Source organism: Salvelinus namaycush, chromosome 2, assembly GCF_016432855.1.
Source record: "Salvelinus namaycush isolate Seneca chromosome 2, SaNama_1.0, whole genome shotgun sequence".
In the NCBI taxonomy this organism is placed as follows: Eukaryota; Metazoa; Chordata; class Actinopteri; order Salmoniformes; family Salmonidae; genus Salvelinus; species Salvelinus namaycush.
In genome coordinates, this window is record NC_052308.1 from 67,458,692 (window position 1) to 67,729,194 (window position 270,503).

At 43.8% G+C, this 270,503-nt stretch overlaps 8 protein-coding genes and 3 non-coding genes across 26 annotated transcripts; 2 read left to right on the top strand and 9 right to left on the bottom strand.

Annotated features, from left to right (window-relative positions):
* The first annotated feature begins 24,154 nt into the window (after positions 1–24,154).
* On the top strand, positions 24,155–106,600 carry LOC120066681 (myosin-10-like). Of its 2 annotated transcripts, XM_039018126.1 has the most exons (41): positions 24,155–24,499; positions 41,848–42,004; positions 63,790–63,817; positions 65,959–66,061; positions 68,743–68,772; positions 70,123–70,140; positions 74,156–74,248; positions 75,176–75,239; positions 75,435–75,533; positions 77,049–77,192; positions 77,395–77,490; positions 78,807–78,925; positions 79,234–79,386; positions 80,365–80,538; positions 80,742–80,915; positions 81,800–81,914; positions 84,940–85,133; positions 85,381–85,502; positions 85,643–85,712; positions 85,894–86,054; positions 86,426–86,534; positions 86,694–86,825; positions 87,348–87,554; positions 87,804–87,941; positions 88,326–88,449; positions 88,950–89,121; positions 91,699–91,911; positions 92,175–92,319; positions 93,126–93,332; positions 93,469–93,573; positions 93,831–93,983; positions 95,151–95,399; positions 95,641–95,853; positions 96,266–96,478; positions 96,761–96,922; positions 97,656–97,873; positions 98,307–98,430; positions 98,757–98,965; positions 101,327–101,435; positions 102,289–102,461; positions 104,308–106,600. In XM_039018126.1, exons 1-41 carry the CDS (start codon positions 24,155–24,157, stop codon positions 104,456–104,458), a joined length of 5,985 nt encoding a protein of 1,994 aa, XP_038874054.1. In that variant the 3' UTR covers positions 104,459–106,600. The 2 variants fall into 2 exon arrangements, with proteins under 2 accessions (XP_038874054.1, XP_038874062.1); XM_039018134.1 differs by lacking the exons at positions 68,743–68,772; positions 70,123–70,140.
* A 1,877-nt stretch (positions 106,601–108,477) lies between these two features.
* LOC120066695 (ubinuclein-2-like) lies at positions 108,478–121,763 on the bottom strand. Of its 5 annotated transcripts, XM_039018169.1 has the most exons (15): positions 121,180–121,763; positions 120,181–120,330; positions 119,851–119,961; positions 119,380–119,514; positions 118,997–119,100; positions 117,739–118,276; positions 117,187–117,257; positions 116,648–116,884; positions 115,852–115,965; positions 115,407–115,604; positions 113,694–113,736; positions 112,068–113,561; positions 111,635–111,821; positions 110,857–110,925; positions 108,478–110,521 (listed from the first exon to the last, which is right to left on the bottom strand). In XM_039018169.1, the coding sequence occupies exons 1-15, from the start codon at positions 121,480–121,482 to the stop codon at positions 110,475–110,477; spliced, it is 3,801 nt and encodes a 1,266-aa protein (XP_038874097.1). In that variant the 5' UTR covers positions 121,483–121,763; the 3' UTR covers positions 108,478–110,474. The 5 variants fall into 5 exon arrangements, with proteins under 5 accessions (XP_038874097.1, XP_038874106.1, XP_038874091.1 ...); XM_039018178.1 differs by lacking the exon at positions 110,857–110,925; XM_039018163.1 differs by lacking the exon at positions 108,478–110,521 and having other exon boundaries at positions 110,532–110,925; positions 119,386–119,514.
* A 658-nt stretch (positions 121,764–122,421) lies between these two features.
* LOC120066723 (intraflagellar transport protein 56-like) lies at positions 122,422–129,969 on the bottom strand. Of its 5 annotated transcripts, XM_039018198.1 has the most exons (18): positions 129,472–129,969; positions 128,973–129,119; positions 128,616–128,708; positions 128,405–128,519; positions 128,255–128,304; positions 126,032–126,177; positions 125,400–125,571; positions 125,177–125,251; positions 124,987–125,089; positions 124,831–124,886; positions 124,665–124,718; positions 124,430–124,493; positions 124,194–124,282; positions 123,911–123,994; positions 123,740–123,809; positions 123,467–123,573; positions 123,157–123,290; positions 122,422–122,852 (listed from the first exon to the last, which is right to left on the bottom strand). In XM_039018198.1, exons 1-18 carry the CDS (start codon positions 129,472–129,474, stop codon positions 122,738–122,740), a joined length of 1,677 nt encoding a protein of 558 aa, XP_038874126.1. In that variant the 5' UTR covers positions 129,475–129,969; the 3' UTR covers positions 122,422–122,737. The 5 variants fall into 5 exon arrangements, with proteins under 5 accessions (XP_038874126.1, XP_038874117.1, XP_038874132.1 ...); XM_039018189.1 differs by having other exon boundaries at positions 128,973–129,969; XM_039018204.1 differs by lacking the exons at positions 128,616–128,708; positions 128,973–129,119; positions 129,472–129,969 and having other exon boundaries at positions 128,255–128,326; positions 128,405–128,517.
* Positions 129,970–129,976: 7 nt separating this feature from the next.
* On the top strand, positions 129,977–130,049 carry trnar-ccu. Its single transcript has one exon. It is a non-coding gene; the product is annotated as a tRNA-Arg (tRNA).
* Positions 130,050–131,403: 1,354 nt separating this feature from the next.
* LOC120066758 (40S ribosomal protein SA-like) lies at positions 131,404–136,028 on the bottom strand. Its single transcript, XM_039018229.1, has 8 exons — positions 135,910–136,028; positions 134,771–134,942; positions 134,071–134,189; positions 133,381–133,626; positions 132,704–132,832; positions 131,984–132,170; positions 131,808–131,852; positions 131,404–131,571 (listed from the first exon to the last, which is right to left on the bottom strand). Exons 1-8 carry the CDS (start codon positions 136,021–136,023, stop codon positions 131,477–131,479), a joined length of 1,107 nt encoding a protein of 368 aa, XP_038874157.1. The 5' UTR covers positions 136,024–136,028; the 3' UTR covers positions 131,404–131,476.
* On the bottom strand, positions 131,651–131,769 carry LOC120028496. Its single transcript, XR_005473458.1, has one exon. It is a non-coding gene; the product is annotated as a small nucleolar RNA SNORA26 (small nucleolar RNA).
* LOC120028383 lies at positions 133,714–133,855 on the bottom strand. Its single transcript, XR_005473442.1, has one exon. It is a non-coding gene; the product is annotated as a small nucleolar RNA SNORA62/SNORA6 family (small nucleolar RNA).
* A 941-nt stretch (positions 136,029–136,969) lies between the features above and the next one.
* Positions 136,970–151,956, bottom strand: LOC120066769 (mitochondrial glycine transporter B). Of its 5 annotated transcripts, none has more exons than XM_039018262.1 (8): positions 151,482–151,956; positions 151,188–151,295; positions 147,352–147,476; positions 145,372–145,456; positions 142,889–143,071; positions 141,546–141,714; positions 140,939–141,102; positions 140,597–140,719 (listed from the first exon to the last, which is right to left on the bottom strand). In XM_039018262.1, exons 2-8 carry the CDS (start codon positions 151,200–151,202, stop codon positions 140,597–140,599), a joined length of 864 nt encoding a protein of 287 aa, XP_038874190.1. In that variant the 5' UTR covers positions 151,203–151,295; positions 151,482–151,956. The 5 variants fall into 5 exon arrangements, with proteins under 5 accessions (XP_038874167.1, XP_038874190.1, XP_038874198.1 ...); XM_039018270.1 differs by having other exon boundaries at positions 151,188–151,316; XM_039018246.1 differs by having other exon boundaries at positions 151,477–151,956.
* Positions 151,957–152,241: 285 nt separating this feature from the next.
* Positions 152,242–179,765, bottom strand: LOC120066805 (myosin-9-like). Its single transcript, XM_039018276.1, has 40 exons — positions 179,651–179,765; positions 173,353–173,684; positions 172,935–173,091; positions 172,816–172,843; positions 172,555–172,648; positions 170,174–170,266; positions 169,977–170,040; positions 169,443–169,541; positions 168,891–169,034; positions 168,662–168,757; positions 168,090–168,361; positions 167,683–167,856; positions 167,272–167,445; positions 166,946–167,060; positions 166,408–166,601; positions 166,122–166,243; positions 165,945–166,014; positions 165,701–165,861; positions 165,446–165,554; positions 165,193–165,324; positions 164,622–164,828; positions 164,187–164,324; positions 163,814–163,937; positions 163,555–163,726; positions 163,011–163,223; positions 162,670–162,814; positions 162,169–162,375; positions 161,541–161,645; positions 161,268–161,420; positions 160,638–160,886; positions 160,253–160,465; positions 159,768–159,980; positions 159,462–159,623; positions 156,066–156,194; positions 155,883–155,971; positions 155,646–155,769; positions 155,166–155,374; positions 154,857–154,965; positions 153,980–154,152; positions 152,242–153,568 (listed from the first exon to the last, which is right to left on the bottom strand). The coding sequence occupies exons 2-40, from the start codon at positions 173,677–173,679 to the stop codon at positions 153,457–153,459; spliced, it is 5,871 nt and encodes a 1,956-aa protein (XP_038874204.1). The 5' UTR covers positions 173,680–173,684; positions 179,651–179,765; the 3' UTR covers positions 152,242–153,456.
* Positions 179,766–185,548: 5,783 nt separating this feature from the next.
* LOC120066821 (patatin-like phospholipase domain-containing protein 6) lies at positions 185,549–226,969 on the bottom strand. 3 transcript variants are annotated; one of them, XM_039018277.1, is made up of 34 exons: positions 226,909–226,969; positions 214,603–214,700; positions 213,139–213,192; positions 211,928–212,015; positions 208,907–208,989; positions 208,700–208,791; positions 208,409–208,549; positions 207,993–208,152; positions 207,431–207,511; positions 206,221–206,349; positions 206,046–206,126; positions 205,503–205,710; positions 205,105–205,205; positions 204,662–204,841; positions 204,063–204,140; positions 203,419–203,624; positions 202,637–202,768; positions 202,280–202,403; positions 201,846–202,035; positions 201,542–201,691; positions 201,237–201,300; positions 200,979–201,147; positions 200,498–200,680; positions 199,782–199,900; positions 198,728–198,884; positions 198,341–198,457; positions 198,036–198,105; positions 192,126–192,242; positions 190,086–190,234; positions 189,861–190,013; positions 187,861–187,980; positions 187,500–187,602; positions 186,600–186,754; positions 185,549–186,516 (listed from the first exon to the last, which is right to left on the bottom strand). In XM_039018277.1, exons 2-34 carry the CDS (start codon positions 214,657–214,659, stop codon positions 186,439–186,441), a joined length of 4,089 nt encoding a protein of 1,362 aa, XP_038874205.1. In that variant the 5' UTR covers positions 214,660–214,700; positions 226,909–226,969; the 3' UTR covers positions 185,549–186,438. The 3 variants fall into 3 exon arrangements, with proteins under 3 accessions (XP_038874205.1, XP_038874206.1, XP_038874207.1); XM_039018278.1 differs by lacking the exon at positions 192,126–192,242 and adding an exon at positions 194,401–194,517; XM_039018279.1 differs by lacking the exons at positions 208,700–208,791; positions 213,139–213,192; positions 214,603–214,700; positions 226,909–226,969.
* A 9,716-nt stretch (positions 226,970–236,685) lies between these two features.
* On the bottom strand, positions 236,686–238,766 carry LOC120027721 (homeobox protein MSH-C-like). The gene is made up of 2 exons (XM_038972714.1): positions 238,259–238,766; positions 236,686–237,730 (listed from the first exon to the last, which is right to left on the bottom strand). The coding sequence occupies exons 1-2, from the start codon at positions 238,692–238,694 to the stop codon at positions 237,315–237,317; spliced, it is 852 nt and encodes a 283-aa protein (XP_038828642.1). The 5' UTR covers positions 238,695–238,766; the 3' UTR covers positions 236,686–237,314.
* Positions 238,767–270,503: the final 31,737 nt, after the last annotated feature.

A 270,503-nucleotide genomic window follows, 5' to 3' on the forward strand; every position in this document is an offset into this window, starting at 1 on the left:
CTATCAAATGACGTACAAAGCGCTGCTTGTCTACCAGTGACAGATGTTACATATTGCTGCCCCGGTGTAGATGATTATTTATGATGCATGAGACTAAACCCAACAGTGAAGATGTGCTGTACAGTATTTTCTAATCGGAACATCATACATACATCTCTTTAAGCCCTGTTTAGCCTCCCTAACTCTTTTACATTTCAAATTACTGTAGTTGCCTTTGAACAGACTTCCCACTGGCTCACTAATTCATAGTCAGCTTTAATTGATGGCAGACTAATCATGCTGCCAGGTCAACGTTAGCCAGACATGCAACTGATGGGCTAATTAACGTTTCGTGATAAGATTATGGTTTCATGATAACATGACACTAACGTCAGAATTTAAGCAACTCACTAAGTCATTAGTCACTGATTTGACAACTATGTCCAATTAAGAGGCCTTTAGGAGTGACTGAACATACCGACCAACAGAGCTTAACAGATGAGTCATCGCTCGCTTCCTTTCTTGTTGTTGTTGTTATTCAATACATACACTCAAAGTATATATTCTATGGGACAGCAAAATGACTCATCCTTCCACATAGCTGACTTTACACACACTAGAGGTTAGTGTACAGTATACCGATCAACAGAAAAGGTTTCCACCTCAACAACAGTCATTTTAAGTGGAACTGCAGCTCACTGCAGCTAACATTGTTGCACTTTATTATTTACAACATGTTATTACTGACAGCATGTTATTACTGACAATATGTTATTACTGACAACATGTTATTACTGACAGCATGTTATTACTGACAGCATGTTATTACTGACAACATGTTATTAGTGACAACATGTTATTACTGACAACATGTTATTACTGACATCATAGCTTTACTGACAGCATGTTATTACTGACAGCAAATTATTACTGACAGCATGTTATTACTGACAACATGTTATTACTGACATCATAGCTTTACTGACATCATGTTATTACTGACAACATGTTATTACTGACATCATAGCTTTACTGACATCATGTTATTACTGACAGCATGTTATTACTGACAGCGTATTATTACTGACATGTTATTACTGACAGCATATTATTACTGACAACATGTTATTACTGACAACATGTTATTACTGACAACATGTTATTAGTGACAACATGTTATTACTGACATCATAGCTTTACTGACAGCATGTTATTACTGACAGCAAATTATTACTGACAGCATGTTATTACTGACAATATGTTATTATTGACAACATGTTATTACTGACAGCATGTTATTACTGACAGCATGTTATTACTGACAACATGTTATTACTGACATCATAGCTTTACTGACAGCATGTTATTACTGACAGCAAATTATTACTGACAGCATGTTATTACTGACAACATGTTATTACTGACATCATAGCTTTACTGACATCATGTTATTACTGACAGCATGTTATTACTGACAGCGTATTATTACTGACATGTTATTACTGACAGCATATTATTACTGACAACATGTTATTACTGACAACATGTTATTATTGACAACATGTTATTACTGACAGCATGTTATTACTGACAACATGTTATTACTGACAGCATGTTATTACTGACAACATGTTATTACTGACATCATAGCTTTACTGACAGCATGTTATTACTGACAGCGTATTATTACTGACAACATGTTATTACTGACAGCATATTATTACTGACAACATGATATTACTGACAGCATGTTATTACTGACAACATAATATTACTGACAGCATGTTATTACTGACAACATATTATTACTGACATCATAGCTTTACTGACAGCATGTTATTACTGACAGCATGTTATTACTGACAGCATGTTATTACTGACAGCATGTTATTACTGACTGCGTATTATTACTGACAGCATATTATTACTGACAACATGTTATTACTGACAGCATGTTATTACTGACAGCATGTTATTACTGACAACATAGTATTACTGACAACATGTTATTACTGACAACATGTTATTACTGACAGCATGTTATTACTGACAGCATGTTATTACTGACAGCATGTTATTACTGACAACATGTTATTACTGACAGCATGTTATTACTGACAGCATGTTATTACTGACAGCATGTTATTACTGACAACATGTTATTACTGACAGCATGTTATTACTGACAACATATTATTACTGACATCATAGCTTTACTGACAGCATGTTATTACTGACAGCATGTTATTACTGACAGCATGTTATTACTGACTGCGTATTATTACTGACAGCATATTATTACTGACAACATGTTATTACTGACAACATGTTATTACTGACAGCATGTTATTACTGACAGCATGTTATTACTGACAGCATGTTATTACTGACAGCATGTTATTACTGACAGCATGTTATTACTGACTGCGTATTATTACTGACAGCATGTTATTACTGACAGCATGTTATTACTGACAGCATGTTATTACTGACAGCATGTTATTACTGACTGCGTATTATTACTGACAGCATATTATTACTGACAACATGTTATTACTGACAACATGTTATTACTGACAACATGTTATTACTGACAGCATATTATTACTGACAGCATGTTATTACTGACAGCATGTTATTACTGACAACATAGTATTACTGACAACATGTTATTACTGACAACATGTTATTACTGACATCATATCTTTACTGACATCATATCTTTACTGACAACATGTTATTACTGACAGCATGTTATTACTGACAACATGTTATTACTGACATCATAGCTTTACTGACATCATGTTATTACTGACAGCATGTTATTACTGACAGCGTATTATTACTGACATGTTATTACTGACAGCATATTATTACTGACAACATGTTATTACTGACAACATGTTATTATTGACAACATGTTATTACTGACAGCATGTTATTACTGACAACATGTTATTACTGACAGCATGTTATTACTGACAACATGTTATTACTGACATCATAGCTTTACTGACAGCATGTTATTACTGACAGCGTATTATTACTGACAACATGTTATTACTGACAGCATATTATTACTGACAACATGATATTACTGACAGCATGTTATTACTGACAACATGTTATTACTGACAGCATATTATTACTGACAACATGTTATTACTGACAACATGTTATTACTGACAGCATATTATTACTGACAACATGATATTACTGACAGCATGTTATTACTGACAACATGTTATTACTGACAGCATGTTATTACTGACAACATATTATTACTGACATCATAGCTTTACTGACAGCATGTTATTACTGACAGCATGTTATTACTGACAGCATGTTATTACTGACAGCATGTTATTACTGACTGCGTATTATTACTGACAGCATATTATTACTGACAACATGTTATTACTGACAGCATGTTATTACTGACAGCATGTTATTACTGACAACATAGTATTACTGACAACATGTTATTACTGACAACATGTTATTACTGACAGCATGTTATTACTGACAGCATGTTATTACTGACAACATGTTATTACTGACAGCATGTTATTACTGACAGCATGTTATTACTGACAGCATGTTATTACTGACAGCATGTTATTACTGACAACATGTTATTACTGACAGCATGTTATTACTGACCACATATTATTACTGACATCATAGCTTTACTGACAGCATGTTATTACTGACAGCATGTTATTACTGACAGCATGTTATTACTGACAGCATGTTATTACTGACAGCATATTATTACTGACAGCATATTATTACTGACAACATGTTATTACTGACAACATGTTATTACTGACAGCATGTTATTACTGACAGCATGTTATTACTGACAGCATGTTATTACTGACAGCATGTTATTACTGACAGCATGTTATTACTGACAGCATGTTATTACTGACAGCATGTTATTACTGACAGCATGTTATTACTGACTGCGTATTATTACTGACAGCATGTTATTACTGACAGCATGTTATTACTGACAACATGTTATTACTGACAGCATATTATTACTGACAACATATTATTACTGACATCATATTTTTACTGACATCATATCTTTACTGACAACATGTTATTACTGACAGCATGTTATTACTGACAGCATATTATTACTGACAACATGTTATTACTGACAACATAGTATTACTGACAACATGTTATTACTGACAACATGTTATTACTGACATCATATTTTTACTGACATCATATCTTTACTGACAACATGTTATTACTGACAGCATGTTATTACTGACAGCATGTTATTACTGACAGCAAATTATTACTGACAACATGTTATTACCGACAACATGTTATTACCGACAGCATGTTATTATCAACAACAAATTATTACTGACAACATGTTATTACCGACAGCATGTTATTATCAACAACTTATTATTACTGACAACATGTTATTACTGACAGCATATTATTACTGACAGCATATTATTACTGACAACGTGTTATTACTGACAGCATATTATTACTGACAGCATATTATTACTGACAGCATGGTATTACTGACAGCATGTTATTACTGATAACATGTTATTACTGACAGCATATTTTTACTGACAACATGTTTAATTCATGACAGCATATTATTACTGACAACATGTTATTACTGACAGCATATTATTACTGACAACGTGTTATTACTGACAACATGTTATTACTGACAGCATATTATTACTGACAACGTATTATTACTGACAGCATGTTATTACTGACATCATATTATTACTGACAACATGTTATTACTGACAGCATATTATTACCGACAGCATATTATTACTGACAACATGTTATTACTGACAGCATATTATTACTGACAGCATATTATTACTGACAACATGTTATTACTGACAGCATATTATTACTGACAGCATGTTATTACTGACAGCATATTATTACTTACTCTTCATCACGGAGAGCCATCGCCATAGCAACCATGGCGTAGGCAGTCCGAACGAACTGTATACAATGAGAAAAAAGTGATGCATTACATACACACACGCTGGTTTCTGTTGGGTGTGTTTTTTATTTATTCTCTAAAATCAAGGTTTATCTGAAGTCTCCTCTGAAATCAGGGTTCCTCTGAAGTCTCCTCTGAAATCAGGGTTCCTCTGAAGTGTCTTAACCTTTTCTTTCCCAGGCAGCCCCTATGACATGCTATTGAGCGTTGATACCGTCACCACACCTCAATTATAAAACACAATTTCATCATGCACCATTTTCCATGCTCAACAGGGTGGTCATTTTGTGTTAGCGAGGGGAGGGAAGGAGAGGGGTAGTCTGGCTGACACGACCCACATGACTACACAGCGAAGAGCTGTGACCCATTTGGAGGACTTCGAAAGCTGGTGTCAGGAGGACTTCGAAAGCTGGTGTCAGCCAGACCAAGAGAGATGGAGGAGAGGAAGGATAAGCTAGTGTGAGTCATCAGTAGTAGAGAGAGGAGAGAGCTCCGACAAAGTTCCTGTTGTTGTCGCGACTGTCCTTGGTGAGCTGCCAGAAAGGTTAGTTTTGTCAATCAAACAAGCAGCAAGCATAATCCGGTGACCCCCACGCTCTATCTCTGCACCTCACACCGCTTTCCTCTGAGCGGGGGAACACAGGGGAAGTGACACGCGGGTGACATGTAACTGTTATCACAAGGTTGCTATGACCTCCCTTGTTTTGGCAGCGTACCTCCCCTGAGTTGGTTCTCTCTCCGTGTATCACAGCAACAATGCTGGATTCTAGTGTTAGTTGTCAAGAACTCAATACTTCTGCATTGCTCTCCCACCTAATCCGAATCTGTCAACCTCAACTCAATACTTCTGCATTGCTCTCCCACCTAATCCGAATCTGTCAACCTCAATTCAATACTTCTGCATTGCTCTCCCAACTAATCCGAATTTGTCAACCTCAACTCAATACTTCTGCATTGCTCTCCCAACTAATCCGAATTTGTCAACCTCAACTCAATACTTCTACATTGCTCTCCCACCTAATCCGAATCTGTCAAGCCAGTATATTCACATAACAGTGCCCTCCAGAGGCATCATGCCCATTGAAACTGAGAGACATGTACCCACTTAATATCATCCGTTTTGTAGGATGAAATTGAAAAAAAAACACAATAGTAGTGTTTGAGAGGTTGTTGCACACTGTCGATGTTGATGGGATGTTGAGTGTAGCCCAAAGGGTTTATCTTACTTGAGGATTTCAGAATGCACTCTAGTTCGTCTCTCCTCTGTATTGCTGTGTGTGTGTGTGCGTGTGTGTGTGTGTGTGTGCATCAGTGTGTCAAATCCAGAGCGGAATTTCAAGAGGATCGCTCGGGTCCTACTTTAAAGTGCGTAAGATGGAGACACTTCAATGATCTTTTATTACTCCTCCTCCACACATACCTCTCTTCTGTCACTTTCTCGCCATCTCTCTTCTTTTCCCCCCTCCCTCTTTCTCTCCCTCTTTGACGAGGTCTCTGGAGCCTGATGTCTCACTCGCTTTATCTCTTTATCTCTCTCACTCTGTCTCTCTCTCTCTCTCTCGCTCCTGTCTCTCTTTCTGGGTGTTAGGGAGCAGGATGTGTCTACTGCTGTGTTGCTGTCAGCTTAGCTCCATGGTCCACAGTCATACGGCCTCTCATGAAATATGTCAACCAAAACAGTGTTGTGCTTTGCTTTTTCTTGTTTCGGGGAATTTGTATGTGTGAATAATGTATTATCAGGACATTGGCTATTTCATAGAGTGGAGAACCCAGTAAAAGCGAGTATTTTTGTATTTGACAGACGTGTTGTTGTTGGAAAGGTTTCATTATTCTGTGTTCATTGATTGTACAGTATGTTTTTATTAGATGTGTGTATATCCTGAGAATAGTGTGTAAAGTCATTGCTTCAGCAGCTGTATTTGTTACTGCATGCATATTCTAGCAATTTTGAATTGAATCGTGTAGCTTACTATATTTATGTATATTGAATGTCCAGTCATTCAACATCTTTGCTTCACTGAAATATGTGTCGTAACAGGGTTATAATTCAATTTCCAAAGAACCTAAGTGGAACAGGACAAAGCGTAAATGTACGATGATATATTAAAACATTGTGTATGTATAATCTGTGCCAAATATTTGGGAATTGTATGAAATTGTGTAGCATAACAAAATAAGCTATGGATTTAAATACTTTATATTGAAAAATAAATATTGAGAATAAAATGGTAATAAGATATTGTTTATTCCTACTAACTTGTGCTCCGTTTGTGTGTCCATTTGCCTCAGCTGCAGAGTTCGACCTGCCCTGCACCACTGCCCTAGAGAGTTATTTTATCTCAACGGGGCCACTATTGGCTAACGTTGTTAATTAGCGGCACAGTGGCATCTGCTGCTATCAGGATGCTAATTGCTGGAGCATTAGTACCTTGGGCTTGGCTGTTTCATGATTTACAGAGTCTATGCCCTGATGGGTTTGTCTATAAAGAGTTACTCAGGCTGATGGAGAGACCTGGTGGGTTACAAAATAGATTGAATGCAAATGTTAACCGTGCTACACCAACTCTTGTGGTTAAACTGCTGCAAGAAGTGTTGAGGGTTTAAAACGTTGTGATAAGGGTGTTAACATATTGTAAAAAGTATTGAGGAATAAACCATTGTAACAAGTGTTGAGTGCTAATGGTTGTGGTGGTAGCGTGGCAGGGGCCAAAGTCTATTCATTGTACTGTGCTCTGGCTTTGCTAAAGACACTCAAATGGAAAAATTGAATTTCCTCATTTAATACAAAAAAGATTTGAGTCATCTTCCATACATCCATCTATCCTTCATCCCTTTTACGTACGACACACACGCACACACACGAACCATCTAAATAATCAGGTGATTAGGATGCAGCGAGTTGCAAGCCCAGCCCAGCACAGAGACCGCATCACTGCTTATCTTCTTCTCATTATGTCAACAGCACCTAAATGCAAATTATGTTTTGGTCACAAGAAGATCTGCAGAAATACTGAGTGACTCAGAAAGTTACTGGTAATTAAAGTACAGTTGGTATCGTAAGTATTCACCCCCCTTGGAGTTTTTCACATTTTGTTGCATTTTCAAAGTGGAATTGAAATAGATTTAATTGTCATTGAAATAAACAAAATACTTGATAATACCAGTGAAAATATTTTTATTTTTAATTTTTTTACAATTTATAAAAATTCAATAACTAAAATATAGTCGCTGCATAAGCATTCAACCCTTTTGTTTAGGCATGCCTAAATTAGTAAAATATATAAAATATGACTTAACAAATCACACAATATGTTACATGCACTCACTCTGTGTAAAATAAGGGTTTAACTGATATTTGAATGACTACCCCTTCCTCTGTCCCCCATACATACAACAACTGTAAGGTCTCTCAGTCAAGTACCGAGTTGCAAGCACAGATTCAACTACAAATACCAGGGAGCTTTTCAAAAGCTCGAAAGAAGGGCAGTGATTGGTAGATGGGTAACAATAACAAATCAGACATTGAATATCTGTTTAAGCATGGTCAAGTTAATAATTAGGCTGTGGAGGATGTATTAAACAACCCAGACACAAAGATACAGTCATCCTTCTGAACTGAGCTGCAAGACAGGAAGGAAACTGCTTAGGGATGTCACCATGAGGCCATTGGTGATTTTAAAACCACGACAATGGCTGTTATGGGAAAACTGAGGATGGATCAATATCATTGAAGTGACTCCACAATAATGACCTCAATTACAGAGTGAAAATAAGTATACAAATTTACAGAATAATGAATATTCCAAAACATGTATCCTGTATGCAACAATGCACTAAAGTAATACTGCAAAAAGAACATGGGAAATTAATGCACTTTTTGGCATAAATAAAAAGCCTTATGCTTGGGGCAAATCCAACACAATATCAGGAATCAAGACCCAGATGCAGACTGTTGAAGTAACAATGTTTATTATAGCAACAGGGGCAGGCAACGACAGGTCAAGGCAGGCAGGGGTCGATAATCCAGAGTATAGGGGCAAAGGTACAGGACAGCAGTCAGGGTCAGGTCAGGCAGAGGTCGGTAATCCAGAGGTGGGGCAAAGGTACAGGACGGCAGGCGGGCTCAGGGTCAGGACAGGCAGAGTAGTCAGGCAGGAGGGCTCAGAGACAGGATAGGCAAGGGTCAAAACCAGGAGGGACAAGAAAAGGAGAGACTAGGAAAAAGCAGGAGCTGAGAAAAACGCTGGTTGACTCGACAAACAAGACAAACTGGCAACGGACAAACAGAGAACACAGGTATAAATACACAGGGGATAATGGGGAAGATGGGCAACACCTGGAGGAATGTGGAGACAATCACAAGGACAGGTGAAACAGATCAGGGTATGACACACGATACATCGCTGAGTAACTGGCTCCTTATTTTCAAGCTCAGTGGTGGCTGCATCATGGTATTGGTATGCTTGACATCGGCACAGACTGGGGAGTATTTCAGGATAAAAAGAAACGGGATGGAGCTAAGCACAGGCAAAATCCTAGAGGAAAACCTGCTTCAGTCTGCTTTACACCAGACACTGGGAGAGGAATTCACCCTTCAGCAGAACAATAACCTACAACAAAAGGCCAAACCTACACTGGAGTGGCTTACCAAGAAGACAGTGAATGTTCCTAAGTGATCAAGTTGTGACTTAAATCTGCTTGGAAATCTATGGCAAGACTTGAAAATTGCTGTCTAGTCATGATCCCCAACTCCTTCCTTGAAGAATTTAGAAAATAATAATAGGCAAATATTGCACAATACATGTGTGCAGAGCTCTTATGAGACTTACCCAAGAAGACTCACAGCTGTAATTGCTACCACTACATGTATTGACTCAGGGGGATGAATACTTATCTAATCAAGGTATATAGTGGGGGGGTTTCATTAATCTTTATAAAATGTTATAAAACTGTCTTCCGCTTTGACATAACAGCATATTTTTTGTAGATCGTTGACAAAACATGACAATGAAATCCATTTGAATCCCACTTTGTAACTTTTAAGAAATCCAAGGGGGGAAATACTTATGGTTGGCACTGGATATCACCTTGGATCATTAAGAGATGTGACTGTCATTTATAGGAGAATGAAGTTCCTTGAATAATATAGATTATTTTCACTTATATAGGCAGGAGGGTGTTGAGCAATGAGTCTGTGAATGAAGTGTCTGGAATAATATGATTTGAGTGTTGTGTGTATTGTGTGTGTGTTGTGTGTGTGTATTGTGTGTGTGCTCCTATCAGCTCAGCCCATTCCAAGCTCTTCTCTGTCCTGGCACTCCAATGGTGGAACCAGCTTCCTCCAGGAGCTAGGACAGTCCCTGCCAATCTTCCGAAAACATCTGAAACACTACCTTTTCAAAGAGTATCTTAAATAAAATAAATAATAATAACTGATAGCTACTTTAATGGGGAAAAGTGTACTTACTATGACTGTGATATGTGGTTGTTCCACCGAGCTATCTTGAGATGAATGCACTAACTGTAAGTCGCTCTGGATAAGAGTGTCTGCTAAATGACTCAAATGTCACATTCGTCTCTCTATTTGTATTATGCCCTTGACATTTATGGAAATCTTCTATTGAAGTCAACCATATAATTAGCCATTTGACTGCTCTAATCATTGAATATGCTATTACCATTCAATGAGTGGTGTCATCATTATACCACTAGCAACTGCATTGTTGGTTAAGGGCTTGTAAGTAAGCATTTCACTGTAAGGTCTACACCTGTTGTATTTGGCGCATGTGACAAATAACATTTGATTTGATCTCTCTGATATGCACTGGTCATCACCTTGGGTCATGTGACTGTCATTTACAGGAGAATGAAGTCCCTTGAGTAATATAGGTTCATGACGTTTATATAAGCAGGAGGGTATTGGGCGATGAGTCTATGTGAATGAAGTGTCTTGAATAATAGGATTTCAGTGTATTGTGTGTGTGCGGTCCAGTCTGTTATATCCTCCATAGCCAGAGTAGCTAGTTAGATCCTTTAGACTAGTGTTGGTGTTCGCTATGCTGGGTTTCTCTTACAACTCTTCAGCTGATCAGTATATTATGTGGATAATGGCTTACGAGGCCGTGCATAGCCAGGTGATAGTCGTAGACGTGTTATGTATCTGTGCTACCAGTGTCAAGGTGGGTGGCCTAATGGAGATGTCAACTAGTTACACGGAACAGTCTTGATGGTGATTGGCCGTCAAGTGTTAACATCTGACCCTTGACCAAACCTCGATAGTATCCTGGGGTCCTGACGGTCTCTGTGATTGTCATGGCAACAAGGGTGAGAATAGAGTGTATATGGTGTGCTAAGGCATGCCACACACACACACACACACACACACACACACACACACACACACACACACACACACACACACACACACACACACACACACACACAGAGGCAGCTTTCTCTGTCTTACACGCACGCACGCACGCACGCACGCACGCACGCACGCACGCACGCACGCACGCACGCACGCACGCACGCACGCACGCACGCGCACACACACACACAAAACACACACACACACTCCTCAACGCATCTCTCCTGAAGTGTGCTGCATTGCAGAGACGGTGGATGACTCATCCTCAGGTCTCAGGCAAACACACTTTGTATCGCCATGGGTACCAGGACCCACAAGCCCTTGCTGTGTACATGTACGTTAGTCACGTCATGTACATTAGTCACTTGTTTCAGCTATTGATTCCTGTAGACCATTTTGGAGTTAGCTTTCCTAACTGTTGAATACCCATCCTACCTTAACTAATTTAATTATCTGATAAAAGCATATAATTGACCACGTGTTGCACCAAAGATGCATTATCTTAGAATTGCTTTTGTTGAGGGCTAATCTTAATTGATCTGGCTACGCTACATGAGTGAAAAAGCAATGCAAACCTCGGTACCGTGCTGGGTAATTCAGCTATCTGATTGATTCTCCCTCCCTCCCTCCCTCCCTCCCTCCCTCCCTCCCTCCCTCCCTCCCTCCCTCCCTCCCTCCAGCTAGCGACCTTGGTTCTGGCTTGACTTCTGTTCTGTGTGCCTCAGTCCGAATCTTGGTTGAAGACTCTGATCAGCTGACATTAAAAATGTATGTACAATCCATTTTTTGTGATGAATCCTTTTCTTTCGAAAGAAGATAGGTTACCATTAGTATACATTCTCTATACATTCATTCTCGAGATTTATTTAGGGAAGAAGAGAAAACTTCTTACTGTCCTACATGTCTTAAAATACAGTAGAGCAAATGGACTTAGATTACAGTACTGATTTTCACACCATAATGCATCCCTTTGTCCCTATTAAAGAGGAAGGTTAGAGAGACCTCTGTCTCTCTCTCTCATACTTAGTTTATGTGCATTCTGCAATTAGCTACCTTCACAACCGGCTCCTACACCTCACTGTTCCTTAGCAACACGCCAACAAGCTGCTGCATTAACATGTATATGGGAAAGTCATTCTTTTCCATCAGTGAACGAGATGCTGCTATGTATAGGCTTGCCTGCATGTCATTCATGGTTAAGTTGACGGAGATGTCTTAGCTGTCAGTCAGATTTGTTTGCCCAATGGTAAGCCTACTACCACTATTGCATGCCCACAGCACACACAACTGGTTGTACGCAATCATATGTTTGAAATTAATTGTATTAGTTATATTTAGTTTTTTGTACTTTACCCCCTTTTTCTCGACAATTTCGTGATATCCAATTGCGATCCAATTACGATCTTGTCTCATCCCTGCAACTCCCCAACAGGCTCGGGAGAGGCAAAGGTCGAGTCATGCGTCCATCCGAAGCATGACCCCTGAAACCGCCCTTCTTAACACCCGCTCGCTTAACCCGGAAGCCAGCTGCACCAATGTGTCAGAGGAAACACAGCGCGCGATGAGCCAAGTAAAGCCCCCCAGCCAAACCCTCCCCTAACCCGGACGACGCTTGGCCAATTGTGCACCACCCTACGGGACTCCCAGTCACGGCCGGTTATAACACAGCCTGGGATCGGACCCGGGTCTGTAGTGACCTCTCAAGCACTGCGATGCAGTGCCTTAGACCGCTGTGCCACTCGGGAGTCCGAAATGATAATTTTTTATGTGTATGGTTAATGCCTTTTGCTTTTTCACTTTGTTTCAAAGGTCACACACACTTGTGGAAACTAACAGGCACTCATACAAGAACCTTTCCACACTAAGGTTGAGATTATCATCAAGATCCTAAAAATGTGTTCTCTCAGAGGGTTTGGGTTAAATGCGCAAGACACATTTCAGTTGAATGCATTCAGTTGTACAACTGACTATGTATCCCTCTTTCCCTTTCCTTTCATCTATTTTACAGGGGAGTTCAATGAGAAACAATAGTGTTTTTTTCTAATGCACAAAAGAGGATTTGGATGCAAGGTGGCGTTGTTCTGTCGTGGCTCATTGTGGCTCAGTAATTCGACTGATTCAGTTTCATGAATTCTGGTGGCAAAAAAGGAAACTGAGTCGTAACTGTGGCTCAGGGGAAATTGAACATGAACTGATATTAATCTGATGGAGAAATCTAAAATTGTGTTGTTCTTTCAGGATAGTTGAATGTTGAATGTGATTTTCTGCATTTTCCCTGCCTTGGTCTATCGTTTAAAATTTCGGAGATCCACATTTATGAATGATATATGTACTTGATTAAATCAGGCATATAAAAAAATGGTAAAACATTTAGCTTCTCGCAAACTTGAACTCTTTATAGGCTCCCTGCATTTTTACTACAGTACTACAGTACTACAGTACGCATCAAAACAGCAGTGTTCTAGTAGTATAATTCCATGTCACAGTGATAGCACGATAGTAAAGGGTAGAAGCTGTATTTACGAGCTGGCAGTTACAGCTCACAATTCATAGACACAAATAAAGAACGTCCCATTTTCTCTCCCATCACAGTGAGTGTGATGACGCAGGTAATGCAGGGACTTTGACATTCACACCGACTGGCTTCTTCATGTTTATCTCACATCTCACCTATGTCGTTGTCACATGCTTTGTTTTACACTGAATGTGAAGGAAGACATGTGGCGAGAGACACAGTAAAAAAAAAATCTGAACGTATACACTTAATCAGAACGTTAATTAACAAGGCCTATATGGTTTTGAGTCTATAGCAGGCCAGCCAGGGACAAACTATCTTCAAGTGGGGTCGGGTGGAGTCAAGTCAGAGGAGTTCTTGACTGAACAGGAACGCGCATCAAAGAGTTCTTGCAAAATGGCGTGCTATTAGGAAATCCCTTGAACACTAGTTCTGGCACACCACTTGTCTCTAGCCAGAGAACGCTTCTTTTGGCCGAAGATGAGAGAAGAAATGGAACACTGTGTGACAAGAGTCCGCCGCTGTCTGAAGCAAAAGAAACCCAACAGAACCACAAGAACACCATTGCAAAGCATCGAAACCTCTGCTCCATTTGAGATCATCTCAATCGACTACCTTCATCTTAAATAAGAATTTGTTCTTAACTGACTTGCCTAGTTAAATAAAGATTAAATAAAAAATAAAAACATCTGGAGAGAAGTAATTGTGGTATTGAATACATTCTGGTTTTGGTAGACCACTTCACAACGTTTGCCCAGACTTACGCTACACTGAACAAGTCCAGCAGGACTGCAGCACGCAAGATCTTCAATGACATCATTTTGTGATTCGGCTACCCATAAGGGGAGGGAGTTCGAGAATGAACTGTTCAGAAAGTTGCAGAGCTACAGTGGGATACAACGCTCAATAACGACCCAATACCTTCCACTATCACATCGGGCAGAATGCTTCAACAGAACCTTGTTAGGTATGCTGAGTAAACTGGAAGAAATACAGAAACCGAACTGGACGGATTACCTCAACAAAGTTGTTCATGCCTATAACTCAACTGTACATGAGTCAACCCTTTTTCTTTCTCTTTGGACTAGAACCAATACTGCCAATCAACCTGAAATTCCTGAGAGAAGAAGAAGGAAGAACACAGACTCGTGCAGGATATGCAGAGAAAAGGAAGACTTCGATGCGGGAAGTTTACTACAATCAAAGTGCATGGAGTTCATACTGGAACCTGGAGACCATGTCCTGATAAGAAACCTGTCATAGAGAGGAGGACCTGGTCAAATCTGTGTTTACTGGGAAAACAATATCCATGTGGTTAAAGAAAGAAGAGGAGTGAACTGTCTGGTCTCTGTGGTTCAACCATTAGATGGAATCGGACAACAAAGAATCTTACCCAGAAATCTTCTGTTACCCTGTCCTTACCTCATCGATGGACGAAACACACAGCAAAACACAGCAAACCAGAAAGAGAAAAACACAAAAAACATCAAACCTGAAAGAGAAAAACATTAAAAAAACTCCTTTAAATTGTTCTTAGCACAGTAGGGAGGCAGTACTTCAGTTGGTACTTTAGTCTTTAGTTCAGTACTTTTCAGTTGGACCATGTTTCAGACTTGGAGAACTGAACACTAATGGCAAAGGAATGGTAATGGTTATTGAGTGATAGGATCGAGAGAGAGAGAGAGAGTGAGAGAGGAGGACAGGGATTTGGTGGCCTTAACGGATGGCATTTGTCAATGAGTGCTGGGGCTTGAGCGGAATGACTGCACATCATGTGAGACCAGTGACGCAGGGAGGAGGACGGAAGAACGAACAGCGAGAAAATATCTGGTCCTGGGAGACCATGGTGAGTCATCCACCCATCTGCGTCATCTGAATGGAAGATAGAGAGAGAGAGAGAGAGAGAGAGAGAGAGAGAGAGAGAGAGAGAGAGAGAGACTTAAACAACAGTAGGCAGGTAAGTACACAGTTGATAGCCTACAATGTATGAAATGACCTATGAACAAAGGGATGCCTGCATTTAATACATGTGTTGCTTTCCGGCTCCTGTGAACTAGTACAACAGGGTCTGTCCTGAACACCTGACAATTAGTATTCATTAAACGGTTGTAGATGGACAAGATACCCATGCTTAGGGAGGTGTGTAAGTGACTGAGCAACTGTGACACCTGCAGGTGCAACAGCTTCAGGTTACATTCAGGTTTCATTCAGGTTTCATTCAGGTTTCGGCCAAACTCCGGTAAATCTGAATATGTTGCAAAACAGTAATGACACTGTAGACCTGTGTATCACTTATTATAGGAAGTAATAGTAGCCTACCTAGTCTAGCAACCATCCCATACCTTACATGCAAATATCATCCCAGAACTTCATCTCTGTGTATCATAATAGTAGCCTACCTAGTCTATCAACCATCCCAGACCTTACATGCAAACATCCTCCCAGAACTTCATCTCTGTGTATCGGATTCGCTGTCTCAAGCTGTTTCTCTCTACATTTCTAAAGTTACACTGACCTCTACTGACAGTAAAGTGTAAAGTCATGTCAGTTTTCAGTTCATTTCCAACATTTACAGGTCGCTGTATGTTTTAGCTTTTTTTCCACTAGAGGGTGGCAAACATTCATTCATTCATTGCATGCCTTGGGCTGGTAATATATACTGAACAAAAATATAAACACAACATGTAAGGTGTTGGCCCCATATTTTATGAGCTGAAATAAATATCCCAGAAATGTTCCTTACCCACAAAAATCTTATTTATCTCAAATTCTGTGCATAAATCTGTTTATTAGTGAGTGCTAGTGAATATTTCTCCTTTGACAAGATAATCCATCCATCTGACAGGTGTGGCATATCAAGAAGCTGATTATACAGCATGATCATCACACAGGTGCACCTTGTGCTGAGGACAGTAAACGACCACTCTAAAATATGCAGTTTTGTCACACAACACAATGCCACCGACGTCTCATGTTTTGAGGGAGTGTTCAATTGGCATGCTGACTGCAGGAATGTCCACCAGAGCTGTTACCAGGTAATTGAAATTGAAATGTTCTACCATAAACTGCCTCCAACGTCGTTTTAGAGAATTTGGCAGTACGTCCAACCGGCCTTACAACCGCAGATTACGAGTAACCACGCCAGTCAAGGACCTTCACATCTGTCTTCTTCACCTGCGGGATCGTTTGAGGAGTATTTCTGTCTGTAAAAAAGCCCTTTTGTGGGGAACAATTTATTCATATTGGCTGGGCCTGGCTCCCCAGTGGGTGGGCCTATGCCCTCCCAGGCCCACCTATGGCTAAGCCCCTGACCAGTCATGTGAAATCCATAGATTAGGGCCTCATTTATTTATTTAAATTTACTGATTTCTAGGGTTGGGTAGGTTATTTTCTACGTGTAATCCATTACAGTTGCTAGTTACCTGTCCAAAATTGTAATCAGTAATGTAACTTTTGGATTACCCAACTCAGTAATGTAATCTGATTACATTCAGTTACTTTTAGATTACTTTCCCCTTTAAAAGGCATTAGAAAAAGACACAAATGTATGATACCATTTGAACAACGTCTATTGCAGGATAAATCAATGTTAAGGTTTACATAGCTGACCATAAATGGATGTTACATTTTACTTTATAGGTTGGTTATGTAGGCTTCTTCTACCCCATCACTTTCTACTACATATAATAATACGATTAAATTATATCTTTACATTAAAAACCAAAGTCAATCAGAATTCCAGTGATTCCAATAAATGTTATGCTCCTTGATCTTCAAGAATAGGACATGCAAATATGGAAGTATAGATTAGCCTAATTGTTTTACCCAAGCATGACCCTAAAACTAAGTACTTATTCGCCAGCCCTACTCTGTTGTTTATGATTTTGATGTCATGGAGGACTGATTGGCCTCATTGATTTAAGTTGAAAAGGAAATGCTGTGCTCATCAAATGGCATGCTTTGAGCACTACTGAAAAGTGCTATTTACATGTACAAAATGAATGCCATATGCTGCATTTGCTATAGGCCTATTGTTTACCTTTTTGTTGGTGACACTTTGATATCTTGATAATGTGCAGCTGTTTAAAGAGCCGGCCTCTGTTTTGGTAAAAAGCTGAGGGATGGGCCTGGAGAAATGTAACCACTCTCAGATTAATAGACAGAGCTATGGGTGCAAAGACTGAAAATCCATGATATAAAAATTATTGTTTTAACCATGTTATGAGGCTATACTGTGTTTGTTTACATTTACAATGTTTAAAAACATTGGAGTAATACAAGCTTATATTTTGGGTGTGACAGTTGAACTAAGCTCATGCGGCATTTATAAGTTATGTTCTTCAAGAATCAATTATATATATATATGTATATATATATATATAAATTATATCTTTACATATATATATAAATATAAACTCAGCAAAAAAATAAACATCCCCACTGTCAACTGCATTTATTTTCAGCAAACTTAACATGTGGAAATATTTGTATGAACATAACTGAGACAAGTTCCACAGACATGTGACTAACAGGAATGGAATAATGTTTCCCTGATCAATGGGGGGGGGGGGGGGGGGTCAAAATCAAAAGTAACAGTCAGTATCTGGTGTGGCCACCAGCTGCATTAAGTACTGCAGTGCATCTCCTCCTCATGGAATGCACCAGATTTGCCAGTTCTTGTTGTCAGATGTTACCCCACTCTTCCACCAAGGCACCTGCAAGTTTCCGGACATTTCTGGGGGGAATGGCCCTAGCCCTCACCCTCCGATCCAACAGGTCCCAGACGTGCTCAATGGGATTGAGATCCGAGCTCTTCGCTGGCCATGGCAGAACACTTACATTCCTGTCTTACAGGAAATAATATGAGTGGTTTAAGGGGAAACATTTCAATGCCTTGGAATAGCCTAGTCAAAGCCCATACCTCAATCCAATTGAGAATCTGTGGTATGACTTAAAGATTGCTGTACACCAGCAGAAACCCATCAAACTTGAAGGAGCTGGAGCAGTTTTGCCTTGAAGAATGAGAAAAAATCTCAGTGGCTAGATGTGCCAAGCTTATAGAGACATATCCCAAGTGACTTGCAGCTGTAATTACTGCAAAAGGTGGCTCTACAAAGTATTGACTTTGGGGGGTGAATAGTTATGCATGCTCAAGTTCTGTTTTTTTGTCTTATTTCTTGTTTTTTCACAAAAAAATATATTTTGCATCTTCGAGTGGTAGGCATGTTGTGTAAATCAAATGATACAACCCCCCCAAAAATATATTTTAATTCCAGGTTATAAGGCAACAAAATAGGAAAAATGCCAAGGGGAGTGAATACTTTCGCAAGGCACTGTACTTCTGTGTTTTGGGTCATTGTTCTGTTGCATCACCCAACTTCTGTTGAGCTTCAGTTGGAGGACAGATAGCCTAACATTCTCCTGCAAAATGTCTTGACAAACTTGGGAATTTATTTAGGTTAGCTGACTCCTGACCCCAATTAGCTTTTGGAGAAGTCATTAGCCTAGGGGTTCACATACTGTTTCCAACCTACACTGTGAATGTTTAAATGATGTATTCAATATAGACAAGAAAAATACAATAATTTGTGTGTTATTAGTTCAAGCACACTATGTTTGTCTATTGTTGTGACTTAGATGAATATCAGATCAAATTTGATGACCAATTTGTACAGTAATCCAGGTAACTCCAAAGGGTTCACATACTTTATCTTGCCACTGTACTCATTCAAGGGTTTTTCTTTATTTTTAGTATTTTCTACAGTGTAGAATAATAGTGAAGACATCAGAACTATGAAATAACACATATGGAATCATGTAGTAACCAAAAAAGTGTTCAACAAATCAAAATATATAGTCCCACTAAGTGCAAACCAGATGGGATGACGTATCGCTGCAGAATGCTGTGGTGACTTGAATTCTAAATAAATCACTGACAGTGTCACCACCAAAGCACCCCCACAACTTCACACCTCCTCCTCCATAATTCACGGTGGGAACCACACATGCGAAAATAATCCGTTCACCTACATCCGTTCACCTTATCCGTTCACCTACCATTCACCTACCCTCACAAATACACAGCGGTTGGAACCAAAAATCTCACATTTGGACTCATCAGACCAAAGGACAGATTTCCACCGGTCTAATGTCCATTGCTTGTGTTTCTTGGCCCAATTGCTTGTGTTTCTTCTTATTGGTGTCCTTTAGTAGTGGTTTATTTTCAGCATTTCGACCATGAAGGCCTGATTCACGTAGTCTCCTCTGAACAGTTGATGTTGAGATGTGTCTGTTACTTGAACTCTGTGAAGCATTTATTTGGGATAACATTTGGGCTGGTAACTCTAATGAACTTATCCTCATCAGCAGAGGTAACTCTGGGTCTTCCTTTCCTGTGGCGGTCCTCATGAGAGCCAGTTTCATCATATCGCTTGATGGTTTTTGCGACTGCACTTGAAGAAACTTTCAAAGTTCTTTAAATGTTCTGTACTGACTGACCTTCATGTCTTAAAGTAATGATGGACTGTTGTTTCTCTTTGCTTATTTGAGCTGTTCTTGCCATAATATGGACTTGTTCTTTTACCAAAAAGGACTATCTTCTGTATACCGCCCCTACCTTGTCACAACACAACTGGTTGGCTCAAACGCATTAACAAGGTTCACTTGTTAATTGAAATGCATTCCAGGTGACTACCTCATGATGCTGGTAGAGAGAATGCCAAAAGTGTGCAAAGCTGTGATCAAGGCAAAGGGGGGCTACTTTGAAGAATCTCAAATATGAAATATTTTTTTATTTCTTTAACACTTCTTTGGTTACTACATGATTCCATGTGTTATTTCCTATTTTTGATGTCTTCACTATTATTCTAAAATGTAGAAAATAGAAAAAATTAAGCAAAACCCTTGAATGAGTAGGTTTGTCCAAACTTTTAACTTTTATCTTATATATATTTATGTATATATACATATATTTAAAGTTTATACATCCAAAAATGGATGTAGCAACTACAAATTGGCCAAGTTTGAGCATGTGTCCATTAGGACTATGGATTATTATTGTTTTCAGCATGAATTAGATTGAGCAATAAAAGCCCCACTTTGATTGAATCCGCTTGGATCCGCACTATGCAGCTGTTGCAAGAGCGCATTTTTCACTGGTTGCCCACTGGTTTCAAAAAGATTTGTGAACAGCCATCCACAACAAGCACAAATTGGATAATCTTTGGATGCCAACAGCAGTCGCACAATTGGAAGACATAGCTTGGACTGTAGCCTACAAAATCCTATTTATTCCCGCGATCCATCAAACACATTTGGTGTGTCATTTTAGTGGTCTCTGATTTGTGGCCAGACTCGCTCAGGTGGAAAAAAATTACATTTGCGCCTTTTTTCAAAGCTGATTTGAATGTCATTGAGAATACAGAGAAGTGTCAAATATTTTTTCAGGAAATATCCTTTCTGAATTTAAAAGTAATCCTCGAAGTAATCATCATCATGTAATCTGATTACACTATTGTTGCTGGTAACGTAACGGTTTACTGTTGCCGTTTTTTGTAATCCTTTACATGTAATCTCTTACTCCCCAACCCTGCTGATTTCCTAATATGAACTGTAACCGTAAAATTGTAACATTTGTTGCATGTTGCGTTTATATTTTTGTTCAGTATTGTAGTCAAGGAGTTCTGATTTGTGATGATGGGATGTTGTTTTCTCATCGTTTTATACAAATGTATTAGCTACATTATTAGCTAATCCAGACCAGACTAGTCTAATATAGTGGGTTATAAAGTATACATAATAAATGGGGACAGTTATGGTTCCATATCACATTAGTTGATAGGCTACAAATCCCACAAATACTTGATGAACCTTGCTGTTCACGGAAAAATATCGTAATTTTGGTGTAATAATCAACATAACATAATTTGAGCGGAAAGGTGCAAACAAATTAATGGGATGGAGAATTCATATTCAGAGGATGTAGTGTGTGATGGACATGTCAAAGACCAGTGAATGGGCCTTTTTCGTTTGATATTATCCAATTATTATCCAATTTATTCACTGCAAGTTTCCCATGGCAGCATCCACCGGCGCATAATCATATATATCAAGGTTTTCAAACGGGAGGAATTTCAACCAATCGCCTGTAGACTTCAGGCGGTGGAATCCAATCATATTTGATCTTTGAATAGTGGGTGTGCCGCACGGCTGGTCCTAGAGGCGGGAATAGAAAAGTGCTGCATGGCGAGTTTGGTTGAGAAGAAGTTGGATGGTGGGGGTGTACCACTGATGAGAAGCGTCCGAAAAAAGGGAATATTTGCAGACATTTCAAAGAATACTGAGGAATATTACTTTGTTCTGCTTACTATCAGGATATTCATAAAAGTGCCTGACTTTCATTATCATCTGCACCAGGTGAGTTTATTAGAGTCGTTTTCTTGAGGGATGCCGGGGTGGCTAGCTGGCTAACGGATTATTTTGCCATGACTTCAACGATGGAGGACCTCAACCTTGCTGGCTAGTTGACACTAAACTAGCTAGCTAGCTAACATGCTCAATTGTTTCAATGACATTTTCTAGATAAAAAAAATAATCATCAATTGAATTAAGTAATCCTTTTCATAATAGCAAACTAATTGATATGCTCATTATAGGAACATTCTAAAATGTCTTTCCAGGTATACATTTCAGTGATGGTGCATGCAGCGCAAGGACCCTAAACTGCATCAGAACTCCTGACTCCTTTTGATGTTCATTGCTTTAGCTCGTGCTAAAGATATGGTATTTTAACACATTCATGTACTGTTCGGTTATGATAATAGAAGTTGAACTTTTATTTAGAAATTCAATATTGTATAAACTATGCTCACCAATGCAGCTAAATACAGAGCTTGCCCGACAATGTTAGCTAACGTTACCTAGCTAACATTACAGCAAGAATCAGTTTGACGTGGGCAATGTATTTTATTCTAACCACGTTTACTCGGCAAGTTTATCAGCGAAGGGCTTGGTAATTTCAACAAGGGCTGGCAATGCCTTGGCTGGATGACTTGTTTGGCGTGCGGTCAGATATCATAGCGGTTTTCTGAGACGTAGAGAGGGGATGCAGTGGCACGACATTACGCTTAGCTGCACCCTGATCCCTCTATCCAGGGATCTGGCCCAGTTTCGGGTTGAAGCAACACCGTGTAAACACCCTGCTTGCCGTCATCAGCTGAAGCTGGCTTGCCCAGTTGTCTGACCGTCGTCAATACATCTCTTGATTTTCTGTCAATATTCTCAAGTATAGCCTAATCTCCTCGAGCCATAGGCTTTATCAAAAGTTCATATAGTTTTCAGAAATTGGTCCCACTATCAGTCTAGAAATGCTGAATAGCTCATGTCAGCAGTAATAGACTATTACAATAAGATAGTGTTATCGGAGTTGATGACATCATATCCCAATCATTCTTATCACATTAAGAAATTATATGGCACACTGGCTACTACCTGGATCAGGAAGTGTGCTTGGTTGCTTCTTCCTATTTAGTATGGTCTAGTCAGCTTAATCAGGCTCTGTAAACACTAGATACTGATACAGAAGCTGGCGGTGGTGGTCTGTGAAGCATTTCAGCAGGGCTGGGCTACATGGAAGACTGCAATTCCTCCACTCCTCCCTGGATGCTTCAGGCGAAGATATATTATGTTGTTTTTCTGCAGTCATGGTGCGAAGGAGGCTGAAGTGTTCTCCAAATACTGATCTAGGGTTAGCTTTCCCCCTTGGCTCTTCCTTCCAATCCCTAGCCTAGCTGAACTGGAAGAAGTCATGCATATGCAGTGTATGACAGACAGACCGTGAATCTATCTCTGTAGAGGGAGAGCCTCTAGTCTACCCACACATAGCTTGGCTCAGACATCAGGGTGATAATTGTCATGTGTGCTGTCTGAGGAAAGTTTATTTTTGAGGGAGTTGGTGAGAGGGACACACTGAGGGTACTGTACTTGGACTGGGAGTGTGTTACTGTAGGAGAGAGTCTGATTTACAAGGAGACTAACCTCAGAACTCAGCTCAGCTGTCTGTTGTTCTGGTATTTAAGCTCCAGATTTTGAGGATTACTAGTATTCTGTATCCCAAACTACCCCTGGGCATCACATTCATCATTAGATCTACAGGAGAGCTTCGGTAGGGGCTAGGGGTCGACCTGAGTTTTTAAATAATGGGTATAACTCAACCAATGTGTTAACTGTTTGTGTCTCCCGTCCAGGTGTCCTAGTGTGTTCTGGTTGTACCCCAGAGATGGCACAGCGGAGCGGGCAGGAGGACCCGGAGCGGTACCTGTTCGTGGACCGTGCCGTGGTCTGCAACCCGGCCACGCAGGCCGACTGGACGGCCAAGAAGCTCGTGTGGATCCCCTCGGAGCGCCACGGCTTCGAGGCGGCCAGCATCCGCGAGGAGCGCGGCGACGAGGTGGTGGTGGAGCTGGCTGAGAACAGCAAGAAGGCCATGGTGAACAAGGACGATATCCAGAAGATGAACCCTCCCAAGTTCAGTAAGGTGGAGGACATGGCCGAGCTCACGTGTTTGAACGAGGCTTCAGTGCTGCACAACCTCAAGGACCGCTACTACTCTGGCCTTATCTACGTAAGTAGGATAGAAGTCCTGCTTTTGACTCCTGACTTGAGAAAACCAGGTGTAGGCTTCTTTACCTTACATTGGTATCTTATTGAAGTGGACCAGTAGCCTTTCCCCTCCCTTTTTGGTATCAATCAGCATTGTCCAATACCAAACCCACAGAGATCCCCCAAAACAATTTGTCCTTAGATAAACCACCATATCCCAGGGTTCTAATAAGTTGGCAATGACATTAGCAATGTCCCAGATAACCAGCGTTTCCCCTGTGATTACGGCCCACTTAGTGACATGACATGCATTCCTGGAATAGATGGAATGTCAGTTAGCCGCCTGAGACCCAGAGAGAAGGGAGGACAACTGTGATTGCCTCCACAGTTCCACAGCACCAGCTATTCCTGTGGTTCTCTCCCCAGGTGGCTGCAATAAGAGGCAGAAGGACAGCTCGGGGGATGAGGTCATTTTGGGACGTTAATAAAGCAGAGGTTTTATGAGGGAATCTGTGAGGGATTTAGTGTTGTTTTTTTAAGGTTTCTATGGCTTATGGAGTGGTCCTAGTTAATGGCTTGTTGGCTGATGTGGGAATATGTAATTAGTTCCCATGGGTTGCATTTTCAGCTCTCTAACCCTGACCCCTCTCAATAACAAACATTAGCAAGCTCCAATGCTCTAGGGCAGGGTTCACCAACTGGTGGCCCACGGCCAGATTAAAACATTTTTGGGGTTATTTTATTTTTTATTTTGTTTTATTTTTGGACATTACTAAAATACTTTTAAAACACCAGGAAATCAACTCCAAGTGATTTTAATTTTGGAAATCTGTTCAAGTATTCCCACACATAATTGAGAGAAACATGGGATCGTATAGAAATGGTTTTAAATTATTATGTTTTAGTCAAATATTATATCGGTTTGAGCTTCTTGCTACAAATTATTTGTAATTATGTACCAGCTCTCCGACCATCTGGTCAATAAAAAAATGTTGATGATCCCTACTAGTAACAAAGTGGGCCATTTTGTCATAGTAACTGACCTGCTAGAAATGACAAGAAGGCCTCTCGACCCAAACCCTATGCCCCGTCCAACACACTCCCCGGCAGGGGCTGGATTGCTAGGTGAGCACCAGGCTTTAGTGAGGCCCTGTCGGTGCTCCATCCATCCATGTGGCTAGTAGTGCTAATGTAATGGCTCCCTGCCAATGGGCCTGATCTGCAGTAATCAGCCAGCCAGGGAGGGAGGCTCATGCTGAGTCATTCACACAGACTAACTGTACCGCCTTCACAGGGCTCTTTGTCTCCCTGCAGATAAGCAACAGCTGGCCCTGAATAACTGGCATATTTTCAACCTTCAGTAGTACTGTACCTAACCTACTACTTGATTAAAAAATAACTCCCTGTCAAGTAGGGCTGAACACATTTAGTCAACTGGTTGATTGTTTGGTCGTAAATAGATTTTGTTTTTCATGGTGCACAAGACACCTGTCTATTTTGCGCCTGTCCACAGAGATGGCACAGTCCATCACTCTTATGACATGTGCTACTGATATTGTAAATGGTTATATAATGTAAGAATAATGGTGCAACACTAATAAATATATTATTTTATAACAAATGCGCCTTCTCCCGTGAGGGATAGCGGTCGCTGTCCGTGGTTCTGAAACGTAATCTTCAGGGCGCTGTTGAATTGGCGCCTTTCTCTATGTTGCTTAGTGCATAATGGCGTCGTTAACCAGCATGTTGGTGTTGAGAACAATGCGGCGGAGGCAGCAGCGGAGTTAGGAAACGAGGAAGCAGCCCTTGCCTTAATTGTCTAAGAAAATTGAGGAGAGAGGAAAGCCCAACTTTATTAGGTCTATAATCAATAGCCTAACTGTTAAACGTGCCTGGCTTTATAAATCATCCATATATATCTACATTATATAACCAATAAGACAGATCCTGCTTCTGTTGCCAGAATGAGTGTTTGTTTAATAGCCTACTGATTCCGTGAGCACCAAGCCTCATGCAACCTTAAAATGTAGAATAAAGCAATTTCACAAATTCAGCTGTTTTTAATCTTTGCTCTGCTGTAATAAAGTCTTTACACCGTTTTTTTCGTTAGAACAGACTCTGGTATTACATTTAATTTATTTACTGTTGTTTACGCTGTTCCAAACGGGCAGAAAAATTATATGGTAATCTAACAGCTCCTGTATGTCACACATAATGTGCACGCAGCTCTCGCTCCTATAGCCTCCTTTATCTTGATCTTCTTTGATCTTCTTGTTCTTATTTTTATTGTTACAATTATTATTATGATCACCATTACAATAAGTAATGTCATTATCATCTGAAACCCTACCTCTTCAAACAGTATCTTAAATAATCCTCCTCCTCACCTCAAACCCCCCCCCAAATAAACCGAACCCCTCTGACCGCTCTGACTACTGCTACATTATTGAGGAAAAATGTACTTTCTATGCCTGTGAAAAATGATATGGTAATCTAACAGCTCCTGTTTGTCACACATAATGTGCACGCAGCTCTCGCTCCTAAACAATGATAATATTGTGATCTAAAAGCAGCTGTTTGGTACACAATACTCACACAGCGCTTGTTCCTATATCCCCTCCTTTTTCTTCTTCTCCAATAGTTTCCACAACTAAGTCAAATGTCTTCCACACATCTGACTTTCCCTCCTGAGCAATTCCCCCGTTTTCTTTTTCATGTCCTCCGCATCCATTTTGCTGTCACATATGTTATGATGTTCTGAGTTTGTTATAACAAATGTATTGATGTGATTATGATAGGCTGTAGGTCAGGACCTATTGGTCACGTGCATGCAATGTATACATGTTTCACGTAAAGAGAGCAAGGGTTGAGGGAAAAGGGAATGTTTTTTTATACAAATTAGGTATTTTGGTAACCGAACCTTTCAGCCAGAGAAACAAGTAAGAAACTAAATGGCTGTAATTATGTTGCATAGGAACTGCAACCAGGTTCCTATTAAATTACCTAAATTCCCCCCCGCCCGGCCCCCCGTGAATGGTTTGTCCTCGGGGTTTCGCCTGCCAAATCAGTTCTGTTATACTCACAGATATTATTTTAACAGTTTTAGAAACTTTAGAGTGTTTACTATCCAAATCTACCAATTATATGCATGTCCTAGCTTCTGGGCCTGAATAACAGGCAGTTTACTTTGGGCACGCTTTTCATCCGGACGTGAAAATACTGCCCCCTATCCCTAAGACGTTTTAACACAGCGTGGCCATCGGGCTCCCTCTTGAGCTATTTGTGTCTTAATTATTTAATCAAACAGTGTGCTTAAAGCATCAGACAAGCTCAGTGCATATAGTTGATTTTATTCAAAGACATAGGGTGTGTCTATATATGGAAAAATACACGTTCTACAGATGACTCAGTCGACCAAGATTTTTTTTAGCCAGTGACAGCCCTACTGTCAAGTTCGCTGGATCTGTATTAGGTTCGGGCGGTATCCAGATTGTCACAACGGCCTTGTGCCATCCCAGGATATTCGGTATTACAGGCACTGAACACTAAGGGCGCCATTTTCAAAAAGGGAAAGGGGGGATACTTAGTCAGTTGCACAACTGAATGCATTCAACAAAAATGTGTATTGCGCATTTAATGATGCACTATGCAGAAATCGCCATTTCTTGGTTTCTGAAATGTGTATAGTTTGCCTAATTTCAGTTTATGTGACAAAATAAGCTGCTTTAATGTGTGCCGGGAACAGTTGTTTTTTATGGGAGTTACCTGACTTGCTCAAGGGAAGAACGGCAGATTTTTCACCTTGCCGGCTCGCGCATTTGAACCAGCAACCTTTCGGTTACTGGCTCAACGCTCTTACCCACTAGGCTACCCCTAGGCTACACAACTGAGCCTCTTTAATCCGCAGGCTAACAGGTACATGTATAATCCCATAGAGAATGCTAACGAGAGCATTTACGAACATTTTATACATTTTATCCTAAACTATTGTCAGGACAGCCATCCCAGCTAATAAAGTTATACAAGTAACAAAATAATGCTACTCACAGTTTGCTGTATGAACAAAACAAAATATTTGACAGCAAGGCTCTTGATCAGGGTCTCCATTAGCAGGTAATAGCTGCCTTTTGGCCAATATTTTTTTTTTTAAAGCAGAGAAATAAAATCGGCACCGGCATGTCCTTGGCATTGAGAAGAAAAACATTCCCATAGAGAAATAATGCTTTTTAGCCTATTCATTGATGGAAATACTAGTCGATGTAAATACATTTGACTGGTCATGCTTATTGGTCTATAGGTTCATTTGCATAATTTAGTGCAATGAAATTGGCGCGTGTGTATATTTGTTATGTGTCTTATTTAGCACACACGCATAGGATACAGATACAGAGCTTTTGAACGGTAAATCTGTCAGACAGCGCTTTTATAAGCCCAATCATTGCACATTAATTCTAAATGCAATCGTGTGTTGAAAATAGTTTTGATGGCCACAATTAAAAAGAGCTACTCTTTTTATTTCTCAACGGAAGGCAGGCTTCATCAGCGCGTCACACACCACTTTGCAATGAGCTGAAGCCAGTATGCATTTGGAAAACATATACTTAATTGTTTGAAACCTGAACATTTTACTACATATTATGAGGAATGTTTTACCTTGCTTCAAAGTCGCCTAGGCAAATCTGACCATATCTGTGGAGGCAATTACTTTCATAAAGACTTCCATATGCCATTGAAACCAGTAGCCTATTGTTTCATAAAGACTTCCATATGCCATTGAAACCAGTAGCCTATTGTTTCATAAAGACTTACATATGCCATTGAAACCAGTAGCCTATTGTTTCATAAAGACTTCCATATGCCATTGAAACCAGTAGCCTATTGTTTCATAAAGACTTACATATGCCATTGAAACCAGTAGCCTATTGTTTCATAAAGACTTCCATATGCCATTGAAACCAGTAGCCTATTGTTTCATAAAGACTTCCATATGCCATTGAAACCAGTAGCCTATTGTTTCATAAAGACTTCCATATGCCATTGAAACCAGTAGCCTATTTCTCTCATGTTCTATTGGTTTTCAACATTCTTTCATTGTCCGGTAGCCAAAGGGACAATCCTAGTCATTTTAGAAACCCATGCTAGTTGTTGCATATTAGAATTCCCCAATTTCTAAATTTCTAACTGTATTTTCCCGCTAATTGCATTATGAAACAAATTTTCACACGTAGCCTACTGCCTTGTGCGCATTGCTATGGTTATAATGTGAAGAAATAATTGTTTATCAACATTTTAAGCTAAATGTTCTGATCTGTTGCATCAGACTCATTGCTTTAGAATGTTTTCTAGGCCTCCTGCTGGTTGTATGGATTTGGGATCTATTGTCCCACAACTGCCATAGTTTGTTTGGGCTATTTCTTTCTCGACAAGCTGACCAATAGAATATGTCAACTTTTCTAGTATAAGGAGTAGTAGATTGACAGGGGCTTTTGATTTTGCTGTTCGTTACGCATCTTGTTGGCTGAGGAAAAGTAAATGTAACGTCTTCAAAGTGTGCAGTGGAATTCAGTAAGAAGGACGCACGTCGTTGCATCCTCAACTTGCATGTTCTGTTAAGATAAATTACCATAATCTAAATGGGATTTCTGTCATTCTGAGCAACGTGGGTGGACGCCCTAATCAGGTTACGCACCCAATGGATATGGGTCCGGGTAAATTAAAATGGGGCCAGTCAATTGTCCAGGGTCACATTTTCCTAAAGGAAACCCTGCTCTTGATCCAGGATTCTCTGCTGTTACCAAACGAAGAAGCTAACCACTGAATTAGCAAACAAAATGCACAACTGCAGAGCATTTAGCAACTTTTAGACAGTTAACTTAGTTATAAGTAATCTAGCTGGCAAACATTTAGTTGTGAATGTAACTACATTACCTGGCGCGTGCTGCACAACAGCGTGTGACCCACAAGGCTCCGGTCTGTCGTTGTTGTGTGCTTGTAAACAAACACCACGTGACTGGGGACTACCGGTAAGCTTCATTATGAAAAAATGTGACAGGTGAAATGAAGAACGCAATCTTCTTGATCTCCTAACTTATTGCACAAGTTGAGTGCAGGTATTTACTTAAAGTAGCTACAAATATTCAAAGGTGTTTTAAACTTCAAAGAAATAGTTTCAATGGTAATGACGGTATTGAAAAACCATCCTGTGAACTATTTCCATATACCCCAGTATACATATACGGTATACTGCCCAAACCTAATCTGGATGTCTTTGTCGCTCTTCCATTTCCCTGTCTCTCGCTCTCTCCCACCTTGTCTCTCCCTCCATCTCTTTCTTTCTCTCCATCTCTTTTAAAACATTTATTCTAACCTCCTTAGGCATCATAGTGTGTTATTTTTTCACATTTCCTCAGATCAAGTAAAGCACTGCATGAGTTACCAGGGGAGAAGTAGACTGCTGTAATTAGTAGTTAGCATGTCAGCCTAGAAGCAGCATGTGCTGCCTGCAGAGAAGTTTATTTCTATTCTAGACAATTACACCCTGACACAGTTTGGAGGGGGAGATATTCATTTTATTCTGAGAGCTTTATATTCTAAATATAGTGCATTCGGAAAGTATTCAGACCCCTTGACTTTTTCCACATTTCGTTACGTTACAGCCTGATTCAAAAATTTATAAAATAGTTTTTCCCCCTTATCTTTCTACACACAATACTCCATAATGACAAAACAAAAACTAGTTTGTAGAAATGTGTGCGAATTTATAAAATATACAAATGCAATATTTACATAAGTATTCAGACCCTTTATGCAGTACTTTGTTGGAACACCTTTGACAGTGATTACAGTCTCGATTCTTCTTGGGTTTGATGCTGCAAGCTTGGCACCTGTATTTGTTGAGTTTCTCCCATTCTTCTGTGCAGATCTTCTCAAGCTCTGTCAAGTTGAATGGGGAGTGTCGCTGCACAGCTATTTTCAGGTCTCCAGGGATGTTAGTTCGGGTTCAAGTCTGGGCTCTGGCTGGGCCACTCAAGAACATTCAGAGACTTGTTCCGAAGCCACTCCTTTGTTGTCTTGGCTGTGTGCCTAGGATTGTTGTCCTGTTGGAAGGTGAACCTTCACCCCCAGTCTGAGGTCCTGAGCACTCTGGAGCAGGTTTTCATCAAGGATCTCTCTGTACTTTGCTCCGTTCATTTTCCCCTCAATCCTGACTAGTCTCCCAGTCCCTGCCGCTGAAAAACATCCCCACAGCATGATGCTGCCACCACCATGCTTCACCGTAGGTATCGTGCCAGGTTTTCTCCAGACGTGATGCTTGGTATTCATGCCAAATAGTTCAATTTTGGTTTCATCAGACCAGAGAATCTTGTTTCTCATGATCTGAGAGTTCTTTAGGTGCCTTTTGGCAAACTCCAAGCGGGCTGTCTGGCCACTCTACTATAAAGGCCTGATTGGTGGAGTGCTGTAGAGATCGTTGTGCTTCTGGAAGGTTCTCCCTTCTCCATACAGGAAATCTAGAACTCTGTCAGAGTGACCATCGGGTTCTTGGTCACCTACCTGACCAAGGCCCTTCTCCCTTGTTTGCTCAGTTTGGCTGGGCGGCCAGCTCTAGGAAGAGTCTTGGTGGTTCCAAACTTCTTCCATTTAAGAATGATGTAGGCCACTGTGTTCATGGGGACCTTCAACGCTGCAGATATTTTGTGGTACCGTTCCCCAGATCTGTGCCTCGACACAATCCTGTTTCGGAGCTCTACGGACAATTCCTTCAACCTCATGGCTTGGTTTTTGCTCTGACATGCACTGTCAACTGTGGGACCTTATATAGACAGGTGCCTGCCTTTCCAAATCATGTCCAATCAATTGAATTACCACAGGTGGACTCTAATCAAGTTGTAGAAACATCTCAAGGATGATCAATGGAAACAGGAATCACCTGAGCTCAATTTTGAATCTCATAGCAAAGGGTCTGAATACTTATGTATATAAGGTATTTCTGTTTTTTTTTTAAATTATAAATGTGCAAATAATTCAAACAACCTGTTTTCTCTTGTTCATTGTGGGGTATTGTGTGTAGATTGAGGGGGGCAAAAATATTTAATGCATTTTAGAATAAGGCTGTAACGTAACAAAATGTGGAAAAAGGGAAGGGGTCTGAATAATTTCTGAATGCACTGTATATATAGATATTATATAGAGGATATTATGTGGAGGACATGATATATACAGCTCTGGAAAAAATTAAGAAACCACTGCAAAATTATCAGTTTCTCAGGTTTGACTATTTATAGGTATGTGTTTGGGTAAAATGAACATTTTTGTTTTATTATATAAACTACTGACAACATTTCTCCCAAAATACAAATATTGTCATTTAGGTCATTTATTTGCAGAAAATGACAACTGGTCAAAATAACAAAACAGTTGCAGTGTTGTCAGACCTCGAATAAAGAAAATAAGTTCATATTCATTTTTAAACAACACAATACTAATGTTTTAACTTTGGAATAGTACAGAAATCAGTATTTGGTGGAATAACCCCGATTTTCAATCACAACTTTCATGCGTCTTGGCATGCCCTCCACCAGACTTTCACATTGATGTTGGGTGCCTTTATGCCATTCCTGGCGCAAAAATTCAAGCAGCTCGGCTTTGTTTAATGGCTTGTGACCATCCATCTTCTTCTTGATCACATTCCAGAGGTTTTCAATGGGGTTCAGGTCTGGAGATTGGGCTGGCTATGACAGGGTCTTGATCTGGTGGTCCTCCATCCACATCTTGATTGACCTGGCTGCGTGTCATGGAACATTGTCAGAGCAGATGGAAGCAAGTTTTCTTCCAGGTCAACCTTGTACGTGGTTTGATTCATGCGTCCTTCACAAAGACAAATCTGTCCGATTCCAGCCTTGCTGAAGCACCTCCAGATCATCACAGATCTTCCACCAAATTTCACCATGAGTGTGAGACCTGGAGAGGCCTACAAGCCAGTGTCTCAGCAAGGTCTTTCCCAGACCGCAATTTCAAGGCAAACAGGGGTTTCCAGATGTGCTGTCAAAGTTCTTTTAAAGAAGCACAAAGAAGCACAAACGGGCAACGTTGAGGACCGTAGACGCAGTGGTCGGCCAAGAAACATCATGCTTACTTCCCTTCGCAATCAGAAGATGTCCAGCAGTGCCATCAGCTCAGAATGGGCAGAGAACAGTGGGACCCTGGTACACCCATCTACTGTCTGGAGAAGTCTGGTCAGAAGTCGCCTTCATGGACGATTTGCTCCCGAAAAGCCATACCTCCGACGTGGAAACAAGGCACAGCGACTCAACTATGCACGAAAACACAGGAACTGGGTGCATAAAAATGTCAGAAGGTGCTCTGGACTGATGAGTCAAAATTTGAAATATCTGTCTAGCAGAAGGTAGTTTGTTCGCTGAAGGGCTGGAGAGCGGTACATGAATGAGTGTCTGCAGGCAACAGTGAAGCATGGTGGAGGTTCCTTGCAAGTTTGGGGCTGCATTTCTACAAATGGAGTTGGGGATTTGGTCAGAATGAATGGTCTCCTCAATGCTGAAAAGTACAGGCAACTTATCTATCATGAAATACCATCAGGGTATCTGATTGGCCCCAAATGTATTCTGCAGCAAGACAACGACCCCAAACATACAGCGAAAGTCATTAAGAACTATCTTCAGCGTAAAGAATAACAAGGAGTCCTGGAAGTGATGGTATGGCCCCCACAGAGCCCTGATCTCAACATCAACAAGTCTGTCTGGGATTACATGAAGAGAGAGAAGCACCTGAGGCTGCCTAAATCCACAGAAGAACTGTGGTTAGTTCTCCAAGATGTTTGGGCCAACCTACCTGCTGAGTTTCTTCAGAAATTGTGTGTACCTAGAAGTGTACCTAGAAGACTTGATGCTGTTTTGAAGGCAAAGCTTGGTCACACCAAATATTGATTTGATGTAGATTTGTCTTCTGTTCATTCACTTTGCATTTTGTTAATTGATAAATATAAACTATTAACATGTCTATTTTTGAAAGCATTCTTACTTTACAGTTTTTTCCACACCTGCCTAAAACTTTTGCACAGTACTGTGTGTTTTGGCTGATGTTTGATCCTGTGACTGTTAATGACTCTCAGGTCACAGGGTAAAAAAAACGGTCTCCTCTGTCTCTCTGGGGGTGCTGAAGGATATTGGTTTGTTTTTGCGAGGCTGTACATTGCAGTTTCTTTCTTGTAAAATAGGTTTCATATGCACTCCGTTGATAAAAGAACAACACCGAGGTTTACAGCGAGCTCTGCCTATCCTGAACTCTCCTGGTGCTACAGGTTCTTGACCCCTGGCTACCCTATGCTAATGAGATAGAATGTTATAGGCTGAGAACTGTAGGACTCTCGGCGCCAAAGATGGTTAATAAGCATGACTGGTGCCGACTAGGTCAAGATCCACTCCTTGCAATCCAATACAGTAGAGGCCAGGGACATTTCATAGGGAACAGTCCCACTTTGAAACTGCCACTGACTCAATCCTCAACAACGCTGATGTGCCCCAGGTGCGTATTGAAAAGAGGCTGTTGAGGGGTAAGGAAGGACACTTGCCTCCAGATGTCTGTTTTTGGTAGTACTGAGCGATAAACACTTTTTTTACTGTGAGATCAATGCGCATGTTGCACAGTTTCTCTAGAAATTAATCAGATACAGCCTGAACTGTGCAATGTAGTAGGGAGTTGTAGTTTCCAACAGGGCTAATATTCCACATTGTTTAGCGCATAAGATGCGGTAATTAACTACAATGGCCATAATCCATTGTGCATTTACATGTCCGGTCTGTGTTTCTTTTACGCCTGCTGCAGAAGAGATAAAATAATGCGTGATTGTGAGAGGATATAGAGAGCAGCTGTTGCTCCTCAAGGTATCTACCTGAAAGTGCATGATCTAAATGATTGATAATTGGTATTCTGCAGTCATGCCTTATTTACTTTGAAGATCTACAAAATAGTGATTTTGTGAGACAGTATAGACAGCAGCTCTATAGAGATGAGATGATGACTTGGAATGAAATAATAGTTTAATATACACAACAAGTGAGATATTTGAGTAAAGTAATGTGAATGAAGGTTAATAGGTGATAAGCAGTAATGGACAGTCACTACCATCATGGGACTTTTATTTATTGTGTGTTACAGCATTTAACCCACATAATGCATAGTGCATTTAATGTTTTAATAATCGAAACCGAAATCGAAACCATGAAATATTTTTTGTAATCGAACCGAAACCGAACCGACCTCAGAAAGCACTAATTGCTCAGCACTCGTTTTTGGTCAGCTGCATAGCATTCTCGTTTCCCCTTGTGGTCCAACCTCAATGCCCCCAGGAAAGGGCTAGCTTTTGGGCTGAATGTGTGATGTGTTATTAAATGCATGTGTTTCTGTAACCTTTTAAGTAACAGTATCTGCTGTATCCTTTGTACTGCAACAGTGCAGACTGGGAAGACGGCCCAAGGCCTGGAGCTTTGAGTTGATGTTTGGTCACCTTCATCTGCAGACATCCCCTCTTCAGTCTCCCCTAAGCCTGGCTTTCACTGGAGCATGGGTCTCTGTTCTCAATAGAAACCAGTGCGTCAGTTATGTTTTTCCCATAAAAAATATCAAGAGAATATTTTCTTTAAGTCCCCATAAGCAGACAGACGGGACCCAAACCACTCCTTTCCTGCCTGATGCCTCAGACTCGCAGCCTGGTCACAGGCCCGCCGGGATGAGTATGAGGCAGAGATCAGTATGCATACACACACACTGTGTAGATGGAGCAAAACTGCTTGCTCTGCGCTAGTGTGCCGTTGGTCTCCTCCCACGCTCAGACCCCAATGCTATTGGAGCACTGGAAATGAAGCAGTGCTCATAGTGAACGATATTAGACCATTCTCTCTCTAAACCCTTTGAAAATTCTATTCTCCATAATCATCGCCTCTTTTCAATATGCTATGACAATCAAAACGGAGTGGCACTGAGCTAAGCTTCGCGGACGGAACAATGTTGAGAATGAGAATGAAAACATCCACTCTCTCCATGGAGAGGCCCTCAACTCTTGCCGTTGCTCAGCTACGCTCAGCTTGGGCTTGGCACGGGGGACCACTTGGACATTTCCGGAGAACTGGGAACCTAGTCAACTGTGTCAGAGTTCTCCGTTGTTAACCACAGCCTGGCTATCTGGGTACACTACTTTGTTGTACTGAGAGACAGGTTCTTGTCTCACGCCTCCCTCCATCTAAGGCACAGTGCTGTGTGAGACGTATATGCTCTTGGCCGGCGTTTCACCCCGGTCTCTACTGTATTGAGAGAGAGGGACAGGTTCTTCGCCAAGGCCTCCATATACCTCCTACACGTCTCACCCCCGCCTGCAGACCCAGAGCCCCACTAATCCCCCAAGTACTCCCCAGGGGCTGCCATCCAGGCTGGGAAGCTGAGTCCTATCTCTCCCCGACCCTGCTGCTGCCTCTGGGTCTGGGCTGCGCCAGCCGGAGCGCTGATCCGTCTGCCTGGCGCTGCGCCCACTGTGGGGGGGAAGGGGCGACAGGTGGTGTGGTGTGTCCGCTGGCCCTACTCTGCTGCCAGCTAAAGGTGAGGCTTGCAACTATGTGGGGATCTGTGGATTCCGCAGGAATCTCTTCCATAACTCCATAAATACTCATCGACCAGTGCACCAAGATGAATCGCACTAGAATGTTAGTTACCCCTGTGTAGCCACATACCCCTTGCTAGTGACCCCTGCATCCATAATTTTTCTCCCCAAAAAGCGACCTAGTCCCACAATGTGACTCATGAACATTCGTCACGCCGTTCTTGATTTCTTCCTTTTGTGGTGTATTTTTCTTGACATTTTAATTTGGACATTTTACTGCATTGTTAGGAGCTAGTAACATAAGCGTTTCGCTGCACCGCTATAACACCTGCTAAACTGTGTACGCGACCAATAAACTTTGATTTGATTTTGGTTTGAACAACAAATCTCTGCTTCCTCCCGAGCTTGTTGTTGCTGTGGCTGGCCCATGACCAGGCTAGAGCATATCTCTGCCCTTCCAAGGGATCTGTCTGTGTACGTATGAAAGACTGGCCATCTGGTGACCCACTCACCCCTCCCCTAATGCACACCATGATATCCCCCAAAATCACTGCACCACGTGTCGTCGCAAAGTGACCGGTCATCACATTCTGCAATGGTGATGGTGATTGTCTCATTTCCATTCATCATGACCTTCAATATATTGGCATTATTTTTATACCACATAACACAATGCCACAAACCCCAGTCATGCTGCAGCCAAATAGAGTGCAGTAAAAGTCCCCTGTGGTCCAAAGACTGAGATAAGAGGTATAGCAGCTAGCTGGTGTGTGAGCGGACACCTTTGTTTTATCTCCCAGAGGAGAAGGAGTGTGTGTGACTCACAAACACATTTCCCGCTGCCGCCAGGCGACAGCTGTGGCGGTGAGCTTTGCTCCGCAAGAGTCTTTAGACTAGGACCCTGCCGCTACCCCCACCCCCCACCAGTATGCCGTGGCCACACCGCCATTGTTCCAGCTCAGCAACTTGGTTAGCCGACCTCGGGCCCCTCTGCAGCCCCCTGTCTTTTGCCTCCCCTGCCCCAACACACTAGACACCATAGTTACATGAATGTGTCTCTGCCGCCCAGCTAAGCTTGGACTGACCAAGAGAGAGGGACTGAGAGATGGAGAGAAAGGGTGCATGGACACAGAGAGAAAGGCAGAATGGGAAATGGACCCTTCTGCATAATCACCCGTCCCCCCTCTCTTACTTGGTTAATGGAATATCCTGGCCGGCAGACTGTAGACAGGGATTAACCCTCTCCTGCCCCCCCCACGTCTGACACTGCAGGGATGATATGGCAGTTTTATACGCAACTGCAACGACCCCCATTTAGAGATCTGCATTAGTGTTAAAGAGATCAGATTTGTTGCTCTCCGTTTCGGGTTATTACAATGCATCACACACAGCGTAACTCATTCCCTGGCTTAAGTGTGTTGGACTGCACTGAATAAAGAGCCGTCCTCTCAGCCGGATGCAATGAGCTGGAGGCGGAGGAGGAGAAAGCTGTGAGTGCCATGTGGGAGGAATCTCAAATGGTGCAGCACTTTGGCAGCCATCCTCCTAGCAGCATCTATATCACAGAGACTGTTTCTGTATGATCAGTTTTTGGAGGTCAGGGGGAGAGTGAGAGATAAGGGAAAATAAATCTCGGCCAGTGGGCGCGGTGGCTCTGAACCAGAGGCAACCAGTCTTTTTATGATGCCTAATCATTATGATGGTAATGTTTTAATCTCAGTGCCTGTAGCAGCAAACTGAAGGTCAACCTTATCATTAGGCTACTTTGATACGGACCAGCAACGATCTCCGTTCTCTCATTCCCTCTACGCCACCTGTATGTATCCTTTCACATCTTCACTGTCCTTCCACCACCATACAAGCCAAGGTCAGGATATTACTCTGTTTGTGCTTAGTCACTGTCCACTAAGCAGTTCACACTCCTTTTCGTCCCCACAGTGACTGTACGTACATACCCCAACCAGAAGCCATGGATTACAGGCAACATTCGCACTAAGCTGCCGCTTTCAAGGTGCGGGACTCTAACCCGGAAGCTTACAAGAAATCCTGCTATGCCCTGCGACGAACCATCAAACAGGCAAAGCGTCAATACAGGGCTAAGATTGAATCATACTACACCGGCTCCGACGCTCGTCTTATGTGGCAGGGTTTGCAAACTATTACAGACTACAAAGGGAAGCAGAGCCGCGAGCTACCCAGTGACACGAGCCTACCAGACTAGCTAAACCACTTCTATGCTCGCTTCGAGGCAAGCAACACAGAGGCATGCATGAGAGCATCAGCTGTTCCAGACGACTGTGTGATCACGCTCTCCGTAGCCGACGTGAGTAGGACCTTTAAACAGGTCAACATACACAAGGCTGCGGCGCCAGACGGATTACCAGGACGTGTGCTCCGGGCATGTGCTGACCAACTGGCAGGTGTCTTCACTGACATTTACAACATGTCCCTGATTGAGTCTGTAATACCAACATGTTTCAAGCAGACCACCATAGTCCCTGTGCCCAATAACACAAAGGCAACCTGCCTAAATGACTACAGACCCGTTGTAACGGCAGCCTTCCTCCTCTTCACGAGAAGAGGAGGTGTAGCAGGGATCGGACCAAGACGCAGCGTAGCCAGTGTTCAACATGTTTAATTAAGACGATAAACGTGAACACTACAACAATACAAAATAACAAACGTGGCAAAACCGAAACAGTCCTATCTGGTGCAGAGAACACAAAGACAGAAAACAACCACCCACAAACCCCAACACAAAACAGGCTACCTTAATATGGTTCCCAATCAGAGACAATGACAAACACCTGCCTCTGATTGAGAACCATATCAGGCCAAACAACAAACCCAACATAGAAACACAAAACATAGAATGCCCACCCAGCTCACGTCCTGACCAACACTAAAACAAGGAAAACACAAAAGAACTATGGTCAGAACGTGACACCCGTAGAACTCACGTCCATAGCCATGAAGTGCTCTGAAATGTTGGTAATGGCTCACATCAACACCATTATCCCAGAATCCCTAGACCCACTCCAATTTGCATTCCGCCCAACAGATCCACAGATGATGCAATCTCTATCGCACTCCACACTGCCCTTTCCCAGGAACACTTATGTAAGAATGCTATTCATTGACTACGGCTCAGCGTTCAACAACATAGTACCCTCAAAGCTCATCACTAAGCTAAGGATCCTGGGACTAAACACCTCCCTCTGCAACTGGATCCTGGACTTCCTAACGGACCGCCCCCAGGTGGTGAGGGTAGGTAGCAACACATCTGCCACGCTGATCCTCAACACTGGAGCTCCCCAGGGGTGCGTGCTCAGTCCCCTCCTGTACTCCCTGTTCACCCACGACTGCATGGCCAGGCACGCCTCCAACACCAGCATTAAGTTTGCAGACGACACAACAGTGGTAGGCCTGATCACCGACAACGACGAGACAGCCTATAGGGAGGAGGTCAGAGACCTGGCCGAGTGGTGCCAGAATAACAACCTATCCCTCTCATCGAAGGGGCTGTAGTGGACCAGGTTGAGAGCTTCAAGTTCCTTGGTGTCCACATCAACAACAAACTAGAATGGTCCAAACACACCAAGACAGTCGTGAAGAGGGCACGACAAAGCCTATTCCTCCTCAGGAAACTAAAAAGATTTGGCATGCTTCCTGAGATCTTTAAAAGGTTCTACAGCTGCAACATCGAGAGCATCCTGACTGGTTGCATCACTGCCTGGTACGGCAATTGCTCGGCCTCTGACCGCTGGGCACTACAGAGGGTAGTGCGTACGGCCCAGTACATCACTGGGGCTAAGCTGCCTGCCATCCAGGACCTCTACACCATGCGGTGTCAGAGGAAGTCCCTAAAAATTGTCAAAGACCCTAGCCACCCCAGTCATAGACTGTTCTCTGTACTACCGCATGGCAAGCGGTACCGGAGTGCCAAGTCTAGGACAAAAAAGCTTCTCAACAGTTTTCACCCCCAAGCCATAAGACTCCTGAACAGGTAATCAAATGGCTACCTGGACTATTTGCATTGTGTGCCCCCCCAACCCCTCTTTTTACGCTGCTGCTACTCTCTGTTTATCATATATACACAGTCACTTTAACTATACATTCATATACATACTACCTCAATTGGGCCGACCAACCAGTGCTCCCGCACACCGGGCTGTCTGCATTGTGCCCCGCCACCCGCCACCCGCCACCCACCACCCACCAACCCCTCTTTTACGCTACTGCTACGCTCTGTTCATCATATATGCATAGTCACTTTAACCATATCTACATGTACATACTTCCTCAATCAACCTGACTAACCGGTGTCTGTATGTAGCCTCGCTACTTTTATAGCCTCGCTACTGTATATAGCCTATCTTTTTACTATTGTTTTATTTCTTTACTTACCTATTGTTCAACTAATACCTTTTTTACACTATTGGTTAGAGCCTGTAAGTAAGCATTTCACTGTAAGGTCTACTACACCTGTTGTATTTGGCGCACGTGACAAACTTTGATTTGATTTGCTTCATCATCACTAGTAAATGGTGATAGTGGTGATTCCCTGTGGGGCACTGAAGGGATTTGTTAGCTCTTTCTCATTACACGACAGCTGACTGGTCCACAATTGTTTCAGATGATTTCTCTTTACCTGGCAAACCTGTATTATTAAATGTTACAAAAAAAGGTGATTATCAAATCACGGTGTCTTCAGATTCCCGTTTTTCACACTGAATGACATAATCTTCTTTCTCCTGCAGACGTACTCTGGCCTCTTCTGTGTGGTGATCAACCCCTACAAGTACCTGCCCATCTACTCCGAGAACATCATAGAGATGTACAGGGGGAAGAAGAGACACGAGATGCCCCCTCACATCTACGCCATCTCAGAGTCCGCGTACAGATGCATGCTCCAAGGTAAGTCTCAATTGGTTATGGTTATCCCTCCCTTCACCACAGCCATCAATGTCAATGCACAAAATATGCGCATATGTTTGCTACACAGGGAAATTGTATGAATGATCTGATTCAGTCTACTGGAACCAGAAAGTCAAAGCCAACTTAACCGGTTGTTTTGGGATTAAGGCTGTTGTTGAGAGGCAGTCAACCGGTAGGAACGGTACATACTGATATTAGGACAGCCTTGTCTCCACTGTGGCAGGTGCACTTATCTCCCAGGTCTGTGATGTTAAGTGGAGCCTGATTGGATCATTTGTCATGTTAATTGTACATTGTCAGTTCCCCAAGGCCAGATGTTGTTGTGTTTCAATTTAAACTGTTGCTAGGGGATGAACAGGCCATTATGTCATCAATTTAGTTTTGTCGATTTTTGGGGGGGGGGGGGCTTCTGTAAATTGTCGAAATGTTACTTTTCCCCCTGTTGCATTTGGCAGGGCATCTCCGTTAGCTCTACTGTTACAATACTCAAGGCTTTCGCTCTCAAGTTACCGAACCAAAACAAGCCACGTGTCACCATCGCCAACGCTCATAAAAGTTGTTTAACAGTCGCCCTGTGATTTACGGGATTACTACTCAATTTCAACAGCTTTAGGGCCATTCATTTCACTAGAAGGCTTAATTGAAACCATCAGCTGAACCATGGTTTGTTGCATAATCAAGTCGCCCCCAATTATTTTGATTTAGTGCACTGGCCAACTCTGTAGTAGTTGCCCTAAATTCATGCAAGCATCTCCAGCATTATGGTATCAAATGGCACGCATTGAGGAAAAAGGGCTCTGTGGAAACAGTCCAAAGGAGCTGGTCTTATTTCTCTGTTCATATTTCCACCTCCAGAGAGAAATTAATTTTGCCAGCAATGTCTGGAATGTGGGGAGCACAGTGGAAAGGGGAAGTGAAGGATGACTGTTTTTTTCCCATGAAGTGCTGATACCTCAGAACTATGCACTTCTCAGCACCACTATGGGCTATAAGTACCAATGGGTCTAAATCTCAGCTTGAGAACCCAAAGCCTTTAGTCACTGCAGAGAGAATCCACTTCAGACCTATTCAGATTGCCAGAGGCTTTGACTTTGTCTCTGGCATGGACAAAGTATGTTGACGCACCGCAGGTGTTGGGTGAAGAAAAACATACACCCAAAGCTTTATTAGAATGGCATCTGATTCCATAACACAAGAAGGGTGAATATGTGACTCAAATAGATTCACAATCCTATATGTGATGTTAAATCCAGCTTGTAATAGACTTCATCCCATTTGGGTTGGTTTTTATCAACCGTAAATCTTCCAAGGGTTCGTGATGAGCGAGAACTTATCTCCTGCAGCGTCTACTAGCCTATAGGTTCTGCCGCATGGCAAGCGGTACCGGAGTGCCAAGTCTAGGACAAAAAGGCTTCTCAACAGTTTTTACCCCCAAGCCATAAGACTCCTGAACAGATAAAAAATGGTTACCCGGACTATTTACATTGTGTGCCTCCCCCCAACCCCTCTTTTACGCTGCTGCTACTTTCTGTTTATCTTATATGCATAGTCACTTTAACCATACATCCATGTACATACTACCTCAATTGGCCCGACCAACCAGTGCTCCCGCACATTGGCTAATTGGGCTATCTGCATTGTGTCCCACCACCCGCCAACCCCTCCTTTTACGCTACTGCTACTCTGTTCATCATATATGCATAGTCACTTTAACCATACCTACATGTACATACTACCTCAATAAGCCTGACTAACCGGTGTCTGTATATAGCCTTGCTACTCTTATTTTCAAATGTATTTTTACTGTTGTTTTATTTCTTTACTTACCCACACACACACACACACACACACACACACACACACACACACACACACACACACACACACACACACACACACACACACACACATACCTTTTCTTCGCACTACTGGTTAGAGCCTGTAAGTAAGCATTTCACTGTAAGGTCTACACCTGTTGTATTCGGCGCACGTGACAAATAAACTTTGATTTGATTTGCCCAGCAGGAGAAGCCTGCATAACCTCCTATTCCTTACGTCAGTGGAAAAATAGTGACGGGCAGAATTGATTTACAAGGAGTTGCTTAAAGAAAGCACCCATTTCTCTATCATTCTAGTGCCAGTAACCTATTGCTTCTTTCAAACCACATGCTCCATCTTTTTACATTGCTTTACCCCCTAATTGCCAATGTTCTTGGCTTTCTCTGAACAGCTCTGTTTCTTTCTTGGAATATATTGATCACATTTGGTTTATTCAATGTATTTTGTATCTTATACTCCAAGTAGAAATAGCCACATTTTCTGTCACAGACACCCATTATTTTTTATTTATTTTTTACCTCTATTTAGCAAGGCAAGTCAGTTAAGAACAAATTCTTATTTTCAATGACAGCCTAGGAACAGTGGGTTAACTGCCTTGTTCAGGGGAAGAACGACAGATTTTTACCTTGTCAGCTCAGGGATTTGATCTTGCAACCTTTCAGTTACTAGTCCAACTCTCTAACCACTAGGCTACCTGCGGCTACCTGCTGAGCTGTCCTGTCCCAGACACCTGACTAAACCAACATATCATTCCAGGCAGCAAACAATCCTTACCAGTCCCCCTTTCTCTCCCACTCTAATTAATCCAGAGTTTTTACACCAGCGTGTGTTTGTTTTTGCACAGCTCCTCTTGACCTCTTAACTCTTTTTCTGGATCTTGGGGCGAGGGACAGCTCCCCAGCAATACTATCTAGGTACAGACCCTGGATGTCCATAGGGCTGTGCTATTGGTGTGGATGCACATCACGGAGCACCATCCCATGACTGTCACAACAGACATCATAGAGAGATGTCTGAGAGAGTTGTCTCTCTTTCCCTCTGCCTGATATAGCTGGGAGGCACCGCAGGCTGGGAGCTGTGACTGGGACCAGACCAGTGAGAGCAGAGAGGATGACCTGCATTTGGCAGCACAATGGGACCTTTTGTCTCTGTGGCGAGGGCTTGTCCGTCCAGTGGGGGTTGGTTGTGACGAGTTGGGCAGTCCCGTCATCCAGGCCCTGCCTGGTGTCAGTTTAGACAAGGAGGAAGCTCCCTCTCGGTGTGGAGAATGTGTGCATTGACACTTTAAGTAGTGTCCTCTGTGAAGAATCTTCCCAAAGACACTGGTTGAATGTTCTGATAATGTAGTGGTAATGCCACTATTGGACATTGCATGTGCATGCAAATACATAGTGCTTCCCTAATCATACTTTTGTTATGAGCCCTACTTGTCCCATGACCCAGTGAGTTTTTCCCATTACCCCCTTCACACCCTCCAGATTTCTCACACCCTGAGCATCTGCATGGACGTAGGGGTGGGGGGCAGGGACTGGAGACTTGGACTCGGAATAAGTGCCATTCCAAATCCAAATCACTTCTTTGTTTTCGCTTCATTTCACCCATTTAAATGAGGCATCGGTTTCTACCAATAACCAATTTAGAAATGAAAGGATACCTCAGGACCTGCAGTTCCTATGGACATTTATGCAGGCTTGTCACAGTGGTAGTCATTGCCAGTATAGTCATCATAGCTAACCAGCCAACCAGCGGTTTGGCTCAAAAGGAGGTTTGTATGTTGGAGATGAGCAGATACCAGCTGCTGCTCTGCCCCTGAGCAGGTCTATAACCTGATTCAGTTCAGTGATTTAGGCGCTGGTACCCTGTACTGGTTGTATGAAAATGTTGCTGGATCACTGCATAGTGTCATGGATATCATCACGGCATTATCTCAGTGCCATGATTTCATCCCTAAATGCTGTGATCGTGATGATAGTATCACATCCCTTTGGACATTGACGTTCAAATTTAGCCACGAGGAACAGGCATTTGCTTCATGTCATTTATTAGGTTAAGTGAACAATGCACTTTGGTCAACATTTCTGCAACTGTGCCAGATTTAGCCAGCCGGATCATTTTCATCTGTAGTCCCTTAAGGGTGTCTAAACCTTTCCAGGGGCCAGTCATTATCCCAGCATTTCTGAGATGCCAGCCAATTGCCAGATGGAGGGTTAAATGAGGTGTAACGTTACAAAGCCCTGGTTGTGTAACTAGGCCTCCCCCCCACCACAACTAGACCCACACATCTGCCATTAATTACTTCTCCAGATACTTTCCATAATCTCCCTCGTTGCTCTGGACTGATGGCGTCCAGTCATTTACAAGGGGCTAATTCAAACATTTCTGGAACGTGTCGTTAAGAAATGCGAAGCGCTGATGTTCTCTTGAATGAAACCATGTGTTGGTTGAGAGAAGAAACGCCCATGTCAGCATGGGGATTTCAAGAGTGGACTGAACTCGCATCAACGGCAACACTGTCCCTCAGCAACGTAGTTGTCCAACAGCAACGCTTTGTGAGATTGAATGGCCTCTGTAAGGACTCTCCCTTGTGTTTGGATAGGCCATTAGGTCCACTCAAGGCAGATCTATATTGGCCTCATAATCTTTGAGCAATAAGCCTACATTTGTCTCATAGGAACCCTCTCCGTCACTAAATGAATCAATCAAATAAAATGTGTGCAAAGGACAGTACCTCATGTCTTTCGATAATAGTCTCAAAGATAACGAAGTGTTAAATGGTGTGGAGGAACATTTCCGTGGATGGAGACCTCATGTACAATGTACGGTCTAGACTCAAAACGATTGTGGATGTGTTATTACGATGTAGGCCTAGTGTGTACACTCTGGGACCCGCACTGCATCCCTTGACCCACCTGGTACCAATAAGACCTGTAATGGTTTTCATGGCCAAAGTTCTTTTGAAAAGAATCCAAGGCTTTGTGCCTAGCCAGCCAAGTCCACCGTGTGAGTACTAGTACACACTGAGTACACACAGATATGATTGTTAATCTATTGAAAAAGAGACCCGCTACATTTTTTAAGGAATTCCAAGTAGAGACAAGAAAATACAGGCTTGATCAAATTTTCTGAATCAAATCAAATGTTATATGTCACATGCGCCGAATACAACAGGTGTACTAGACCTTACCGTGAAATGCTTACTTACAAGCCCTTAAACCACCAATGCAGTTCAAGAAGTAGAGTTAAGAAAATATTTACTAAATAAACTAAAGTAAAAAAAATAAAAAAATAATCTAATAGTAACACAAGAAAATGACATAACAATCTGTTGTTTTGGTGAGCGTTCTCTTGCTTTTACCTGGTTCAGAAGAACATTGACCACATGCAGTTATGGATGCTGAAAGTACTTGATGAATTAAAAAATCTAATCAAATCAAATTTATTTGTCACATACACATGGTCAGCAGATGTTAACGCAAGTGTAGCGAAATGCTTGTGCTTCTAGTTCCGACAATGCAATAATAACCAACAAGTGATCTAACCTAACAATTCCACAACTACTACCTTATACACACAAGTGTAAAGGGATAAAGAATATGTACATAAAGATATATGAATGAGTGATGGTACAGAATGGCATATGCAAGATGCAGTAGATGGTATAGTGTACAGTCTATACATATGAGATGAGTAATGTAGGGTATGTAAACATAAAGTGGCATAGTTTAAAGTGGCTAGTGATACATGTATTACATAAAGATGGCAAGATGCAGTGGATGATATACAGTACAGTATATACATATACATATGAGATGAGTAATGTAGGGTATGTAAACATTATATTAAGTGGCATTGTTTAAAGTGGCTAGTGATACATTTTTACATAATTTCCATCAATTCCCATTATTAAAGTGGCTGGAGTTGAGTCAGTATGTTGGCAGCGGCCACTAAATGTTAGTGGTGGCTGTTTAACAGTCTGATGGCCTTGAGATAGAAGCTGTTTTTCAGTCTCTCGGTCCCTGCTTTGATGCACCTGTACTGACCTCGCCTTCTGGATGATAGCGGGGTGAACAGGTAGTGGCTCGGGTGGTTGTTGTCCTTGATGATCTTTATGGCCTTCCTGTGACATCGGGTGGTGTAGGTGTCCTGGAGGGCAGGTAGTTTGCCCCCGGTGATGCGTTGTGCAGACCTCACTACCCTCTGGAGAGCCTTACGGTTGTGGGCGGAGCAGTTGCCGTATCAGGCGGTGATACAGCCCGACAGGATGCTCTCGATTGTGCATCTGTAGAAGTTTGTGAGTGCTTTTGGTGACAAGCCGAATTTCTTCAGCCTCCTGAGGTTGAAGAGGCGCTGCTGCGCCTTCTTCACAACGCTGTCTGTGTGGGTGGACCAATTCAGTTTGTCCGTGATGTGTACACCGAGGAACTTAAAACTTTCCACCTTCTCCACTACTGTCCCGTCGATGTGGATAGGGGGGTGCTCCCTCTGCTGTTTCCTGAAGTCCACAATCATCTCCTTTGTTTTGTTGACGTTGAGTGTGAGGTTATTTTCCTGACACCACACTCCGAGGGCCCTCACCTCCTCCCTGTAGGCCGTCTCGTCGTTGTTGGTAATCAAGCCTACCACTGTAGTGTCGTCCGCAAACTTGATGATTGAGTTGGAGGCGTGCATGGCCACGCAGTCGTGGGTGAACAGGGAGTACAGGAGAGGGCTCAGAACGCACCCTTGTGGGGCCCCAGTGTTGAGGATCAGCGGGGTGGAGATGTTGTTACCTACCCTAGGTAGTTCTACATGGAACTACTCAAAGCTGTTCTAGTTGGAACCAAAAGGGTTCTACCTGGAACCAACAAGGGTTATTCAAAGGGTTCTCCTATGGGGACAGCTAAGGAACCCTTTTAGGTTCTAGATAGTGTACCATGGGATTGTACCATGGTACCATGGGATTTTTATTAGCCTAATAGTTGGAACAGCTTGTGTGTAGCATGGGATTTTTATTAGCCTAATTGTTGGAGCAGCTTTGATTGAGTTATCCTGCTCTGTTGCTTTTCTCATATGTTATGGAATTGAGATAACATTTGTCCCATTCCCCCCCAATTTCCAAGTCTTTCTGTCCCTAAACTCATTCAACCTGCAGGGAATTTTTACCCTGAATATCAGCAGATTCAGCACTTCTCTGATGTTTCCAGCTGCCAAACATGCGAAGGATGTCCCTGGAGACACTCTGCAGTCTGAGCACCTAAACGACCGTGCCCTCCAGACAGAGCAGAGGTCTAGCTGTTTCTTTAGCCTCCCCTGAGATCCACGGCAGGCCCGGCAATACTGCAGCACACAGCCATTTTCCCTAGAGATATAATACGAGCGTGGTTGATGTCATAAACCTATAAAGTTCTGGAATATGCTGACAATGATCCATTTCGATGGTCTTTTCCCTCTAGGGTTTTTAAAACAGCTGGCATTAAGCCAGTGGAGCCAAATGCTCCACCATCACTATGCCAACGCTCCACCATCATTATACCAACGCTACTTTGTACCACATTGAGGAAGCTAGAGAATATCCATTACCCTTGCACTTTTAAGTGTTTCTTGCAGTGACCAAACCTCTCTGCTGGCCATTACAGTTCAATGGCAAGGAATGCAGGGGTGGCCATTGGGCTGCTGTATATCCTCTGGGTGAATAAAGAATAAATCATTGTCTGCAGAGGCGGGAGGAGGCTAAGAGGACTCCTAACGACCCTGGGCGTGGGAGGAACGAAGCCACACAGGACACTGAGAGGGCAAGACCTGCTGATTACCCGTTTCCTTTTCTGTCCGGGGCAGGGTGAGACTGACTGCAGCTATAGCCAAGTCATCCCTTTTCTGTTGTGTCAGGATTTTGGTTCTGTAGTGACAGTTCGAGGATGGAGAGAGAGGAATGACGTTAGAACATTGAGGAATGCGTTTGATCTCACCCGTGGAATTCAGCCTCGGTCAGGCCTGGATTGAACGATACAAGGGATGGGAAATGTCATCTCTCAACGTTCCATGGTGTCCAAAGTGTTCAGTATGCTACATGTGCTTCTCCCTTTGAAACACCTTTCATGTTTCGTCTTGAATTTAATTTATTAGAACATCTTAGCTCAGGAATACAATGGCTTCAGATCAGGAGCCCCAGGTCCACGTTCTCCCCTTTGTTTTGGCCTTGGCTTGGACTGAGCCCTGGTCGTTAGAGGAATGCGGTCTCCCGTGCTCTAAGAGGGCCTTTCTGACGGTCCGGCAGGTGGTCTTGTGGCTGGCCGCTCTCCGGGAAGCTGTAGATGAGATCACAATCAGTTCCTCCAGTTTGTGTGACTAATGAAAAATTACTTCAAACCACCTCCTGCCAAATTCCTGCGCGGTGCGGTTGGTCGCCCGTCTCGGGACAGCTGGTTCTGTTTCTCAGCCAGGCCTGAGCCACATTGGCTGACCACTCATCTGAAAAAAATACACTATGTGCCGTGCTCACAGTGAGAATTCCTCTCTGTGTTGTCACCCAGCGTGGATTGGCTTTTGGCAGAGCTAGCATACAGTAAATGAGCCCTGTTCAATGTCCTCAAGGCCTTGGTAAGCTCTTAATAATGTGCTACTTTTTTGTCATCAGACTTTCAACAGCTGGGTTTTTCCCTCAGGTCAGTCTCATGATAGGGGAAAAGATATTGAATGTCTCTATTACTTTACCAGAATGGCAGGTGTGTGTTACTTTGCATTATGCCCCATGATCTAAGTATTCTAAATATTGAAGTAGGACAAGGCCTCAGGCTTTGGCTTAATTGAGATTCCCTTCCCTTACTTTCTGTCACTCCCCGTCACTCGCTCTGTCCTTGCTGTGGCAGCTATAGTCCAGTGGTACACAACCTGTCTCTTGTAATTTATCTCACTCCTGAGGTAAATATTAAACACAGATTTCCTAAACGTGTACTGTACCAGGTGCCTTGGTCTGGGTCACGTAAACAACACACACTGAATAAATGTCCAGATGTCCAGGGCTGTCAAACTTCTCAAAATGATGAATCTGAATCACATTTCTCTTCTAAGGACCCATTTCTCAGGAAGGATCCACATTGGAAATGGAAACTAGATTTGTTGGGTCTGTCTATTTTTTTATTTCCCATCTGTAAGTCGTTGTTGGTGGCTGAGGACCAACTCCTGGTTCTGCCCATGTCAGAAGCCCTGCCACTGCTGTTTAATGGCCCCATATCAGAAGCCCTGCCACTGCTGTTTAATGGCCCCATAACAGAAGCCCTGCCACTGCTGTTTAATGGCCCCATATCAGAAGCCCTGCCACTGCTGTTTAATGGCCCCATATCAGAAGCCCTGCCACTGCTGTTGAACGGCCCCATATCAGAAGCCCTGCCACTGCAGTTGAATGGCCCCATATCAGAAGCCCTGCCACTGCTGTTTAATGGCCCCATATCAGAAGCCCTGCCACTGCTGTTGAATGGCCCCATATCAGAAGCCCTGCCACTGCTGTTGAATGGCCCCATATCAGAAGCCCTGCCACTGCAGTTGAATGGCCCCATATCAGAAGCCCTGCCACTGCAGTTGAATGGCCCCATATCAGAAGCCCTGCCACTGCTGTTGAATGGCCCCATATCAGAAGCCCTGCCACTGCTGTTTAATGGCCCCATATCAGAAGCCCTGCCACTGCAGTTTAATGGCCCCATATCAGAATCCCTGCCACTGCGGTTTAATGGCCGTTTCAGGGGCCAGGGGGTTTGCCTCTTAGATCCCATTCACAAGCAGGCACTCCACTGTGTTTGTTTTTGTGAGTGTTATATTGACTGCTTTAAGCACAGATGACGGCTAACAGGGACCAGGCACAGAGGAACAGTCCAAAACCCCCTATTGACTGCCTGCCAGCTGTTTGCTGTGAAGGACAGCTTTGCAGGCTGTGAACGCCTCTTGACCAATCATAATGCCTTGCTGGAATTAACTGTTTTATAATAAGACGGTAACAGGAAGGGGGAGAGGATTGGTCCATGTAGGCTATGTCAAAGAGAACATACACAGTATACAAAACATTAGAAACATCTTCCTAATATTGCGTTGCAACCCCTTTTGCCCTCAGAACAGCCTCAATTTGTTGGGGCATGGACTCTACAAGGTGTCGAAAGCGTTCCACAGGGATGCTGGCCCATGTTGACTCCAATGCTTCCCACAGTTGTGTCAAGTTGGCTGGATGTCCTTTGGGTGGTGGACCATTCTTGATACACACAGGAAAATGTTGAGTGTGAAAACCCCAGCAGCATTGCAGTTCTTGACACACTCAAACCAGTGAACCTGGCACCTACGACCATACCCCGTTCAAAGGCACTCAAATCTTTTGTCTTGCCAATTCACCCTCTGAATGGCACACATACACAATCCATGTCTTAATTGTAACAAGGCTTAAAAATCCTTCTTTAACCTGTCTCCTCCCCTTCAACTACACTGATTAAAGTGGATTTAACAGGTGACATCAATAAGGGATTATAGCTTTCACCTGGATTCACCTGGTCAGTCTATGTCATGGAAAGTGTAATATTTTGTACACTCAGTGTAAATACAGTATAATCTGACTAGACCCTTATGCACTGCTGGAGTCCTGCCCGATATACAGGCTTAGCACTGCTCCTGAGGTGTTATACTAACAAACTGACCACTCTAATGCTTTAATGGGATAGCTTTTCCATACCTCTCCACACATTGTAGACTGAAAAATTGGCCAAGTCCAGAAATCCTTCGCTCCCCTGCTTGCTGAATTACAGTCAAACTGTCAACAAAGTTTTAGGATGTTGGACCTGGTCCTTCTGAATGTACAGGCCAGGGCAACAAAACCCACATCTCATTTTATTGTGGAAAGGCTGTAAACACTCAATGTTCCTCAGTCAGTCAAATGGATAGAGCAGTCCATACATGTTCAGTACAGGTGTTTTCCGTATATGGCCAGGTATTTGTCCATACATGTTCAGTACAGGTGTTTTCTGTATATGGCCAGGTATTTGTCCATACATGGTCAGTACAGGTGTTCTTTGTACATGGCCAGGTATTTGTCCATATATGGTCAGTACAGGTGTTCTTTGTACATGGCCAGGTATTTGTCCATATATGGTCAGTACAGGTGTTCTTTGTACATGGCCAGGTATTTGTCCATATATGGTCAGTACAGGTGTCGTCATACAGTAGATGTGAACGAGAGGCTTGCCTTCTGCCTTAGTCTAGAGTGAAGCCGAAATCACATGGAGAGACGCCCGTAGCGAGCGTCAATTCACATACACTGCATAGCGTATGCCAATGAAAATCCATTATCTATGTTCCCTATGAAGCCCCTGAGAGTTATTGTTGTGAGTTCCTTAGATGTCCTACGGGAGCCACCGTACCTGTGCTAAACCCAAGTCGTTTATAAACAACCAAGTCTTTCTTGTTCTTCTACGTAAGCGGTCCTCAAGTTTTCCAGACATTACATGCCTATGAAATCAACACAGGTAGGCTGCAACCTTAGCTTACTGCCCAATACATTATAAACTACATCTTTAGTCTACTTAGCATAGAGGAATTGTAATGATCTTCCCTAATTCTTATCTACAAACGACCCCAAGCAATCTATCTGGTTATTTTACCAGAATTGCTCCGTGTAGACGCGTGAAAAATAGACTTGCTTGCTAATTTGACGCGCTATGATGCTGTTGACACTCGTCTGTTTTCTCTCACTCATATGCATTCTATTTCCAGCATGAGCACACTTTTCGTTAGAATTGAGCTTGAGGCTCGTGGCTGGCAGGGATGTGAACTGGAATGTGTGGAATGAGTCTGGTCACTGCATCAATCCAGCAGGGGGGATCTGAAGGGGGGAGGGGTAGTGGGGAAGCAGTCTGCCCACAGTCTACAGTGTGAGATAGGCCCTATCCCCCCTGTCTCGTGGCTGGTTGGAACTTCCCCTGGAGGAGCCAGGCCAACCAACAATGATCTTCATTTTACTCTGGTTTGGACTCTGATATCTGCTGACTGACATACTACTGCTCACCACACAACACTTGGATGATGCCTTTATTTGTTGCAGAGTGCGTCTGCTATAAGTTATCAGTGCTCAGAGTTCATTTTGAGACATTTCTTCTCTTTTTTCTTAAACTGATGAAAACTAGACTATGCTCAATTAAAGCTACAGACCACCAGTTTGTCTTCATTATCCACCATGGCCCAGTGGATGTGTTGTACCTCTATTTATATCAAACTGGTTTCTGAGCTCTTCCTCCTTCAAAGCCACTTTGTTAACAGCAAAAGTGACCTCTGGAGCTGGGTTTTCAGAGCCGAGTGTTTCCACTCCATTGCCTTTCCTTAATGCATTAGCCTTCAATAGCGGAGGCTGGCCTTGGCCCAGCGGGCCACAGGCTCACAATGAGCTCACTGTCTGTGGGCTGAGATCAGCTCCCTCTGCCCCCTCTGCTCTTCTCTCCCTCGTCCTATCCTCCCTTGTCTCCTCTCCGTCACAAACGCACCACGCAGAGCCACTGTTCCCAAGATGTCCTACAATTTTTCACGTTGTCATAGGTTTGAAAGATGGTGACGTGTGTTTTGTTTTTGTTGTCTATGGTCTGTGGAGGAGCTCAAGTAGAGTCATCCATCCAAGCCTGGTGGTTAACTTGTTAATTAGGCTATAAATTATTAAGTAATTATTCTATTATTTTGAGCATTAATAACAAAACTTTGGTACTGCCTTTTTCCCTCCCATGAGACAGTCCATTACTAAAGAATTGGCCAAACACCGTACAACTAAATAGGTTTTTAAATCATTTTTATTCTTCATTCAAATATTTTAACAACCAATCCTATCCTATTCCGTGGAGCAGCCTCTTGAGGACATCCAAAATAATCAAGTCATGTGAAGCTGGAAAGAACACTACCAATCATGTGAATCCCACACAACGGTTCTCATGACTAGGCTATAAAACACTGTTACAGAAATAACAGCTCTGGTTGGTTCCCCATCTATGCCCACAATGGCTTCTACCCCTCAAATAGTCATCAGAGTTGTACGATCTTGGAGAGGTTGTTGAGGTCGATGCATTGGCATGAATGAATGGAATTCAAGAACGTCCTCTTGACTCGATTATATCCTTCCCGCGTCTGCAGCCGGCCAGATAAAGTGAGAGATGTTTCCACAGCAGCCTTGCTGTCTGGGCTGTGTTTGCGTCTGAACGAGATAGGGGTTTTGGATGTAAAGGGAGACACAGGAAGGATGAGACAATGGTGTGTGTGCGTGCTTCTCAGTACGGCCATGCGTAGAGCAGTGGATGATGACATCATACCATGAAATGCCTGTAAATCCTTGTGCATCAGTGAGAATGTGTCAAGCCAGGCCCCCCGTCCGTCATCAAAGCCAGGAAGAACCTGCTCAAATCAAGGAAGCTGCACTGTCCCTGATGAGCCATCCAGCTGTGCCTGTGTCCCACCCTGTTTTCCTCAGGCATCCCTATCTACAGAATAACCCATCCGGCTCTGGCCTCTCTCCTCTCTCCAGTTCACTCTTTCAAACCAGCTCTCTCCCGCCATCAGAAGACCGTGTCCTGGGGTGTGAAAGACCTTAATATCCGAGAGAGAGTGTCACTTCCAGTGACTCAGGAAGAGGTCATGGGAAATGTCAGTGGCCAGCCGCCATCTGTAGAATCTGTAGCGGAGACGGTGAAAGACTGTTGGCCTCAGCTCAGACAGAAGAGGGGGTAAAACCCATTTGGAGAAGGGAGAAGCAAATGAAACATGTCCCGCTTCTGAGTCTGGTTTAATATCAAACGGTTTCCAACGTAGGTCTTCAGATGTGGTCAAAAACATGATTATTACGTCAAAGAATTCATATTTGCGATGCAAAGCAAACATTAATACGACCGGCTGCCCACAACAAATGGCAACATCATGCCATGTAGCCACTAACAGATTCCTGTTTTGCTACATTGGTGGTAGAACTACTTTTATTACACGTCAAGACTTTTCTCCACAACCCTTTTCATCCGCTAAGTGAGGATGAATGGAGAGGAGATGTACAGTACCTACTTGAATGCCCAGCAGCAACCCAAACGCACAGTGTCAGACAAAGATGGAAACCAGTAGCACCTCTCTCTCTGTTCCTAAGAGATGGTGAAGACCTGCCAGATTTGAACACGACACGTTAAATTCATCACGTGTTACATCACAGCGACAATTCCGAATGTCACATGAAATCATCGGATTGCTTTGTAGTGCACCCATCTAGCCGTCTCGTAGGTCAGGGTGAAATTCCTGAGATAATTAGGAAATCGAATCAAATCAATGTTTATTGGTCCCGTACAGTTGATGTTATAGCAGGTGCAGCTAAATACTTTGGTTACTAGCTCAAATCAAATGTTATTGGTCACATACACATGTTTAGCAGATGTTAATGTGAGTATAGCAAAATGCTTGTGCTTCTAGTTCCGACAGTAATATTTAACAAGTAAACTAACAATTCCCCACCAACTACCTAATACACACAAATATAAAGGAATGGAATAGAATATGTACATATAAATATATGAATGAGCAATGGCCAAGCGTCATAGGCAAGGTGCAATAGATGGTATAAGGTACAGTATATACATATGAGATGAGTAATGTAAGATATGTTAACATTATTAAAGTGGCATTGTTTAAAGTGGCTAGTGATCCATTTATTAAAGTGGCCAGTGATTTGAGTGTCTATGTAGGCAGCAGCCTCTCTGAGTTAGTGATTGCTGTATTATGGCCTTGAGATTAGAGGTCGACCGATTAATCGGAATGGCCGATTAATTAGGGCCCATTTCAAGTTTTTATAACAATCGGTAATCGGCATTTTTGGACACCGATCATGGCCGATTACATTGCACTCCACGAGGAGACTGCGTGGCAGTCTGACTACCTGTTATGCGAGTGCAGCAAGGAGCCAAGGTAAGGTGCTAGCTAGCATTAAACGTGTCTTATAAAAAACAATCAATCTTAACATAATCACTAGTTAACTACACATGGTTGATGATATTACTAGTTTATCTAGCTTGTCCTGCGTTGCATATAATCGATGCGGTGCCTGTTAATTTATCATTGAATCAAAGCCTACTTCGCCAAACAGGTGATTTAACAAGCGCATTCGCAAAAGAAGCACTGTCGTTGCACCAATGTGTACCTAACCATAAACATCAACGCCTTCCTTAAAATCAATACACAAGTATATATTTTTAAACCTGCATATTTAGTTAATATTGCCTGCTAACATGAATTTCTTTTAACTAGGGAAATTGTGTCACTTCTCTTGCATTCTGTGCAACAGAGTCAGGGTATTTGCAGCAGTTTGGGCCGCCTGGCTCGTTGCGAACTGTGTGAAGACTATTTCTTCCTAACAAAGACAGCCAACTTCGCCAAACGGGGAATGATTTAACAAAAGCGCATTTGCGAAAAAATCGCAATCGTTGCACCAATGTACCTAACCATAAACATCAATGCTTTTCTTAAAATCAATACACAGAAGTATATATTTTTAAACCTGCATATTTAGTTAAAATAAATTAATGTTGGCCTCCCGGGTGGCGCAGTGGTCTAGGGCACTGCATCGCAGTGCTAGCTGCGCCACCAGAGTCTCTGGGTTCGTGCCCAGGCTCTGTCGCAGCCGGCCGCGACCGGGAGGTCCGTGGGGCGACGCTCAATTGGGCTAGCGTCGTCCGGGTTAGGGAGGGTTTGGCCGGTAGGGATATCCTTGTCTCATCGCGCTCCAGCGACTCCTGTGGCGGGCCGGGCGCAGTGCGCGCTAACCAAGGGGGCCAGGTGCACGGTGTTTCCTCCGACACATTGGTGCGGCTGGCTTCCGGGTTGGAGGCGCGCTGTGTTAAGAAGCAGTGCGGCTTGGTTGGGTTGTGCTTCGGAGGACGCGTGGCTTTCGACCTTCGTCTCTCCCGAGCCCGTACGGGAGTTGTAGCGATGAGACAAGATAGTAATTACTAGCGATTGGATACCACGAAAATTGGGGAGAAAAGGGGATAAAATTTTAAAAAATATATAAATAAATAAATAAATAAATGTTAGCAGGCAATATTAAACTAGGGAAATTGTGTCACTTCTCTTGTGTTCATTGCACGCAGAGTCAGGGTATATGCAACAGTTTGGGCCACCTGGCTCGTTGCGAACTAATTTGCCAGAATTTTACGTAATTATGACATAACATTGAAGGTTGTGCAATGTAACAGCAATATTTAGACTTATGGATGCCACCCGTTAGATAAAATACAGAACGGTTCCGTATTTCACTGAAAGAATAAACGTTTTGTTTTCGAAATGATAGTTTCCAGATTTGACCATATTAATGACCTAAGGCTCGTATTTCTGTGTGTTATTATATTATAATTAAGTCTATGATTTGATAGAGCAGTCTGACTGAACGGTGGTAGGCAGCAGCAGGCTCGTAAGCATTCATTCAAACAGCACTTTACCGCGTTTGCCAGCAGCTCTTCGCAATGCTTCAAGCATTGCACTGTTTATGACTTCAAGCCTATCAACTTCCGAGATTAGGCTGGCAATACTAAAGTACCTATTAGAACATCCAATAGTCAAAGGTATATGAAATACAAATGGTATAGAGAGAAAGTCCTATAAAAACTACAACCTAAAACTTCTTACCTGGGAATATTGAAGACTCATGTTAAAAGGAACCACCAGCTTTCATATGTTCTCATGTTCTGAGCAAGGAACTTAAACGTTAGCTTTTTTACATGGCACATATTGTACTTTTACTTTCTTCTCCAACACTTTGTTTTTGCATTATTTAAACCAAATTGAACATGTTTCATTATTTATTTGAGACTAAATAGATTTTATTGATGTATTATATTAAGTTAAAATAAGTGTTAATTGTTCATTCAGTATTGTTGTAATTGTCATTATTACAAATATATATATATAAATCGTCCGATTAATCGGTATCGTCTTTTTTGGTTCTCCAATAATCGGTATTGGTATCGGCGTTGAAAAATCATAATCGGTCGACCTCTACTTGAGATAGCTGTTTTTCAGTCTCTCGGTCCCAGCTTTGATGCACCTGTACTGACCTCGCTTTCTGGATGGTAGCGGGGTGAACAGGCAGTGGCTCAGGTGGTTGTTGTCCTTGATTATCTTTTTGGCCTTCCTGTGACATCGGGTGCTGTAGGTGTCTTGGAGGGCAGGTAGTGTGGATGCGTTGTGCAGACCGCACCACCCTCTGGAGAGCCTTGCAGTCGAGGGTGGTGCAGTTGCCATACGAGGCGGTGATACAGCCTGACAGGATGCTCTCGATTGTGCGTCTGTAAAAGTTTGTCAGGGTTTTAGGTGACAAGCCACATTTCTTCAGCCTCCTGAGGTTGAAGAGGCGCTGTTCCATTTCAGTTTGTCTGTGATGTGTATGCTGAGGATCTTCGATGTGGATAGGAGGGTGCGCCCTCTGCTGTTTCCTGAAGTCCACGATCATCTCCTTTTGTTTTGTTGACGTTGAGTAGCTCCTAACAATGCAGTAAACAAATATACAAATAATCAACAAAACATTAAATTGCACAATGTATATGAATAATCAAAAAAAGAAAAAAAAGAAAAGGAAATTAAATAATTTGGGTCATTGACGTCCATGAAAAGCTGATAACGCTTAGCCTAGAGACAAGTGTTACTCCTTTGGTGAATACAGTAAAATACACACCCCCTATGAAGGAGAAGATGCACCCCTGTCTTGAATGATTGACTACGGTACCTCACAGGAGACCATCTAATAATGCATCACAATTCTTTCCATCCACCTTTCCACTGCTCATCATGACTCTCCCAGATTGGATGGAAACTCTTTTAACCTAATAAGGCGTGTATTCCCAGACACAATCAGGTTATTGACGTCTTCAGGGGTAAAGGCCATCTAACATAGAAGTGCTCCTCCTTGGTAGAGATACAGATTGGACATAAGGCTGTCTTCAGGGCTACGATGCTGTTCTGCTCCTGATGAGTCATTGCCGGTGTGAGCAGCTCTCTCTCTCTTATGCTATATTGGTCATGGTCTATTATAGTCCAATCTGAGAACTCGGCACATGGCACTTAGGCTATGAAACGTCATATGGGATATCTGGTCAGTTATGTTCCCACCTTTCCCTCTATAAACTAGCTCACTGCTAGTAGATACGATGGGTTATGTACAGTCCCAAAATGTGCTTCTGGGCCCTTACTGTGGGTCAGCCCCATGCTCTGCCTTTTACTGTGGGTCAGCCCCATGCTCTGCCTCTTACTGTGGGTCAGCCCCATGCTCTGCCTCTGTATGTCAGCCCCATGCTCTGCCTCTGTATGTCAGCCCCATGCTCTGCCTCTGTGGGTCACCCCTATGTCCCTTACCGTGGGCCAGCTCCATGCTCTGCCTCTCACTGTGGATCAGCCCCTTGCTCTGCCTTGGTGACAAGAGCCCAGCCCTCGTCAGACTCACGGCCAGAACTGACCACAAAGGTCTATCTGGCGTCAGTGGTTGCCCCCCATTGATTTCCCCCCATCTATCTTCAGAGCTCCTGCTGTTAGGTGACCTAAACTGGGACATGCTTAACACCCCGGCCATCCTACAATCTAAGCTTGATGCCCTCAATCTCACACAAATGATCAATGAACCTACCAGGTACAACCCCAAATCCGTAAACACGGGCACCCTCCTAGATATCATCCTAACCAACCTGCCCACCAAATACACCTCTGCTGTCTTCAACCAGGATCTCAGCGATCACTACCTCATTGCTTGTGTCCGTAATGGGTCTGCGGTCAAATGACCACCCCTCATCACTGTCAAACGCTCCCTAAAACACTTCAGCGAGCAGGCCTTCCTAAACGACCTGGCCCGGGTATCCTGGAAGGATATTGACCTCATTCCGTCAGTAGAAGATGCCTGGTTATTCTTTAAAAGTGCTTTCCTCACCATCTTAAATAAGCATACCCCATTCAAAAAATGTAGAACCTGGAATAGATGTAGCCCGTGGTTCACTCCAGACCTGACTGCCCTTGACCAGCACAAAAACATCCTGTGGTGTACGGCATTAGCATCAAATAGCCCCCACGATATGCAACTTTTCAGGGAAGTTAGGAACCAATGTACACAGGCAGTTAGGAAAGTAAATGCTAGCTTTTTCAAACAGAAATTTGCATCCTGTAGCACAAACTCCAAAAAGTTCTGGGACACTGTAAAGTCCATGGAGAATAAGAGCACCTCCTCCCAGCTGCCCACTGCACTGAGGCTAGGAAACACTGTCACCACTGATAAATCCACAATAATTGAGAATTTCAATAAGCATTTTTCTACAGCTGGCCATGCTTTCCACCTGGCCATCCCTACCCCGGTCAACACCGCTGCACCCCCCACAGCAACTTGCCCAAGCCTCCCCCATTTCTCCTTTACCCAAATCCAGATAGCTGATATTCTGAAAGAGCGGCAAAATCTGGACCCCTACAAATCAGCCGGGCTAGACAATCTGGACCCTCTCTTTCTAGAATTATCAGACAAAATTGTTGCAACCTCTATTACTAGCCTGTTCAACCTCTCTTTCATATCATCTGAGATCCCCAAAGATTCGAAAGCTGCCTCGGTCATCCCCTTCTTCAAAGGGGAGACACTCTAGACCTAAACTGCTACAGACCTATATCTATCCTACCCTGCCTTTCTAAGGTCTTCGAAAGCGAAGTTAACAAACAGATCACCGACCATTTCGAATCCCACCGTACCTTCTCCGCTATGCATTCTGGTTTCCGAGCTGGTCATGGGTGCACCTCAGCCACGCTCAAGGTCCTAAACGATATCATTACCGCCATCGATAAGAGACAATACTGTGCAGCTGTATTCATTGACCTGGCCAAGGCTTTCGACTCTGTCATTCACCATATTCTTATCGGCAGACTCAACAGCCTTGGTTTCTAAAATGACTGCCTCGCCTGGTTAACCAACTACTTCTCAGACAGAATTCAGTGTGGCAAATCGGAGGGCCTGTTGTCCGGACCTCTGGCAGTCTCTATGGGGGTGCCACAGGGTTCAATTCTTGGCCCGATTCTTTTCTCTGTATATATCAATGATGTCGCTCTTGCTGCTGGTAATTCTCTGATCCACCTCTACGCAGACGACACCATTCTTTATTCTTCTGGCCCTTCTTTGGACACTGTGTTAACTAACCTCCAGATGAGCTTCAATGACATACAACTCTCCTTCCGTGACCTCCAACTGCTCTTACATGCAAGTAAAACTAAATGCATGCTCTTTCCTTCCAGTTCTCTGCTGTCAATGACTGGAACGAATTGCAAAAATCACTGAAGCTGGATACACATATCTCCCTCACTAACTTTAAGCACCAGCTGTCAGAGCAGCTCACAGATCACTGCACCTGTACATAGCCCATCTGTAAATAGCCCATCCAACTTCCTCATCCCCATACTGTTATTTTTATTTTTTTTGCTCCTTTGCACCCCAGTATCTCTACTTGCACATTCATCTCTGCACATCTATCACTCCAGTGTTTAATTGCTAAATTGTAATTGTTTTGCCACTATGGCCTATTTATTGCCTACCACGCTTATCTTACCTCATTTGCACACACTGTATATAGACTTTTTCTCTATTGTGTTATTGACTGTATGTTTGTTTATTCCATGTGTAACTGTGTTGTTGTTTGTGTCACACTGCTTTGCTTTATCTTGGCCAGGTCGCAGTTGTAAATGAGATCTTGTTCTCAACTAGACTACTTGGTTAAATAAAGGTGAAATAATAAAAAATAAAAAATAAACCATTGTGGTGCCCCCGTTCACCTCAGCCAATTAGATGAAGGAGCTCAGTGATTGGCTTGTTGTGTGCAAACTGTCCCAACCTCACTGTCACTTCAAATGGCTCCCTCCTGCTTCTTCCTGATTCTCTAGCCATTAAACCAGAGCATCTCTCTCTCTCTCTCTTTCTCCTCTCTCTCTCCTCTCTTTCCTGCTGACTGTAAATCACATTGATGCTCTGCCTTCTTCCTAGAGAGCTGTGTTTCTGTCATCAGCCCACCAGTTCTGTGATACAGGGCTCTAAAATAACAAGACTGTAAATACAGGGAAAGATGGCCTTGGGTTGCAGTATTACGCCTACCGTGGTCTGACTGAGTTCCATGAGTTCAAATGTAAACTGTTTTCACATAGGCTACATGCACATGATGGACATAGCCTACATACAGTCTTAGGAAAAAAGGTGCTATTTAGAACCCTTTTGGTTTCCATGTATAACCCTTTCCACAGAAGGTTCTACCCGGAACCAAAAAGGGTTCTCCTATGGGGACAGCTGAAGAACCCTTTTGGAACTCTTTTTTTCTAAGAGTGTAGCTTTCAGCAGTTTTACGCTCAGCTTCCCTCAATTCCCCATCCTAATAGCGACAAGGTACACTATCAGCCCTTATCTCTGTAATGCAGAGGTTTGGCACTACAAAGCTTTCCTTTGAAAGAGTCCTCGATTCCTCCTCCGTTTTGTGTGCCTGTGAAATGTCTGGATCCTGAGGCTTTTGAAATGTTTAGTGAAATTACATTTCGTTCCTGGTGCAGACAATGACCTTCAACCCGTTTGAAGGGAGTATCTCAGTCGATGGCAAACTCACCAAGCTCAGTAAAGTTGGCTATGTCCTTTAAAATGACTTTGGTGTACATCTGTCAGCCAGTGATACATTTGGTACAAGAACTCATTTCAGTTTGAAAGAGGGATTTTGGGGAATGGGCCATTGCCGATGAGTATGCTAAATGCTGACACTGTGTATAATTTCTTTCTCTCTCTCTCTCTCCCTCTCTCTCTCTCTCTCTCTCTCTATCTCTCTCTCTCTCTCTCTCTCTCTCTCTCTCTCTCTCTCTCTCTCTCTCTCTCCCCATTTCTCTCTCCCCATTTCTCTCTCTCCCTCTTTCTCTGTCCCTCCCAGATCGAGAGGACCAATCAATTCTTTGCACGTGAGTAACCTCTGAGCCATGTCTGCTCAGCCCTTTTCTTCTCTTTCTGTGTTCTGTGTTGTATGGGTTGCATGTGTTGCATGGGTTGCATGGGTTGCATGGGTTGCATGTGTTGCATGGGTTGCTGGATTTACAGGAAAGTGTCTTCTCAGTTCGATTCCTTGCATCCAGCCTGCATAGTATCATACCACACTGGTTTGGAGCAGATGGTTTAGAAAGGCCATGCAGCACCAGCTTAATTGCATAATATTCACGATTCAATTATCTTAGTTATGCGCGTCTCTTCCTCACTTAGTCCCGAAAATGAAATGGGGAAATTACCTGCTGCATTGCATTCCTGCAGAAGCTCTATTCAACTAAGAATGAAGTGTAGCTTATTGAAGCCGACATGAATGTACTTAGCACTGATTATAGGTCGAAAGAGGAATCAATTGAATTGAACTAGAACAGAGCCAGAGGCCTCTATAGCTATTTTAAAAGGAGCAACTTAGTGACACAGAACAGTTAGACACTTACGGGAAAGAGACTTAGGCTTGGGGCAGGGAAGCTGGGAAATGTTTGGTATTTCTGGCACACACACACAACCCTTACCCGTGGGCTGTATTCTAGTCTAGCGCCCAATATCTACAGATGACATTAATGCTGCCAAGAGAAATGTCAGCGTGGCATCTCATTGTAAGCCCCTTTGACAGGCCTACACCGATGATGTGTGAAAGAGTATACAGGGTAACGTTTCTCCAGGTGTGTGTTTTCTCTCCCTGCGCTGGTCTGAACCCGATCCACCACCACCCAAAATGTCCCTGGAGCCCCCAGTCAACACATATTTTCCTAGCCTTACACCATACATGACTAAGTCTGGGGGAGCATGGAAGAAATTGGATGGATGTCGGAAGTGTGGCTTGAACACTATCATAAAATCTCACATCTGCTATGATGCTTTTATATGCCAACTGTGACTGTGACACACACACACCCACTGTAGGAGACGGTGGTCATAGCAATGTAAACGCTGCACAGAGATGCCATGTGATTCTAAGTCAGTCCCTGAGAGTATGTGCCGTCTCCTCTGCAGCAAGGCGAACCAACCTGAGGAATCTAACACTTCCAGTTCAATGCCAACCTCAGGGACATTGACGCAATCACTCACTCACGGGCCGTGTCCAAAATAGCACCCTAATGCCTACATAGGGCACTACTTTTGACCAGAGCCCGTCATTTCAGACGCAGCCAGAAACACCCTCTGCTCCCGGTGGTTATTGAGCTCAACACTAAACACACAACTCATCAGCCAAACAGCATATTCATAATACTAGACTAGACTACCATAGGACTTCACCACATGGCCAGGTAAGGGGAATCTGAAAGAAAAACTACACATGACTTTGTTATGGTAATTGGTTTTACACTCAGTGAGTATTCAGGGGCCTTGTCATTTATTTGAAGATCATCATGTCGTTAGTTTTATTTTGCAGGTGATTTTGCTCAAATAAATATAACCTAGCGTTGAGCTTGAGATCGGGGAGAAAGTTCAATGTTAACCACCAGCGATTACGTAGAATGAGTACCTATTTTTTTTTTTTAAACCACTGGTATGCATTGTGTGTTGATGTTACTGTACAGTAAGTGTCACTTGGGGATAGGATTCTTTCTGCATGGCTTGAAGAGCTTGCAAAAACATACTTCCTTGCTCTAAAGCTGTCATCGCTGTGGGTCCGTGAGTCCCACCCTCAACAACAGCCGCTGAACTAAACTAGCTCAAAGAAAATAAACAGCACATATAGATACACAAAAGCCCTGCTACACCGCCTCATCCGATAAACCTTGCAACTGTGGTTTATTTTCATTCATTTGTTGTTTAGCGGAGTTGCAGGGAGCAGAGCTTGGCTAGCTCTCTCACCCCCGGCTCAAGACTGTTAATGGAGTTTCCCAAGTGCCATAATCTCCTCACAAAAACATCTGCCAGTCAGAAAGACAGTTCTGACACACACACACACACACACACACACACACACACACACACACACACACACACACACACACACACACACACACACACACACACACACACACACACACACACATGTCATTCTTCCCCATCTGCTAACCCAGGAATCTGTCTTGTATGTTTTCTGTCTTCTCAGAGGTGAATCTGGTGCTGGCAAGACAGAAAACACTAAAAAGGTCATCCAGTACCTTGCACATGTGGCTTCCTCCCATAAAGGAAAAAAAGACCACAGCATTCCTGTAAGTGTACGTTTCTGTCTTTTCTTTCTCTATATTCCCCCTGCCATGTTAATCTCCCTACCACACCTCTAGATCTCCCCCTAAACCCTGTTCTGAAGGTCACAGTTACAGTATGCCTTTCTATTGAGGGATAAATGATGAAAGAGGAGAGTTAACAACTTGTACGGCCCACAATGTCCCCCTAATACCAGGCCAGTCTGATCCACAATGTCCCCCTAATACCAGGCCAGTCTGATCCACAATGTCCCCCTAATACCAGGCCAGTCTGATCCACAAAGTCCCCTAATACCAAGCTAGTCTGATCCACAATGTCCCCCTAATACCAGGCCAGTCTGATCCACAAAGTCCCCTAATACCAAGCTAGTCTGATCCACAATGTCCCCCTAATACCAGGCCAGTCTGATCCACAAAGTCCCCTAATACCAAGCTAGTCTGATCCACAAAGTCCCCTAATACCAAGCTAGTCTGATCCACAAAGTCCCCTAATACCAGGCCAATCTGATCCACAATGTCCCCCTAATACCAGGCTAGTCTGATCCACAAAGTCCCCTAATACCAAGCTAGTCTGATCCACAATGTCCCCCTAATACCAGGCCAGTCTGATCCACAATGTCCCCCTAATACCAGGCCAGTCTGATCCACAATGTCCCCCTAATACCAGGCCAGTCTGATCCACAATGTCCCCCTAATACCAGGCCAGTCTGATCCACAAAGTCCCCTAATACCAGGCCAATCTGATCCACAATGTCCCCCTAATACCAGGCCAGTCTGATCCACAAAGTCCCCTAATACCAAGCTAGTCTGATCCACAATGTCCCCCTAATACCAGGCCAGTCTGATCCACAATGTCCCCCTAATACCAGGCCAGTCTGATCCACAATGTCCCCCTAATACCAGGCCAGTCTGATCCACAATGTCCCCCTAATACCAGGCCAGTCTGATCCACAATGTCCCCCTAATACCAGGCCAGTCTGATCCACAAAGTCCCCTAATACCAAGCTAGTCTGATCCACAATGTCCCCCTAATACCAGGCCAGTCTGATCCACAATGTCCCCCTAATACCAGGCCAGTCTGATCCACAAAGTCCCCTAATACCAGGCCAGTCTGATCCACAATGTCCCCCTAATACCAGGCCATTCTGATCCACAATGTCCCCCTAATACCAGGCCAGTCTGATCCACAATGTCCCCCTAATACCAGGCCAGTCTGATCCACAATGTCCCCCTAATACCAGGCCAGTCTGATCCACAAAGTCCCCTAATACCAAGCTAGTCTGATCCACAATGTCCCCCTAATACCAGGCCAGTCTGATCCACAAAGTCCCCTAATACCAGGACAATCTGATCCACAATGTCCCCCTAATACCAGGCCAGTCTGATCCACAATGTCCCCCTAATACCAGGCCAGTCTGATCCACAATGTCCCCCTAATACCAGGCCAGTCTGATCCACAAAGTCCCCTAATACCAGGCCAGTCTGATCCACAAAGTCCCCTAATACCAGGCCAATCTGATCCACAATGTTCCCTAATACCAGGCCAGTCTGATCCACAATGTCCCCCTAATACCAGGCCAGTCTGAGCCACAATGTCCCCCTAATACCAGGACAGTCTGATCAATTATGTCCCCCTAATACCAGGCCAGTCTGATCAACAATGTCCCCCTAATACCAGCATAATTTTATCCACAATGTCCCCTAAAACCAGGACAGTGTGATCCACAATGTCCCCCTAATACCAGGCCAGTCTAATTCACAATGTCCCCCTAATAACAGGACAGTTTGATCCACAATGTCCCCCTAATACCAGGTCAGTCTAATTCACAATGTCCCTCTAATACCAGGACAGTTTGATCCACAATGTCCCCCTAATACCAGGATAGTTTTATCCACAATGTCCCCCTAATACCAGGCCAGTCTAATTCACAATGTCCCTCTAATACCAGGCCAGTCTGATCCACAATGTCCGCCTATAACCAGGCCAGTCTGATCCACAATTTTCCCCTAATACCAGGCCAGTCTGAGGCAAAATGTCCCCCTAATACCAGGCCAGTTTGATCCACAATGTCCCCCTAATACCAGGCCAGTCTGATCCACTGGTATTTACAGTACAGTGGATTAACTCCCTTGTTAATCCATATCAGATAGATCACACATGGGCTGTGTGATGAGGTCACGAAAGGGTCAGGTCCTTCTGAAGCTATATGATGCTGGTACATTACCACGGCAGTCAAAAATAGGCTCATTAAGCAATAAGGCACGAGTGGGTGGGGTATATGGCCAATATATCACAGCTAAGGGCTGTTCTTAAGCACGACACAATGCGGAGCTATTATAAACTGGTTACCAACTTAATTAGAACAGTAAAAATACATGTTTTGTCATACCCGTGGTATACAGTGTGATATACCACGGCTTTCAGCCAATCAGCATTCAGGGCTCGAACCACCCAGTTTATAAAAATGTACCAATTGATAAAATGTGCCAATATATATAGATGTTTTTTTTTTGCATAACATGCCTGTAAATGTGTTAAGAGTCCATATAGACGAGCTCCAGTCCCATGATGATGTGTGTTGCCAAAGTGAATGCATCCTACAGTAGTACCTATAGTGGGCTCTATAGATTGCGCAGGCGTGCACAACCCTCTAACATATTTGCGTTTGTTTATTTGTAACAAACAGCCAGAGTCGCCTAAACCAGTAAAACTACAGGCAAGTCTTTACACTTTCTTCTAAACACCTCGTTCATGTGCATGTTGCATCACCAACTTTCTGCTCTCAAACGGACCGACTGTTATGTAAAGCTAGTGGCAATTTAATATATTTATGTTTTGTGAAATGGTGCCATTGGTTATTTTCTTGCACACTGAAGCATGTACAGTATGTGTAATGTTGACATCTGCGCAAAAATTAGACAAACAAAGTTTGGGTATTGACCCAGATTCTCTTTCTATCAGGCGGAAAATAATCATGTCGTAAGTAAACTTTAAATCTGGCATGAATATTGATGTGAATGCAGCTTTTCCATGTATACCTGTGGGCCAATGCACTGTACTGTACTGTAAAATGTGCTTGCAAATGTTGTTATTCCACACTAGATGAAACAGTCATATACATGCCTTTGTTGTGTTTGGTCGCCACCAGTCAAAGTTTGGCAGACATGCCGTACTATGTGAGCTATTTTTGAACAATGCCGAGTAGAAGTTGAGCAGTAAGACGTTGAAATAGAGATGAAGGCATATATTCCTGAGTCTGAAGATGGAACTGACACACACACACGTTCTTCTATCCTCGTGGGGACCTAAAATGTATTTCCATTCAAATCCTATTTTCCTTAACCCCTAAACTTAACTTTAACGCCTAACCCTAACCCTAATTGTAACCCTAAACCTAACCCCTAAGCTTAAAGTAGCCTTTGTCCTCATGGGGACGTGGGAAATGTCTCCACAAGGGAGAATTTTCCTCGTTTTACGATCCTTGTGAGGGGACATTTGGGCATTTCAGTTCCCCACGAGGATTAGAAGAACAAGACCAAACACACACACGGGGTCAGTTACTGGACATTACTGAAAAGCAGACTGTCTGGCTGTGGTTGTCATGACAGTAGTTAGTTCAGTAGCTTAATAATACTCTCAAGGCATTTCAACCAGCTGCTGTAGGTCTTGTTGATACTGTTAAGGTCATGGAAACGGCACATGAGGGCAGATGAGCAGTGTTCTGAATAAAGATGTGGTGCTCACTATGGCACACTGCCCCAAGGCTAATATGAGAAACATATGGATTTGCACCCGTCAGTGAGATAGCTTCTTGGAAAAGAGCCTTTCAGAATAACATATCCATTCCCCTGCTTCCTGTTTTAGTGTACTACTGTACATTTCACTTAAACCGTTTGCCTTTATGCATTATTTAGCCTAGTCCGAATTATCTTTGAGTACTACCTGTTGTCTTCCTTGGTGTGTATGTACGGTATGTATATCCTTTATGTGTGTTTAGTATCCATGACCATTAACACTTCCTGTTTATTTCCATGGTAACATTTGACAATCTGCCCCTTGACTACAGAGTGGAGCCCTGTTCTATGTGAGTAGCATGTAGTCCGTCCCTCACCTCTCTCACCCACCGCACTCCACTCACTAGACTAGCTCAAAACACAATGGGCAGAATATCCTGTAAAGGGGCTGCTATTGTCTCTGTGTACTATTCTGTATATCTGTCCCTTTTATGGGTGTCAGTGGGGGCCCAATAGCAGTCACCTTTGGGACTAAACTAGTTTAGTTTTAATCCACTCCATGCACTGTGTGGTGTCTCTGTTCTTACCTGTAGATGGCACTGCTTCTTTCAAATATCTCAGATTTGGGAAAATAAACATTACTTCCTAGTTTAATACATACTAATAAACACATTTCCCACTTCCTAACTGACATATCCCATTTTAAACAATAATACACCACCAGTCATAAACAGTGCATTTGTAATATGTTCCACTGTTATACTGGCAGACATTGAGCAAGACTCCTGTCAGGACCTCGTCACAAACTTCTCTCCCACGTCCAATTTGGCTCCCGGTGAGCCTGCTGGAGAGCTTTTCACTCGCGAGGTGCTGGTGCTGCCAAATAGCCATAGCAGGCTTTACTAAATAGTCAGTTGGCTTCCAGCTAGCAGGAGCTGGAGCTGGATTAGGACTGGAGGAGAGCAGCTAGGGAGGGAGAGCCAAGGGGACCACTGCCCAGAGCTCAGCTGAACGGACTCCCCCAGGGAGAGAGGGCCATGACATGGTCCAAGACCTATAACAGCCTCTCCTCTGCTTGGTCTATTCAGACCCAACCACAGAACGCCCACCTGGGACGATAATGGGGATTTTAATCTTCGTACCTTATTGAATTCACCACGGGGTGTTGACTGTGAATTTTGCCGTTTGTGTCTCTGTGGCACTACTTAGATCACTAAATGAATCCCCTTAGAACTGCTTCTTTCTGTCTTCGCAAGTCTTTCATCTGCTCCCTGCTTTGCCATGAGGGAGGAGGTTACACAGAAAGTTATTCTGACTTCCCCTGGAGGGGTGGGGGTTTGTTCCTGTTCCCCAAAACCACAAACACAAGTGCAGTTGCCTGCGTCATTCGCACTCTCCCAACAGTCACTGAAGTGGTATTCTGCTTGTGGACTTGGAGCAACTCGTGAAACAACTTGTAATGTCTGTCCAGCAGTGACTCTGCTTGTGGACTTGAATAGATTTGTAATGTCTGTCCAGTAGTGACTTTGCTTGTGGACTTGAATAGATTTGTAACGTCTGTCCATTGACTCTAGTCTGTGGAGCAGATGTGATCCCACATCCCCACCTGGTCTCTTCCTTGAAGATTTAATGGGACAGTTTTTACTGTTCCTCTGGCTCTCCAGTCTCCACAATCTGGGCCAAAGCACTGCCAAAGGCCCTAACACTGATAACAAGTGAGGTTGAACACGCTACAAAGGATGTTTCCCAAGTTACAGAGGAAAGATTGAGAATAGAGAGGAGTTATTTCACAAAAGATACATTCATTTCATAGTCGTGTCAATGTTAAGTGGTACCCGATAGCATTGTCCACAGTCACACTAACAACAACTATGTTATCAACAACTATATGTCCCTGAGTTCTTCCAGGCCCCCTACAGTAGTTGTCACTGTAGTGAATAGCCTCTTAACGTGGCTATGATGGTTTCCAGACACTGTTCATCAGAATAAGTGTAATGCATTCCATCAACAGTAATTTTATGGTCTTCTTGCTCACATAAACCGGATTATGTGGTACAATACATGTCCCGGAGGTCTTCCAGGCCTGTCAGTTGTTGGCAGGGCTAGTGATTAGCCTCCTTACATGACAATGATGGTTTCTGGAATCTGTCAGAACAAGAGTAACACACTCCGGAACGCTGGAATGTGGGTCAGCTTGTAACGATCCTAAAGTGGACCCCTGCTGGTGTTTTTTATTCACCCCTTTGTTCCTACCCTCTCCCCAGTCTGGTCCCAGTCTGTAGACTGCGTTTGGCAGAGATTGGCAGCTTGTGGACATTAAACAGTCTCCATTATGTCCTCTGTTCTAGTTTGTTCTAAAGCGTGTGGTGTTGTCAAGTTGTGCCATATAGCACTGCGTTATAGAGACAGAGTGTGACAATGACTATAAGAAATGGTAAGACCGCACTAACAGATCTGGGACCATGCTATAATTAACCGTCCGTGCAATCTGCCACTGGCAGGACGAGGATGGAACGGGCTTATTCAATTCATTCCTGCCTCATTTTCAGCAGCACGAAAACTCAATGAAAACAGCAGTCGGCCTCTCCGGCCCAGCTCTGGCAGCCAAAGATCACATTACGCGTCTCACGTCTGAACGCAAGGCTGATTTCCAAACCCCTAACTCATCCCACAGACATCCCTGGAAAAACGCCACCGTCTTGAGCGATCAAAGTGTGTCTGGTGAGCTTGACGTAATGGGAAAATCCCATTCCCACCTAGCCGCAGAAAAGAAAAGCTCAAAATACGGGCCATGTTATTTTTTCGGTGGGCCATCTTGGATTCCCCAGTCATGACCAACCCTAGAATGAGTTTCTGGATGGGATCGTAATGGGCCACCTGTCTAAACACCTACACAGGGTCATGTCCATTAGGGTATACTGTAGCAACGGAAGATGAAAACCAGTGTTTCTTATTGGACAAGTTTGGATACCAGCTTTACATTTTGGAGCGTTTTGTTCCATTTCATACCTATTGAACATTCTATTCCGCCCTGGCAGTCAGCCAGATAGGGTCTACGATAGGTGTGAGAAGTGAACAGAGCACCGTTCCCTCCCTCCCTTAACGGGATCTCTAATGATGACAGATTCTTCCATATAGAATTGAGTGTGTCTCTGGCTTGTGTCAGTGTGTTAAACAGGTCTGTTTCTCCAGTATCTGTCAGTGTGCTAAACGATTGAGTCCATTTCCTAAGGATCTCTATCACTAACTGGAGAGATGTGGCCTTCCTCTCTGAGTCGCCTCATTCGCCCCAACTCATCCAGCACCCCTAAACCACCACGCTGAAACACAGCTGTGTACTGTGGAATATATGAGACATCTGTGGATAGATTTATTGGTTTGTCTGGTTTGTCTTATACTGGTACTTTTTATGATTGTACTGTGTACTTCGACAGTATAAACAGGGATTGATTGGATTAGGTTGTTTTGCAGGCTTGATGGTTAGACAATGGCTTCAATCATCAAGACGGCGCCGACAGACATGGCAGCTCTGCTTCTCGCTCCTAAGCAACGTTGGAGTATTTCTTTTCTTTTTGTTGTTGTTATTTGACAAGCATTTCGCCACACCCGCAGTTACATCTGCTAAATATGTGTATGCGACCAATAGCATTGGATTTGATCTGATGCCTTTGATGTTGGTCTGACAGTAGAAAGAGGATATGCAAACCCAGAGTCCAGATGGGTTTGAACATTCGTTTGAGGATGTGTTGAGCTTCAGCTGAACCATATGCGGTGTGGAGAGTCATTGCAGTTCTGTTGTGTTCCACCACTGAGCAACACGGTTCTAATCCATTCCATTCCAAACCCAGAGGTTCTACACTGACCAGACAACAGGAAACACGTGCCATTAACGCCCAATTTATTCAAAGAAATGAGATTCTCATCTCTTTCTCCCTATCCCCTCCATCTCTTTAGTTTTAGTTGGACGTACTGTTGTAGGATATTGAGCAGAGAAGACTGTGAAGTGGTTTCCTGAACATGTTCCATTGATCACATCTGTCTTTTACAGCGTTACAATACCTGTCGTTTCCTGTCCAATACCTGTCAATACTCTCTTTTCTACTAGTTTTTATGGTCATAAACATTACTGGGGAAACAGTGTCCATCCGCCTACATATGTTTCATGATCAATAGTCTGTGTGACACTATGTGATTGTTAGATTGACATTGACGAACATAAAATGGGTCATTGTGTGTATTGGAAAAATGTTTCTCCTGTGCCAATTTTTTTTTTTGTGCTTGTTATTTGTAAAAAGTTTAGTTGGGGGAAGGGGTCATATGTGCTTGGACCCAGTGCTTTGCTGTAATACCGCTCCTCTTTTTCAGGGTGAATTGGAACGTCAACTCTTACAGGCCAACCCCATCCTCGAGTCCTTCGGCAACGCCAAGACAGTGAAGAATGACAACTCGTCACGATTCGTAAGTAAAGCATGTATACATATTTCCCCAAAAGAATGCCACTCTCAAGACCGTATCGAGCTTCATTTGAAGTCTTCCCTACGTTTATAATGTATGTTCCTCTGTGGCTTACTAAAAGCCACTCATGCCATCTCACTCACTATCTCTTGCTCAAATAACTGGCACTTGAGACAGATTTAGCTGGCATGTGTGTTTGTTGGGAGTTTTCGAAAACTCCCTGGAATCTTTTGATGATAAGGAAGAGAAATCAATGGAGAGGAATTTATTTTATTATCTTCCTATTATTACACAGGAACATTCCAGCAGGACAAGAAACGTTTCTGCTAATCATTAATGACTGCTTTGATTCTGGATCCAGTTTAGATTAGAGAGGTTTGTTCTGTTCAGCACAGTCAGATCACAGCCTTATGCACAGGTGTAGTCTACTCTAGACCCCAGGACAGTAGAGACCAAGATGAATGTAGTCTACTCCAGACCCCAGGACAGTAGAGACCAAGATGAATGTAGTCTACTCTAGACCCCAGGATAGTAGAGACCAAGATGAATGTAGTCTACTCTAGACCCCAGGACAGTAGAGACCAAGATGAATGTAGTCTACTCTAGACCCCAGGACAGTAGAGCCCAAGATGAATGTAGTCTACTCTAGACCCCAGGATAGTAGAGACCAAGATGAATGTAGTCTACTCTAGACCCCAGGACAGTAGAGACCAAGATGAATGTAGTCTACTCCAGACCCCAGGACAGTAGATACCAAGATGAATGTAGTCTACTCCAGACCCCAGGACAGTAGAGACCAAGATGAATGTAGTCTACTCCAGACCCCAGGACAGTAGAGATCAACAGGAATGTGGTTTACTCCAGACCCCAGGACAGTAGAGTGATATGGTTTGTCTGCTTTTCTCACCCTCTGTTTTTCTCTCCCTGCAGGGAAAGTTCATCCGGATCAACTTTGATGTCACCGGATACATCGTCGGGGCCAACATTGAAACTTGTATCCTTCCAAACAGCTAGCTTAAATGTTCCATGCAAGCTATGATATTAATAATTTACATAAACGGACAGATTTTGATGGGGATTGTTGTATTATGCTAATTAGATTCCCGCGGGGCCGCATAAATCTACTCTAGTGGGTTAATATCTTTCTTTACTGTATAAAGGCTGCCCTTCCTTGACTGTGATGGGACAGATCTATTGGAGAAATCGAGAGCTGTTCGCCAAGCCAAAGACGAGCGCACCTTCCACATCTTCTACCAGCTGCTGTGTGGGGCGGAAGAACATCTCAGGTGTAAGTAGTCTGATATGTATCATCAGCATAACTTCAACGACGCGGACCCATATGGCCTCTGTAAAGAATAGTCACCCTCTGACATGCAGAACATTGTTTCTCTAGCCGTTGGCCTGAGGTGTCTTGAAACCCACTCAGACTCAGTGTCGTTCACTAGCTAGTATCACAATAACATCACCTGTCTGTCAAAAATGCATGTTTGCCTTTTGTTCTTTGTGACCTCGGACCAGCTATCTCGACTAGAGGTCGACCGATTATGATTTTTCAACGCCGATACCGATTATTGGAGGACAAAAAAAGCTGATACCGATTAATCGGCCGATTAAAAAAAAAAAAAATATATATATATATATATATATGTATTTATATATATATATATATATATATATATAATACACACACACACACATTTTTGTAATAATGACAATTGCAACAATACTGAATGAACAATGAACACTTTTATTTTAACTTAATATAATACATAAATAAAATCAATTTAGTCTCAAATAACATGAGAACATATGTTAAAACGAACCACGAGCTTTCATGGGTCTTCAATATTCCCAGTTAAGAAGTTTTGGGTTGTAGTGCAGAAAGCAGAGCTTGTCTGCATGGTCCCCTGTCAGTCTGCTCCTCTGCGAAACACAGACCTTATATGAAGTAGATCAAGACATTCTCTATGGAAGACATGAACGGTAAAATAATGAAGGAACCCCTTTCAAGTTCAGCCGCACGTTATTACAGGAATTATAACGCGTCGACTATTTCTCTCTAAACCATATACCTTTGACTAATCCGGAAACTATCACCTCGAAAACAAAACGTTTATTCCGTTCCGTATTTTATCTAACGGGTGGCATCCATGAGTCTAAATATTCCTGTTACATTGCACAACCTTCAATGTTATGTCATAATTACGTAAAATTCTGGCAAATTAGTTCGCAAAGAGCCAGGCGGCCCAAACTGTTGCATATACCCTGACACTGTGTGCAATGAACGCAAGAGAAATGACACAATTTCACCTGGTTAATATTGCCTGCTAACCTGGATTTCTTTTAGCTAAATATGGAGCAATGACAGTCATTGATTGATTGTTTTTCATAAGATAAGTTTAATGCTAGCTAGCAATTTACCTTAGCTTACTGCATTCGCGTAACAGGCAGGCTCCTCGTGGAGTGCAATGTAATCAGGTGTTAGAGCATTGGACTAGTTAACTGTACGGTTGCAAGATTGGATCCCCCGAGCTGACAAGGTTAAAAATCTGTCGTTCTGCCTCGTCCACGGGCGAGGCAGAGGCCGCCATTGAAAATAAGAGTGTGTTTTTATAAGACTTGCCTAGTTAAATAAAGATTAAATAAAGGTGTTAAAAAAAAACAAAAAAACGGAAAATCGGCACCCAAAAATACCGATTTCCGATTGTTATGAAAACTTGAAATCGGCCCCGATTAATCGGCCATTCCAATTAATCGGTCGACCTCTAATCTCAACGTCATTTCCCTTTCCTCTGTTGTGTAGCGGACCTGCTCCTGGAGGGCTTCAACAGCTACCGCTTCCTGTCCAACGGCAACATTACCGTCCCTGGTCAGCAGGACAAAGACAACTTCCAGGAGACCATGGAGGCCATGCACATCATGAGCTTCTCCCACGACGAGATCCTGGGTACCACCATCCTCACTCTCATCTGTCTGACTGACTGTCTGTCTGTCTGTCTCAACTTTTTAAAGCCCTTTTTTACATCAACACTTTACAGCTTTACAGTAATTATTATAACTTTACATGCTCATAACAGTTCCATGTATTGCAACAAACACAGTGTGTGCCGTTCATGGTAAGTTTATGATAACGTTCTCTGTGCTTGCAGCCATGCTGAAGGTGGTCTCCTCCGTGCTTCAGTTTGGGAACGTCGTCTTCAAGAAGGAGAGGAACTCAGACCAGGCCTCTATGCCTGAGAACACAGGTAGTTGGCAGTTGTCGCATGTATTGATGTCAAGGAAGCTCCTCACATTCTCACGTTCAGACCATATCTTTCTCTTCCTCATCTTCCTCCCAGACCTGTGCTAACCAGCCCGAGTCAGACGTCAGAACTCTTAACGATTTAACCTTCCCATCTCTCCTGGCCCTGTCACCCACCTTCAAACAACATCATTATTCAGATTTACTCCCCTACTTTACTTCGAAGAAAAAACTAACGAAAACGTTGCCTCAACTGCGTGTGTTACTGCTGCATTCCTGGCATTTAAAGAGGAGAGGGTAGCAAGTGCGTGTCAATGCCGTGGCCCAGCCAGTTATTACCAAATGTGGAAAACAGATCTAGGACAGAAGCAGATGTGTTTAGCAGGCTCTGCGCTGGCAACTCTACCCCTGGAAATGATACACATGTATCATTCTTACCTCTCCAGAAGCTCCCGCTGTGACAAATATTTAAAATTCAATCATCTCCCCAGATCCAAAGACAAATATCATAAAAGGCGCTTTGACACGTCTTAAATCAAGTCTGTGTTGTTAACCCACGGGTGTTCTAAATAGCTGTGTGTTTAACTACCCCCTACCCTGAGCTCCAGTCCGGACCTGGGTTCAAATACTATTCTAAGTTATTTCAAATACTTAAGCTGTGGTTGGTTGAGCTTGCATTTTGCAATGGAACCAATACAAAAGTCCTAAAAGTGCAAACCCCATTCTCCTGACACTCCAGACAGACTAGAGCCAATGCTCAAAGTACTTTAAATATTTCAAATAGTATTTGGATCCAGGTCTGCTCCAGGCATACCTTAGAGTTACTGGACTGGCAAGGGGAGGCAGTCACTCCCTTCAGTTCTTAGTTATTATTCTTTACCATTAACGGTCAAATGTGAGCAACTTCTGGCAGAAGGGGGAGAATGTAATTCTTAGCTACCGACCATGTGGAGCTGTGGCCTGCTGCCAGTGGTATGTATTTTCTGGTGGTCTCAAGCGGTGGTGGAAAGTCTATATGGTTTTTACTGTTTTCCAACTCACTGGCGTTTATGGGAATTGGAGGATTATAGGGTTATCCATCGGGTCTATATAATATATATATATATAATCATATCCCAATAACATTTAACTCCTCAAATGTTGCTACTTTTTTCCCTGCTACTGCTTTAAGTCTATGTAAGGGATATTTGAGTATTGTAAAGTTATTTGTGTTGTCTGTAATCAAATCTTGAGAACGAACGTTTAATGTTACTACTGTTTTCCCTTTTTTCACCCCTCCTCTATCTCCCTCCTCCTCCTCCTCCTCCTCTGCTCTACCAGCGGCCCAGAAGTTGTGCCACCTGTTGGGGCTGAACGTGATGGAGTTCACGCGGGCCATCCTGTCTCCAAGGATCAAGGTGGGACGAGACTACGTCCAGAAGGCCCAGACCAAAGAACAGGTAAAACACACACTACACCACAGAAGCTCTCCTTGCTTCACTCATCACCCCTCTATGGACTCACTGTACTGCTGACTCTGGATCAGGATAATGTTAGTACTGTGGGGTGTGTTTCCCGTCCACCTCTGTGTTAGATTTATAACAATAGAGAGGTCTATCCGTGCGACCCCAAGGCTGAGAATGGCAGACTCACTTGCCAAGTCATACCAGAGAAAGACAATCTAATAAGGAATGCATATTTCTCTCGCTCTCTCTCTCTCTTTCTCCACCTCTCCCCCACCCCTCTCTCTCTTTTTCTCTCTCTCTAGGCTGACTTTGCAGTGGAGGCTCTGGCCAAGGCCACGTACGAGCGTCTGTTCCGCTGGCTGGTCCACCGCATCAACAAGGCCCTGGACCGTACCAAACGCCAGGGGGCCTCCTTCATCGGCATCCTGGACATCGCTGGCTTTGAGATCTTCCAGGTACTTAAATGCATAGGCCTCCACAGGTACTTAAATACATGGCAAATAAGGCCTCCACAAGGTCTCTCCATCTCTTCCAGATACAGAGAAAACAGCTAGAGAAGAGAGAGGGGAGTTGGTTTGGCTTAGTTCATCCTGTCTATGGAACTGGTCATCTGAATGGTCTAAGGACGTTTTTCGTGGGAAAATGATCTGATTGACATTTTTGGGAAACAGCTGATCGTTTATCCTGTGGACCAATTGCACTTTGAACCCATTCCCTCCTCAAGGTCAATGATGGGAATCTCAGCACTTCTAAAAATGCCTCTTGGGTGTCATCCTCATTTAGTTTTATATCATTCACACCAAGGTCATTAGTTGATCTATGACTTGATAGACGATAGTTATCGTGCGAGGCTCGTTCAACAAGAGGCTCGTTCAGACATTGTTGACATGAACCTTGTCGCCGATAGAACACTCGATATCCCAAGATCACTAAATCTTGTGCTGAAATCCCAACATGTCTGTTTCCCTTCTGGTTTGTGGCAGCTGTTTATTCCCCCACTAAGAGCTTTGGCTGTAGCGTTGTAATGTTGAGCCAAAAGAACAGGAAAATAAATCACGATCCCTGGGATCAATTTAGTCATAGCAAACAAAAATCAATCAGCTGCAGTTATTGTTTTGGCTTATTGGTTAAAAAGACAAAACCCACATAGTTCAGAACAAAGACTGTAAAAAGCACTAGGTTACCGGTGCCAGTATGAGCTGAAGGCATCTCACAATCTTGGCTATGGAGAAGTGGTATTCATTGGTGTTTCATAAATGAAATAATGTAGTCTTGTTGATTTCACATATCTGAATCTCCTTACAAATCAATTTCCGCCTAGGGATGAATTAAGAAATGGTCCATCTTACTGCTTTCTTCACTTTTGAGACAAAGTTCCTTGAGTTTCTGAGTTCTGAAAAGATCAAATCAATTTGTATGCCTTTCTCCTGTAGCTGAACTCGTTTGAGCAGCTGTGCATCAACTACACCAACGAGAAGCTGCAGCAGCTGTTCAACCACACCATGTTCGTCCTGGAGCAGGAGGAGTACCAGAGGGAGGGCATCGAGTGGAGCTTCATCGACTTCGGCCTGGACCTGCAGCCCTGCATCGACCTCATCGAGAGGCCGGTCAGTATCCGTTTAGTGAGTGTATGTGTGTGTGTGTCCTGTGGTGTTGTGCTGTTGTCGATACTTGGGTCATGTTCAATGAGCAGCTAACGTTTTGAAACAGAGTGAATCGGTAAGGAACAAAGTTAACTAAAACAATTCGTTTTCCATTTTTCCCCGGCGTCCTATTGAACACGGGCCTGTTGTGTGCTGTCATCCTGCAGGCGAACCCTCCTGGTGTACTGGCTCTGTTGGATGAGGAGTGCTGGTTCCCCAAGGCCACGGACAAGACGTTCATCGACAAGCTGGTCCAGGAGCAGGGCACCCATTCCAAGTTCCAGAAGCCCAGACAGCTAAAGGACAAGGCTGACTTCTGCATCATCCACTACGCTGGCAAGGTACGGACCGGTGAGATTACACATAGGTGGTGGAGGATAGTTTAAGGGATAGTAAAAAAAAAAAAAAAAAATGTAACCCAAAGATTGGTGTAAAAATCCAGAAAACTATTGAGAGTCAAAGATTTAACATGTACACTGGGGTGGATTATAGACCGATTTTTTTCCCTCTGAGGCAGTTTTCGGGGCTATTTTTATGTATCCACTTACAAGTTACTTTGGATTACGTCATCTGCACTACTTGTAGACCCCAGAGCCTTTGGCTTGTCGTGTTCTTGGAGGAACACCAGGTCCTTTCAAGCTGCAGGACTTACTTCTAGACCTTCCAGATCTTCTGATTTCTCCGAGGTTTTCCCCTGTAGTGGTCTTGGAGGCACACCAGGTCCTTTTGGAAAGCCACTGTTATAATGTGTCCTGAGGCATGTCTGTTCCATCACTAGCCCCTATTCTGTTCCCATCAACCTCTGACTGCTGTATCACTCTAGATGCACAACTTCTCCTCTGTGGTATTCAAATTCCTCAGGAGTATCATCCTGGTTTTATGTATCAGATACGTGGGAGGAGGTTTGGCTAGTTTCTCTAGCATCCAGTCAGTGTTGCGCAGTAGAGACCCGGGCCCTTTCCAGTGCAGGCAGTCCTGCGGTACACCGTAACCACATCTGTTCAATATTATGCAGACGTCGTCTTTAAACAACACACTTTCCTGGAATGATTTGGAGTCTTATGTCATCTCTAGTGAAATGAATTTGGAACCTCAACAGTCATTTAGTTGTATATCACCACTCTCCGACAGTTCAATTCAATAAACTTTATTCATCCCGGAAGGGCAATTATTGCTTATATCTCTCACGGCCTGGATGGTTCTGACCTTCTCCCGACCTCCCCAGGTGGACTACAAGGCAGATGAGTGGCTGATGAAGAACATGGACCCCCTGAATGACAACGTGGCCACGCTGCTCAACCAGTCCACTGACAAGTTTGTGTCCGAGCTCTGGAAAGATGGTAAGTTATGTCCCCTGTCCTGTCCACATGGTTAACAGAGAAGGAATGTGTTAGCACTGGCTTGATGATTAACAGTTATGATTACTTAGATTGGTTCATTCATCATCATTTAGGCCTATTTGTTTTAGGGATTGTCAATGTACAATGTCTGCTGCTTATTTAGCTAACATAGTACGAATAGTAATCAGTCGGACTTCAGCCTACTAACTAACCTCTGTTTATGTTTTCGCCTTTTTCTGTTTTTATTTTCTCTTCTGTCAGGTGTTTTTATCCCCCTGTCTCTCTGTATCGTAGAGATACAGAACAATGTCACTAGTCTTGATGAGCCTCCAGGTAAATGTTATGACTGTAGCTGTAGAAGGTTCCATGGCTTAGCAGCGCAGCATGGCGTTGTCCATAGAGATAGATGACGTTTTATGTTATGACATGCTGATGTAGATCCATGGCTTAGCAGCGCAGCATGGCGTTGTCCATAGAGATAGATGACGTTTTATGTTATGACATGCTGATGTAGATCCATGGCTTAGCAGCGCAGCATGGCGTTGCCCATAGAGATAGATGACGTTTTATGTTATGACATGCTGATGTAGATCCATGGCTTAGCAGCGCAGCATGGTGTTGCTCATAGAGATAGATGACGTTTTATGTTATGACATGCTGATGTAGATCCATGGCTTAGCAGCGCAGCATGGTGTTGCTCATAGAGATAGATGACGTTTTATGTTATGACATGCTGATGTAGATCCATGGCTTAGCAGTGCAGCATGGTGAAGCCTACCTCCATACAGAGGCTCCCATCGCTTCTAGGCTGCATGTCATTGTTGGTCGTCTATGTCTCAGTACTAGTATAGTAGTCAATAGGCTAATGGATGGCAATACCTTTCATCAATGCTCTACTCCTGCTAGCATAAGATACTGCCTACTTAGACTGAATTTGGTCTGAAAAGCCTGTATTATTGTTTTGTTCAATTCAAATTATTTAATGATTACACCATGAAGAAAATACAACATAACAATAATACGGGCTTTTCAGACCAATTTATTCAACTTCCCGGAGAGTAGTTATGGTATAGGTACCTAATCATTTGGTCACGGGACCTACACTGCTCAAAAAAATAAAGGGAACACTTAAACAACACAATGTAACTCCAAGTCAATCACACTTCTGTGAAATCAAACTGTCCACTTAGGAAGCAACACTGATTGACAATAAATTTCACATGCTGTTGTGCAAATGGAATAGACAAAAGGTGGAAATTATAGGCAATTAGCAAGGCACCCCCAATAAAGGAGTGATTCTGCAGGTGGTGACCACAGACCACTTCTCAGTTCCTATGCTTCCTGGCTGATGTTTTGGTCACTTTTGAATGCTGGCGGTGCTTTCACTCTAGTGGTAGCATGAGACGGAGTCTACAACCCACACAAGTGGCTCAGGTAGTGCAGCTCATCCAGGATGGCACATCAATGCGAGCTGTGGCAAGAAGGTTTGCTACGTCTGTCAGCAAAGTGTCCAGAGCATGGAGGCGCTACCAGGAGACAGGCCAGTACATCAGGAGACGTGGAGGAGGCCGTAGGAGGGCAACAACCCAGCAGCAGGACCGCTACCTCCGCCTTTGAGCAGGAGGAGCACTGCCAGAGCCCTGCAAAATGACCTCCAGCAGGCCACAAATGTGCAAAATACTAAACCCTCCCCCTGACTGAAATTGAAAAAGCATGCGCCTCCCCCATTTTCCTCCGGGTAACAATAGTGTAAATTTCGACCACTTCCTTACAGTATGGTGGAAAGGTTAAGAGCACTGGTTATTCACTATTTCGAACCAAAGCCTATTCTCCTTTCTGGAATCTGTATTTTTTATTAAGGGTTGTATTCCCTTTCCAAGGCATATATTTAAGCGTAAAGGGAATTAAAGAATTGAGGCTTGACTGAGGAAAGATTAATGGCATTCATTTCCCCCTTTTATTTTTTCAAAGTAGCAGAGAATTGGAACCACATGTAGTATTTGGCATTTCTCTTGGCCCGATTCTACAGTACTATAGACGTTGATACACAGCAGGTGTGACAGTGGTACAATATCTACAGACTGAATGCAAAAAGTCTGGAACTTTGTAGGACATTCCTGGAGTGCCTGAAACCCTAGGAGCCTAATAACACAGTTGGAGGTTTGATTTTGATAAATTACCTGTATGGACTCTTGGATAAACAATTGTTAATTCATCAGCATGCCTCCTATCAAAACTGTTTTATGCAACGTGTTGTAAATATGACGCTTGTCAACACACCAGCCCAGCAATAATGACACACCAAAATAAAACAAGGCATGTTGTGAATCTGAAGTTATGGATATGATGTGGCCCTGTGTGACTGACTGTCAGATTATGCTAATATGTTGAAAAAAGCCAACGTGTACGAAAGGTCCCAGGCTGTGAAATCAATGCCTTTTGTTTCATACCAAAGAATAGGCCTTTCATTTGTAGTTATCCTAAAAGGTTGTCACTTTGAATGACTGCTGAAAGGAGTAGTGTGAGAACATAGTGCTCAAGAAGACTAGCAACCATCCCTCCCCTCATCAGCTGTACCGAGCCTGAAGAACGTTTACGAATACAGACCCTGGAACCAAGCATGTATACTGTATAGCAGTGGTTCCCAACTCCAGTCCTCCAGTACCCCCAACAACACACATCGTTGTTGTAGCCCCGGATAAAAACACCTGATTCAACTCATCGAGGGCTTGATGATTACTTGACATGTTGAATCAGTTGTGCTTGTCCGGGACTACAGTTTTAGGTGATCCTCTTGCCCTGTCCTTGCCCCATGCCCACAAATCCACAGAGGCTGCCAGTCATACCTAGTGGTCCTCATCTATCTACACCTGCAGCTGACACACATTGCTGCTGGCTGCTGCTACTCCCGGCATCCTGTGTCTGTCTGTCTGTGATTTAGCGCCCAACACCTCTCTCCAAGTCCGACCCCCCCCCCCCCCCCCCCCCCCCCCTTTTAACCCCCTTTCCTTCCCTCTCTCGCCAGTGGACCGCATTGTGGGCTTGGACCAGGTGGCGGGCATGGCGGAGACGACGTTCGGAGCCACCTACAAGACCAAGAAGGGCATGTTCCGCACGGTGGGCCAGCTCTACAAGGAGTCCCTCACCAAGCTCATGGCCACCTTGAGGAACACCAACCCCAACTTCGTCCGCTGTATTATCCCCAACCACGAGAAGAAGGTGAGTAGTATATCCTGTCATACTTTACATGTCAGTCTAACTATACCAGGCCACCTGTTCTATACTATAGCCAACAGAAGGGGTGAGACTTGAATTGATCTCTTAATTTCAGGGTTTTCTCTGAGTATATATTGCTAGGCCTTCTGTAGACACAAGGTTAATAGGTAATAGTCTTTGCTTGTACACCTGTACCAGGGTTTTGCATTATTTATTTACAACACTTCACTTTGTCTCTCTCCCATGTCAGGCTGGTAAGCTGGAGCCCCATCTGGTTCTGGACCAGCTGAGGTGTAATGGAGTTCTGGAGGGGATCCGTATCTGCAGACAGGGCTTCCCCAACCGCATCGTCTTCCAGGAGTTCAGACAGAGGTAACCACGGAAACAGGACACATAACTATTGTGCTTGTGTTCTTTGTCTTCACTGTGAGCCGACTAGACTGCCCTCACTTACAGTGATCTCTGGGCATATGCCAGTGTGTTAACTCCTAATACTTCTCTATTTATCCCAGGTACGAGATCCTGACCCCTAATGCCATCCCCAAGGGCTTCATGGACGGGAAACAGGCCTGCGAGAGGATGGTAAAGGGCTTTCAATGTTATCTATTAACTAACACAATAAGCAAAAGTGTTGAAACTCATGAAAATATGAGTTGTGTCAATGCACCACCCTGTTTAAAATGGTACCATTGACAAACAACGAAGATCTGATTTGCATGCTGACTTTCCTCATTTACTCGTATTCTCCTGTGTATTGTAACAGATCCGAGCGTTGGAACTGGACCCCAACCTGTTCCGTATCGGCCAGAGTAAGATCTTCTTCAGGACCGGAGTCCTGGCCCACCTGGAGGAGGAGAGAGACCTGAAGATCACTGACATCATCATCTACTTCCAGTCTGTCTGCCGCGGCTACCTGGCACGCAAGTGAGTCATTAGGATTAATAATTGATTCATAACTGAAATCATATTTATATAGCCAGACTTTCCAGACTTCCAGACTTCAAATCACTTTACATAGTAAGTACCATGACTCAGCAGCCCCACTGTCTGTCCGCTATCACTCAATCAAGTAAGTTTAAATGTTCACCTCATTACTGAGGCATGTTCATGCCCTTTGATTTCAATGCAACTCACAAAAATGGGGCATAAGTACAGATAAGTTATGAAGTTGCTAAAACTGTATAAAGTCACAATGATCTTGTGTGTGTTATGGTTTGGGATACAGCTGTGGCCAAGTTAAGTAGTGAAAGTAAAGCTGTATGTGATATCAGTCTCTTAATTATGCATCTCCTCAGGGCGTTTGCTAAGAAGCAGCAGCAGCTGAGTGCTCTGAAGGTCCTCCAGAGGAACTGTGCTGCCTACCTCAAGCTGCGCCACTGGCAGTGGTGGAGACTCTTCACCAAGGTGAGTGGGGGTTTTACTGGTGGAGAGTGCTGTGAGACCACATCTACACCCACTGTTAACAGGATTCACATGACCACTTCTCTACACCTTATCCTATTCCTTTCTTCCATTCCTCCCTCCCCTGACCTTGATGGGACCCTCCTCCCTTTTCCCTTCCAGGTGAAACCTCTGCTCCAGGTGACCCGGCAGGAGGAGGAGATGCAGGCCAAAGACGAGGAGCTGGTCAAGGTGAAGGAGAGACAGAGCAAGGTGGAGGGAGAGCTGGTGGATATGGAGAGGAAACACCAACAGGTGAGTTACAACCTGGAGCCCGTACCTGAACCCAATACCATGGTTCCATACCTCAATCTAGCTATTCTTCTGAAATATGCACTGCTGGAGATAAAACAACATATGAACTTACTCCAGCCATTCTGAATGTTGTTGGCTTCCATAGTTAATGCTGTGTAGTAGAAGTCCAGCCACTGGGTTTGAAGGTTGAGTAGTATACTCTTAGAAAAAAAGGGTTCCAAAAGGGTTCTGCTGTTGTCCCCATAGGAGAACCATTTTTGGTTCCAAGTAGAACTATTTTGGGTTCCATGTAGAACCCTCTGTGGAAAGGGTTCTACATGGAATTCAAAAGGGTTCTACCTGGAACCAAACAGGGTTCTTCAAAGGGTTCCCCTATGGGGACAACCAAATAACCCTTTTTGGTCCTAGATAGCACCTTTTTTATAGGCTTGAGGAGATTTGACCTTTCGACATTCTAATCGAATAACATCTAGAAAAGAAGCGTAGGTAAACGTTGCTCTCTATCCTCTGTGTCCCCCGCAGCTCCTAGAGGAGAAGAACATCCTTGCAGAGCAGTTGCAGGCGGAGACGGAGCTGTTTGCAGAGGCGGAGGAGATGAGGGCCCGCCTGGCCGCTAAGAAGCAGGAGCTGGAGGAGATACTCCACGACCTGGAGTCCAGAGTGGAGGAGGAGGAGGAGAGGAACCAGAGCATGCAGAACGAGAAGAAGAAGATGCAGTCCCACATCCAGGTCAGAGAGAGAGAGCCATATATGCACATATGGATGCAGCATGGACACCTGCGCACACACACACACACACATACACACACACACAAACACACACACACACACACACACACACCATCAGTTAATGAGTTAATGTTGGTTTAGATGGAGTTCATTCTCACTAAAACTATTGATAACTTCAGCATTGCAATACATATCCTTGTGCTGAAGATACTGAGTGTCTCTGTTGGTATGTCCACTGTCTATCCATAGGATCTAGAGGAGCAGTTAGATGAGGAGGAGGCAGCCAGGCAGAAGCTGCAGCTGGAGAAGGTGACGGCCGAGGCCAAGATCAAGAAGACGGAGGAGGACATTCTACTGCTGGAGGACCAGAACTCCAAGTTCCTCAAGGTCAGAGAAGATTGCACACTTAAGCCTCATTTACACCTTCTGCTTCCACACCGTCCGCTAAGTCCTCTCGAACAAAACCAGAAGACGTAATATCGAATGTCCCCTGCCAACACTGAACGCGGAACCCTGTGCGGATGGTAGCGGGCATTTGATTGAAGCAGAAGGCATAAATTAGGTATTAGACCTGTATAGAACCCTGAAGGGTACAGGAAATAGTAGAGATTTTTAAAATGATCTTAATCTGATACAAATTATTTATTACAAGATGCCATGAAGGGGAAGCTAAAGAACCACATGCGGCTCTGGAGCCACATGTTGCAGACCCCTGTTGTTAAACCTCTCTACCGTTTTCTACATCTCTCCTCTCCTCTCTCCACCCAACAGGAGAAGAAGTTGCTGGACGACCGTGTGGCCGAGATGACCTCCCAGCTGACGGAGGAGGAGGAGAAGGCCAAGAACCTGGGCAAGGTCAAGAACAAGCAGGAGGTGATGATGGTCGACCTGGAAGGTAAAGGCTTCACTGTGGCTCTTCCTCAATTGGTCTCCTCGATTCCTTGCTCTCTTTCTTCCTTGCTTTCTTTCTCTACCTTCATTGGAGGAGAAGGTCCACGGTCCTTCCCGTCAGGCATTCTTCTCCAAAGCCTTTTGATGATGCAAGGAATCTAGGAAAGTTGTAGAACTTACTGTAACTCCCTCAACATGGCAGACGTTCAACTGCATATAATAACATTAAGATGAGACTACAGACTAGATAAGATTAAGACTTCTCTGGTAATGTGATTCTGCGTATGCATAGGAATTACATTTCAGTTCGGACACCACAATGACTTAATGGCTTACCAAGCTGAAGAATCTGGTTACTTCTGCTTAAGTGGAATGTTCGTGTGGATACTTTTGAGTGCTGGTCCAACATCTATTTTCATCGTTTGGTTGACTCTGCTGCCCTTCCACCTTGTGTGTGTCTGTCTGCGTACGTGTGTTTGTGTGTGTGTGTGTGTGTGTCAACAGAGCGCCTGAAGAAGGAGGAGAAGAGTCGCCAGGAGCTGGAGAAGGCCAAGAGGAAGTTAGACGCTGAGACCACGGACCTCCAGGACCAGATAGCTGAGCTGCAGGCCCAGATAGAGGAGCTCAAGATCCAGCTGGCCAAGAAGGAGGAGGAGCTACAGGCCGCTCTGTCCAGGTGAGATACTCCCCCTCCAGCCCCAAAATGGATTCTCAATAACATTCATGGGTTGTGTTCAGTTTGCACCATACAAGAGAAAATGTTTTGAAACGGTGAATGAAATGGAGGATGCACTATGTGAACGCTACCTGGATCAATAAGGGGAATAGATGATGACTAGATGAGCTTTGCCCACCATGCAGGCCTGCACCGCGCATGTTGCCTGTTCCTATGGCAACCGGCCCAACCTGCCCGGCCACTACTGTGGTCCAGTAAACCATACCGGCTAGATGTGCACCCACACATACTCCCACTTCCATCGCCTGTCCCCATAGCAACAGTCCACTCTACAGGGCCCAAGCAGTTGAGACCCCGCGGGCACACACACGCATTAAAAAATACCACAGTTTACTATAGAATACTACAGTACTTACTATAGAATCCTGTAGTATACTGTAGAATACTATAGTACACACTATAGAATCCCTCGATCGTGTGTAGAACTTAGTATAGAATGTTGTAGTATAGTAAATACTACAGTATGCTACAGACCACAAAAACACGACAGTAATGACTATAGTATATACACAGATTTGCAGGTGTTATAGCAGTAACGCAATGCTTACGTTACTAGTTCCAACAGTGCAGTAGATTGTAAATACTACAGTACACTACAGTAAAGTCCGCAAAAACACTACAGTGAATACAATATTATTTAACCACAGTATACTATAGTATTTTTTCATGTGAGCCCATACCCTCATGTTGGCTTTGAACTAAATATGTAAAAGCAGCCACACAGTCCAGCTGCTTAGTTGTTCAGTGGCATCGGTTCACTCTAAACTTAACTAATGCCTTCCTTAGTGCAGTGCGTGCTGGTATGCTGGCTATCACCCTCACTAGAGACATAATATACACGCACACTCCGAGGCAGATTGATAGAGATTGATGATGTGCCCCATCCAAGTCTCTCACTGCATTTCCCAACGGAAAGGAAAAGGAATCTCAGCTTGGGCATGGCAGCCATGACGGATCGTCTCACACCTCAGAGGGAATTGGTCACGGAATCTGTTTGTACTTCACAGACGTTTATTTTTAATAGCTTCTGAACAGGACTGCTGGATTCAAGGAAAACATTACCGGGTATGGCTTGAAAAAGACCTGTCTCTTGGAAGAAGGAGAAAATGTCAACTTGCATCCAAGTATTACCTCAATTTAGCTTGATTGTTCATTTAACATTCTTTGTAATCCGAAGCCAATTCAGACCTAATTTAGTGGAAAATATTCATGAGCAACACATTTGGTGTCACGTTCAATTACGTCCCTTTTGATTAGGGAAACTGAGACCACATACTAATGAGCTCCTCCTCTGGCTGCAACAGAGGTCATTGGCATGAAGGTGAAGTCCAATCATTTAGATGTGGCGAATTCAGGTGGTGACTGTAGCGAATTCAGGTGTAGACAGTGGCGAATTCAGGTGTAAACTGTAGGCCAATGGAAACAGTATCCCCTAAATGACCTTCTGAAATCATCACTTGGTCATAGGCTAGTTGATTAAACCGTTACTTAGGCTACAGTATTCCAGTTGGAATTTTATGACTGTTTATAATTGTAGGGCTATTGAATTACCATAGTCTGGACAGTTGCTATTTGACTATAATGTCTCATTAGTAGCTATATTGTTATCCATGGCTTCATCAGTGTAATACCTAATTGGACATGGAGTCATTATTTGGTCCTGGCAAAGGGACAGGCCTCTTCAGAAGCTCTGACGCAGGAATGTCTAAGGAATGCAGGCAGGGCTCAGGAGTCAAATCAAAGTGTATTGGTCGCGTACACAGATTAGCAGGTGTTATAGCAGGTGCAGTGAAATGCTTATGTTACTAGCTCCAACAGTGTAGTAGAATGTCTCTCAAACACAATACACATACACAAATAATGAAAAATCAAATCAAGAAATGACAGAACGAGTCCAATTAACAATCCAGGGGTAGATATATTAGAGTGAGTATATGTCAGAATCCATAATAATAATACTAATAGTAGTTTAATCTAGCCTGACTGCCAGCAACAACACATATTCAATCTCATTATGGCCCCGCCCGCAATGGCATTTCTACTGACAGAGAAAGGCACAGACAGACACGGTCAAGAAACTCACTGCTCAGACACACACACACACAAACACACACACGGCAGGCTGACTAACACACACTGGTCCTCATGAGCTCACTCGCTGTAAGGTCGATCACACTGCCACCCTGTGTTCACTGGGATTTTGTCACCACGCTGCAGTCTCACTTGCTAGGGCCTGTATGATTTTGAAATGATCAGCCATTTTGGGGGATTTAGAGAATGTGCAGTGATTTCATGTAGCAGTTTTGTGTACCATGGTTTTACCCAAAATGATCCTAACATTTGGACATCTCTGGTACTATAAAAGCACTGCTCAGATGAACGCCCCACAACATGATTTCTCACCTCTTCATTGAAATGGAATGTATCCTGGCATTAGCTAGCTAATCTAATGATTTCTATGTTGTTGTTTGGAATTGATTTTGGAATTGATTGTTTTTGTGTGTGTGTGTGTACCAGGAGTGATGAAGAGGTGGCCCAGAAGAACAACGCTCTGAAAGCTGTGCGGGAGCTGCAGGCCCAGCTGTCAGAGCTGCAGGAGGACCTGGAGTCAGAGAAGGTGTCCAGGAACAAGGCAGAGAAAGTCAAGAGGGACCTCAGTGAGGAGCTGGAGGCTCTGAAGACTGAGCTGGAGGACACTCTGGATACCACCGCTGCCCAGCAGGAGCTCAGGTACTGGGACACTGCTTGTCAGATGTACTGCTCTCTGCTGCAGTGATACGCTTATATGTTTACTGTAGTCCCAATATGTTTATTCGGTGCTTCTAGAAATGGATAAAGAACCGGTGTAGGGTCGCACTGAAAAAGTGGCACTGTCATAGTTTGGCAAAGTACCTGCGTGTGTATCTGCATGAGGGCTATGGAGAGACACACACATCTTTTATGGGTCTATCTTCCTTCCTAACCCCTCTCTCCTCTCCTTTCTCTCCTCTCAGGACCAAGCGAGAGCAGGAGGTGGCTGAGCTGAAGAAGGCCATCGACGAGGAGACCAAGAACCACGAGTCTCAGGTCCAGGAGATGAGACAGAGACACTCCACCGCCCTGGAGGAGCTGTCTGAGAATTTGGAGCAGGCCAAGAGGGTGGGTCTATAATCAGAGACAATGCACCTGTCAATCATCTAGTAACATATCTCATTACATGTTTAGCAGGCCTAGAGGCTAGGTCCACCATCAGACATGACACCTGCCAACCATAACGTTGTTATACAGTAGTAACACCACATGTTTAGCAGGTCAAGAGGGTGGATCTCCTCCAATGATGTATATAAACCATTGATTGCTGATGATATGTATTGGCCATTGAGAGGCTTTGAAGCCACCGGTCGGCCATATTGACACTCCCCAGTAGGAGAAGTCCTCCATAGGAATGAATGGAATTCTACAGTATTTAAATGAAATGTTTCAAGGACATAATGACATGTATTTAAGTATGTTGTCATGGGGACAGTAACATTAGTAATCTCTAAAAAAGTATACAGTGTTTATATATTTTATTTTCATTTAAAAAATGTATATTTAGCTCACAATAAAATGTAAACGTATGCATTAAGGTGTTTCTAATAGAGTATACGTGGCAAAAACGAATGTAGACATTAATAAATGCATTTCTATGGCTTCCAAACTATTTTTTTACACTCCCTAGATGGAGGCACGGTGGCTTCAACACAGCACCCCCTGTCAGTCATCTAATGTATATATACATCATTGGTCGCCACCTGAGAAAATAGACCTGTCAACATAACGTCATCTCATACAGTAGTAACACTATGCTATCACTTCTTTGCTAACCCAGCCAAGAGGACGGGCCTACCCAACATACCCTCTGTAAAATTCTCTCATCTCCCCAATGTATACCACAACCCCTCTCACCCTTCTTTCCGCTGCAGTTCAAGTCCAACCTGGAGAAGAACAAGTGTACCCTGGAGAGTGACAACAAGGAGCTGGTGAGCGAGGTGAAGGGGCTTCAGCAGGCCAAGACAGAGTCAGAACAAAAGAGGAAGAAGATGGATGCTCAGCTGCAGGAGTTCATGGCCCGAGCCACCGAGGGAGAGAGGGCTAAAGTAGAACTGGCCGACCGCACACACAAACTACAGGTTAGAGGCCAAGTCAACGGACCACGCTGTCTGTCTGTCGTCATCACTATGTGTTGAAGTCAATTGGTTTCTCAAAATGGGAGGGAATATGTTTTCATGTGAATATGAAGAGATATTTATAGACCTTTGTCTGTAGACGGAGCTGGACACTCTCTCCGCCCTGCTGGAGGACGCTGAGAAGAAGGGAATCAAGCTGGCCAAGGATTCAGCCGGCCTGGAGAGTGCGTTACAGGACACACAGGTGAGCAGAGACTCCTTATACGTCATTACATGCTCTAATAGTTGAAATCGAAGTTGGAGGTATTGTAATATGCTATGGAAGCAAATGTCCTTTGATGACGCTTCATTATTGGAGACACTTGTAGCTAATGCCAATCTGCTGTAAAAACAACTTCATATCACTGTCTCCATCCAACGAGTCTCATTGTAAGTGATGTTTAACTACTGTTGGGTCTTTGCGTCTTTTGTGTGTGTGCGTGTGTGCGTGCGTGTGTGTAGGAGCTGCTCCAGGAGGAGACTCGTCAGAAGCTGAACCTGAGCTCTCGTATCCGTCAGCTGGAGGAGGACAAGAGCACCCTGCAGGAGCAGCAGGAGGAGGACGAGGAGGCCCGCAGGAACCTGGAGAAACAACTGGCCACGCTGCAGGCTCAGGTATGGACCCCACTGATTTTCTTAATGTTTCACTGCCAATAGGACAGGGTTTCCAGCTGTGAACACCCACCATTGATATTTACTACAGGTTGTGGTAGATAGATTCCTTACTCACAAAATAGGTATTGGGTATAAGTTGAATACAGTGTTGGGGAGAAGTAAACTACATGTAGTTCTACTAGTAATTTAACTACATTTTGCAGTAGCTTGGTGGTAGTTGAACTAAATTCAAATCTAGGTAGTGTTGTCAGTAGTTAGGCAATAAATGTTTTTATTTTTCAGCATCAGACCTGCCTAATTCTCTCATGGAACATTGTTTTTGTTTAATAGGCTAAATAACACATTCTGTTAACATATGACCCCAAAGTGATCTATTCTTGCAATTTGTAGTCTACGACATTTCAGATTTACATATCATTTTTCATGAAGTAGTTTGGATGTAGTTGTCATGGAAATTACCACCAGGGACACCTGAAGTCAATTTTAAATTAAACATTCTTTATTAACAGCAAGCTGGATAGGTCACAGTCAAACTAAAGTACCGGTCTGAAGTGAGCTCTGTCGGGGCAGTCCCGTTAGATCTCTTATATACAGCTTACACAGACAAGTTATATTTGCATGATTTAGCTTATTCATTATTCATAATCATTCATCATTAACGTTTAGTTTATGCATGTAACAGACCAATACCTCATGAGGCTTCTTCTCTCCAAGCTGAGACCTTAACTGAGATATTCCTTTCCGTTCTCAAAATAATGTTCTGGGCGTACTGCCAAATTGCAGATACTGATAGTGAGGGTTCCTCCCGGGCACGATCAGTCACTTGCATGAACCTAGTCGAATTGGTTATTAGAAAAGCACAAACATAAAATGTTCCTTCACACATTGAACTACTTTTTTAAAGTCACTTTAGTTAAGAAAACTGATATTTTTCTTAAGGGTAGCTTTAGTGTAGTTTAACTTATTTCACTGTGAAGTAATTGGTATCTTGGTAAAATATATTTTCATAGTAGCTTCCCCAACACTAAGATGATGTGATGTGGTTTTTCAAAAAAGACCACTGTCATTTTCTGTATATCAAATGCTCACTCACAAAGCTGTGAACATTATTTCCTCATGTAAGAACCACAGGGGAAAAAAACAAAAAACATTGTCTTCTCTACCTAGCTGTTTGAGTCTAGGAAGAAGCTGGATGAGGACGTGGGGACCCTGGAGTCTCTGGAGGAGGTGAAGAGGAAGCTGCAGAAGGACATGGAGCTGACCAGCCAGCGGCTGGAGGAGAAAGCCTCCGCCTTCGACAAGATGGAGAAGACCAAGACCCGCCTGCAGCAGGAGCTGGACGACCTCATGGTGGACCTGGACCACCAGAGGACCATCGTCTCCAACCTGGAGAAGAAGCAGAAGAAGTTCGACCAGGTATCGTATCATCTCCATTTGTCTCTATCCTTTCCTCTATCTCGCTTCCTTTTCTTCCTCCTCTCACCTTTGCTTATCTCCTTCTCCCCTCTCTGCAAAATAAAAGTAGACCTGCCATTATTGAAGAAATGGCTGAGTTTTTGGGATTTCTTGATTCCAATGAGTGCCTTCGTTAACATAACTTACCAGTAAGACATTACTTGCCATCCTTCTTCATCACTATCTTCTCCCTCTATGTTAGCTCCTGGCTGAAGAGAAGACCATCTCTGCCCGCTATGCTGAGGAGCGTGACAAGGCCGAGGCTGAGGCCAGGGAGAAGGAGACCAAGGCTCTGTCTATGGCCCGGGCTCTGGACGAGGCCCTGGAGGCCAAGGAGGAGTTTGAGAGGCTCAACAAGCAGCTGAGGACTGAGATGGAGGACCTGATGAGCTCCAAGGACGACGTGGGCAAGAGCGTACGTAGTTTAAACTCCCCGTACAGAAGCTGAAGGTTCTCAAATACCTTATACAACCCAGTCCTAAGCCTTGACTTGGCTAGGCTCATCCAATGAGGATTGATAGAACCAAAATGTACAGGTTTTGGGATGTTTCTTCCAATATGGCCACCAATCCACCCACCACAGAATGAGTGAGAATACCTGTGTTACAGGAGCTGGTGGTGGTTCCTAAACATTGTTGGAGACCTTACACACATGAAGCCTTCTGTAAATTACTTAATTTTGAAAGAACGCTGTCCACCCACCTTAGAATGTTGCTTTGAGTGAAAATTTGTTTGACTAATCCTATGGGATGGCTTCCTTATGACAGTTTTCGACCCAGAAAAGAGATGTTCCTGCTAACAGTCTCTCTACGTCCCCCTGTGTGTAGGTCCATGAGCTGGAGAAGTCGAAGCGCACCCTGGAGCAGCAGGTGGAGGAGATGAGGACCCAGCTGGAGGAGCTGGAGGACGAGCTGCAGGCCACGGAGGACGGCAAGCTGCGTCTGGAGGTCAACATGCAGGCCATGAAGGCCCAGTTCGACAGGGACCTGCAGGCCAGAGACGAACAGAACGAGGAGAAGAAGAGGACGCTGGTCAAACAGGTAGAGAGACGAGCAAAGATGACCCTTTTTGGGGAGTAACATTCAGACCTCTAATAGAAACTCAGGTAATTTAGCTAGGCCAACAGTTGGGAGAAAATAATCACCATATTATTATATGGTCAAAAACTTTAACTTATGGACTCATTATGTACTTTCCATCCATCTTCACCCTAACCGTTATTGCATCCGAGCAAGCTAGAACCCAAACTTCACTAGGTTTCATCACTTACTTGGCGTTTTCAACCCTCTCTGTAATATCTTGTTGTCTGACCCCTTCCCCAGGTTCGTGAGATGGAGGCAGAGCTGGAGGATGAGAGGAAGCAGAGAGCCCTGGCTGTGGCAGCTAAGAAGAAGCTGGAGATGGACCTCAAGGACCTGGAGGGGCAAATAGAAGCATCCAACAAGGCCAGAGATGAAGCCATCAAACAGCTCAGAAAACTACAGGTGAGACTTCATACAGGATTTGTGTTGCTTGTTCATTCTCAAGTTGTGTTGATCTATTATGTAGATTATAAATATTGAATCTTCCAACCAGGAATTCTGGGAATATTGGGATAGTTAGCAGAATTTTGCAACCATACAATGTCAATATTTTTTGCCTGATTAATTAGGAACTCCTAGTTGTCTGATCTCTGATAATCAGCAATATTATTTCTTACACCTGTATCCTTTTATCAATAAAATGGACTGGTAGCCTCTGCAGGTATGGTATATGTGCCTGTCTGTCCACTGTGTAGTCAGCTTTAATGTAGCCTAGATTAGAATATGTCCAGGACTCCCAACGTCTGTATTTAGATGACATCCCTGATGCTGTAAACTCTAGTTGTCCAAGTTGGTCTGGTCTCATTTGTAGCTTCCCCACTGGCCTTACACTATTATATTCAGTATAGCTACAGGGTTGGGGTCGGTTCTATTTCAATTCGGGAAGTAAAACTGAATTTGTAACATTTTCTCATAGGCTGCATTTACACAGGCAGCCCAATTATGGGCAACAGATTGATCTGATTGGTTAAAAGACCAATTAGTGGCAAACAATATCAGAATTGGGCTGCCTGTGTAAATGCTGCCATAGAGGAGTATTGAAGAAAATCTCATTTGAAATGGAGTTGACCCCTAACCCTGTACAGTTGCCCCAGAACGTTGGTCTCACTCTTTGCCTTGCTGCTGCCCCCTGCAGGCCCAGATGAAGGACTACCAGAGGGAGCTGGAGGAGGCCAGAGCATCCCGTGATGAGATCTTTGCACAGTCTAAAGAGAACGAGAAGAAACTAAAGGGCCTGGAAGCTGAGATCCTACAGCTGCAGGAGGACCTGGCGGCTTCAGAGAGGGCCCGTAGACACGCTGAGCAGGAGAGAGACGAGCTGGCCGACGAGATCTCAAATAGCGCCTCTGGAAAGTGAGTAGCTACATTTTCCTGATTAATGATCAAATTCAAGCATGATATTTTCCAGATTTAATGGTGCAATATGCAGAAATCGCTGGTTGCTAAAATTGTAATAGTTCACCTAATTTTAGGTTCTGTGACAAAACAAGCAATGTATCGTGTGTAGAGAATCATTGTACCATCTAAACCGCTATGAAATATATTTTCAATAACCCAAAATCTTGTATTTTCAGATGTTTGAAGCTGGTGTACAAAACTGAAAGTAAAAGACGCTTGCTTTCAGTGAGAATGACAGATCTATAACTCACATTTCTATCTGAATTTGATCAGTCACCCAAAAAGTTACATACTCCAGCTTTAAGTGGACCAGCAGCCTTCCCCCCCTGATTTCTATACTGTGTTCTGTACCAACCACATCACGGAATCATTCACTTGTTTGTGTCAGGTCGGCCCTGCTAGATGAGAAGAGGAGGCTGGAAGCCCGCATCTCGCAGCTGGAGGAGGAACTAGAGGAGGAACAGAGCAACATGGAGCTGCTCAACGACCGCTTCCGCAAGACCACAATGCAGGTACAGTACAACTCTCACATTGTCAAACACGTACACACAGCTCATGAAGGTACAGAACATGTAAAACTCTCTTTAAACCGGCATTGTCTCTTGACGTTTTAAGGAGGAGATCGGACAAGAGGAAAGTACTTTTGAGATTCATTCATACCTAGAGACGATTCCTGGACCATAGAATGTAGTCTCTTTATGGCCTGGAGAGTAGTCTATAATGAACTGCGCTAACAAGTATCACACCAGACTACTTCCTGGGACCCACAACTAACGGCTTTATATAGAGATGGACAAAGAGTGACCCTCTCTCCCTTTATCCCCATTTCTCTCCCAAGGTGGACATCCTGAACACGGAGCTGGCTGGGGAGCGCAGTGCGGCCCAGAAGAGTGAGAACGCCCGTCAAGGAATGGAGAGGCAGAACAAGGAGCTGAAAGCCAAGCTGGGAGAGCTGGAGGGGGCAGTCAAGTCCAAGTTCAAGGCTGCCATCACCGCCCTGGAGGCCAAGATACTGCAGCTGGAGGAGCAGCTGGAGCAGGAGGCCAAGTAAGAAGCCTTCTATATACTGTACTAAGTAGACGTCATAATGGGGGTCAGAGTTTAAAGATGGGAGGTTACCTAGAATTAAATGAGGGCTTGAATAGGTGGACTCCAGCTCATACACTCAATGTAATGATTTACCCATACTCAATAGACCGCTAGAGGTAGGAGTTTCCCCTAACCACAGATCTATTTTCAGATTACAAACTACTCAAAATCTGGACCTTTAAAGGCCCAGTGCAGTCAAAAATGTGATGAGTGGGGAGGGGAAAACGAAAAAAGAATTTCAGTGTTATTCCAACCTCCAGGTGTGGAAATATATATACACAGCACAGGAAAAGATTACAAACTACTCAAAATCTGGACCTTTAAAGGCCCAGTGCAGTCAAAAAATGTGATTTACCTGTGCTGTGTATATATATTTCCACACCTGGAGGTTGGAATAACACTGTGAAATTGTGAAAATTATGATAATGTCCTTTTAGTATAAAGACAGGCTGAAAGTTTCAGCCTGTTTTGGTGGGATGGAGTTTTTGTCTGCCTGGTGTCGTCACAATATGGTAAATTAGTTAATAGACCAATAAGAAAGAGTTCCAAACTTTTCTGCCAATAACAGCAATTTTTTAGTTTCCCCCTTCCCACTCCCTGACAGTCCTAGCACAATTCTTGCGTGATAAATTGCTCTTTGCTAAGAATCTATTTTTGTGTCTTTTTGACCATTTTAATTGAAAACAATCACAGTAAGGTACTTCATTCCTACCCAGATATTATTTGATATTGAGATATATATGACTGCATTGGACCTTTAACATTAGGGGCCTGAAAACATCCACTACCGTTCAAAAGTTTGGGGTCACTTAGAAATGTACTTGTTTTCCATGAAAACATACATGAAATGAGTTGCAAAATGAATAGGAAATATAGTCAAGACGTTGACAAGGTTATAAATAATGATTTTTAATTGAAACAATAATTGCTTTCGTCAAAGAATCCTCCATTTGCAGCAATTATAGCCTTGCAGACCTTTGGCATTCCAGTTGTCAATTTGTTGAGGTAATCTGAAGAGATTTCACCCCATGCTTCCTGAAGCACCTCCCACAAATTGGATTGGCACTTCTTACGTACCATACGGTCAAGCTGCTCCAACAACAGCTCAATAGGGTTGAGATCCGGTGACAGTGCTGGCCACTCCATTATAGACAGAATACCAGCTGACTGCTTCTTCCCTAAATAGTTATTGCATAGTTTGGAGCTGTGCTTTGGGTCATTGTCCTGTTGTAGGAGGAAATTGGCTCCAATTAAGTGCCGTCCACAGGGTATGGCATGACGTTGCAAAATGGAGTGATAGCCTTCCTTCTTCAAGATCCGTTTTACCCTGTACAAATCTCCCACTTTACCACCACCAAAGCACCCCCAGACCATCACATTGCCTCCACCATGCTTGACAGATGGTGTCAAGCACTCCTCCAGCATCTTTTCATTTTGTCTGCGGCTCAAGAATGTTCTTTGTGATCCGAACACCTCAAACTTAGATTAGTCTGTCCATAACACTTTTTTCCAATCTTCCTCTGTCCAGTGTCTGTGTTCTTTAGCCCATCTTAATCTTAAATTTTTATTGGCCATTCTGAGATGTGGCTTATTCTTTGCTACTCTGCCTAGAAGGCCAGCATCCCGGAGTCGCCTCTTCACTGTTGACGTTGAGACTGGTGTTTTGCGGGTACTATTTAATGAAGCTGCCACTAGACACTCTAATGTACTTGTCCTCTTGCTCGGTTGTGCACCGGGGCCTCCCATTCCTCTTTCTATTCTGGTTAGAGCCAGTTTGCGCTGTTCTGTAAAGGGAGTAGTACACAGCGTGGTACGAGATCTTCAGTTTCTTGGCAATTTCTCGCATGTATAGCCTTCATTTCACAGAACCAGAATAGACTGAAAGTTCTTTGTTTCTGGCCATTTTGAGCCTGTAATCGAATCCACAAATGCTGATGCTCCAGATACTCAACTAGTCTAAAGAGGGTCAGTTTTATTGCTTCTTTAATCAGAACAACAGTTTTTGAAGAGTGTCCATTGGAACACAGAAGTGATGGTTGCTGATAATGGGCCTCTGTACGCCCATGTAGATATTTTATTAAAAATCAGCCATTTCCATCTACAATAGTCATTTACAACATTAACAATGTCTACACTGTATTTCTTTTCTTTCAAAAACACGGACATTTCTATGTGACCCCAAACTTTTGAACAGTAGTGCATGAGGTTGACTAAAGTATTTTACTGCATCCTGATGCAAATGTATGTCCCCATCAGATATGAGTCAGTCAGGGTGACACTATGTACACACTTTCCTGTTATCACTCTTTTTCCTCGCAGGGAGAGGGCAGCAGCCAATAAGATCGTCCGACGCACGGAGAAGAAGCTGAAAGAGGTGGTGATTCAGGTGGAGGACGAGCGTCGCCATGCCGATCAGTACAAGGAGCAGGTGAGTGGTCGTCTCGTAGCTTTGGTTCTCTCTCTCTCCTATTCCCACCCACGCTCTTCTGTAGCTCTGGTTCTCTCTCTCCTATTCCCACCCACGCTCTTCTGTAACTTTGGTTTTCTCTCTCTCTCCTATTCCCACCCACTCTCTTCTGTAGCTTTGGTTCGCTCTCTCTCTCCTATTCCCACCCACTCTCTTCTGTAGCTTTGGTTCTCTCTCTCTCCTATTCCCACCCACGCTCTTCTGTAGCTTTGGTTCTCTCTCTCTCTCCTATTCCCACCCACTCTCTTCTGTAGCTTTGGTTCTCTCTCTCTCCTATTCCCACCCACTCTCTTCTGTAGCTTTGGTTCGCTCTCTCTCTCCTATTCCCACCCACTCTCTTCTGTAGCTTTGGTTCTCTCTCTCTCCTATTCCCACCCATGCTCTTCTGTAGCTTTGGTTCTCTCTCTCTCTCCTATTCCCACCCACTCTCTTCTGTAGCTTTGGTTCTCTCTCTCTCCTATTCCCACCCACTCTCTTCTGTAGCTTTGGTTCTCTCTCTCTCCTATTCCCACCCACTCTCTTCTGTAGCTTTGGTTCTCTCTCTCTCTCCTATTCCCACCCACTCTCTTCTGTAGCTTTAGTTCTCTCTCTGCATTCTTCTGTCTGTCCCAAACTTTTGTCTCCATCTTTGTTTTTCCAATTTCTATCCCACCTTTTGTCCATCTCCCCCCTATTCTCCAAATCTCTCTTTCTATTTCTCTCTCCCCCTCTCTCTCTCTTGCACTTGCAGTGTTTTAATCTTGAATTGGCCCATGAATTTGCTATGTAAATACGTTGAATTGTGCCAATAAAATTCAAATTCTCCCCCCGTCAGATGGAGAAGGCCAACTCTCGTATGAAGCAGCTGAAGCGTCAGCTGGAGGAGGCTGAGGAGGAGGCTACCAGGGCCAACGCCTCCCGTAGGAAACTACAGAGGGAGCTGGACGACGCCACCGAGGCCAGCGAGGGCCTGACCCGCGAGGTCAGCACACTCAAGAACCGCCTCAGGTACAGCCTCTCATAACACTCTGTATATACACTTCACATGGTTATTTATGCCTATCGGTGTTCCCTCTGCCAGTTTCTTTAAAACAAAGAAGAATACATTCATTGTTATCACTGCCCATACATGTTCATCAACACACCTATAGATGCAACAGGACACACACACTTTCATAGATCTGTGGGTGGGATAAATGACCATGTATGTACAGTTGAAGTCGGAAGTTTACATACACTTAGGTTGGAGTCATTAAAACTCGTTTTTCAACCACTCTGCAAATTTCTTGTTAACAAACTATAGTTTTGGCAAGTCGGTTAGGACATCTACTTTGTACATGACACAAGTAATTTTTCCAACAATTGTTTACAGACAGATTATTTCACTTATAATTCACTGTATCACAATTCCAGTGGGTCAGAAGTTTACATACACTAAGTTGACTGTGCCTTTAAACAGCTTGGAAAATTCCAGAAAATGATGTCATGGCTTTAGAAGCTTCTGATAGGCTAATTGACATCATTTGAGTCAATTGGAGGTGTATCTGTGGATGTATTTCAAGGCCTACCTTCAAACTCAGTGACTCTTTGCTTGACATCATGGGAAAATCAAAAGAAATCAGCCAAGACCTCAGAAAAAATGTTTGTAGACCTCCACAAGTCTGGTTCATCCTTGGGAGCAATTTCCAAACGCCTGAAGGTACCATGTTCATCTGTACAAACAATAGTACGCAAGTATAAACACCATGGGACCACGCAGCCGTCATACCGCTCAGGAAGGAGACGTGTTCTGTCTCCTGTAGATGAACATACTTTGGTGCGAAAAGTGCAAATCAATCCCAGAACAACAGCAAAGGACCTTGTGAAGATGCTGGAGGAAACAGGTACAAAAGTATCTATATCCACAGTAAAACAAGTCCTATATCGACATAACCTGACAGGCCGCTTAGTTGGAAGAAGCCACTGCTCCATAACCGCCATAAAAAAGCCAGACTACGGTTGCAGCTGCACATGGGGACAAAGATTTTGGAGAAATGTAATCTGGTCTGATGAAACAAAAATATAACTATTTGGCCATAATGACCATCGTTATGTTTGGAGGAAAAAGGGGGAGGCTTGCAAGCAGAAGAACACCATCCCAACCGTGAAGCACGGAGGTGGCAGCATCATGTTCTGGGGGTGCTTTGCTGCAGGAGGGTCTGGTGCACTTCACAAAATAGATGGCATCATGAGGAAAGGAAAATTATGTGGATATATTGAAGCAACATCTCAAGACATCAGTCAGGAAGTTATAGCTTGGTCGCAAATGGGTCTTCCAAATGGACAATGACCCCAAGCATACTTCCAAAGTTGTGGCAAAATGGCTTAAGGACAACAAAGTCAAGGTATTGGAGTGGCCATCACAAAGCCCTGACCTCAATCCCATAGAAAAGTTGTGGGCACACCTGAAAAAGTGTGTGCGAGCAAGGAGGCCTACAAACCTGACTCAGTTACACCATCTCTGTCAGGAGGAATGGGCCAAAATTCACCCAACTTATTGTGGGAAGCTTGTGGAAGGCTAACCAAAATGTTTGACCCAAGTTAAACAATTTAAAGGCAATGCTACCAAATACTAATTGAGTGTATGTAAACTTCTGACCCACTGGGAATGTGATGAAAGAAATAAAAGCTGAAATAAATAATTCTCTCTACTATTATTCTGACATTTCAAATAAAGTGGTGATTCTAACTGACCGAAGACAGGTAATTTTTATTACGATTAAATGTCAGGAATTGTGAAAAACTGAGTTTAAATGTATTTGGCAAAGGTGTATGTAAACTTGCGACTTCAACTGTATTTGCCTGTCGTCCTCAGGCGTGGAGGCCCCATCAGCTTCTCGTCTAGCCGTTCAGGCCGCAGCCGGCAGCTCCAGATCGACGGAACCTCCGTGGACAATTCTGATGACGACGCCGACAGCCGCGCCAGCGACCACAACGACACGCAAGCCTCCAACCAGACCGAATAGACGCTCCCTGCTAATCCTACCAACCATATCGATTAGCCAGCCTGGCAGCATAGTGACTACAACACCTCAGCCTCTCCATCTGTTCCTGTCCACGAGTCAACAGCAGGGAGAACCAGGGTCCTGTTCATTAGGCACCAAAACAGAAGAAAACAGTCCGAAACAGGGAGGGACTACCTGGATTTGTCCAATAAGAACCACTTGTTTTCATTTTCTGTTGAAAGACTTTTTCAAAGGTTTTTCTACAGTGTGTTCTAACGAATACGACCCAGACCACCCCACTCCCCAGAAATGCTCCCTTCCTGGGGATGACAAAACAATTACTCCCACTTGAGCGGCTTACTCTGCCTTACTCTAACAATATTCCTACTCTACTCTGGCTAGCTGCTCGGCCCGGCGAGTGTCCCAACGATCTTAATATAGTCCTCCCTAGGCGTGGAATTATGTGCTCCGCTTAAATGAGTATATAAACTTATGTACAAGTGCTTTTTACTCATGAACTATGCGTGTGTGCACATGTGAGTATGTAAGGTATGTGTATGCCCCTACATGCCAAACTGCAAGGAAAGGAGCGAAACTAGGAAACGTTCACTTTTGTCATCCTCCTCCCACATGAAACAAAACCTTGTCTTGTAATACAAGTGTGTCACCAAATGTAAAGCCATCATCTCTTCCCTAGCTTAAAGCAGACCTAACAAAACTCTGTCCTCTCCGATGATAGTTCTATTCAACAGTAGGTCAGAGGTCAATGGACTGCCTCCGCCTCCCTCATTGCATGAGTCTCTTCCTGATGTACAGACTATTGTTCCGCTTCCAAACACTACAATGAAACAAGATGGTGGATTCACACAGTCTTACCTGTTCTGGGAGAAAAACATGGAATGGAAAGGACGTTTTAACTGTGAAAAGCTTTTCTCCACTTGCTACAGCATCTCGTCACAACTCTTTAAAAACAATTGCTAACTGACTTCTTATAGGAATCGCATAGGTCATGATTGACGTTTTTTGTTGTTGTATTTTGACCAATTGGAACACTATTTTTCCTGTTGTTCAGGAAGAAGGGTTGAAGGCAGTGAAGTGTGGTATGCTTAGATAGATGGTCGCTGGCGTACGTTTTACAGAGAATCGCTGGGAAATTGCACGTAACTGCACAATGAGTGTTCATATGCCCCTGTAACTGGAGCCAGGAAACCCCAAGCTTCTCTCTGAGTGGTCACATGATGTACAATACAGCCCCTTAGTCCAATACTAATGTTGAGAGCTTCGATTGAACGTGTAGTTTGACTAGCTAAAGCCTACCGCTCAGAGCAAGGGGGGCCCGTCATCTCACTGTGTTTGTGCCATGGTTTGGTTGTAAAGTAGGACCCCTAACTCTTTTATAATACGCTGAAACACCAACTACCAAGCACTTAGTATTCCTAGATATAACAGCCTTCTACTGGGGATAGCATTTCAAAGCTCTGAAACTATTAAGCCACTCTTAACGTCCCAGAATGTCCATATCCATCAGCGCACACTATTCTTCCTTTGGCATCTCTGTTCAGTATTAAAAGAGGGTAATGTATGGAAACTGCCACTTTCATGTGACTTTTACTCCAGTGTTAGCTCAGCTGTAATGACATGTTTCTTTAAAGTGCCTTAGACACTAGATAAGAGCATTAGTGGGTAATGCACGGTGAGCACGTGTATTAAAAATGAAGACGTGTAGGTGTGCAGTATGTGTTACATAAAAACGAGGCAAACCTGGTGAACGGAAAACAAACACTACTTTTTCTTCTTCTAACCCTTCCTTCGTCTTGTGTATTTTTTCTGTGTGTCGTATCATACCCAGTGCGCACCTCCTCTCCCATTCATATACCTGTAGCAATGTCTCCATAGGTGGTGTGTGTGTGGGTCACAAATCAGTGCTACTATTAACTATGTGAGATGTGGAGCCTTCTGCTCCCCCTTCAAGAGCAGAATGTGATTTCATTTGGTTAAAAGCTTTAACATCCATGATGTAGTTTTACTTGTATTATTATTATTATTCTCAGACTGGCTGTTGACGACCAGGCTTTCATTACAACTTCAAATACCCCCCCCCCCCTCCCCATTTTATTTCTTGTATGCCTCCTGTATTTCTAGACTACAGTGATTTTTTTGTAAAAGAAAATAAAGCATATTCATTGTAGAAATAACGTGATTCCACTTTGTCCTGAGCGGAGGAGCCCCTAGAGACTTTCAATTCAGTCATGCATGTTTCTCTCCTCAAATCGGAGAGCACAGAGGGTAGCTATGCCTGAAGGGCATGGACAGATATGATGGGTTGTTTAGGGAAGTGGTCTAAATTCAGTAAGGGGTTGGGAAAAGTTAGAAAACAAAAACGACTCTGTGATTTGAACCAGGGACCTGCTGCAGATGGCAACCCAAATGTAATACTCTCCACCAGCTGCGGGGCATGCAACATCATTGGCGTAGCCAGAAACCTGTCAGGTGGGCCTGCATAAATTTGGGCAGCTAACTTCCTGCAATTTTGCCATTGGGCAGAGGAAAATGTGCTGTTTTATAGCTCATCTCATGCTATTCTACACATTTTGCCATGAGGCTGAGAGAAAATGTAGCATTTTTAAGGCTAATTACAGGTAAAATATAGGTGTGTTGACTGATAAAGGTACTGGATTATGAGTTGTCTTGTTTGATAAATGAACAAATGAAATAGGCAGTAGCATGGTGATTATAGCCATGGAAGCACAGTGGCAAATGGCTCAATGCAGTCATATTCATGGATTATTGGGGGTGTGGCTTTCTGTTAGTTAATTTTGGCAACCCATCCAGTGAGAGTGAATGTAAATCCAGGTAATCTGTTCTGTTATATTTAATCGAATCTGACTAACCCAATGCACTGCTTGCTATGAATTCTATCTGACGGTGTTTGCATATTTAGGTAAAAAGACAATGTCCCGTTTGGAACATTTTACAAGTAAAGAGCAGATTTGTTTTTGTTGCTCAATCTGAGTGTGTGTCCTGGGCAGGTGAGTGGAAGGGCTCTACCGCATGGCTTTCACCTGTCCAGTCATTTCTAATCAGTTACTTCAAGGGAGGAACAAACAATTCACTTTTTAAAGAATCCAAACCGGGCCAAGATTTGGGAAAACTCCAGAGCCTTCCACATAGCTAGGGCCTGTTGTTACCTGGAAACCACCGGCATGGGTGATAAAGGTCAAAGAGCAACAAGTGTAATGATGTATTTTGACAGTGAGGGCTTGATTCCATTCATTTGAAGATCCGTGATACAGCGCGATTGAGGTTTAAAGGCAATGTCTCCGCATTTGCAGGAGACTGCATTCACAGTAAACGCTGCTGATGTCCACTCAATAGGAAATTACCTTTAAATTTCAACCGCATTGTAGCACGGATCTTCAGCCTTATGGATTGAATCGAGCCCTGACCTTTCCAGAGTACAGAAAGTGAACAGGAATGTTGACATCATTGAGGGACTGTACAAAACATGGACTTCTGATAAATGAATGTTTTTTTTTTTATTGCAACGTCTCTTCACGTGGGGCTCCCAAGTGGCGCAGCGGTCTAAAGGCACTGCATCTCAGTGCAAGAGGCTTCACTACAGTCCCTGGTTCGAATCCAGGCTGTATCACATCAGCCGTGATTGGGAGTGCCATAGGGCGGTGCACAATTGGACCAGCGTTGGCTGGGGTAGGCTGTCATTGTGAATAAGAATTTGTTCTTAACTGACTTGCCTAGTTAAAGGTTTAAAAAAATAAAAAGGCTCTATTCAATCTGAAGCGTTACAGTTCGCACACTACAAATGTAAAGGTCAATTCTGATTGAGCTGACAATCGGAAATGACCTTTAAGGCAGGAACATTCTCTTTAAATGAACTTCCGCAATACGGATTGAATAGAGCCCTTACTTCCTTTAACAGGTGTCTCGAGTGTGTAGTTTTGCCCTACCTTCAGAACTAGAAGTGTTCTTTTGAAAGACATCGGCCACAATGGAGGACGGAAGACAGGAAATGACTCAGGACCTATTGAAAACCAACGGTATTTTATTCCATAAATCAACACACAAAAATAATCTACAAAAGAGACCGAATTAAGTAACCAGTTACCATGAAATGTAATCTTTACCCGCCCCAAAAGCACAAAAGCTTTAAAATATCACCTCCCTGCTCCAGTCACAGAAAGAAACAACTTTTCACCATGACATCCTGACAGACCACAGACCGACAACACTCATGGGTACATTTCAAAGAGAATGATAGGAACACTGACCAAGGCACCCCATCTATATGCTAGGAAACTCATCTTTGGCACCATTCTTGGTGCAGTTGGTCGACATTCATACTGACATTGGAAGGAGGGACGAAGGATGATAAGAGATGGACAGAGGCAAGAAAGCCAGAGGTCCCTCCCCTCTGACCTTCTCCCCCAATGGGTTTTGAGAAGAAGACTAGGAGAGAGGACGTGAGGAGTAATGCTATTGAGATCTTCCCAGATATAGGAAGAGAGTAAGGAAGAACAGTTTCCAGAGAGGTATTCAGCAGGTGAGAAGGGAGAGTTCTTTAGATGGGAAAAAGGACTCAGACGTACGTACACACAAACATTCACAACTCTCAGAAATACATTGACAGCTGAGTAAGAGGTTGAAAGCCAAGCGACGACTTGCACTTTTGCATTGAAGCATTTATAGTCCTGCATAGTTCTTTAATGAAACTTACAAACTAAGGCGTTTTGTCGTGTTGAGTTTTGTGTGTTTGAGTTGATAAGCGTTTTTTTTTTTACAAAGTAAATTAATTACAATTTAAAAAAAAGTTCAAGTAGGCTACAATCTCGCATCTCTGTCCCCTCTCTCACCCTCCAAGAGGAGTCTAGCTTTTACAGTTCAAGTTTTTTCTCCAGACAAGGTCCAGTGTGATTACACAGCACCAAAGACACGCTGAACAAGAGAGGGGAATAGTCACTCTCTCAAACACACACACACAACAGAGAAAAGGGGATATGCAATTCGCACATTCACACAGCACAGACTGACCTGGAAAGAAAATACAATATATAATATATGTAGGTTGTGTACACACATTCAATCTCACCGGCACACACATACCTCTAAATATATATATTTTTTTATCCCTGTGTAAATGACAAATAATTTATCAATATTTATATTAGCTATACTACCTTAACAGTCAGTTGTGGGGAGCAGAGGCGACTTTAAAACAGTACAACTCAATGGACACACCATCTCACATCGGAGACAAGTTAACAACTACCTTTCTCAGAGAGTCAAGACAACGACCAAAAAATAATTTATACTCAAATCTGCTTTAGACGAGAAAAAATATAAACAGACTTAAATTCTAATTAAATTACTTCGCTAACAGCGTATTCCCTCTCCTGGGTGGTTTTCATTAAGGAACGGACACACTGGTAGCGTTTGCAGGCAGAGACTATTTAGCACCTCTGAACAGAGTGCCAGCCGTAATTTGCAAACTGATTCTACATGTAGAATCGAGCCAAAATGTCAGCAATCAGACCCTCACTGGCGGGGTGGTCCTTAAAACAGACCACACCGAACGACCGGCAGATAGATCGACATTCGTTGCGGTATGTGCGCTCCGTTGGTACACAACATAGCAAAACGCTTTTTAAACGAAAACGAGTGTTCAGGCAGTCCGTCCTTGTTTCTGTATTTTTTTTTCTACGTTTGGAGCCTAATGAATACAACCCTGTCCTCATTCCACAGTGATAAAGGTCGGTCATGTAAACATGTTGACAAGAAAAAAATATAAGGAAAAAAGTTTCATTATCATTCACCCCAGGTCCATTTTATACCCAGTAATCATAAAAATACAGTTAAATTAAAGTCATAAATTGTCATGGTGAGGGGGAATTGATTCTTCAGGTCCATATTGAGGGAAGAAGGCTCCTCCCCCCTGTATTATTACATCATTGTGTCCATCTGTCCAATCAAAGTGTTCCTAGTGGATGTCTCGACGTCACTCTCTGTCCTCCGTCTCTATTGGTCAGTGGGACTTCCTCTTCATGTCGCCACCCTGGCTTTGGTTCGCATCTGAGGAAGGGGGGGGGGGTTTAAATAATTGTGTAAATGTGTAAATACAAGAAGATGCAGAAACATACCAAACACCCAACACACAGGGAGGGTATGCTTCATCGACAGACAAGACACGTGCTTCTAGTGTTAACCTAGTCATGCAGTAACACAGGTATGCAGACCACCACTAACACTGAAGCAAGCAGACAGGTTGGGAAAGAAGATTTTACAGCCAAACAGTGAGTGAGCGATATCAACATGACGCAGGGAATGACAACAACACAAATGGAGGAAGGGAAGAGGGAGGTAAGGGAGGAGGAGAGAAGCACGGGAGGAGGAGGTATGAAGTTTACCTGAGAAAGCAAGCTGCAAGTGAGGAGGTAGAGCAGCCTGTGACCCTGACTGGAGACTCTTATACAGATCTGAGGAGAGATGGAGGGAGGGATGGACAGAGGAGAAGAAAGAGTGAGGAGGTAAAAAAAAGGGAAGAATGGAGAGGGGGAAGGGGTTGAGGAGAATAAAGGTGAGAAAAGGAACATTAAAAGATGAAAGTAGAATTTGAGTAAAGCATCAAATCAGAAAGTGGGGGCAGATAAAAGGGGGATTAAAGAACACAGGAGTGAAGGAAGGAGAGGATGGATGGATGATGGACGGAGGGGGAGAAGGAGGGAGGGATTGGATGAGAAAACGAGACAGGCAGGGCAAGAGGGTTACAGTGAGAGAGCTGATATGGATCCACAGCACGCACACACACACTGCACACCACAACACTGACCATGAGTAACACAAACTAAGACTAGATGAATCTCAAGGGACCACAAACAAATCTAACTGCGGCTCCATTTATTTTGCCATCTTAATAAACACTGATCTTCTTTGTCATTTGATCAAATTCATCCAATAAAATGTCATACTAATGAAGTAGTAAATTCTAAAGACCTTTACCACATCATGATGTACAGTACAGACTTTTTCAGTGGTATTAAGAGCCCTAGAAGTTCTACTGAACCGTAGAGAACAGAGAGAACAAATGCTTTATTTTTGATCCTATACATTTGCATGCCCGGTGCTTTGAAAGATCACAGTCTTGTGGAGCCACTGCCAGTTGGGCACCAGTTGCCACTTACTCACCCATTAAGTCGCTCTGTGAGAGGCTGTATCCTGAGTTGGCGCCCGTGCCCAGGCCGCTGACCCCCGGGGCTCCAGGAGGAGTGAAGTTGAGCAGCGAGGGGAACTGGAAGGGCAGTGAGACGGGCACCAGCCCCCCCAACATGCCAAAGCCAAGTGGTCCGCCCAAGAGGGGACTGCCAGCTGACACCTGGGGAGGAAGAGAAAGAGAGAGAGGGAGAGAGAGAGAGAGAGAGAGAGAAGGGATCAGGTGACATGTAAGGTGCCTGACACAATCTCTTCCCTTCTCTTCTGTTCTGACTACTTGGCCAAGTCTTTGCAGAACATACTCAAAACTCTAGCGAGACAAATGCAGTCAGTATCTAAGAGGTACTCTTGATCCTGTTTTTCACTCTTCTTTACACTTTTTCTGGTCGCCTGTGATTGGCTGACTCACCTGCGTCAGGTGTGAGGTGACGGAGGGTGTGGCCATGGTTACCGTGGGCACCCGGCTGCCTACAGCCTTGGATCCGCCCACGGCCCTCTGTCTCTGTCCGTGACTGGTCGAGACCGTGCCGGAGGGGGAGGGGCTGTTGTCCGGGCCACTGGTGACGGGCGACATGCGCATGGGGCTGCTGTTGGAGCTAGCGCTGCTAACGCTACTACTGCTAATGACACACGGACCCTTCTGGCTCCCCGCGAAGCTATAACTGCCCTGGCCCGACTTTACCTGACCCCCACCTTGGACACTAAATGGGGGGCGGAAACCGGCAGTCTTGGGGGACTGGTACTGGAGAGGGCTGGAGATCATTTGAGAGTGAGAGAGGAGGTTGGAAGAGGAGGAGGAAGGGGAGGAGATGGGAGGAGGGGTGGGGGCGGGGGGGCGAGGGGTGAGCTTGATGATGGGGGAGGAGTTGTTGCTGTGGGAGGACTTGGTGAGGGTTGCCTGCATGGGGGTGATGAAGTTGGACTGGTGGTGGGGCTTGGATTTTCCCTGGTGGTGGAAGGGGGACTGGGAGGGTGAAGAGCCCACCGTGGAGGTGAGGTAGGAGGGTTGCTGGGGGCTCTTGGAGTTGAACTGCTGGGGGCTCTTGGAGTTGAGCTGCTGGGGGTGTGAGTGGGAGTTGGTGGCACGGGACTGAGGGGAGGAGGAGGGCATGTTGCTCATCATGGCACCGCCGTTACTGCTGTTGTTGGCTTTAACACTGCTCTTTCCTGGTATTGCCACCACCATGCCCAGGGCGACCTTCTGATGGGGGGGCAGGAGCGGAGAGGCTGTGGGAGGGGGCCGCTGCTTGGTGGGCGGGGAGGGGGACGACGGTGGGTGGAGCTTACTCCCTCCGGTCATGCCCCCTTGCCTGTGAGTGGCGGTTGCCATGCTGACATTGTGTCTCTGAGTCTGTCCCATAGAGCCTGCCCCTTTCATCACGCCGTACACTCCGTCGGCGCCACGAGACACCAACGTGGCCCCCGCGAGTTGCATGCGAGCCGCCGACGCCGTGGAAGTGGAGGGAGAGGTAGATAGCGTGGTCTTAATGTTGGCCATCGATGGCATCGTCACCGTCGTCGACGAGTTGGCATTTATCTTGGAAAGAGAATGTGAGGTGAGTAGGGAAGACGAGGGGGAGTAGTGAGGGGTGATGGAGGGGGGGGAGGAGTTGGGGAACTGGAGAGGCGGAGGGGAGAGGGGGGAGGTGAGGGTGAGGTCAGTGACGCTGCCGTGGGGACCCAGGCCCTTGGCGGCTTGGCTGAGGAAGGCGAGGGCGTGGGAGACGGAATCCAGGGAGGGGGCGCGGAGGTCCTCGTCCAGCGAGTCGGACAGGCAGATGGGCTCCGAGGGGGACGAGCAGGTCCCTCGGGCCTGGATGACGGAGGGGGTGGAGGGGACGTGGGGGAGAGAAGGGGTGGTGGCGGTGGGGAGATTAGGCCTCTGCTGGATCCATTGGCCCTCCTGGAACACAGGGAAAGGACAAAGGTTCGCATTAGACCCGCATCAGAACATATGGCACCGCAAGAAATACCAAATAACCATCTTGTAGAAAAGGTTACAAATGTCAATTGAGAGCGAAGAGATGTCACTGACCTTTGCTTTAGCCCTGGGGGTGGGGACAATCCTTTTCTTGACCCTGGACAGAGAAACCAATGGTGTGTTAAGTTAACATCCGCACAGGAATGCTAATCCATCTGTCAATCGATCATCTGTTTCTTCAGATATTCTGTACATCTTCTATCCATATAGTCTATACATCCCATCACATAATGTGTGTGTGTGTGTGTCTATATAGTTTCCCCCCCTCATCAATCTACAATCTACCCCATTATCACAAAGCAAAAACAGGTAAACGGAAATAATGTTTACATAAGTATTCAGACCCTTTACTCAGTACTTTGTTGAAGCACCTTTGGCAGTGATTACAGCCTCGAGTCTTCTTGGGTATGACACTAGAAGCTTGGCACACCTGTATTTAGGGAGTTCTCCCATTCTTCTCTGCGGATCCTGTTGGAAGGTGAACATTCGCCCCAGTCTGAGGTCCTGAGCGCTCTGGAGCAGGTTTTCATCAAGGATCTCTTTGCTCCGTTCATCTTTCCCTCGATCCTGACTAGTCTCCCAGTTCCTGTCGCTTAAAAATATCCCCACAGCATGATGCTGCCACCACCAGGCTTCACCGTAGGGATGGTGCCAGGTTTCCTCCAGACGTGATGCTTGGCATTCAGGCCAAAGAGTTCAATCTTGGTTTCATCAGACCAGAGAATCGTGTTTCTCATGGTCTGAGAGTCTTTAGGTGCCTTTTGGCAAACTCCAAGCGGGCGGTCATGTGACTTTTACTGAGGCGTGGCTTCTGTCTGGCCACTCTACCATAAAGGCCTGATTGGTGGAGTGCTGCAGAGATGGTTGTCCTTCTGGAAGGTTCTCCCATCTCCATAGAGAAACACCTCCCTGACCAAGGTCCTTCTCCCCTGATAGCTCAGTTTGGTCGGGCAGCCAGCTCTAGCAAGAAACTTGGTGGTTCCAAACTTCTTCCATTTAAGAATGATGGAGGCCACTGTGTTCTTGGGGACCTTCAATGCTGCAAACATTTTTTGGTACCCTTCTCTACATCTGTGCCTCAACAAAATCCTGTCTCGGAGCTCTACGGACAATTCCTTAGACCTCAACGCTTGTTTTTTGCTCTGACATGCAGTGTCAACTGTGCCTTTCCAAATCATGTCCAATCAATATAATTTACCACTGGAGTACTCCAACTGAGTTGTAGAATGATCAAAAATGATCAATGGAAACAGATGTACCTGAGCTCAATTTCGAGTCTCAGAGCAAAGGGTCTGAATACTTATGTAAATAAGGTATTTCTGTTTTTCAATTTTGAATAAATTTGAGAAAAATTTCTAAAAACCTGTTGAGACTTTGTCATTATGGGGTAATGTGTGTAAATTGATGAGGAAAAAATTGTATATCATCAATTTTAAAATAAGGCTGTCACATAACAAAAGTCAAGGGGTCTGAATACTTTCCGAAGGCACTGTTTATTTATACTCCGGACTCAGACATTGCTTGTCCTAATATTTCTGAACCCCATTATTTTACTTTTTAGATTTGTGTGTATTGTTGTTAGATATTACTGCACTGTTGGAGCTGGGAAGACAAGCATTTCGCTCCACCCGCAATAACATCTGCGAAATATGTGTATGCGACCAATAAAATTTGATCTGTCAATCAGGCATATATACAATAAAAGGTATAATTGTCATTATAAAGCCAACTTATTTATAAGGTCCAACTATAGTTGAGATGACTTACATGTTGACAGTGAGGTGACTGTGTACAACACGGCTCTCCTTGAACAGCATCCTGGCCTGCATCCAGCCCTTGGGCCACAGTGGTTTGACCTCGTTCTCCATGAAGGCCTTGAGGTAATCCTCCACGGAAAGAGAGCACTGAGACGACTCCAGTTCATAGCAACTCAACTTCACACGCACCAGGTTACACAGCAGCGACCTACACACACACACACACACACACACACACACACACACACACACACACACACACACACACACACACACACACACACACACACACACACGAAGAAAGCTTACTAATCAATTATCGTTTCAAATCAGCCATTTTCTGTATGACTTCGCTCGAGAATTTCTTTAGTGTCTAGGCCGGATTACTATAAAAGCACTTTTTGACAACTGACAAATAAATAAGATTTGATTGAGGGCAGTGGATGGTCCATTACCTGAGCTTGTCGTCCCAGACAAACTTCTTCCGTGGGCCCATCATCCTCTTCCCCGGCTTCCCCTCGTCCTCCTCCTCTGATCCGTTCTTCTCTCCCTCTCCGGGCTGCTGCCTGCTAGGGTCCAACACACACACACCTCAGAACCAACATATTCTACCAACCTCAATATATTCCCGCAGAGGCAGAGAAGCATATAAATGAAAGCAGTGATGAACACAAGCAGAGTAGAGCACTAAAAATAACCAAACAACCGTTATGATAAGCGATATAGCATTACAGTATACCAGGGGTACTCAACTGCTATTTAAGAAGGTCCAGTCATACAAATTTCCTAGGTGGCTTTAAGAAGGTCAGGATGAATTTTGTCATTTATTGGCATAGTAACAAACCCCCACTCAACAACTACAAACTGTTCACATCCTTCTTGTTGGTGGAGAGAAAATGTTGCCGTTTTAAAGCTAATTTCCTGCACTTCTACACATTTTACCATATGATACCTGAGTGAATGACTCAACAAAATCAAATGGGGGCCCGCGGGGGGTCGAGGCCCCTGGGCGTACCCATCTACCTAACATGGGCTATTTGATCAACTGGACATTTCTGACAGGTACTAAATCAAAATAGCTCTCTGTCAGGGAATGACAAACTGCCCAACGCAATACCAAATGTAGAAAAATGACAAATGTAAAGTCGGGACCGGCGGTCCGTATTGACCCCTTTCTGGGTCCGCATCCGGACCGCGGTCCGCCTGTTGAGTTTGGCTGCAGTACACTATGGAGTATTGTAATCTTCTTACTTGGCAGCCTTGACCATGCAGTCCATGTTGTATCGTTGGATCTGCTCGGGCATCACACTGCACACAGCCAGCTTCAGCTTCAGCAGGGGCGTACGCAGACGGTCATCCTGGATGTTGAGGCTAAGCTTCTTGAGGCGTTTGAGCAGGGCCTCCTTATTGCAGGGCACAAAGGCCTCCAGGTGAGAATACACCTCCCCGCGTTGCCCCATCGGCTGCTCCTGCACCTGCAGCTCAATACTGGGGGAGGAGAAAGTGGAGGGAAGGGAGAGGAGAGGAGCAACAGAGGGAATTAACAGGAGTGAGAGAAAGGAGGGATGGGGAGAGAAAGATGGTAAGCAAGGAAAAGGGATGAAGAAGAGACGACAAAGAATAAAACAATTTGAGCGAGAGAGAAAGATGTTGGGAGAAATTTAGAACAGAGTGGGGGTGAAAAAGACAGGAAAAGAGATGAACAATCGACTCCAATATCAGCAGTATGACCCCATTCAGGGTGGAGACGGAGAGAGATGTACAATGTGTCAAAAGAATAACAAACTCACTCCAGTAGGATGTTATTCATATCTAGGGTGAAGAATTTCTTCCTTCCCTCTTGATCAAACTGACGAGAGGCCTGTGAAGAAAAGAGGTTGGTGAGCATACTGTCTTCCATGGAAAGACGCACACAAGCAAAAAGGAGCCTTCCGTGTCAGTTTCAAAATGGCTGCATCGTCATCTTGACAGTTTTCGCTCATCCTTGATTTGTCACTCTCTCTTTCTTCTCTCTCCCTTTTGGCCACCAGTTGTCTGTTGCTAGTCTACCTTTCTTTCATGTGTTTTGCTCTCATCTGTTCTTCCTTTCTGCTCTGCTCCTCTCTAACCTCTCCTTGCATTTTTATCAGCCTGTCAAGAAATGCATTACAAATCTTCCAAGAACTGAAACACTATTTTAAGTGATATCATCATGGTTTAAGAAAATGGCTGCCACACATTTCAACTGTACAAAATTCCAGGAAGTTACTCAACAATTAAATCAAGGGATGATCACATAAACATTAAATAACCAAATAAACAAATCTATGATAAACTGGAAAAGCCCCATCAGTGCGACTCACCGCCCGCAGGTCCTCGATGCGCTTGATGAGGGGGGCAGGCAGGCCGCCAGGGAGTGGAGGTGGGTGTAGGAGACCCCCTGAAACCCCCAGCCCCCTCCCTAACTCGCCCCCACTCGGCTTCGGCCCTGAAACTCCAATTCCCATCAGGCCATTCTCTCTCCCGGGCGTGGCCACGTGCGGATTAGCCGAGCTGTCCAGAAGGCCGAAGTCCAGGTCACCCAGAAGATCCTGGAGCTCCTTCTCATTTGCCGAGCCCAGCAGTGACATCATGGCGGGGTCCGCGGTGAGCTCGGCCAACGAGACGTCGTTGTTAGCCGCATTAGCGTGCAGGTGGGAGTTAGCCAGCAGGTGGTTGGCTCGCGGGGCGTTGGCCACGGAGCTACCCATGCCGGAGTGGGGCGCGGTGGGGTTCATCTTCCTCATCTCCTGCTTCTCCCGGGTGAAGCGGCGCAACATGGCTGCCAAGCACAAGGAGTCCTTCATCAGCTTCTTCCTCTTCTTCTTCTCTGGCCGGTGGATGTTCATCAGAGACGACACTCTGGATCAGAAAGACAAAAGAGAGGGGTGAAGAGGGGAAAGAGAGCGGGAAGAGAGGAGGGTGAGAGAAGGAAGAAAGAGGAAGGAGAGAGAAAATTGTGAGGGAAGTTCTGATGTGTAATCTCGAAGACAAGAAACCTATAAGCAAGGCCATGTATTTTCAATATGATACAAGGGAAACAACAGTCTCATAATATCTGCTGGTCTATTTCTGGGAATAGGAGTATTTATGGCAGCGGAGTGATCAGCCTATCAGAGCGTAGCTAATGGAGCCTTTGTTAAGGACACTTGACAAGCCCACGAGCCATTCAGAGAGAGCATCACAGTGTATCATGTCATAGTCAGACATATCTGTACATGGGTAGGAATGAACAAAAATATATCTATATGATGAATGTGTCTATTGTATTCTATGCTGAAGTGCATACATTTCAATTTCAGTGCACATTTGATAGGGTTTGACACAGGGAGGTATAAAAACAGATTCAAAAACCACTACAAGACATTTTGAGGAATGGTTCTTGCAACGTGCTCAGTTCTATTTGAGAAATATGCATAGAACCACAATGTCCCCTTAGATGATTTGCTCTTACAGCAAGAACAAAATCATCTGAATTATTCAACAACCATTCTATCTCAAATTGTAATTTGTGAAGGTACAGACATGCCTGACAGGCACAAGAAGCAGCGATGTATCCATCCCACTATCCTATCATCTCACCCTGGTTTGGGCACTCTGTTCTTCCGGGGTTTCTTCTCCTCCAAATTGTTTCCTTCTTTCCTCCTTCGTCTCTTGATCACTTGCTCCTCGCCATCCTTCAGCTCCTGCTACCACCGGAAGGCACAGACACAATTCATGAAAAACCAAAACAACCAGTTAGATAAACACAAATAAAGCAGGTTTGTCATACTCCTATCAGGGATGGGGTCAATTATTCTCATCAATTCAGTAAGTAAACAAAAATTCATTGATTTTTTCATTGATTTTGAATGAATTAGAATTTCTGTTTACTTCCTGAATTGACATCACTGAAATGGAATTGACCCCAACTGACTAATATAGTGTAATTTCACTGTATACAATACTTCATGCCAGTATCCCACCCTTACTCTGGGTTTGACATCCTTGCCCCCGTCCTCTCCCTCTGACTCGGAAGCAGCTCTGAACTGCAACGTGCCCGTGTTGATGTAGAACCCTCCCAGCTTGGTAGTCAGGGAGGCCGGGACCAGCTCGTCATACTGTCACACAAAACAAAATGGCAGCCGTTACATTCATAGCACACAGGAGAGCATAGATGCAGAACACAGAGTAACTTCAATGAGTCTCTGACAAAAAAACAACAACATGTCACTGTGGTGGATGTAGGTTAGTATTTATGGGGTGAGGTTGATTGCTTGTGCAAATTTGTGCTGTGGTTGATTGACAGTCTTAAGTATGCTCCAAACAGGAAGCGAAACTCCAGAGCAAAGTTCGCCAGAATAGAACAGATTCCTATTTTCTCCGCCTATAATACAGCCTAACATGCCTTCTCCACATGAAGGGATGTAAAAGGTAAAAAAAAAAGGGATACTTACAGCCTCTGAGTTGTCAATAAAAGGGTCAGTCTCGTCGTAGCCGAAGCCTATGTCAATCAGATCCTGCATTCTATCCTTCCTCTTCTTCTTTCCTGCTGCATTTGCATTGCCCTGTGTCACAGACGATACATACTTTCACATGTACATACTGTATAACCAGTGGTCATAAATGAGATAAAAATGGCTTATAACCAGATATAACAGGCTTATAACTTAGTACAACTAGCTATTAACCAGATAAAAAAAAGTCAAACTAATCTTAAAACTCGTATCTTATAAGTGGAGTTATTAGAGCACAAAGTTTTACCACGGCTCCAAAAAATAACATACATATTTGTTCTCAAACTTCTTGGCCAGGGCCTCCACCTGCAGTCGTTCTTTCTCGTCATCGTTGAAATGGTCGCTAGGGTCAAGGGCAGGAGGCAGGATAAAAAGAGTTGGAGTCTGAGTTGGAGCTGGAGGAGGAGTGATCTTTTTTGCCTAGAAAGGGGGGGGAATGGGTGAAGAAAAGTGTAACTACTGGAAAAGAAATGGACTTACCCACAATAAACAAACAATGAACAAAGTAACAAATAATATTGTGTTGTTATTGTACCGGATGAAAAGCATATTGTCATGCAATCATATTGCCCAAATAGCATTGGTGAGGAAGCATTTGTATTTAGATTTACAGCTGGTTTATAAAGTAGTAGTATCACTTGTAATTACAAGTTTGAGAACAATGTATTATATATTCAGCATAATCGCTATGCGAATATGTAACAAAAAAAGAGTAAACTACTGTACCATGCAATGATGTCTGTACACACCACTGAGTGTCTTGATAACATAATACCGATATTTGCATAACTCGCTTTAGGCTACATCCTTGTACTTCCAAACCTACTCCATCTATTCAGCACTGACTGATCATCAATATATCACCCATAGGAGGCTAAACTCAACTGTACTGGGGCACTTATTCTACGTGCCATATTAATGGCTGTATGGCTGGTGTAAACTAACAAGAGAGTTGGCAAGTTAACAAGAACAAGAAATAGGTAGCGCCAGACAACCTTTATCACTGCATGTGCATAAGGCGTGCCTACAACTGTAATCTTGACGTGCCGTTCGAGTTGAGTACCAAGTGATTTGAGTGAATGGCTGAGTTAGGGTCTTTTGTGTGATGTCCGTGACTAGTAATTTCCTCCCACCGACCACGCTAGTCCGTGGAAAGACAAGATACACCCACTTTCATATCCTATCTTTTAACAAGTCCCCACTAACCAAGTTAATAAAATCAACTGGTGTTGATCCATGTCTTTCTTGGCCAAACAGAAGGAGTCATACCTGGATGTTTTGGATGAGTTCGCTGTAGTTAAACTCGGCCGACGATTGATCGCTGGGCTCGGACAGAGATAGGTTCAATCGTACGGTAATCCGTTTTCCTTCAGCGTTGTCCTTGTCACTACTAGTTTTGCCGAAAATCCCACCGCTACCATCTGCCCCGGACGCTTTCGTATCGCCCTCACCATCCGCATCCAAGTCGATGTCGGCCTCGTCATCCTCCAACCGGCGTTTCCTAGTCTCCGTGGCTGATCCAGCAGCGAAGGCCGAGAGGGTGACAAATTGTACTTTTCTCGGTTCGGCCATTTGGATGTGCTGCCTGTCTGAACCTCGCTTCGGACAGACAGCGACAGCGCGAGCTACTTCGCGAAACTACTTCAAATTGGCAAATTGAAGGGGTTTGCGCGAAAATGCTATGGCTATTTAGTGGCTAATAAGATGTAAGGGGGTCATCCGCACAATTCGATTTGAATTTCAGGGGATGAGATGGTCGGGGAAAAGTTGTTTTTTCGGTAGCTACTTGCATCCTCAATTGCTATGGGATCGAGACATTCAAGGTGGCCATCTTGGATTTCAGGAGTAAATAAAATATCAGAGAGGTCACTGGGCCTGCGCGCACAGACAAAACGGAAGGAGCGTGAGCGAGGGCGGTTATCATAGCCAATCACTGCATTTGCCCCCATTTTAATCCCACCCCTATCACAACAGGCGATAATAAGAACATCTGAAGAAGATGGCACTAGTATTATGACCTTAACGGAAATGTATTTTGTGAAAGGACATTTTATCAGATCATGTCACCAGAATAATTTATGCATTTGCTCACTAATATAGAAAATGGATGGCATCTGTTTTGATGCCATTCTTATGTCATTCAGTCAGTGCTGAAATGCTGAATTGTGCGTTTTTCCACAATGACCTAGCTACACTCACAGTAAATCCCAAAAGGAACCAAACAAGCCAGTTGGGTGGCTATGTTAGTTACCTATGACGCAACACAAGCAAACATTGGTGGACACCTGTTGAAATGTATGGGTTTTGTGTTCAGTTATTTTGTAGAGACACTGCTTCCTTTAATTTAGATGAGGACTTTGGACTTCAAAAGACAGTACATGTACTATTTAATTCAAATGTATGCCTACAGTATTTGTGTCAGTATGGCCACAATAAAAAGAAAACGACATCATGACAGAACTAGTGAATGCATATAGAACAAACAGAGAAAAAGGTCAACAACCGTTTATAAAGAGAATACTGTTTAATACTTGTATCAGCATCATTTGAGTAATACAAAATACACATTTCAATACAATTGATTGGCAAGATTGTACAGAATTATATACATTGCAAATAAAACATGTATTTCATGATATAAATACTGTGACACGTACAATAAAGCGCATCAATACACATTGTGCATGGCTCATGAGAACAGGTTATTTTATAGATTTTCACTAGTAAAAGAGTCTGATAAAAAATGCACATGTAAACCACATATATAATGTAATAACAACATGTAGTAAGTGTAGTATGTGAGTTAAGCACGTTATGTATGACATTGCTATGTCAGAGGAACCCTGTTGTCTTTGGCCCATTTCCTCAGAGCTCTGATAATGTACTCCACCTGGGGGTTCTGTGTGCTCCTCAACAGGGGCAGCACGTCCTTCAGGGTTTCCCTGTGGAACCACAGACAATGGTTATTAGTGATGGGAAGTTAGGAACAGGTCATATTACACAATGGCAATATTTTCATAACATTACCATAACGGTTGTCAATAAAGTTAAAATGAAAGAGCTTGAATCACAAAAGTCACACTTTACCGTGCAATGTAAATTACTCAAGGCACAAAAATGATGTGCCAAAACATCTCTGTGGAGGACAAGATTTTCATATTTGATGTGTTGGTGACTGTGTAGGGGACAAATCTTTAACACAGACATGTGTTGGTATCAAAATTGGACTAAAGAGCCAATACTTACTTTGGCTCTCTGCCTGCCAGTATGAGCTGGAAGATTCCGACACAAGCCCCTCTCTTGCCCTCCCAGTAGTTGGAGTCGGGATCCAGTTTCTCCAGAGTATCGAACGCTTTGGCTGCCCAGTAGAACTGACCCATCTGAAAGCAGACAGACAGAGCAACATTTAATTGCATTGAATATTGAGAAAGCTTGGCCTTTGCTAATCTCGTCCCCAGTCTATTGTGGAGGAAGTCTGGTGCGGGAGATTAGGCCATTGCTGACTTGTGGTTAGCCTGGAAACTAAGTTAGTAGAGAGAATAGTAGTGAGCCTCACCTGATAGCAGTCATTGGCAATGAGTTGTAGGAGGCTGAAGGAGTCTGGCAAAGCCCCCATCTTCAGATACAGCTCCCAGGCTAGCCGGCCTTTCTGGTTCATGATGACTGAGCGAGAGGAGAGACAACACTATTTAGATAATATATGTATTTAAATGAATTAGTAATATATTTCGTTTCTTAGATCATGTATGTAGATATCGTATTGATGTAAAGGTATAGGTATTGAAGATGTATTGACGACAAATAGATCTATTTCAGACTGTATACATACAGCAGCGAGTCAGCCAGCTCAGGTATACATAGTCAGTCTTCATCTTCTCACCCTGGATCAGCAGAAATATCTGAGTCCAATATAAAAGAATGTTACAACATGAACTTTGAACTGATTCAAAACACTACTCATGCAAGCAGTAATGAATGTTTCTATTTTGACAGTATGTACCTCCTCTGCTTCTTTGTAGTTGCCCAAGGCAGCTTTGGCCTGGGCATAGTTGAAATTGAATGTATCCTCGGTATAGCAGTAACTCTGTTAATGACAAACCAAAAATAACCAAACAGAAATAATGCTCGCCTCCTTTCCCCAAGTATACATGTTAATTCCACACCAATCCATAAATATGTCAAGTACTCAAATGCAAAAAGAAAGTGATTATGTGTGTGCAAACATGCCTATGTGGTGTACTGTCTTATTGGTCTGTATGCTACATGTTTTGGGCCATGCAAACCTTGACTGAGTTGAGGTAGATGAGAACGTCTTCAAACTGCCTCAGAAGGAAGAAACAGGAAGCCATACACTGTCTTCCAGGTATCGTGTCTGAGGAGAGCGAGATACAGACAGTGAGACAAAGACGCACATGCTCACTTCAACGCAGATATACACACACACACACACGCTAACACACACACAAGCTAACTCATAGCTTCTTGGTTGAATCGCTTTAGATTCATTCATTCACATTACCGCATTCACTGGCTGAGCCTCCGACCAGCTGGAAGAACTGTTGAGCAATCTTCAGGTGATCCCTCTGCAGCAGAGATACAGGCAGGGACGAGGAGGAGGGAATAGAGACAGTCAGTCAGTCAGATTTCAGTGATGATCTACTTCACCAGGCTTATAAGACATTCCTAATCTACTCAGACATTTCTACTGTGTGGTCCTAGGAGGTTTTCGGGTAGTTTGTCAAACACTTACTCACCGATCCAATTTCTTGACCCAAAGCGGCATTCACCACTCCTTTCAAAATGTACTCCTTAAAGAAATAGATTTTGTTAAGACACTGCATGTACGCTATTAAGGCTTTAGTCTTTAAACAACAAGACTTCCTCTGCTTATGCCACCTGATAATGTGAAACTATTACTACCTGTGGTGTGGTTGGCTCCAAGTCTTTTATGAGGGTGTAAGCCTCTTGAACATCATCTGAAACATAAAGATGCACATTATTGATGATAAAAGAGCCATTCAACGTTTCAATGTTAGGATTAGGATTCAAAGACAACCACCAGTGGCTAAGGCCCACCTTGTCTGAGGTAGTAGATGACCAGGTTCAACCGAGCCTCAGAGATGACATCAATCAACGGGGGCAGCACCTGCAACGCCCCCTCCCCACCACGAAACACCACCTGGGGTGATAGAGGTCAAAGGTTATAGAGCATGGGGTCACTGTCATGCAAACACAGTCACACAACAGAGGTGGTGGAATGGGTTACCAGGTTATGCCGGATAAGCTCCTTAGCAAACTCAAAGGAGCAGGAGGAGATGTCTATGAGGTTCTTTAACTCAGCCTGAGAGAGAAAAGAACAAATTGAACCACATTATTTATTGCTGTACAATGACAAGTGTAGGCATAAACATCGACTGTGGTTGTTAGGCAAACGCGTATAGATGCACGGCTGTCTGTTTTGACCGTAGACGCATACGGAGTTGCTTTACCTCAGCTGCCTTGCCGTTGTACAGCCTGAAGTGGTTGCAGGCCTTGAGGTTGAGAGCGATGGTGGATTCAGGAATACTCTGCAGATACACAGCCAACACCTCTTGGGAAACATCATAGTAGTCCAACTTGTAGTAGCACAGCGCTACGTACACGTTAAGAGCCAGGAAATCTCTGGTTAAAAGAAAATCGGTAAATATGGTAAAACATCCAATAGCTAGTCCTATAGCTCACACTGCGTTCTTGAATAGAAGTCCTTGTGCATCTTTCTCTCTTGCTTTTTGACTGCACCGTCCAATATAATGCACCTTTCTCCACTTTCTCCAATGCATCTTCCTCCACTGCAAAATAACTATAGCCTCCCTCCATCTTCTTATCTCGGTCTCAACACAAGGAAATGTGTCCTTCCAATTTTCTAATACTTCATCCTAAATATATGGCTTATAGTATGTTTACTGTATATAGATATAAGAATCGACAGTAAAATTGACACTGACTCATTCAGACAATCCACAATACCCATTGGTACTAGTGGGACCACTGTAATCTGGCATATGAGGGATTTGTGGGACTATGCTCTTGCCTATCAGTGATTTTGATGAAGGGACATGGGAGAATGGCCCAGCATAAGTACCTATTCTGTAGCAGGATGCGTTTGTAGATGTCGATGGCCTCCTGGTAGTGTGATCTCATGTAGTGGATGGAGGCCAGGCTCAGCTGGTCCTCAGTCACATCCTCCAGGTTCTGGTGGAAACCCATCAGCTTCTTCTCATCGTTGAACTGGGAACAGAGAGGAAAGGCCTGGTTGGTTTGTCTATTGGTTTGTTATTACACAAGTAGGTGTGCACCTACAGTAGCATACAGTTTCATTACAAAGAAAGAAAAAAGTACACTGAACAAAAATATAAACATGTAAAGTATTGGTCCAATGTTTAATGAGCTGAAATAAAAGATCCCAGAAATGTCCCAGAATTTGTTTACATCCCTGTTAGTGAGCATTTCTCCTTTGCCAACACAATCCACCCACCTGACAGGTGTGGCATATCAAGAAGCTGATTAAACAGCATGATCATTACACAGGTACACCTTGTGCTGGAGACAATAAAAGTCCACTCTGAAATGTGCAGTTTTGTCACACAACACAATGCCACTGATGTCTAAAGTGTTTGAGGGAGCATGTAATTGGTGAGCTGTTGCCAGAGAATTGAATGTTCATTTCTCTACCATAAGCCACCTCCAACATCATTTTAGAGAATTTGATCGTATGTCCAAACGGCCTCACAACTGTTGTGCGGGCGAGTGGTTTGCTGATGTCAATGTTGTGAACAGAGTGCCCCATGGTGGCGGTGGGGTTATGGTATGGGCAGGCATAAGCTACGGACAACGAACACAATTGCATTTTATTGATGGCAATTTTAATGCACAGAGATAACGTATGACGAGATCCTGAGGCCCATTGTCATGCCATTCATCCGCCGCCGTCACCTCATGTTTCATCATGATAATGCATTGACCCATGTCGCAAGGATCTGTACACAATTTCTGGAAGCTGAAAATGTCCCAGTTCTTCCATGGCCCGCATACTCACCAGATATGTCACCTAATGAGCATGTTTGTGATGCACTGGATCGACGTGTACGACAGCGTGTTCCAGTTCTCGCCCATATCCAGCAACTTCACACAGCCATTGAAGAGGAGTGGGACAACATTCCACAGGACACAATCAACAGCCTGATCAACTCTATGCGAAGGAGATGTGTCACGTTGCATGAGGCAAATGGCGGTCACACCAGATACTGACTGGTTTTCTGATCCACGCCCCTCCCTTCTTTTTTGCGGTATCTATATTCCTAGTCATGTTAGGGCCAAATTTATTTATTTAAATTGACTGATTTCCTGATACAAACTATAACTCAGTAAAATCTTTCAAATTGTTGCATGTTGCGTTTATATTTTTGTTCAGTGTAAGTATTGAGACTTGGGAATTGTGTAAAACATGATTTTATGCAACTGTTAGAGCTGAGCGATTAACTGAAATGTTGGTTATTTTTCAGTCTTTAAACAACTAATTGACCGATGTCGGTTCAATTATTTTAATTACATTTTGTGCTCAATGCACAGTTTCTCTAGAGATAAATCATATCAAGCACAAACTGTACGATGTAGTAAGGGGTTGTAGTTTCCAAAAGGCCAATATTCAACATAGTTTAGCACAGAAAACGTGGTAATTAACTACAATGACCATAATCCATTGCGTGCCTACTTGTCTGGTCTGAGACAGAGAGAAGAGACAGAAGAACGTGTGATCGAGAGGGATAGAGAGCAGTTGCTTCGTGACATATCTCTACCTGAAAATACATGATCTATGATTGATAATTGGAATTCAGCAGTCATAAAAGTATGCCTTAATTACTTTGAAGAACTACTAAAATAGTTTGTCAGACAGCATAGGTAGCAGCTCTATAGTGATGAGACGATGACTTGGAATTAAATAATACAGTCATCAAATAGACCTAGAACAAATGTAATATACACAACAACTGAAATATTTTATTAAAGTAATGTGAATAAATGATGGTTAATAAGTGATAAACAGTAATGGGCAGTCACTATCATCATGGGACTTTTACTAATTGTTTTATTCTATGTTCTTACAGCATTAAAACCCACATAATGAATAGTGCATTTAATGTCTAGAAAAGTGTTGAAATCGAAAATCAATAATCTAACCGAAACCAAACCGACCTCAAAAAGCTCTAATCGCTCAGCACAAGCAACTGTACAGAAGCAAAAAAGAAAGAGTGATGAGAAACACACATTAACATACTAAAGAATACAGAAAAGGAACAGTTCTGACCTTATGAGCCAGGTGGAAGAGCAGGCGATTCTGAAGTGCACACTTTGGAGCTACAGGGAAAAGGGGGAATACCTTATCGACAAGGGCAAGAAATAGAAACAGAAGGATGAAAAACAGAACATTTACAAAACATGTTATCTTAATACTCACCCTTGTTTGCAGCCTCCTCTGCCTCTCTGTAGAGCCCCAGGAAAAACTGAGTGCAGGCCAGATACACCCACACCTCCCCTGGTTCTTCTAACCGGAGTGTCAAGGCCCTGTACTCCTGTCATGGAAATAAATAGACATACGTGTCAAATAGAGCATTGTAAAAATGGCTTTTTTTCCAGACAATAATGAATTTGACTGAACTCACACCGACCTCCATTGCTCTCTTGTAATCACCCAAGTGAAAGGCACAGTAGCCAATCCAAAGGTCTGCATGCTCCTCTTTTTCTCCAACATCACGCTGAAACTGGAAGACAAAGCAACACAACAGTAGGACACAGTGCTCTCACACGCACACACACACACACACACACACACACACACAACTGTAATAAGGAAACAGAAAGACCTTATAGATATAATACATCAAGAATGAGGAAGGAGAATGTTGAGAGGACACAGGACTTTCACAGATCACATTATATCTTGTGTCACATTTATTACAGAGTTGCTCATCATTCATTTGCTGATTGCACATGACAGTTAGCTACATGAGTTTCTATCTGGCTACCTCTAACAGAGTTTGTGCCCCAAGGTAGTCTCTCTGGTTGAGGTATTCCTCCAGGCGAGGGCTCTTCTTGGCTTTGTTTTTCTTCTTCTTCTCACTGACGCTAGCTGCAGAATCTCCACCTACTGCTGGCTTCACCCGGGACAGGATCTGGATGGATGTGACAAGGAAGAGAATCCTTATTGTGGACATGACAGCTGGCAATTGGTTTACTAAAGCAGGAATCAAACAATATTTGCACATTTGGTAATATAGACAGTCATGTTTTAATAGATGTAGTGCAGCTATAGCAGTTATCCTATGTCAAACTAGCTAACTGCCATTACTTTAAAATTAACCTCGTCACATATCATAGATAGGTGAAATAGACTTTGGTAGCTGGCAAGCGACAATGATTAATCTAGAAAGCTAACTAGCTAACGTTAACTACATAGCAAGACTTTTAGCTAACTAACTAACGTTAGTATGTTACTCAACTTGTAGGCTAACTTGTAAGACTTACCATGACGGCACAGCAGTTACTCTTGCATAATGTCACTGTTCAGTTTGGTGAAATTGACTATAGCTAACGTTAGATAACACTTGGTAACGTTAGTGGTAAATTAGTTACACGTTAGCACTATTATAATTTTTATAGCTAGAATTAGTTTAGCTGGCTGGCTAGCTAACAGTGAACCAACAGATACGAAAAGAAAAGACACCTCTTCGCTGTCTAAAATTGTTATCAAAGGATAGCATGAATAAGTAAGGTGAACGAAGAGCATCAAGCTAGCTAACGTTAGCCACTAGCTAATGAAACATCTGACTGTGATTTCCTTGCCGTGTGGGGATTACGCTTGTGTTGCCTAGCACCGTTGTTCATCCTCTTCACGTCAGGATCAGATGTCGAAATGCAAATTTAACTCTGGATTTAGCCCCGTTGTTGTCGTGCATATTTGATAGTGACATTGTCATCAAAAAAATTTGCCGCCCACATAGCATTGAAATCAAGTGGTTTCGTCGGAACAGCCCCAGTGGCCTAATGGATAAGGCACTGGCCTCCTAAGCCAGGGATTGTGGGTTCGAGTCCCATCTGGGGTGATACTATTTTCACCCAGAAACTACTGTGCTTTGACATTCATTGGGTAGGCATAATAACGTGAAATCAGTCTTGATAAAGGCGCTTTTGCCTGCAAAGTGGACATAGATGCTGTTAATGTCATTTAAATGTAGCCTTATAACTGGCCTGGACCTGATTGGTGTCACACTTTCCCCCCACCCCTAGCAAACACACCTGATTCAAACTAATTGCATTTTTAAGTGTTGATTAGTTGATTGGTGTCCCGTGTGTTCGCTGGGGCAAAAGTGTGACATCAATCAGGTGTTGCCATGGCCTGCTATATATATATATACACTGCTCAAAAAAATAAAGGGAACACTTAAACACAATGTAATTCCAAATCAATCACACTTCTGTGAAATCAAACTGTCCACTTAGGAAGCAACACTGATTGACAATAAATGTCACATGCTGTTGTGCAAATGGAATAGACAACAGGTGGAAATTATAGGCAATTAGCAAGACACCCCCAATAAAGGAGTGGTTCTGCAGGTGGTGACCACAGACCACTTCTCAGTTCCTATGCTTCCTGGCTGATGTTTTGGTCACTTTTGAATGCTGGCGGTGCTTTCACTCTAGTGGTAGCATGAGACGGAGTCTACAACCCACACAAGTGGCTCAGGTAGTGCAGCTCATCCAGGATGGCACATCAATGCGAGCAGTGGCAAGAAGGTTTGCTGTGTCTGTCAGCGTAGTGTCCAGAGCATGGAGGCGCTACCAGGAGACAGGCCAGTACATCAGGGGACGTGGAGGAGGCCGTAGGAGGGCAACAACCCAGCAGCAGGACCGCAACCTCCGCCTTTGTGCAAGGAGCACTGCAAAATGACCTCCAGCAGGCTACATATTATGCCTGATCCATAATCCCCCCCCCCAAAAAAATTATGGACACGAGGCCAAATAGGATCAAATCTGTCAAGAACTTTCTACAATCAACCTGTTATGCACAAATTCACATCACAGGAGTCAACCGTCTGTGATTCCCTTTTAAAGCTAGAATCCTTAATTGAAACAATAAGTTCTATAAATAGTTGAACTAAGCTCATTAGGCATTTATAAATTATATTCTTCAAGAAACAAAATGGGTCTTCATCATTCAAGCCCAAAAATGGATGCAGCAACTAAGGATTCTATCTTTAAATATCAATTGTAAACTGAAGTCACTATAATATTTTAATGGGTTTCTGATTTATTTGTATACATTGCGACTCCGTGTTGAAGGCCAAACTGAAGACACCACAAGAGTAGATGACAGATTGACATAGAATTTAATGTGAAAACCCAATATAATAAACCCATGTATTTGTAATTGCCCCCATCCCAAGAAAAATAGACAAGTTTAAAAACAATAAGCCAAGTTTATTGACAGTCACTGTTTAAAGCACAGCTTTTGACTCTTGATTGACACCACTTAGGACCAATCAGCGGAGGCACCACCCCACTCAGTAGCCTGGGCGGTGGGGGCAGCGGACCAATCCTCTGTGGCGGGCTGGGCACTCCAATCCTCTGTTGGAAGACAATCATGCGTGTGAGAGAATACAATCAAACCATTTATTGTACAGACGACAGTCAAGAGAAAGAGAAATTGTGTTTCTCCCGACAGGATCCACAGTGAGGATTTGAGGCTTCACTACAGGTTTATGAGAGAACTATTCTACCCCTCTGTGTTGGTCATATAGGACATTTTAGGTCCTAGATGGGCAAAAAAGGGGCAATACTAATTTACTTTCAGTAGATCTTACCAGCAAAGCCTTCAGCTGCAGCTGGGGCCTTGGAAGGTGCAGCGGCTGAAAAGGAGAATTAAACAAAGTTTGAGTCAAATGTATTCCGGTAGCCATTTTGTTTTGTGATTGTCAAAATGTGCTACTCCATCCACCTTTGCATTTGTGGCCTCCACTCCTGTGTATTCATCACTTACCCTCGGTGAAGCTCTTACCCTCAATGCCAGCAGGGAACTGCTGGATGGGCACAGAGGGCACTGCCACTCCCTCGGACCAGTCGGCCACCTCGGGCTGGGCAAAGTCGGCCGTGGGGGCGGTCCACTCGCCCTGGAACTCATCCTTGCCAACAGCCTTCTCAGCCGCGGCCTGCTCCTCCTTCTCAATCTGGAACGGGACGAAGAGGTTAGAAGTTAGGGATGCGACGTCACAATTTGCGAGAGCGCTCAGGTAAGCAGGCACCACAGGTATATAGATTCTTAGCGCAAGCATACAACACTCCAACACCACATCAGAAGCATATTTTGCTTCAAGTTGTTCCATCACTGATTGAGATAGGTCAGTTACGGTTTCAGACTGCCATCTCACCCACAGTGATGGTTTTACTATTCCCTTCCAACGACAACTCACCCAGTCACTGACCGGACAACGCAAGTGCTTTTAGAAGGGGAATGTGCATTCGAGGTCTCCAAACTCCGTTCCTGAATAGCTACATGGTGAGCAGGATTTTGTTCCAGTCCAGCACCAACACATCTAATTCAATTAATCGTGGTCCAGACAGAGGCCCATGATTAGTTAAGTTGTATCAAACAATTAGTGCAGGGCTAGAACAAAAGCCCCAAACACACAGCTCTCCAGTCAGATTTGAAAACCCTGGTATAAACAGTGCGTGAACCATAGTGTCCCAGTATGTCAGTTACCTCCTCTGGATCTCTGTAGAAGTAGAGATCAGGCATGACCTCCCAGGGGTGTTCCCTGGAGATGGTGCCCCTCATCCGCAGCACCTCCCTGGACAGCATCCACCACATCAGACCAACGGAGTGGTGGCCCTGGAACACATCATACAACAGTCAGTTAGACCTAGGGTTGTATACTAAGTCAATGACGATTATATGCACCAGCAACAGTCAGTCATACAGAGGCACGAAGGCCATCAACAGAATTGATCAGTCTAAACTAGTAGAATTTGTTAGTGGATTAACTGATACCCAGTAAAAACATGACTACATGGGAGGGCATCTTCAACTACTGACGAGGAAGTAGAAAAGAAACGCCCTAGGTAGTAAGAGTCATGGTTGTGGCTCAGGTCACTATCAAACTCCAGTCATGGGGCAGCAGCCCTACTGATGTTAGCGAAAACCCGGCCAGATCACTCTGGCACACTTCCGACACCTGAACACAGACATCAGACCGTGTCAGGCTTTAATTGTGTGCTGCATATTTCCAGCAGTTGACCAAGATATTAGCGGAAGTTACCATCTACTCTTTCACTGAGGAAACACCATTGGGGACAAAACTGATATGATAGGCTGTTCCAAGTCATATAAAAATGTAAGACCACTAGAACATACATCTGTAGTCTATGGCCTGTCTGTACCTTGTTGTTGCAGGGGATGGCGATGTCCACGTATCTGAGGGGAGAGTCAGTGTTGCACATGGCGATAGTGGGGATGTTGACGTAGGAGGCCTCAGTCAGGGGTTGGTGGTCGGCACGGGGGTCTGTCACGATCAGGAGGCGGGGCTCACGGAAAGCAGCCTGGATCTGATTGGTGAAGGTTCCGGGGGTAAAACGACCGTGGAAGGTGGTGGCGCCGGTGGCGGATGCAAACTTCAGCACAGCCCTCTGGTTGGAGGAGAACGGGGAGTGGAGTTAGTGGATTGGCAGGTGACCCAGTCAAGAATATAACTTAGCAGTAATTTAGTATGTTTTGGTTGTGGCTCAGGTCACTATCAAACTCCAGTCATTGGGCAGCAGCCCTACTGATGTTAGCGAAAACCCGGCCGGATCACTCTGGCACACTTCCGACACCTGAACACAGACATCACAGTGCCAGGCTTTAATTGTGTGCCGTTTAGCTAGTCACCCACAATTACATCAGGCCAACTGAGCTGACCAAAGTAATGTTCATTAGGGCACACCAGTAAATAAAAACAAGTTTCTTATTGGACAAGTATAGATAGTACCTCTCCTCTAGACCGTTCACTTCCATTTGCGCCTGCTGAACATAACCCAAGAGAAACTCTGGACCCTCGTATATGTCAGGTTAGCTAGCAGTGGGGGTCTCACCTGTCCAGTGTTCCTGGAGGAGATGACGCAGACATCAGCTGGGTTCTCAATGGCCACGATGGCACGAGCAGCCAGCAGCAGCTTCTCCCATGTCTTCTTCAGGTTGATAATGTATACACCTGAGGGGACAACCAGTTACATGTTGATTCCTGACATGCATACAGCCATAATGTCTATACACATGCTAGCCTTTCTCAGGACAATCAATGAAGAAAAAGACTGTACCGATTAAAACTGACTGAGGACTGGTGTTTCACCCACATTGAGCTCATTATCTACTGGATAAGTGTTTGAGCTAGAGAAAAACATTCAATATTAGGAAGAGATGTTCCATCACTGATTGAGATAGGTCAGTTACGGTTTCAGACTGCCATCTCACCCACAGTGATGGTTTTACTATTCCCTTCCAACGACAACTCACCCAGTCACTGACCGGACAACGCAAGTGCTTTTAGAAGGGGAATGTGTATTTCAGAGGTCTCCCAACTCTGATCCTATAAACTTGTGTGCAGACTATTGTTCCAGCCCAGCACCTGATTCAGTGTATCATGTCAAGACCACAAATAGTTGAATTACGTATGATAATGCAGGGCTGGAAGAAATGCATTCACATCCTCCCCAGTCAAAATATGTACGAGTTCAGAAAGTCTTCAGATCATAAAGTGACAAATAACCAGGGATCTCATATTCCTCCACTCACCATCACTCTTTCTCTTGTACGTGTAGTGCTCCATCTGGAAGTCCATGTTGGTACCTCCCAGGTGGGTCCCGGCTGCCAGGAACTTGAGCACATCCTCCTCCTTCATCTGCAGCACATCCAGACCTCCGGACATCGTGACCACTTTTCCTAAGTTACGAGTTATGTGGAAAAGCTGCAGGGGAAAAAAAGCCAGGTGAGATGTTGCACAAAGGTAGGGAAGCAGAGAATGGTTGCATTTGGAACTGAGGGGTCCTTGTGGCTCAGGTCACTATCAAACTCCAGTCATGGGGCAGCAGCCCTACTGATGTTAGCGAAAACCCGGCCGGATCACTCTGGCACACTTCCGACACCTGAACACAGACATCAGACTGTGTCAGGCTTTAATTGTGTGCTGAACAAACTGTCAAAGCTGCAATGCTTATAATTATTTAGTGTACTTATACAGGCACTTGCAACAGGGACTTGGCATCTGTTTCTAAATACAGAATTTACAATTATTAAATCAAAATATTGTTGCAGTTCCTTATGAATGACATCTGATCTCTGAGTGATGATCGGCATGAGCATGTGGGGAAGAGGGGCGGCAGGTAACAGTGGTTAGAGGGTTGGGCCAGTGAAAGGTTGCTGGATCTTATCCCTGAGCCGACAAGGGGCCCCTGAACAAGGCAGTTAACCCACTGTTCCCTGGTAGGCCGTCATTGTAAATAATAATTAGTTCTTAACTGACTTGCCAAGTTAAATAAAGGTTAAATAAAAAAGTGGTGTTGTAAGCAGCAAGTTTACTCCACTAACCCCAATTAGATGCAATATTGCTGACCAATTTATATCAATAAATACAATATTGCAAATGAGCAACTAGTCTAACTTAATTTATGGATGTTGGCTACTTCAGTTATTAGTATCCAACTTCTTCAATGGATTTCACGAGCACGCATGGCTAACTAGCTACTAGTGCTAAGGTTAGTAGTAGCTACATGGCTTCTGGCCTAGCTGTCTAACATGTAATTCGCTATTTACAGCGGTTGTATTTATACGGATATGGGAAACATTCAGACACAATTCCATAGTTGTTCGTAACAAGGCGTTAATATTGGTCTCCGCAACTTTCACCTCAAGAAAATATAAAATTGTTATCTCACCACGAGACAACGCCGTATGGAGTTCTGTACCTCACGGTAAAAGAGAAAGAGAAACGGAAGTGACGTGTTTATATACTGTAAATTCCACCAATCATCTTCCATTTCCTTTTCCATGATTAGTGTAGAAGGTCGATAGATGGTAGTCAAATCATTTGAGACGAAAGTGCTATGAGAAAGGGCATAAATTGTGATGGGAAGCAGTTGTTACTTCAAATTCAGTTAAATTTATAAATAAATACTGTAAAGTTATTGCCAAGAGATCATGCCTTCACCCCATATAGTAATGGTTGATTGAACGGCTTTATAGTCTATTTATGTCAGTAAAATTATAGGTTGCCATTTTGAGGTACTTATATCTGAATATTTTGATGCCATTTCAATTAAAACATTATCCAATTTGGTAATGTTCAAAGGGAATATATATATGGTCTGTGCTGTTAGAGAATACTTGCCAAAGAGGTAATTTAAGAATACGTTTACCTGACCTCAGTCTTAGTGACTGTGTCCTTGTGCATATCAGCATGTGTCGATCACACTCTGATTATTTCCCCCCTCTCTCCACATCAGGGAAAGTCAGTTGTGGGGCTGTCTAGTGCAGTGCCTGTCTCTTCCTCAGGACACATGGACCCCGGATTTCTGAGGACATGAGCTGTAGCCTGTCACTGTCTGTTATGTCAATGTGGTGTTGCTTTGGAGAGACCAACGGGCTATACAACAAATTAGGATCAATGAGTTAGCCAGCTAACTTTGATAAGCAACCAGAAATAACTATTGATCTTCTGGTTCATTATAAAAGCTAAACTTAGATGTGTGTTCATTTGTTGAATCAATTAGATCATGCCCATCTCATGCTTGTTTTAATAAAAAAAATTAAACTTAAGACTATTTAGGCAGGTTTGCTGGTTAACTCCTTGATCAGCGTTGTAGTCACCCCCTGGTACTGAGGTTTGAGCCTGAAAATACAGCAGCTCAAGGTAAAGAGACCCACAAAGGATGATAACATGATGAACCAATGTTGAAGTTAATCTAGGCAAAGATTGAATCAAATAAACACCAGGAATTGTACAAAAATGGGGGGAATTTTATTCACTTAAAAACAAAACAGGCACAGCATCGGTCTGAGCAAACTCACATGCACAGACAAAATATTGACAATAATAACAGACAATATACAGTGTAAAGTCACAATATCAAAGACAATAGTGATAGCGATGATAATCGCCAAGGCAAAAATGTTACGGCACAGAACAATTTGGTGGTAAGAGTTGTTACTGTGTTACGACAACACAAACACACAGACAAGGGCTGAAGAGCTACCAATTCTCAAGAAACGTCAATCACCCCAGTCCTTTTACCAGCCGCTAAGGGGCTTGAATGAATAAATGAATATGCATTGAATTCTAAAGTGCATTCACTGACTGGCATTGAGCTAGGGTTAACTCAGTGTTCCCCTCTCAATGACTCAAACTACTCAGCGCCCAGTTTATTAGGTACACCCCGTTCACGAAAATGGTTCGCTCCTACAGACAGTGAGTCACGTGGCCGTGGCTTGCTATAAAAAGCAGGCAGACAGGCATCGAGGCATTTAGTTACCAGTCGATTGAACGTTAGAATGAGAAAAACGAGTAACCTATGCGACTTTGAGCGTGGTATGATCGCTGGTGCCAGGCGCGCCGGTTCCAGTATCTCGGAAACTGTCGGCCTCCTGGTCTTTTCACTCACGACAGTGTCTAGGGTTTACAGAGAATGGTGCGACAAACAAAAAACATCCAGTAAGCGGCCGTCCTGTGGGTGAAAACAGCTTGTTAATGAGAGGTCGAAGGAGAATGGCAAGAATCGTGCAAGCTAACGGGAGGGCCACAAACAGGCAAATAATGTCGGGGAACGGCATTTCGAAATGCACAAATCATCTAGCCTAGTCTAGGATGGGCTATTGCAACAGACAACCACACCGGCGTCCACTCCTATCAGTTATAAACAAGCGGTTCCAGTGGACACGTGATCTCCAACACTGGATTGCTGAGGAGTGGAAAAACATTGCCTTGTCCGACGAATCCAGGTTCCTGTTGCTTCATGCTGATGGCAGAGTCAGGATTTGGCATAAACAGCATGAGTCCATTTCCCCATCCAGGCTGGTGGCGGTGGTGTCATGGTGTGGGTAAAGTTTTCCTGGCGCACGTTAGGTCCCTTGATAGCAATTGAGCAATGTTTCCACGCCCCAAAGAATTCAGTCAGTTCTGGAAGCAAAGGGGGTCCGACCCGGTACTAGATGGATGTACCTAATAAACTGGCCACTGAGTGTATATTGAAGCTATGTTATGTCCTTTTCATTTGTGTGTGTAAAAAGCAAAAACAGTTGGCAAACAGTGATTGTAGTGATGGTATTGGATTTAAATCAGTTTCTCTCAGCCATCTCTGGTCCTCGAAGCTTCAGGCTCTATAGACTGAGTATTCCAAACATTAAGAACACCCTCCTAATACTGAGTAGCGCTCACTTAGTGTATATTTTGAATCTGTAACAATACTTTTCAATATAACACATCTCTTTAAAACTGACATGTTCAAAAATAATACCCATGACATGGCACACTGGACACTGTGTGTTAAAAAATATACACGTGTATGGGATTCCAAAAATGAACTACTCAAAATACTGAATACATAGGCCTATTTATTTACAAAACTAATAACAGAGACCATCCAGGACCATGGCTGTGCATCACTGATATGGATTCCTATATTTAGCTGGGTAGTGTACATTAGTGCACACCGTAGCAAAATGTTTTGCATTGAAAAACCAAAACATTTTACATTTCATATAGGACAAGATCAGCTAGCCTCTCCGGGTTTGCTTTCTTTTCGTGACTACTCAATCCAGCCCATGTAATACAGTGATGCTGAAGCTGCATGTTCATGATAGCGATGTTGACTATTGTCTCATAATGCCACAGCCCCAAAGAGTTGCATTGTCTGGGTTCCAATGGCATTGACTAGAGCCAATTATCCATCTATGGCTCTGGGATTGACTATCATTACTGGTTAGATAAAGCACATCTGGTCTACAACACTGCAACCAGAATGGAATGCACTAGAAATGAGATCAAAGTTGAATTGGGTACAGAGAACACCTGCTGTACACTATTTTAATATGGCTAAGTATGCCAATGCCAAGTTGCTAGTAGCTAATTGTGCAGAAAATATCAGCCTAGTCTTTTGCTACAATGCACAGCAATATTGTCTTGATTGTCCAAGCTAGTAAGAAATATTTTAGTCAGTCAATAAATATAGTATTTCCTTCAGTCAGTCGACAGGTCACAATAATCACTGTGCTGTTATAATGTATTCTGCCGGTCATTTGTAAATATGTTGCATGGTTATGGCACTGGGTTGCTTTGTCCAGTCCACTACACTTTTAGCCAGCAGAAAACCTCTTGCTGAGGTAATTCAATCAAAGCTGCTGTTTCGTCTTGGGAGTGGGAGTGTTAGAGACACCTAGATGTTAGTCACAGTCATTCATAGTCATAGGAAAGTGGGTGACAGTCGGCGAAAGTCTCTGTCACTGGAGTGGTATCCAGAGCTAAACCACAGTGGTCGTAGTCTGAGAGTCTCCCCCATAGAAATATAATTAGATCATTCTCTATGGTCTCCCCAGTCTGAGGGTCTCCCCCATAGAAATATAATTATATAATTCTCTATGGTCTCTCCAGTCTGAGAGGGTCTCCCCCATAGAAATATAATTATATAATTCTCCATGGTCTCCCCAGTCTGAGGGTCTCCCCCATAGAAATATAATTATATAATTCTCTATGGTCTCCCCAGTCTGAGGGTCTCCCCCATAGAAATATAATTATATAATTCTCTATGGTCTCTCCAGTCTGAGAGGGTCTCCCCCATAGAAATATAACTAGATCATTCTCTATGGTCTCCCCAGTCTGAGAGGGTCTCCCCCATAGAAATATAACTAGATCATTCTCTATAGTCTCCCCATTCTGAGGGTCTCCCCAATAGAAATAGAGCATTCTTTATGGTCTCCCCAGTCAGAGGGTCTCCCCCATAGAAATAGATCATTCTCTATGGTCTCCCCATTCTGAGGGTCTCCCCAATAGAAATAGATCATTCTTTATGGTCTCCCCAGTCAGAGGGTCTCCCCCATAGAAATAGATCATTCTCTATGGTCTCCCCAGTCTGAGACGGTCTCCCCCATAGAAATGTAATTAAATAGATCCCTATGGTCTCCCCCATAGAAATAGATAGTTCTCTATGGTCTCCCCAGTCTGAGAGGGTCTCCCCCATAGAAATGTAATTATATAGATCCCTATGGTCTCCCCCATAGAAATAGATAGTTCTCTATGGTCTCCACACTCAGAGGGATCAGTTCAGTTCTCAGCAGAAGGGGATGTCATTTAAGGTCAGGGTTGACAATGTAAGGACATACATCAAACATTCACAATCACTCTCATAAACATCAACATGTAAAACACACACACACCTTTCACTCTTCCATGCCACCGACACCCACCTCTTTTTCTTTCCCAAGCTAGTTGCAGTGATAAACAGTCCCTACACCTCCTCTCTCCCTCCTCCTTCACTCCTTCTCCTCTCTTTCTTCTCCTTCAAACTGATGCTTTGTATAAAAACAACTCCCCACGTCATTCTTCCATTATCAGTTCTTCCCTGTCTCCTCTCCTCAGGACTTGAGTCCCATGCGGGCCATCAGCTGTTCGTAGACGGTCCAGGCCATGGCTGCCATCAGAGTCCTCCTCAGAGAGCGTGGCACAGCCCCACGGAAGAAACCCCTCAGACCATGCTCCTGAAGGAGAGAGAAGAGGAGAGTTCAATCACTGTTCAGTTGGTAAAAAACAACTTTTGGAGGAACATTTACATTCAATAAGAAGTGCTTCAAATCCATAGCTATATCTCATGGATTAAAATACCCTCAGAATAGGAAAAATTGGAAGACCAAGAATGGTACCTTAAACATAGGAAATGAATCATGTAGTGTATATTTTCATTAAGATTCAGGCCTCACCGTATAGATGTAGCGAATGGCGTCCTTAGTGGTCCAGTGGGCGGGGCTGACCTGGATGTGAGTCTTCACCACGTCAGCTGGCTGGGTGACCACAGAGGCCAGGACTCCAGCCATCACCCCACAGCCAAAGTTCCCCAACGGGGCATAGGGCGACGAGCTCACCTCTGAGGGAAGAGACCGCACAGAGAATGTCAGACCTACACGGGCACTAACAGAAAATACATCGGCAGGTAGCCTAGTGGTTAGAGCGTTGGACTAGTAACCGAAAGGTTGCAAGATCGAATCCCCGAGCTGACAAGGTAAAAAATCTGTCGTTCTGCTCCTGAACAAGGCAGTTAACCCACTGTTCCTAGGCCGTCATTGTAAATAAGAATTTGTTCTTAACTGACTTGCCTAGTAAAATAAAATAAACATGTCATTATTCTGGATTACTTGGAATTCAGTGCAAACAATACCCCACATGGTGTTTAATAGCTGTTTATTAGACACCAATGTAAAGAAATCCTGCTGAAGTAACACACTTGACTATTCAGTGTGTCGGTGTGACATTTTGTAGGCTCTCACTCGCCCTCTTCCCCTCCTCTCACATAGAGTGTGTTTCTCTTACCCGGTGGCAGGGACCTCTTGGCCTGGCTGTAGAACATGACGTAGATACCAGAGAAGGGGGCGTCTCGGAGCAGTGTGGCCGTCAGCCCGGAGAACAGAGCCCTGGGCCCCTCCGTCTCACACACGCTCTTCAGAGCTCCCAGGACGCTCACGTAGTTGTACCGTCCGCTCTGCGAAACACACACAGTAATACACCACATTATACACTACAACCACAGTAGATCACGTAGTTATACCGTCCACTCTGGAATACCTACAGATTACCACGAGGGTTGGGGTCGGTTCCATTTCAATTGACTGAATTGAAAAGGAATTGACCCCAACGCTGAATACAGCGGAGGACGGCTCATAGTAATGACCGGAATGGAGTCAATGGAATGGTATCAAACACAAGGTTTTCATCTGTTTGATACCTTCCCATTCACTCCATTCCAGCCATTATTATGAGCCGTCCTCCCCTCAGCAGCCTCCACTGATTGAATACTAACTCAATACACAACATTACACACAACTACTAGCAACATTTAAACACTAAACCAGATAGATATCCAGCACCACTGGAAACCAACGGAGCGCCATTAATAAACAGATGACACATCGTAGTCATACAGATGAAGAAACTAGCAGGCGACATAGTTACATTAAACATTTGTAGTCGTGACACATCCTCTATGCACAGCTAGATGCTCGGTCCTTATAAAACCAACACGACAGAATTTATTCAATAGAAGCGTTTAGTTCCCAAGGCAATCAGCTCTCCTTTCAGATAACCTTCTCTCTCTCTGCTCTCTTTTCCCTTTATCTCCTTCTCTCTCTCTGCTCTCTCTCCTCTCTTTTCCCTTTATCTCCTCCTTCTCTCTCTCTGCGGTAGCAGGCTGCTAATTCTACCATTATCCTCTCTCTAATTCTACCTTCCAGCTCCAGCCCACAGACACCAGAAATATTCCAGCCTATCTGCTAGTGCTTGTTCTATGCTATTACTGAACCACCAACTCCTCCCCTTCCTCCTTTGTTTACTTCCTGACTTCATTCTCCCTTTCCTCTCACACACATTCTGATTCTGAACCATTCCTCATCTTAATTCATTCATCCTTCCACCCCTTCTTCCATCCATTCATGCTTATCTTCCTCCTAATCCATCCCAAACATACATGGCTGTAGCAACCCTCACCTCATCCTTGCTCCTCTCCCTCCACCATTGCCTCAGTCTTTTTCCATCCTCATATAGCTGTAACAACCTCTCGCCCACTCAACCATGCCTTAATCCCAGCTCCTTCCCCTCTCCATCTCTCCATCTTTTATTTTAGTCCATTCCCATTCACAACACCGAGAAGAAGCTCTCACCTCGAAGCGTGTCTTGATGACGGTGACAGGCAGCATGCAAACCCCAGCCACGGCCCTGGCCCCGGCCCCCAGCAGCACAGCCTCCCCAGCGTTAGGGGCCCGGCCCTCCTGGAAGTAGTGCTGCTTCAGTGAGTAGAAGGTAGAGAAGTAGATCCCTACGCCTGGGATACAGCGCACAAACGACTGGAGAGAGAGAGAGGGGAGAGAGAAAGAGAGAGAGAGAGGGGAGAGAGAGAGAGTGTGTGAGGACAGAGAGAGAGAGAGGAGGGTGAGAGAGGGGAGAGAGTGGGAGAGAGAGAGAGAGAGAGGAGGGCGAGAGGAGGGTGAGAGAGAAAGGTCAATATTTAGATTGTAGCTGAAATCTTCTTTAAGGTAGAAACAATGGCGAAGTGGATAAAGATGTTGGGACTCAGATATGACATCCACTGAGTTTTTAAACGACGGAGCGCGACATGGTTCAGCAACAATAAATCAGCACAATCAACTTTTGGGTTTTCAAAATGCTGCCATCTTGGGGCTAGAATTGGAATAATGTATACTGTGCTAATGAGGACATGATAAAAGAGTCAAGGAGAGCAATGTACAATTCGGTGAAATGCGCAAACGAGGCATTTGTGACAGTTGTAGTCGGAAGTTTACATACACCTTAGCCAAATACATTTAAACTCAGTTTTACACAAATCCTGACATTTAATCGCAGTAAAAATTCCCCGTCTTCGGTCAGTTAGGATCACCACTTTATTTTAAGAATGTGAAACGTCAGAATAATAGTAGAGAGAATTTTTTCTTTCAGCTTTTATTTCTTTCATCACATTCCCAGTGGGTCAGAAGTTTACATACACTCAATTAGTATTTGGTAGCATTGCCTTTAAATAGTTTAACTTGGGTCAAACGTTTCAGGTAGCCTTCAACAAGCTTTCCACAATAAATTGGGTGAATTTTGGCCCATTCCTCCTGACAGAGCTGGTGTAACTGAGTCAGGTTTGTAGGCCTCCTTGCTCGCACATGCTTTTTCGGTTCTGCCCACAAATTGTCTATAGGATTGAGGTCAGGGCTTTGTGATGGCCACTCCAATACCTTGACTATGTTGTCCTTAAGCCATTTTGCCACAACTTTGGAAGTATGCTTGGGGTCATTGTCCATTTGGAAGACCCATTTGCGACCAAGCTTTAACTTCCTGACTGATGTCTTGAGATGTTGCTTCAATATATCCACATAATTTTTCTCCCTCATGATGCCATCTATTTTGTGAAGTGCACCAGTCCCTCCTGCAGCAAAGCACCCCCACAACATGATGCTGCCACCCCCATAATTCACGGTTGGGATGGTATTCTTCGGCTTGCAAGCATCCCCCTTTTTCCTCCAAACATAACAATGGTCATTATGGCCAAACAGTTCTATTTTTGTTTCATCAGACCAGAGGACATTTCTCCAAAAAGTACGATCTTTGTCCCCATGTGCAGTTGCAAACTGTAGTCTGGCTTTTTTATGGCGGTTTTGGAGCAGTGGCTTCTTCCTTGCTGAGCGACCTTTCAGGTTATGTCGATATAGGACTTGTTTTACTGTGGATATAGATACTTTTGTACCTGTTTCCTCCAGCATCTTCACAAGGTCCTTTGCTGTTGTTCTGAGATTGATTTGCACTTTTCGCACCAAAGTACATTCATCTCTAGGAGACAGAACACGTCTCCTTCCTGAGCGGTATGACGGCTGCGTGTTCCCATGGTGTTTATACTTGCGTACTATCGTTTGTACAGATGATGAACGTGGTACCTTCAGACATTTGGAAATTGCTCCCAAGGATGAACCAGACTTGTGGAGGTCTACAATTTATTTTCTGAGGTCTTGGCTGATTTCTTCTGATTTTCCCATGATGTCAAGCAAAGAGGCACTGAGTTTGAAGGTAGGCCTTGAAATACATCCACAGGTACACCTCCAATTTACTCAAATGATGTCAATTAGCCTATCAAAAGCTTCTAAAGCCATGACATAATTTTCTGGAATTTTCCAAGCTGTTTAAAGGCACAGTCAATTTAGTGTATGTAAACTTCTGACCCACTGGAATTGTGATAAAGTGAATTATAAGTGAAATAATCTGTCTGTAAACAATTGTTGGAAAATTACTTGTGTCCTAACCGACTTGCCAAAACTATGGTTTGTTAACAAGACATTTGTGGAGTGGTTGAAAAACGAGTTTTAATGACTACAACCTAAATGTATGTAAACTTCTGACTTCAACTGTACATGGGGCCGCCATCTTTATGCACCTCTGCTATTGTTCACACAAAAGAAAACAGTTGTAAAAAAAAGTCCTGTCGTTTTTGGAGAGTGACGTGATGTACTAAGAAAGTCTGGTTCTTAGAACAAGATTAACTAACCAAAGTGATACCCTAAGCCAGACTTCGTACACACACTGTGTTAAAACAGGGAAAGTAAACCACAAGATGAACAGGGAAGCCAGACTGTTTCTATTAGACTCTCACCGGTGACACTCCCTTCCACAGGCCCAGGAAGCTCTCTGTCCGAATGACCTGGATAAGCACCGTCATCATCCCCACTTTAGGAGCTCTGAGACAGGAGATAAATAAATGGTTACACATACACACATTAAGCTAAGAGACTGGATACCTGAAAATAAGCGAAAGCCTACAAAGACAGATTCCCCTGTAGATATGTTCCCAACACGTCTTCGGGGGTCAATTCTAGTGAGGAGTTATTAGCATGGAAGTGTGTCTAATTAGCATATATGGGTCAAATGAGGGGATTCAAACTGTCTGAAAGCTACTGAAGAGGGATTCTACACTGCCGTGTGTGTGTGTGTCTCTGCGTGTTTGTATCGGTGTTTATGCAAGTATACATGCGCGCGTGTGTGTACCTGTGTGTCTCTGGCTCTTTCTGTGTACGTGTGTCCTACAGACTAGAGCTGGGACGAGAAACCAAAAAATGACCGACACTGACATTTCATATCATACCGAAGCAATTTTGCGAATGCATATATGAAAGCAAAACGGCATAGAGAAAAGCATCACGCTGCCGGAGCACAACACTTTCATCTATGCCGTTTCATTTGAGCCAATCAGAGCCCTGTTCTATCCCAAGCTTCCAACACCTGCTGTTGGCAGTTCCCCCAAGTGATGTTGCGAGTGGCCTCGTTCATTAGTGATGTTGCGAGTAGCTTCGTTCATTAGCGGGGTCAAATGAACGGAGACAAAAACTGCCGTCCCAGAAATCCAAGAACAATTGCTGCCAAATAAGGACGTTGTGTCAGTTGTTTGGGCCTATTTTGGTTTTCAACCTAGTGACATTGAGCAGAGTGAGGCGATGTGCTTGAACTGTCGCACAACTATAGCAACCACTCGAGGTAACACCAACAACTGTTTCCACCATTTGAAACACAGGCATGTAATAGAGCATGACGAATGCATGGCGAAGAAGAATTAGGCAGAGGTCAACAAGTGTCATGACTAGGGCTGTCATGAAATGTTGTCAGCAGGTGATTGTGATGCAATTAACTGCCTGACTAAAGGTAATTGACTGTTAATTAACATAAATGTGTTTAGCATTTCTGGCTACCACGTATAGCCTACAAGCCACTGATGCAGACCTTTGGAACATATACATTTTAAGTCCAATAAATCCATTTAATATTGCTTACAGGATTACAATAAATCCATAGTTTATTTTAGGCAGGTCTAAAGAAACATGAGGTGAAGAAAATGTAGCCTATTTCAGAAGAACACAGTGATTTAAAGGGACAATGAAGGGCTGAGTAATGGCCATTAGCAGAAGTTAGCAAGTTTGGTAGGCTATCAGCGGCATCAGAGCGCAGTTTTGGAGCCTCGTTACCGTGACTCAACGGTCATGTGGAATTTGACTGCGGTCATGACTCATAACAGCCGGTGTGGCGGTAATATGGTCACTATAACAGCCGTAGTCATGACAAGAGCAGTGCCCAGGGACAACAACCCAATAAGGAATCGTTTGCACACACAACTTACTATGCAACACACACTAACCGATGGAATGAAATTACAGATGGCATAACGTACCACATCGCAAAAGAAGATGGTTCACAATCTGGACAAGAAATACAATGTCATGGCAAAATAGCGCAGTATTTCGCAACAACAACTGCTATGTGATCCAGTAGGACGGTGAAGGCCTACATGTCATTGACACTGCACTACATTGAAGCTGAAGCTGCGCATCAGGTGGTTGTAGTCTGTTTAAAATACAGGTCCTGTCGCAGCGTTACATCATCTTTTAAACGCTGGATCACCTGGTAACCAAATAACTTCGGATAATATATTATGGCCATTTCTTTGACACAGTGTAAATAGGGTGCAAATGGAGAGTAACTGTGCACCTCCCCAAATAATAATTTATCATAATTGAATCGCAAAAAATGTGTCAACTTATGGCGATATGGATTTGTGTCCGAATTGCCGAGCTCCACTACATACCCAGGCTTCATGTTGTTCTGCAGGGTCTGCAGGCGCGTCTTGACCAGGTCCAGAGGCTGGAAGAGCAGCGTGGAGCAGGTGCCGCTTAAGGAGCCACACATGAAGGCCTTGAGAGCTGGATGCGCCTGGGAGGGGGGGTGGCATGGAGAGAGCGAGATGGGAGGAGAGAAGAGGGTGAGAAAAAGAGGGCGAGGGATAAGCACAGTTCCACATGTCGTTTTATGTGTGACTGATGCTACATACACGGGCATGCAGGAAGGCAATACAGCTTAGACCCGCAGATACAACAAATTACAACGGCAGCCACAGAACACAGGCGAAGGCCCACACAACCAGTGGTAATGGAGATGCGTGCTGACAGTCGACACACAACCAGTGGTGATGGAGATGCGTGCAGACAGTCGACACACAACCAGTGGTGATGGAGATGCGTGCTGACAGTCGACACACAAACAGAGGAGCCGTCATGGCGAATCACACGGAGACTCAGCGTTATCATTATTCACACGTCTGATGGACAAACATGGAGGGGGGAGATGTACACAGACAAACGCTAAATACAGCTCGAGACGGAGGGATAAATGGGACACACACTGATAAATACCAACACACAGGCGCACGTACATACATACACCATTGCACTGCACACTCATCTGGACAAAAGGAATGTGTATGTGAGGATGCTGTTCATCGACTACAGCTCAGCCTTCAATACCATAGTGCCCTATAAACTCATTACAAAGCTCACGGCCCTGGGTCTGAACTCCTGCCTATGCAACTGGGTCCTGGACTTCCTGACGGGCCGCCCCCAGGTGGTGAAGCTAGGCAACATTACGTGCTCGACACTGATTCTCAACACTGGGGCCCTACAAGGGTGCGTCCTCAGGCCCCTCCTGTATTCTCTGTATGGCCTCACACAGTTCCAACTCCATCATCAAGTTTGCTGACAACACAACAGTAGTAGGCCTGGTTACCAACAACGACGACGAGATGGCCTACAGGGAGGAGGTAGGCACTCTGACGGCATGGTGCCTGGTAAACAACCTCTCCCTCAACGTCAGCAAAACAACGGAGCTGATTGTGGACTTCCGTAGGAACCAGGTTGAACAGCCCCCATCCTCATCAACAGGACCGCGTGGAGACGGTCAAGAACTTCAAATTCCACTGTGTAGACATCTTAGAAAAGCTAAAATGGTCAAATCACACGGACACCGTGGTGAAGGCGGCAGAACAACTTCAGGAGGCTGAAGAAATTGGGCCTCTCCCAGAGTGCCCTCAGTGTTCTACAGGAGCACCATCGAGAGCATACTGTCGGGCTGCATCGCAGCCTGGTACGGCAACTCCACTGCCTCTGACCGTAAGGCACTTCCTGCAGCCAAACGCACCACTGGGTGCACACTGTCTGTCCTCCAGGACATCTACAACACCAGGTGTTGCAGGAAGGACAAGAAAATCATCAGGGACCTCAGCCACCGTAGCCACGGCTGGTTATCGCTGGTTCTATCACTCAGACGCGGGCAGTACAGGAGCATCATGGCGAAAACTGGAAGACTGGCCAATAGTTTCTACCGCCAGACCATCAGGCTGCTGAATAGCTACCACTAGTCAACTTCCTACTACCACCTCCCCCCTGCTACTCCCCCTATGGACATTTCCTCCCCACCCCAATGACATTCATCACTGTTGCAGTTGTTAATATGTATATTCTTATTATTATTTATATTGTTTTATTTCACACCCCCTCAACAGTCTTTAGTCAGTCTGCTGCTCCCCCCTATGTTCACCCCCTCAACAGTCTTTAGTCAGTCTGCTGCTCCCCCCTATGTTCACCCCCTCAACAGTCTTTAGTCAGTCTGCTGCTCCCCCTATGTTCACCCCCTCAACAGTCTTTAGTCAGCCTCAATGGACATGTATTTATTCATCACGGCTACAGTTATGTATATAGTGCTATTTCTATTGTTGTTTTTTTATAAAAATGTTCATTGTTTTATTTCACTTAGTCCTGCAGCAGATGTTCACTGTACCCTCCAATCACACATGCAACCCTGTACATGTGAATTTTAAACACTCAATCTGAAACACACATGGACACACAAACATATATACACACACACTCACAGATGACACACACGGACACAGACATACAGTATAGATGCTGACAGGCGGATGATGCCGGATCTCAAATACTGTAATCATGGTGATTAACAATTACTTTTAAAAGCATGTAGACACAACTGCACAACAGCATAGCATGAAAACGCATCCACACTGGCACTTGACAGTAACACACACACACACTGGCTATCCTCCCTACCTTTCCCAAGATGCTTGAGGGTTTGCCTCCTTGAGAATCCTGTTTCTGTTGCATGTCTCCCTCTTTCACCTCTCTCTCTCTCTGTGCTGCTGCTACGAACAGCATATTACAAAATAAGCCATCTCCATCTCTCGCTTCCCTCTCTCTCGATCTAACACACAATGGTTTGCTGCTGCTACCTCTCTTCTCGCCCCCACCCACAGGCTTCTAAATTGGTTTCTCTCTCTCTCAATTGCTCGTTGATTCGCACATACACATGCATATACACAACAGAATTGCGCTGCTCTCTCTCCTCCCCTCCCCTCGCTTTCTGACAAATTTTGTCTCTATGAAATGATGTATGAGTCATGCAGTGGCTGTGTCTCTGTGTGTGATTTAGACTGTGTGTGTGTGAGAGTCTGTCTGTCATCTCTGTGTGTGTGTGACACTAAATATGGGTCACTGAGAATTGGATGGTGGTGGGAATCTGTTTATGCAAATGAATGTGTGACTTTCAGCCTGTGTGCACTACACTGTCTTCCCCAGGCCAGGATGACATAACCAATGTAATATTCTACTACACTAATTTTACAATGTTTGCACAGAAAATACAACTTTCTCAGTCTTTGGCAGCCTCCTTTACCACGACGTCACAAGCTTAGGCTCACAACCCATTATTCGCATCATTACAAAAAAATATGTCCTATTTTTCTAAAGAATGCCATGGCAACAGACAACTATGACCAATGAGGGGCTGCCTGTAGAACATAAAAGGGTATTTGGCCTCACCTCCATGCACTTTGGACGATTTCAACTCCATACTTCTGGAGAATATAGTCAAATCCTGCCCATGACCGCAGGTATTCAAACCAAATCTTTGCAGAAAACAAATTTAGCTAACAGAATGATGGTTTGTGCCATCATTCTGTTACCAAACATTGCATTCAACATTGCATTCAAGTAAATGTGTTTTAGTAACATTTTCTGTGGAAATTGTTAGAAGTAGTCCTTGTGCAGAGAGTTGTACGGTTTGTTTAACTTTGCAATCATTTGGTTTTAATTTGACATACATTTTAAAGCTGCAATATGTAACTTTTTGGGTGAAGACCAAATTCACAGAAATTGAGTTATAGTTCTGTCATTCTCATTGAAAGCAAGACTAAGAAGTAGATCTGCTCTATGTGCGTTATTTCTATGCTTCCTGTCCTTAATATTTCGTTTTTGCGTCTTACATGTGTACACCAACTACAAACATCTGAAAAAATATATATTTTTGGTTATAGAAAATATATTTCACAGCGGTTTATATGGTAAAAAAAAAACGATTCCCAACACTTTTGTCATAACTTAAATTAGGAGAACTATTAGATTTTTAGCAACCAGGAAATGGCGGAGCGTTTTCTGCATCTTTAATTAAAGTGAATATTCTGAGACTCAGTATCACTCTGTCAGTCAGGTTAGCGCGCTCGTATAGTAACAAAGACAATGCCTGTGGACTACATAGTGTTCATGTATACATTTGTAGCTAACTTTACTAACTTACCAGTGCCAACTCCATTTTTGATGATGCAGTGGATGAATCCAGAAAGAGCGATTCGTGCGCCTCCTTCCCTTCTCTTGCCGTCTTGTCGCTGTTTGTTTACAGCCCCAACTACAGTGAGGGGGTGAATAGCTATACCAATTACATACGCACGTCAACATAATGATGCAATGTTTTGCAGAGACTCGCTACAGCTATTAAACTATAAAAGGACTACATCAGGTCAAACTGAATACATTAGTTAGCTACTGAAAAGGTGGTCAAATATCATGCACATGGCACGTAAACTTACCTTACCTGGCTTTAAAGCGCTTTGAAGTTAGCTAGGGATCGATTATTAATTTCAAAGACAGTCATTTTGCCGGTGACAGGCTACAAGAAACAAGTCGTCATTACACCAACTAGCGAACTGTTAGCTGAACAAAAAGCTAGAGACCTAGTAAGCGCGGACCTTTCAGTAATACTATAATGGTGTTTAGCTCAAATAAATACTCCGTTTAATCGTTAGGTAGCTAGCAAACTGTCTCAGCAAGCTAGCCAACGTTAGCTGTCCTGTCTTTGCAAAAGTAGTTGGCTGGCTTTGTACTAAAACGTTTGACTGCCCACAGCAACCAACGTGTATTCATCTACTACCTAGTAAAATATAATTCACTAGATTTAAAACGTAGACTATGCAGTTGCTGCCATCCACCTTGTTTCTTGCTGTCAATGACAATGTTTGTCAGTGTCGGGAAATGTCAAACCTGCAGTGCGTGCGTAGTGAGATCAGCAATTTCCCCCCACGTCGCCCCAAGCCCCTCTCTACCCCGTACCAGTTGTGGCCAACCGGTTTCATCTCGCTTTCCACTGCAAAATATACAGTGGGAGGGGAGCATAGGCAATATTTCTAGTTATACTCTTTGAACCCTCTGGTGGTGTACTTGAGGACTGCATGTGTAAATACTGTAGCTAATTTGTGGTATCGCTCCTTCGTTTAAAACTTCTGTTTATTCCGTTAGTGAAAATTAGTATTGATGCAGTGAAAGTATTAACTTCAGGGTTAAATATTGCAGTCATATCCTTTTAATATCATTTTATTGAAACATGGCATCTGATAAAATACAAAATACTCTGAAATAAAACAATTGTCAATATACCCCTCAGTGACAACTCATTAAACAGTGAAAATTCAGCATAAGCATACATCCCCACTAGATCTTGCAGAACCTCTAAACTCAATTGAAATATGTGAAAGTGAGATAACAGCAAATGAAAGTGACCAAGCTAGATTAAAAATAAGAGTATGTATTCTTAGATGTGAAGTAGAATTCACACCATGTAGTAGTCACTGCCACTCATGTGCAAAGAACAGTGCCATCTAACCCACCACCATTCTCTCTATTTAGCAGAGCACATGGATCAACTCAAAGCAGTCAATAATTTCAAGAGACCAATAACTATCAGAAAAGACCCCGCACATATTTCAGCATAATACAATTTGCAAGTGTTTAGGCTGTAGTTATTCTCAGTGTATATGCACCAACTTCATGCCTGTGACCTTCAGGTATAAAGTGCAGGCTTTAACTGTAGATGTAATAACTGTGTGCAAATGTTCTAATGTGATGCATGTACTACAATATGTGGATTAAAAGTTAAGTACTAATGTGTGTGCAGAAAATACCAGTGAAAAAAAATGTATACCAGAAGTACATAGTACAACACTAATAAACCATATTAAATTACTGCATTCATAAAGAAAAAACATTGTGCACAGCGAAAGATGGCAGAAAAAGTATCATACAAGTTCCAAGGGAAAAAGAGGTGGCAGCGGATATTGTGGTGTATTCTAGCCACACTAACAATTTATGCTGCTAAACCATGTCAGAATAATATACTTCTTATAATATTGAAAATGGCTGAGTAGAAAAATGGATCTAGAAAGTCACATATTTGGAACGCTAGCCTCTAAAAAAAAAGTCACATTCATGACAAAATATAATTTGGCCACAGATTTGTTTTGCACACATGCACTGTACAGATTTCAAATGTGAATTAGTAAATCTAGGAGAACGATCACAGATCTCCAACTAGGCCTACCTGAACAAAACAGATTGTCAAAAATGGACACTGAAGAGAGCAGTATAAATCTTGGCATACAATTATTTGTATGATAGCAAGGATGGCTGATGGAGCAGTCAGCTATAGAATGCACTATTATTTAAATCTATGATAGATTTTGCATTTCCAGTATGGTCCCTGTAAAAGTTTGCATCTCTCTCCTGTCACGTTCATCTCACTCGGGTATAGGCTTGGATGCATCGCTGGTCAGATCCATCTCCTCATCACTGTCCCCCATGCCTGTGCGATTCATGACACGGCGCATGTTTAAAGGCAAGTCCCCGCGCCTGCAAAGAGTAAATCAACAACTTCAGAGATATATTTGGTAACAGGTTTTATGACTGCGAAATTACTTAAATACATTGAGATCCTTTTATGCGTGTTCAAAGTCAAAAGACCCAGTAACATATTGTGTTCCTGTAAAAAGGAGTGCCAAAAACACCATAACTATAAATCAGTCTAACTATCAAAAGGTTGGGTTGTATTCAGTGAATTCAGAATGTTTCCCCCCAAAAATTCTGACATGATCCCTTCTACCTGACATACATTCTACACCTATGGCAAAAACCAGAACGCGCACACAGGGGGGGCCCCAGGACCGCGTTTGGGAAACTCTGCTCTACACAATCCATTTCTAACTAAAACTTGTGCAACATTTCACTCTAATGAATATAGGGTAGAGGGAGAGATGACCATACCGGAGCTTGCTCTTCAGGGTGCTGACCTCTCGGGTCACGGCGTCTTGCGACTCAGTGGCATCATCAAGCTCCCTCTGCAGCTTCCTGCGGTTGGCGTTGGCACGTGTCACTTCCTCCTCTGCCTCCTCCAGCTGACGCTTTAGCTGACGTGTGCGGTTGTTCGCCTTGTCCGCCTGTGGAGTACAGGAAGAGGACGTTCAATCAGTGGCTGCAAATATATGTATCCATCTATGGAGGCTATACAGTAACTGTGCAAGGTGGTTCAGTAGCTGCAGCTATACAGCATGCGGTTTCTGGTTGTTTTCCCAGATATCAGCGCAGATACAGGACAGGTCTGCACAGATTATCTGGGATACATTCGTCGGTTTCCGTTGGAAAATGTTTAGTCTGTTGCAAAACGTTTTTGTAACAGAAATCATTTACTCCAAACTGAAAACGTTTTGCAAAAAAAAAAAAAAAAAGAGTTTATTGGACAAATTCAGGTAGGTCCACCTCCATTTACTTCCGTTTGGTTCCTACAGTAAACGTTTCCGTTGCAAAACAATCTGAATAATGAACACCCCAGATCTTTACAATACAATCTGTACCCGTCATCTCGCTTGTCTGGTTACATTGTACCTGAGACTATACACACACCACAGGAGGTTGGTAGCACCTTAATTGGGGAGAACGGGCTCATAGTAATGGCTGGAGTAGAATAGGTAGAATGATATCAAATACACACATATGGCTTCCATGGGTTTGATGCCATTTGCTCCGTTCTAGAAATTCAGCAGCCTTCACTGATATACATTACACCCATGTTGCTACTGATATAGGGGTAGTCAACTGATGTTGGAGTAGGTAACTGATCTAGTTCCACGCAGAGTAGACCCACCTCTGCTTTGTACTGCTCGGTGTTGCGTCTCTCGTCCTCCACCTGCAGCAGGACCTCTTTCAGCTTCTTCTCCGTGCGCTTGACCAGCCTGGACGAATGCTGACGCTCCCTTAGAACAGAAAAAAACAAAGTCAAGACATGACTCATGAAGGGGCGTTCTCCTAACCTGCTTCTCAAAATTCATAATCGGTCAAAGGGGAGGGACCTTGGATCCTCTCCTGCAATACATTGAAAAGGAAACAAGGATAGAGGACGTGAGGAATTGAGGAAAGACCAAGGGAGACCGCGCCAATGTTTTTTTTTACTTACTTGAACTCCAAGTCCAGTTGCTCCTCCAGCTGCAGTAGCTTGGCCTCCAGGGCAGCGATAGAGGCCTTGTATCTGGACTTCACAGTCTCCTCCAGCTCCTGCAGCTTGAGCTTCAGCTCCTTGTTCTGCCGGTCCAGCTGGGCCCGGAGCCCCTCCAGGCGCTGGGCGGTACTGCGCTCTGCCGTCAGCTCAGTGGTCAGCTGGTCAGTCTAGGGCGGAGTGTGTGGAGGTATGGACAAGACTATGCATTGAGATGAATTGGACAATGTAGTGGCCGGCCTATAACGTTAGACATGGTGTATTTGTCTCAGTTGGGTACTTCTACTACAAATAGAGCTCTAACGATTCGGGTTGAAACACCACAAACAGAACTCAATTATTCTTCAACCAGAGTCCCTCTTTTCCCTTCATCTCCTTGTGACTAACCCAGATAAATCAAACACTTTCCTCGGTACAGCTCCTCTGCGATCAGTTCATTACCTGCAGTGTGGTTCTCCTCAAGCGGTCGTTGACCATCTCTGTGTTCAACTGCTCCTCCTCCAATTCCTCCTCTAGCTTAGCGATACGAGACTCCAGCCTCCTCTTCTCATCCACCGTCAGGGAACTGAGGGTGGGGGGGGACATTTTGGTTGGGAGGAAGAAAACCCATCAGAGAAATTGCAAACTCGATGCAAATCAATGCAATTTCAGTGTTTCTATGAGGTGTCTGAGCCGTACTTCTTAGCGTTGTGGCTGTTGAGCTCATCCTGCAGTTCATCCCTCTCTGTCTGGGCCTGTTTCTTGACTCGCTCAGCAGACGCCAACTCCTATGGAAGATGGAGAGGAGTCTGTCATGAGGCGCATAAGAACATGGACAATGGGGGTGGAGACGGCAAGCCAGAGCCCTGCAGCCAGACATACCTCCTGGAGATGGATGGTGTCAGCCTCCATTGCCTTGACCTTCTTTTCGTTCTCCTTGGCCATGTTGAGGGCCTCGTCCCTGGACAGACGAAGATCCTCCAGCTCCCTCATCTGATCTTTCAACAGGGCCTGTATAGGAGAGAACCAAAGGACTGAGTCAAGTTCCACACCAGACTGTAGGGCTTGGTATCCTTCTACTGAAGACTGCACACTGCCTAATTTGTAGTGAGCTGTGAACTACGTTTTTGTCAGTGTAAACCTAACAGCTGTTAAACATACCTTCAGCTCACTTTTGGTGCATAGAGAAAGTTACTGTGTATTTGAGAGATCAAGCCATTCTCAAAACCAGAAGCCAGTTAAAACAAATCCATCAAATTTACTGCTTTGCACTCAGGTAATTACTTCATGCTAAAAGTCTGACTTGGTTTGTTCAAGGGACCAGCTGTGACCCCTCTGGTTCTAAACTGTCGTAGCTGAATCAGAATTAGTTAGGTAACATAGATAAATAAGATGTTTTATTTACTTTATACTTGTCATTAGAATGTCTTCTTTTGGACTATACTGTTGGCAGTTGCATCTTTCTTCTCTAGGGAAAAGTCACTTGGGGCCCAGAGGGGAGAGGTCAGGCTTGTCTTTTACATGTCTGGTAATATGCAGAATATCAGAAAGGGAGAAGTCAGGTTTGAACATTGTCTTCATATGTGAATGTGTCTAACTATTCCTAAACCATGTGAAGGGATGGCGTGATTAATGGGGAACCAGTTAGTTATCTCCACAATGTCTGTACTCCAGTAATTCCCTCCTTTCCCATTGGGGGGAGTAGTATGGCAGTGTCTGGAACCATTGTATTACCCCTCTGATGTTGCATGAATCTTGACCTAGTATAAGACCTAGAGGCTCACTCCCCTCTGAGCTTGTCCAGGAGGGGGTGTATTTGAGATATGCCATTGGATGAGGTAATGTTTTGGTACTATGAAGTACCAAGAACGAGAAGTAGAACCTCACCCAAGAGACCAAACTGAACGATAATTTATAGCTAATGCTATCTGGCTATGGGATACTCCTCTTTCAAGTAAAAGGCCCTTTGTGAAGTTTTCTGAGATCTGTGGTTCGTCATGTGAGTTGAGAGGGGTGTATCTTGGCTATAAAAGATACTAAGTATTATTTTGTAAGCACTCTAAGAGAATTCCTTTATAGACACTGAATTGATCTGAGAGTCAAAGGGCTATGGTGAAGCTCATATAATTACAGATGGAGTTTAAAATATAACTGACTTGTGTGTGGTTTGTAAACTCTCATTTAGTAATACAGGAAATTACCACAACAAAACTGAGACCAAATCCATTAACTAGGCCCATGGTCACAAGCACCAAGTGCAATCTGATATGCAAGCACCGATGAGAGACTTGGAACAACCACCACCAGGGACAAGTGAACATTAACCAACTTCAGAAAACTCACTAGGAACAACCCTGTTCCCCAACGCCTCTTTGCTCAGCCCTGAGTACTCACTGGAGGGAAACCGCTAGTCATATCCTCACTTTCCTCCACCTTAACAGGAGACTCACTAAGCCTACATGCTACAGGAACTGTCAACCGCTCCTCAACAGGAAGTGTCAAAACCAGTGGATCTGGCTTTTCCAAACTATTTTTCAAGCTCTTGATTCTCCTCACAAAACAGCAGTGTCACCCCGCAAAACCCAGATCAGGTCTTCCAGCGGATTCACACTAGCATCACGATTGGGAAGAATCTCCCACACAGTTTAGTGAGAAAATTGTCAGCTAAATCTGACACCCAAACAAGCTCACGGTCAGCCTGCTGAGGAACCACAACCTTAGCTACTTTGACAAGGAACATGTCCTTAAATAGACACACGAATCTCTCAACCTGCAGAAGGCACACATATCTCTGCCCAGAAGGTCTCAGCTAGAGACAAGAATCATTTCCTGGGAACCACCATCTAGTTTAGCATAAACAATTTTCCTTCAGGGACCCCCACAAATCCTCCTCCCGTTTTTTTTTTTTCATTTAGTTTTTTTCATCAGCACTCTCCTAAAACATGATTAACTTTACAAACTGGGGATAACTCAAAACTCCCCATGAGAAACTACGCTCGGCACAATGCACAATGCTACCAACCATAGCAACAGTTAGCCACTAGCCTAGCGCTAACACATACTCCCAACTGGGAAATCTAAATCTAATAAAATTTTGATTTCGAGTTAAATGCCCTACAGTAGATAAATACCAGCTGCAAACAATGTACTAATCTCATGGCCACCGCCACAAACATTTGTTAACCAAAACCCATCAGCTGAAACTCACTAGCACTGCTCCAAACCTCTCCTAGCTTACTTTAGACAAACATCTGCATTGCTACCCGTAGACTTCATTGCGCTAATGCTAGTTAGCATTCGCCCACGAAACTGCCAACTTCATTCAGACAGCAAGCAGAGACAAACAAATGGTATCCACAAGGTCAGATTCTGGGTTTGTAGAAGATCTTTTATTATCCTTTTAAATAAGTAACCTCATGCTTCAAGCCACACCCCACCACATGGAACAAACATAGCTTGAAGAACATTTTGGGGAAACGCGTCTTTCATGACAAACAATTACACAACATAGCAAATGTTCAATAGAACTGAACACACCCCAGGAACAAGCCACATTACCTTAGATCCAGCACCTTCATGACAACTTGGTCGGCCAGTCCAAGCAGGTTATTATTTGTTCAGATGGTGACAAAACAAATACAAAAGGCATACACAAACTAAAGACAAAAACAAACGAAAGGCCTCGTGGCCAACAAACAAAACCAGCAGCCTCAAGCTATGCCAGCTGGGACACTTGCCTATCATCTTCATTGGCAGCACCTATGTGCAAATAAAGGCTTGGCTCAGCATCTCGACCCAGTTGCTGCTGCCACCTGGGGATGGAGTGTGGAAGTGTATCATGGTAGTGCGTTTGTCCTAACACTAACCTTCCCCCCCATAACATAACTAACGCGATGCACAGAATTATTATTTGGCAGGGAAGACTTTGTAGATCATTGATTCTACACCTCAATTTGCACAAGCTGATCCTCTCCAACAGACTTGGAAGTTGTAGGAAAAATAAATTGGTCAGTTAAAAGGGGAGAGTCATTGAAACCAACCATGGAAGTATAATGTAGCGAATTAAGGGGGTAGCCCCGACCGAGACTCGAACCCGGGTCCAGCGACTGGCAAGCCAACACCTTTTAATTGATTGGAAACGGCTTGTGTCAATTACAAAACATTTCCTACATGCAGCAACACTAGCGAACAATCCTGGAAATACCAGTAAAAGCAGAGTGCCTCAAAAAAGTAGCCCAAAACTCACACTGCCCTTCTGTGTGTGTCCCTCTGTATTACCTGCAGTTTCTTCAGCTGTTTGAGGGCCTCGTCACGACCCTTGTTGGCCATGCTGATGCCTGCTTCCAGTTCTCCCAGGTCTGCCTCCAGCTTCTTCTTAGCAGCCACGGCCAGGGCTTTCTGCCGCCGCTCATCCTCCAGCTCAGTCTCCATCTCACGCACCTGGGGAACATCACACAGATCCAAGGTTGTGTTTAGTAGGTTACATTTCTTATTAGAGCATTTCTTATTGTATAAGTTCAAGTAGTCTGTTCCGGTTTCAGACTGCTTTCTTCCAATTGGTATGGAATGAACACAACCCAGTACCTGTTTGACCAGCTGCTTCCTCCTCTCTTCACCTTGCTCATCTCTGGCCTGCAGGTCCCTGTCGGACTGGGCCTTCATGGCCTGCATATTGACCTCCAGACGCAGCTTGGCGTCCTCCGTGGCCTGCAGCTCATCCTCCAGTTCCTCCAGCTGCACGCGCATCTCCTCCAGCTGTTGATCCATGGCACGCTTCGCTTTCTCCAGCTCGTGGACCTGCACAAGAGGCAAAAAGGAGGAACATCAGAATAAAATGAAAACATTTTCATTCAACAATGAGGGAGTGTGGGAGGGATGGTGCATTCACGTTTTCCGGTATTTGGAAAAGTTCCAAACTATCCTCACATCCTCCCGATTTGTAAAACACATTGGAGAAGGTCAGACTGGATTTGCATTTTTAGGAGTCTATAAAGACAAGACTCAATGAATCGAGAACTTGATTCACCCACTAGCAATAGTTCCACAACAACATTTGTGATCGGACTTACACTTTTACCGACGTCATCCTTCGATGAGACCAGGTCATCCATCTCTGCCTTGAGGACCTTGTTGGCCCGGTCCAGTTCATCCTTCAGGTCCTTAATGGTCTCCAGCTCGCGGGTCAGAGTCAGGGCCCGCGTTTCCTTCTCCCTGGCCTCGGCCTCAGCCCGGTCCCTCTCCTCAGCATTCCGGCTGGAGATGGTCTTCTCCTCAGTCAGCATCTGTTATAGTGACAGGCAAGAAGGTATGCCAGTAAGACAGTTGAGTAAAATCCAACTTTTTGTTTTGATATAGTGCATGAAGCAAATTTGAACCGAAAATGATTGATCTATTCATCATCATCATCATATGATGCTATAGAACCTCTATGCCGTCCCCCATCAACCCATTCACCTGGTCAAACTTCTTCTGCTTCTTCTCCAGGTTGGACACCGTCTGCCTGAGGTTGTCCTGGTCCACCATCATGTCATCCAGCTCCTGCTGCAGACGAGTCTTGGTCTTGTCAAGCTTGTCGTAGGCCGATGCCTTCTCCTCCAGCTGTTGGCCCACGCCCTCCAGCTCCCGCTGCATCCGTTTCTTGTTCTCCTCCGCCCCCTCCAGGGACTGGGTCTCCAGCTCCATCTTCTTCTTCATCTCCGTCAGCTGAGGATAAGAGAAGAGTATGAGAAGTTTGGTAGAAAGGTAAAAAGGGAGGAGAAGAGATGCACATGAAATGTAGTGCCGATTGGTCAAGCTAAAGCATCAAGTCGTGTCAATACGTAAAATACATGAAATGCCTCAGACTTCATGGTTTGTATGTCCTAGCGTACAAGGTGGCATAGTTCAAAAATCGGGATTTTATTGAGAAAAGAGGAAGATTTCTGTATGCATTCACTGAGGTGGTGTAATACATGTACGATAGGGGAAACAAACCTGGGTAGTATTATGGAGATAGAGGGACAGAGGAATGTGCTAGCAACCAGAGCTTGGAGGGTGTAGAGCTGGTACTAACCTGAGCTTGGAGGGTGTAGAGCTGGTACTAACCTGAGCTTGGAGGGTGTAGAGCTGCTTCTCCGTGTTCTTCTTGCCCTGCTCCTCTTCCTCCAGTGTCTCCCTCAGGTTGTTCTGGTCCTCCTCCATCTGACGCAGACGAGTGGAGAAGGAGAGCTTCTGACGAGTTTCCTCCTGGAGCAGCGCCTAGAAAGAGGACAAAAAAGAGAGAAAGAATGGTTAGTGTGTGTTTAAGGCCATTTCTAAAGAGCACAACATGGGTGTGTGCGCGCGTCTCTGTTGGTGAGCGTGTCTGTGTGACCGTACCTGTACATCCTGCAGTTGAGACTCCACAGTGGAACAGTCTTTAGTTGCCTTGATGGACTTGCTCTCAACCACACTCAACACGCTGTTGACGTTGTCCAGCTCAGACTAGACACAGAAAGGAGGAATTAACACCGCCATTTAACCACATCCTCCAGAACCACGTCAATCCATTATCATCCATTAACCCCACCCCCCCTTTTGTTTTCACACTGCTGCTACTCGCTGTTTATTATCTATGCAGTCACTTCACCCCTACCTACATGTACAAATTACCTCAACTAACCTGTAGCCCCGCACATCGACTCGGTACCCCCCCCCGTATATAGCCTTGTTATATTATTACTTTATTTTGTACTTTAGTTTATTTAGTAAAAATGTTCTTAACTCCATTTCTTGAACTGTATTGTTAGTTAAGGGCTCGTAAGTAAGCATTTCACTCTAAGGTCTACACCTGTTGTATTCGGTGCATGTGACAAATACAATTGTATCATGTTTATCTATCCATCCACCAACATAACACTTTGAAAACCCCCAAAGTGTTCTGCATACCCCATTCATTTACCCTCTTGCCTCATATCCCTTTCTCCATCAGCTACAGCCAAGCATCCAACATCCAGTCCACACCTACCTGCATCTTGGCCACCTTCTCGGCCAGCTCCTTCCTTTGCCTCTCGCTCTCAGTGTGTTTGATCTGCAGTTCCTGGACCTGGGTCTCAGCCTTCTTCCTGCGCTGCTCTGACTCACTCTTCCCCTGGTTCAGGGTCTTCAGCTCGATGGCCAGCTCATTATGTTCGCTTTCCATGGCCTGCTTGGCTTTCTCCACTGACGCCTTGTTCTGAACGAGCAGACACATGGGCAGGAGGTTACATCGGCGGTTCTCTACCGAAATACTATGAAGTACAGCTCGTTTTACTTCCGAGAAAGAGTTCATGTTGGTTATATAAATTCATGCTGATGAAGACTTCAATATGAAATACAAACTATTACAGTAAAACATTGAATGTTACGGGCTGACCGGTCAATCGACAGGCAATATAAAATTAAAATAAAGATTCCACCCCCCCAAAAGAGAGAAATTCCCACGATGCCTACATATGAACAGTATAATGCAGTTTAAGAGAGCCCTCACCCTCTTGGCCTGCTCCAGCTGTTCGTTGAGCTCGTCGAAGACCTGGTTGTGTTTGTGCCTCATGTCGGCCACCTGCTGCTCGTGCACCTTGGCCTCGTCCTCCAAAACCTTCTTTAGCTGGGTCACCTCAGTCTCACGCTTGGTTCTGAACAACAGGAGAGAGCGATTGAAAGTGGTGGAGGAAGAGGGGAATTGAGGACTGGCCCCATATGTCTTCTCAACAGGTAATGGTCTATAACTAAAACTTGACATTTACACATGGCAAACCACTGTCCTTCACCTCCAACTGTGTGTGTGTGTGTGTGTGTGTGTGTGTGTGTGTGCATGCACGCTCCCAGTACCTGAGCTCTTGTTGTGTTGCAGTGGAGTCCAGTGTGTCCTCCAGCTCAGTCTTCAGAGCCTCCAGCTCCTCTCCCAGGTCCCTGCGGTGTTTCTCAGCCTTGGCCCTGGCAGCCCTCTCCAGCTCCAGGTCCTCCTGCAGCTCAGAAAGCTGGGCCTCCAGCTCCCGGATCTTCTTCTGGGCCGTGTTCTTGGCCGCGGCCTCCTCCTCTATCCTGGAGGGGGGTGGGGAGCGAAGGAGGATGGGGGTTAGAGTGTAAAGCATTGAAATTAAAAGTCATACAAGACTATTTTGTCAGCTTTGGTTTTACTGTATGGGCTTAATGAGATCCTAATAAACAGCAGATTAAACTCTTTCAATGGAAAGTAAAATAACATCTCGTTCAGGCCAACCAAACGCCGGCCGCACGCCAATTTAATGTGGCCTGCGTCCCCCCCCCATACATGCGGCCTATAATGTGTCATTTATAAAATGTCAAAATTACACAAAATCAGTAAATTAATTTAGGCCCCTTTCTCCAATCATGCATTTCCCTTCCCCCTCACCTGGCCAGCGCAGCCATTAGCTCCTCCTCCTTCTTGGCCAGCTGGGCTCGGAGCTCGGCTATCTGGGCCTGCAGGTCAGCCATCTGGTCATTCAGCTCCGTGGAGTCTCCCTCCAGCTTCCTGCGGTTCTTTTCCAGCTCTTGACGACTCTTCTCCTCCTTCCTCAGCCGGTCTGATGAGGGAGAGGAAACCAGGGTTGTCTCAATACTTTAAAGTGGTAAACGTAGAATCTGTCATTGTATGTCTACGGTCCACCTACCCTCCAGGTCAGTGATCATGGCCTCGTGCTTGTTCTTGAGTTTCTGCAGGCTCTTGGACTTCTCCTCCTCCTCAGTCAGGTTGGTGGTGAACTCTGAGATACGTTCCTCCAACAGCTTCTTCTCCTGCAAGTAAACAAATAACCCCACACTGTTACAAAATAACAACCCCAGAAGGTTACAATGTCTGAACCATAAGAGCACAACCGGATATTACATTCAAAGATAACACCTAGTCCCTACTTTACTCTTAATAAAAATTGGTCCATGATTACTTGCTTTATTGCTGGAATGATTGAATAACTGCCCAATTGATTATTTTATTCTTCCATCCATCTGAAAAAACATGCTAATGCCTCAACTTGTACTACAAACCTTATTGAGTTTGTTGTTCTGGTCATCCAGCACCATGACATTCTCCTCTATCTTCTTCAGCTTGGCATCTGTAGTCATCTTCTCCAGCTGCAGTTTCTGCCTAGCTGCCTCCTCCTCATCCAGCTGCTGCTCCAGGTCCTAAACACAGATGGAGGGAGAGAGATGGAACGTTTTAATTCAGATGTTTTCACCTCAATTCCTTCCATCACTCTCTTCCTCTCCAAGTTCATTAAAAGCACCACACCCCTTGGAGGGTGAAATGGAAGGGAAAATGAAAACCAGTGAAAATGTACAAAGGCAATTTAATAGGAGAAATAAAGTTAATCTTTACATGTGACTGACAGGTTTGGACCACAAGGCTCAATTAACAAGGGAAAGTTATAGTCCACCATAAATAATATAACTTAAAAAAAAAAAAAAAAAAGGTTTAACTACCGTGATGTTGGTCTGCATCTTCTTCCGCTCGGTCTGTAGCTGGGTGACCCTCTCTTCCTCCTCCTCCACTCTGGACTCCAGGTCGTGGAGGATCTCCTCCAGCTCCTGCTTCCTGGTGGCCAGCTTGGAGCGCATCTCCTCCGCCTCGGCGCACAGCTCCGTCTCCGCCTGCAGCTGCTCCTGCAGGGCTAGCTTCTCTGTATTCAGCTAGGGGGAGTGGGGGGCATGTGTTAGAAACAGGGCAATGATACACACCAAGGCTGAGATGCTGGTTGGTTTATGATACTATGGTGTTAAATGGTATGGAAGTAATTCACTCCATCCATCAACAATGTGTAAGACACTAGGGGCGATTTCCTGGACAGATTAAGCCTTGGACTAAATAGCAAACTCAATGGCAAATCCCAGTTAAATGCTTTTTAGTCCAGGACTAGTCTGTCTGGGAAACTACACCAATTAGACATATTGAAAGGCACCAATTCATAATCGTTCTGAGTGTACCAGTCATTACCTTACATTGGAGCTTAGTCTAATCCATAGAAATAGAATTACTAGAAGGCACACTCCATACCTGTTGCTGCTTGGCCTCAAACTCCTGCAGCTGCTCCTCAGCTTGCTGCTGCCTCTCCTTGGTCTTCTCCAGCTCATCCTCCCTAGCCTGCATCTCCTCTTCCTGCCTGGTCACCTGCAGCAGAGGCTTCACCTGGGGGAGTAGGGGAAGAGGACGGGGACTCAGGACAATGCAGGTAGCTGAGGAGTAGGGGATGAGGTCTGCAACACTGATATTAGGATGCTCCCATATGGATTTGCAACAGTGCGTGTACCTTGGTGAAAAGCCTCCACCACTGCCAGTTCCTGAGTTTGAGGTAAGCAGCACAGTTCCTCTGGATCACCTTCATAGCAGTCAGCTGCTGCTGTCTCTTCATGAAGGCTCTGGAGACAGAAAAAAAGACATTCAATCAATCTACATGATGTTATTGGAGTATGTGTACGTAGCATGCTCACACCAACTAATATACAGTAGAAAAATCACAAGCCAAACCTATGCTAGTCACTGCTCCAAATGACAAATTCCTTACTTGCGGGCCACGTATCCACGACACCAGGACTGGAAGCTGATGATGATGTCGGTGATCTTAATGTCCCTCTCCTCCTCCAGGTGGGCCAAGACGCCGGCCCGGAAAAACACCTTACTCTGGCCAATCCGGAACAGGTTGGAATCCAGCTCCAGGGCCTTGATCTGGGAAGAGGAAGGAAAGAGGATGACATTTGGGAATGACATTGGAAGACTGCTGAACGATGGTTTGTTCGGACGCCTCTTACCATGAGCACACAGGCTTGTTTGCCGTCCATGAATCCCTTGGGAATGGCGTTGGGAGTGAGGATCTCATATCTGGGAAAGCAGGAGAAGTTTAAGTTAAACAGTAAGAGGCTAGTCTGCTGACAGTGAAGCTGATAAACAGGAAGGAGATGACCACAAAGATATGTTTCCGTGGTTACCTCTGTCTGAACTCCTGGAAGACGATGCGGTTGGGGAAGCCCTGTCTGCAGATACGGATCCCCTCCAGAACTCCATTACACCTCAGCTGCTCCAGAACCAGATGGGGCTCCAGCTTACCAGCCTGACAGTGACAAAGTGAAGAGCCAGGATTTTAAATATTCATTTTATAGTATATGTGCTGAAGCAAAGACCAACTGCCTGTGCCTCGTATTAATCATATATTTAAGTTTATAGTCAAACACACTCATTGATCAATGGAAGATTTGATGACTGTAGACACCATACCTTCTTCTCGTGGTTGGGGATGATGCAGCGGACGAAGTTGGGGTTGGTGTTCCTGAGAGTGGTCATGAGGTTGGACAGCTGCTCCTTGTAGAGCTGGCCCACGGTGCGGAACATGCCCTTACGGATCTTAGTGGCCCCGTGCATCCCCCCATCAGACATCCCAGCAACTTTGTCCAGGCCCACAATACGGTCCACTGAGAGAGAGAATGAAAAGGAGCAACAGGTTCATAGATAGCACTTATCAACTCATCTTTCCTGCAGTTCTTTTCTTTCGCCAAGTACTTTCAGTTCAAACATACAGAAAGGTTGCAGGCAGTTCTATTGGCCAACACCAATCAATTCCATGTACCAACAGTAGGTGACATCACACTATTAGAGTCTACAGCCCAACCCAGTTACTTTCTAGTCTAGTGTAAGCTGCTGAGGGGAGGACAGCTCATAATTAATGGTTTTCATGCATTTGATAACCATCATTATGAGCCCTCCTCCCCTCAGACGCCACAGGTCCAGTCAGCTCTCAGTATCTCACGAGACTTACCGTCTCTCCAAAGCTCCGACACAAACTTGTCAGTGGACTGGTTGAGCAGCGTGGCCACGTTGTCATTCAGGGGGTCCATGTTCTTCATCAGCCACTCATCGGCCTTGTAGTCCACCTGGGGAGGAACCATTTTGTGATCACATAGCTGACCAGTCAAGACGTTGTGGTATTACCAATTTTCTCAGGTTCAAGAAATTATAAGGGTTGCAAAATTCCCCGTTTTTTCAGAAATCCCAGTTGTAGGATCTCTGAAAACTTTCATAAAGTCGCCCGAATTTTACCACCCAATTAGTGATTGATAGATTCACCACGAGTGGTGAACTGACCTTTCCAGCGTAGTGGATGATGCAGAAGTCGGCAGAGTCCTTGAGTTTCTTGGGCTTCTGGAACTTGGGGTTGTTTCCCTGCTCCTGAACCACCTTCTCCACAAAGCTCTTGTCCGTGGCCTTGGGGAACCAGCACTCTTCATCCAGCAGAGCCAGCACACCAGGAGGACTGGCCTAGGAACAGCAGAGAGAAAGGTGGAGGACATTTAAAACATGCTAACTTTAGGGGATATTGACTTGCATTGGTTTAGGGAAAAAGATGCCTAAGTTAGCATTTGGTGACAGCAGCCAGGTAAACAAAACATTTGGACAAGCATAAACAGCAATCCATCCTAAGACAATGTGTAATTTGGAACAGAACAAATCACATAAGCCTCAGGTCCATTAGGGAAGAGGTGGAGATATACTTACATGCTTCTCGATGAGGTCGATGCAGGGCTGCAGGTCCAGGCCGAAGTCGATGAAGCTCCACTCGATGCCCTCCCTCTGGTACTCCTCCTGCTCCAGGACGAACATGGTGTGGTTGAACAGCTGCTGCAGCTTCTCATTGGTGTAGTTGATGCACAGCTGCTCAAACGAGTTCAGCTACAGGAGAAAGCGGGGAAAAGACAGAAGGTACACATTAGACAGACCTTGTTGGTGGGAACTCAGAAATACGTTTATTTTAACGTGAGAAAGCAGTAATGATGTCCACGCACCATCTAAATAGAGATGAAGATGCATTTTGAAAACCAAATGACAATCAACGACCACTCACGCCAAGCCATTGTTTTGTATTCAATGACCAACAAACCCCTTTCCCACAATCTTCAGCTCACCTCAAAGATCTCAAAGCCAGCGATGTCCAGGATGCCGATGAAGGAGGCTCCCTGTCTCTTGGTCTTGTCCAGGGCCTTGTTGATCCTCATCACCAGCCAGCGGAACATCCTCTCGTAGGAGGCCTTGGCCAGGGCCTCCACCGCAAACTCAGCCTGCTCCTGGGTCTGGGCCTTCTGAACGTAGTCCCTGCCCACCTTGATCCTGGGGGACAGGATGGCCCGGGTGAAGTCGGTCACGTTCATGCCCAGCAGGTGGCACACTTTCTGGGCCGCTGAGGCAGAGAGAAAGGGGTGGGTGAGTGGGTGGTGCTGGATGAATGGAGAAGGTAAGGGATTGTAGAAGCCATGAAGGAGGGTTGCAGGAGACAAAGTCTCATTAAGGACCCAAGTGGTGGAGTAGAGGGTGCGCACTTTTGTTCCAACCCAGAACACACTTGATTCAATTAAATCACAGAGCTCTTGATTAGTAGAAACAGGTCAGCTACTGCTGAACTAAAAAACAAAAAAAATGAACCCAGTACCGATCCTGGGGGAACCCCAGAAATGATTAGTGAAAAACAGATGTAAAGTACCTGTGTCATCAGGCATGGAGGCCTGGTCAGAGTTGCGCTCCTTCTTGAAGCTCATGTTCCCCAGCTGGAGAACGGCGGACACAGTTTTCAGAAGACCTGATGGAGAACAAGACCATCAATCACAATACATCAGTTATTTACAGGAATTGCATTGATCTTGAAAAAAGCTATTTGAATACTGTAGTATTACAGGCTAAGAATCAGGTGTGACAGAGGGGAGTTTGTGTACCTATCCGCTCCTCCTCTGGGATGCTCATGATGTTGAAGGCGTCCATGGTCTCCACAAACAGGTCACGGTCCTGCTGACCAGGGATGGTCACGTTCCCGTGGGTCAGGAAGCGGTAGTTCTTGTAGTCCTCCAGACACAACTCAGCTGGTTAGAGAGAGACAGAACACATAAGCCTTACTATAAGACATTATAAAAAGGAAGATGCATGCTTTAGTTGTTTCAAGTTATAAAGCATTATATCTGCAGGCTTCAAGTAAAAAGTGTTACTGGATATAATTTGATTTAAAATCAAGACTTATTTTACAGTCCAACCATTATACTTATAATAATGGCCGGCATGTAAACTAGCTGTTAAGAGCGTTTTGCCAGTAACCGAACAGTTGTTGGTTTAATGTACCCTTGAGCAAGGAACTTATCCTAACTGTTCCTCTAAGTCACTTGGGATAAAAGTTTTTGCCAAAATGACACAAAATGTAATAATTGCCCCGCACCCCCAAAAAAATAATGACATGGCATAAACATTGATATAAAATGAGTTTGTTGGTCACTCACAGCGCATTTTGTCCCCAGCTCCTGTGAGCATGTAATAGAAGATGTGGAAGGCTCTTTCATCCTTAGCCTGCCGGATGGCTCTGGACTTCTCCAGCAGATCTGGCAACATGGTTCGTCAAGAAAAGAAAACCCACCACAGACAACCAATAAGTTACGGAATATTTGATGTTAAAGCTACAATCCTTAGTTGCTACATCGATTTTTGGACTTGAGTGATACATACCCATTGATTCTCGAAGAATAACTTACTGCCTCATTAGCTTAGCGATACTGCCGTGCGCCCTCAGAACCCAAAATATAAGCTTGTTTGACTCCAATGTTTGTAAACAAATGTAAACGTTAAACACTGAGGGATGGCTAAAACTAAAACGCTGCCATCGTGGATGGTCAGTCCTCACACCCATAGCTCTAGCCATGAACGTGTGTGTATTTATTTATCTAAGCCCATCCCTCAGCTTTCTCAACTAACGATTCTAGCTTGAAGGCTGTACATGTCCTTCTAGAACTATGACGACGTATTGATCGAAAGGATACAAGTTTCAATGTTGGCTCCCACAATGTATCCATTGACGTCGAAGTTGATCCGGATAAACTTCCCCTGGAAAGAGAGATTAGGCGAGATTTGTCACTTGTAAGACCAGCTGGCAGTGGATCCAGTTAGTCAATACTGGTCTCGTCATTATCGCCATCACATAATTGCGCAAAGACACACAAAAAAAAAAGGTTCTTACGAATCTGGAGGAGTTGTCATTCTTGACCGTCTTGCCGTTTCCGAAGGCCTCTAGGATTGGGTTAGCCTGCAGAAGTTGTTTCTCTAGCTCCCCCTGGTGACAAAACATATACATGCAGTATATTCACAAATATACTCACAGGTATACCAAACATTCTCATTATTTCAGTAGGATGGCAGGATGACTCAACATGAGCATTCATGCAGTAAGATGCTGCAACTACTTAATTCATTGCTGCAAGCATTGCATTTCATCTTGGCGAGAAGCATTGGGAGCACCCGCTTGACTCCATGCGTTTGTCGTGGAACTATAGCTATGTTAAGCACACGTACACTGTGGCCAGTTTATTAGGTACGACCATCTAGTACCAGGTTGGACCCGGGGCATCAATTCTACAAGGCGTGGTGTTCAAATGTTGCTCAATTGGTATCAAGGGACCTAACGTGCGCCAGGAAAACCCTTCCCCACACCATTACACCACCAGTCCGTTGACACCAGGCAGGATGAGGCCATGGACTCATGCTGCTTACGGCAAATCCTGACTGTCATCAGCATGACTCAACAGGAACCTGGATTTGTAGGACCAGGGAATGTTTTTCCTCTCAAGTGTCCAGCGTTGGCGATTGCGTGCCACTGATCGGAGTGGAACTGTGTGGTCGTCTGCTGTAATAGCCCATCCGTGACAAGGATGGAGGAGTTGTGCATTCCGCCTTTATTTGCCCGCTTGTGTACCGCCTGTTAGCTTGTACGATTCTTGCCATTCTCCTTCGACCTCTCATTAACAAGCTGTTTTCACCCACAGGACGGCCGCTTACTGGATGTTTGTTGCACCATTCTCTGTAAACCCTAGACACTGTCGTGAGTGAAAATCGAGCTTCAATGCTCGTCTGCCTGCTTTTTATAGCAAGCCACAGCTAGTTGACTCACTGTCTGTAGGAGCAAACCATTTTTCGTGAATGTGGTGGTGTACCTAAAACTGTCCCGAGTGTATATTGCCTTAGATCAGTTTTCATCATAGACATATAAATTAGCAAGTGTGCATAGCTGTAAGCAGTAAACAGCAGGATATGCTACAAACCAAGAAAGTATGACCGCAGGGAAGCTATAATTTCCGAATAAACAGCCACTCATTCGTGTTAAATATTCCACATTCCGACACACTCCCGTCCCAACCACAAGCCCAGACTTACACAAGCACAAAAGATAAGCACTTAAAGTACATTCGAGACAGTCGCCAAGATCCCAAGACAGCACACAGGCATGGAACACCCAAAACAGGTAAATCAGCTTTTGTTGTTGACCACTTGTTCTAAGACAAACCAGATGAGGTGGACAAAGGCCAGGGAGTGGGGTGGGACAGGTCAGACAAACATGAGACTGGGTTACCCCTTCACTACTAGTGTGGCCTGACTCATGAGCACTTTGCTGATGGCTAAACACACAACTTAAATTTGATTCTAGGGCTGTGTTTACACAGCGTCCCAATTCTGATCTCCCCCCCCCCCCACTACATAACATATCTTTTTCAGAGCTGATCCGATTGGTCTTTTGACCAATTAGTGAAGAAAAAAAAAAAGACCAGAATTGGGCAGCCTGTGTAAATAGTCCGAAGCATTGTTACTTGATCTGCTTTACTATGCAGTCCTTTGAAATATCACGCAGTACTCTTTTCGTCCTAAATCTCTAAGGCGTTAAGCTTTCGGTATAACATAACACTTAATCACACCTCAGATACATCCTTTCACCGGTACATTACACCAGCACACAGCTTGCAGACAGACTGCAGTTAGTAGAACATACATGTACATCAAGGGGGGGGGGGGGGGGGGGGGGGCGGAGAGATGGGAGAGATGGCGAGCGATTAACTCACATGTGCTAAGGCTGCACCCTAGAGATGGGAACGATGGATAAGAGAAAGAGTTGATCACAAGTACTAGCCTACAGTGGTAAAACAAACTAATACAGTGTCATGCAACAGTCATTACAGTCCCATCCAATGTCAATGGGCTGTATTCAACTACCTGAATTCAGGAAACGGGCCCCTATTCATTAAGAGTCTCAGTAGGAGACAGTGCTGATCAAGGATCAGGTCGCCCCGTCCATGTAATTTCGCTCATATTGAGAGGTAAAATGCTAAAACTGGCCCTAGATCAGGAGTCCCTCTGAGACGGTTTATGAATACTGGCCCTGGTGACTACAGGGAGGCGAGACAGGCAGGTCCGGGCCTGAAACAGGAATGCTAGGAACAACTACCCTGACTACCCGTAATAAGTACAGGGGGATGAGAAAATGAGCAGCAGAACAGGACAACTACAGAGGACAGAGAACGGAGGTGTAGGGAGAGGGGGAGTGAGGTGGTGAAAAGGAGGGCTGGTACTGACCTGGTCTTTCTTTGACTTAAAGGAAGAGGCAACGTGTGCCAGATACTGGATCACTTTCTTCGTATTCTCAGTCTTTCCTGCTCCCGATTCTCCTCTGCAGGAAAGGAGAGAGAAAAGGGGAGAAGGAGAGAAATGAGAGAGGGAGGGAGAGAACATGAGTTGCTGATTGAAGAAGGGAACAGACAGCAAAAGACATCTCATAGGAGCTAGACAACAAGCATAAATAAAACCGGGAAGATTTTGAGCAGAGACATAGCTTACGTGCAGAGGATGGACTGATCTTCACGATCTGAAATAGAAGACAGAAAATACACGTGAGTGTGTGCGCGCGCGTCACAGGTGTGTATGTGGCACAGGTGTGTGGCATCACATTCTCTCACCCTGCATCATACTCCTGTAAGCGTTGTCTGTGATGGCGTAGATGTGAGGGGGCATCTCGTGTCTCTTCTTGCCCTTGTACATCTCAATGATGTTCTCGGAGTAGATGGGAAGGTACTTGTAGGGGTTTATCACCACACAGAAGAGGCCAGAGTACGTCTGAAAGTTACAAGAGAAGGGACTGAGCACACAGGCAACACTAACCATCTACACCAAGATTCTGACCCAAATCTCACAATATGGCAAAGGATGAACGTGAACAATATGCCGTTACAAAATCGGTTGCCCAGAGTGCTGTGTATTTATCAGAAATGTAAATTGTTCTGGATAAGAGTTTCTGTATACATGTGTTATTTTACACGTATTTATGTGGATTCTGTCTATGTAAATATGTGCATATGAAGCATGCAAAACACTCACGTAGATGAGGCCAGAGTAGTAGCGGTCCTTGAGGTTGTGCAGCACTGAAGCCTCGTTCAAACACGTGAGCTCGGCCATGTCCTCCACCTTGCTGAACTTGGGAGGGTTCATCTTCTGGATATCGTCCTTGTTCACCGTCACCTTCTTGCCTGTATCGGCTAGCTCCACCACACACTCCTCTCCCTTCTCTTCCTTGACGGAGCCGGCCACGAACCCCAGCGTCTCCGAAGGGATCCATACTAGCTTCTTGGTGGCCCAGTCGGCCTGGTCTAGGGGGTTGGCGACCTTACCGCCGTCTCTGTAGAGGAACTTGTCCGCTTCGGACATGGTGGCTGTGGGACGAAGACAACAACAACGATAAGACCACCCAGGAGGTAGGCTGGAGAAAGGAACGTGAGCCAGAACATAGTGGCTGTAGAGCGGAGAGGAAAAACACAAGTCACGGAAACACCCGGTGAAAAATAAATTGATGATCATGGTTTGGCCCAGGAGTTTGTCCTGAACACATGACCGGATTTATCGAGTTCGGCTTCTCCTTGTACAATAACTGATTTGCTTCTGACATGGCTGTAGAATGGATAGGGAAAATAGGACAAGTGTCCAGAGGGAAAAAAATGCGGACATGCTGAGCTAACCGAAGACTGTTACAGCCCAGCAAACTATTTTGGTCAAAATGCCTTACTTTAAAGTGAGGGGCAACCACAAACAGCATGCAGGTGCAGTTCAGACTGTTCCAAATGACTAAAGGTACAGCTCAACTGACGTAATTATTTTGGTCATACGGCGTCCCGTTCCTTGGATTTAATACCTTAGAGACAAAGTTTGAGTGAAATGTTTAAGTGTATAATTCACTCAACCCGTCTAAGTTCAGGTCATATATAATATTACTGTAACCATTTCAGAACACGTGATCATTGTTGAGAACGCTGAACACGAGCTTGTTCTACAAAGGTTTAACATGTAATTCACATTTGCTGAGAATGCATTGTTACGCGTGAAATAAACATGTGTTACATGAAACGTGCTTCTCAGGAATATTTGCCATGTATGAGAGGACGCGCACACACCTCCGCTTGCACACGCTCGGCTGCACGCTAGAGTTTGTACGATGAGGATGTATTACGAGGATGATCTGCTGTAAGCTTGGTAGATTTTCTCATGAGACGTAAGAGGCGTTATGGACCGACTTTGTCCAAGCATAAACTGGATCAGACTCTAAATGGGTTGTGACAATCAGGAATTGTGCATGCACACGTCATTGGAGTCACACACAAAAACAGAGACACACACACCTTTCTATCATGACCTTTGGAACTTACACACTGGTCTTTGTCACTCCTGCTTCCCTCAACAAGACAACTTCCGGGCATTGACCTGGTGCTCCCTACATAGACACGGGCACTTCTCTCCCACAACTGTTCCATACATGCATCGTAACCTTTCTCTTGTCTTCCTATCCCTTAATAACCAAAAACAGAACATTCCCACTATTGCTTGATGCCTATGCTCGATGAAGTTGACAACATGAAGGGACTACCTGAACTTTGTCTAATAAACGCTTGGTTTTTGGTTTGTTGCAAAACAAAATGCTACGGTGTGCCATAATGAATGCACCCCAGCTGTTATGTATTACACAACGTTGTCTTACGGACCAGTAAAGAGCGGCGGACCAGTCAGAGGAAGACACGAGGGCTCCCTAACTTCCTTTGAAGGGGAACAGAAAACAGGACAGCCAGTCAGGAATGTCTGGAGCAAGTTTAGACAGACATTTCATTATACTCAGCCACCACTCCCTTAAGAACAAGACGCCATGTCTCTAAGAATACCTTCACTCCTCAGGTTAAATTGGTGAATACACAGACAGATCCACATCTTAACCTACTACTTCCCCCTTCGATCCTTGGGCCCGTATTCATAAAGCGTCTCAGAGTAGCTCTGGTGCTGATCTAGGATAAGGTCCCACCTGTCCATAATCTTTATCAATATGATCCAAAAGGCTGATCCTGGATCAGAACTCCTGGACTGAGGCGCTTTATGAATACAGGCCCAGGTATTCTAGGTCAATTTCTATTTCTATCTGCTTGCGTCTCTAGCTATGACTCTTTCAAGGGTGTGGGTGTGTGTGTACATACTCATGGGCCTCAGGCTACAAGTACAGACTACAACACCCAGTCATAACCAGTTTTTACCTCCATGGTAACATTGTAATTACATTCCAGGTGAGATCTATATCTTTAGGATTACATAACTTGTACAGGGTTGCCTTGTCCACCATTATAATTCTATGCCTCAGGCTGCATTTTACACAGGCAGCACAAATCAGAACTCCCAATTTGTCTTTTGACCAATTAGATCAGATCTGCAAAAGATCTTACGTGAAAAGATCTTACGTGATAGTTCAAAAGACCAATAAGTGGAAAAAAGATCAGAATTGGGCTGTCTGTGTAAACGCCGCCTTATACTGGGTGAATGCTAATGAAGCTGTGTCCAGATCAGCATATATTTCAAGGTTTTCTCCTGCTTCCATGCAAAACATGGCCGCGTGTTGATCATGTCACACATAGTGCCTGAGGTGGTGACACTGAACAGTGTTTTGTGTTTCGTTTCTAACCCGTCCCCCCTATCAGGGAGAAAGTGTGAAATAGGGACAGAGAGAAAGAGGGAGAGAAAGGGGGATAGAGAGGGACAGAGCGATAACATCCAGCTGGATAACATCCAGGTGTCTCTAAGTTCATTATGGGCTCAGACTGATGCTCTGATTAAAGACAGAGGGGGAGGATCACCTCAAGGATCTGTGTCCATGCTGTTGGCTGCCCACTACATGTGCCAGCAGGAGTGGACTACTAAACCAGAGTAAACCAGTGTGAGTACACAGCTTAAAATCAGGACTGTTCCCACTCATAATGACCCACGCATGCTAGCCTGATCCCAGATCAGTTTGTGCCGTCTCGCCAACTCCTTGTCACTCAGACCGAAAATGACACTGACTGACAAGAAGTTGGCACAAACAGATCTGGGAATCAGGCTGATCTCATGCACGTAAGCCCCATCTGAAACACATAGGAGGAATGGGTTCTCGTGGGAGACATGAGGGAATGCAGACAAGACGACCATGAGAATGAGAGACTGTCACATGAATGTGTGTTTTCAGCAACAAAGTGCTAACTGTGGGCCAACTTCCATAGGAAGTTGCGTGATATGGTGTTCCAGTGTTGACACATGCCTTTCCTGAGGGTCTTATTGCCCAACTTCAGTCTAGAAAGGACACTACTGAGATCCACAATTGATGGTACCCATTGTCATAGTGTTAAGAGGATCAGAGTAAGCCCATACAGCGGGCTGTGACTGTCAAGGATTTCCTAGTCACCTTTCAACTCGTATGACTGGCTTGTCAACTCAAATGACTAGTGTCAATTAAAAAGGGCAACTACACCACTTTCAAGCTAATTTCCATCATCTCCAGCACAACACCAGTGTCCATCTACATATTTGAAAAATTTACATAAATACATTTTAAAAATTGCTGGAGATAATGATTGAGGTTGAAAAGTGGGAGAATTGCCCTTTAACACAACTCCTTAACCATTAACTCGAGGGACCCGGCATGGTTCGTCTTGCAGTTGCCCGATTAGATTTCCGTGCATTGGGTCTAGATCTGTGTTCAAAAAGTACTTGAAAAGAGAAGGTAAGAAAATGATAGTCATAAACCAGCGGGCGGGAAAAATAAGAAATGTATTTGGCGGCCCGGTAGCCAATGCTTTGCGGCCTGGTGGTTGGGAAACCCTGCTATAAATCCTGTATGGCAACACATCCAACTCTGCTACCAACCAGTGTCATTTACCTATGTTATGCAGTCATTGTATCTCAAAACTGTTGTCAGACAGCATAATAAAGTCCGATACCTCAAGCTGCTGCAGATGGAGGTGGCATGTGGGTGGCTGTTAAAAAGGGCAGGGGGAAGCCAAGCTAAAGACTGGATTTTATGGAGGCCAAGAACACAAGTGCGTAGAGGTGTTGAAACGTGTTGCTGAGGACAGCAGGGCAGGTCTGTCAGAGCTAGACATTAGCCAGTGGTGACCTCATCACACCTGGTTTTAAACAAACAGCATTTTGAAAAAACGGTCAAATACTAGCTGGGCTTAATTTCGTGGCACAATGGAACCAATGGCATAGTCCCAACAGTGAAAACATCACCCATCTGGCACTCCAGGTAGGCTTAATGCCCCCCTATTTAAAATCTTGACTCTTGGGTAGATGTAAAATGTTAATTTGGGACACTCCAATTGGTATGATATGTTACATTTCGTATGGTATGTATTAATTTGTGGATGTCCATCATCCATTTCATGTGCTGTTACAAATTCCAATTTGTTGTCAGCAACGCTAGCTTGGTGGCTAACGTTAGCTGGGGTTAGGGGCTTAAGGTTAGCCAAGTAGTTGCAGAGTAGCTAAAAAGTAGTCGGAAAGTTGCTAAAACTGTCCGTGATGAGATGTGAACACACAACCTTTGGGTTACAAGAAATTCGCTTTATACTCCTGCCCGCTCAACCACCCTACTTTATTTTCTGTCTTAAATAACCTTCTGTCATACGTAACTATTTTTTATTTTACCTTTATTTAACTAGGCAAGTCAGTTAAGAACAAATTCTTATTTTCAATGACGGCCTAGGGGCAGAACAGATTTTTTTACCTTGTCAGCTGGGGGATTCGATCTTGCAACCTTTCGGTTACTAGTCCAACGCTCTAACCACTAGGCTACCTGGCGCCCTACTATACCAAATGTAACATATCATACTAATTTGAGTCCCCCGGATTTACATTTACTATGTTACGTGTAGTCTGAGACCAGGCTGTCTCTTATCATCTAGTTAATGCAGGTACTAGGAGTGGCCAGGCATGAACAACTTTAGTATCTATAAAAAATGGGTGGGGGAAGTAACTAAGCAAGATGGTAGATATGATTACAGAACAGCTATGCATGTACTAACCATATAATTCTATTTTAAGGTGTGTATGGTCTAGTCCCCAAGGAAGGACTCGATTCCTACCAGGAACATTGCATTCTGCTAAATAGCTTGAAGACAGCGCAGTGGCCTGAGTAGGACATTCACTGAACTGAATACAGGTTTGGCTCAACAGTTCAATGCCACACCTTTACCATACGAAACAACTCAAACACGAGACCCAGTATTTCAGGTGCAAAAACCATTTGAATGCGAGTGTGTGCAAATTGTGTATCCTTAGGGCAGATCCATATCAGGGCGTGCGTGCATTTTGTGCTCCAACCAACCTTCCAAGCCATGGTCTCAAATTACAACTTCAAACCAAGACAAGCAAACATCAGATAAATTGGCAGTGTTGGAGAGCAGTGAACTCCATTTAGTCCAACTAGTAATTTAAATATTTAGTAGGCAAATGTATATTTTTCCACATCAGACCTGCGTAATTCTCGCTTGAAACATGGTTTGTTTAATAGGCTAAAATATACATTTGACATTTTCTGAAATGTCAGACTACAAATTGCAAGAACAAATCACTTTGGGGTATTTTAGCCTTCAGTTGAGTAAACCATGTGTTTTTTTAGGGTAGCTTTAGTGTAGTTTACTTTCAGTGTGAAATTATTGGTAGCTTAGTAAACTATATTTTCAGCGTAGCTTCCCAAAAACAGTAAATTGGTCAACGTAAAGTGCACTACTACAGGGTTGATGGCTGTGGATCGGAATAGCCACCAAGTTTGGGCAGCAGAGCATAGGATTGGACACTGGCTGGGTGTTGTCATTGTTAATTACTTATCATGAAAAGGTAAAATAACAATTGTTTGTACAGGTAGCCTACAATTGGCTTACCCTTGCAGATGCTGCCATCCAGGTTAGCTTTACTCAATGGCTATACTCAAACTGTCACAGTGCAAATTTGACGGGACTAATGTGAAATGACTAGAAAGAGTATCAATATTAAGTCCCATCAACTAGCAATGTAACGCTAGTTTGCAATCTTTCAAAATGTCCCTTCGTTACTACCACCGACTACGTTCTCACCTGAAACAGTGACAAGGCTACCTTGACGTCGAGTAGTGCGAAAGCTGCTGGACGCATCACCTTTCGATCTACATTCGCGATAAAAACGCAAAAACTCACATGACACAGAACTAATAAAAATAACCTACTTGTCTGTCGTCGTTTGTAGAGTTACCCGCAACAGACTTGGAAGAGAGTACTAACATATTATAAATAGATCTCATCCCACGGGGATTACAGAGGGACCGATTGATAGGTAACCTTGATAAAAATAAACTTACCTTCTACTCGGTTGTAGGCACTACGGGGTGAATTCGTTTGCTCTACCGGTTTCCGTGTTAGCTAAAACAACTTCTTCCGCGCGACAGCAAACTCAAGAAACCCTACTGCAGATTATTTCCTTCTCAATTATTTCCCTTTCTGTTGTCTCTGCGCCGGGCGTGACTGAAATGGGGTGGACATATCTAAACTACGATCCACCCACTTTATCATTCACAGGTGAGAAACGTCTGACTGCGACCCGCGTCCTCGCCAAGACTAGGTAAGAAACGCCCACGCCCATAGAAAGCCCGCCCCTCTTATACTGGCTCTTGGCTACTTACGTTAGAGTAATTTAGCAGAAGCTCATTTAACCAGAGCAATTAGGGTTAAGTGCCCTGCTCAAGTGCACATCGATAGATTTTTCCCGTAGTCTGGTCAGGGATTCGAACCATCAACCTTTCGGTTACTGGCCCAACACTCTTAACTGCTAGGTTACCTGCGGTCCTTGTAGCATTTTAGCTAAGCCTAACCCTTTTCCTGACCATAACCTCATTCTCCTATCCCGCTACATGAATTATCCTAACCTGCTAGTTGATTATTCTAACCTGCTACATTAGTTCTCCTAACCTGCCACGTAAATTATCCTAACCTGCTACATTAATTATCCTAATCTGCTACATTAGTTCTCCTAACCTGCCACGTTAATTATTCTAACCTGCCACATTAGTTCTCCTAACCTGCTATGTTAACTATTCTAACCTGCCACGTTAATTGTCCTAACCTGCTACATTAGTTCTCCTCACCTGCCACGTTAATTATCCTAGCCTGCTATGTTAATTATTCTAACCTGCTACATTAGTTCTCCTAACCTGCCACATTAATTATACTAACCTGCTACCTACATCAGTTCTCCTATCTTGCCACGTTAATTATCCAAACAGCTACTTTAGTTCTCCTAACCTACTACTTTAGTTGTCCTAACCTGCTACTTTAGTTGTCCTAACCTGCTACATTAATTATCCTAACCTGCCACGTTAATTATCCTAACCTGCTACTTTAGTTCTCCTAACCTGCTTTAATAATTCTCCTAACCTGCTAGAACAAGGAAGTAGCCAGGTGCCAAAAGAAGAGGTGACAGGGTTTCTCTGGGCGTTTCAACCCGGGGTGGTTCCCCATATTGCAGGTAGGTATTTGTGCCGCCCCCTCCATGTATCAACCAACAACATCATAATGTGGTAGGAGAAATAGGGTGGGATTTGGAGGGATGATCATGCATATTGATGAGTTTGATTTGGTAAATTATCACTTTCTATTGTCAATTGCCAAAGAATAAACTACCAATACTTTAGCATCATAGTCAAATATCTAACACTTATCTCCAGTGGCAGACCTCACCCAGGCCAATAAATATTGCTATTAACAGATCTGTTTGTTACTTAACCATACTGGATGGTAAGGCTTGGGAAGGAGAGAGGAAGGGGTGTTCTGACAGACGGTGAGCATCTGGTCTGAGAGAGTAGAGTATGTGTGGAGAGATGCAGGAGTCTTGCCTGTACCTGCTCTCCCTGTAATTTTCTGAGCCAAGTCACAGAAGGCTTGGGGGCTGGAGGGGGGACAGGTGGGGAGACAGTAGAAGCTTTGAGACCTTTAGCTGTTGGGAAGAGGGGTGTAGAACAGTCTGATCTGCAGCCACTCCGAACATGGCCAGGGTGGGTTGGTGTCCATAAAGATGCACTAATGATGCTGTAGTTGCGTTTCTACATCAATGTGATTGAAAACCTCACCATACAGTGTACACTTTAGCTTATTTTTATCATGTATTAAAAACTAGGTAAACATTTGCATGCATTTGACAGACCCTGGCCGAGAGGTGCTGTGACAACTCAGTTCAGGACAATAGTCACTTTACCCCTACCTACATGTACAAATTACCTCGACTAACTTGTACCCCGCACATTGACTCCGTACTCGTTATTTTATTGTGGTATTTTTTAGTAAATATTTTCTTAACTCTATTTCTTGAACTGCATTGTTGGGCTTGTAAGTAAGCATTTCACAGTAGGGTCTACACCTCTTGTATTCGGCACATGTGACAAATCTACACACCCTAGGTTTACACCAAGCACATAGGGGCCACTGAATAACTCATAGCACAGACCACACTGGTTATTTTAGAATGGGCTTGAGTGGAAGTACATGGAATGAAAGTCTGAGACAGGTCACAGTTTATTTCTCACTCCCAATTTCAGCTTCCCTAAACCAAGTTAACTCTACCCAGAGAGGAAGAGACAAAGAGAGAGGGTTTACACTCCCGTCAAACTTGGTCCACAATAAGCAGACCACCCACCTTCCCACTTTTTGGACTCCCCAAAAATGTTAGCCCAGAGACAAGACCATCTTGTCATATATACAGTATCTCTGCTTTAGCTTAGCAAAACAAAATGAAGGGAGGATTTAACACAAAACAATCAAGCGCACAGGGGCCACTGAATAACTCATAGCAAACAAAAACAGGTTTCCGTGCAGGGAATGCATTTAAATGCATACTTCTCTTTGCAAAACCAAGGCTTAAAAGGCACTCTACCACAACCACTGCTTCCCTAAGCAGCCACACCTCAAACAAACTGAACAAGGGTTATGAAGAGACGGAAAACAGCCAATCACATGTTTCAATTAATCAGTTAACAAAGACTAAATTAGGAGCACCTGGGCCAGTGCATGCACAGTAATAATAGGGCATTCATCACACCTGTGACATATTTATACAACTTTTTGTCACGTCATCCTTGTCACGCCATGAGAGAAGAATGAACCTCCAAAGGCTGTGTTTATACAGACAGCCTAATTCTGATATTTTTTCCACTAAATTGGTATTTTGACCAATCACATCAGATCGTTTCACATCAGATATTTTTCAGATCTGATTGGTCAAAAGACCAATTAGCGGGGGGAAAAAGATCAGAATTGGGTTGCCTGTGTAAACGCAGCCAATTACAGACAGCCAGGTAAGGTGATATGACATGCCTCACAAACCGATCGGGTTAAAAAGCACACAAAAAAGATTCAGCAGGTAAGAGTATGAAAACTAGCCCCAGCCATGACTCACTAATCCCCAAACAAACATGTACCAATCTGTTTCAACCATTCACAAGGAGATACTGTGAGATTCCACTTCCACTTTCTCAGTTCCCCAATGTAGGCATTTGTGACTTCTCTACCTAATATGGTCAAAGAGGGCCAGAGAACAAGTGAGTGAGAAAGAGAGTGGTAGGGAGGTGTGGTTCATTGTGTTTGTTCTGTGGTGTCAAGTTACTTTTACAACCCCTGCTATTACCCCATCCCCCTCTCCTCTCCTTCAATCAGCCTGGCATCAAAGATGAACAGATAGGCTTCCGAGGAGGAGGGTAGGGTGTTGCAACAGTTGACACTAAAGTGAGAGTCACCAGCCACCACTGTCACATGAACATATACTTATTACATATGGTATCTGCAGTCCAGGGTAGAACTAATTTTGTTCAACTGCAGGGGATAGCTATTATGCAGTTAGATTACCTGAGATTAACACCAGCCATCTTGATTAAAAACCAACCTGATTTACACGTTAAATGTAAGGAGGAATTTGTCTGTCATACAGTAGTTCACTTCACAGTATTTTGTGTGTGTGTGTCACTTCACTCTTAATATCCTGTTAGTCAATTTTGTACCACCACAGTGCATGGTTTGATGTAACACTACATAGGTCAGGATGTAACATCCTGTCATCGGCTTCTGGACAACATGGGACAAAACAGGTTAAAAAAGTGTCATGGGACTGTTAGTGGCTTCAACATACCATGTAGAGGTATTAGTGCAGTAGGACTACACATTGCAATACAATGAACACCTCCAGAGAGAGAGATCACATTATATCACTTTCACAAGCATCCAAAGACTGTTATTTGAGGGAATGGTCATGTACAGTCATGTAATGTGGTTGAGTAATTTCACTGAGGGGGAACTGCAGACGCAGCACCCAGAGATGTGGGTGCATGGATGATTTGGAAGCCGCTTCTGGAAGTGTTTCTGCACATCCACCTCTGCTGTGTAGAGAGGGAAGTGTGGTGCTGGCAAACTATGATGATTCAGTAGAGCAGTGTTGGGGGTTCTCATCACGTTGAATGAACAGGCTCCCTCCGGTGGACAACTTCAGAAACTACAGGTACAGTAAAAGCAAAGTTACCAGAGAAATCTTCTCCTCTACCGGTTATAAAATAAAAACAATGTTTGCATTATAATTTAGATGTATTATTGAGTATGCATTTGAACATTTCTTTAAATTGAAATGACATCCCATACCATCCTGTCTCCATAGGGCATCTTAAGGAAGATGCAAATAAATCAAAAATCTCCTTTCCAACCAAGGAATTATTATTTTTATTCATCAGTGCAAAATAGCGAAACCCAATCTAATAAGAACAGTATAGTTCATTATTCACATCTGTAATTAGAATTCTCCATTAGGATCCCCCCCCCCCCCCCCCCCCCCTTTTTGTTCAGTGTTAAAAAAAGCCAGTGGTAAAACAAATAAATAAAATTAAAATTGGCAACAACAAACATTCTGTGCACTTTTGAATGGATTTAGGAAGGACATCGCTCAGGCGAAAAGAGTCCTAGTTTTGCAGAAGAAAAACATTGACATAGAAAGTATTTATTATATACATATGAGTATTAACAGGTGTAAAGTAGGTATAGTGTGTATATATAGTTATTACTAAGATTAGACTAAGTTACTCTGACCATTTGAGAGGTTAGGGCAGGGGTGTCACACTCATTCCATGGAGGGCCTAGTTTCTGTGGGTTTTTGGTTTTTCCTTTCAATTAAGACCTAGACAACCAGGTGAAGGGAGTTCTTTACTAATTAGCAACCTTAATTCATCAAGTAAAAGGAAGGAGTGAAAACCACCCAGACACTTGGCCCTCCGTGGAATGAGTTTGACACTTGTTAGTTAGGGAGTACACAGGACCCCATGCAAGCATTAGGCAAGTAGGGAGAGAGGGCTGGTTTCTATACTAAAAGGTCCATTGGCAAAGTCTCCCCTCCATTGTTTTTAAATGGTTAAAAAAGGCATTGTTATCCTCTGCTTGGAACAAGCAGAATACAGTAGTAGCAAGCATGGTGGAAACCAATGACAAACACACCTCTCCTCTACACATTTTCATCTCCCTACTTCAACATCTAATAATATACACTGAACAAAAATATAAAATGCAACATTGAAAGTGTTTCATGAGCTGAAATAAAAGATCCCAGAAATGTTTAATACATACACAAAAAGCTTCTCTCAAATTTTGTGCAAAAATTGGTTTAAATTTCTGTCTGTGAGCATTTCCCCTTCGCCAAGATAATCCATCCACCTGACATGTGGCATCTCAAGAAGCTGATTAAAAAGCATGATCGTTACACAGGTGCACCTTGTGCTGGGACAATAAAAGGCCACTAAAACATGCAGTTTTATTACATAACACAATGCCACAGATGTCTCACGTTTTGCGGGAGTGTGCAATTGGCATGCTGACTGCAAGAATGTCCTCCAGAGCTGCGGCCAGAGAATTTAAATTGTTCATTTCTCTACAAAAAGCCACCTCCAACGTTGTTTTTGAGAATTTGGCAGTACGTACAACCGGCCTCACAACCGCAGACCACACCAGTCAAGGACCTGCACATCTGGCTTCTTCACCTGCGGGACCGTCTGAGACCAGATACCCTGACAGCTGGTGAAACTGAGGAGTATTTCTGTCTGTAATAAAGCCCTTTTGTGGGGAAAAACACATTCTGATTGGCTGGTCCTGGCCCCCAGTGGGTGGGCCTGGCTCCCAAGTGGGTGGACCTATGCCCTCCCATGGCTGCTCCCCTGCCCAGTCACGTGAAATCCATAGACTAGGGCCTAATGAATTTCAATTGACAGATTTCCTTATATGAACTCAGTAAAACTTTTTAAATTGTTGTATGTTGTGTTTATATTTTTGTTCAGTATACATCCATCTTTCTACTGTTTGTGCGCATCAGCGGCTTTGCACCGCTTTCATTATCAGCCTTTTACATCTCACACCCCTCTCCATTCAACATCAATACTACTACTAGCAAATAAATCGTAATGACACACACACACATCTTTCCAACTTCCATCCACGTAATACCCATCCGTGTCTTAACAGAGAACCATCAATGAGAACCTCTCCTGATTATGGACAGACAGGACATGCAGACAGACAGTCTGAATAGGGCCAAAGCATTGGAGCTGAAAGCTTAAAGAGACTAGGTTTTTAACTTCAACCAAGTACTAATGTGTTCCCTGTGGTATGAGGGACACACTTAAGTCACCCCAATACAAGTATTTCAGCTTTGGCAGGAGGGAGAGAGTGGAGGGGTCCCAGTTGAGTCCATCTTCAGATTGGAGAGAGTACATTCATGGTCCAAGTCACACTGGGCACCAGTGGTCCAAGGGCTTACGGGTTAAGGGTCAGGGGTTAGAGCGGGGCTCTCCAACACTGTTCCTGGAGAGCGCCCCTGTAGGTTTTCAATCCAACCCTTGATGTAACCTGATTTATTTGATAAACCAGCTAATTATTAGAATCAGGATAAATAAGTATTTGTTGAGCTACAGTAGCTGCAGAAATTGCCCAACCTCCAACTTTCATCTTCCACCTCCTCCTCCTCTTAGTTTTTGGACCCAGAGCCTGACTCATATCCCCCTTTCCTCCCTGCCTTTCCTCCCTCATAGTTCTTGGACCCAACGTCTGTCTCTTTCTCATTTTTCCTCTCCTCCTGTCAGCAGTCGGAGAGCTCGGAGTAGGTGTTGGAGTCACCTTCTGTTTTCCTCCGCTGGCGGACTGACTTCTCCTCATCCTAGAGAAACAACACAGACAGTCACTACTAACAGTAGGGTGTGAGTTATGATGTTGATAATGGGGTCTGTGTGTTACACGTACCGCCTGGAAGACTCCGTTCTGGCCCCACTCTCTGGGGGAGAGGTCATCGAGTTCCTGTTCCCCCTCTTCCTCCTCCTCTTCCTCCTCCTCCACTTCTCTCACCGTGTCCATCCCGTCCTCCTCATACTCCGTCAGGCAGTCCGACTCATCCCCCGCTGTGGGACACACAGACACAGTAATGCGCTATATGAAAGAGACCAGCCATACCGTAGCTCTAGCAACAAGACTGAAGATTGCCATGTGATGCACTACATGACCAAAAGTATGTTTGTCAAACATCTCATTCAAAAATCAAGGGCATTAATATGGAGTTGTGACTTGTTGGAAAGGTGGCATCCTATGACGGTGCCACATTGAAAGTCACTGAGCTCTTCAGTAAGGACATTCTACTGCCAATGTTTGTCTGGAGATTTTATCCACCTGTCAGCAACGGGTCTGTTTGAAATAGCCGAATCCTCTAATTTGAAGAGGTGTCCACACCTATGTATATATAGTGTCTCTCTCCAGGTATAGTCCTATCATATAGGAGCTACAATTTAAGTAAAGATACATTAAATATTTTTTTTAAAGGTGACCAGGGCCCGTATTCACCATCTCAGAGTAGGAGTGCTGATCTGGGATCTTTCCATATAAATCTTATTCATTATGATCTAAAAGGCAAACCTGATTCTAGATCAGCAATCCTGCTCTGAGAGGCTTCATGGACACTGGCTCTGGAGCTCTGATTATTATTTTATTGCAGGACACTTGGAAGAGTTAGGACACGGTAAAGAGGGAAACGGAGGCGGTAAAGAGGGAAACGGAGAGGAAGGGGAAAGGCTCAAACCCTTATCGCCGTGGCAGCAAGGTTACTGCGCAACCAGACTTCGGTACATTTTCCACTTTATAATAGCCTCTTACCCTCAGCAGCATCAGCGTCAGGATCGACGTAGGTCTGGACCGGCTCAATCCTGGACACTATCTCAGCCAGGTCAGTGAAGTCTGACCCTGGACACGTATAGGACTGGAATACAAACAAGATAATGTCATTATGTTACGAGAATGTTAGAATTTGTATAAAATGTAATAACGAACGGAGCTTAAAACAAGAAAATGTCATGGGAATGTTATAATAACGTTAGGTAAATGTTATGTTAGGAGAAGGTCATAATGTGAAGACGGTTATAATAACGTTATAGAAATGTAACTGTGCTAATGTAAAGTGGAGCAGCTGTGAGATGGTGAATGTAAGGTTTGTGACGTGTGTGTGTGTGTGACTCACGTCCGTCTTGGTCTTGCTGTCGTTGTAGTCTGCCGAGCGGTGGTCCTTGAGCATGTTGTCGATGATGTCGCCACGGGCCCAGCCGGTGAAGAGCAGCTTGCCGTGCTGGTAGCCCACATCCTGACAGAGAGGACAGGTTAGCCTGGGGTAACAGACCATGTTTTACAGTAACAAGCTACCGTAGCAATAGAGTCTGGTGGAGACCAAGCTTCGAAGATGGTCTTTTACCGTGTGATTTGTTAGCTATGAACAGGAGACCGACCGTATTTTTACCAATAACTTAATGTCAGCTGTTATCTAAAATTGTATTTTCTCTAACAATTACATATATTTGAAGTCGGAAGTTTACATACACCTCAGCCAAACTCAACTTTTCACAATTCCTGACATTTAATCCTAGTAAAAATTCCCTGTCTTCGGTCAGTTAGGATCATCACTTTATTTTAAGAATGTGAAATGTTAGAATAATAGTAGAGAGAATGATTTATTTCATCACACTCCCAGTGGGTCAGAAGTTTACATACACTCAATTAGTAGTTGGTAGCATTGCCTTTAAATTGTTTAACTTGGGTCTAACATTTCGGGTAGCCTTCCACAAGCTTCCCACAATAATTTGGGTGAATTTTGGCCCATTCCTCCTGACAGAGCTGGTGTAACTGAGTCAGGTTTGTAGGCCTGCTTGCTCACACACACTTTTTCAGTTCTATCCACAAATTTTATATGGGATTGAGGTCAGGGCTTTGTGATGGCCACTCCAATACCTTGACTTTGTTGTCCTTAAGCCATTTTGACACAACTTTGGAAGTATGCTTGGGGTCATTGTCCATTTGGAAGACCCATTTGTGACCAAGCTTTAACTTCCTGACTGATGTCTTGAGATGTTGCTTCAATACATCCACATAATTTTCTCTCCTCATAATGCCAAATATTTTGTGAAGTGCACCAGTCCCTCCTGCAGCAAAGCACCCCCACAACATGATGCTGCCACCCCCGTGCTTCACAGTTGGGATGGTGTTCTTCGGCTTGTAAGCATCACCCTTTTCCCTCCAAACAGAACGACGGTCATTATGGCCAAACAGTTCTATTTATGTTTCATCAGACCAGAGGACATTTTTTAAAAAATCTGGCTTTTTTATGGCGGTTTTGGAGCAGTGGCTTCTTCCTTGCTGAGCGGCCTTTCAGGTTATGTCGATATAGGACTCGTTTTACTGTGGATATAGATACTTTTGTACCTGTTTCCTCCAGCATCTTCACAAGGTCCTTTGCTGTTGTTCTGGGATTGATTTGCACTTTTTGCACCAAAGTACGTTCATCTCTAGGAGACAGAACGCGTCTCCTTCCTGAGCGGTATGACGGCTGCATGGGTCCATGGTGTTTATACTTGCGTACGATTGTTTGTGCAGATGAACGTAGTACCTTCAGGCATTTGGAAATTGCTCCCAAGGATGAACCAGACTTGTAGAGGTCTACAATTTGTTTTCTGAGGTCTTGGCTGATTTCTTTTGATTTTCCCATGATGTCAAGCAAAGAGGCACAGAGTTTGGAGGAAGGCCTTGAAATACATCCACAGGTACACCTCCAATTGACTCAAATTATGTCAATTAGCCTATCAGATGCTTCTAAAGCCATGACATTTTCTGGAATTTTCCAAGCTGTTTAAAGGCACAGTCAACTTTGTATGTAAACTTCTGAGCACTGGAATTGTGATACAGTGAATTATAAGTGAAATAATCTGCCTCTAAACAATTGTTGGAAAAATGACTTGTGTCATGCACAAAGTAGATGTCCTAACCGACTTGCCAAAACTGTAGTTTGTTAAAAAGAAGTTTGTGGAAAAACAAGTTAACGACTCCAACATAAGTGTACGTAAACTTCCGACTTCAACTGTAACAAAGAAGTGATCATGAATGTAAATACACTTTGAACATATCCCAGAGCCTGCATAAGGAGACGAGACAGAGAGAGACAGAGAGGTGTTGAGAAGGAATTGTGGAACTCACGTAGATCTCGTCAAACTTGCCGAAGTCCATTGTCTTGAAGCGGTCGATGGGTGGTCTGATGTACTCGCAGTAGGCACTCTTCTTAACCACTTCCAGCTGACGTACACACGACACATAGGCCAGCCTGGACTGGATCTCTGCCATGTCTGGAACCTGGGTGGGTATAGACGATAGTGTGTAGGAGTGCGTGTCGGTGTGTGGGGTCATCTGCGTTGATCATCATACCTTCACTTTCTCTGCCCAGGGGTTGATCCGTTTCCACAGCAACCACCAGCCCGACAGGCTGTCGCCATAGTTACAGAGGTCCGTCTCGTCCTGGCTACCTACGTCGATGGCGATGACAGTCTTGGCGCCCATGTTCCTCGCGATGTCCGCTGTGGGACGTCACGTTGTGACACACACACACACGCGTGACGACACACAAACACGGACGTACACGAGCCGGCAGCAGGGACGATAAGGAAAACCCAGTCTGGGGTTATTTCCTAATAGGAACGTTGTCCTTCGTATACTTTATTACCATATCCAAACTCACTCCACCAGAAACAGACATCCCAATTGGCTGGATTATCACATCAAAACTTCCATTTAATTTCCAGTTTTATACAGTGCATCTACTCATATCGCCCTACTACACCTGACAATGTTTTGATGGTCCCAATGTTTGGGTGAATTCTTATCCCCACGTTTTGTTCGCTCCTGCATTGTTGATAATGCAGCCTTGGTGTGTGTTCATGGTGCGAGTCCCAGAGAGGGTTTGAGACCAAGTACCCTGTGAAGGGTACAGGTCTCACCAGTCCACTCCACAGTGTTGACCCAATGTGTTTAGCCTAGCAGTTTAGAGTGTTGGTCCAGTAACACAAAGGTCGCTGGTTCGAATCCCCGAAACCAGAGTTAAGTCAGTCGATGTGCCCTTGAGCAAGGCACCTAATTTCTCCTGTAAGTTGTGTCTGTTAAATGACAAATGTAAAAATGAACCAAGCCTAATTTTGAAGAGCTTAAATTTATATCATTAGCGAATCCATTGTGAACACTAGATGGTTGCTATGGCATTGCGCCTCCTCTGCCTATTAGAATGTGAGACTAGTCATTGCTTTAGCCCGATAGACACTGGGTCCAACTCTGTGGGTGTGTCCACCCAAAACATCAAATAATCACACGTATCGTAAACCTCGAAGCCACCCGACCATGTTGCACAAACCGCAAGGAGATTCCACATCTAAATGAACCTAAATCACCCAAAATAGAGAAGGATGATGTTCAACTTCATCAGGTTTGTGAAACATGGTTTTGTGAGTCATATTTTCTTTCTGCACGCTACAATGACAACTTCCAGAGGAGATAAGAGTAGCATAGTAGAAGAGATAGACATTTGAGTAGTATGCAGAAGAAAAAAAATGTTTCAAATTGTCTTTTTTCCAGTTGGAATTCAACAGGCAATCCATACATCCATTTGGAATTACTCCCAAGTTGGTAACAGCCTAATGAATACCAGTTTGTTGAGGGGCCTGATACTGCGTGTCGTCTTCATACAGGAAGGGAATGTACTGTCAGAGCCGACTGGTGTCTTGTAGGTCACTGATTTAGAAGCATGGGCTATTGTTTTGTTTTATGGAATTGAGAAAGCTAACTGTATATCGTTTTAAAGTTGCCTAAATCACAACTCTATCAACACCCCAATAATCTGAGGAACACGGTATGTCCCGCCCCTTTAGATGTTCTCAGCCAGTAAGACACCAGGAAGCCTTACTGACAGACACATAGCATTTTGAAACTGTTGATTTAGTGCGGATTTAAAAAGCTTGTGAATACTGGACAATGGGATACTTTGTACCGCCAGTGTCCACCATCACTAACACACTTGACGCTCTGTGTTGTATTTTCTCCCATCTGATAGGAAAGATTGATCCTGAGCTGAAAGCATGTTACAGACCGATTTCAAATACACTACGGGGTTCATTTACATATTTGTTTTCCCTCTGTCAATTGCCTCTATGGTTATATTTTGAAAAAAATTGTTGGCAAATAAAATTTGAACATTTTGACAATGGAAATGATTTGACAACTCCTTCCCACTGCTCAGATGGTAGAAAATGCAACTGAATTCTGTCAAACTGTCAACTCCACCATCGTCAATGACAGCCCCTACTTACCCATGGACGATCTCTCAACCCCCCTCCCCCCCCCCCAACTAAAATAACTCTGAAAATGTCCTACTACCCCCTCCCTCCTCCCTCTTTCCTGTTCTCCTCCTCATCTACTTGCCTGGCAGGTTGTTGATGTAGCCCCCGTCCATAAGCAAGTTGCCATCTTTGGGGTCGCAGAGGGGCGGCAGGTACCCTGAGAGGGTCATGCTCGCCCTCACATAGCGCCACAGTGACCCTGTGAGCCACACCCAGGGGGAGGGAGGGATAACATCTCAATAATGTTGGCGTAACTTCAGGTTTGTCATGCGTTTTGGAAGCAGACCACAGCCCCAAACCAAAGGGTGCAATCCACATTGGTTAACCCAGAGGTGGATAACCACCAAAGGGTTAGCCACGGGATGTGAATGTGGTGCTGCCCAACCTCTCAAATTGCTTCTGCATCCCCTGAACCACCTTACCATGCACAGAGACCTGTGTGTGTGTGTGTGTCAGGTCTAGGCACAGGGTACAGGGGTAAGGGTGCAGCCACAGACTATCAAGGGTTGGTTCGATCTCCAGACTCTGTCCCCAACCACAACCTTATGCTCCTTGTGAGTTAACCCTTGTGAAAGGTTAATTGAGCCAAAGTGAAGCTTTTGCTTTTATAACCATTTACAAAAAGTAGGGTCCGTTTTACAGCACTTGGTTAAAACATACAAAACAAAAATCACCAAAAACACACAGGTATGAGGAACCTTTAAAACCTCGCCTTCAGTTCCCTGACTCCCCAACTAGACACAAGGAGCACAGGGGGTTGGTAGTCTGGTCACAGCATTTGGAGATCTCTCAGACACTAGTGAACATGTTAGGGGCAACCAGCCAGCCCTGCCCAGAGCTGTGGCCCTGTAATACCACTCCGGACCAGGAGAGGGCAGGGGGGAGGCTGGGCGCTGCATGGATTGGAAGGAGAAGGAGCACCAGAGGAAGAGAAGGATGCTGCTGTGTGTGTGGGTGGAGTTTGAAGGGGGCATACGGGACTGAAGAATTTCAGTGTGGAATCATTGAACTGCTCTGGACTTAGAAGTACTAACACCATTTTCACCCCACTTTTAATTTGAGGCTTCAATCAAGTCTTTCACTGACAAGAGTGATGGAACTGTATGTTCATCTATGGGCATTGGTAGGATCCAGAACACTTTTGGCATCTCGCTAGAAAAAGCTAAAGGGAAACAGGTAGCATCAGCAACACTGTCATCAATATATATGTAAAGAGTAAATATATAGATGCGTACAGTACACAGACACATGCATGGACAGGGGGAGGTGTAGCTGCTGGGGGGGGGTGCAAATGGTTGACAGAAGCCATTCATAAGCACTGCTCGGTATGACGACATGGGATCAAGCGATGGACAAACAGACAGACAAATGGACAGAGAAAAAACGACTACAGACCACAATTAAAAAACAAACATGAAATAGCCTATATGGTGATCTTCTCTGACCTCAACACAAAACCTTTATTTCCCGACACCATAGGATCAGCTTCAAACCCTGAAGAGAACGCTACATGTTGTGTTCCTATAGCTAGGTCGATACGCAAAAAGCTATAACCTATGGACCCACACTGACAAACGAGTGACTGAGACCCAAGCTTTAGAACATGGGAAACGACAAGCAGCAAGCTGCGTGGAAAGGCCTTAAGGAAAAGCCTGTGTGCCATGCTCAGGAAAAAGCAGACGAGTAAGTGTACACTTGGTGTGTAGTATACCAGCCAAGTGCAGGAGAATTTGGGAGATGAAGTGGAGGAGCATGGAGAACCAAAAACAGGGAGGGGGCGGGGCACCAAAAGCAGGACCATCATGCACCTCTCTGTCTGACCCATGGATATGTACCTGCATGAGCAAAGCCTCACTGTCAATCCAGAGGCACGGGGAGGGGCTTACTGACACTGGGGGGGCGGGACAAAGCCAATTCAGAACTGACTTGTGTATGAGTGTGAACTATTGAAGCCAAATTGAATAGAGAAGTATTGGTGTTAAGAATGGGTGGTTCTGGGTGTAGGGGAGAGAAACATTGCATCCCCTCCACTCACATACCGAAATATACACTGTATTAGCCTAACTTTCCTTCCAAACCATGGGTTCCCAATGTCCGACTGGTCAGGTGGGGTTAAGGTGAGACGGAACGTGGGAAAGAGGGAGGGGGAGGGAGTGGTTGATTGTCGGTCGTTTCAAGGAGCTTAAGGTAGAAGTTGCCCCTAACCCCAGATCTGGGATCAGATGACATAACCCCAATCCTAACATTAACCATCAGGTGAGAAAAAATAATATGACCCTGTATCAGTGGTCAGGAGCAACTTCTACAACTCCTTTTGGGGTTGAGGGGTGAGACAGGGTCGGGGTTTGAACTCTGACCTGGGACATTGTTAACATAGCAACCATCCACAAGCAGGTGGCCATCCTTGGGGTCGCAGAGGGGAGGTAAATAGGGGGTGTAGGAGGCACTCGCTCTAACATAGCGCCACAGCGAGCCTGTCAGAATGGAAGATGGAGAGGGGACATCAAACATGGACAGAGAGAGAGGCAGAGCCAGAGAGACAGAAAGAAAGACAAGGAGTGAAACAAAGGAGAGAGTAAGGTTCCAAATTGTCAGAAACGTTCCCAAAGTTCCCGTATTTGTTGGGGAAATTCCAGTTGAAGAATTTCCAGTTGATTCTGGGAATCCTCCAACCGGGATTTCTGAAAAACCTGAGACCTTTGGAAAGTTTCTGTGATTTTGTAAAACCTAGGAGCAAGACAGAGCTAAAGATAGCCAGATATATATACCGAGAGAGAGAGACAGAAAAGAGCAGGAGACAAAAGGGGCAAAACATGTCCAGAGCTCTCGACGTATACAATCTAAAAACGTAAACGACCTGAAATTGTATCTGACGTATACAATATAAAACCCTCAGTGAACATGGCCAGGTAACATAAAGCAACGTTTCTAGAACTAAAAAAAAGAAAGAAAAAGAGGCCAGTTCTAGAACTAACAGATTGCACAGACAGGACTGTAGTTCATTTTTTAAATACAGATAGAAAATAACTAAATAGCGTCACAGCATTAATATTACAGTGAATTTCAAACTAATAGCTAAATGGTGTTATCCATTTACTCTCCTAAACCCCTCAAAGGAACCATGGATTAGTTCAGAAACCTCATTGGAAAATGGAGACCTACATATATTGAGTGCACAAGACATTAAGAAAACCTGCTCTTTCCATGACATAGACTGACCAGGTGACAGCTATGATCCCTTATTGATGTCACTTGTTAAATCCACTTCAAAATCAGTGTAGATGAAGGGGAGGAGACGGGTTAAAGAAGGAATTTCAAGCCTTGAGACATGGATTGTGTATGTGTGCCATTGAGAGTGTGAATGGGCAAGACAACAACAATGTAAGTGCCTTTGAACGGGGTATGGTAGTAGGTGCCAGGCACAGCGGTTTGTGTCAAGAACTGCAACGCTGCTGGGTTTCACGCTCGACAGTTTCCCCGTGTGTATCAAGAATTGTTCACCACTCAAAAAGACATTCAGCCAACTTGACACAACTGTGGGAAGCATTGGAGTCAACATGGGCCAGCGTCCCTGTGAAACGCTTTTAACACCTTGTAGACTCCATGACCGACGGATTGAGGCTGTTCTAAAGGCAAAAAGGGGTGCAACGCCACATTAGGGAGGTGTTCCTAATGTTTTGTACACGGTGTATTTCTACTCTTTCCCAGGCTATCAGCCACTTATCAACAGCCACAGTCGTCCTGTTCGGTGTTTTGTTTAGAGTGTAAGAATTATTATTAGCTTGGTTAGATAGATAGCAGCCGACAACAAACAAGATTACTACAAAATGCACCAACATTCTCGGAGAAAGGGATCGAGGGAGAGAGTAAGAGAGGGAGGAGACCAGTGAAAGAGAGAAGTAAGAGTTAGAAAAAGATCAAAAAGGAAGATGGAGAAAGACCCATCTTCAAGCCAGGGAGAGTTAGCTAGCGCACACGACGCAGGATCTATAAACTTGATGGCTATGACCATACTCTAAGAGCCGCCAACTTGAAATTAAGCTACAGGTCTAGCGTAACATAAAAAAATAAAGACTAAATGATGCTGAATTCACACCATGTCGAAGAGACTAACATTCATTGGTTGGCTTATGGGAACATGGGGTGTTGCATAAACCAAATAGTGCCACCACCAACTCGTAAAGTCCTTGCGTTACAAACGCGCCAACGGTGCAACTTCCTGCTGAAAAACCCTGAGGTTGGTGTTAACTGCCCACTTACTCAGAGCTGTAGACATTGCGCTCTGGCCATGTGTGGTGTAGGCTACGGGTGAAGTTCTCTAGGTACAGATCTAGGATCAGCTTCCCCTCCCCAAAGTACTAAACTTAACCATTATTGGAAAATCTATAACTGACCCAAGATCAGCATCTAGGGGCAACACACTATTTCTGTGTATAAGGCTCCAGTAATGGAAATGTAGCCGTATGAAAGAAAAGCACATTGGGAGAAACTACTGGAAGCGAGGGAGGGAGAGGCGTTAGGGTGCAGAGGGGTAAAGCAAGGGAAGAGTGTTCTGGATCCTACTTGTTGACACGGACAGGGGTGGAAGGATCAGCGACTAGCACACTACACTATGCCTATAGTACACTAGCCTGGTCCCAGATCTGTTTGTGCCATCTACCCAACACTGACCATAGGAGTTGGCAAGATGGCAAAACAGATCTGGGACCAGGCTAATAGTAAGCCTATACAGCAGATGGTGAAAGTGTCCCCATATAAGCAAATGAACATTAGGGAAGTCACTGTGGCATGGTTTGTTTGGTGTTGTTTTAAAGACATGTTTTAAACATAAAAACAGATGTCAGAAAGGTAGGAGGAATAACCTGAGAAAGAGAGCAATAGAGATGAGTAGTGGGAGTGTACTAGGCTGCGTCAACAGGAAGTGACATCACACTAGGGAGGAGGAAGGACATAGATAAATAGAGATAGCATCGTAAAGCTTTGCTTTGTTAGTAAACATGCCAAGTGCAGACAAGCATTGTAGATATAACTGGAGGACCCCACAACCTTGACACCCCAAATCCAGGAGGATTCATTTGCTTAATTTGCCTATGTGGCCAGAAATCAATACATAAATAACGTGTAATAATATACATTACTTTTTATAAATGCCTTTACTCTTACAAACTAGTGGACATTACCGGTGATAACAAATGCATGCAACATGTACTAAGACTGGATTTGGGGGTAGGCTTCCTTCCACAAGCCAAAGGTTGTGGCCTTTGACCCCAAGAGGTCAGCAGGGGTCATACTCCCAGCCTCTAGGACTATTCTAGCTCCAGTTAGTGGTAGTGCATTTCTCACTCAGTCAGTCATCCCATACATAAACAATCCATATATTAAGTGTCAGTCAATGGATGAACATAAACAAGCAGGGAAAAGAGGATTTTCAGTGTACCAATTGTATGACTCCCCTATTAGTATTATACAGCTGAAAGGCATGCAGAATCTAACCAATTTATCTAAAACTCCTAATTATAACAACACCGAGCGATCTTGAGATGAAGGCACTAACTGTAACTCGCTCTGGATGAGAGTGTCTGCTAAATGACTCAAATGTATACGTAATATTAAATGTACAATTAAGGGCTAGGATTTTAATCTCATAACCCATACTCCAAATTAGCCAGCTGTTATCGTCAAACGCCGAATGACATTAGGAATGAATGATCATGTTGATCCCACGGTAGTTCTCGGTCATATTGGGCCCTACCAGCGTGAGTGGATTGAGTTAAATAGGGTTACATATGGAGTATATATCTAAATAAAATACCTATCTAACTTGTGTGTGTGTGTTTGTCTGACTGCATGAGAGTTATCCTAACAGCTATATCCAGAACTAGGACAATTACTTCTTTAGTGCGTTCAAGACAACTTCAAAATCTAGTCGTCCATTTATAAACAGCGATAGAGCAGAGGGGGAGGGGCCAGCGGTTAGCTGCCTGTCACTCACCGTCTTGGTGCACACGCATGGCGGACGCCGTGATGTCAGTAGTCACGTTGAAGTAGGGCAACCACAGGTCCTGATGGTTACATAGATCATACATTAGATATGAATTGGAATAAGGAACGTTCAGAAGGATATATATCACGTAGAACAAATATGCCTCTCTAAAATGTGGAGCAGGTATCAACGGCAGTGTACTCAAGACATTTCTATCTGCAACTGTTCACAAGGTTTGCCTACTGAACGTGGCCCAGTTTCCTTCAGACAGACAGACATCTCTAGTAGCACTGACAGACAGTGTGACCTCTCACCTCAGCCTGCTTTTCCTGGAACACTTTGGAGATGCTGGTGTTGAAGGCAGCGCCGGTGAACATTGAGGTGATGGGATAGGTCAGGTCAAGGATGGTTTTGAATACGGAGTTCATCGCCTGTAGGGAGGGAGGGAAGGAGGGAGAGACAAAAGGTTAATATTGAGCGTGTCTGAGATCAGTCGGACCGCACAGAATCACTGATCCACAAATCACCTTGCGTCCCACATGACCACTCATTATGTGATCAAGACGAGTGATTCTGTGTCTCGCCATGCTCAAACTGATCCCCTCTAATACGCTACATGTCACCTGACAAAGGAATGTGTCAAATGGTCAGATACAGGAACAAGAGAAGTGTAAGATGGTATAGCGGTGGGAGGATCAGACCTTGGACCACTCGCGGGCTCTCTGCTTGGTGCGCACCGCACTCCTCTCCTCGGCGTACAGCGCCCCGATGAACGACCCGATGGACGTCCCGCCCACGATGTCGATGGGAATCCCTGCCTCCTCCATGGCCTTGATCACTCCCACGTGGGAGCAGCCTCTGCGAGAGTGACAGAGACAACAACCAATCAGAGAGGAGGAAATTCACTGTCTGTTTGAGGACTAGAGAGACTAACTTTGCCTGCATTTCTTCCACTCCTTTCATTAATTTGAAAAGATCTGAAAGAACAAGACTAATTCGATACTACAGATACACTGAAGGACATTAAGGTTACAAGAAATCTTGATTATAAAATAACATTAGACAGGACTTCTCACGCAAAGAGCTGTGGTCCCATGACTGTAATTGAAAACATGCATTTGATGATGTAGATAGTGTGGAGTAAAGAATGTACTACTTGATCATCTACAAAAGAGAGTCTGGCACTAAAGAGAGTCTGGCACTAAAGAGAGTCTGGCACTAAAGAGAGTCTGGCACTAAAGAGAGTCTGGCACTAAAGAGAGTCTAGCACTAAAGAGAGTCTAGCACTAAAGAGAGTCTAGCACTAAAGAGAGTCTGGCACTGGCACTAAAGAGAGTCTGGCACTAAAGAGAGTCTGGCACTAAAGAGAGTCTGGCACTAAAGAGAGTCTGGCACTAAAGAGAGTCTGGCACTAAAGAGAGTCTGGCACTAAAGAGAGTCTGGCACTAAAGAGAGTCTGGCACTAAAGAGAGTCTGGCACTAAAGAGAGTCTGGCACTAAAGAGAGTCTGGCACTAAAGAGAGTCTGGCACTAAAGAGAGTCTGGCACTAAAGAGAGTCTGGCACTAAAGAGAGTCTGGCACTAAAGAGAGTCTGGCACTAAAGAGAGTCTGGCACTAAAGAGAGTCTGGCACTAAAGAGAGTCTGGCACTAAAGAGAGTCTGGCACTAAAGAGAGTCTGGCACTAAAGAGAGTCTGGCACTAAAGAGAGTCTGGCACTAAAGAGAGATGTTCCTATAAAAACAAGTCCACTGACCTGGCTCCTCCTCCTCCTAGCACCACAGCGATGCTGTTCCCAGTCAGTACCCGGGCCAGCCGAGAGAAATCACTGTGTCTGTCCGCTGTCTTCTCAAACACCTTCTCATACACCTCCCTCTGCACAAACACACACACACAAAGTCAAATTCAGATGATAATCAGAGCAATTTATAGGCTTCCATGCGCTTGAAACGAGAGCTTGTTCAACCATTCAGACTTGGGCCTGGTTAGCGACAGTTGCTATCCACCGAAGCGCTCTAATTGGTTGGTAAGCTTGTCAATGGATCATTTCCCCAAAACGACATGGGCTGGGTTTCCCAAAGCCTTTGTAGCTAAAGCACTATGTTATTTCTCATGAAAACCAAAACTCATGTTACTCGTAGAACAGCAAAGTGCTTCATTTTGAGCCGTCACGCCGTGCAAGATAAAACTAAAACATGTTTTGATTGGATGAAGAGGACATGCTCAACAGGCTATTAAAGTATATATAAAACAGACTAGCCTCCTCTCTTACCACATCGTCAGAGCTCTCTTTACAACTGTCCTCATCCTCCATTTAATGGAGGAACACAATCAGATGTGGGCAAAGGTCGGTGTGTAATGAATGAATAAACGAATGAAAGAAAGAAAAGACAAAACAAACGAAAAAGTTAGGAAGAGAGAAAGTTAAAAAAAGAAACAAAGAAGTCATGGTATCTCCCCAGGGAGTCGCACCAGTTTTGAGGGGCTGCGTCGTGAGAAGACCCGGCGGGGGCAGCGGAGGTGGAGGTGTCCAGAGCACCAGCTCCTCATGTTGAGCCACTCTACGGTCCTGGAGGGCCCCGACCCGTCCTCTTTATGGAGCAGCACCAGCTGTTTTAGGGCCCTCACCGCAGTGTTCTCCAACATCTGCTCTAACTAGAGGAGAGTGAGAGAGAGAGAGAGAGAGGCATGGTTAGATACAGTACTGAGGATGAGATGCAGTCAAAACTAGACTGCTTTTTAAAAATAATCTCTACAAATAAGCTTAAATATGAGGTTAATGTATAATTTCACAACTAAAGTTTTAAATTGAACAAATAAATGTAACTAGGCAGCTTGTAAGTAAAGTAGCTTCAAAAGTCAACCAATCCTCCAAACACTAGCAACCCATCCTCCAATTGAGCCCCACCCAAATCAACCTCCAGCTCTTCACCCCTTCCCCCGTCCTTCCTACCTGTCCCAGTGCAGGTTCCTGTTCCCCCAGGCCCACAATGAGGATGCAGTCAGCCTGTCTGATGCAGCGCTGGGTCCAGGGGGTCATACTGCTGTCTGTCTGGTACAGGACTATCCTGTTGATGTCCTCCTGCTGGGCCAGCCAGCCAGACAGACGGTACTCATGGATACTGTTACGAGGGGAGAACGAGAGTTAAGAACAACCAACTGGTATGGATACTGCAGAGGGAGAGAGGAAGAAGAGAGGATAAAAACGGACTTATCCAGAGCGGAGGCCCCCAGTCGCTCTCTGATGATGTCACTGGTCAGCAGCAGGGTAGGTCCTACACATCAAGGACAAATAGAAATATGTTTAATATTTCAGAGAGAACAATTGATGTATATAAAATTGGATATCATGGTCACTCAATGTGACAATTTAGTTAAGAACAGAACAACTTTATTGTCCACAGAATCTAGTCACATTAGGCAGATGTTTCATATGAGTCAATAGTGATTACAAGACGTTCAAGTCATAGTCAGGTTTGATTGACAGTTGCTATGCTAGTCTCTAGAGGTGTGCACCTATGGCGCTGAGGGCGTGGCTGAGCTCCAGGTTGAAGGCGTTGATTGGCACCTCGTCACAGATGGGCAGTACGGCCACAGTGGACAGGTTACTGGCCGGGTTGGTGACGTCAGGGCTGGACGCTACGCTGGACCGGCCGAGGGCAGAACCTGGAGGGGGGGGGGGGTAGAAAAGGAGAGAGAAGTACATGGCTTTATCTAGAGGACAAAGAGGGCAAGTGTGTGTATGCATACAGTACATGCCTGTGTACTTGTGTGTGTGTGTCTCACACACACACACACACACACACACGCGCACACACACCTGAGAATGGTCCGCGGGCCTGTTGCAGGTTCCCCAGGATTTTCTGTCCCAGCAGGTGGATCAGCCTGGTGACCACCTGTGGGTACCTCCTCTTGATGTTGTTGAGCGTTCCCTCTGGTAGCTTGACCAGCTCTGTGTCTCTGACCGCGTGGACCGTAGTGGCTCTGGGCTGTCGGGTCAGAGCCTCAACCTGGGGAAAACAGGAGGAGATGATAGTAAGAGCTCCAAAATCATGGGATTTTAAAAAGGTATAGTGTCCCCAATGATCTAATACAACCCAAACATACACTATACACACACACAGGTCTAATATCAATCAATTAGGTTTACTTTATTCTGAATATTAGCTTTATAAACTAATATAGCAACAACATATTCTGCCTTTACAGAACGACCAGAACGATGACAGCTGTAGAAATAGGTCAAAGTCTCACCACTCCTATGAGGTCTCCTCGACCGTACTCTCCTACCAGCTCCTTCTTCCCGTTAGCTTTACGTATAACAGAACGTAGACGTCCGTTCAGAACTATGTAGGTGCAGTCCGACTGGTCATCCTGCCTGGAGATAGGACGAGAGGAGGTGGAGAACAGTCAGTTCAGTTATCAGATCCCCCCCCCCCCCCCAAAAAAAGAGTAGTTTGGTTTCAAGACAGTGTACATTTGAACGTGTCAAAGAAAAATATATTGTCAGCCAGAAAAAGTTTGCCTGCTTGTAAATAAGAACAAACTCACTAATACAGATTTTCTGGTCAAATTAAAAATACCGTCATAAGAGAAGATTTGTCCAGATACCTATAGAGGGCTCTGCCGGCCTCCACAGCCATCCAGTCTATGGCGAAGTCCATCTGTCTGACGAAGGGGGACATGCGGATGGCTACGGTGTGGGCTGCACTCAGAACCACACTGGGCTGTTCTCTCATGATCCTAAAGACAGGGGGCAGCACAGAGCACAAAAGATCAGGAAAAACACACAGGCAGTATCTTAGGGGAGGCAGTCACTACGCTTAAATATCACAGCAACTGATTTAAAAAAAACTAGGGTTAGGGGGAAGTGCGAGCCACTTCCGTCCTTTCTACCACGACCAGATAGATAGTAATAACCAGCATCTTATCAGCAGTAAGACAGTTGTGACATAGAATGAGAAATACATGTTTGGAACTGAAGCCAACCTACTTGTAACAGATGGTTTAATATTCAGTCAGATACTACTGGTATATTTCATGTAATCATTCAACAAACTGCATACCTCTAATTCTAAACCCTAGTTTGGCTTAAACTAAAATGTTCCAGCTTAATGCCCAGACTGAACGATACCCCTTTCACACAGAAGGGTTTAGCTCAGGGATTACCCTGTTCCTGGAGTGCCACGGGTACAGCAGGATGTTGCTCCAACTAGGCACCACACCTGACCAACTGAGCTAATTGAGCAGTTCAGTGATTGCCTAAATTCAACACAGCTGGTCTTCCAGGTCAGTTAAATCAAAGACAGGAAGTGCCTGCGGCGCTCCAGGACCAGGCTTGCCTACCCCCCTGCTTTAGTCTCTCTCTAGTCTGGTCTCTACTAGACACCCACTCGTAGAAGTCAGACTTGGAGATCTTGAGGAAGGTGCAGTCTCTGTTGGCCTTGATGGTGAAGATGAGGGGTTCTCCAGTCAACACGGCCAGCTGGCCCACCATCTCACCCGGCTGGGTGACAAACAGACACACCGCATCTTGCTTGTCGATCATCCGCTGGTACACGTGGAGACAGCCGGACAGGACGAAGTGGAGACTCACATCCTGAGAGGAGAAGAAAGAGGGCGTTCAGATTTCACATCTCATGTTTTGTTTTGTTTTGGTGTGTTTCGAGGGGTTGAAGAGAGGGGAGGGGAGGAGAGTAGAGGAGGGGGGAAGGAGCTGGGGAGGGGAGAATAAAGTGCATGGGAAAGAGGGATTTGGAAGGGGAAAGATGTCAATGAAAACATTAAGGGATGATCGGTTTTTGATATTGCAGATTCCTATGTTTTGGAGACTTCTCCCTCATAGAATTGGGTGATTAAACAGTTGGTATGTATTGTCGTGAAGAACAATTTTGACTTTGCAGCTGGCCCATCTAGCGGAAATAGCTCAGTCCTGCCTCCATGGCAAGATTCATGACAATAAATGTCAACCTGCATTAAAACAGAGGAGAGGACAGAGGGAAGACATCTTCCCTCTCTCCAAGCCTCAGTAAAGTACCTGGTCTCCTTGTCTAGCCAGCACGGTTCCTGCCTTGGCATGGTGCAGAGTCACTCTCCCATTCAGCAGAGCGGGGTCCTGGCAGAAGAAGGAAAAAGAACAGAACAAGAGAAAGAAAGAGTGAGACAGTGTTTGAGGGAGGGAATGAGGAAACGCTCTTGGTGGTGAAACAACATCTGGATTCCCTTTTTGCTCTCCTGGGCTGCAAATCAAGAGGGTTACGGAAGGAGACAGAACTTTCGATATCGTACATTTCAGATGCTCGGTGCCAACCATAACAGTAGATTGTGAAATGGAACTGTAATAAGCTTAGATAAAGAGTCAGAGGGAGAAAGTGCTGGGTGATGTAAGGAGACATGTTTTGAAATGAGGAGGTACTACTTGAACTTGTCCAATAAAAACACTTTTGGGCTTTGCGTTTCAAAATGTCTCGTCTAGACATGGTACATTAGCCCAAAACACAAAGTAACTTGGTGACAGTTTAACACAATAATCAGATAAATACCACATGATTACATAGTTACTAGAGTCATGGTTGCATAGATAGTACATGGTCAGTCGATGGTTGCTAAGGTTACTAAGTAGTAGTTAGTACTTACCTCTATCCTCATGAGTTTGAGGAGCTCCTTCAGGGCCTCCTCGAACAGGGCAGGGCTGGGGCGACCGGGGACGGGTCCTGGTCCTGGTGAGAACTGGTTGTCCGGACCCCCCTCCTCCTCAGGGTACAGGTACACCCCCGACGGCACCTCGTCTACGGTCACCCTCCTCTCCCGCTGGTCCTGGGATAGGAACAGAAAACATGGAGGGACATGAATGTCAATTACTGTACCCTGTGCCTGGTCTACTTTGAAGTGCAGATCTGTGACGTACAAAGACAAGAGTTAGTGGTCTACTTTGAAGTGCAAATGTGTATTTTAGTGCACTAGGATGACTGTTGAATTACTCAAAATGTCTGTTTTGATTTTATTTCAAATGTAAATACATGTTCTATACACATAATATCCAACCTTGTGTGTGAGCGCATGCATGCGTGTATACTGACCCGTGTATAGGTGGGTGGCGTGTTGCCGTCCTCAGCGGAAACTGAGATCCGTCCTCTCTCGTAGGCCATGTCGAAATCCGACCGCAGATTCTTCTGCATGCCTGTGTGTAGACACCACACACACACACACACACACAACAGAAATCATGTTGACACAAACACGTGTAAATGCCACAGTCAACAGTCTGAGAAGCAACAGAGCTAAGTTACATACTAGGAACATAAAGTGCACTAAGGTCAAATGTCAAGTTAGGTCCCTAACATGCAGTAAAAACTGGACTGAAGCCACAGAGCTAAAGTTACATACTAAGAATGTCGATGTTACCATATGGACAGAGAGAAAAGAACGGAAGAGGACAGAGAGAGGGATCGAGAGACCGACAGAAAGAGTTACTCACCGGCGATGTCTACAGGCATGGAGATGGTCCTGCTGAGGGTTGGTGGGACTGTGGCTCCATCCTTCCCAGGATCTGGTGCGTCCTTCACGGCGGCCTCGCGGTCCTCCACGGGCACGGTCAGGCTACCGAAACGCTTGCCGTGGCGCTGGGGGCTGGTGCGGGGCACGGGGTGGGGGGACAGGGGCAGCAGGCGCAGGAGCTGCATCTCCTATAGGGAGGGGAGGACAGGGGCATGGGGGGGAGAGAGAGAGAGAAGAGGTTAGGGTCAATGAAGGCAGGCTAGCGTGGAATTAGCATCGTTATAATTACCAGGTCAGCATTGAAAAGTGATTAGCGGTAGCGTTAGCGTTGAATGACTCAATCGTAATGAAAACAGCATGTCTGATGTAGCTTCAGCTAATGAAGTAGCATTCCTGGTAGATGAAGTAACAAACAGAATGTCCATGTGTGGGTGTGTGTTGTTTGAGGATCTGGGTGGTATTATGAACCATGGCGCTATGTGTGTGTGTGTGTGTGTGTGTGTGTAAGGGGAGCTTGACTCACGTGGCTAAAGAGCTCGTTGGTGAGCCCTAGGTAGTTGTGCAGCGCCAGAACGGTTACTCTTTGGAGACGAACCATGATGATCTGCATTAGAAGACAGAGGGAGGAAAAGGTCCCGTAAACATCAAGAGAAAACGCACATCCACACCTAGTGACAAACACACACACTACAGTTTACCTGGACAACCCGCACCAGGCTCTCAGGGTACTTCTCGAAGATGGAGAGGAAGGCCTCGACAGGTAGACGCAGTACGGTGGACACCTCAGCCGCCCGCGCCGACACTGTCCTGTACGGCTTCTGGTGTCCCTGAAACACACGCACAGTGATAAGGTTCACTCACACTCACACACACACACACTCTTAGAATATACTGTACTAACTCAATATTAGTGACTTTACAGACATTTTGGAGACTTGAGACATTTTACAAGTTCCTATTTTCAGCAGTAAAGGGAGGGGAAGTTTGTGTTGGGAGTGGTTTCACATGCTAGCTAGGTGTACCTGAAACAAACACAATGACAAGGCTCTTTCAGCACTGCCCTATTTATTTAACTAGGCAAGTCAGTTAAGAACAAATTCTTATTTTACAATGACGGCCTACTCGGGCCAAACTCACCCCTAACCCGGACGATGCTGGGCCAAATTGTGCACCGCCCTATGGGACTCCCGATCACGGCTGGTTGTGATACAACCCGGGATCGAACCCGGGTCTGTAGTGACACCTCGAGCACTGCGATGCAATGCCTTAGACCGCTGCGCCACTCGGGAGGCCATATAGCAGTCAATGAAAACTGAAAGCAGCCGTTTTGCTGCAGTGACTTGGGTGAAGCCTTTTTAAAATGTCCCTGTGACCCACGCACTAACAAAGAACTGAACTACTTAACAAAATGTTTATAGTCTCAAGCCAAGAAGAGGGAACTAGCAGAACCCACCAGCAGAAACCACTGATTTAGAGACATTTTCCATTTCCTTTTCTCAGCCGTAAAGCAAGGGCTCATGGATGTTTGTGTCAGTGAGTTTTCCCCAGGACTAAATATAGGGGTTACATGCTAGCTACCAACTCCTCTTGACTCTAAAGGGTCATGTGTTTAATAGCACATTGTATACATATTGGAAGTAAAAAAATCCCACCAAAAGTAAAAGCTGACTTAAGCCACACAATAACATTAAATTGCGAAATCGTCATGATTCTGATATGATTCAACTTAGCCTCCAAAGCTGAGGCTATGATTCAACTCTAGATTGCCCTGACTTGGTCCTTGACTAATTTCAAAGTTCTGACTGAAACGTAAAAGACAAAGACAAAGGGGTGACTCAAACAAGAAACGACACGTGTATGGTGATTTAGGGAGTGTGGAATGCGGGACAGGAAGTGGGCGTGTCTTACGGTGATGACGTCCAGGATGCTGAGGAGGCTGTGGACACTGTCTCCGGGGTACACCTCCTTCACCACACCGTCCTTTCCGTCCTAAAAACACACAAGGGTAAAACAGAGTATGTCATAACAAATTAACATAGACAAAAGGCACATATATTCTTGTGTTAAAAAAAAGCACAGAAAAACACAGGCAAACAGTACAATTGACAGTTAAAGAGAAAACATTCTGTTCATGTTAAGTCATTCCAATCTTTGCCCAAATGCAAGTTTATCGTGGTCATAACTTTCTAAACTCCGAGATCATTCCATTTTAGCCTTTTCCTCCATATTGGGATAATCTGAGTCAAAAACTAATAGGTGCTAATCATTATTTAATGTCCTACTAGAGAGTTAATTGTTAGAGAACTGTAAAGCCCCTTATAAGTTCCTATTTACTCGTTAGCATGGATGGAGGCTCATTTGCACAGAAGTAAAAAAAACTAAACAAGAAAATGTAAATGTCTGGCCTTAAATGTCTGCCCACCCATACACACACACAGACACACACAGAGACACACACACTCTCTCTCACCATTCCAGTAAGGCACAGTTCTAGTTTTCCGTCCTGCACCACGTAGATGCTGCTGTCAGGCTGGCCCGGTCTGAAGACGTACTCTCCCTGTTGGAACTGCAGGAACACCATGTGTTTACACAGCTCCAGGAACAGAGGTTTCTCAAAGTGGCCCAGCACACTACAGGGGGGGGGGGGGGGGGGATAGAGATGGAGAGATTACTACAGACACACATTTGCTGACGTACATATCACCTTGCATCATAAATAACTACTCAATATTATTTGTAGATCAGTCAGTCAATTTACCCATGATACATGGCGGTTTTGATACTTTCAAACACACACGTCTCCTCCATATAGATAAGGACTCCACAACATCTTAACACACAGAGTACACTCTACACACACACAAACTCGGAGAAGTCCCTACATACCGGACGTTCTTGAGCATGTAGAGCACCTCGGAGGGCAGGTGGGAGTTGGCCACGTCAAACTCTGTAAGGTCGGCCTCCAGCACTGAGGGAGGAGGCTCCTTAGCTACCAGGGTGGGCACCTCCTTCTTAAAACGCAGAATCCTGGAGGGAGGAGAGGGGGAGGGATGGAGAGAAGGATGAGAAAGCGGGAGGACAAATGTATAACAGACTATTGTTCTCTACTCTGTAGTCACTAAGTTTGTTAGCATCATGGATATCAGTAGAGTAGACGGGTAAACCGTGTTCACACACTTTTTGGCAATGTTGAGCATTTTCTGCTTCTTTTTGAGTCGTGGGCGCGAGGAGGAGGCTGTGCCCACCAGGGAAGAGGTGGACTGGGACACCTGTGAGAGCAAGAGGTCAAAGGGCAACTATGGCAAAAAAGACGCAGTGTCGAACAAAAGGGTACCATTTTACTTTGCTAGAATCCCCAAAACGCATCCCACCACAGCCACTAACCTTGCGCATGATCTTTCGCCCATAGAACATGACCTTGTCCCTCTTGCGGAATCGATACTTGGGGGCCTCCTGGGCTTGCAGGTCTGTGAGAAGTTAAAACATACATATATGGAGATACTAGAGCACGAACACAAACAGTAAATCAATGTGAGCAAGATAAAGTACCAGTATGAACATTTTAAGATACATTATAGCATTGTATAGCAAGCTAAAACCATCTATTCACTAGCAAAACTGAAATGAACTTTAAAAATATATATAAAGTTCTTGGGCTGACCACATTTAGTTGACTGGACGATTGTTTGGTCAACCAAGATTTTTTTAGTCGAGCAGTTGCAAATGGATTTTAAAAATTCCATGGCGCACGAGACACCAGTCTGATTGGCGCCCGTCTCAGTGGACTAATCCATTGAGGAGGCAGCGGGGATGCCACGGTCCAAGATGAAAGGGGGTGTGGCTAAAATGCATGTCTCTCTCCAGAATGGGCTCTTTCCCGCCATTTCGTATACATTCATTGTTTCATAAATGAATTGTGTGAATTCTTTGCCCTTTGATTTTAAGTGTCTATCAATTCCACATTACAGTAGTAACCAACATTTCCCGTTAATTCCCAATCTACAATGTTTGTTTGGTTATGGTAATTTCTGTTAAAATATTACTATTAGGTCTACAGTCGTTTACCGTTCTCATTGTCAGAGTGGACACGTTGTTTGCAGTGCTCACAGCCTATGCTACACTTGTGAGAAAAAAAGCTTTGGTTCATTTCATTCCATTTACGAGTTGTCAATTTATTAATTGTCTTTTGTTTGGAACACTCCTGTCAATGTTGAGTAAGGCAGTGCACCTGACTACGCATATAGAAGTAGGCCTAGGCTACATGGCCCCTGCGCTAATGGTGGCCTATAAAATGTGCCATTTTGGGGATGTCTGATAGTATTTCTGATTGTCTTAACTCACCACCACTAATAAGCTGTAGAGCTTCTCAAAGAAATGCTTTCTTCACCTCAAACAGAACGTTAACAAAGTCTGTTTTTAGAATCCATTGAGAATGACAATAGTTTGTCAATGCATTTGAAAAATATTTCCAGATCTCCCTTTCGATAACCACTCAGCATGAAAGGGAAACATCTAATGCTCTGATCCAGTGGAAATGTCATAAAATACCTGGATTACTTCTTATCCCTTGCACAAATAGCCTACAGCTGTGTCTGTCCCGAGCTCACTGGAGCAGGAAATTGAGGGCCCAGAATATTTTATATAATGTTACAAGTTTGCTAGCAGGAGCTTCTGCAGGACACAGTTGATACAATGTTTCAAGTTCATCGCAGACAGGCCATGCATTGCCAACGTAATTGATAGGATACTTATATTTTTTAAAAATCTGGATATTTTCTACCTGCAGGGTGCAATGTTTTTATTTGCTGGCTTTATGAAGGCAATTTGTACATAATTGGCAATGGCAATAGTTACTTTTAGATTTGTATCATTTTCATTTAGATTTCGATATAATTTAGATTAACCACATGACAATGACTTTGAGATACAAAGATTATTATAAATTAAATGAAACTTTCACGAAAATGTGCATATGAAAATCATAACTGCCACGCAGATCGGTAGAAATGTTAAGATAAATTGGTACTCCAAATGGAAAAGGTTGCCGACCCCTGGTGTTGCCTATCAACGGCAACTTCAGGAGCTTAACGGCAGAATCTGCGAAGGTGAGCGGGAGGGTCAGGAAAAGATTTAGCCTATCTTGACCCCTGGCTTCCTCAAGAGTCATATGTCTTAATTATTTAAATCAAACAGTGTGCTTAAAGCATCAGACAAGCTCAGTACACATAGTTGATTTTATTAAAACCCAGTGTATAGACGACACACACCCTACATGACTAAAAGTATGTGGACACCTGCTCGTCGAACATCTCATTCCAAAATCATGGGCATTAATATGGAGTTGGTCCACCTTTGCTGCTATAACAGCCTCCACTCTTCTGGGAAGGTTTTCCACTAGATGTTGGAACATTGCTGCCGGGTCTTGCTTCCATTCAGCCAGAAGAGAATTAGTGAGGTCGGGCACTGATGTTGGGCGATTAGGCCTGGCTCGCAGTCGGTGTTCCAATTCATCCCAAAGGTGTTTGATGGGGTTGACGTCAGGGCTCTGTGCAGCCCAGTCAAGTTCTTCCACACCTGGCATCCGCCAAACAAATTAGTCAGTCGGACTGCCAGATGGTGAGCGTGACTCATCACTCCAGAGAATGCGTTTCCACTGCTCCAGAGTCCAATGGCGGCGAGCTTTACACCACTCCAGCCGAGGCTTGGCATTGCGCATGGTGATCTTAGGCTTTTCTGCCGTTTCTCAGCCATGAAACACATTTCACGAAGCTCCCGACGAACAGTTCTTGTGCTGACGTTGCTTCCAGAGGCAGTTTGGAACTCGGTAGTGAATGTTGCAACCGAGGACAGACGATTTGTACTCGCTATGCTCTTCAACACTTGGCGGTCCCGTTCTGTGAGCTTGTGAGGCCTACCACTTTGCGGCTGAGCTGTTGTTGCTCCTAGACGTTTCCGCCTTACAATAACAGCACTTACAGTTGACCGAGGCAGCTCTAGCAGGGTACAAATTTGATGAACTGACTTGTTGGAAAGGTGGAATCCTATGATAGTGCCACATTGAAAGTCACGGAGCTCTTCAGTACAGGACAATCTACTACCAATGTTTGTCTATGGACAGTACATGGCTGTGTGCTCGATTTTATACACCTGTCTGCAACGGGTGTGGCTGAAATAGCTGAATATACTAATTTGAAGGGGGTGTCCACATACTTTTGGCCACATAGTGTATATGGAAAAAGACACAATCGACGACTTTCGGTCAACCAAATTTTTTGGGGGTCGGGGACAGCGCTACAAAGTTCTTAGGTGTAAGTGAAGGGCAATCGCTAGAGTAACTGAAGCTAGCATTTATTTCATTTAATAATTAACGGAGAAAACACATTGGAGAGAGAATGTGACACGTACTTCTGAGCTGGATCCTCCGCAGCATGAAGAAGATGAGGATGGCGATGAGGATTATGGCGATGCCCGCACCAATCACCATCCCCATCATCTAGAGAGAGAGAGAGAGAGAGAGAGACATGGACAGAGGGAGAGAGAGACGGACAGGGGGAGAGAGATGTAGAGAGAGACGGACAGGGGGAGAGAGATGTAGAGAGAGACGGACAGGGGGAGAGAGATGTAGAGAGAGACGGACAGGGGGAGAGAGATGTAGAGAGAGACGGACAGGGGGAGAGAGATGTAGAGAGAGACGGACAGGGGGAGAGAGATGTAGAGAGAGACGGACAGGGGGAGAGAGATGTAGAGAGAGACGGACAGGGGGAGAGAGATGTAGAGAGAGACGGACAGGGGGAGAGAGATGTAGAGAGAGACGGACAGGGGGAGAGAGATGTAGAGAGAGACGGACAGGGGGAGAGAGATGTAGAGAGAGACGGACAGGGGGAGAGAGATGTAGAGAGAGACGGACAGGGGGAGAGAGATGTAGAGAGAGACGGACAGGGGGAGAGAGATGTAGAGAGAGACGGACAGGGGGAGAGAGATGTAGAGAGAGACGGACAGGGGGAGAGAGATGTAGAGAGAGACGGACAGGGGGAGAGAGATGTAGAGAGAGACGGACAGGGGGAGAGAGATGTAGAGAGAGACGGACAGGGGGAGAGAGATGTAGAGAGAGACGGACAGGGGGAGAGAGATGTAGAGAGAGACGGACAGGGGGAGAGAGATGTAGAGAGAGACGGACAGGGGGAGAGAGATGTAGAGAGAGACGGACAGGGGGAGAGAGATGTAGAGAGAGACGGACAGAGGGAGAGAGATGTAGAGAGAGACGGACAGAGGGAGAGAGATGTAGAGAGAGACGGACAGAGGGAGAGAGATGTAGAGAGAGACGGACAGAGGGAGAGAGATGTAGAGAGAGACGGACAGAGAGAGAGAGATGTAGAGAGAGACGGACAGAGGGAGAGAGAGACGGACAGAGGGAGAGAGATGTAGAGAGAGACGGACAGAGGGAGAGAGATGTAGAGAGAGACGGACAGAGGGAGAGAGATGTAGAGAGAGACGGACAGAGATGTAGAGAGAGACGGACAGAGGGAGAGAGAGGTGTGCAGCCGCTGATTAAAGCATAATTAGAACGACTTCATGGAATGAAACACTGCACACCAGACCACAACATATGAACGAACCATGCTCGTCTGTAGTTCTTCCTCCACAAACGCCTTGATGTTATTAAAACCTTCCTGTTGGTAGACAAAAAAAGAGAAGTGAACAACCGTATAAAATAGCCTATATACTATGTAGACAGGGAACTTTTTCCAGAGCTGGGAAAGTTCTGTTACCGAGTTAAATAACTGACGTGTAAAGGAATTCAGGCTTTGGGATTTGCCACGCCCAGGGAAAGGAATGGCAGAGGAGAAGGAGGAATGATGGAGTAATAATGTTTCATCTGGGTTGAATCAGGTCTGACAATTTCCAGAGAGGCTTTTAAAACACATCCGGTCACCCAATGTGTTTAGTTTGGCCTAACTATTTATCAACATCCTCTTTTGCCAGCACCCCAACCCACTTGTTCATTCCTCCTTCCCTTCTTTACCCAGCTTAACTCAAATAGCTCCATATAAATATATGGGACAACATAACTCTCAAACAATACCTTTGATGATGATCATTATTATTATTATACAGTAAGCCTAATTGCCTTCTGTCAATATTGGTTAAGTTGCCTTGCACCCATGTCAGCCTGGCTCTGAGACCAATAATATGAAAAGTGACTGCTACTTCTTTACTCTGCTGCACCAGACAATAACACAGATCTCATTGAGACATGCTGCAATCTGATTAGGCTGTGATCAGCTGGCTGTAGCGTGCGTGCGAACAAGAAACAGAGCAAATTAGAAAGATAAAAAGGGAATGAGGAAACCTGAGAGAGCATACAAGAGACAGCGAAGGAACGAGTGAGAGAGAGAGCCAAGAGAGATGTCTAACTCCTATGCCATACACAACCACACAGTTGGGGACCATAGCAGAGAAATTACAGTGAGAGTCTCTTGTCTTTTGAGGTCACTTTAACTTTAAATCAATAGGACTCTTTTCTCCAGAAGGATATCGTAGAACTTGAGTGATGTCCTGCCAAAAGGACCTTCCCTGTTCTAATCCCTTCGCTGATTAAGACTAGGCCCTATATGACTCATTGAAGGAGTGGAGATCCTAGCTCAGAGATAAGCTTATATACAGTGTTGCTGCAATAGAAAGTGTGTGTGTGTGAGAGAGAAGGGGATGGCTGAGTTGACCACTGGTCACATGACCAATCAGATAGTGTATAACTATGGGGAAAGGCCAATGGGCTTTTAGTAATCTGGCTCTCAGCCAATCAGTGACTGAGCTGGAGGAGAAGGGCGGTCAGTGCTTATTGATCAGAAGAGACGAAAGAGAAAAGGACTCAGCTGCAGTTATTGATGAGAAGTTGGTCATGGTCTGACAGATGGTGGATACTGTACATACTGCAGAAGACATTTTGGTTGATTAATACAGTTGTGCAACTGACTAGGTATCCCCTCACACACTCTCTCTATGGGAGCGGTACTGAAGTAGTTGGTGAGGTCAATGGGGCCAGAGTAAGTGGTAGAGCACAGGATTGTGTGTGTTCTTACTTCCAGAGGGGCATCTGCATGTTCTTGGCCCTCTTGTTCCGAGGTGCTCTGTCCCATTCTAACCCCGCCTCTTCACCAGGCTGGTCCATCAACGGCCTCTAAGGAGACAAAACAGGATGTTGGCATTAGACATGCAGGCTACTGTTTACATATCACACACAAGTAGTAAAGCAAATAGCTTTTTAGTAGCATGGAAGAGAAACCTGGACTTTTACAAAGAGCAATGACTAACAAAAATGTTCTAAATACTATCTAGTATGCAATTATGACTCATTGCTCTTTGTAAAGGTTCTCCAGGTTTAGGGTTGCAAAATTCTGGTTACTTTCCTAAAATGTCCAGGTTTTCCAGAAATCCCAGGTTGGAAAAGTCCCTGAAGCAGGAGGCAACAAGCAGGAATTCCAGAATAATCCTGGAAAACCCGGGAACGTCACCCATCCAGGTTTCTGAGAGGTACTGCTGTTTATAGATACATACTGTATATGTGTTTATGCATAAACAGCAGAGCCTCTCAGCCAATCCCCATCCGTTCCCCTCCCCCACTGAAACTGGCAACATGATCCTCTCCCAGTCCCAAACAGAGAGATAATAACAGTGCTCCAATGACACACAGGCAATTTGGAACACATGATCCAGACAGACAATCCTACCGTGCCCAGTTGACATTGGACTACCCCCCCCCCCCACGTCCCCGACCATCTCCCGGAGGGCTGGTCCTCTAAGAGGGTTTACCCCCCCAACCCTATTTGGGTTACTACTCCTGGGATTTAGGCCTAGCCCTGACCAATGAAACTCCACCCCCATCTGTTCCCTTCATCTCTCCTCTCTCCATCCCTCCCTCTCTCAACCCATTTGTTGACACAAACAAATGCAAGTATGCAAACCAAACAAAGTCTTTACAGGCTACACGCTGAGCACAGACAAACAAGCAGCTAGCTTTGTATTCAAACCTCCATTGACTCCCACTGAAACTGATCAAACATACCCTAGCTAGGCAAACAGAAAGATATTTAGCCATACAAGCTAATGTGATATGGTTAAGGCCTACTACAGTGCTTTGGGAAAGTTCAGTGCATTCCCTTCCCCTTTTCCACATTTTGTTACGTTACAGTTTTATTCTAAAATAGATCAAATTTTAAGAAATCCTCAATCTACACATAATACCCCATAATGACACAGCGGGGGAAAAATGTTGAGCTCAGGTTCATCCTGTTTCCAGTGATCATCCTTGAGATTTTTCTGCAACTTGATTGGAGTCCACCTGTGGTAAATTCAATTGATTGGACATGATTTGGAAAGTCACACACCTGTCTATATAAAATGTCCCACAGATGACAGTGCATGTCAGAGGAAAAACCAAGCCATGAGGCCAAACTGAGCAAACAGGGGAGAAGGGCCTTAGTCAGGGAGGTGACCAAGAACCTGATGCTCACTCTGACAGAGCTCCAGAGTTCCTCTGTGGAGATAGTTGGCCTTCTGGAAGGTTCTCCCATCTCTGCAGGACTCCACCAATCAGGCTTGTATGGTAGAGTAGCCAGACGGTAGTCACTCCTCAGTAAAAGGCACATGAAAGCCTGCTTAGAGTTTGCCAAAAGGCAACTAAAGGACTCTCAGACCATGAGAAACAAGATTCTCTGGTCTGATGAAACCGAGATTGAACATTTTGGCCTAAATGCCAAGCGTCACATCTGGAGGAAACCTGGCACCATTCCTATGGTGAAGCATGGTGGTGGCATCATCATCATGCTTTGGGGATGTTTTTGAACTGCAGGGACTGCGAGACTAGTCAGGATTGAGGAAAAGATGAATGGAGCAAAGTACAGAGAGATACTTGATGAAAACCTGCTCCAGAGCGCTCAGGACCTCAGACTGGGGTGAAGGTTCACCTTCAAACAGGACAACAACTTTAGCACACAGCCAAGACAACGCGGGGGTGGCTTTGGGGCAAGTCTCAATGTCCTTGAGTGACCCAGCCAGAACCCAGACTTGAACCCGATCTAACATCTCTGGAGAGACTTGGAAATAACTGTGCAGAAACGCTCCCCATCCAACCTGACAGAGCTTCAGAGGATCTGCAGAGAAGAATGGGAGAAACTCCCCAAATACAGGTGTGCCAAGCTTGTAGCTTCATACCCAAGAAGACTCATGGTTGTAATCGGTGCCAAAGCGGCTTCAACAAATTACAGAGTAAAGGGTCTGAATACTAATTTTTAAAAACCTGTTTTGCTTTGTCATTATGGGGTATTGTGTGTAGATGGATAAAAAAATAAAATCTCATCATTTTATAATAAGGCTGTAACACAACAAAATGTGGAAAAGGTGAAGGAATCTGAATACTTTCCAAATTCTCTGTATGTACTTTTGAACCCCAGCTAAAGGGATAATCCATGACATCATGGTCTAGGAACCAGAGGCCAATTATTATTTTTTTGACCTTTATTTAACTAGGCAAGTCAGTTGAGAACAAATTATTTTCAATGACGGCCTAGGAACAGTGGGTTAACTTCTTCTGGCTGCAAGCCCGAGGCCGGCCACAATATGACAACAGCCACTTCAAGTGCAGGGCGCGAAATTCAAAATATATTTTTTAGAAATATTTAACTTTCACACATTAACAAGTCCAATACAGCAAATGAAAGGTACACATCTTGTGAATCCAGCCAACATGTCCGATTTTTTTAATGTTTTACAGCGAAAACAGCACGTATATTTATGTTAGCTCACCACCAAATACAAAAAAGGACAGACATTTTTCACAGCACAGGTAGCATGCACAAAGCCAACCTAACTAACCAAGAACCAACCAAACTAACCAACAAACAACTTAATCAGATGACAGTCTTATAACATGTTATTCAATAAATCTATGTTTTGTTCGAAAAATGTGCATATTTCAGGTATAAATCTGACCTCCTTCTTGTGCAATTCCCCACTTGAAAAGGACAGTCCCTCCACATGAAGATTTTAACTGGATTCCACTCAATAAACAGCCATGGAATCAGTTGTTTGTCTTTTATTTACCATTCTTTGGTTGGCAGTAAACAGGTGAAAAACCTCAAAAAAGAGATGACAAATATAAGTTATTATTTGAGTTGACAGCCTAATTAAATACACAAAATTATCCACATTCACCTCAGATAAACACATTTCTGCCTTTATAAAATACAAGGTTTCCACTTTTAAGCAAATGTTTCCCAAAATAGAAACCCACCATTTTTAATCAAAAGAGCAGAATCAGTATATTTTTATCTAAATTTGCATTTTAGCCAAATACATTCAAAATATTTTTAGTAGTAAAACATTACATTTATTTTCTAATCAGTAATTTTAAGCAGACAAATCTTACATCTTTTAGCCAAAGATTTTTTAGACTATACATTTGTTACTGAATTAAGAACTTGGTTTACTAAGATTTCTACAAAGTTTAAATTACTTTTAACCATTTCAAACAAGTTCTATCAACAATGAATTTGGCTCTTCTTACTTTTCCTTTATACCCCACAAACATTTGAAGTTATAAATACCACTGCAAAAAGTCCTATCAAAATTAAGAGTTAAGAGTCTGTGTTTTCCAGAGTATCATTAGCAGTGCACTGCTTAAGTCAGTCTAACCAAACATGGCCAATATGGCGCTTACCGGCTGTCTTTCACAGTTTTGTAGAGGGCTTGGACTTGCACAGTCACCTCGATCACAAAGATGAAGTTTCCTTGGTCTTGTGGTGTTATAAATACTCCTTTCACTGCGGTCTAAAGACAACAGTAGAGCCAGGTGCTGGCACGCCCAGATTGCCTGGAAGATTTGTTCCACCTGGTTCACCACTGATTGAAGGAGGAGGAGTTTCACCACTGAGGAGCTCCCAGGCAGTTTGTCAGCACACCTCCCACTCAATCTTCCCACGGGAACCGATGGAAAGATCGTAAATCAGCACCTACATACTGCCGGTCAGCTCCGAGTTTGATCCTCAACTGGTAGCAAGACAACCAGGCGTCGAACATCTCTGTGCAGGACTGTGGTTTGCATAGCTTCTTTCAGGACTTTGGCCGATGGCCGGTTTAGTGTGGGTTTTGTGACAGGAAGGCAGGAGCTTTGGACCACTGACGTTCACGTCTCGAACAATGCCCTTAGCATCTGGATTAACGCTCACCACCCGTCCTAGCTTGAATTGGCCCCTCACTGCATTTTGGTCACACAACCAGACAATATCTCCGACAGCAACGTTGCGATATGAAGTGTGCCATTTACTTCTCAGAAATAAGTTTGGGCCGGCAAGCTGGCTCCAAGACCTCCAGAATTTGTTGACCTGGTTCTGCATCTCTCTGAGTCTCTTGTAAGGGTAGTTCGCAAAGTCAAATGTTCTGATCTCACCGCTTGGAGAGGCCCGGCCCAGGAGAAGTGTGTTGGGTGACACATACTGCACGCTTTCTTCATGGCTTTGCACCCTGGCATCTATTGGGCATTCGTTGGCAAGGTTTGCAGCAAGTTGTAGTGTTGTCTGAAGCTCGCTGTAACTAAGGCCAGTGTTGTTGCCCAGGCTCTGCAGTGCCTTCTTGAGAATGCGAACAGCGGCTTCAGCAGCCCCATTGCGGTGAGGTGAGTCAGCAGGGTGAATTGTCCACTCCCATTTGGTACCTTTTTGAGCCGACATCTCTTCTATTGAAGTTCTATTCTGAGCATCCAGGAACTGGTACAGCTCTCTTAGGACAGGTTTGGCGCCGATGAAGTTTGTCCCCGGGTCGGACCAAATCTTTCTTGGGTGCCCTCTAATTGCAGTAAAGCGTTGGTAAGCCATCAAGAAGCTCTCTGTCGACATTGTGTTGACCAGGTCTGCATGAATTGCCCTGCTGGCCATACAGCTGAAGACGACACCCCACACTTTCATTGAGACCCGTTTCTTGATGTCATCTTTGACAAGGTACGGTCCGAAGAGGTCGACTGTAGTGAACTCGAACGGAGCTGCAGGTGTGGCTCTTTCAGCAGGTAAGTCAGCCATTACCTGTTCGCACCTTCTTGCTCTTGACTTTTTGCAGAAAAGGCAGTTATCCACTACTTTTTGGGAAATTTTTCTTCCTTGGATGACCCAGGCGTTCCTCCTCATTTTCAGCAGGGTTGCAGCCACACCTTCATGACCCTCATCGTGCGCCTCCCGTGCCAATAAAGTAGAGACCCATGCATTGAAAGGCAGAAGGGGAACTGCAGCGCCATCCTCCCTGAAGCCATGGATTCTCCCACCGCAGACTAGTAACCCAGATTCTGGCTCTCTGTACACAACCAAGCGGTCCGTAGTGGTAGTTGGGAACGTCACCCCCTCTTGAGCAGCAAGATAGATGTCTCTTATTGCCTCTTGACGTTCTGTGGCGGTGATAACTCCTTTTGTGGGAATCGCCTCCCACTTTGGGGTCTCGATGGACTTTGTTGCAGATCTAAACTTTTTGGCAGCTCTCCAGATAAAAGCAACAGTCTTGATTAGACACTTTAGGCTACTAAAGCGCCTCTCATCCACCAAGTTTAGGACAGCTGCACCAGCAGGAAATCGTCCCACAAGACTTGGAAGACTTCTTTTCGCTTGGGTTCTGGTGAGTGCTGCCACAAATGACTTCTTTTGCATATTGTTAATGCTCTCTCGAGCTGTCACAGACACATCTTTTGACGACATAATTGGCCACTCGCTCTCTGGAAGATATAGAAACTCTGGCCCTTGCTGCCACTCTGAATGGGCATCAAGTTCCTTTGGCCCAGCTCCTCGAGTGATAATGTCGGCTATGTTGAGTGGTCCAGGGATCCACCACCAATCCTGTAGCCGTGTGCTCTCTTGGATTTCTCCAATTCTATTAGCGAAGAAAGTCTGAAATCCATAGCTTTCTCGCTGGATAGCTCCAAGAACAGTCTGACTGTCTAACAAATGGTACCACCTTTTTATCTGGATCTGGGTATGCTGTTCAAAGTACTTTTTCAGGCGGCTTGCAAAGACTGCACCGCAAAGTTCTGCTTTGACTGCATCCCCCTTCTGGTCTAGTGGTGTCAGCTTTGCTTTTGACTCCACTAGTCGAATTGTTAATTGTTTGTTGCAGTTCCACCGCAGGTAGAGGACAGCACCATAGGAGCTTTCACTGCCATCTGAAAAAGTGACAGCGACTGGTTCAGTTGTTGCCTTTGGTGGAGTAAGAGCTCTTGGGAACATTACTTTGCTTAGCTGGACGTACTCCTCAAAAATTCCAATTGCATCTTTGCGGAGCTCATCCGACAGGGGAAGGTCCCATGTGTCCTTGACCATGCTGCACTTTGATTTTGCCTCTTGGAATGCCCTTCGGACCAAGATAGCCCCTCTTTGCTTTGATGGTGTTGTCAGGCCAACTGGGTCGTACAAACCAGCAACTTGACTCAGCAGTTCACGTCTTGTCAGCGGGTCTGGTGTCTGTGCTCGTACTTCTTCTAGCAGTAAGTCTTGCCCAAGTCTCATCTTTTTCTTCCGCCTGGAGAAGTTGACCCTCACCATGACATGCAACATGTCTTCATCCACAATGTAGCCGAGACCGAGCGCCTTGTTGTCTTCCTCCTTAAGCTGATTTGGCAGGACAACAATATTTGGTGATGCCTTTTCTCTTTCTCCTTTATTTTGGCCTGAGAAGACCCAAGGCTTCAGTGCAAACCCTCCTGCTTTTAGAATCAGCTCCACATTCTTTGTGATGACTTAGAGTTTTTCACGGCAGTTGTGGGATGTCAAGATGTCATCGACGTAGCTGTGCTCATGTAATACTTGGCATTCATCTGTGAGGTGACTGAATTGAGGCAGGTTAGCCATCTCCCTCATGGCCAGTTGTGCTATGCACCCTGCTGGCTTGTCCCCGATATTCACTCTGGTTATGGCGTATTGTCCCACCTCATCGCCCTCTGAATCCCGCCACAAGAACCGGTGTAGATGGACTTCCCTCTCCTCGAGCCACACAGAATTGTACATTTTTCTGACGTCTCCTAGAGCGGCGTAGGAGCCTTGGCGGAACTTGAGGAGGACAGCTCGAATCGGATTTAGAACGTCAGGGCCTTTCATCAGAAGGTCATTGGGACTTTGGCCTTTGTACTTCTGACTGCTGTTCCAGACAAGTCTTACCGGAGTTGTAACAGAGTGGGGGTTGGGTGCGATAAGATGACTAATATACCAGACAGGTCCATTCCAGTTGGTTAGATCCTCTTTGGTCAGCTTTCTTGCAGCCCGGCGGTCAACCATTTCGTGGACTTGAGCACCATAGGCTTTTTTCCACTGCGGTTCTTTGGCGAGCTGTCTCTCTGTTCTGAGAAAGGTTGCCTCCACTGCTTTTATGTTGTTTGGCAATGTAGATGGGTCAATGAGCCATGGATACCTTGCATGCCAGTGTGGACTATCACTGGGGTCATCAGCACCAACATAAGTCAGGCCACCCTTAACAACTTCCAGCTCCCTTTCTTCAGCCAGAGTCATTTCTTTGCCACCAAGTTGACAACTGCCGCAGCGACATCCTCCACATTTTGGGGTGCAGGGGGCGCCAATGCTATCCCATCTCCACCACTCAATAAAATCCCGAGTGGAAATAGCAGAATAAGAAGACTTGATGGTAGGTTTGGCGCAGATATGTTCTTCATACATTAATGCTGCTGTTCTCATGGATCTAGCGAAGTGCGCTCTGGACTGGTGTGCTGTAACTGTAGCCTCTTCAAACAGACCAGGGTGTGTCCCTGCAATTGTCTTTCCCAATGGCCCATCCCATAGTACAAGGTCCCCAACGGTGCGTATTTTCTGTGGGACCAGTCGCCCTTCCTTATGGCTTATCAAAAGCTGTATCTGTCTTGGTCTAACAAGTTCATTTTGGGGGACATCTGGAAAGAATTTTTGGAGTCTTTTGGCTGTCACATGTTTGTGAATCTCTGCAATGCTGTCCAAACCATAGCAGAGGAGTTGGTGGGATCTGACATTGCCTTGCTCTGTGCGGACCCGGATCTTTAGGAGGTACCGTTTTGTGGTGACTTGAACTTTCATTCCTCCCACACCATGAACAACAAGGGTTATGGCTTCACTTCTAAGGTTCAAACGATCAGCTGCATCATGAGTTATATAGTTTGTATCCGATGCCAGGTCGATCAAAGTCCCAACTTTTTGTCCTGCATTGGCCGTGACCTCTAAGAGCATCATGATGACTGGCCACTCCACTATTCCATTCTCTGCTAGAAGACTGGGTTGGTTGGACACAAGAGAGGTTCTGGCTATAGTGTTGCAAAAGGCATTGCAACACTTCTCTGCAAGTTCAGGTGAGAGACTTTTAATGAACTCTTCTTGGGCTTGGGTATAACGCTCTCTTGTGTCACCTCCCACTTTGCTGTTATTGGACCTCTGGACGACATTCCCTTTGGATGTACCAGCTCTCGGGCAGAGGTAATAGTGGTGTTCTGCAGCACGCTGTTCTATGCAGTCTGGCCTCCTGCACAGAAACTCTGATTTACAATAGTCACCTTCCTTGTGAATCTCCAGGCATCTTTTGCAGGCTCCCAGCTTCCTGACAGCCTCTCTTTTCTCTGACAGCGTAAGCGTGCGAAACTTTTGGCAGAAATATAGCCTTTTCTTATGCTTGCAGTCTCCGCAGACCACACATCCTTGAGCCTGGTCGCTTAATTGGGTGGAGGTTCTGGTTCGAGCTTGCCGAAGTTCAGATTTCGGTTTTGGTTCCTCCTCTCTCAGTTGGTCCAGCTTCTCATAGATGGCTTCTTGACCTTGAAGAAACTTGTGGAGGTAGTCAAATCGCTTGTCTTCTTCAGCTTCATCACCTTTGCCAGCTACATGAAGAAGCCATTCCTTCTTCAGGCCATCAGGAAGTTTACTCTCTATTGTCTTTGTTACAAGAGGGTTCTTTATAGCACCGGTCTTGCCAAGCTCGTTCAGATCGACCAGGGCTTTTTCTACAGATTGGATGAGCTCAACAATCCTCCTGGGCTGGTTACCTTTAACTGCTTGGAGTCATTGGAGCTCTTCTACTATCAAGGGCTATAGTTGTCTTATTTCCAAAGCGGTTCTCCAAGACCCGGAAAACCTCCTCAGCAGTTGTGTAAGTTGTAAGGTGAAGGTCTCGTATGGTCTTCTCATCCACACTGTCGAGAAGTTGGAACTTTTTAACCTCTCTGGATCCAGTAGGTTCTCCCTGCATCTGGAGCGCTTCCCAGTCTTTTTTCCACCGGTGAAACTCTCGGCGGATGCCAGAAAACTTTGGGAGGGCAGCAGGCTTTAATTTAATTGCTGGTGTGGCCACAGAACTGTTTGAAGTAGTACTCAATCTGCTGGTTTCTCCTCTGTGTGCCCCTGTAAAGTCTGCTTGTCTTATTGTGAGATTTGGCAGGATAGTTTCAAGGTCTTTGATACGACTCTGGAAATGTTGTTGCTCTGCTGGGGGGGCCCAGCACTTCCAATGTTTATGCACCTCCTTCGCAGCCTTCACAAGTTTCTCTAGTTGTCCGATCATGAAGAGATATGCATCTGGGTTTTTACTTGGGTCCACAGCTCCCACGTTTTCTGCTTGCGACTCTGCTGTTGTAATTGCTTGTGTCAGTTCATATTCCCCGAAATTGGCCCACAATGTCTTTTGTATGAGGTCCTTTAGCTCTTGCAGTTTTTTCTCACACTCATTGGCTGTTTTGACCAAGTCAGACTTCTGCTGCTCGCTCAACTCCTCTGCATCAGAGTTCTCTTCAATACATTGCCCCTCTACATCATCGTTGGCTTCCAGGACTTTGCCAGCTTCTGCAGTGAGCTTCCTAAAATTGTCTCTGAGCTCCTCTTCTGACATCATTGTATGCATTCGTAGCACATTATTGGCCAGACGGGAAAACTGACGCTTCGCTGATGTCCTTGCGGTCTTTAGCTGCTCCACCAGTAATGAATCAGCCATTTCAATCACAGCAGCAGGCGGGAACAGTCTTTACTTGTCTCTCTGGACACGTGTGGTCACTTTTCTCGTCCTTTTCCAGTCTTGAGCCACGGTTTTTCACTGTCAAGTTTTGAGTTCATCAGCACCAACATAAGTCAGGCCACCCTTAACAACTTCCAGCTCCCTTTCATAGCGTTGCTATGTTTATAAATGCTCACTTTAATGAAATACCATGGTAAACTAGGCCTAGCCATGATTCCACCCAGACAAGCAGTACTGTCTGGCTCTGGAAACATCACATGCTCTATTGGTCTGTGCTGTATAGACAACAAGGAGGCCCAGGGTAATCATATAGAAAGGAAAACATACACGTTTCCATTTGCTCATCATGACATTTTCCCTGCCCCTCACTCACAGTTGCAGTGCCAGGCTTTGGTCGTGGAAAGAATTTGCTCTCGAAGGATAAAAGACAATCAATCAGGCAAACATAAAGTACTGCGTGCCCAATGATCCCAAGAGCGAGTTTCCGTGTCCCTTCATGCCATCTCAGTGAACATTAAGTGTCGTTGTCAGTGTATATACTATTGTGTAACACCTAGGCCTATGCTAACTCTATTGCATTCATTGCGCTCTACTACTACAAGGCTAGCAGAATTATTACAGAGTAATAAGATCAGTCAGTGAAAAGAGTAAATGTTACAAATCTCCTCTAGCAGAGCAGACACTAGAACTGTCTCTCTCACACTCTCCAGTAACACCTCCATATAGCTTGGTGGCTATTCCCATTGTCCTCATAAAACAATGCTGCCAGTGTTGATGTCCCTAGGCCAGGCATGGACTAACTCCCTCTCCCTCTCCCTCTCACACCACGAGCAATAATAGCACAACCAAGCCTGTTTTATTTACGTACACTGCACATTCTGAGCCAGGGATTAACACCAACAACAACAGCCTATAGCATGTTGTTTCTACTGTCTCAGCCTGTCAGACCTTAGAGAACAGACAAACTACTGTGGGGACTATGGACTGGAAAATAGGCTAGGCCTACTAGCTTGCTCAAATGAATTGGTCTTGCCCTTTTTGCGTGCTTAGTTTCAGATAACTATACAACAATACATGGCTTACTGATTTGGCTTGGAAATGTTTTATTGCAAATAAGGATGGCATCGTTACTGTGGCATGGTAGTTGGGCAGTACAGCAATGACAGAAAGTACATGAACTATGACTTAGCCAACTTTCTATGATGAGCAATAACTAGGGTCATAGAGAACAGAAACCTGCATAAGCATATGGCCCAACTTGACCGTTGCTCTCTAAAAAGTCTATAAATTAGCATGAACCATATTACCGTTTTCAAATGTGTAGGTTAAAACTACGTTATAGCTTTTGTGACATGAATTAGTAGCTCATGAGTCGCGTGACCCGTAGCAAGACAGTGTGGCAATAGTAGGTCAGCTCGGGTTTCTATGTCAAAATAGTTGTTGCATAATTCGCAACCCTGGCGTGTGGTGTTGCATTACTAGTCCTCATTAATCACCCGGTCAGGCCTTTAGTAGCTATAAAGAGCCATTTGTAAACAGAGAAGTCGGGACATGTTGAAGGGCCTGTCCGATGAATTGATGGCGACAGAGAGGGTTGTCTTTCTCCACATGAAATCGATCGTGCCTCAACTCGTTCATTTGAATCTAATGTAGCCGCATTCTCGTTCGGACCTGCGCAAACCGTGGGTATGTTTTTGCGCAGAATACGGTAATGAAACTGGTGAAGTGATGCTAATTTCGTGTCTAGGCACTGATCTACCTTAGCAGTACTACAGGGCCAAACGTGTTCTAGAAAGCCCATTAGAAACTTGAACTCAATGAAGTAATCTCATTATTTTGTAGCTAACGTTAGTTAGCTAGGTACATAGCTAACAGTTACAATGTGTGCCGCTACACCACACCATTCAGTAGCCTAGTTACAGTTGCTAGCTAAGTTGATACGCTTTGAAACAGCAGGCAAGCATCATACACCTCGCTAGCTAACCGTTAACTATAGTCCCCTCTAGTTAGCATTGGCTTATGATGACCGATGATGTCAACACACAAAACAGCTAACGTTAGATCGTTGTTTACGATGAGACCAACCAGTCGTTGAGAAAAAAATCAAATTTAATGTACAAATACAGTCGCTTTCGAATTTCACCAAGTCGGTCCGTGTAGAAAAGCCACCAGAATCTGGTTAATGCAAAGATGCTGTCTTTTGACCTCCGCAGGGACAGTGCTTATTGATTGACATGCTCGCGCACTATCTGGACATTGGTGACACACTCTAACACAAAGACTCATACATATGTCAATTTATGCAGCTAGACATACCTCCCACTAGCAATTTCATGATATTTATCGACCTGTTAAGTGAATAAAACGATAACCGCCCTTACCTGAACTGCGTGTTTCTCGTCAATCTTTACAGTACTGTCAAATAACACCAATAGCGGAAATTATCTGTATCATAACTCCTCCTATTTTTATTCTACACGAGCCGCAGGCCAATCCAAATCTGATATTGTGGATATCTAATCCAATCTGCATCCAGGGATGAAATGTTTTAACATAGCCCGCCTACCTTTAGATAGATATGAGAGAAGTAGCCAATCGAACTGCAAGGTTGAAAAGGGGACGCTACAAATAGACCTGTGATTGGCGAGGTGTATATGACTGACGATTACACTAACCAGTAACAAGAGACAACAAATCAAAAATATACTGTACAAAGTTTATTATCATGCATGATTTTAGTAAATTCATCTTGATAACTGAACACTCACTTTAGATGCTAATAAAATATGTATGATGGATCATTGAACCTGACTACAAACGAATGACAATACATCTCGATCAACTGGGTATGTAGCCCATGACATTGCCAACTTTCTACAGGTGCCATCATTATAATATTAAATAAACGTTTTGTGTCATTTTTTTATCAGAATCTTCAGACATCTACCAAGATGTATATTAGATAGAAAAGATAAGGCAACAATTTATAAAATATAATGATATTCCTCAGTGCTCATCAGTATTTAGTATTGCATGAGGGATGATTGATTCAATCACTATTGTTATGGTTTAAAGGCCCTATAACTAGGACAATGCCACATCCAAAACGCTAGGCCATCTCCTCTTTTCTCTGTAAACCAAGTCACTCACATGGTCTCTCCTATCATTGCTATGCGGATGACACTCAACTACTCTTCTCCTCCCCCCCTTCTGACACACAGGTGGCGACACGCATCTCTGTGTGCCTGGCAGACATCTCAGCTTGGATGTCGGCCCACCACCTCAAGGTCAACCTCGTCAAAACAGAGCTGCTCTTCCTCCCGGGAAAGGCTTGCCCGCTTCAAGATCTCTCCATCACGGTTGACAAATCCACAGTGTTCCCCTCCAGGAGTGCAAAGAACCTTGGCGTGACCCTGGACAACATCCTGTCGTTCTCTGCAAACATCAAAGCAGTGACTCGTTCCTGCAGTTTCATGCTCTACAACATCCGTAGAGTACGACCTTTCCTCACACAGGAAGCGGCGCAGGTCCCAATCCAGGCACTTGTCATCTCCCATCTAGACTGCTGCAACTCTGCTTGGCTGAGCTCCCCACTTGTGCCATCGAACCCCTGAAACTTATCCAGAAGGGCGCAGTCTGCCTGGTGTTCAACCTTCCTAAGTTCTGCCATGTCGCCCCGCTCCGCCACATACTCCATTGGCTTCAAGTCAAAGCTCATATAATCTTCAAGGTCCTGATGCTTGCCTACGGAGCAGCAAGGGGAACTGCACCTCCTTTCCTTCAGGCTATGCTCAAAACCTACATCCTAAACCGAGCACTTCGTTCTGCCACCTCTGGTCTCTTGAACCTCCCACCTCTACAGGAGGGCAGCTCCCGCTCAGCCCAGTCAAAGCTCTTCTGTCCTGGCATCCCAATGGTGAAACAAGCTTCCCCCTAAAGTCAGGACAGCAAAGTCCCTGCCCATCTTTTGAAACTGTCTGAACCCCCCCCCCCCCACCCCCCCACCCCTCCCCAAAAAGGCACTTCTCTTTTCCCGCTAGCACTGACTTTGCTAATTAATACTTTGTTGGGGGAAAATGAACATTATACGATTGATGTGTTGTCTCACCTAGCTATCTTAAAATGAAGGCACTAATTGTAAGTCACTCTGGATAAGAGTGTCTGCTAAATGACTAAAATGTAATCCATACAGTAATTCAGCATTGCCATAAATAAATTCAGCTAACGACAAACAACACTTAAATCATTCACAATAATCATTTCATACATTAGTGCAAGTATGAAAAGTGTGCCGTGAGCCGAGGTAACTAAACTCAGCAAAAAAAGAAATGTCCTCTCGCTGTCAACTGCGTTTATTTTCAGCAAACTTAACATGTGTAAATATTTGTGTGAACATAAGATTAAACAATTGAGACATAAACTGAACAAGTTCCACAGAAATTAAATAATGTGTCCCTGAACAAAGGGGGGGGGGGCAAAATCAAAAGTAACAGTCAGTATCTGGTGTGGCCACCAGCTGCATTAAGTACTGCAGTGCATCTCCTCCTCATGGACTGCACCAGATTTGCCAGTTCTTGCTGTGAGATGTTACCCCACTCTCCCACCAAGGCACCTGCAAGTTTCCGGACATTTCTGGGGGGAATGGCCCTGGCCCTCACCCTCCGATCCAACAGATCCCAGACGTGCTCAATGGGATTGAGATCCGGGCTCTTCGCTGGCCATGGCAGAACACTGACATTCCTGTCTTGCAGGAAATCACGCACACAACGAGCAGTATGGCTGGTGGCATTGTCATCTGGAGGGTCATGTCAGGATGAGCCTGCAGGAAGGGTATCACATGAGGGAGGAGGATGTCTTCCCTGTAACGCACAGCGTTGAGATTGCCTGCAATGACAACAAGCTCAGTCCGATGATGCTGTGACACACCACCCCAGACTATGACGGACCCTGCACCTCAAACGATCCCGCTCCAGAGTACAGGCCTCGGTGTAACGCTCATTCCTTCGATGATAAACGTGAATCCGACCACCACCCCTGGTGAGACAAAACCACAACTTGTCAGAGAAGAGCACTTTTTGCCAGTCCTGTCTGGTCCAGCGACGGTGGGTTTGTGTCCATTGTTGCCGGTGATGTCTGGTGAGGACCTGCCTTACAACAGGCCTACAAGCCCTCAGTCCAGCCTCTCTCAGCCTATTGCGGACAGTCTGAGCACTGATGGAGGGATTGTGCGTTCCTGGTGTAACTCAGGCAGTTGTTGTTGCCATCTTGTACCTGTCCCGCAGGTGTGATGTTCGGATGATTAGGCCACTCTTGGCCATGATTACAGACACCTGTGTGTCTTTTGACACTATAAACGAGTCATCCCGCAGTGTTTGTGATTACACCCTGATGAAGACAGCTTGGCTGTCGAAACGTTGGATATTACATTTTTGCATCTGAGCTCCCAGAGTGTGCGGCTCTCCTTTATTTTCAAGTTTTCTACTCTGCTAGCCAGCACCTCGCCTAAATAGGTGTGCGTTTCTTTTTCGTCTAGATTGTGATGTTCGGATGTACCAATCCTGTGCAGGTGTTGTTACACGTGGTCTGCCACTGCGAGGACAATCAGCTGTTCGTCTTGTCTCCCTGTCTTAGGCGTCTCACAGTACGGACATTGCAATTTATTGCCCTGGCCACATCTGTAGTCCTCATGCCTCCTTGCAGCATGCCTAATTAGACATGTTCACGCAGATGAGCATGGACCCTGGGCATCTTTCTTTTGGTGTTTTTCAGAGTCAGTAGAAAGGTCTCTTTAGTGTCCTAGGTTTTCATAACTGTGACCTTAATTGCCTACCGTCTGTAAGCTGTTAGTGTCTGAACGACCGTTCCACAGGTGCATGTTCATTAATTGTTTATGGTTCATTGAACAATCATGGGAAACAGTGTTTAAACCCTTTACAATGAAGATCTGTGAAGTTATTTGGATTTTTACGAATTATTTTTGAAAGACAGGGTGCTGAAAAAGGGACATTTCTTTTTTTGCTGAATTTAGGTAGGTGAGTCTAGGTGCCACATTCAACCTGCAGCCAAATACATGCATATACTGCCACCCAGTGGTACAAACTTGTCAGTACACCATAGCGTTTATTATCTGGGATATTCTACCTGGAACATATCTTTTACATGTGTATCGCATTAGTGGAAACTCACACTGTTCTCAAAGCAGGCTGCCGGTTTTGACAAGCAGAAGTGACATTTCGTAACAGGTTAGGTAGTATTACACAGCAGGTTAGGATAATTAACGTGGCAGGTTAGGAGAGGGTTTCTAAAACTCGGTCCTGCCCCCCCACTTCTCCAGCTGAGAAGACAGGGAGAGGTAGAACAGTGAGGACAGTATGGACTCTCACTCCATACTCCAGTTTGCAGCGTGTGTGTGTCAGTGAGAGTGAGTCTTCTACTCTATGCATGTATTGGATGGTCACCTCTGTTGAATAATGAACAATGTGGGCCTTGGATGCCTCCAAGTAGGCAACTGAATTTTTATTCTGAGGGATAAGAAGATACCATTACCTCAGAGCAAAATGCCCGGACAGACACACATTTCAGAGATGAACAGAGTCAAATAATGTAAAATATGCCTAACATTAGGGCTATGCGTTTTTCCTGACCATGCACCGCCCATAGAGATAGAGGACTCTAGTGCTCAAAATCCTGTTTTAGCCTGGGCAGCACCATTGAGGACTTTCAACATTTTGAAGTAGTTAACTGGGTGGAACATCCTATGGGTTAAGGAAGACTCGCATAATTCCACCTGGGTCATCAAGAGGAATCAGCCCATGAATTATACTCATTAGCAAACATGAGTATACATCGCCAACCTTGGCTTTATACCTGTTCAAACAACACATCCAGGTGGCAGTATGCATCCATTCAGCTTGTTTACCAACTCATAGTGGTAGTAGAAGAGAATGGACAACTTCAAAATGGAGATGGCCTCAATGGCGTTGACTGTGCGCTCACAGCCATAATGGAACAGATACACGAGTCCATTGCCCCATTGGTCCAATATTGCTATTAAATTAAATATTGCTATTAGATAATGTATAAAGTGTATAATTTCGGGAGTTGATATTCTTTGTCAAAGATTGTATTTGAAAGTATTTGGTAAATGAGTGCCACTGACTTGGCAGAGATGGCATCGCTACGCATCTTCAAATCAAATCAAATGTTATTTGTCACATGCGCCGAATACAACAGTGAAATGCTTACTTACAAGCCCTTAACCAACAATGCAGTTTTAAGAAAATACAAAACAAAAAGTAAGAGATAAGAATAATTAAAGAGCAGCAGTAAATAACAATAGCGGGGCTATATACAGGGGGTATCCGTACAGAGTCAATGTGTCAATGTGCGGGGGCACCGGTGTTGAGGTAATTATATACATGTAGGTAGAGTTATTAAAGTGGCTATGCATAGATAATAACAAAGAGTAGCAAGCACCAAAGGAGGGTAAATCCATTTGACTTTTTGCCCGCACCCCTTGTGATTTGAACGAGACCTTCCACACATATTTTCCCATTGATTTATTTGACCATTTTAAAACACAAAACAACCACACATGTAGATACAGTACCATGCCATTTAAAATCACCGAGGATGACACAAAAAGTTTAAACGTATTTCCATTGTGGTCCTCGTGAAAATACATGAAAACAAAATATACACAAGATTATAACATGGAAACAAAATACATCTCATAAATAGGGACGAAACTGTAAAAGGAATAAAATAGATGACCATATAACGTTCATTGAAAACTATTATACTTTCTTTAAGCCTGTGCAGTTGTAAAGCATTTTGCCCATAAACCATTTCTTAAGGTTAACCTTAAAAGTCCCTAACGTAGGAATTGATATTATATGGTTTGGTACACCATTCCATTCCTCTGCACCAGTGTTAAGGAAATTGCTTTTTCCAGACATGCTCCTATAGCGCAGCGGTCTGATATTGGCAACATTGGCTTTGGTGTGATGGCTATGAGAGTCAAATCAATTGAAATTGTATTTGTCACATGCGCCGAATACAACAGGTGTAGCCCTTAGAGTGAAATGCTTACTCATCACCCCTTAACCAACAATGCAGTTTTAAGAAAAATAAGTGTTAAGTAAAAAACAAATAACAAATAATTAAAGAGCAGCAGTAAAATAACAGTAGAGAGGCTATCTACAGGGCGTACCGGTATGTACTGGGGGCACTTGTTAGTCGAGGTTATTGAGGTAATATGTACATGCAGGTAGAGTTAGAGTGACTATGCATAGATAATAAACAGAGAGTAGCAGCAGCGTAAAGGGGGGAGGGGGGGGGGACAATGAAAATAGTCCGGGTAGCCATTTGATTAGCTGTTCAGGAGTCTTATATAAGAAGCTATTTGGACCTAGACTTGGCGCTCCGGTACCGCTTGCCGTGCGGTAGCAGAGAGAACAGTCTACGACTAGGGTGGCTGGAGTCTTTGACAATTTTTAGGGCCTTCCTCTTCCTCCGACACACTGCCTGGTATAGAGGTCATCTAATGAAATTAAAATAACCAGACACGTAACCGGGGGCATGGGCATGTATTTTTTATTTTACCTTTATTTAACTAGGCAAGTCAGTTAAGAACAAATTATTATTTTCAATGACGGCCTAGGAACAGTGGGTTAACTGCCTTGTTCAGGGGCAGAACGACAGATGTGTACCTTGTCAGCTCGGGGATTCGATCTTGATACCATTCGGTTACTAGTCCAATGTATAACTTTAAAAACCATCAACAGTTTGATCTGCACCACCCAGAGATAAACCGGAAGCCAGTTCAGTTTCCTGAAATGATTAGGACCAATGTGCGTCCTAGAGCTGAGCTTGAGTATAATTTTCATTAGTTTGTTTTGGGCCGTTTGAAGCTTGAACCATAAGATACAAGCATAGTCATAGTGGCACTGGATCGGAGATGTTGTCAGGGTCCTCATAGTCTCTGTATCCAGGAACTTGGCTACTCTTGCCAAAAAACTTTGTCCTGGAGTAAACCTTCATAATGACCTTCAGAACCATTAGTTCACCTGTCATGTGTTGGTCCAGTTAACATCCCAAGTATGTAACATAGCATCTTTCCTTCACCGCTACACCATTACACTTGACTGAGAAGTTGGAAGATTTTCTCACTTTGTGTTCGCAACCAAACAGGATACATTCTCTCTTGCCTAAATGCAGTAAACCAAGCTAATATTTTGGGTTCTGAAAGGGTACAACAGTTGAACTAAGCTCATGAGGCATTTATAAGTTATATTCTTCAAGGATCAATGGGTAAATATCATTCATTTATAAGTCCAAAAATGGATGTAGCTTAGACCCATTCATATTTTAATATGTTGTAGCTTAGAGCCTGTTACATCATCTGAGGTTTTAGTGTTGTGCCCGCCATCGATTGAGACAAAACATGCTCTTGAATACAGGGTGGGTGTCATGCTTTGGTTGATAAATGTACTAAAATGGGAGTACAATTTATTTATTTTTACCCAATTTTTTTTCTCCCCAATTTCGTGATTACTATCTTGTCTCATAGCTGCAACTCCCCAACGGGCTCGGCAAAGGCGAAAGGTCGAGTCACGCGTCCTCCAAAACATGACTAGCCTGACCTAGTTTGGGAAAACCCTGGTGTGAAGGGATAGGTCCATTCTATTTCTGATTGAAATGACACCCACCCTGTATTCAAGAGCATGCTGTGTCTCAAACAATGGCCGGCACAACACAAAAACAACAGATGATGTAAAGTAGGGTCTAAGCTACAACATATGGGAATATGACAAATATCAGAGTTAATGAGTTTTTTAGATAATTGACGTTAAAGGTTAAAATGTATTTTTATTTAAAAAAAAACATTTTGACAACCCTGTTTGCAAGCTTTTAAATTATATTAAACTCAACCGTTTATCTTTTCCAGTGATGAAGACATGGATGTCTCATGGTAGGGTATGCAAAAGGAGTCAACTTTGAGCACCTTTATCTCCTGAATGTTTTGACATTGAGGTCCAAAAACTCACTTTCTGACCAATTCTTCCATGGACAAACATGTATGGAAAGTTTTGTTAAATCAAGGGATGCTGTCAAAGTGACTGAATTCAAATGGATTTACCCAGGAGAAATGCCAAGACACATGATGGATTCAGTTGGGTATTGCTATTGGGTTTGCTAAGCTGCCATTTCTGTACTGCTGTCAAGAAACAATGTGGTGACACTTGAAACAGTCACATGTCTTGAATTATACAAGCATGCCAACGCTTGTACTTTTCTTCTGCAGGTGAGCAAATCGCTGTTTAATCATTGCAAGCACTAATATAAAACTGCATTTTCAATGCTAACTCTGCAAACTAAACGTTCGACAACCTTGCAAGTTGTTAGCACCAATATTACAGCCAAGGTCGGAATGCAAACACATGAGATTTCAGACGAACGCCTACGTGTGGAAAAGGTAACAATAATAATTATATGCCGTGCAGGACAAGCACACGTTGCATGGTATAACATTTCCATAAATGACATTGCTGCAAAAACGTTTTATTTACGATACTTGAATTGACAAAATACCTCATACACGTCCATGTGTTTACCCACACTGCACAACTGTGGAAGTGCTTCTATTTCTTTGGTGCATCATTGGTCGGGAAACAAATAATGAGTGTATATCGCCCACTACCGTGTTGGAGTGTGAAGTGGTTCCAACACGAGGACCCTTGCGCACCACTCCAAAATCACGACGGGTTTCTTGGAGATTGTCATATTTCGAAAATACTGAACATCCTCCCAATTTCGCTATTGTTCCCTAGGCTACTTGGTGGTGAAAAATGCCATATCATTCCAAAACTGTAGCCTAAACCACCATGGGAGAAATGAAGGCACGTCATCACTTGTTGAGTAGGCCTATACGAAATGCTTGGTCATTGATGATACAACGGTTAATGTGCAATTAAGAAATAGATTGAATAATACTGGTTCAAATCTCCCGTTATTGTGTTTAATATGACAGAGATTAATAAAACAATCATAACATCCAAACGTCATTGGTAGTTTCAACTACCGTTTAGTTTATCAAATGGCCACAAATAAAACAATATATCAAGGAAAAATCTTATGAAAGCGTATGATTATAATTATTATTAACATTTTAATACATGATTATCATAGGAGTACGGCTATTAGTGGTAGTGATGGGCATATTACAACAGCCGCGCAAGTCTAGTCTTGTGAAGGTAGCCTATAATTTCCGTTTTTCTTGTCAAAGTAGGCCTAATTCGCACAACAATTACATTGTTAAGAAACATATATAACCTAAGGATATTGTTCGTTTAAACATTGCATGTATCAAGAAAACTTTTGCAGTTTTTGTTGCAGCAATTTACCATTTCAGTCGTCATAGATGAACGAATTATACAAATGTTATTCAAAATAGGTGGAGGCTGAATACTGAACCTTGAATTTAGAAATTGTTCTCACATTTCAAATGAAGAGAAAATGAGGAGAAAATGTAGGCCTACATTGGTTCCTGTCAAGTCAATTTTCCCTTTCAATCTTGATGTTCACCGTGTGGTGTAATACGTGTAATCAGTGTTCATTGACCAAGACAAAAGCATTTCAACAGAAGTTTAAATTATAATGTTTATTTACTGAGCTCAGTTTTTACAGGTATAAGTGAATAATTAAAAGTAGACCATGTATGTACACAGTACAGATACAGAGATATTTAATAAATATCAATATTCCTGCGTCTTCTTCCATCAGAGTTGCAGGACACGTGAACACTATTTACAATGATATTATTTATATTTCTTGAAAATAAAATCAATTTTATATCATACAAATATCCCATTTGTAATTGGTCTTAAGGCCTCTCATAGTAAAAAAGTACAAATTGTTTATGCACATTTGTTTTCTAAAGTAATATTTCACTCCATGAAAAGAACCCGGATTTACAGAGCTTGCAACTGGAAAGAAATGCGGCAAATGTACACATGCATAATTCTGTTGGTCATGATTTTCCATAATTGTATGCACGTACAATTGAATGTGAAAAATCGTCAATATTGAACAAATGAAACAAATGACAGACATTTTACAGTTCAAGTAAGCTTTTCGAGAGCTCAAAATAGGCCTAGTTGATATTTTAAGGCACTTTCAATAAGGCTGTTTTAAGTACTTTTTCGTTGCATGGCGCACAGGGCTATATATTATGCACGAGGATATTACCGTTGTCTAGGCCTGTTAAATTACATAAACTTAATGTTAATGCCCCTCCTTTGAGTATAATCGAAATGGATACAAAAATGTATAGGTCTAGTGATCAATTACACACGCTGCAAGTGGCAAACGGGTTGTGTTTTTAAGGCCTCACGTGCATTAACAACTTGGCCATTGATAATTGCTCAACTATCAGAAATCGCCATCAGAAATATACAAAATAAGGCCTACAGGCCTTTGATATAAAATGATCTTGCAATCACCATCTTTCAATCAACAATGTGGCCAACATTTGGCTAAGCATATCTAGGCATGAGAACATATCCCACAAGTATTGGCCTATTTGACTTTAATGAGCGTATACAACATATATCTACAAATGATCTCTGTCGCGTAGACAAATATAGGCCTATGGGCTTTCTGGGAAATGTTGCCTTTCTGTAAAAATATCCATGTTTCAAACAGGGGGTAAAGTTAAGTGTTGCAACCATGTTTGAAGACATACAAATGACATAATTTTCTCTCAAATGTAAATACACAATCTAGGTCAAGACAAATAATACATTCCATAGGTGACAGGTCCACCGAAGAGTCCCGGAACAGGTAAAGTGGGCCTGGGGTAGGCGTTAGAATGTCCGTAGAGAGATGGAGAGCCCATGTGCGCTCCCAGGGGGAATGGCAGAGCAAAGGCAGGTAGCATGGGTTTCGACGCCAGTTTGTACTTTTCCAACTCGGCCTCCTGAAGTCTCTTGGCTTTAGCCCTTCTGTTTTGGAACCAGATTTTGACCTGGGTCTCGGTCAAATTGAGGGAGTTGGAGAATTCGGCTCGCTCTGCAATGGAGAGGTACTGCTTTTGTCGGAACTTCCTTTCCAGAGCGAGCAGCTGGGAGGTAGTGAAGGGCGTTCGAGGTTTTCGGTTGTTTTTATGTTTCCTTAAAGGACATGGAGGTGGACTTAAGCTTCCTGGGGGGACAAATAAATTAAAAGGTATTGTTATTAAATTAAAAACTCAAGGACTGCTGACCCTTTAAAACAACACATTTCACTGCGCCTATGTGACAATAAAACGTTTTTTTTCTTCACAATTAGTCTCACCAAACAACGTATACATTTAAGGACATTGCCATAAGGTTTATTACTGCACCGTGGCTTTTAATGGATAGGCCTACCAATTTCCCAATTCCAAAATAGGCCTATGACAAAGTTTGTCTAATGGTGCACAGTTTAGACCTATCAGGCTACTCTGAAATAACATTGTATTATTAGACTGATATAGGGACATTTCGAGTCAAATTCTATAGATTTTTGGATAGACAGGCACGACCACAGTGATGACAACATATGTAAGGTATGTTTATAATGATCTACTATGTGAGGTAATAACGATCTAATAAATCAATAATAGACTAATAATAGAAAAACTACTACTATATATTATTATTATAATAGACAAACAATAGGGAATAGTTGGCCTAATTAGCAGGGACTTACGAGGGGGAGTCGAGAAAGATGAAGTCTGGAACCAAGTGCTCTGGTCTTTCTCACAAAATTCTTGATTGTCGTCATTCTGACAGTCCGACACGCTCTGCGAGCTTTCCGGGGAAACTTTACTCTCAACGTAAAAAGTCCTTGGAGAAAACTGTTCGGTGATCTGCACCGCCGCCGCCACAGGCTTCGGTTGAACGAGACCCGAATCCGAGGAGGGAGAAGAATAGTAAGTCCTGCAGGTTGTTTTCTTGGAAATCAATGATTCGACGCTGAATGGAAGACTGCTCGTCTTACTTTTGTATCCTTTGTCGGTTGTCATATCTTTGGGTTGAAGTTCCTCACACTCCGTATCCGACACTTCTTTCTGGTGGAGTTTAATCTCGTGGGACGGAGACCCCGGTAGGCCAACGGGATTCATCTGAAAGGGGTACGGGGCCATACACCTCCGCCTGGCCAGCTCAGGAAAATCGAATCGCGTGCGAGAGTATAGCGTCTGGTGCTGTCCTCGCTGTCAGAATATTGCCCAGTAGCTCAACTCGCTAGATGGGGTCGTCTATAAAAGGGCAGTAAGTGTTCCCCTCTCCGCGCCGTCCAATCATCGTCTCAACTCGGCCTCGTGACGTTCCCAGCCTTCCTTTCCTCCGTCCCCATTGGCTCTCTGCCTTCCAAGAGACATCAAGAGGCCCTTTGAAAGCAACAAGAAGTTTTAATCATACAGACCCCGTGCGGAGCTGGTGCATTGATAGCTCAAGGGTTTTTTTGTCTCCGCGGAACACAAAGTAGACCAATTTTAGCGCAATTAACCAGTGGGGAGGCCTCATGAGTATTTACATCCATTAGTTGAGCACTTATTGGAACCTTTTAATTAATTAATTTCGCACCCGAGAACGTTGTGATAAGATGCAGAAGAATGCAAGGTTATAAAGGGATCCTTCTAAAGTATTAAATAGGCTAAAATAAAATATGAGAAAGGACAAAAAATAAGGATATACACAAATATACAAATAAATTGAAACTCATTAGAATATTAAAAGTCATATAACCATTTATGAACAGACATAATGGAGAAATAAATCGATTTGCTATGACTGTTTGTCACACAGTCACACAGCATTACGCCAATTTAAAGGCTGTCATGGACTTTTTTAAAGTTTACAATAGGCTCGGTTGAGAAGCAACAGGCGTTTTTTCTTCAGGTCAAACTATTTAATAAGCCAGACAAGTTGTGTTGTGGAAGGCGCCAGCCTCGGCGGGATCAAAAAGGAAGCTACCTCGGGGAGAAAAGGGAACGGTTAACTCCACTTAACCAGTTGTCCTCGAAATATTTTTCATAGTCCAGTGCATAGCTGCAGGAAGGAGGCACAACCACTGACATTAAAGACGGTTTCATTTCTTGGAAGAAGAGAACAAACATAACTTGATCGGGTGATAAGAGGGGCAGTATTTCGAAAATGTTTTTGAAAATGATCATATTTCCACAGAAAGAATACACATCGAGCAACATTGAAATTAAAATAGTCAAATGAACAATGAGGAATTAAAAACAAAAATACAAACGATCAGGTAAAAAAGACAATGCAATGAATATTGATTTAGATTTGTTCTCTTTATAACAAATATGAAATATTTGGCATTTGCCATCAAATACCTAACACAAAGTAAAGGAAAAAACAGAAACAATTAACAACTTTTAAAAAATACTTTAAATATTAGAAAAAACAAAACATTTACTTGACAGTTTCGAATATCTGTGGTGTCCTGGTCTGATTTCAAATGTGTAGACCTAGTTGTCTCTTATCACAAAGCATTATTTCGTAGCACTTTAAAGTGGCAGCATAGGCCTTATGTGACCACATATTATTTGAACATTAATGCCTTTGATTGAAGTGCCACCAGTACGCAAAATAAGCTCTTAAAGTTTAGTCTCTCATTTCCTTCAGGGGCGTTGTAACATAATGATTCTCTCAGACATTCTCCTTCACTAAAATCATCACTTCACCCCAGTGTCATTGACGTCAACTATCTTTCATGACGTGTATCATCTCAAAGCATCGCCCTTCTGCACTCCCAACATGATACCAAAGTAAATAACACCATATAATCCAAGATGGCCTCCCTGGCATGGCCAACGCCACCTATCTCAGGACCCCACTGAAAGCCTGTTTGACTTCCAACAGTCATCAACAGGATCAAATACACAATTAAGACTTGGTTAAGTGCAAAATGGCCACCTAGTAGGCCACAAGTGGGGGGTTTGTCTTAATTGAATTGCCTTAGCCCCATCCCTCTTAGGTTAATATTCTGGCAAGGAAGACACTTAGAGAGAGCGAGATAGTGCACGGTCACTCCAATACACTGGAGACCCACTCAGCCCTCTCTGGATTGTCTTTGTTACTCTTCACACTTCAATTTACAGCTTAGTTGGATTAAAGGGTGAATAATTCATTATTTGAATCTGGCCACTCATGAGAAGGCACGTGTGATTGGTTCACATTACTTGACCGCCAGTCAGTCCTATTTGGTTTATGACCTTATGTGTCCTTAACTCCTTAAAGATGCACTCTCAAACGTTTTGTATAATTTCAGCCACTAGTTTTGAAAGTGGTGCTCACGAGCCAAATGTGGTCCCCATTTTTTGTGTGCTACATCATCCAATAGTGTACTACCTCATCCATTTTGTGTGATATGTTACGAATGTAGCAATTTTTATGATATCATACGATTTTTGCAATTTGTGTGATATGTTACGAATCCAATTAGTGCAATATGATTTAAATTTGTTGTGCTTAAGATCCCGGAGTGCATCTTTAAGTCACACTATGGATGAACTTGTGTCACACATTAAGTGTAATTGGTCCACGTCATTTGACAACAAGTCATATTTGGTTTATGACCTCATATGACTTATGTCAAACCACATGACTGTCATGGTTGGACAACTGACCAAACTGACGTAGTTCTGTGGGCAATCAAGCTTTTTCTCAAAGCTACACAAGGACAGGAAAGATTGATTGGTTAACTCAGCGAAATGATGTTGCCTCGAGCAGCACAGTAGATATTGCGATGAGCGAGATGCACTACTTCGCTATCACACAAGGGTTCTTTGTAAGGCAAAGTGTTCTACCTAGAACCTTTAACATTCTAAGGAAGAAAGGATTCTTTGATGATTCTTTGGAAGGCAAGAAGGATTTTTTGGAAGGCAAGAAGGGTTCTACATAGAACCATATATAATATTTCCAAGCATGCTCTATTGCAGGGAGATTTTCAGAATAGTTTGTTTTACTGTAATATGTGTTTTTGCAAGTACATTGATTGGTTGATTAATTTTATGCTACACAAAAATAAATAACATACAGTTTTCTAAACATCCAATCTGTACCCGATACTGAGATGGTTGTTCCAGTTTAGATGATTTTGGTACTCTCCATATTCAATCTTCCCTACCCTAGCAGTCATTCTGAATGCAGGTTGCAGGTGATTAACAATTCCACTTGTTGAATATCGTAACTCTGGCTGAATTCCCATAGGAATTACACATCACTTTGCAAGCCAGCATAATGTGACTTGAAGGCCTGATGTGGCCTGTAAACCAGGAGATTCCTAACACCACTGTGTTTGGGTGTAACTAGGCCCTCAAAGAAAGGCCTTATGATATATGTAATGTATTCTCATAAATAATAACATTTTACGGCTGGTGGAACCGTTCATAGAGGGTTCTAGAAAGAACCGTCCAACGATAAACGGGTTCTCGATAGAACCCTTCATAGAGGGTTGTAGGTAGAACCGTATACAGGGGGTTCTTTGAAGAACCCTACATAGAGGGTTCTAGATAGAACCACTTTTTCCAGACTCAAATTAAGCCTAGTCCTGGACTATAATGCACTTTCAATGGAAATTCTCCATTGAGAATGTTATTTAGTCCAGGACTGGGCTTAATCTGAGTTCGGGAAAACGACCCTAAGAGTTTTTGAGAAATTTCAATTACATTTCCAAATACCTGAATGAATAGATACAATCATTTACACTCCTCCCAAATGAGTCTGTCATTATCAATATCTGAACCACTGTGACAGTTTCTCATTAAAAAAAATGTCAAGCCCTAAATTGCGAGTCCACCCCTGCATTTTCATATCTAACAATCTGCCTCTCTGTCTCCTCTCTCTCTGACTCAACAGGCACTCTCCACAATCTCCTAACGCAGCTGTTTTAGGTTTGAGATCCCAGCAACCATGTACCCTTCAGTCAATCTAATCTCCCAACTGTCGTGTTAGATGAGGATGAGAGGCGAATCATAGAGCAACACAAATCCATGCAGAGATTCACCCGATACAGGTACCACCCATAAATACATCTACACGTGAATTTACACCAAGTTACAGTAAAACGTTCCCCCCTGATGTTCGGCCAGGGTCTTCGGTTTCAGACTTTCAGAGCCCTTCTCTCCTAGATCCCGAAAATGCATTTCTGTAACAGCATGCAGGCGAGTGAACTGTGTCAGATGTCATTACCGAGTTTGAAAGCAGATCTGTCCCCCAAGGTCGACCCGTTCGATGGGAAACACTTTCCTTCAGGACACGAAATGAAAACTTTGTCTCTGTCACAAATGGCACCCTATTCCCTATGCAGTGCTTTACTTCCACGTAGGGAATAGAGTGCCATTTAGGACTCTCATATGGGGCCATTTCCAATATTCTCATGCTTCGATGGAACCACTCAGCCAGTTCGTAAAAGCAGGGGCCAAGTTTGGGCAGCGAATTTAGACAATGTGAGAAAATCAAAGTTAGATCATCTTTATAAGGTTCAAAATGAGTGGTATGGAAACCTATATTGTAGATGACCCCTAATCTAACTCCTAGCTCAAGTAATAGGTTTTTACTGCTGAATGAAAGCGTGACTTTGGCCTATTTCTCTCACAGACAGTTGGAATGACCTCTGACCCTATATAAGGACTAAGGAAACCCGTAAAAGTGCTTAAACACAATCAAAATCAAATTAGATTTCATACGCAGTTGGATTTGTGTGTGAGACAAGGAAGGTACTGTAGTTGAGTAGCTTGGAACCAGACAGAGAATTTGAGAATTCCAATCTAATACAGTGCACTCTGCAGACAGTGATTACATCCTTAGATGACTATATGATCACTAAGCAGTTGGTCACTACAACCGCATTCGCCGTAAGAGTTGTGCACTGTACAGCAAAGCTGAATTCTCAGTCAGAAGGAACCCGGGGTGAAAGGTGCAGAGCTGAGCTGTCCACCCAGTGAACTGTGAATTCCCTGTTGTAGGGGTGTCTTTGCCGTGGTGAGGCCCTGCACAGTGACAAACAAACCAATCATTTTAAAAGTGAGGGACAACTGGAACCCAATACGTGTGAGATGGGCTTGACAGACAGAAACACAACGGCTGATGGGTAATGAAACAGAGTGAGACGGACACACTTGCTGACACCACACAGGAGGATGGGGCGAGGGGACACATTCGGTGGCCATCGCCATCCAATCACGGCACTCTCTCACCGCTCTGCTCTCACATGAGTCTGTATGAGGAGAGAAGTGGAGAATCAGCCGTCCAGAATGGTGTGGATTCTGATCATGAAAATGAAATACACACTAGAGAGGGATTTTGGGGGTGGATCTGCCAAAGCCAGTTACTTAGTCTTCAGTTTTATAAATTCTTATTACGTGTCAGAGATAGAGACCAAGAACTGCATGGCTTAAACGGTACGTGAGCAAAATTGAGAGGCATCCTCATACAGTTCACAAAACTATGAGAAAATATTTTGAGTGTGTTTTATCTTAAAAGTTCCTTGCTTAATTTCCATCCATCTTCATTTAACTCTAACATCAGGAAGCCAGGCAAGAGTTATCTCCCATTTAAATTAAAGTGGTTTAAATAGCATGGCCTTGGGTTGCAGGATATCCTTGGAAAATCTCTTGACCTTTCATTTGATTTAACAAGTCGAATCTATCCACATCAGACCGGCTTCAAGCTTGCAGTTAAATGCTGGTTAACATTTTTATGCCAAAACCACTTCCCTCCTTGTGGCAACAGTGGCATCAGTCAGTGAGAACTGGTACTGGTCGCTGAATGAATGCTGGGTAATAAGAGAAATGTTGTCACAGAATGAACAAAAGTTAAATGAATCCCCGGCTACTTTTCTACCATTACTTCTATGACATTTTTGAGCACCATAAATTAAATGAGCCATTGAATCATTTTAGGCTCTATACAGCACCATTTGATCTAGCAGTGTACAACAACAATGATAACAGTACTACTGCTACTCCAACTACACATGAACTATAATGAATAACAACACTATAATAACTGAAATATATATTTTTTTATTTGACCTGTATTTAACTAGACAAGTCAGTTAATAACAAATTCTTATTTTCAATGACGGCCTAGGAACAGTGGGTTAACTGCCTTGTTCAGGGGCAGAACGACAGATTTTTACCTTGTCAGCTCGGGGATTCGATCTTGCAACCTTTCGGGTTACTAGTCCAGCGCTCTAACCACTAGGCTACCTGCTGCCCCCATATGAATATGAATGTCGATGATGATGAAGATGAGTCTTTATTGTGAGGAATTACTTTCTTGTTATCATTTGTCATTCCATCCTAACTGCCTTTTACACAAAACAAAACAGATTCTGTAGTGTGCCTTGAGAGAGAGAGGGAGGGCATTACACACAGTTGCCAACAGAAAGCGTTTAAGGTAGTGGTACACCGCAAGAGGTGACAATGCAATTAACCATTTTCATTTGACCTCCGCGTTCGTCGGCCATAGAAATCAGCATTCTTGAGGAAAGTCTGGAGACAATGCGAGTGGGCGAGCGAGGTTTGGGAATACAGGGGACAAAGAACTTAGTGTGACTACTTTGAGGTTACAAAGGCAACCAAAGAATGTCACCACAAACTCCTACTATCTTCTCAGCCAAAGTTGTGATGCATTATATTTGAGAAAACCCTAGGCAGCAGCCTCAATTTTCTCTTCACTCTTGGCCGGCATTTCAAGCCGGGGCCAAACCAGAAACTATTGCATGAATTACAGCAATTTAGTATAGAGTATATGATATAAAAACACTCTTTTCACATAATAAAAACAGATTGGCTGAAATATGGGCTGTGAGTAAGAAAAGGGTAGAATCAAAAAGATGTGTTGCAACCGTCCTTCTGGGGGTTTTGTAGGCAAAATGTTAAAAAAAGGTGAGTGTGTGTTGGGTTTGTGTTTGCGCGAGTGTGTGTTTTGGTCAAAAGTGTGTATGTGTGTGTGTGTTTGGGTGATATAAGTAGGTTATCAAAGCAGCGTTTGTTTTATCCTGATCCTGAAGCCTTGTTATGTGTGTGTCGTCACACTTTGTCAGGCCAAAGAACTTGTGACAGCATATCCAACCCATCTGGTTCCACTGAATATCAGATGGATTTTCATGGCTGTTTACAGCCTCATGGAGATCATTTTTATCAATGAAAACCAAAATATTCTCTAAATCGTTATTATGTTATATGAATAAAAAGATACACACACCATTCAAACTTCTTATCAAATCAATGAATAATTACAATCTAAAAATAGGGTGATTTGTATCAAAAACGGTCAAAAAGGGCATTTTTGTCATTTTCTTATTGAACGTCTCATGCCCTGACACCAAATGAGTTTTGCGATAACCCTTGTCACGAGAAAGATAGTAGACACTGTTGAGTAATGTTCCCATAGGTCATATTCTGACTATGACGCTATTTATAATATGATGCTACAGTGTCTTGAAACAAATGCCCCTTTTGTAATGTTTCGAGGAAAATAGCGATAAGCTCACTCAGAGTCAAAGGGAATGAGACTTTATACCGATACGTGATAAACTTCATGCCAGATAGGTCATCAATATTACTAAACCCAACCTTGTTCACCTTTTGCAATAATAGTCGGTTGTTTTCATCCATTTCATTAACTGTGAAATGAATATCTATAGTAGAGATATTTTGATCAGATCAATGTTGGTTTTTACCCTAGGGTCATTTGTATATTTCACATAGGGTCGTGTGTATACTTCACATAGGGTCGTGTGTATATTTCACATAGGGTCGTGTGTATATTTCACATAGGGTCGTGTGTATATTTCACATAGGGTCGTGTGTATATTTCACATAGGGTCGTGTGTATATTTCACATAGGGTCGAGTGTATATTTCACATAGGGTCGAGTGTATATTTCACATAGGGTCGAGTGTATATTTCACATAGGGTCGAGTGCATATTTCACATAGGGTCGAGTGTATATTTCACATAGGGTCGAGTGTATATTTCACATAGGGTCGAGTGTATATTTCACATAGGGTCGAGTGTATATTTCACATAGGGTCGAGTGTATATTTCACATAGGGTCGAGTGTATATTTCACATAGGGTCGTGTGTATATTTCACATAGGGTCGAGTGTATATTTCACATAGGGTCGAGTGTATATTTCACATAGGGTCGTGTGTATATTTCACATAGGGTCGTGTGTATATTTCACATAGGGTCGTGTGTATATTTCACATAGGGTCGTGTGTATATTTCACATAGGGTCGTGTGTATATTTCACATAGGGTCGTGTGTATATTTCACATAGGGTCGAGTGTATATTTCACATAGGGTCGAGTGTATATTTCACATAGGGTCGAGTGTATATTTCACATAGGGTCGTGTGTATATTTCACATAGGGTCGTGTGTATATTTCACATAGGCTCGTGTCATTGTGACTACAAAAACCACACTATCTCCACTTTAAAGAGATCCCAATTGGTTCTTCACTATCGGATTCTTCTTCAATGCTGCCGGATTGCACTTGTTTGATACTGTAGTACTAATAATGTTATTACAAGCAGTAAAGGTCAGGACAAATAGTGTGCTCTTGAGCCGTCTAGAGATTACAATTTCAAAGTCCTCCCCATGAAAAGCCCCAACAATGGAATGGGCTGGCAGAGTTAAAAGGCCCTTTTAATAAACAATCACGGGTTGCTTTTCAATGGGACTCACTGGAACCAAGTGAGCAGTGGGATTGGCTTTGAAAAGATGGAGCGATGAAGAGAGGGAGGGGGGAATTGTGGGTTGTGACAGAGGAGTTGCGAATTTAAGAAGATGCCTCCCGAGTGCCTAGCTAATACAAACAATCTGATACAGGTGCACACATTTCATTTAGTAGGTCACTTAGTCATATTTCTCCCTCTCCTCCTTTCTCTCTTTCTCCATCTCTTTCTCTTTCTTCGTTTTCTCCTCAAACTTAGCACTTATTTAGCCCTCCCTCCCTCCCTCCATCCTTCTCTCTCTGAACAGAGGGTGGACAGGAAAGTAGGATGGGGGGGTCTTCTTTTTGTGCTATTGCTTAATGAGCTGGAAAATACAATTGCACTTTTCTGACTGTGAAGAAGATCGCCTGGAGGCCCTTCTAAATTAGCTGTGGTAGGAAGGAGGAGGACGCCTGGAGGGGATAGAGGCTTGCTGAGCGGCCCGAATAGGGAGATGCCGAGGGGGGGGGGGGATTTGGAGGGTGGAGGATTTGCTGTTGCATATTTTGGATTACTGGATCGGATTGATAGAACAGCAGACTTGTTGCAGCGTCAAGCGCTCTTGGAGACTCATACAGTTATAGCAATACCTCAAACCAAATCCCATTTTATTGGTCACATACACACATACACATGGTTAGCAGATGTTATTGCGGGTGTAATATGTCAGGAAAAGTGACATTAGTTACTGTATGTGGTAATATGTCAGGAAAAGTGACATTAGTTACTGTATGTGGTAATATGTCAGGAAAAGTGACATTAGTTACTGTATGTGGTAATATGTCAGGAAAAGTGACGTTAGCTACTGTATGTGGTAATATGTCAGGAAAAGTGACATTAGTTACTGTATGTGGTAATATGTCAGGATAAGTGACATTAGTTACTGTATGTGGTAATATGTCAGGAAAAGTGACATTAGTTACTGTATGTGGTAATATGTCAGGAAAAGTGACATTAGCTACTGTATGTGGTAATATGTCAGGAAAAGTGACATTAGTTACTGTATGTGGTAATATGTCAGGAAAAGTGACGTTAGCTACTGTATGTGTTAATATGTCAGGAAAAGTGACATTAGTTACTGTATGTGGTAATATGTCAGGAAAAGTGACGTTAGCTACTGTATGTGGTAATATGTTAGGAAAAGTGATAGTTACTGTATGTGGTAATATGTCAGGAAAAGTGACGTTAGCTACTGTATGTGTTAATATGTCAGGAAAAGTGACATTAGTTACTGTATGTGGTAATATGTCAGGAAAAGTGACGTTAGCTACTGTATGTGGTAATATGTCAGGAAAAGTGACATTAGCTACTGTATGTGGTAATATGTCAGGAAAAGGGACATTAGTCACTGTATGTGGTAATATGTCAGGATAAGTGACGTTAGCTACTGTATGTGGTAATATGTCAGGAAAAGTGACGTTAGCTACTGTATGTGGTAATATGTCAGGAAAAGTGACATTAGCTACTGTATGTGGTAATATGTCAGGAAAAGTGACAGTTACTGTATGTGGTAATATGTCAGGAAAAGGGACATTAGTCACTGTATGTGGTAATATGTCAGGAAAAGGGACATTAGTTACTGTATGTAGTAATATGTCAGGAAAAGTGACATTAGTTACTGTATGTGGTAATATGACAGGAAAAGTGACATTAGCTACTGTATGTGGTAATATGTCAGGAAAAGGGACATTAGTTACTGTATGTGGTAATATGTCAGGAAAAGTGACATTAGTTACTGTATGTGGTAATATGTCAGGAAAAGTGACATTAGTTACTGTATGTGGTAATATGTCAGGAAAAGTGACGTTAGCTACTGTATGTGGTAATATGTCAGGAAAAGTGACGTTAGCTACTGTATGTGGTAATATGTCAGGAAAAGGGACATTAGTTACTGTATGTGGTAATATGTCAGGAAAAGGGACATTAGTTACTGTATGTGGTAATATGTCAGGAAAAGTGACATTAGTTACTGTATGTGGTAATATGTCAGGAAAAGTGACATTAGTTACTGTATGTGGTAATATGTCAGGAAAAGTGACATTAGTTACTGTATGTGGTAATATGTCAGGAAAAGTGACGTTAGCTACTGTATGTGGTAATATGTCAGGAAAGGTGACGTTAGCTACTGTATGTGGTAATATGTCAGGAAAAGTGTTATATTAGGTTTTTGCGATAATATGTCATATCAGAATTGGATGGATCAACCCCCACATGCAGAGCAAACCGATAACTTATTATAACCTTTATATAACCTATAGCTTTTATTGACTCACTATTTCACTCATCATTCCATTGAATTTCCTATTCTTCCTCAGTTCTATAATGTCAATAGAGAGAAAATTCCTCACAGTGCATATGCCTCCTCTATACCATTATACTATATGCCCCTGGGTGCTCTTTTGACCGCTACGCTAGGCATCTGCTGCCTATGGGACCCCTATGGCCCCGCATGCCTATATCTGCATTCTAATGCCCCTGTCCTGCTGGGTTGGTAGCTTTAGCTATGTAATTGATGGCTTCCACACTTCGGGACCCAGGACCTCAGTCTCTCTCTCTCTCTTTCTCTCTCTCTCTCCTCCTCTCTTTGTCTCTCTCTCTCTCTCTCGCTCTCTCCCTCTCTATCTCGTTGTTGCTATATCTCTGCTGTTTTGGTTTGGGGTCTTTGACTGAATTGACTTCATTCATTGTCCTTTTATTCATAGAGAAATTATGAGAGAGAGAAAGACAGAGAGAGAGAGTGTGTGTGTGTGTGAGAGAGAGAGAGGGGGGTGACTTCACTTTGACAACAAAGAAAGAGAGTCGCCGCCACTGCCGATATTTAGTGAACCCCAAAGGGAACGTTTTCATTCTCCTCATTCTCATTCTGCAAGTTTGGCACATGCCTTCTGTTACTAAGTGGCGAGGGCCATTGAAAGGGGGGCCTACATTTCCCTATTCTCCTCTCCCACTAGGTGCCATAGACTTACAGCCCTGGCAGCTGCTAAGCCTCTTTATACGACTATAGAGGCCTCTCTGCAGGTGAGCTAACCCTGCCAAAGAAGCAGCCTCACAGCCTCTCCAGTCCGCTCAATGGGGCTCAATGGGGACTTTTTCATTTGGGGGGGGGCTGAGTTGACTTCGTATGTGCTGCTATGGTATATTGGGACATTCGGAATGCCTTCATTTCATGAAGGAGGTGCCGCCGCTCGAGAAACATGTAACTCACGGAGGTGGAGGTACGAAGCCATGCCTGAATTTGTTTTGTTTTGCCTTTTGACAGGCGCCAAACGCTGGCACCATCCTCCTCTGTTCCGTCTTCCCTTCTTCAGTTTCTTCTCTTATTTTCTTCTCTCAGTCAGTGGCATTACTTTTTTCTTTCCTCCCGTACTTCTCCTTCTCCTTTCTCCCTGTGATGCAAGCTGGGAGCTGTTGCACATTACTCCAGAGGTGTGGTGCCTCTCTTCTTCTTCCCCTCAATGGGCTTCACTGTTTCCCCAAACTGCCTCCAAGCTGGGCTATCTATTCATTTAGTTACTTAAGTGTAATTGCTCCCCTTTGAAGCCTCAGAGAGGCAAATAATTTGCCGTGCCCCGGGGCCAGAAATGGTCAGTGATCCTTGGACCCCTCCCTCAGCCCCCCCATTGAGCCCCCGCCGGCCCGAGAGCGCCGGCCCGAGAGCGTCAGATACACACACACACACACACACACACACACACACACACACACACACACACACACACACACACACACACACACACACACACACACACACACACACACACACACACACACACACACACACACACACACACACACCGCGAGAGGCCAGCTCCCATACGGTGAAGGAATAACACAGCCAGGGCCCGCTCAATTTCACCTCTCCTTTTCATCCTCTTTTTATTCTTTTGAAACACTTTTTTATTAACAACAGCTTTTCTCCTCTCCTCTCTCACACTGCGGCGCCGCCGGGAGGAGGAGGAGAGGGGGATGAGAGGGAGGGGTGAGAGGATGTCGGCCGGAGGTGTCCCTGAAGATGTTTGTATGTGGTGTGGCGCAGAGTCACAGCTAAAGTCCCCCCCCCCCCAATCAATAGCAACAGGTCAAGGAGGCATTGAGAAAACAGCCCCCACACTCGTCTCCCTCCCACCCCCACGCGGTTCACACTGCTACAGAGGGGGCTCATGTTTCTTATGACAGGCCAACTAGACCTCAGGGCACACAGTGAGAGAAAAGGATTCCTTGGACCGGATTGGTCGATTATCAGGCAGCAGCAGCTACTTTTCCACTTGTGGTTTATATCTACCGGTAACTATTTTTTATTTAACTTTTATTTAACTAGGTAAGTCAGTTAAGAACAAATTATTATTTACACTGACGGCCTACCCTGGCCAAACCCGGACCACACTGTGCCAATTGTGCGCCGCCCTATGGGATTCCCAATGTGTATTGCCAGAGCGGGGATAATGCATTTGATTTGAGGTAAAATGCCCTTCCTTTGGTCTATTGTGTAAACAGGATATAGGCGAAATAATATAGAACTGGAAAACTACACAAAGAGGCCATTTAAAACTACAAAATTCTCACAGTAATTGTCTGCACTAACTACACTGACGTAATCTCATAATAAGGTAATAACCTGAGTAGAACTGTGTACCGCAAACTATTACCAGGGTGGAGTCTCCAAAATCCCTAAAAAGGGTTAAAAGTGACAGGCAGAGACAGGAGCAGACATTTTCTTATACAAACAGAATAGCCTACAACGACGAGCCTACACGCCATATATTCAATGAAGACTGCTGAAAAGTTAATAATAAAATTATAATCCAAATTGAAAATTGGGCAGTTCCTTTCCGAGGAAAAGTAGAAAAAATACAACTTTAAAAAAGCGTAGTTCCCCTTTAAGGTTGCCATTGCGAAGGGGAGCCAAATCAATGTGGACGGCCGGCCGTTAAAGCCAACCTGGTTATGAATGCTGCATTTGAACTTGTATCATTTTGACTTTGAGGTTTTTAAGAGAGAAGCGTTCCCCGCAGTCACGCCAGCTGGTAACAATTCTTAGACATATTACGAGCTGCTCTCTGCCAAACGACATACCTTTGGGCTATGTTTTCAGTAGGCTATAAAAGCCAATAATATTGATCTAGTTGATCAGATATCACTCAGTCCGGTCCTGCACAGTTTATATAAGACGCCCTTTAAGGTTTAAAGTGCCGGGACAGGAGTTTTTCAGGTTTTCTTAGGAGAGCACTATTTTATTTTCAATATCGACGGTCGGCATGGTGCTTGCTCACGTTACTTGTTTGACTTCTATATTGGGACTCAGTCGAATAAGCCTAAGCAGCCAAGATGGTTGAGCTGTGGAGTTTAGCTCCCAAATTGTATCTACATATGGTTTGGGGTACTTAAAAATACGTATTACTATAAGTATGTGGTAGTCCACAGAGAAAGACAGAGATTCCGTCCCAAATGGCACCCTATTTCCCAAATGGCACCCTATTCCCTACATAGTGCACTACTTTTGACCATGGCGTGTATAGGGAATAGGGAGCCATTTGGGATTCAGACTATGCGTGTCTGTGCTGCATGAGAGAATGGGGAGAATCATGGTGGAACCACTTAAGCGTGTGTGTGTGTGTAAAGAAGACACAGTAGCCGACTTACCCCAGTGACGCCACAGTACCTCCCTAGTGGTCTGACCGGAAGTTCTGCCGACTCATTGGTGACCTTGAACTAGAATGGAACCTTCTACGTCTAAAGGTTTGCCCATTTAGGAAACCTTAGGGGACGGTTAATATGTTTCATATACAAATGTCTAAGGGTATGGTGTGTAATGTTTGTGTCAGATGACATTATGGTTGATATGCACAGACACATGTATGTATACGATGTGTACACACACACACACACACACACACACACACACACACACACACACACACACACACACACACACACACACACACACACACACACACACACACACACACACACACACACACACACACACACACACACACACACCCCCCCTCTAGTCCAGTGTATGCCATCTGTTGTATTTCTGTTGCATTTCTCTCCCACAATGGTCAAAGAATGTTAGTGGAGTAAAACACAACCCTAACAAGGTAAGATGACCAAGGAGGACATTAACTAAGGTTTTCCACTTGGGTGTGTGTGTGTGTGTGTGTGTGTCTATTTGTGCATTGTGTGTCCGAGTGCATTTCTCCCAGATCACATGTATGCCCAAATGGAGGCCTGCTGTGTGAAATTACTCGCACTAATGGCACTACACACTTTTGTTGCAGGAAATCGGACAGCCGCACTGTAACTGCTAAAACGGTGATAAAAACCAACCCAAATTGCATCATGATGTTGGGAGCAATTTAACCCTTCATCAGAGCAAACCAACTCTCAAATGAAGCAAATGGATTTATTGACTAGTTATGAGACACTTAAGAGTCTACACCTAGTCCTCTCAGTGCTACGTGGGCTTGTCTGTTCTGTTCTACGTCTATGGAAAAAGACACTAAAAATAAAACAACTCTAACCCGACCAGAGGTGTCTAATAAAGTCTAATTAAAGAACGTTATATTACCATGGTAATTTGCTCGTCTAAAGAGATCATTACGTGGGCTTGTTTTTTTTATACGTTTAATTGAGAAACAAACTGTATGTAATGAGACGTAATGAGACTGGAGCTATGTCTTGCTGAGAATGGCCTGTTAACTAACTCTTAAGGTGTGATGTTATGTCAATAAGTCCTTCGAGACATCTGTTGTAGATGTGGTAGACATATTAGGACATCGACACTTGTTTTTCACTTGCGGGTCTAACACGGGTTTTGTCCGTTGTGGTAGAGAACATCCATGGCATTTATGTCATTCTGTGGTGTGTTATGTCATTGACTTGTGTGTATGGTCTGTAGCCACTAATGAATGAGACAGAGGCTCCCACTCCAGAGATCCAAATCTTCCCTAGGGGTGTTGCCGGGCTATACACGACCACTTAGGACAAGTCTCTGGACACTGACGAGTGTCAACTATCTGTGTGTGTGTAATATCTGTCTGTGTGTGAGTTTGTGTATGCGTGCGTGTGTTTCTCTCTTATAACAAGTCTCCAGACACGGCCGGGTGTCAGCAGCAGAGCCACGCGGCCTGGCTCCGGATGGCCCGACAGTATGCAAAACGGCACCATGGGAGAATCAGCTCTTTCAAGTCCAATTACCCGGTGGAGCCAGTTATTTCAAAGGCCATCAGTAGAAGATGTCGGTTCCGATAAGGACCCGGACACATGTGTTCCATCACACTAATTCAAACAGGGTTTCTCAACCCCAACTCTAAAACCCAGACAAAACCTTCAACAAGCCTCGAGCAATTTGACAAAAACAAACTGATTTAGCAAGGGACATAACTGTATTCAAAATAATATTGCAAAAAATTCTAACAGTGCATACAAATATTTGTATGGAATATATTTCCTTTAAAAAATATATGATTACAGCAGGATATGAGTTTGAGAAAGAGTCTCGATATTGTTTTACTGGACATCATTGTGCCTTAGAGGACGAACTGGTGAAGTCTTTAAAGAATTATCCTGGCGATGGCTTTCCAAAATCTCCAGAAATCTGATTACAGGTCTGTGAGAGCCACAAACAATGGCGTGGCAAGCCTGTCTCTGAACTGTATGTCTCGGGCCAACTCCTGCTCTCTGCTCTGTTTTCTTCCTCTCAGATCTAAAGTGAAGGAGAAGAGCATAATTCATGTTGTTTTTACTGGAAACATACTGTACAAATTTACAGTCAGAAAGACAGAGGGGAAAAAGGAAAGTTAAAAGTAGGAAACCCCCTCTAACACAACTGTGGTTTAGGCCAATGTAAACAATGTGTTTTATAGAATCCCTTTTACTAAAGACCAGGGAAAAGCAAGAGACAGTGTAACTCCAGCTTTTACAGGGAACTCCTGTTCATTATGTTTGATGCGTAAACTATAAAGACGATCTTAGAAATATGGACCTTTGTAAGTCATTTCAAAAGGGTTTTGTATGGATGTATGTGCCAAAAAAAAAAAAAAAGATAAGTTATTGATGATGACATTTCTTTTCACATCCAATGACAGGTATATGACTCCATTTTTTTAGGTCTAAAACCATGGACAGTCTTAAGTTACTGTAATGTAAAGAAGTTGCTCTGGATGCTCTCTACTGATCTGTAGGATGTATTTAGCGTTTACAATTCATTTTTTAGGCAGTATTATTAGCTCCCTGGCAGTGAGCCCTCTTCTCGATCCTTCCCCTTTAATGTTAAATCATCTGGACATTAAAGTATTTCGGTGAGTTACAAGACATGACATCTCGGGAAACATACAACCAAGGTCAAAGATGGAGCTCGTTAAAGGGATTGCACACAGCCACAAATTCAGCGGGATCAAAAAAATGTTTAGTTAACTTAAACTTCAGTCATGGGGAAATTCAGCTTTGTAAGTAACCCGCCCCCGAGGAGACAAAGAGAGTGCTGTGGTAGGCTGAGTGGTAGTGCTCCCCTGTCCCTTTGTGTTCATCATTGCGGGGACGTTTTGTTTGTTATCCACAATGGTTTAACAAGCACCACAAGCAATGTCTGGATCACACAAACTTAGAAGAGGATATATAACGATAGAGGTAAAACATCAAAATAACCACATACTGTAATGTCCTTTTAACGTCTTTGTGATGTTAGATCAAGACCATATTTCGGTGAAGGTCAGATATCATTAAAAAAGTATTGCGTGCAACAGTTTAGTCATGGGACAAAGTTTCCTTCTATAGTACTGTACCTTAGAAATTTGGAAAATGTAATATTCTAAAAAGGCATGTAAAAGAAAATACACAGATCTTATGGTCTTTGATCATCATAATCATCCACGTTTGAATCTGAATTAGTTTCTGAATGTCTAAGAGATTGCAGATTTAGATATACCTGTACACTCTTAGACAAAAGAGTTCCAAAAGGGATTTTCGACTGTCCCCATAGGAGAACCCTTTTTGGTTCCAGGTAAAACCGTTTTGGTTCCAGGTAGAACTCTTTTGGGTTCCATGGAACCAAAAAAACAAAACGGGTTCTCACAGGGTTTTACTATGGGGACAACCAAAGAAGATAGCACCTTTTTTTCTAAGAGTGTAGTCATCAAATTGTAAGACACACACACACACACACACACACACACACACACACACACACACACACACACACACACACACACACACACACACACACACATCAGGTGTGTAGTTCTGAACAACTGATCTGCAGAGCTCTCTGCTCTCTCCCTCTCAAGTTGAATCTCCATTGTGGAGTGATGGTTATTGTTATGCTTCGTTTGCGTAACGTCACAGCAAAACAACAATTTGCAACTCCGACCGAGAACAAAAGAGCTCATAATAAAAGCTGGCGACTTAAAACAATGAACACATTTCTTCCCCCAGAGGGATTTTCACTCAAGAGCAAAGAAAATGAATATAAAGAAACCAAGCAACTTTGTTTCGGCAAAGCGGAATTCGTGGTCGTAGTTATAGAGTTGAAACCAACAAACAGAATGATAATAGGTCAGTGACTTAAGCATACAGAACAGTGATGAAAACAATTATACCAAACTGAAATCAAATGTTATGCTTACACAAACATTTATTGCAATATGTATATTTTTTATGAATGTTTCTCTGCCCTTTGCATATTTTCTACATTCATCTCAATGAACAGTGTAGATTTGTTCTAATCCAATCCAACCAATCATCATCATGCCAGTCTCTAAATATAAAATATCCTTTTACCATCACACAGTGTAGATGTGCTGTGATCTGGAAATAACTACAGCTAACCCTAACCAGGAAGTCAACAGGAAGAGCCCTAAACCATGACTGGGAATTCAGAGATTTAATTGGCCAGCCTGTCTGCAGGAATTTTGGTGTGGCAAACTAATTGACTTAGAATTCGCTAGTGTTTTATCAACACAGGGAAGTGTGTGTGTGTGTGTGTTGGGGGGATCTGTGTGTGTGTGTGTGTCTGCGTGTGTGTATGTGTGTGAAATGCCACCGGGCTGATAACTAGCCACCTCTAGTAAACCGATCTTTTACCAACGGGCAATTTGAAACACATGTTATTGGCTATTTTACGACAGGTTCCCCCCTTTAAGTGATATATTCCTGTATGTACCACAGGCATTGGAGTGATCTCTGGCCAAATCACTCACTTTCTGATTGATTACTTGTTATGTATTAAAGAAACAGTTCAGTGAAATTATGTATTTATATATTTGTTTGCTTACCTTGAAAGCAGTTTATTGAGTGACGTATCCACACGTTGGACTTGTTTAAAGGCAAGGAAACAAATATCTAAATATGTCATATTGCTTAACTATAGAAGCAGTAGTAGAGTCTCTTTGGTTATAGGCTAAGTGGTGGGAGTGTGTATTCATTCATTGCCCTCTTAACAGTTATGATTTTAACTGCCACTCATATGTGAGAAAAAGAAAACATTTGTCAAATGAAATGATTGAATTAGATTTTCAGGTGAGATTGACGCTTCTAAATAATCAAAACCAGCTGGCAATTAACCTAATGATGGAATATGTCACATCCAATTAAAGAGTCTCCTGCTTGTTAATCACGCCTTCTGTGCACTCGTTAAACAGAAAAACACAGTCAGAAATTATCGTTTTAAGAGACATGTTTCTTTCTTCCTCGGCAGCTTATCTGATGGACTGCTACTCATTTCAGCCAGTCAGGCAATGACAGGTCCTGTGGATAGATAAACCCCTTTAACTCTTTAAGGCAAAGGGCCAAGGTCACACTTAACCTCTGGAATCTATTGCCGCCTGACTCCCTGACTCTCTCTTGTGCTACTGACTGATAAATGGCTTCCAATGGAATGGCAGATTCTGGTTGGGAACGTCAGACTCCAGAGTGTTTTTCCCCATATAGGACGCCCCGCAGAAAGATCAAGACCATTTTCACACACACACACACACACACACACACACACACACACACACACACACACACACACACACACACACACACACACACACACACACACACACACACACACACACACACACACACACACACACACACACACACAACCCCCCCCTACACACACAACACACCCCAAAGGCCCTTCTACTGTAATCCCCAAGAGAAGGTTATCTCCTCTCTCCGCTTTCCACTCCGTCAGAAAAACTCCAGCCCAGCCAGCAGCTCTCTCCTCTGCTCTGCAGTCAGTGTCTTTAACCCCAGATGATAACACTTAGGCTGGCCGTAAAGAATAGGCCTCCCTAAAGTGATCCATTAGCGATCCGATTCCCCCAGAGTGGTTCCTGGGCCCGGTGTCTACTGAAACAAACCAGGAAGCCTTGAAGGAAAACAGCATGGCAGACAAGTACCGAGATCAAAGACTCCAAAGACTAAGGCTACCTCCCCCCACCTCCTCCACCCTCCTCCTTTCCCTCTCTCTCTCACGTCAGTCTCCTCAGACATAATCCTGTCTTCCTCCCCAATGTTTTCAATTAAGGCCCTCCTCTGAAAATGTTTCAGATTGTAACGTTATCAATTAGTCAGCGACTCCAGCGAGGTTATTTAATGGGCCCGGGAGCTGGGAGTTTTGATTTAGAGACTGTCAGGGAGATGTAAGGGAAAGATGTCCTGCTCTTAGCTCCAGTCAGTCTGATAAAGCTATAGGTTTGAAGTTCCATAGGAATGTACTGTAGCTGGAGGCCAAACCTTGTGTATTCCACGTTCTGTGGTTTGGTACCATATACTAATGAGGAGACTGATAAATTTAAACGCAAAGGTTTTCAAGCATTTTCCCCCAAGTACTTTAACCCTTTACACTCGTGGGATTTGGCCTATATGGATAGGGCTACATTGAAAAGCTTCTTACAGAAGAAAAGCATATGCATAACCATTGTAACAATTGAAAGGGAACAGTTTGGATATTATGGGACAATTATTAGACCAAAGGTGAGCACACAACATTTCACCTGACACAAGATTGAATCCAAATGTTACACTGTTGATTTTAAATGCATTTTACATGTACTGTACTTACCGCCGCATTTGTAGATAACGAAATCTGAAAATACTCTGAATACATTCAGTAAGGTGATAAGAATATTCCTGGAAAATGTGGGGTAGGTGCAACATAAAATAAAAAAATGACAAGGGTTTGAGTGAGAGGACGAACTGGAGTCTCCAAGTGGCCACACCCCTCTCCAAAGCGTGCACAGTTCCTAAGCAATTTCAATGCACTTTTATGATTCAAAGAAGAGTCGTCAACTCAGAACACAGTACTGTTGTTGTTTACGCAATCCAAAAACGGTATAAATCGCAATCTTGGTCAGGTGTTCATAATTTGAAAGCTTGTTCTATTGGCAACATGACTATCTAAGTTATTTAATACAATATTACAATGTTAGGCTTTCACAGGGCAATTCAGAAAATCAGTTTTGGTGAGCATAGAAAAGGAGTCATGTCTGCATTCAGGTGCGTGTTTCCGAGGAAAACTGTCTTCACAATAGACAAACAGGCTCATTCTGCTCAGAACAACCCAGGATATGACGCCATGTCACCTTGTAACTGTACATCAAACATAGCGATCGTAAATGTAGATACTGTATACGTCTCATCTTTCAAAATACATCAAGTCCTCTTAATTTACAGCTTTTCCCTATAACTCAGACAACAACAAATACGCAAAAGTTGCCTAATTAGCGGGCGGGATGGGGGCAACTTCTTGTCGCGCGCGGTGTTGTCTGAGTTATAGGGAAATGCTGGAAGTTAAGAGAACTTGATGTATTTTGAAAGATGAGACGTTGACAATTACAATAAATACTGCCCTTGCGCTTCACATTTCCATATCTTAAAACTCAGTCATATACAGTGTCAACATTTATGATCTCTATGTTCAGCACGGCTGTCAGTCAAAGCCCATACAGCGTTGTGAAGCGCAGAGCCTGAGCTCTGACGTCATTTACAGCGTGTTACTGTACAGCCACCACTTATCAGTGACCAAATATGCAATTTTTAACCTGTATACGGGTACAAGTGTACAGGGCTACTAGTCCAATGCAGAAATGTTTATCTAATTTCTGTGAATGTTTTAAATTAAAATGGTCAAAAATGAACAAAAATTGCTACTTAGCAAAGGGCAAAATCACATTTTTGACTGCACTGGGCCTTAAAAATGAAAGTCCTTAAAATATGCACCTTATGCACCTAATGACCCTGGGACTAAACACTTCCCTCTGCAAACTGGATCCTAGACTTCCTGACGGGTCGCCCACAGGTGGTAAGGGTAGGTAACAACACATCTGCCACGCTGATCCTCAACACAGGGGCCCCTCAGGGGTGCATGCTCAGTCCCCTCGTGTACTCCCTGTTCACCCATGACTGCATGGCCAGGAACGACTCCAACACCATCATTAAGTTTACCGACGACACAACAGTGGTAGGCCTGATCACCGACAATGATGAGACAGTCTATAGGGAGGAGGTCAGAGACTTGGCCGTGTGGTGCCAGGACAACAACCTCTCCCTCAATGTGATCAAGACAAAGGAGATGATTGTGGACTACAGGAAAAGGAGGACCGAGCATGCCCCCATTCTCATTGACGGGGCTGCAGTGGAGCGTGTTGAGAGCTTTAAGTTCCTTGGTGTCCACATCACCAACAAACTATCATGGTCCAAACACATCAAGACAGTCGTGAAGAGGGCACGACAAAGCCTATTCCCCCTCACGAGACCGAGACGGAAAGGGGTCCTCAGATCCTCAAAAAGTTTGACAGCTGCACCATCGAGAGCATCCTGACTGGTTGCATCACTGCCTGGTATGGCAACTGCTCGACCTCCGACCGTAAGGCAGTACAGAGGGTAGTGCGTACGGCCCAGCTTTGGGGCCAAGCTTCCTGCCATCCAGGACCTCTATACCAGGTGGTGTCAGAGGAAGGCCCTACAAATTGTCAAAGACTCCAGCCACCCTAGTCATAGACTGTTCTCTCTGCTAACGCACGTCAAGCAGTACCGGAGTGCCAAGTCTAGGTCCAAAAGACTTCTTAACAGCTTCTACCCCCAAGCCATAAGACTCCTGAACAGCTAATTGCCCCCCCCCCCCCCCTCGTTTACGCTGCTGCTACTCTCTGTTTATTATCTATGCATAGTCACTTTACCTTTTCCTACATGTACATATTACCTCAATTACCTCGACTAACCTGTGCTCCCACACATTGACTCTGTACCGGCACCCCCTGTATATAGCCTCGCTACTGTTATTTTACTGCTGCTCTTTAATTATTTGTTATTTTTCTATTATTTGTAAATATATATTTTTTTTACTTATCTATATTTTTTTAATGTAACACTTCATTTTCTTAAATGCATTGTTGGTCAAGGGCTTGTGAGTAAGCATTTCACACTAAGATCTTCACCTGTTGTATTCGGCACATGTGGCAAGTAACATTTGCTTTGATTTGATGACAGCGTAGGTAGGCCCTCACACGAAATGTCACACACAACTAATTTGTGGGGAAAAACAAGAAAACTAAAAAGGTTAAGATTGAATGTGCATTTCTACAACAGCTCAGGCTCTCACAAGATATATATACATTTAAGGTTAAATCGTGTGAATTCTTTGAAATAACTCATCCACCTGGTCAATTTATGTCAGCATGACAAAACATGTGTTTTTCATACGTGAAAGTAGAACATTTTTGGGACTATGGGAGTATCCATGAAGAATTATGTTTGTTGAAAAGAGAAAAAGCATAGCTATATTTCAAACCTATTTCTGAGTTCCTAGGTCATGCGGTAACTAGTATCTTAATTAGCTTTGGGCCGGTTGTCACATATATTTGACATTTTAGTCATTTAGCAGACATTATTATCCAGAGTGACTTACAGTAGTGAGTTCATACATTTTCATGTTTTTTCTTGTACTGGTTCCCCGTGGGAATCGAAGCCACAACCCTGCAAGCACCATGCTCTACCAACTGAGCCACGCAGCGTCACATGGAATGTGGGGTTGGTTGTCACTATCAACTCCATTATAAAATTGCCACTGACAGTATACAATAAATCCCAAGCTCTTTTGTGATTGTGCTATAAAGAGTTCCCTTCCCAGCTAGCACATTTGGTTCCATGGAAGTTGTAGGAACGTACGTTTTTGGTTTTCCATTGGTTCTGGGAACGAAGCCATAATTTTCCTGACCGGTAAAATGTAAAGCTCTGGAAACTTACAATTTTAGGTTGCTGGGAGGTTTTGAACGTTTTACTATGGTTCCCTGAAAGCTTATTTGGGAGGTTTCATGAATGTTCTAAGAACGGAAATGATTATTTGAAGGCAATTCGATAGCTTTCTGAGAACATGTTTGAATAAGGGTGTTAATAACACTGCTAGCTTAATTGTTATGAATTCCAAAATACAGAAAATACACATGGAAATTAATTTGCTTAGGCATTAACCATGCAAACACATTTATTTTTTATTGTGGCATGTGTCAGTGAGATTCAAACCTATGGTCTTCTGTTGTTTATCCATGGAATTAGTCCACCAGGATAGCGCTAGCATGCCACGTTCTTTTAACTCACACAAAGTTGTTAATTTTTATCTATTAAAATCAGGTGTGGCCAATTAATTGGCATGGCCAACACACTTAGCAAGATAGAGGATATAGAGAATTTTGTTGCCGCTGAGAACAGAATGTATATGTTTCTTAGAACGTTCTTTGAACGTTACTAATTGCAGCATTAGCGCAAATATGTAAGAGGCAAGTGGAAGGGGAAGAAATTAAGGAACTTGTTTGTCGGCCCTGTATTAAAGACCAAAATTGGTAAAGAAAATTGTGCTAAATAAAAAAGTATGCCAGTTTCATTTAAGGACCAAAAACTGTACAGCTGTTCCATATTGCAAGATAGTTAGGAGGATGTTTTTTATGTACCACTTCTATGGCACATGGTTTATGAACTGATACGCAAAACTACACTGGATTCAAAACGTAGAGTTTTTCAATTGAAATTATTATACAAAATTCTTGCAACCAATAGAATGTTATATATAAGGGGGATACAACCATCCTAGCTCTGCAGATTTTGCTGCGAAGAGACAGAATCATTAGATCATTTGTTTTGGTATTGTTCATATGTACAGTGCATTTGGAAAGTGTTCAGATCCCTTTACTTTTATTTTGTTTTGTTACGTTACAGCCTTATTCTAAAATGGATTAAATACATTTTCCTCATCAATCTACCCACAATACCCCATAATGACAAAGGGAAAATAGTTTTTTTGACATTTTTGCAAATGTATTAAAAATAAAAAACAGAAATACCTTATTTACATAAGTATTCATTCAGACACTTTGCTATGAGACTCAAAATTGAGCTCAGGTGCATCCTGTTTCCATTGATCATCCTTGAGATTTTTTTACAACTTGATTGACTTGATTGACTTCCACCTGTGGTAAATTCACACCTGTATATAGAAGGTCCCACAGTTGACAGTCCATGGCAGAGCTAAAACCAAGCCATGAGGTTGAAGCTCCGAGACAGGATTGAAGGTCCCCAAGAACACAAGAACACATCATTCTTTTTTAAATATTATTATTAATTTTTTTTACCCCCTTTTCTCCCCAATTTCGTGGTATCCAATTGTTAGTAGGTACTATCTTGTCTCATCGCTACAACTCCCGTACGGGCTCGGGAGAGACGAAGGTCGAAAGCCATGTGTCCTCCGAAACACAACCCAACCAAGCTGCTTCTTAACACAGCGCGCATCCAACCCGGAAGCCAGCCGCACCAATGTGTCGGAGGAAACACCGTGCACCTGGCGACCTGGTTAGCGCGCACTGCGGCCGGCCCGCCACAGGAGTAGCTAGTGTGTGATGTGACAAGGATATCCATACCGGCCAAACACTCCCTAACCCGGACGACGCTAGGCCAATTGTGCGTCACCCCACGGACGTCGCGGCCGGCTGCGACAGAGCCTGGGCGCGAACCCAGAGTGTCTGGTGGCACAGCTAGCACTGCGATGCAGTGCCCTAGACCACTGCGCCACCTGGGAGGCCCTGCCTCCATCATTCTTAAATGGAAGAAGTTTGGAACCACCAAGACTCTTCCTAGAACTTGCAGTCCAGCCAAACTGAGGAATCGGGGGAGAAGGGCCTGTTTCAGGGAGGTGACCAAGAACCCGAGGGTCACTCTGACAGAGCTCTAGAGTTCCTCTGTGGAGATAGGAGAACCTTCCAGAAGGACAGCCATCTCTGCAGCACTCCACCAATGAGGCCTTTATGGTAGGGTGGGCAGATGGAAGCCACTGCTCAGTAAAAGACACATGACAGGCCGCTTGGAGTTTACCAAAATGCACCGCAGACCGTTTTTGGTAGCAGGTTCAGGAATGGCTGAAGAATTGCAACATTTACCTGGATATCTCTGAAAATAGCACTGTTGGGTGATTTAAAACGTCATAGTCAATCGATCAATAATATAATAATACTCTTAGCAAACATTTTTACCTTTAATTTACAATACGTAGACTCTATGAGAATAGAAAGGTTCAGAACTTTTGTGAAACTTCACAGCGCAGTTGAAAAATAAAAACTGGATGGTGTTCAGAGATAGATGGGAGGGGTTGAGTAGAGCTGAAGGATGGAACTAAAAACAAACAAATGATAACTATTGTAAAATATACTGTGTCTGTAAAATACAGTGGGGAGAACAAGTATTTGATACACTGCCGATTTTGCAGGTTTTCCTACTTACAAAGCATGTAGAGGTCTGTAATTTTTATCATAGGTACACTTCAACTGTGAGAGACGGAATCTAAAACAAAAATCCAGAAAATCACATTGTATGATTTTTAAGTAATTAATTTGCATTTTATTGCATGACATAAGTATTTGATCACCTACCAACCAGTAAGAATTCCGGCTCTCACAGACCTGTTAGTTTTTCTTTAAGAAGCCCTCCTGTTCTCCACTCATTACCTGTATTAACTGCACCTGTTTGAACTCGTTACCTGTATAAAAGACACCTGTCCACACACTCAATCAAACAGACTCCAACCTCTCCACAATGGCCAAGACCAGAGAGCTGTGTAAGGACATCAGGGATAAAATTGTAGATCTGCACAAGGCTGGGATGGGCTACAGGACAATAGGCAAGCAGCTTGGTGAGAAGGCAACAACTGTTGGCGCAATTATTATAAAATGGAAGAAGTTCAAGATGACGGTCAATCACCCTCGGTCTGGGGCTCCATGCAAGATCTCACCTCGTGGGGCATCAATGATCATGAGGAAGGTGAGGGATCAGCCCAGAACTACACGGCAGGACCTGGTCAATGACCTGAAGAGAGCTGGGACCACAGTCTCAAAGAAAACCATTAGTAACACACTACGCCGTCATGGATTAAAATCCTGCAGCGCACGCAAGGTCCCCCTGCTCAAGCCAGCGCATGTCCAGGCCCGTCTGAAGTTTGCCAATGACCATCTGGATGATCCAGAGGAGGAATGGGAGAAGGTCATGTGGTCTGATGAGACAAAAATAGAGCTTTTTGGTCTAAACTCCACTCGCCGTGTTTGGAGGAAGAAGAAGGATGAGTACAACCCCAAGAACACCATCCCAACTGTGAAGCATGGAGGTGGAAACATCATTCTTTGGGGATGCTTTTCTGCAAAGGGGACAGGACGACTGCACCGTATTGAGGGGAGGATGGATGGGGCCATGTATCGCGGGATCTTGGCCAACAACCTCCTTCCCTCAGTAAGAGCATTGAAGATGGGTCGTGGCCTGGTCTTCCAGCATGACAACGACCCGAAACACACAGCCAGGGCAACTAAGGAGTGGCTCCGTAAGAAGCATCTCAAGGTCCTGGAGTGGCCTAGCCAGTCTCCAGACCTGAACCCAATAGAAAATCTTTGGAGGGAGCTGAAAGTCCGTATTGCCCAGCGACAGCCCCGAAACCTGAAGGATCTGGAGAAGGTCTGTATGGAGGAGTGGGCCAAAATCCTTGCTGCAGTGTGTGCAAACCTGGTCAAGAACTACAGGAAACGTATGATCTCTGTAATTGCGAACAAAGGTTTCTGTACCAAATATTAAGTTCTGCTTCTCTGATGTATCAAATACTTATGTCATGCAATAAAATGCAAATTAATTACTTAAAAATCATACAATGTGATTTTCTGGATTTTGTCTCACAGTTGTCTCTCACAGTTGAAGTGTACCTATGATAAAAATTACAGACCTCTACATGCTTTGTAAGTAGGAAAACCTGCAAAATCGGCAGTGTATCAAATACTTGTTCTCCCCACTCTATATGTAGTATGCATAAACTGGAAGTAGAAGCCTAAGAGTTGTTGTCCATTAGTTTACTCCAATTAGGGGAGGGATGTAAGGCTTACGGGAAAATAATAAAATATATTTAAAAATATGAAGTACCAGTCAAAAGTTTGGACACACCTACTCATTCCAGGGTTTTTCTTAATTTTTTACTATTTTCTACATTGTAAAATAATAGTGAAGACATCAACACTATGAAACAACACATATGGATTAATGTAGTAACCAAAAAAGTGTTAAACAAATCAAAATATATTTTGTATTTGAGATTCTTCAAAGTAGCCACCCTTTGCCTTGATGACAGCTTTGCACACTCTTGGCATTTTCTCAACCAACTTCATGAGGTAGTCACCTGGAATGCAGTTCAATTAACAGGTGTGCCTTGTTATAAGTTAATTTGTGGAATTTCTTTCCTTCTTAATGCATTAGAGCCAATCAGTTGTGTTGTGACAAGGTAGGGATGGTATACAGAAGATAGCACTATTTGGTAAAAGTCCATAAAAGTCCATATTATGGCAAGAACAGCTCAAATAAGCAAAGAGAAACAACAGTTCATCATTACTTTAAGACATGCAGGTCAGTCAATCCGTAAAATGTCAAGAACTTCTAAAGTTTCTTCAAGTGCAGCCGCAAAAACCATTAAGCACTATGATGAAACTGGCTCTCATGAGGAAGGGAGATCCAGAGTTACCTCTACTGCAGAGGATAAGTTCATTCGAGTTACCAGCCTCAGAAATTGCAGCCCAAATAAATGCTTCACAGAGTTCAGGTAACATACACATCTCAACATCAACTGTTCAGAAGAGACTGTGTGAATCAGGCCACCATGGTCAAATTGCTGCAAAGAAACCACCACTAAAGGATAGCAATAATAAGAAGAGACTTGCTTGGGCCAAGAAACACGAGCAATGGACATTAGACCGGTGGAAATCTGTCCTTTGGTCTGATGAGTCAAAATTTAAGATTTCTGGTTCCAACCGCCATGTCTTTGTGAGACGCAGAGTAGGTCTCCACATGTGTGGTTCCCACCGTGAAGCATGGAGGAGGAGGTGTGATGGTGTGCGGGTGCTTTGCTGGGCACACTTAACCAGCATGGCTACCACAGCATTCTGCAGCGATACGCCATCCCATCTGGTTTGAGCTTAGTGGGACTATCATTTGTTTTTCAACAAGACAATGACCCAACACACCTCCAGGCTGTGTATGGGCTATTTGACCAAGAAAGAGAGCGATGGAGTGCTGCATCAGATGAACTGGCCTCCACAATCACCCGACCTCAACCCAATTGAGATGGTTTGGGATGAGTTGGATGGCAGAGTGAAGGACAAGCAGCCAACAAGTGCTCAGCATATGTGGGAACTCCTTCAAGACTGTTGGAAAAGCAATCCAGGTGAAGCTGGTTGAGAGAATGCCAAGAGTGTGCAAAGCTGTCATCAAGGCAAAGGGTGGCTACTTTGAAGAATATAACATATATTTTGATTTGTTTAACACTTTTTTGGTTACTACATGATTCCATATGTGTTATTTCATAGTTTTGATGTCTTCACTATTATTATACAATGTAGAAAATAGTAAAAATAAAGAATAGCCCTTGAATGAGTAGGTGTGTCCAAACTCTTGACTGCTACTGTATATATATTATGTGTGTATATATATATATATATATATATATAAATTTACCCCAAAATATATGGGGGATTGGAAATAATGCAGACAATTCCATTGATGGAAGCCACAATCTATCTGCAATATTAAAGCTGATCTACCCCCCATCGTCCCCCCATCCCCCATAAAAAAATGTCTTGTGGTTTTTATGGAACGGTTTCTTAATGTTCTGATAACATTATTTTAAATTGAACCATGAGGAAACCTGCAGAAAACGTTATGCTAAAGTACTGAAATTCCCACAGAAGAACGTTGTTTCTTAATGTTCTCTGAACATTCTGAGAACATGACTTTAAATAGAACCATGAGGAAACCTGTAGAAAACGTTATGCTAAATAACCATAGGACAATCACACTCTCTCCAAGCTCTAAGAATCATATGGTTTTAAAAATGTTATGTGCTACCTGGGTTCGTTGCCTCTCTCACACACATATTTCTTTCTGTCACACACCCGCATACACACACAAATTGACTTACAATGTCATATGTTTTTCTCATGGCATAGAATGATGAATTTTGTTTGGAATATCGCTCAATCAAAGAAAGGCTATTTCTAAGACTGTATACTTTATTGCTTCATTTCCTGTTCCAAAACGAATAAGCTAATAGCAAACATTGTGACAACCAACATACTGTGTGAAATCCAACCTCGCGATGGGGCTGGATGTCACAAGTGCCCAGCGTGTGTTTGATGGCTTATAACTCCATGTTGGAATGAGATTTGAGGATTAAAAGGTCCCCATTTAAACCTAAGACCTTGTTCTTTCACCTAATATTGCAAATAGTCTTGTAAGATATACTGGTTTTGAGAAATACACACGAGAGTAAAAAGTGTGACAACCAATCCCGGTCTCCCCTAACCATCTAATGACAGTACAGGTAAGCCTTCATACAGGTTGTCCCCTCATATTCTATGGAACACACAGCTACAGTACTTGTCCCTGTCCCCCCCATTATCAGCAACCCCCACCACTCTAACTGAACCTCCCCAACATCCAGCTACCATTGAGCTCTACTCAAAGGCCCTTGTTTGCGGTTGTCCGCCAGGCTTGTTTTAGCCGGGGATGAGGGAGACAGACAGGGAGAGGAGAGGAGAGAGAGAAGAGCCGAACTGGAGATGCCAGGGCCCCCCTACTAACTCACAAACAGCCAATCACCTGACTCGCCTGTCATCGAGCCGCTCCGAGCCTCTGTGGTGTCTCTCACTGTCTTCCTCTTAATTACCCATCATCCACCTCTCTGGCGAGGCCCTCACAAATTACAGCGCATTGTCCCCCGCCGATCGACCTGTCATCGCGCGGCCCGGGTTTCAGAGACGCTGGCCATTGTCGGCTGCTGTGCCCCGGCCCGGGCCGAGAAGAGAGGGCCCCCCGTAACAAACCTTCCCCATTAGCTCTGGTGCCAGCTGACTTTGTGACCCAGACGGCTTTCTGCCGAGTCAGGCCAAATGACAGGAGCTGTGGCTGATATACCCACACACACAATGGAGGGAGGGATGGAGAGAGGGGGGGAGAAGAGGGGGGGGAAGAGAGATGGAGGGAGGATGGAGAGGGGAGATAGAGGGTGGGAGAGAAGGGAGAAAGGGAAAGAGAGAGAGGGAGAGAGAGAGAGAGAGAGAGAGTGGGAGGAACAAAACAAAAGAGAGCCCTTCCTTGACATGAGCTAGTGGTCATATTAAGTTAATCCTCCTGGCCCACTCTTTTCTTTTCTTTCTTTTTTCTTTTCTTCCCTCTTTCCGTTTTGATTGTGTTCGTCTGCAGTGAGGATCTCTATGGAGAATTGGCCTCATCCATCAGACTAAACGACTCCACTGCCCGGGAGTTGAGAGAAGAATTGACCCCTTTTTATGATGTCAGATGAGCAGAGAGATGGAAGCAATAGGAGCACTGTTCTAGTCCGAGACTGCAGGAGAGATGGAGTAGATTCAGCATTCATATTTGTTCAGCCATTGAAATGCCCTGTATTGAATTGTATTGAATACAGTGTGAATGCACTGTAGAGAAATAAAGTAGGGCCAGACGTTTTTTTACCTGGTCAGATCACATTCAATGGGGTCCGGAAGATTATCATGAAAACTATAACAAGGGAAAATCATGAGTTTATCCGTTTTCTCCAGACAAAAAAAAGGCTGTCTCAGTTGGACTGTATTCCCAATTACCGTGGCTATGTGACTTACTTCCTCGCAAAAATATGTGGACTCAGA

Bases quoted from the DNA above. Each gene is read 5' to 3' on its own strand.
- LOC120066723 (XM_039018189.1), bottom strand. From the start codon at position 129,212: ATGTGCAAATATTGTTTGATTCCTGCTTTAGTAAACCAATTGCCAGCT. The intron at 124,719-124,830 runs GTAGTAATAGTT...TATTTCTTTAAG, and splicing joins TGGAGCCAACCACACCACAG to GAGTACATTTTGAAAGGAGT. The intron at 123,291-123,466 runs GTGAGGCTCACT...GTCTGCTTTCAG, and splicing joins TTGCCAATGACTGCTATCAG to ATGGGTCAGTTCTACTGGGC.
- LOC120066758 (XM_039018229.1), bottom strand. From the start codon at position 136,023: ATGGAAAAGGAAATGGAAGATGATTGGTGGAATTTACAGTATATAAAC. The intron at 134,190-134,770 runs GTGAGTGGAGGA...TTGTCCCCTCAG, and splicing joins GTACAAGAGAAAGAGTGATG to GTGTATACATTATCAACCTG. The intron at 131,572-131,807 runs GTAAGATCTACT...GTCTTCCAACAG, and splicing joins TGCAGCTGAAGGCTTTGCTG to AGGATTGGAGTGCCCAGCCC.
- LOC120066681 (XM_039018126.1), top strand. From the start codon at position 24,155: ATGGCACAGCGGAGCGGGCAGGAGGACCCGGAGCGGTACCTGTTCGTG. The intron at 79,387-80,364 runs GTACTTAAATGC...TTTCTCCTGTAG, and splicing joins CTGGCTTTGAGATCTTCCAG to CTGAACTCGTTTGAGCAGCT. The intron at 86,826-87,347 runs GTGAGTTACAAC...TGTCCCCCGCAG, and splicing joins TGGAGAGGAAACACCAACAG to CTCCTAGAGGAGAAGAACAT.
- LOC120066821 (XM_039018277.1), bottom strand. From the start codon at position 214,659: ATGGGACAGAGCACCTCGGAACAAGAGGGCCAAGAACATGCAGATGCC. The intron at 213,193-214,602 runs GTAAGAACACAC...GTCTACCAACAG, and splicing joins ATGCAGATGCCCCTCTGGAA to GAAGGTTTTAATAACATCAA. The intron at 204,141-204,661 runs GTAAGTACTAAC...TTCTTCTGCCAG, and splicing joins TCAAACTCATGAGGATAGAG to GACCCCGCTCTGCTGAATGG.
- LOC120027721 (XM_038972714.1), bottom strand. From the start codon at position 238,694: ATGGCCCCGTACCCCTTTCAGATGAATCCCGTTGGCCTACCGGGGTCT. The intron at 237,731-238,258 runs GTAAGTCCCTGC...TTGTCCCCCCAG, and splicing joins ATCTTTCTCGACTCCCCCTC to GAAGCTTAAGTCCACCTCCA.
- LOC120066769 (XM_039018239.1), bottom strand. From the start codon at position 149,770: ATGCTGTTCGTAGCAGCAGCACAGAGAGAGAGAGAGGTGAAAGAGGGA. The intron at 145,457-147,351 runs GTATGTAGTGGA...CTCCTGTCTCAG, and splicing joins CAGAACAACATGAAGCCTGG to AGCTCCTAAAGTGGGGATGA. The intron at 141,715-142,888 runs GTGAGAGCTTCT...TGTGTTTCGCAG, and splicing joins TCATCAAGACACGCTTCGAG to AGCGGACGGTACAACTACGT.
- LOC120066695 (XM_039018145.1), bottom strand. From the start codon at position 121,482: ATGGCCGAACCGAGAAAAGTACAATTTGTCACCCTCTCGGCCTTCGCT. The intron at 119,101-119,379 runs GTGGGATACTGG...CGGTGGTAGCAG, and splicing joins ATGTCAAACCCAGAGTAAGG to GAGCTGAAGGATGGCGAGGA. The intron at 118,277-118,996 runs GTGAGATGATAG...TTTCTGATCCAG, and splicing joins AACAGAGTGCCCAAACCAGG to AGTGTCGTCTCTGATGAACA.
- LOC120066805 (XM_039018276.1), bottom strand. From the start codon at position 173,679: ATGTCCGAAGCGGACAAGTTCCTCTACAGAGACGGCGGTAAGGTCGCC. The intron at 166,015-166,121 runs GTAACCACGGAA...CTGCTTTCCCAG, and splicing joins TTCCAGGAGTTCAGACAGAG to ATATGAGATCCTCACTCCCA. The intron at 159,624-159,767 runs GTACTGGGTTGT...GATGTTCCCCAG, and splicing joins GGAAGCAGCTGGTCAAACAG to GTGCGTGAGATGGAGACTGA.